Below are 281,291 nucleotides of genomic sequence, written 5' to 3'. Positions count from 1 at the left end.
TCACGAAATGTATGTTGCTGGTGGCGGCCTACCTCAGGCGCCGGGGGGGTCCAGATCTTCCCCTATCTGGACGACTGGTTGGTCAAGGGCAGCTCCCGGTCGCAGGTGCGGGATCACGTGGCGCTCCTGTCCATGTGGACCACTTTGGGCCTGTTGGTAAATGACACCAAGTCCACGTTAGTCACGGTACAACGCATAGAGTTTATCGGGGCGGTCCTGGACGCCTTGTCGGCCAGAGCCTCCCTCCCACCGGACAGGTTCGAGACCCTGAAGGGGCTCATCGACACGATCACAAGGTTTCCGGTGACAACAGCCAGAGTGTGCCTCCAGCTGTTGGGTCACATGTCGGCGTGCACGTATGTGGTCCGTCACGCCAGACTCAGGATTAGGCCCCTCCAGCTCTGGTTGGCTTTGGAGTTCTCCCAGGCCAGGAACATCGCTGGAACTGGTGTCTGACGCATCGGACCTGGGATGGGGGGCCCATGTGGGGAACGTTCAGACCCAAGGTCTGTGGTCGGCTCAGGATCTGACTCTCCACATAAATGTCAAGGAGCTCAGGGCGGTACAGCTGGCATGCACGGCCTTCTGTTTGCACCTTGAGGGCCGGGTGGTCAGGGTCCTCACAGACAACACGGCCTCGATGTTCTACATCAACAGGCAAGGCGGAGCCCGATCCTCTGCCCTCTGCCGTGAAGCCCTCAGGCTGTGAGACTTTTGTATAGCCCACGACATCTGCCTACAGACTTTCCATCTGCCGGGCGCCCGAAATGCACGGGCAGATCCCTTGAGTGGGGACTTCTCCTCTCAGCACAAGTGGTCTCTCCACCCAGAGGTGGTGCACAGACTTTTCCAAGTGTGGGAAATTCCCCAGGTGGACCCGTTTGCGAATTGGCAGGACTGTCGCTGTCCCCGGTTCTGCTCCGGAGGGAGGATGGGATGGGGAGCTATCTCCGATGCCTTCCTCCTATCTCCTATCCTGGTCAAGCCAGTTTCTCTATGCCTTTCTCCCGTTCCCGCTGATCGGCAAGGTCCTGGAAAAGATAAAGATGGACACGGCCCGGGTCCTTCTGATTGCCCGGGCATGGCCGAGGCAGCATTGGTACGGGACCCTCCCGGGCCTGGTGATTGCCCCGCCGTGGCCATTTTGCCTTCCCACCTGGGACCTGCTCTCCCAGGACCACGTCTGTCTCCTCCACCCCAACCTAGCGGCACTCATGGCAGCTCAGTGGTTAGGTAGGGAGGAAAGGACGTGCTCAGAAGGGGTTCAGCGCGTCCTCCTAGAAAGCAGGCGGCCCTCCACGCACCGAGCCTACTTGGCAAAGTGGTCTTGGTTTTCCAGATGGGCGGATGAGTGGGGCGTTTCCCCGGTGGCCGCCCCGATCCACCTTATTCTGGACTACCTCCTTCACCATAGAGCCCAGGGCCTGGTGCCCTCAACAGTCAAGATGCACCTGGCGGCCATATCGCCTTCCATCCTACGGTGCAGGGCCACACAGTATTCTCCCATGCTATGACTGGCCGATTCCTTAAGGGGTTGGATCGTCTCTTCCCGTATGTTAGGCCCCCAGGCCCACAGTGGGACCTAAAGCTGGTATTGGCCCGTCTCACGGGGCCTCCGTTTGAGCCGCTAGCCACGTGCTTCTGGTCACACCTCTCGTGGAAGGTGGCCTTCCTGGTTGCGATCACGTCGGCTAGGCGGGTCTCGGAACTCAGGGCCTTGACCTCCGAGCCCCGTACACGGTGTTTCATAAAGATAAGGTCCAGCTCCGCCCACATCCTTCGTTCGTCCCGAAGGTGGTCTCCACCTATCACATGGGTCAGGACATTTTTCTGCCGGTCCTCTGCCCCAAGCCCCATGCATCCAGTGAGGAGCGCCGCCTCCACACACTGGATGTGAGACAGGCTCTGGCTTTTTACCTGGAGCGGACTAAGCCGTTCAGAAAGTCCTCGCAACTGTTCATCGCCTCGGCCGAGTGCATGAAAGGTCGTCCGATCTCCACTCAGTGGCTCTCCAACTGGATTACCTCGTGCATCCGTACCTGTGATGACCTGGTGGGAATCCTTCTGCCACCAATTGTGAAGACGCACTCAACTAGGGTGCAGGCCTCGTCGGCTGCCTTTTTGGCCCCTGTCCCTATTCAGGACATTTGTAGGACTGCCACGTGGACTTCAGTTCACACGTTCACCTCGCATTATGCGATTGTCTCTTGGACCAGGGAGGACGCCGGGTTCGGCAGAGCCGTTCTCCATCCTGAGAGTTTGTGAACTCCTTCCCACCTCCAACAGATATAGCTTGGAATCACCTATTGTGGAATACACATGAGCAATCACTCAAAGAAGAAAAGACAATTACCTTTTCCGTAACTGGTGTTCTTCAAGATGTGTTGCTCATGTCTATTCCACATCCCTGCATGCCAGGAGAGGGCTTCTGCTTTGCTCCTACCATCTCATTTGTGTGTGTGTGTGTGCGTGTGTGTGTGTGTGTGTGTGCGTGCGCGGGCGCATTGGGGCGGGGCTCAGCAGAATTCTGATTTTAAAATAAATATTTTCCCCGTTGTGTATGAAAGCGTGATTTGGTGTAAAGCCTTTATTTCTATAGCACAATAAATATGAAGACTCCTATGGGAATTTGGTGCAGAGGAGCAGTGCTGGTTCTGTTTCCTAGTGCAATAACAGCCAGAGCTGACTTTTCAATCCATTCTTATTTCCCTGGAGTGTCTCTATTGAGCCCAATATGTTTTACAAATGACTATCTTAACCAAAGCTTAATGCATTATTTACGCATTTTTGTACCATCTGTTTGCAGTCATTTAATTTCATTAAACAAAAGCTTGATCTCTTTACAAGTAAATGTAGTTTGCTCGAACCCAGCGTTAATTAATAAACTCTGGTGCTCTCAGCCTCCATGAATCATAGCTTTTGTTAAGACACATTTTGCAGCCAAGCCTTCAGTGGAACACTGTGTCACAAGTACAGTATCTGTAGATGAGGGAAAACTCATGTAGTCTTTTGTTTGGTCTTCTGTGGAATTCAGCTTACAAATGTTGTTGCAGAATAACCTTTCATCCTAGTTGCCGTGTCCTGTACCACAAAAGAATCTGCAGAATGGCAGGATACGGGCTCAGTGATTCAACTGGTCTCTAGTCTGAGACTGCTGTTTGACTCTGAAAAGAATTCTGAGGAGTCAATATTCAGAGCAGTTTATGAGTTAAACACCTAGCTACGGGTCTGTTTCTTTTACTGAGGCATGGGGGTTCTATACCAGTATTAGCGTGAGTTAGTTAAACACTCTAGGTGCAGTGTCTGGGAGCATGGATCACTCTGTGAAATTGTTGCCTTGTGCCTTAAGGAGAAAACAGTACCTTCTCAGAGCATGATCCTCAATTGCTGAGCACTCGTTTTCAGTGGAAGTTAGGACCACTCCGGTCCACACCCTCCAGGGCGCTCAGCATTCAGATGGCTCATGTGAACTCTTTTCTGGTTATATAAAGTATTTGTGAAAGTGTGTGTATGATTTATATAGCAACATGCCTCCCCTCCCCCGCAACAAATGACACAGTTTGGAACCTCACCCTGTTGGCCATCCTGCTTCCTCAACGTTATTGTTTGTATTGTTTTGGTGCCTAGGATCCCATTGTGCTAGTCTGTATAATCAAAGTGGTATTATTTGTGGCACTTCTTGTGCCAGGATATATACAACTTTCTCTGATTGATTTCAAATCAGCTTGGTGATAACAGTTCCGTTCTGTCTTTCCCTTTAAACAGAGATGAGGCCTGAGCTATAAGTTTTGCATCCAGGTCCGAGCTTCCCCAGTAGGTCCATGAGTGTTTAGATCTAGGCTTTTGGCTATTTCTAATTCTGAAGTGATAGATGTAATGCACAGGTGGTGCTAATTAGCTACTTGGGAAGAGTCTCTAAAAGCAATTGTCCATCTCTCTAAAGATTGCTCTTCCTGTTCTGGGTTGAGATAAACTTCGCAGCGGTATCGTGAGCTCACAGTGCAGCTGTGCTTTCTACCATTGGCGTATGAACAAACAAAGAGAATAATATTTTGTTATCAGGCTGGTTGTTGGTGCGATAGCTCAGAGAACAAATCCTTTGAAAATCCTAGGAATAGTTTCCTTCTTTTCCCTGCAGCAACATAAAAGATAAGCTTTGGTTTCCCAACCAACAGCAAATTATTTCACTTAATCAGGCTTTTCTCCCTCTGTGTAGCCAAGAAATTCAGGAAACCAATCTGGGGCCAGAAAATACATCTCAACACCCGCTCAGGGGACAACACTCAATGTAAACACACACCCCTCTTATGAACAGGGGGAAACTGACTGAGATTATTATCCTAATTTAGGATGATGATATTAAAATCTCCAAAGCTTTTATAGTTGGCTTAAGTGAAATTCTTTCTTTTAATATTTAGCTTTGAAATCTGACACTTCTCCTCCTCCATCCCCCCAGTCCTAGGTTTGAGAGGGACAACAGCCTATCTAGAGGCGAAGCAAGTGTTTCATGGTAAATTTGGCATTCTAAGCCTGATCCAAAGCCCACCTGAAGTCAATGGAAAGACGTACTTGAATTCAGTGGACTTTAGATCCTTCCCTTTGTGATGGATAATGCAGAGAGCGTAGGAACATGCTCTTCCCTTGTGAGCACGGCATCTGGTGAGTGCATAAGGGGCCAGTACAAAGGGGAGCAAAGGTCACCCACCATATAGCTTTTTTTCCTTACTCTTCTCCCTGGCAATGATACTGATTGATGCAACCTTCCCTCTGGTTGAGAGGCAGGCAGTAATTGGCTCATAAGGATTATATGGAATGGGTCATGTCACTTTTACTATATACATTGGGCCAGATTCCTCTAATGCCCCAGGCAACCCCAGTGGGTTCTATCTAATGTAATCTATTTACAGGGCTCCAACACCAAGGTGTCTGAGTGCCTGCGATCTCCATGTCTAGGGAGCACGGGTTCAGGACAATTACTCAGATTGCAAAACATGATGCAACTGCTCCTGGGTGAAATAAAATTGTTTGATTGCTGAGAGATGAGGTAAGTGTTATTTCATAGCAATGCAGTGTGCATTTATACATCAGGACCATACAACCTTAGCATTGTATGCTGGAGCATGCTTAGAAATATTGCACAGCAACTCAGGACAGAAAATGAAGTAACCCATCTTCTCTGATTGAAATGGGTGTGTGTGTGAATATGATTACCTGTACTGGAATGTGGCTAGGACTCCAGGGTTCACCCCTACTGTTACAAATAGTGTCAAGGGATTCTTAATGACCCCAAGTTGTCAGGACTCCTGTTTTATGTCTCATCTGTAAGAAGGGATCACCCAGCAGCATATCATGCTGGGGTACTGGTTCAGAACGGACTCCGATGAGTGTTTGCTACTGAACTACCAGCACCACTTCCTTCAACGCTCAAGTGTTTCTTGGATGTTTCCTATCCAACCATTGACCCAGCTGTAACATGCTTAGGTTGGGATTTCTGATGGGGATACATGCACAAGGGTTTAAAGCTGCAGGTATATGGGGATATAATTTCTCGTGAAAGATGCATTTTCCTGCTTTAAAAGACAAGGATTGTGTAAATTTAATTTTCTATAACAAAAACAAAATAATTTGTAAGGCCTCACATACAAATCCTTGGTGTCCTCAACAACTCCCCAATGGACAATAAGTGCTTAACTGTAAGTGCTTCATCCTTGAGCACTAAAATAGTACTATGGCCTTTGGTTAAATTAGAAAACAGATTGCTGCTAGTAGTTTCAATGGAAAATTTCAGATGACACAACTTCAGTTAGCAGTTTCTTTTTTTACATTTCACTTGCATAACCACTTTACTATAAGCAAGAAGCGAGACATTTACAATAAAGTTCCTTCAGTAGGCCCCCTCCTCAGTTAGTCAGTAGTTGCATACGGGGTTTTTGGTTTTTTGGGGGTTTTTGGTTTTTTGCTTGCTTTTGTTTTCTGTTTGGTTGTTTTTTGCCATCTTGGGAAAATGTGTTATTGTTTAATAATAACAATTCTTCCAATCTGATTTCTTCAAAGATGTCACCTGAGCTTCCACTGAGCCATTGTATGTCACCTACATACATATACTTGGCACATTTACACATGCAGACTATTTTTGCATATTATCAGTACATGTTTTTCACTGTTTAATATCACTGTGCAGCTTAGAAAAGAAACAACTAAAGGGGGATATGGTAGAGATCTGTAAAATCATGAATGGTGTGAGGGAAGTGTTATTTACCCCTTCACATAAAACAATGAAATTAGTAGGCAGCAGGTTTGAAACAAACATAAGGAAGTACTTCTTCACAAAATGCACAGTCAACCTGTGGAACTCATTGCCAGGAGATGTCTTGAAGGCCAAAATTATAAATGGGTTCAAAAAAGAATTAGATAAATTGATGGAGGATAGGGCCATCAATGGCTATTAGCCAAGAGGGTCAGGGATGCAATCCCATGCTCTGGGTGTCCCCTAAACCTCCAATTGTTAGAAGCTGGTACTGGACTATGGGGGATGGATCACTTGATAATTGCCCTGTTCTGTTCATTCCCTCTGAAGTATCTGCCACCAGCCACTGTTGGAAGACAAGATACTGGGCTAGATGGATGATTGGTCTGGCTGAGTATGGTTATTTTTATGTTTTTATGTTCTTATCATTAGCATGTTTGTTTCCCTCCACAGCCACCTTTGAAAACTGAAAGTGATTAGGGCTATTAACATGCAATTCAAAGAAAAATCCCCAGAATTTTCTGAGTTGCAAAAATGAAACAAACACAAAATTTCTATTTTTTTTTTATTGTGTATATCATGGAAAAGTATGGAATAGAACTTTAATGGTACATTATTTTTAATTTTTATATTTGCTTAATTTTTGTTTTTCTGTTTCTTAAATGCACTTCCAAACATGAATGCACTTTATTTAATGTCACATGTTGGCTTTTAAAGGTTGAGTGCTCTGTGTTTGGAAGAAAGCAAACTCTCCCCTTCCCCCACGCCCCAACTTACAACCATTTAGATCACCTAGGTGACTGTCCTGACATGGTTAGAAATAAATATGTGCTTGTAGTCAATGAAGTTTTGGATACTCGCCAGGTCAGATGTCTCTAGGAGGATGGACACTGAATGCAGTTCCATTACTGACCCCCCAAGCAGCTGGCTTATACTTCAGCCTTCCATCACAATTAGCTATAAATATGAAGTCTGACTATACAGTTAGCTTCACAGCCTGGTAACAGGTTCAGTTTCCCACTCTACAGTAAGTATTTGGTTTCTGTTTGACAGCTATTTTAGAAGAACTATGTTAAACTTCACGTGCTGTTTCATGCATCTTTGTTAATCAAGTTTGGATACCACTGATGCCAAAACAAAGGCGCACAGGTCCCTGACTGTGCAGTGTGGAAGGGAGGAAATCTGCACAAAAAGCTCTGGTGGGCTATATGGAAGGTGAATGTGGGTTACGTGGGTGGTCCTGCCCGCTGTATAACAGTCTTATTGCCCTTCCACCCTGCAAAATAGCCGTGCAGCGAATAGACAATATGAGCTGTTTAGGTGGGGCCAAAATTGGAGGGAGGAGCTGCATTTTGTCATTTCCCCTCCCTCTCCTCAGACTGCAGCCAAACCCCAGGAAAAGTCAGTGGAAAGTTAACACTGCCTGATGCAGCACTGATTCCTTCTGTACTCTCAATAATTCCTCTGTCTGGAGTCCTGATATGCATCCATAGCTGCTAGCCAGGGGCAGCATAGTTGCTAGGTCTACTTTGTGGGAAGAAAGCTGCTGGGGAGAAGGAAGGATGCATCCCTCCACACAGTTAGACAAGATCTGTCAGACTGGAAGCTCCACCCCCATTCACTCTGTAATCCTTCTACTCCCATAGGCTGGAGGAAAAATACTTAGGCCTTGGCTACACTTGCAAGTTACAGCGCTGTAAAGCCTCCCCCAGCGCTGTAACTCACTCCCCGTCCACACTGGCAGGGCACTTACAGCGCTGTATCTCCCTGGGTACACCACTGCAGGTACTCCACCTCCCAAAGAGGAATAACAGCTGCAGCGGAGTGGCTACGACTCACAGGTGTGAGTGTAAACGGCTTGCAGCGCTGTACTAATCACCTTGTCAAGTGGCCAATCCTCTCCATTGTTGTGACCGGCTGCAGGAATGCGGAAGTGCTGGTTTCAAAGCTCGTACCACAGAGAAAAGTAAACAGATTGCAGCTTGCTTTGAGTGAGTGAATGAATGAGCAGGGGGCCGGGAGTTCGGAACTTGCAAAATAGAGAGATGACATGCTCCAAAAAGCACTCTCTCTCCCCCCACACTCCCTGTCACAATCCACCTCCCCTCCCCCCGTTTTGAAAAGCACGTTGCAGCCACATGAATGCTGGGATAGCTGCCCATAATGCACCGCTCCCAACACAGCTGCAAATGTTACAAGTGTGGCCACAGCACTGCGCTGGCAGCTGTCAGTGTGGACAGACTGCAGCGCTTTTCCCTACTCAGCTGCACGAAGACTGTTCAATCCTTGAGGGGGCCACTTAGGGATCTGGGGCAAAAATCAGTACTTGGTCCTGCTAGTGAAGGCAGGGGGCTGGACTCAATGACCTTTCAAGGTCCCTTCCAGTTCTAGGAGATGGGATATCTCCATTAAAAAAAAAAAAAAAAAAAAAAAGACAGGTTTACCTTACAGCGCTGTCCAGCTGCAAGTGTAGCCAAGGCCTAAGAAGTGCATTTATTGTGGAGATGGGGAACGTATGAACCAAAGTCTGTTTGCTGAGCTATACAGCACGAACCTCAAGGAATTAGTGCTGAGATCTAGAGTAAGTTAACTTTCTAGGGGGCAGAGGGATAGATGTAATATCAAATCACTGAGGCTGGCAAGACTTTGCTTCTTGAAGGGTTTTATTTAATCTACTCTTGGGGGAATTCTGCACCAAAAAATTAAAAATTCTGTGCACAATATTTTAAAATTCTGCAAAATTCTGCAAATTTTATTTATGAAAATAACACAATATAATCATGCCAGTTTCAATTATTTTGGTAATTTATTTCAAAATACTGGTCAGCAAATATGTCTATAACAATACAGGCAACAAAAAAGATTCAGGAAATGTTTGTTGACAAAGCGATTTCTTACTAGGCATATTAATACAGAACTCTGAGTAATAATTCATTTACACTACAATACAGAAATGCATTTCCTGCACCCCTCCGAAGCAGTGGAAAGGATTGGGGGAATTAGGGGTAATGGAGGAGCTGAGGGAGAGAGAAGTAATTGCTGGGCAGAAGCCTGGGGGTGAACCTGGAGTGTTGTTGGATGTGGATGGGAGAAGTATGGAACAAGTTTTTGGGGGTGGGAGGGATTGTTAGGTTGTTGGGGAGCCTCCCCCATGCAGATCCTGGCTGACCCCTAGCATCTCCCATTTAGTCAGGCACATCTGTCCCTGTCCCAAGGTGTCCCATCTCCCCATCCTCATGTGTTCCTGCACCCCCATTCAGTAAACCCCCACCCCCGTCCCCATGTGGCTCTGCACCTCCACTCCCATTCAGCCCCCACCCCAGCCTGTCCCCCCACTAGCTTTTCTGAACTCCAGTCTGTGTGACCCCCCCCCCAGCAGCCCCGTTTGCCCCACTCCCTGTCCCACCCCACATATCCCATGCCTTCTCACCTGGCCCCGCAGGCAGGACACTGTGAGGAATACAGCCTCTCATCCTATCGTCTGCTACAGACGGAGCTGACTGCCCTCTGTTTTGGTGCCACAGCAACCCCGATGGGAAAAAGGTGCAACTGCAGCACCTCTCTGGCAGAATGTATTTTTTGTGGAGAAAAAAAATCTGTGGGGGACATGAATTCTGCGCATGTGCAGTAGCGCAGAATTTCCCCAGGAGTATTAATCGTAAGAGCTGTTACTTTAAATTTAATTTAACAAGAGCCTCTTCTTTAATCCTTAAAGATCCAAGAGTGAGTTTAATACACCCTTTTAGAATTCTAAAGGAATGACTGGGACCAGAATAAACTCCTCTCTTGTCTCTCTTCATTCTTTCCTCCTCTGCCTCCATGTTGCCCCCTCCGCTCTAAATAGAGAACCCTCTTACCTCCTTTAATGGCTTTTGCCCACCCCATGAACAAGTGCCTGAAGTGGACCTCTGCCAATGGAGAACATGCTTCATGCTCCCCACGGGCTAGCTGCTTAGAGTAGCTTTAGGGCTCTACACCAGGACCATATCCAGCCAAAGCTTCTGCCTCGTGCTGCTTCTCCTCCTGCAGCATGGAGCAAGAGGGAAGGCCAGGGAAGGAAATGGTTCCATCCAGAAGTCCTGACCCTGGCCCCACTTCCTGGCATGCAAAGAGTCTTGTCTGTGCCAAGGATGACACTCCCTACCCCACCCCCAGATCAGGAAACTGGCCAGTCCTGAATGTGTTAGACACCCAAGGATTGGACAGTACCAAAAGGGTTAATATCAAAACATTATTTCAAATGTTCAGCATTTTTCTTAGTCCTGTGCACTAAGTTTATCTTTGTCTTTATGAAAACTGGCCATGAACAGCTGAATATATCCAGTCTGGCTTTTGGAACTGGACTATTGAAAGCAGAGAGAGTCATTTAAACTCCTGCATGATGGGATTGTTGGAAAGGCAGGAAGTTTGCACTACAGATGCGTCAAAACCTAACTTTTCACCAAGCATTTTGGTCTTTAATCTGACATGAAAATGCCTTGAATGGTGCAGGCAACATTTTTCAGTTAAAGGGACACTGCCAAGGTCAAGACCTGCATTTTCCCTCCTCCCAACCTGTGCCTATAATTTATTTTTTCTTTTCAAATGAATGCACTCTCTCCCCCTTTCTCTCCCTGACCTCCAAAAATAGACTTGCGTCTGAGAGCTACGCACAGTCTCACAAATCCCACTGAAGTCAATAGGGTTGAAGTCAAAGGCCACATCTCAGGTGTGGGTCTTGTGAAACCAGCTCAGCATGCAGGACACATCAGTATTTAGCAAGCAGTCAAATGGGTGGGTGGAGGGGGGAAATGATTAAGGAAATGGATTTCAGTTTCCTGGTTGCAAAGACTAGTTATAAACAACATACGGAGGAGACAGACATTTATTTAAACTGTACCAAGATGAGTGCTCACGAAAGGTTGCCAGACTAACAGCTCTGGAAATTGGAATCCTCTATCCACTGAACACATGTGGGCAGTGTCAGTTTATCCTCAGTGTATTTCACACCAGGCCTAGACTGAACTCTGCTAGAAGTGAAATGGTAATTCCATCTCAATGCTCATTCAGTCAGTGGCTTGCGTGTTTATTGACTCTGTGAACAAGAAAGCCAGTTATGGATGATCTATGATATGAGCGCCTTTCGCACTCACTCATTTCACATAGATAGTAAAGACTGACTGTTGATTTGGGTGCAATTTTGAACTCTAAGGGCTTGCTTTTTGTTTTTTTTTAACTCAGGGAATCTGTAATGGAATACAAGCCTGGCAACTCTAGTTCAAATCCGAGCCAGGTCGTTGGTGAGTTGTGACCAAATCTTTCCCATCTGATGGCTGTTTGGTGGTCTATATAAAATGAGTTGGTAATCACTGGACTGTGAAATTCAAATTCCATGCTCTGTTTGTAGAGTGCATTGAGCTCTGAGATGACAGGCACCATAGACCAGGCCAGAGGTGAAGAGGATTTGCAAGGGACAGCAGCAGTGTAGAAAAGTTCTGATCTAGACATTTCAAATGATCTTTCAGAAGGATGCATGCATAGTACCGCCTATAGACAAATATAGTGGTGTTTTGTGCATTGGTTAACTAAGTTTCTATGCAAAGTCACAAGTTCTTTGTGTTTCAATCTTTTTCTCTTTATTTCTATTCTCTTGTAGCAATTTTTACAAGGCACAAAGTCAGAGCTAGTGTACAATATCCAAGCTGTGAGGTGGCCTACCTCTCTTTCTGTTTTATTCAGAGGATCTACTGACCCAAGAGTAATGCTGAGGTCAGATATCTGGTATGTTATTTAGATCTGTTAAGAGATTAGTTCTGATTGGATAGAAATTCCACACAAAAGACAGCATGTGCTTTTATTGTAGTTACTAAGATTAAGGGGGCCAGGTATAGCTGTGGGAAGTTGCTCAGATGAAAAGAGAGGTCAGTCTTTGAAGTACTGAAAGACTGTTTGGTCTTGAATAGCTTCATCCAGCCTATTACAACATGGTAGCATGATTTATGACAAACAAACCTGTGGCCTCATATAAGAAATGCAGAACCCTCTCCCGCACACAGAATAAAAATGACTATCAGGAGGCATATGCTGGAGAACGTTTAGTACTGTACTTTAAGCCTGGTAAGTCGCACTATCAAAGTATGCCAGAGAGACTGTAGTATGCAGTGTAGATGTAGCCACGTCTGTCCCAACATATTCTCTCTCACCAACAGAAGTTGGTCCAATAAAAGATATTACCTTATCCACCTTGTTTCTCTAAAGACACTGTGATCAGTTTTGTGTCTGAGATCGTGAACATACATCTTCCACTAAGTACCAGATACAGAATAAAGAAATATTGGTCTGGGGTGGCAATTATGGGCCAAATTTACTGCTATGTGGATTTCTGTTTGTGTTTCATTTTGGTCCTTTCAATGAGTTTTCTATCTCCACGTTAATCCAGAAAATGTTACTGGTAGAATCGTGTTGATTGAGTATGTAAAATCCAGGAGTTTTCAGGAGAATCATGTGGACAAATAGACTTGGTGCGGAGTTTTCTGAGTCCTCCATATGAGCAGTTTATTTCCCTGAGAACAACCTTTAATGTATGTTGAAACATTTGGCCAAATACAGCTCACTCTTATATTAGCATACATCCAGAGTAACTCCACTGAAGTCAGTGAAGTTATTTGGATGTACACCAGAATAACTGAGAGCAGAATTTGGTCATAGGGTCAAATGGAAACTTGGTGCAGCTCAGTATGTATTGATATCTGTGGACGCTGGAGTTGTATCAATGAAAAATTTTGCCCACAATCTTTAACTGGAAGCGTGGTACATCAAAAGAGGAAAGGAACTGCAGGTATAAGAGGTAGCATGGAGCACCCCAAGAGGGGAACGGGAAGTATGTGAGTTGTTATCTAGGGTGGCAGAAGTTTCGGTGCTCAGATTACTGTTCATCCCACCAGAGGTGCTTCCCAGTTTGATAGAAGCAAGATATCCATTAGAGCAGGGGTGGCCAACCTTTGGCTCCAGAGCCACATGTGGCTCTTCAGAAGTTAATATGTGGCTCCTTGTATAGGAACCGACTCCAGGGCTGGAGCTACAGGCACCAACTTTCCAGTGTGCCAGGGGGTGTTCACTGCTCAACCCCTGGCTCTGCCACAGGCCCTGCCCCCTCTCCCCCCCAGAGCCTCCTGCACACCACAAAACAGCTGATCAGAAGGTGTGGGGAGGGAGGGGGAGGCGTTGATCAGCGGGGCTGCTGGTGGGTGGCAGGCGCTGGGAGCGGAGCGGGGTGGGAGAGCCAATGGGGAACTGCTAATGTATTACTGTAGCTCTTTGGCAATGTACACTGGTAAATTCTGGCTCCTTCTCAGGCTCAGGTTGGCCACCCCAAAGATCTGGACTGTTGAAGTCTGTTCAGGGCTTTCTCTAAGCAACCATCTGTTTATGCCTCTTTCAGAAGAGACTGATATGGTCCGAGGTATCTATGGAGTAAGTTTTCTCAGTTATTGTGCCTAAATGTTTGCCTCAAAGTTCTGGGCTTCAAATTTTCACCTTTTTACGTTTCCCCTTTAAACTGTTCAGAAAAGCAAGATGCTCAAGGATTGCGAGCTGAAGGCTTTATGCTTTAAAAAATGGTTATCTGGGTATACTTCGCAATCAAAAGCAGATACCATAAGGGTGAAGACAGTTAACTTTCTATGACACCTTTTTCTTATCAGCAATAGGGATGTTTATCTGAAGTTTGGTCAAGAGTCGGCCCTCAATAAATCATCTTGTGTATAGAGTAATGAAAAGAGAACATGGGTCAAATTCATCCCTGCTGTCACTACACTGATTTCAGTGGAGTTACGTGGAGATAAAGCCAGGATGAATTTGCTTCAGTGGCTTTTAGTTTTGTTGGGTGTTCTTGGCAACTCTGTTTTTTGATTCCTCTTTTCTAAAGTGGTTCTTAAGTACATTTTATTTGCCATTAAAATTTCTGAATATACAGTATTAATATAAAGTTGGCTGCTGTTTTGGCAGCCCTTTCTGAAAAAAGCACTTTTTACAGCCAGTGTCTTGTCATCTTCAAAAGCTTTTTTCTGCTGGTGGTATTCAGTTTTATGGCCATAAGCGTAGCCAATACTGAACTCTTCTTGTCTCAGCTGATTGCCCCAATTATTAAATCTGTGGTCCAGGATCTGAAACCCAAGCAAGACAAACATTGCCTCGGGTCCTAATGCTTTAGGATGTGGGATGTGTGCAGCTGCAGTAGCTTAAACAGCTTGATGTCTGGCCTAGCATCAGGACTAGAGAAGCAGGCACAGAAAGTTCAGTTATTTTCTCCACCTTAGAACTGGAAGGGGAGACCTTGTGCTTTTGAGACCCCTGGGCGATCTTCATTGCTTAAGATCCCACAAATTATAAAGCTGGCCTTGAACTGTCTCCCTTTAGTGATTCCAAAATGCTGTTTATAATTCCTCATTAGAGTAACAAACCAGCATGTTTCCATATCTGCCAGAAGTCTGTTCATTTTCTTTTATCAGAGATGATTTCACACAATAAATTTTATGTATTTAAAGAAGTAAGAGGCATTGTATACTAAAGAAAGCAGAAACAGCCCTAAACAGAATGTGGGAAAGAAAGTGCAGAATCTTATTTCTCTGGGTGAGTGAATGGAAATTTTTTTTTTAGTATGATGCCTTCAGAAGATAACAGCCTCCCAGATGTTTCCCTGCTATTGTTTCCATTGGATCAGTTCCTGTTTCAGAAAACGCTTCTTGTATCTCACTGCTGATTTAAAAAAAATCTGTGAAGATGACCCTCTATAAGAGAGGCAGCACAGAATAGTGGTTAGAGCACAGAACTGGGATCCAGGAACTCAGAGTTCTAGTTGTGTCATGAAATTATTGTATAACCTTGGATCACTAACACTTCTGTGTCTCAGTTTCCCCACATGTCAGTTGGAGTAATAACACTGACCAGTTATGAGGATTAACTAGCTCTACTTGCAGAGAACTTTGCAGATGTGACATGCTGCATAAAAGCTAACTATTACCCTCAGGAGAGGGTAATATGAACATATGAAGCCTGCGTTTCAAGATTTCTAACAATGAGATACACACAGTCTGTTCAGCCATCTCTGGCTTGCCACTTGTCCTCAATTTCCCCCCACCCACACATCAGGTACTGTAATGCAGTCTCTCAATTCAAAGAGCTTTCTGTTGATGGCACTCTGAAAAACAGCTGGTAATGGAGGTTTCCATTGGTGGGGTAGCTGGCAAGTTTCCCATTGCTAGTCTATTCATGCAGGCCAAGAGAGCAGCTGATATACTTTAAAGTAGTTAGTCTGGCCCAAGAATTGAAGAATATTAAAGTTGCTGCTTTCATGCAGCAGTGCACTGTGCCATCAATACATAATTAGGCTTGTTGAAACAGATGTGGAGGTTGGGATGTCGCAACAATGTGTGATGTATAAAGGTTCTAACGAGTGCATGTGTATATACAATCAATTGACCCTGGTTCTGTAAAGAAGCAGCAAGTAACGTGGCTTTAGAGTTGTTTAGCAACAGCATTTGTGCATGATACATTAGGGTCTATCTTTTGTTTAGCTCGGTTGTTGGAAGTGCCCAAGACTGGGGGTCTAATTCTCCCCTCCATTATGGCAGTTTTAACCCCCTGAATTACAGAGGTACGAGTTACAAATTGGGCTCTGGACTTTGCCCTCCTCTCCATTTTTAGCCAGCCTCATTTGCAGGTATGTATTACTACTGCAGTATTGAGATGCTCCTATAACCCCCAGAGCACGTGAATGAAATTGATGGGAGTTGAGGGACCTGAGCATCACAAGATTGGGCCTTTTGTCTTAATGGGCCTGGTTTTCAGAGGTACTGGGCACGCACATCTCCACTGGACATTTTATAGAGGCACAGTCAAAATTCCTGGAAGCCAAAAAGGATAAGAATATAAACCCTTCCAGATGGTGGAACCACAGTGAAATGCAGGCTCAGTTTGGGGTTGGAACGGTGCTGGGGTAAATATCACTTTAACTGCAAGATGAAGCATAAACGTCGTTACTCTCATGATCCAGTATCTTGATGTAGTTTATTAAAGACCTTGAAGTGAACTCTAAAATCATCTCTTAAAAAGCAGATGTGTGAAGTAGGAACATAGACCAGAGTACTTTCTTTTGAAAATGGCATTTTGGAACTTTAATGACAAGGACTGTCCTTTACTTTGAGAGAGTCCTTCATAAAACGGTACTTGCATGACAAATTCCTTTCTTCTGCTGCTGCTCTGGACCAATCCACTTCCACTACACCCTTCATCATAAAGAAAGGCCAGATCTACTGATCTTAATAGGGAATCTGGGGTGAAATGAGACCTGAAGGAAAGGATTTTACTCTTCTTCTGACACTAAATCTGTTGCCTGACTGCGTTTTCGGACATGAATACCTCCTTGGTGTATGAAATTAAAGCCACCAATAAAATAACTTCTCACTTACACCCTTTAGTGTGACTGGTGTAAGATTCAGCTGAATTCTGAAGTTGCTAGGACCATGGGCTCTTCACTGTTCATGACTAGTGCCCTACCAATGCACCTTGAAGGAGGCTTGGCAACCTCAAAATGGAGTTCTTCCTCTTGAAAGACCAGCGGTTGAGGAACATCTGCCTTTGTAAGAAATGTAAGCCCAGAGCAGAAGGAATTCATTTTGCTATGTTGTCTCCTTAGTTTATATATTCCATAAGCTCATTTGCTTATAGGCTATTTGATTATAACAACAGGAATGTTAGTAAAACCGTGAGAGTTTACTAACCATAAAAAGTGTTTAGTCTAATGCATGGCTTAAATTCCAGCAGCTGAGACAAGGGAAGTTTATCAACCTCGGTATAATTATTTACTCTTTTATAATCAGTTGTAATGACCTGGTACTTGCACATATGGTCCTCTGATATGTTAGTAGGGGGAAATTTCTCTTTAGTCACATACAGTCTGAGTATTGAGGGTCTATGTGAGGAAGAGAGATCCATCTCTCTGTCTCCAACACATGGCCAAGGCAGGGGCCTGCAGTGCAGCTCCCACACAGTGGTTAATCCAGCCTTGAAATAGTGGCAGAAGCCTCTGTGCACCATTAAATGGTGTCTCAGGCCATTGGATCTGTGTACAGATGTGTAGTGGCCATTGCCCTGGACTACCCCTCGTTGTCATGCTCTGTGCTAGCCTGTGCGGGTTTGGCATAGAGACCACTTCCTTAGCATATTGCAAGAACATACAGCACCCTGTCATGGTGTTCCTCCTAGTGCCCCCTTCCCACATCACTCCAGTGGAGGTAGGATTTAAGTACAAGGTCTTCCACACCATGAGTGAAATTAACGCCTTGATAGGAGGGTTTGTTACACCTACGTTTGTTACACCAAATAGACCCTTTCCATAGAGGGAGGGTCTATTTGCGGAGATCTCTGGTAACTTTCAGACCCATAGTTTGTCTCCCACTGCTGTTAAACATGAAGGCTCCTGTGTAATCCACTGGTGAGAGTGTTAAAGGGCTCCTCATCTGCTGATCTGCAGAGGATGAGTTGTTACAGCCCCCAGCCAGAGCCTTGGCTCTTTAGCTGAAGCTGTAACAGCTCATGCTTTTAGGTCTGAGGGCCTTGTTTCAATCTCCAGTGTGTCGGCGAAGAGGTCATTGTCAAACATCTCTGCATGTGAGAGCATCAATAATTACATGGGCCCAAACAGTCCTTACTCAAGCAGATCTGCAGGTGAATACATGTGGGGCTTTGCTTGAATAAAGACTTCAGGATTGGGCCCACAATATACACGCATCGTATTAAGAGCCATGGCAGCTAATCACCACTGGATAAAATATCACTTCTACTTGCCTCTAGATGGTGGGAGAAACTCAGAGGAGAACATGCGACTCATTAATCTGTTCTCTCAACAGTTGTGAAATTCAGATCTGCAGTTGGAGTTTTGCCATTAACGTCAATGAACATAAGATGCCATGGACTTGCTACAAATCAGCTAAACCCTGAAATACTTAGAGAGAGCCTTATTCTCTGCCCCTTATGCCAATCGGCCTATTGAAAAAAGGACCCAATCCTGCGAGGTGCAACTGCTGTTTGAGTTGAGGGAATTCAACACTTTTTCAAAACTGGTCCTAAAACCACTGAGTCAATGGGCCTGCTTGCATGAGTAAGGATTGGAGGATCTGGCCCTCAGTCATTACTCAGTCAATAGCGATTTGCCTGAATAAGAACTCAATGAAGGGCTGCAGGATCAGGCCCATTAGTATTTTGCCAGTGAAGAAATAGTTAAAATTCTCTCAGCAGTTCCCTTCTATACCCTTATACCACAGGGATAATATTGCAGCAGTTTCCAGCTGCATCAGGCTGAGACAAGCCTAATCAAAATTTTATTTTTCCGAGCATGTTTTGAAGCTATTTAAATATTTCTCTTGATAACATTCCATGGCTTGAATTCTTTCCCCTCCTCCATTACCCAGCTTCTTCCCCAAGCTTCAGCTAAAGGAAGGAACAATAAAGGAAATCCACATTGGCGTATCATTCTGGGTGGTAATGGAGGAAGGATACTTATTTTGAAAAGAATAGCTGAGTCTGCATTTAACATATTTTTCATGATACTAAGCACTCTAGTCACATCATGTCAGGACAAATGCATGATGACTTCAATGGAAACTACAGTCATAATTCTCCTACAGACTAAGGGTGACTAAGATGTAGGGATCTTCAAATTCAAAGTACTCTGCAAGCACAAAGAGGAACAGTCCATGCCCCAAACCAAACATGCCTTTTTGGCTGGTGTCTCTGAAAACCAGGTGATACTGTATCTGAGACACCCTCTTGGTATGAAATGGAGACTGCTTCGGGCAGAGTATTTTCAATGGGGTATCCTTCGCTCTGGAATTCTTTCACATTCTTCACTTGGTCCACCAGATCCAGATCTGATGGCTTCCTGTGGACACTGAGGTGCACCAGGCTTCACAGGCTTTTTTGTGGCTTGGTAAAGAGGGCTTAGGATGGAATTTCATGGAGAGGGATATTGCAAAGATGGTACAAGAATCTTTTGGTGACACTGGGCCATAGTTGTTTTTCTGCTTAAAAAGATTTTGTAACAGGCTCATTGTAGAAATGAATAAAAAACCATCAAATTCACTCCTACCTCTGGACACAACTTGATGCCTTTATGAGGGCTGCAAGTGCTCTCATTCCAAAAGTTCCTGCTTTTGTCACCACTTTGGGTCAGTAAAAGATCCCATGGTACTTTTTGCAAGAGCAGAGATGTCCTGGGAAAATTCCAGCTTGGATAATTATGTTACACCTCTCTCCACAATTCCATTTGGAGAGGATGTTTTTCACTTCCTCCCCTGAAAACTGCTTTGTAGTGTTGCTGCATGCTTTTCAGCTGTTGTGTTCCACTTCAGAGCTGGCCGTGTTTCCCTGCTAGGTGGGTGATGCCTTGTTTGTGCATTTCTTTGGGATCCCGCAGAAGTAAAGTTTCTCTATAAGTAGCATTGTTATGCTCACTAACAGGTTCCAAACCATTGGCTTTTGCATGTGACTGATGTTGTGCTGGGCTGCAACATTGCCCAGCTCCATCACTTTGGATAACTTGTAAGCGTGTTCAGGGGGAGAGAGTATATTTGTATGGGCAGCTAATCAAAGACATGTCATAGGGGAACTAATCTGTTTTGATGGGCATTTTAACTTTTTCTAGTTCGATGGCTATTAAATTATGAGAATATTACAAGACTAGCTGTATAGGTAAATTGCTGGGAAATCCTCAAGTCCATATATTGATTTAAAAAATATTCTAGTAAAAATTAATATATTAGTAAATAGTTTATTTTCATTAAAATTATTCCCTCCCCCAGTGTCTCAGTGAACTCAGGTGGGCATTCCTTTTAAATACAATGGGCCTGATTCACCACTTAGTTATATCTATGCAACTCCACTGACTTCAGTGGATTTACTCTTGATTCTCACCAGCATGAGTGAACTCAGACTCTATTGCACATATTGTAACTGGCTGGCAGTGTTTCCCTGAAACACCCTACCCTGCTAGCAGGTGTTGAGCCTTCTGGGAAAGGTTATAGTTAGTTCTGCTGTCTTGCTGTAGCAGGTGATTCAATATGTCATGTGGATATAAGGCATATGGGAGCAGTTATTTGGGGAGAGGGGATCTAGAGTGTGGGCTGAGCAGTTCCGAAAGAGGAACCCTGGTAACAGCCACGCCTGGGGAAAAGGTTTGAGCTCAACTATATTACATTATTGTTTTCTTCGTTGTTAAAGTCAAATCCCAGGGAAGGGGTGAGTTTAAACAGTGCATTGATTGTAGAACAGGGGTTCTCAATCTTTTTCTTTGAGGCTCCACCCAACATGCTATAAAAACTCCACAGCCCAGCTGTACCACAATAACTGTTTTACTGCATATAAAAGCCAGGGCTGGTGTTAGAGGGTAGAAAGCAGGGCAATTGCCTGGGGCCTCATGCCACAGGAGCTCCCACAAAGCCACATTGCTCAGGCTTCTGCTTCAGCCCCGGGTGGTAAGGTCAGGGCCCTGGGTTTCATCCCCATGCAGCGGGACTTCGGCTTTCTGCCGAGGGCCCCAGTGAGTCTAATGCTGTCTCTACTTGGCGGACCCCCTGAAACCTGCTCATGGCCCCCTAGGGAGTCCCAGACCCCTGGTTGAGAACTCCTGTTGTAGAACATATCTTGATCTGTTGCAAACTGGCACTGAATGAGTATCTGGCCCTATATTTTTAGATCAGGTTGGGAGAGTACCTATTCATATTTTCCTATTTTGTAAGGACTTTGGGATATGGAACATATTGTCTTTGTACTTAATAATGTCCATGTAAATTAATGGTGCTATATCAAGCAATAATAATACATCCAATCAGAAGTTAAACTACAAGAAATGTTGTCATTATTGCTTTCTCTGACTTGTCTGGTCCTTCAGTTCTGTTACTGAACTCTAGCCTTTTCCATTCGATTGGATGGCACGGAGCTTTGCTGGCTTCTTCAGGGCCATAGTCCAAATATGCTGTGTGTCCCTTTAGAATGAAAGTTTATGATTTTTTCTGCTGCATGTGTTTTGTTCTTCCACCCCCCATTCCAGACTCAAAATGGGGGTGCGGGGTTCATGTTAAATCAGAGTGTGATTTGTGTATTTCAGCAAAAAGGCTATATGCTAATATGTTAACAATCTGAAACCACCTAGAATCTTGATCCAGATCCAAACTTTGTGACAGCCGCTTTTCTCCTGTAACAGCTCTGAACAAAAATCCAAGATCTGGTGGGGAGGGGACTAACTTTTTAGAGAGTTCAAAATGCAGAGCTGAAACATGGTCACCCAGGCCCATCTTTAATGAGAATCATTGGAAGGTTGCATTGTATGGATTTGATGCCGCCGTAGGATATCTGATGGCCATCTGCAGCTGAAATGGAAAAGGTCTGGGTAGAGCTATAGAGTGAACTGGATTTAGAAGGGAAGTTAGGGAGTCTGACTAAAGTGAGTTCATTGGTAGAGAACACCTGGTCAGCTCAAAATACAGATGAGACTTCTATAATATCAACTGGAAGATAGTGGCCGGGTCCATCTACAGCTATATGACTGTTCTAGCCATGATTTTCACACCTGATGAGAGGACACATTAATGAGTTTCTTCTCCTCTAAAAGAAAAGACTATTTAATTTGATGCTACAAAATACTGTGGAATAGGTTACACCGCCCAGCAGAGAGAATCTTGTTTGATATCACGAACCATAAACTTCCTGAACTCCTGAATTTCTGGAAGGTCTGTGGAGTAAAGTATTTTCAACTTTAATTTTATGTGTGCACATCAAGTCTAAATTTAAACTCTTGCTCTGTGTGTGTCCCTTCCAAAGGTATGTAGAATGGATCTCTGGTAACCCTTATTATTGTGGTAGTGCCTAGGAGCTTCAGTCATAGACCAGGGTTTCACTGTGCTAGGCATTGTACAAACATTACAGAAAGACACTCGCTGCCCCAAACTCTTACAATCAACGTAAAGAAAAGTATCCCTTAGCTACCAAATAATGGAACTTAAAACTCTGCACTGGTGTAAGACAGCACACCAGGTGCAAAGCAGTGAAGAATCAGGTGTGGCCTGTTGCCAAAAGTAAAGTTAGTAATTCAGTAACCAGCCCTCTTCCTAGCCAGCAGTGTACTAATGCCTCAGTACAGTGTTAGGGTGTGCTGTGCTGCTGGAGGTACCATGTCTATACTAACATTTTTCAGGAAAACTCACCCTGGTGCAGCAATATAGGTAACTGGCAGTGGGAGCCGTAGTGTAAGCAGGGCTTCAGCATTGGTGCCACTGTGTTGTCTGACCCTCAGGAGATTTTACCCCTTGCCTTGTTAAATTATCTGCTTTGAGCTGATTAGATGCCATAATGCTATGTACAAATGCCTGAGTCCTCTCTGCACTTGCACTGCCTTGAGTAATAGTGCAGCTCTAGGATTGCTCTCCAAAAATCCTTGACCACTCATGGCCACTAAAGATCCCATGGCACTTTCTGCATGAGTAGAAGTGTTAGCATAACTGTTCTGGCCAAATTCCAGTCTGGAGATAATTCCATGTCACATCGCCAGCTATAGGATGTGGGAGTCGTCTTCACTTCTCATCCTAAACTCCACAAATCTCCAAGTTCCTCTCCACAAACTCTTCAAATTCCTCCTCAAAATCCACTTCTCTGTGTGAAAATTTAATCCCTAGCCCATCCCTCTTTCCTCAGGGCTATAGGATCAGGCCCTGTGAGTGTTTAGTGTGTTGTGGTTGAAAACTGTTTGTTTATCGAAATGCAACGTGAAGAACCTGAAGTGAAGTAAAGAAACGTCCAGTGAAGGAGAGACTCACTAAAATGCCAAAATGCCAGTGTCATCATCACACCAGGTGCCATCTGTTTATGGGTTAGTCAACATCTTGCTAATAGGTTCCAACATTGAGTGAACCTTTGCAGAGTCAGTAAGCTTTCTTTTCTAAACACCCACCCCCTTCGCAAATAATCAAAAAGCAACCAACATCTTAATAAGACCCTGCTCCTCCCTGCTCCTCAGGAGTGATCTGAAAGGGGCCATTGTTTCCGTGTTTCAAGGTGGGTTCACAGACTTACACGTTGCCATGGAGTTGGCATATTTTGCGTTCTCAATTATACTTGCTAGTAATCTCAGATGTTTTTCAGCAAATTAGCACAGGTGCTTTGTGAGTGGCCGGGTAGTATGTGAGGCCAGTGAAGGACTTGCTTGGTTAATGAGGTGAGGAAATGAGGAGTCAAAAGAACATCTGGGATAAGCCTTGATTAAAGCAGGAAGAAGACATTAAAACAGAAATGCTGCGTGCTTCCATATTTTCCCTCCTTATTAAGAAGGAAAGGTTAATGATCTAGAATATACTTGCTGGTTTAAATATTAACGAAGTGCTTCTAAAGCTCAGCATTTAAAACAAACAATTGAGCTTTGGCACTAAAGATCTAAATAACAGAAAAAGGAAATAAAGGTATTGGATAATAACTCCTGCTCACAGATCTAAAAGACAAGATACCACCTGTGACAGGATAGTCTGCCCAATAAGGGAAGTACAGCCTACTGGTCAGTCCTCCCTGTCTGTCATGTGGCATGGCCTTTTTAAGAGTTTGGAGTGGTCTGAAACACAAAGCCTGAAGAGATATGGGGAGAGAGGAAAGGGGTCCTGGGAAGAAGTAGCATTTAGAAGGGATCTTGTTGTATCTTCAAGGACCTGGAGCCTTGCAGAAAGGGCAGGGCAAGGCTCGCCTCTCACCCAGCCAATAAGGAACTACCTGGGAGAAGGAGACATCATAAATGCTGGCCGCCTCCTTCATAGCAGGTCAGATGCCTGCAGTCATTGAAAGGAGTAAGAAGGCTCCTGCAGTTAGCAGGGAGCAGACACCAGTAGAAGATGGCTGCTAAACCCTCTGAGCCTGAGGACTAAGTGGGTCTAGCGGAGGGAGATAAATTGTAACCCAACTCCAAGCAGAGAGCTGAGGCTCTTGCCATGAGGAGAGGCTTAAAGATTGAGAGACGACCCTGAGGGGACTGGGAACAGAACTTAGAGGGCAGGCTTCAGATGAACCCTGAAAACCAGAAGTATTTTTTTGTTTATTTGGGACTTCTTGTTATAGCCTCTTTTTAGGAGATTTTGTAATAAACAAGCCCTAAGAGGGGATATTGACTCCAACATCCAGAGTGTCTGAAGTAGAATTATTGGCTTCCTGGGAAGGGAAACTGAGGAAGGGAGTAGGTGCAGCACCATACTGACTCAGTAGAGGGCACTACAGCACGGGCAGGACATACAACAGCCCCAGTTGGTTGAATAAAAACTGTACATGGGTTTTACATATTTTCTTCAAACTAATATAGATAAATATACTTTTTTCATTACAGTTTGTTGAAAGTTTTTGAACTGAACAGTTTTCTATCAGAAAATGTTGATTTGACAAAATCAAAACTTTTCGCAGGAATGTGACTTATTTGAAATTTTCTGCAGCAAATTAAATGTTTCAACAAGAATTGAAAAGTTTTGTCCTGTATCGTTTTGACTTACATTAGAATTTAATATAAAAGTCCAAACATTTTAACTAATAATATAAATGTGGAAACAATAGAATCAAAATGAAACGTTTAGAACTCATTGAAATGAAATATTTCATTTTGAGAAACAATCTGAGATGCTGATTTTCTGTTCCAATTCAGGACAAAACTAAATTTTGAAATCTTGGCATTTCCCTTGGGATGGAAATTAAATTTTTTGTCCAGCTCCATTTTTTATACATATGTAAGGTGAGCAATAAAACCCCATAAAGAACTATAAGCATAATAATATATCTGACATATTTACAAAACAAATGCTATCACATATTTATGGCCCTCTTTACCATCGTATCTTGGCTCCACACTATCATTCATGTTTTTTATCCTCACAACACCGCTGTGAAGTAAGGTAGTATTATCACCATTTTACAGATAGAGAAACTGAGCCAAAGGGTAGATTAATTGATTTTCCCAAACTCACACAGGAAGTCTGCAGCTGAGCTGGGAACTGGACCCTGGTATCCTGAATCCCAGGCCAGTGTTTCAACCAGTAAACTACCCTTCCTATGCTGTAGTTTGGATCCCATATTTTCCTTTAAATGCCTTTGAGTTAAACTATAGTAATATATTCTGAGGAAATGTATATTTCTGTCCCCTTAGCCACTCGGACAGTGACTGAAGATAGTTACCCTTAAAAACTCCCCCAGTTGCCTTAGGCTCAGGGGCAGCTCCAGGCACCAGCGCAGCAAGTGCGTGCCTGGGGTGGCAAGCCGCGGGGGGCAGCATGCTGGTTGCTGTGAGGGCAGCAGTCAGGCTGCCTTCGGCGGCATGCCTGCGGGAGGTCCGCCGGTCCCGCGGTTTTGGTGGTGGGTACGCTGAATCCGCGTTACCAGCGGACCTCCCGCAGGCATGCCGCTGAATCCGCGTTACCAGCGGACCTCCCGCAGGCATGCTGCCGAAAGCCGCCTGACTCCTGTGCTTGAGGCGGCAAAATACATAGAGCCGCCCCTGCTTAGGCTGCGCCTACACAGCAGATTTTGTGGAATCCTCCTGCCCTTGCTCTGGCACTGGGGCAAGTGGTCATAGGAGCACTAGCATAGCTTGGTGTTTTAATCACTGGGCCATATAGACCCACTCTGAAAAGGGTTAGACAACACTGTGGCAAAGATGGCAGGGGACCGATCTACTCTGGTTGCCACAATCAGTGGAGCTGCACTACTGCTGGAGCAAAGAGAATTTCAGGGAATCCTCTGTAGACACAGCCTATGATCCAGCTCCCTAGGTACCCCACATAGAACATATAAGAATACTGCACATATGTGGTTAACAGAATCTATTTATCTAAGGCAAAAAATTTAGAACTTCTTGAACATATGTAGAGTTTGTAAGCGATCTGTTAAAGGGTCATCATGACCCACCTGGCTGTGGGTCTGGCTCAGCCCCAAGACGTGTGCTGGACCCCTTCCTGGAAGTCTGAATGATTTTCCTGTCTCCAGTGGCTTCTTGTGTCACTCATCAGGGCAGCCTCCCTGCTTTTCTGGGTAAAATGTGTGGGACAGGAACACATTGCTTGTGAATGGTGCCAGCAAATGTGCAATTGTTTAACATAGTTCACAATAAGCTTTGAATGTCAGTAGTTCTTTAATTTGGTATAATCATTTCAGGCCCATTCGTGGTGTTGCTAGGAGCCCCAAGCAAGGGGCAGTGTGTTGATGTGCTGCTCCTCAAGCACTATGAGTCACAATCTACCTCCTGGTTTTCCTCTGCTCTACGGGGGAAGTTCCCTGCAGTAAGCGTACTCGACCTGGTGCACTAGTGCAGAATGCCAGCTGGGGCGTGGTGAGGGGATGGAGCAATGGTCACCTACTCCCCATTCTGCCTACTCCCACCCACTTGCAGTGGTGCGGGAACACTTTTTATAGTGGGGGTGGTGAAAGCCAGCAAAACTGCAAAGCCCCCTTTTTACCTCACGCCCCTTTTACCCCTGTCCACACCCCGCCCCTTAGAGCTGGGGTTGGGAGCAGGGCTGTGGCTCCAGGAGGGGGGGACTTGGACAGGGTAAGGGGGCCAAGCCTGGGGCCACAGCTGGGGGCAGGTGCGGAGTCCCAGATGCAGAGCCCTGGCCTCAGAGCTGGCAGCCCAGGACTCTGTGGGACGGGGAGCGGAGCCCCGGGCGCAGGGCCAGCAGCCGGGACGCCAAGTGTGGGGCCTGGAGCGGAGTCTGGGTGTGGGGCCAGCAGCTGGGACGCTGTGTGCTAGCTCCTGTGCCTATGCCCACTTGCAGGGGGGATGAAGCAGCCCCATGGAAGCTTCTCTCTTCTGCACATTGCTGCCTGTGGTACAGTTAGCTGGTGCCAGGGCGTGAGAGAAGCCTTACACCTCTCATCTTCCTTGCGCAGGCCACAATCTGGCCCTTCATAAAAATATAACGATTTTGCTAGCATGTCTTGTTAGTCCCAATCAGTTGGATGCTGAGCTATTCCAGGAGGTGCTAAGTGCCCTCCAGTCCTACCGAATCTCCAGAAGGTGGTCAGCACCTCACATGATCAGTCCCTTTGGGCCCAAAGTCAGTGGGAGTTTTGCCTGTGTCAGGAGTGCAGGACTGAACTCTAATGGCATGTGTATATAATTCCTCTTGGTTGCTTTCTCTGCACTAGCGTTTCTCTGGAGATCCGTGGTATCATTTGGAAATATCTAAACATGTTGTTCCTTCCAAGAAGAACCCTCATAAATGATGACATTTTTAAATTGAAGTCACATATAAAAGCTAGTATCCAGTGAGCCTCTTAAGGAAACAAGTGGAGATGTGATTTCTTAAAGGGGCACAGCCAATTTGTACCAGAGACATTAATGAAACAGAAGTTAAAAGTTGTTTCAGGAGCTTCACCCATCATAAAATCCCACCTGTTGATTTTTGTATAAACATATTTTCCTATTTAAAAATATAGTCTCTTCCTTTTTTTTCCTGCCTGAAAGACCCATGTAAGCAGAAGAAACAGACTATACACAAAAGCCTGTCAAATGAATAAAGGAAACTAACTGAAATAATAAAATATTTATTTCTTTTTCTAATCCCTTTCAGCTATATTCATCAAGTTTTTACTTGTGACAATAGTTAGTTAAAACCATTTCAGGCATAAGTGTGCCTTTTAAGTGGATGGTGTTATTCTGAAGGCAAGAAGTGCTAATTCCTGTAGAGAGACACCTGTCTGCCCATGGAGACGAGTAATAGCTAGAAAATTAGTTGATCGCTATCCTGATCCTGTAAAGCCTTGCTCGCAGGTCTAATCCTCAGTCATTGCAATTCTTGCTGCTGACTTCACTGGGGCTACTAGAGAGAAGGGTTTGCAGAATTGGGCCAAAATAACCAAGGACATTCTAGTCATATGCTTTTTTTAAACTTTGCCTCTGTGTTGCATACAACATGTATTTCCCAGCTCCATTGCTTAAGTGAGCCATAGCTATACCTTTTATTGGTATCTTGCACAAAAACAGGTAGTTTCACCAATATGCCTGACAGCTAGGAGTGCATGAGCACACCAAGGATAAGAATTCTCTAGGGGCATTTGAAAAATAATCCTGACTCACCATAGTAATCCCATTGATTCCAGTGGGAGGATCAGGCCATAAGAGGCTGTTCAAGTGAAGTGTTGTGTGCTCTCACGGAAGGGTTTGGATGGCCAAGGAAGGCGGGCTCAGGCCCAAAACAAATTAGTCTTCCTCTTGCAGCATAAGTTCATTGTTTTTTCAAAAGCTGTCTTTGCAACCCTGTTGCTTGCTTAGATTTCCCAGCATCAAATCCCTCTGCAATAGGCTGGGTTCCTGAGTTGCTTTCTCAATCTTCCACTCATGTGTTCTTCCTTCCAGCCGTCGACATGTGCTGCTATCTGTAGTACTCATATAGCTCCCATCACTCAGGTGTCTGAGCATTTCACAGTCTTTAATGTGATTTTTCCTCATAAAGCTGTGCTAGTATCTGACTTTACACATAGGGGACTGAGGCACAGAAAAGCTAAGTAGCTTGCCCAAAGTCAGAATGGACATTTGTGGTGCAACAGGGAATTAAACCCATGTTTTCTAAATCCTAGCCTAGTGCCATAACCACTGGACCATCCTTCCTTTTGCTAATGTATTCTAAGTGCTATGTACTGTAATTCTTCCATTAGAGAATGCTATATCTATTGGATTGGGTAGAAGTTGAAGGGTTACATTTTGTAAGAATTAGCTCATTATTTCAACCAGTTGTTCACAGGCACACACACACCTATTGATAAAGATAGCAAAAAGGATTCTGAAGCTTGCTGGATCTTTTCTGGAGCTTATGTTAAATAACTGTTAACGTTCTGAATTGGAGCAGACTCCCAAGTCTCTATTTTTACAGTCAGGTTTTGTCTTTCTGGTGACAGATCCTGGATTTCCCCACCCCCCCTTCCATGGTTTGAAAAAGACTAAAACAAAATAAAAACCCCACATGAATTTTGTCAAAAAAACATCTTCCCTTCTGGGATTAGCTTTCTTGGAAAGGTTATGAAATGATTTTAGAATGGTAACAGCAGAAGTTTTTAAATTATACAGAACATTATTGCAACTGAAAACATGTTTGCACAGTATATATTAAAAATATCCATCTGTAAACTGAATTGCATGCCTTGCTTTACATTTTTTTTTAAGTTTCACAAGATGCAGCATTGAGTCCATTTAACAGAAATTGGGGAAATTAGCCCATTAGGCAATATCTTTTTTTCATTTTTGTTGCTTGTTTTTTCCTACTCTGTAAAATGCTAAGAAGATCCTTGCACACAAGCAATATCACATTGATGGTATTTTGTTTCTGTGGCCAATTATAGATCTTAAAACTAGTGTTTGACAATGCTTAGCAAAGAAAACACATGCACTCAGCTTGATTTTTTTACATAGAGTATATTTTAAAGCACTTGTACATGCATCAAATTAATGCAGGAGATGGAACCTCTAGGAACATATATATTTTTCCCCAATAGAATTTTTAAGTAGTTTATACTGCCTTCAAATTGTGTTCTTTGGAGTATGGGTGGATTACACCTTTTTGATATTGCTGTCTCAAGGAAGCATCTTTTCCTCATTTATCTCAACTCAGCTATTTCTAAAAATAGTTCCTTTGCCTCATTTTTCTTCCCCAACTCATTGCTAATTAACCATGAAATTTATTTGTGTGTTTGAGTAATGTACTGTTCCAAGCTCATAATGAAGTGATTTAGTAACCTAGATATCTGTTAAGCATTAAGCTATTTGTAAATAAAAGGAATATGTTTATTCAGCCAACCTCCAGTTTTGTCCTTTTTTGGTTTCTTCAGTAAAAATGAATGAGAGACAAATCACATGAGATTTAATCAGTTATTTTCTTGGCAAAATGCACTCTTATCCCATCTAACACTGTATCAAGCTGCACCTACTCTGCTCTGTTTAATCTAGATAAATCTTAAGAAGGAATTCCATCCTTTCCCATTCCAGAAAGGTAAGATTATCTTCTGACAGAGTTTGTACATTTTCTCTTGGCAGAAGTTTGCAGCATCTGCAGAAGATGAAAAGTGATCTGTTCTGCTCTAAACGTGTCACTATAAATTAAATGAGGTACAAACATTCCAGTAAACACTTGGTTATGTAAAGGAATTACTTAAATCTCCTTTGACATTTTGTATTTGAGTCCCTGAATCTTGTTTATCTGAGTTTACATCTTCTCTTCTCTTCACCTCTCGTTATTCCTTAACGCTAGGGAAGAGGCTGGGGGGGCATATAACAATGGCAAGAGACTTGCCCCTGGTGTAGAGTAAATCTTTGTTTGTCTCCTAAATTGCTATTTAATTTCAATGTGGCTTAAGTACTGTAGCAGTGAACTCACTGTGTGGAATCGACATGATCCTTGAGCAATCCATTTTCATGGCTCTGTGGGAGGCACTTGGCAGGCTGGTTCTTTCATGTGGACTGAGGGAAAGGGACCTCGCTCTGGCATGAAATGGGAACAGTTCCTGCTTGCACTCTGTGATGAGGCCAGAACCCCAGAGAAGGATAGAAAGAAAGTGCTGCCTAGAAAACTAGAATACTCTGAAAGCTGCTCATATCAAATACCTAGCATGTGTACTGCTCCTGCACCAGTGTGGTGATGGATGGTGGCCTGTTAAAAGTATGATAAAAGAGGAACAATCTCCTGTGATAACTGAGGAAACGGTTGATTCATTTAATGTCTTATATCCAAAATCATTAGCCCTGGAGTAAAGCTCCTCTCACTGCCATGTACGCCTTCTCCACACATGTCTAGCCAATTGCCAAGAGAGTCCAAAAGCCCAAGGGATGCTAAAGTGATGTGGCAATCCCTCCATAGCAGCAGGCTGAAGTACTGACTGGCAGCACACAGATCATGTGCAGATGAACACCCCATTCCCCAAACAGCCTCCTCCCTAGATCCTGGTTACCTGATAGCCTTCATATCACTGGGGCCAGGAGATTATCTCCCCCCTGACAACTGTGTGGAGCCCTAAAGAAAGAGAGAGACCAGGAATGGGTCCCTAAAAGTAAATAAAGAGTATCCTGGTTGAAGGGGAAATTAGGAGTGCAGTGGGTGTTTATGGTGGCTTTGTATCCAGTTTATGTCTATATTAGGAGGAGATTCTATTTAAGTAATATGCCCTAGGACACAGATTGATCCAGGATTAGAATTTGGGAGTTCCGGCCTCCCAGCCTCCTGATCATACCACTAGACTCCTGTCCATTTGAAAATGGCTGTTTCAAGAATCAGTCAGTTACTCTCCTGAACTACCAGCTGGATGACTGCAGATTAACACAGGATTATCCTCCTATCCCTGCCAGAGCCTAAAACAGAGAGGGTCTGCTCTCTGGTCTCTAAATGGTAGTGCTTTGCTCTGCTTCTACAGTTATTGTAGAATGGCTTAATTGTAGAGACCAGCATGATACTTGGCTGGGGGGTGGAGGGATCACATTGACAATCCACAGCTATTTGCGGTAAGAGTTGAGGTGCTAGCCCTGTCTGTGTTGTTCTGCCCATCTGCCACCAGCAGATTCAAAATGAAATACTGTATTCTTCTTTGCTACGTGTCTTGGAGCTGTTGTGTTTCAGTGCTGTGCCCCACTATAGCTGCCATATTTCACCTCACAGGTATCTGTAAGTCAGTGGTGGATGAGTGATCCCTTTGTATAGCTTGTGGATCTATTTAAGGTCCAACTCTGGCACGCTCAGTGGGGTGGCTAGCATGGGTAGAGATTATAGCTGGTCAGAAATCTTCCAACAGAATGTTTTTCCGTCAGAAAATGCTGATTTATCTAAACTGAAATGTTCCATGGGAACATATTGATTTTGAAGGAAACCAGGCAGTTTTCTGACAGAAACATGCCTAGTACATTGGTAGCCCTTGGGGCTGCCATCAAGCCAGGAAAGTAGGACCAGAATTTTTCAAAATTTCTATTGCACAGGAAATTTCGCATTTCTGATTTTTTTGTTCCAAATCAGAATGACCTTTTTTTAAATGCAAAATTTCCCATGGAATAGAAATTCCATCTTCTGCCTGGCTCTAGTAGAGACTACTTGTGTGAGTAACATCTTGCAGGATCACATCTAAATTTGTAGAGCAATGAGAGATTAAATGTGCGTTAAATATAAGATTATCATCATGATGTTGGGCAGGACTTACTTAAATACTGGAATACTGTGTCCAGTTGTAGTGCCTTGTAAACAGGTCCCCCCTTCAGTTCCTGGAAATGCTGGCTGGTAAATCATCTGGGTGTATTAAACAGCATACACAGTTTACCAGGGTACCTTCACAAGTGTCTTTATCTATCCAGTTGATGAGCTAATTACTTTATTAGCTCACCAGGTTCTCTCAGGAGCAAATAATCCCTTCTAACCTTCCAAACCCTCTCCTATTCAAATCATACCCTGTATCCTGGGTGCTCAAAGTGACAAGAATGCTGACTTCCAAAAGGCTCCATGTATAGCTGCTAACAGAACCCTGTCACATGCCTACAGTTCAAGAAGGATGTTGATAAATTGGAGAGGGTTCAAAGAAGAGCCATGAGAATGGTTAAAGGATTAGAAAACATGCCTGACAGTAATAGACTCAAAGAGCTCAATCTATTTAGCTTAACCAGGAGACAGTTAAGGGGTGACTTGATTACAGTCTATCTGTATCTACATGGGAAACAAATATTTAATAATGAGCTCTTCAGTCTAGCAGCGAAAGGTATAACATGATCCAATAGCTGGAAGTTGAAGCTAGACAAATTCAGACTGGAAATAAGGTGTAATTTTTTAATAGTGGGGATAATTAACCACTGGAACAATTTACCTAGGGTCGTGGTGAATTCTCCATCATTGACCATTTTTAAATCAAGATTGAGTGTTTTTCTAAGAGATGTGCTCCAGGAATGCTTTTGAAGAAGTTCTATGGCTTGTGTTATACAGGAGGTCTGACTAGAAGATCACAGTGGTCCTTTCTGGCCTTGGAATCCATGAATCAATGAAATAGCTTTAACTGCCACAGAATGTGGGGTGTTTTTGTTGTTTGTTTTTTGTCCAGGGGAGGGAAAGTGAGAACCTCACTTTAATTAAAGCCCATTTTTGATTTGTCTGTCAGGGACGCATGCTTGCATCATTCATCTCAAAAGATACTCTCCACTGTTTCTAAACATAGTTTACTTTTCTTGATTTTCCTCCTTCTGCCCGTACTTTGTATTTATAATTCACTTTTAGTAGCTTAACATTATTGTGTCACCATCAGTTTTATCCTTTGTTTGGGTCCATGGTGGATGCCCTTTCATCTTCATTGGGAGCTTGGACTGAGTAAGGATTGTAGGGCCATGCCCTTTATGAACTTTTTATTTTGCTGGGTTGTAGGGATGCAGAAGACCAACATAGCTATTTTGTTTGCTTTGTCAGTGATATGCTTGCAACCTTCTCAATAATACCGTTGGGGTGTGCACAGTTTTAAGATCGTACCCGTATTTGCCATTCATTATTTCTCATTAATATATAGAGCCTGATCTCCACTCTCCTTAGCTTGTGTAGTCATGCATGTCAGTAAAGCATGGGTGTAAGATGATACCACTGATTTGGTGGCATCTTACACCCACTTGGCACAAGTGTACAAGACTACACAGGGTGCAAAGCAGGGAAAATCAGGTCCATAATATTAGTTAGACAGTCTTGAGAGAAGTAACTATATATACTGGCCTGATGGCACCAAAATGAGGTAATTTTTCTGTCTATGATGGTGTAGTAGGCTTTGTAGAGATCTTTTTAAAAAAAAAATAATAAAGTTTGTTTAGAATTAATCATATTTATTCTGGTAGTGCCAACAGACCAACCAAGCATGGGGTCCCTTTGTACTCGGCACTGTACAAACACAGAGTAGTAGATGGTCTCAGCCCCAAAGATCTTAAGAATTCAGAGGTAATTCCATAATGAACTATACCAGTGGTTCCCAGACTTGTTCCGCCGCTTGTGCAGGGAAAGCCCCTGGCGGGCCTGGCTGGTTTGTGTACTTGCCGCGTCCGCAGGTTCGGCCGATCGCGGCTCCTAGTGGCCGCAGTTCGCTGCTCCAGGCCAATGGGAGCTCCCGCGACGACTGGGAGCTATGATTGTCCAAACCTGCGGATGCGGCAGGTACACAAACCAGCCCGGCCCGCCAGGGGCTTTCCCTGCACAAGCGGCGGAACAAGTTTGGGAACCACTGAACTATACCATTCTTAAAGTAAGTCCAGGTTTGGGCATAAAGTGCTCATCTGGGACTCTCTAATCACATTATTATTTAAGTGGCACTCAAAATATGTTAGGTGCTTCACAGAATAAGTTACTAAAATAGGACAGGTCCCTGCCCTGAAAAGTTTACTGTCTATGCTCCATGGGACTGCTCATGGTAGTAATCACTGTGGGCTCAATCCTTTCCCACTGAAATCAGTGGCAAACTTCCACTGATTTCAGTTATGTACAATCATGCCGTATGCCTGGTGTTTCCTGAATCAGACCCTAAAATGGGCAGCATGTAGAAAGAAAAGAAAGACGTGGGGATAGAAAGTAAACAGATAAGGGTATGGAATAGGGGGAGAAAGGAATCCAGCAAATGAGTTCTAGGATAGCTTGGGTTACTATAGTAGATTGAAGATGATGCAGTGGCCACTGATTACTTCTTATTGTGCTGCTTCTATTAACCATGAATCATTTTTTGTTACTTTAGGCTTTGACATGCATCTGCCTAGTCCACAAACTCAAAATGGTGCTTTAACTCATAGCTCTATGATCATTCCAGGAGATGACTACATATGTTTTTATTTAGATAAGCTATAATTATGTAGACTTTCAGCTGCCTTGGTAATTTTGATCCATTTGTGATTTGTCACATAGAACTCCGGTCTTTAAAAATAAAATGAAAGGCTAATTGGAAAAAAAATGAATTGGTTGAGTTTGTTAATCTAGTGTGCCCCAAGGAAAAGAGTTTAGTGACCTTGATTTAGACACTGTATGTGAACTGAAAAAGGTGGCTAGACTTTATTCCTTTGGGGCATATAGTTTGGTAACTAAACCATGCCTTCACGTGGGAGTAGTTCCTAGTCAGTTCCACCCTGTCTGCATCTGATGTGTACTGACCTATTTTAGAAACTTAATCTAGGCTTGAGTATATGAGTAACCTGAACAGACTAATGCTGCAACCATAACCATTTGTTTGGGTGACAGGCAGAGCTTACTATTAATATATAAATAGAAATACATAACTGATCTGCTTATAACCTCCATTATTTATGATTGGACTTCAGAGACATCAGTTTCTCCTTGTCTGAAAGAAGTATAAAATAAACCCAGTTATTAATCATTAGTTTTTTGTAAAGCGGTAGTACTCTTACTTTATGGAGTGGACATCCGAGTCACTGAACTGAGGTTACCAATAAATCTGGCAACGTGGAATTGGGAGACTTAAATGTATTGCATGAAACCATTCAGTACAGATTTCAGAATAATAAATTGATCCCTCTTATAGCTGGTTGTAAAGGAATGCTTGTATTCCAAACAAACCCCACCCCCGTAATGCAAGTTTTCATACATTCTTAGCCAAATCACCCAAACTGAAAGCTTTCCTTCCAAGAACAGTAAACTAAGTTTTTTGCCATTTTAATGCTAAAAATGATCCTGAGTGTGAAACCAGGACTTAGTGTGTCCTTCATTTGACATTCAAACCTTTTAAATTCCAAGATTTCTCTCTGATAATTATTCTGACACAAAACAGTGTGACTTCTCGAAGAGGTACAAGTTATTTTTATTACTGTTCCATGTTATGCTGGGCTTAGGGGAAGTTTGTTGTCCCCCCACCCATTTCCCCCGCTGAGTATATTTAGTGTGCGGTATCAGTGGCTACCTTGGGAATCCTTTTTTCTACTTAATCATGGAGGAAAGCTATATTCAGGATATTTTCAGTACTGTAGTCATACATCTTCCACATTTATTTGGGTCTGCCATACTCTCAGCAACACGTTTTAAATCCTGCAAAAGGAAGAGACCTTGAATATTTCAAATACAGCTTGATCTCATTCTTTGGACAAGATTTGCACAAAACGTAAATCCAGTAGAAGACCACTTGGAATAACACAGCTTTCCTTAGTGCAACATAGTCAGTGTATTTCAGAAAGAGGCAGGAAGTTATGCCTCACTAAGTTGTTGGAATTCCTTTCATGATATTGCTGCCGTGGTAGATCCAGGCAGTGCAGTGGGTTTACAAGAGTTAAAACATGAAAGAAAACACCTGGCAGTTTTCCTCAGAACAGGTCAGTATCGAAGACATGGAGGCTTGGAGTAGCTGGAAGATTTGACTAGAAATTATTTGAGCAGAAAAGAAAGGGAGGTGGAGGCAGAACTGACTTGATCTGGTGTAAGCAGTTACTATTCAGGTGTCTTAATGATTAAGGTGACCAGGTATGCCCAAGAACAGGGAGCGTCCATGTTGTCAGTTTTACAAAAACCCGTGCTTTGTCCTGGTTTTCATAACCTATGCATACTGGCTGGACATTTGAGCCGGTGAAATTGACAATAGGCTAGCTGAGCACATTAATGGTTTAAGGACCACTTTTCCCTCTAGGCCTGCCAGATTGTCACACCCTCCATCACAAGTTCTCAAACCAGCTGTTCCACACACAGAAGGCCAAATTCATCCCTGGTGTAACTCCACTGTAGTGAATGGAGTTACATCAGAGATGGTTTGGCTCAGAGTCAAATCCACAGAGTGGCAGGGAAGGACTGGAAGCTTGGCTCTGGAGAGGAAAAGGAAGGACATGCACAATTTCCGCTCCACTTCGAAGCTGGCCATATCTTGCTATGAGCACCACCGTCACCTCTCCAAGGCTATCTCCTATGGGCCATCTCACAACTGATGTCCTGGTTTTTCACTTTGAAAATGGTCACTATTGCCTCTTTTCTCTATAACATAAGTCTTTGTAGTCCACAGGTATTGAGAAACAGTGCATTTGGATATGAAACACAGATAACAATTGATATATTTTCAAACTTGCTGACACATGTTGATTATAGTATTTGAATATCCACCATAATTGAATTATTCCAACTGTAACTCAAGTAAATGAGTGGAGTTATCCCATGCTGCAAGCCAAGCACACAAGGCCTCGATAAGTCCGACTAGCCACACTTACATTTTCTGTTCCGCAATGGTGAATTTTTCAATTGTCCATTTCCTTAGCTAGAACTCTAACCTGAATACAACTTAGAGACATACGTGGTTCAAAGACCCAGAAAATATGTCACTGTTAGGGTCACCTAGCTCAGAATCTTATCCCTAACCAAGAATATCATAAGTCAATGCAAGAGTAGAAACTTGTCATATAACTGTATGCGAGTAATGATTGCATTGGCCTACACTACACCAGCCTCTGTACTCATTGTTATAGTTGAAATGGGTGAAGTAACCCAAAACACAATATTCCCTGTTTTTGTTTTGTTTTGTGGTTAAATTTTTCTAGCCTCATATTAAAACAGGCTATGTTACTGGATGCCATCTAGGATAAAAGGTTTTTAGTGGGTGGGTAAAACCTGACTCACCATGTGACAGTACTGAATTGCAGATTTGTTCTAGAAGAGGTTGGGTTCCAATGTGGAAAACTTTGTTTGGTTCAAATGTGGACTTCATGGTTGTAATTTAAGATGGACCAATGTTTTATGCTTATTAAGCCTTAGTAGCCTTGAAAATCATGGTATCTTGCAACATAAAGTCTGACAGATCGTGATCCAGTTATGCTCCTACAAAGCTTATTACAGTGAAAGATTTCTCCCTCCTCCCCAAAAAAGAAAACATAACCATTCTCACATCAAGAAACCCTTAGCTTCATATTGAGTAGCAAAGAAACCCAGTGTTCTGCTTGGATACGATGCACTGGCAGTCTGGGAATGTTATGACTGTGAAATATAATGCTACTTGCAAATGCTTAACAGTTATTGAAGTTTGTGCTTCCATCTTGGCAGCTGATAAGGAGAAGTGAGACAGGTTTTAAGATGGCTTAAGAAGAGAGATGATAACGTAGGAGAGCGATATCTGCATTGGGACTTGAAAGCCGTGTTCAGCTGTGGCACTGGAACCTGAGGCCATTTGGAAATGAGAAGAGTAATGACGGGCTTTTTGCAAAAATAATTCCCGTGTTTCTAATTACCTTTCTGAGCATGAGCCCGGCAAATCAGGACATGGTCTGCAAGTTGAGAACCGACCGCTACGTGCTTGCTATCTCAAATCAGCGTAGTTTGTTTCAGCTACTAAACTGCATGTTGAGTGGTGAAAACACAGCTAGTACATTGCCATTATTGAGTGGTACTTCTCTTAAGAACACATCTTCAGCCTGTATGGATATAGTATCAAACAGCCTTCTAAGAAGACATGACATACTTTCTATAGAACTTAAATATTAATACAGAACTGAAAGGGAGTCTAATAGCAATTCTTTTGATGGGAGAGTGCACATCCTAAATTAGGGATTTTTTTTCTCTTTTCTTAGAAGAACTGCCATTGGTTTAATCCAGAGCGCTCCTTATAATTATTTGGATTGGCTAGGCGTGGTGGGGGCCCGCCTATATAAGGTGGTGCTGGGCAGAAGTAGGCGTTTCCCTTCTCCATCATAAATACTTCTGCAAAGTCCTACTTTCCTTCTCTTTTTTCCCATTGGGGCTGTCTGTTATATGTGTTATCAGTATCTTTTAATTCTTTCTGGATGGGGTTGGTTACTATATATCGGGTTTGGTCAGGTTGTTTGTGGTCACAGCCATTAGGCAGGTATAACATATCTGGACTTTGAGGCAGTTGTGCAGAAAAAAATCTACTGGTGAACTGGCACGGTATGAATGATTTATTTAACTTTGATTCCCAGGATCATATCTTGAGATTCAGGGGCATCGTTTCTGGCCCTGCAGACTTGTGGAACTGGGGCAATGCCTTGTCCCTGCACACTGGGCATCCAACCCATCTTCAGTGGAGAGTGAAGAGAGGACAGGCAGAGGGCAAGCAGATCATAATGGAGAATCAGTCTTGTTCTGACCGAATGTTATGCGTTTTTTAGCTTTACATGCTATGGTGACACATGAATGTGTCCCTGAAATCTGTCTTCAGGTAAATTTTACATTGTCTCTTTCTGCTACTAATAGAGAACCTATTTCATTATAAAAGCCCCTCATTAGTGGAGCAGTTTCTTAACCAAGGGTTAAAGCAAATCCTCTGTATATTTCTTCCGCCCACAACCTGGAGTCAAGGTGTATGGCTTCAGCACTCCATCCCCACGGCAATCCCTTCTGCACACTATGGGTTGCAGTAATTCTGCAGCTCCTTGTTTGGGGGGGTAATGCATTTGCATAATCATTGTTCCCCCATGCATGCCCCAGCATATTACCCCCATGCTTCCATATGCACTGGCCTGCATGAGGCCTGTATGGAGAATTCCCTCCCACATCCCCTAGTGTGCAGGGAATCAAAGGCTCCCCCCATTGCCCATGTGTGGACTCCAACGCATGCATACGTACCTGCCAAAAGTATTTAAATAGTTCAGAGGGCCAGCGCAATATTCTGCGTGAATTTCACCCCTAAGAAAGAAGGTGTAAACTCTAATGTATAGAAGAAACAACAACAGCAGCAGCAACAACAAAACCAACTATTTCTTGGCAAGCTTGTGTCCTTGCTGGACTGTGAAGGTTCTAAATGATCTAATATAACTCATAGAGTCTGGTTCATAGGATCTGGTTCTGGACGCAGTAAGGCATGCTAATATTCAAGGCTTAAAGGTCAGGAAATGCTTCAGGCATGGATGCTGTCTGTATAGAAATTATGATAGCTCATGGTGCAGTGTGTTTCTTGCCATAACACTGACTATATAAGTGGTAATTCTGTATTGTATAAGGCTGCTTATTTTCTGACATGTAGTAATTATGCAACAGTTGGCCCAGTTAACTATGTCAGGAAGATTTTTCTTAGAATGACTGCAACATTCCTAAAACCAAGCAAAGAGGGTGAACTCTGATGAAGAGACCAGTTTTCACTGTGGCAGATGAACAAGGGCTATGTTAGCAACTTTGCAGCCAATAATAGAGACCTTGGTGGAATGAATGAAGAGGCATTCCTAGTGTTTAACCGCTAGGATAAAGCTTTTGATTCTCTAAGCCATGTGATACTATTTGAGATGCTGTTATTAATAGGTTTTTGTAAACATTTTATTATTCTTCTTCCAGTGATGTGCCTAGACCAGTGTCCAATGGTTAAAAGATATATTTTTCATTGCACTGTGATTTGAGGAGGAGAAGGATGCTGATACTATGGGAATAAAATACTGTATTGGCACTGGCAGTAGAAAACGTTTATCACCTGACAGGCAGCACTAAATCTGAATCCCAGCAGTTACTGTATTTCTGAAAACTGCTTTACCCTAGCATGTGGCTATTGGATAATTTAAACCTATGATGATCACATCCATCTAATTCAGTGATGCAAAAGAGCTGCCTGTTCTAAAGCAGCAAGTCTCTGAGAAGAGAGGAGTCTGATCATTTGGATATAATTGCTGCAATTCTCCAGAGATGTTCTAAATGAGATATGGGGTAGGTTGCTGGCATGAAAATCAAACCAACAGAACTAAGAGGCTGAACTTTGACAGATGTGTCAAGGGCATAGTCCTAGAACTCTTCATCAGGTGAATGATCCCATTGGCCATTGAAGCCAGTGAGACTGTTTATGTAAGAATTACTGTCATGAGTATGGAATGCAGGATCTGTCCCAAAGCCTTATTAAATGAACGGGAAATTTTGTCTCCTCAGAAAACACAATGTATTGTATTACTGAACTCATCAGCAATTGATCTTTTTATAGGGGTCAGCTATATTTTTGGCCTTTTTAAAAAACACATGAATTTGTATAATTGTAATAAATGCATACATAAAGTGAAATTCCAGTACAGTACAATAGCACATTTTTTTTAAAAAAAAAAGGTGGAGGGGACTCTGGTCAATGAGAGTTTTGTCATTAACTTCAACAGGACCAGTATTTGCCCTTTGTGTCCTTTGAGTCTGACTAAGGGTTAGTTTCTTTTAATATCTTTCATTTAACCTGAGCTGCCAGTTAAAATATTTGCCAGTTCTATGAAAGGAATGAAAATGTGTGAGGCAATTGGTTTGTCTAACAAGGTGGTGAACCCTAACATTAACTAGTAAGTTAGTTACAAATTCACATTTAATAGGCCCCATATAAAAAGCTAAGCTGGTGGCTTTGTATTTTCGCCCTGCTGATGTAGGCCATAAATAAACCATCTGGTTTTAGCCACACATGTATTGACTAATCAACTGTTCAGAAAAAAAGATGTATAGTAACCTACCAACAAAACTGGAAAATATCAGCAGAGTTGAGCAGCCTGCTTGCACAGAGCCAGATTCTGATCTTCTTACTGGCATCAAATAACCATTGTTATTATTGAATATTTTGGTTGCGGCAGTGCCTGGAGGCAAATAGCCCATTTGCTTCAGTTGGACTATGTGAGAAATAAGGTGCTACTCAGGGTGAAGGGCTAATAATCCATTTTACAGTTTTCTGCTGCCACAGTTTCTCTGCTGTTGGTACCTGAGCTAGCTAAATTACATCTCTGATTGCAGTGCAGATGTACCCTCAGTCTATACCATATATGAGAGCTGGTGTGTAGGTAGGAATCTACTGTGATATAGATCAGTATTTGGAATAGGGCTCTATACACTCCATTAGATCCAGTGGGGAAAAATTGTCATGCTCAACATAATTTGACACCGGTTTATAGTTTACAAATATTCAGCAACTTGTAGGAGAAACGTATTGATTTTGAAAACAGAGTCCTCAAAGAGATTTCCCCCTCCCCTCTCTTCCATGTGAAATCCTGGTGCCATTGAATTCAATGTGAGTTTTGCTGTTAACTTCAGTGGAGCCAGGCTGTCTCCCCTGTGTGTTTTTCTGTAAAATTGGTTGGATTTTGTTTCAGGTCTTGGCTGGAGCCCAGCAGATGGGCAGGCACTTGCCTCAAAAGGTGGAGTTGGCATCCTTTAAAAAGAACTGAGCAGTCAGGACAAGCTGGGGCTCCCCTCTTGACTCTCCCAGGAGGAAAGTTGAAATTAGTTCAGGCACCGTGGAGTCCTTCACAGAATTAATTTCTGTTTGCACTGTAATTTAATTGATATTTTTGCTCACAGACGTAATTTTATTCCCACTTGTTTGGCTATTTTGATGCCAGCAAATCCTGGCAACTGTTTTTACACAAAGCTGGATTGGCAAGACTATCAATTTACTTCTGGCTTCTGACAAACATACAAATCTGCTTGGCATATGACATAGCAATATTTTAACTGGATCACTTATGCCCTTTCTGAGCAATGTGAATAGCTTGCCACATCTCTTGTCCGAGACTAGATTGTAAACGATTTGTGGCAGAGACTGTGTTTTTATTCTGTGTTTGTACAGCAGTTAGCACAGCCGGGTCCTGGTCGAGATCTGGGGCCCCTAGGTGTTACTGCAACACAGATAATAAATAATAACAATCATCCACAGTTTTATGGATTTTATCCTGAAGATCTGCATTCATGTCAGTGGACTTATTCTGTATTTACATCAGTTTAACAGAGTAGAATCCGGCCCATTGACTTCAGTGAGACTAGTTACATGAAGAATGGCATGTATCATATGGGCAAGAGTTCTTAGGATCAGGATCAAACACATATATATAAATATAATACTTAAAACTGTGTTAATACAACAATGGAAGAAATGAACTATTTATATTTTTATAAATATAAAATTTAAATATTAAATACTTAAAAGTTAGGAAATGAGAAAAACTAAGGTTTTCAGAGTAGCCTTAAGTTGCTCACATGGCAAATAGTTAAAACATTTAGGTATACAGTATATCTATCTAATCTAGTTAGGTTTTTCTACTGAGAAATATCAGGCTAATGGAATGTCTTGTACTGTACATTTAACATTCTAATTACTAATCAGCAGTAAATAGAAAGACCCCCAAGCTATTTGGAAAATATGCTGCCTTGCAGGTTCCAGAAGTTTTTATTGCGATCCATTTCCTGCAAACTCAGGAATATAATTACTAGGTTGTGGAGTTTCTCCTCAAAGTTCTGTTTTGGGCCATATGAAACCTTAGCTCTCCTAATCTGTTCAGCTTCTTTGCAGTTTGGCAGTGTGGGAAATAAGTCGGGGAGGGGAGGGAGGGAGAGAGTTCATGCTCACTACTTCTCTTCAGGTGAATCCTGCCAGCCTTAGTATTGGTTCTCTCCATCCTCTGGGTTCCCCCCCCCCATCAGAGATTCATGTCCTGTTATGAACAGAGGTGTTCTAGTCTTGTAGCACCTCACACCTCCCATTTTGCTTCCCCACATTTCCAATTTGGTAGAAGGCTACCAATTTACAGTCCATTACCACCACTGATTCTCTAATAGACTGGTGTTTATAGTAGGTTTTGAATTGGTTTAGCCTCTTCCGCTGCTGGTTCCTCATCTGTATTCTCTGCAGCCATTTGGCCTCGGTTGAGGTGTAGTTTCCTTTTTCCTGGTTGATAGAAGTCTTCATCCTTTGTCAGTGGTTCTCAGCCTTTCCCATACCATGATGCTATGTTACAACAGAAAAAACTTGGGACAGCCCTCCCATAAAGAAAAGGAAAGTGGTTGTAACTCCCTGAAACCTGTCTGTGACACACAAACCAAGCTGAGAACCAACGCTCTATGAGGAAATGACTTCTTGAATTTGCTGGGTTTTTCCCTCCACGTTGTAGCTATAATTTTCTTTGGTTTTGAAGGTGATGTAATAATTGTGTATATTTTTTTTACAATCCCTTGGTGAGGCTGCACAAGAACAGTGTCTATGGCATGCTTTGTGGCATCCCAGCTGTTATATTCCTTTAATTTCTTTGGACCTGTTCCAGAGCATATTGAAGTCAATGGAAAGATTTCCATTTGGATCAGATTCTTTATGACTAAATCAATTATACATACACGCCTGATGAATATATACCAAAAACAGGAGGAATGTTATGTTTTTACAGTAGCATTTGTTTTTTGAATGGCTTTTAAAATAATTATTCACTTTCATAGACATATCCTAAATAAACGACATGTTCTTTCTACATTACAGGCCAGATTGTGATCTCAGCTACACTGTTGCAAATCTGGAGTAACTCAGCTGGAATCAGTAAAAGAGTTACTGCAGATTTAAATGGGTATAGTATAAATGAAGTCTGAATCTGGCCCATTTTTAATTTTTATGTGTTTTATTCTTTATGGAAAAATAAACATTTACACTATTTTTAAAAAAACTAACTGCTTGTGATCATTGATATTCAAAGAGCTTAACTCAATATTATTATAATCTTCAGTACTTCCCACTATGTTCAGGACCCTTCTTTCTTTAGCCCTTGCATTGTTTCCCTCGTAGCAGTCCTTGTCAGTTTCAGACTCTGAAATTTAATATTGCAGAACAGTTGGAAAGATCTTCTCCCTGAATATAAACACACACAGACACACACACATGGAGCCTGGAGTGCCCATGCTTACATATTCAAACGGCCATCTATAAATATTTAAATGAGCCTTATATTTGTACATTAGGGTTTTTTTTCACTTTTAGTGAAAAATGTATGAATGATTTGTTTCAGAAGCGATGGATGCATTCTAAAACGTTAAATACAGACCTTTAACGTTATGCACATAAATATTATGTGCATGGCCATTTGCTATTTAAGCAGCCTGGGAGTGTCTGATGTCAGCTACTTCTCCTAAATAAAATACTTGTGACATGTAACACCTGGTCCATAGCCAACTAGTTTTGGTTTGCTTTCTTCCCTTCCCAAATTCTTTCATTCACAAGTGAGTAGAACAACCCCTCCTGCCAGGATAGGAAACTTAGAAATACAGTGCAAACATGCCATTTTACATGAAACACAGACCAATTTTTCAGGTTAATATTTGTATTCAATAAACCTCAATTACAGCTTGATCCAGCTCCCACTGAAGTCAGTGGAAAGATTTCTGTTGACGTCATTGGGAGTTGGATTAGGGCCTTACACAGGTTCAAATGCTAAATAAAGTTACTTGGAAAAACACAAAATTAGGAAAGAATAATTGGCCTGTCTAGTCCAGTCGCCTGCAGTTTGGACTAGATAAGAGTCCATGCCTATGATAAAAAAAGATTTCTCTTGCATAACTTACACCTGGGAGAAAAACTAAAACATTAAGTAGATGGGGCCTCAGGAAGTGCATGCTTGCTCAAAGGGCTACTGGGGCAAGGACTAGACATGCAGAGGGTGGAACAGAAACTAAACAATCACAAAAACTAAGGCTGAAATGGATGAAAACCTGGATATGTCTGGTTCCTCCATGTCTTTGCACATTATGCAGCTGGGTACACAAGGCTGTTGCTGCCTAATGGGAGTGCATCCCATTGACTTGCAAAGAGATTCTCTCTTTTTCTGCCTTTTCCTGGTTGTTGTAAACTGACCTTTGTTTCCTGGCCCCAGTCTCCTGACTGGATCAGGATTCCTCCTGCGCTGGCTCTTGTGGCTTGTCATCTTGTCTGATTTGCTTTATCTTTCTTTTTGCTGCTGGGATCCTACAGGCCTTATGTCCTACTACATTTAGGACATCAGTGGGAAGTGCAAGAACTTTGCAGGAACTGGCCCTAAAACGGAACAGCCCCTTAGAATTGGTGCTACCTACAATTGCATGGACTCAGTAATAACTGATTTGCAGTACAAGGCAACATACCTCCAGGGCAAGAAAACGTGTAGCTGGCTATTACATCTCTTTGGTAATATAGGCTCACTCCACCCTGTGTAAGAAGTAGTTTGCTAAAGTACTATGCGATCATCAACATTTTAACAAATGAATACAGTTTTATTATTTAAAAATAGTCTTCAGTGAAAAATGCATTACATCACCCTCGTATTGGACTTGATACGGTTGCCCTCTCTGGCAACATTTTGTTTTGAGAAAGCCTTTGTAATGAGGATTCTCGAAGATGCAGTGAGAAGCTTACTTGTGTAACCTTTTCTCTTCTCCTTCCTTATGCTCCAGATGTTAGGAAAGTTTGAAGGCTTCAGAAATATTTTCCAAGAATGCATTTAGTAGGGAAATGTTTGACTCTAGCCTGGGCTTGTCTTGATACATATCTTGGTCATCTGGGGATGAAGCTGTTATTTCATTCAGCACTTCAAAACCTGGAGACTGCCCTTTGCATCATTCACTTGAGCACATCCATCAGAGAAAGGAAGTTATTTTTTTTTAAACAGGGGGGGAAAAAACCCTTTTCTTTGTGAATGGAATGAATATATTGCTCCTGAAGGTGCTAGATTGAGAGCCATGAAGTGCTCATTTTCTTCCTAGTACTGGGACATCATTGTCAGTGGCATTGCAAACCTCTCCTGCAACGATGCAGCAATGTGCCTCAATCCTGAGCTGGAGGGAGAACCTTCAGGGCAAAAGGGTTGTTGAGTCCCACTAAACTTATTTAGTTAATTCCCAGACAGTGCACACACCCCAAAAACACAAACAAAAACAAAACACTACATTAAACTAGGTAAGTTGGAAAGTTCACATCAAGAGCCTGGGATAAAAAAAATTTACAAGAATATTGTAGTTATCCCCAAAATAAACAATCCAAACGCATTATGGTTTGGAAATGCACAGTTAGGGCATCCATATAACCTTAATTCTGCCCTGCATTGACCCGAGTCACCCAGTTGTCCTTTCTTTGTTCTTAGGGACACGTTCTGCAAATCTTTACTTATACGATTAATGGTTTACAGAATCTACACTTGAGATTGTGATGTGTGTGTTGTAGGATTAGGAACTCTAAGAAGGGTTTAAGAATGGACCTCTATCACTCCAGCTATCAGTAGCAGGAATCTATAGCAGGCTTTTTATCCTCTAGATATCCTCTGGACTAGTCACTAGAGGGGCGAATGGCATATTTAGCTGTTGTATAACTTATTCTTTGAAAAGTGCATTTCTCCATTGCAGCAAACATAATAGATGAAATTTTAGTGATATATAGTTATTTGGAAATGTAACAAGAAAATTCCAAGTCACCTAATCAGAGGAAGATCTGCTCTTTGGTTGGAGCTGGTATTTAATCAGCTCTGTCTCTCAGTCCAGGACATGTAGTATGCCATTTGATGACCCAGGTTTCAAGTACATTCAAACTGTTACATTTCTTACTCTCCTCCTTATACTATTATGTCTGTTGTGTACTAAAGGTTTTTTTCCCTTTCTATTAAAAATGTAAGTTTCTCTTGTGCTTAGCTCATAGACTGAGACTAGTTACAAATAGAGATGGGCATGAGCCACAAAGGTCAGATCTGGGTCTAAACCAGTGGTCCCCAAACTGTGGGGTGTGCCCCCCTAAGGGGGTGCAAAGGAATGTCTGGGGGGCATGGCAGGGCCCCCCGGGCCTGCTCTGTCCCCAATCCCGTTCTGCCGCCAGCTGCAGCTGCGGCCTTGCCCCAAGCCCCTGCTTTCGGCTTCTGGCCCCCACTCTTGGCTGCTGGCTCCGGTCCTCAGCCCAGCCGCAACTCCACTCCCAGCCCAGGGGGCGCGGCCACATTCTCCTACTGGCAAGGGGGTGTGCAAAAGGAAAAATTGGGGGATGGCTGGTCTAAACTGTCTCAAGGTCTGTGGGATTTGGGTGCGGGAGGTTGGTTCAGCTACAGCTCTAGTTCCAAAGAATGATCCTAAACTAGTAGGGTGTTTATTATCCCAAGCTACTCAACTCCAGTGAAACTCAGTAGGCCTAGAGAGCACTCAGCACCTTGCATGATCAGGCCCAGCTTATAAATCTGTCTTTCCTCTAGCAGTTTTAAAGACATTGTCTCATGTTGAGATGATCAGTGATTCTGAAAATGAGCCAGTTGCTTAAAAGGTTCAAGTTAGTTAGCCTGTCTAGTTAATGTCAAACAAATCCGCATGACTAATGTAGAACATCGAAATGAAATGAACCAGCTCTTAATTACAGCAGTTTGACTGAGAAGGATCTCAGATGCCCAGAAGGGTCTGGTTACTCAGTTTTTCCTCTTTTTCTTTTACAGGGTGGGAAGAAATCCTATAACGGACCATGTGGGGGTCGAGATTGCAGCGCGGGCTGCAAATGTTTTCCAGAGAAAGGTGCTCGGGTATGTTGGCTCTTTTGCTAGCTGAAGAAAAACAGTCCTTGTGTCTCTTATCTCCTCTTTTAAAAAAACAAAGTTAATATGCTTAAGCCTCCGTCTAATGACTTCATGAGACAAGAGAAGTGATGAAGACCAGCTGCATCCAAACTGGCCCTGGCCAGGTTTTTGAAAACTGTTATAAAAGTTGATGTTCACTAGCTGTGCAACAAGGCTTTAATGGAACCAGTAATTTTATTATGTGATCTAAGGGCTGTTTTGAAAAGTCCAGTAGCTTTTACATACATAATCTAGAAGGACAATTACAAAATATTAAATAATCAAATTGATGTTGGCTTCCATAACAAACTTTTCCAGTCTATACTGCAAATGCTTCTACAGGGTTGATGATGACAGATTTGGTTTTGGTCTTTGCTTGGACAATTTTATTGTGGGGTGGGAGTAATACTGAATGTATTTTAGCATTTTTCTTTCGCATGGGCTCTTGCAAATATATATGTGTGTGTGTATATATATATATTGGTTTAAATTTAGCCCCTCTCTGAGTTTTGGGTAGGGTTGCCAGGTGTCCGGTTTTCGACAGGAACGCCCAGTCAAAAAGGGACCCTGGTGGATCCGGTCAGCAGTGCTGACCGGGCCATTAAAAGTCCGGTCAGGGGCACAGCGGGGCTAAGGCAGGCTCCTTGACTGCCTTGGCTCCGCACGGCTCCTGGAAGCAGCGGCATGTCACCCCTCTGGCTCCTACACATAGGGGCAGCCAGGGGGCTCCGTGCGCTGCCCTCACCCCAAGCGCCGGATCTGCAGCTCCCATTGGCTGGGAACCGCGGCCAATGGGAGATGCGGGGTGGCATAGGGCAGCGGACAGGGCAGCACGCAGAGCCACATGGTCGTGCCTCTGCATAGGAACTGGAGGGGGGACATTCAACTGCTTCCAGGAGCTGCCACCCAGAGCCTGCATCCCTCCCGTGCCCCAACCCACTGCCCCAGCCCCGATCCCCCTCCCGCCCTCTGAACCCTTCGGTCCCAGCCCAGAGCCTCCTCCTACACCCCAAACCCCTCATCCCCACCCCAGAGCCTGCAACCCCAGCCGGAGCCCTCATGCCCCCTGTGCCCCATCTCCTTGCTCCAGCCCTGATCCCCCTCCCACCCTTGGTCCCAGCCCAGAGCCCCCTCCTACACACCAAACCCCTCATCCCCAGCCCCACCCCAGAATCTGCACCCCCAGCAGAGCCCTCACACACACCCCACACCCCACCCCCTGCCCTAGCCCAGAGCCCCCTCTCGCACGCCCAATGTCCCAGCCTGGAGCTCCCTCCTGTACCCCAAACCCCTCATCCCTGTCCCCACTCCAGAGCCTGCACCCTCACACCCCTCCTGTATCCCAACCCACTGCCTCAGCCCAGAGCCCCCTTCCGCACCCTGAACCCCTTATTTCTGGCCCCATCTTGGAGCCTGCACCCCCAGCCAGAGTTCTCACCCCCTCCTGGACCCCAAACCCCTGCCCCAGCCTGGTGAAAATGAGCAAGTGAGTGAGGGTGGGGAGAGCGAGCGACAAGGAGGGGGGATGGAGTGAGCAGGAGCGGGGACTCGGAGAAGGGGTGGGGCAGAGGTGGGGCTTCAGAGGAGGGGCAGGACAGGGGGCGAGGCAAGGGTATTCGGTTTTGTGCAAGTAGAACCCCAAATCTCAAAGCAACACTAATACAGAACTGCCAAATTTCTCCTGGTTTTGTGTTGGCTGTTTGTATGGGAGAGGGCTATCAGCTTGGTCTGATTGTGGTTGGTTGTTTTGTGACTTGGGATGAGGGGCAGCTGGTTGGCTTCACCTTTTAGTCAATTATAATTTTAATTTTTGCCCAGGCACTCCTTTTTTTGGCATATGTGCTCTTTTGCATTATATTCAGGAGAAGTCAAAATAAATGATAACATGACACATTTTAGTGGAGGTAATGGAATCAGGAGAGAGTTCTGCTGGTGTGTATTTAGGGAATTAATCTGGAAGATCTCACTATCTCTGGAAGTATCACTGAGTATCTACATTACTTCCTCGTTATCAGTAATCAAGCAAATTATTCTTGCTGAAAGCACATGTTACTTTTCCCCGCCTGCACCACCATATGACAGATGTTTACTACATCATGCAGAAAAAGTCCAGTCATGTTACTGATTTTTCCCAACCGATTTGTTTTATGGATATTATTTCATTACAAAATTTGCAGAAAGAACAGTAAAGTTCAGTTCTCCAAATTCCTCGCTGGATTTTTTTCTAATAAAAATATATTTACACGACAGGTATACAGTATAGTCTGCACTGAGTGTAATCACTTTCTGATGTGCATCTCCCAAAGAGAATAACAGAAGCTGCAATCTACAAAAGCTCTGTGGCCTGTATCTCCTTCCTTTTATATTTTTGAAGCAAGTCCTTGAACGGTAGAGTAATGTGTATTTTACAGCTAACATCTGCCTCCTTGGAAGTGCAATAATAAATTAAATCACTAGCAGCTGTAGAAAGAGTTTTTAATACTAGCAAGTTAGAGATGAGTTATTTCACTATGGAAAAAAAATCACCTTTCAGAAAAAATATCTCAGCTTCATTAGCAATCTTGATTTATTCCATGTGCTTAACTGTGTCAACTGTGCATGGTAGGGAAATTCAGGACATCACTCGCCTGTTAACTTAATGAGTCTGAATCTGTTTCTTAGCCTCAGTTCAGGAACACATCCTTATTCAAGATTAAATTTAAGCACATGCTTAAGATGGATTTATGCATGTGCTTAAGTATATCCTGAGTTCTTGAACGTTTCACTGTTACTCCATGTGCTATGGGTGTTTATTATTCAGAACTTCATGTGGAGGGTGGGAAGTATTTTTTAAAGGCTAGAGCAGGAGGCTGGTTTTATTTCCACTTTGCCACTGACTCACTGTGTAGCCTTGAACAAGTCATTCATGATACGATCTCTGCCACTGATTGCAGTGTGTGCAGCAGGTGGTCAGCACCTTTGCAAAACACAGCACTCACCTTTGTGTTTCTCACTACACTGCACCCCAGTAAACGGAGTATAAAAAGAGATCAATTAGCATTCCAAGCATTTAGTTATTTAAGGTCACCAAAGTGGATGAAAGTCCTTGAGAACCCTGAAGAATTTTTAGTTATTAAAGCACGTCTTTTGCATTATCTATTGTGAACAACAAATAGAACACAAAGCCTAAGAAATAAGCCATTTTCCTGGCACTTGTTGCTTGTGATGCTGTAGTACATAAAGCAAGTGTAAGCCTTGTTGGACTGTGCTTGTTTCAGTGTAAAGCGCACCTTCTGGAACAGTTGACTTCTCTTGCAGTTTGTCCATATAGCATGTGTTTAAAGCCAGTGCTCAATATTGCATGAAATGAGAGGAGGGGAATAAAGAGAGTCTAGCCTTCTACACAGACCAAAGCATATGATACAAGAGAAAGAACAAACTAGCGTCCTTCAAATGTCCAATAGGAATTATAGTTCTTTCTTTAATTCAGTGATCCTGAAAAGTGCTGAGTGCTTCCTCCAAGGTACTTAGGGAGCTCAACTCCTATAGAGATGAGTGAGAGTTAAGCACACTCAGCACCTTGCATGAGCAGATCCTGACAGCGAGGCACAAGCCTGACTTGCTCCTTGAATTGAATATCCCATAAATTGCTCTAACCCTTGGGCAGTGTGGAGCATCCTCCGGCTGTCTCTTTACATCCCCACGGTTCAGCTTGATGTTTGAACTGGCTGCCACGTTGTTGACCTTGCCATTCGAGCTCCTGGTGTCTCTCTTGTTAAGATGTCACACAGATTTTAGACTGTTTTCGCTTCTGACCTGAGAACTCATTTGGCTTTTTAACATTTCCAACATGCCCAAATCCCACTGACTTTCAATAATGTAGGCTCCTAAGTCACTTAGGCATTTTGAAAATTTTAACTCTATGCTCTTATTTTTGCTAGAGAATATTATACTTGTTCTCTCAGATTTAAGAGCATCAGACATCCATATCTTTAAGGGGGCAGCTATGGAGATGGGTTTTGTAGAGATCAGCTGTCTGACATGTTCAGAAACTAATCCAGATTTTTTAGAAGGCAATGCAGCGCAATATTTGTCTAGTGCCCACCTGGAGTATTCCAGTAACCAGGTGATAAGTCATGTTACATATAAGTGCAAAACCACATCTGTATCTGCTGCTGTCCCTATGCTTTGCATTCACTCTGGGAAGTGCTGGTGACTGGCTGGTTGATTGGGGACAGTTTTCCCTTTTTTACATTATTCACTGAGGTTTAATTCAGACCCTGTTAACTTTTAAAGCTAGAGGATGAGAGATCAGTTGTGGAAGAGCCCTTGATCTCAGTCATTGATTCAAATCCAGCTCTGGTAGATATTGAGCTGATTAAATTGAAGTCAGTGGCGAAACTCCCATTGAGTTTGCGGATTGAGGTTTCCACCCTGGAAATTGTTATATCTGCCGAATGTTGAGTGAGTGGAGCTCAATTCATTCTGCACAAGCCCAATGTCTGGTGGAGAGATGTCATCTTCACTAAAGCCAATGTCGCAACTGGCAGCCTTGCTAGCCTTTCAGATAAAGAGGCGAAGAATAGAATGAACAGAGAGAAGGAGACTAGACTACAATTGTCTTTTGCTTTTCACACACACAACTGCCCAGTCTTTAGAGATGGTCCCTTTTTTAAAGTATAGTTGTGGTGCATTGTGAGACAGTGTGGGAGAAGCTTGCCAAGTCATTGTCCCTTGCTGGACCTGGTACTGATGTAACACATCATGTGGCAATTATGCGTAGATGTTGAAACAACAAAGGCAGCTCTATAAATTAACCTCATTCTGCCAGTTATAAACCTAGAGAGACAAGGTGGGTGAGGGTAATAGCTTTTATTGGACCAACTTCTGTTGGTGAGAGAGACAAGCTTATGAGCCACACAGAGCTCTTCTTCAGGTCTGGGAAAGGAACTCCCAATGTTTCAGCAAAATGCAAAGTGGAACAGATTGTTTAGCATAAGTAGTTAGCACAGATTGTAAGGGACAATTCTGCTATAAATCTAAGAATTTCTCTGAGTTTGTTCTTGTTCCTCTAGGCAATATTGATTTTAAAATCAAAACACATCAGCTCAGCTCATTTTGCTTAGTTACTCCTGGTTAATAAATGATAAATTAAGATTTGTGCAAGAGGTTTAACATTAAACATAAATAACAGCGTAAAAGTAACCCACTGTTCAGTATTCATTACATTTCCTCTCTCTGGTCAATCCATAGAGAATGTGACAGCTGCCAATTAGGGAACCTGGCTCTTTAGGTAAAGCTGTCTACATTCAAGCTTCAAGGTCTGGAGTTCAATCCCTGATGTCAGCTAAGATGGCAACTATCAAATAAATACAGACAGACTCCGTTTTTAAAAGGAGGCTTGTGACATTGGTCAGGGTAAGGTCCATGTACAAATGTGCGCCTGTATTTCCATGCCAGCTGGTATTAGTGCAGTTTGCAGTAATTACACACACAGTCACAGTACTTGTGTGTGATCTGACTTGCACAATTAGGTAACCAGCTCCCCTTGCATTTTTATAGCAATCCGCCTTTAAAAATATGTTCTGGAATGTCAACTAATGAAACAAAACTCTCTAGCCCTTATGAAATTGAATGGAAATGTAACAGAAAAGGGGAAGTGAATGAAAATCCTGATGCCTAGAAAAAATAAGGATAACTAGCCAAACCCTACAAACAGGGAAATATAATTTATGAAGAAAAGGGTACCAAGAAAATCTGACTTTGACTAGATCAATTTTAAAATTAACAGATTTAAAGAGATGAAAATAAATTTTCATATTTAGGTAAACGAAAAGACAGTAGTTCTAATACATGTTCTCCATTATGTTGGTGAGTGATCTGCAGCTAAAACATTATCAGCACTTAACAAACACTGTCAGCAGAAGTTACTATGTTAAAATAACATTTTTCATCCTCCCCCTCCCCCCACCCCCTTCAGTGTTTGATCCAGAGCTTAGGGCAAGGTTAACTTTTGAGCTTTTGAAAAGTTTGTTCCACATTGATGGCCTTATTGCCAAGAAATGCATCCCATGTGAGTTGGTGGAAATGGGGGAAGATTTTTCCTGACTACAGTGTTTCAAAGCTGGAAGCATTGAGCAGTAGAAGGCCTGCACCATTTCATCTCTACAGTTCGTTTTGCATCTGTGTATGGTGGTGTTGGCTTTCATATTTTTATATTTTGTCATCTAGTTTTAAACACTTGCAAAGATAAACTAGCAGCCAAATTATTTGTGGTGTGTGCACCATCTCCTGATGCCTGCTCACTTACCTTGGAAGTTTATAACAATAATACAGCTTTCTCTAAATATCGCTTGATGTATTTTGTTGCCTTCCCACTGATATTGGTCCTCTGTCTCTGCTTGAAAGACTCAGGTTTTTGGAAAGGAAAGAACTTGAAATGACACCCAAAGCTCCCGAAGTTAATACAGTGATGGTGTATCTAATGTAGCTTTTAAGTCCAAGATTTACTGAAAGAGCTAAACTTTAGTTCATGGTGTTACTAATTATCTTTAATTATTCCTGTGATTTGTAGTCATGTCAATAAATGTATCTGTTGCAAATCATGTGCTCTGTAAAGCTCTTCTGCCTGATTAAATGCAAGCCCATTAAGATAAGATGAAGTTATTTACCTAACTGCCCTGTCAATTATAAAACCATTAATGTGTAAAGACTCTCACTCTTCTGACTCAAATACATTTGCCAGCATCTATCACACAGAGATATCTGAGATTCCACGACTTCACCCTAAACTGAGAATAACCATGGTAAATGCATGGGCAATGGACATTAGCGATGGGCAATGAATTAGAAGAGGTAGATACATCTCCAAGGAATCTGGTCTGAACACAGTAACTGGAAGCCACGTTTTGGGAAGATGTAACCTAACTGCTATTTACCAAGGGTTAAGGTCATGTTGGCCACAAAGATCTTGTGCTTACCTTTATATTGTGATTAGCAGCCCCAACTCACTAAAGGCACAGAGGAGCATCCCTTGGGATAGTTGGTTGAAATCTGATTGACAAATGTCATGGTGTTATTCCCCCCCAAATTAATTACTAAATTTAAACATTTTAAAGTCTGATTTTTTTGGGTTTAAATGTGCTGAGACAGCAGAGCTTTTTCTGAGTTTTGCCTCGGATGGCTAGATAATGTTACCTCAGTACTTGCAATCTTTGAAGTAGCATTATCTCAACATTTGCAGTTCTCAAAGGATTCCCTATGTTTCGTGTAGGGCGTCCCCAGAGAATTGTAAATACTTAAAAGATTTTAGCGCAACAACCCTAGAAAGGAAGTAGCCATGTTATCTCACATACATTGGTGTATAAACCTAGAACAAATGTTGACTTTTTAGTGGTGACTACTCATTATTAGATTGAGCTTGATAATGAGGGGCACTGCCCAGCAGCAGATTACACGGATTTCATAATACAGATCCTTGGAATAAGTCCTCTAGTTAATATGAGTTCAGGGAGGAGCAAGGATACATTGAAAATGAAATGCCTCTTGCTTCTAGATAGAATTGTTCTTCTTGGGCAAAGTGGAAATAACCTGAGACTTCCTGCCTCCTAACATCTTTTCCTCCCACTTGCCCACTTCTCAGCAAGTTCCTTTCCCTTACAATACAAGTCAGGCTTCCTCATCACCAAAAACCCAACAATCTGACCCCAGCTCCTCTCTAAGTATTGCTCAATGTACCTTCTCCATTTCATCTCTAAGCTTCTACAATCACTATCTTAAGTTCCTCTCTCCAGTTCCATCCTAGGCCCTCTTAAGTCTGGCTTCCCCCCTTGACTCCGCTGAAACTGCTCTAACCAAAGTCTCTAATCACCTGTTGGCCAAACCTCAGGGCCTCTATTTTATCTTCTTTCTCTGTGAGATCTCAGTGGCTTTTGATATTCAATGTGCCCGCCTCTCCCTTTCCCTCCTTCGTTTTTCTCAACTCTGTTCTCTCCCGACTCTTCTCCCACTTCCCTAATCATTTGTTCAGTCTCATTATCATGAGGAGTTCTCCTCTTTTCTCCCAATTTTGGTAGGTGTCACAAAAGTTTCTGTTCTATTCTCTCTCTACACCTTTTCTCTAGGAGATCTTACACACTTACATGACTCAGCTACGATCTTGCTGCTGACTCACACATTTGATCCCTGACCGGTCTCTCTCCCTCTACCCTCGAATCTCAGCATCTCTCTTGGACTTTTCCTTTTGGATGTCTCACTCATTGAACATGCCAGAACTGAACTCCCTTGCTTTCACCGTGTCCTCTTGTCTCCTCTATTCCCTGAATTTTTGGCAGCAACACTTTTCTTCCAGGCACTCATCCAGGCCATATAGTTGTTATTTTTGACTCAGCTCTCTCTCTAGCCCCACACATCCAGGGTTGTATTGAAGGACTGTCATTTCTCCAAGAACCAGCCTTTTCTTTGTCTAGCTAAAACTTTTGCCTAGGTCCCTTTCACCTCTGTCTTGACTACTTCAACCTGCTCCTCTTTGGCCTTTCTGACCCCATCCCATTACCCTCTTGTCCATTCTAAGATAATTTTCTTGGCCTATTATTCTGATCATATCACCTCTTTGAGTCCCTTCACTAGCTCCTCTGGTCCTCTGTGTATCAAATACAAGCTTCTAGTGCTTACCGTTTAGCTCCTCACTACATATCTGCTCCTATATCATACTGCATTTCCCACCGCCACTCTATTCCACCAGTGATGTCTAACTTTATCACCCATTTTGCCTATGCACAAGAGGCAGCTTTCTTCCTTGCTTGCTCTTGTGCATATGACACCTTCCCTGAACTAATCCACAAAGCAACCATCCTCTCCACCTTCAGATTCCCCCTCAAGATCTACTTCTACAGTGATGCCAACAGCAATTGCCAACTCATAATGGCTAGGTGGGTGGTCAGCAGGGATTCCTAACATTGCTAATGTCTCTTAAAAAAAAAAAAAGAGAGAGAGAGAGGCCACAACTTGAAAATTGTGCATGTATCTAACCCATGTAACCACCAATCACCTTGGCCTCCCTTCCTCACCTTCTTCACCCTGCTTGTTACACCAGCTGATTGTCTTGTCTGAAGTTAAACTGTAAGCAGGGACTCTCTCTTGCACTGTACAGCGCCTACCATGATGGGGCCTCAATCTGATATGGGCCTCTGAGTGCTACTGCAGAGAAAAGAATCATCAGAACCCAGTCCATTCCCCTCCAAACGCAGTCATAGTAGCTATAACAATTCTTTTAAGCTGTCTTGATGTGTTGAGTAGTTTTGATAGTAATGCAGCACTTTCCACATTAATAAATATTGCGTTCATAAATATTGGCCTGTGATTGTAAGTGATGCTTGTATTGTAAGTGATGCTTGATCAGTTTCTCCTCTGGGAAGACATTACAATTATAATGCCACCATTTTATTTGGGAGGAGGATTATCTTCAAAGTTTAAAAAATGTTGACCATCTGTTCACTGTTATTGAACATGGTTTTGGCAATATTTCGAGTGAAAATGAGGTAATAGTAAATCAAACAAACTATGTGCCTATGTTGTTTTATTAACAACCGCCAAGACTTAATTTTTATTATTTCCAAAAATGTTGACTTCTGCCAAATGCGGCATTAAGCAATTAGTGTACATTTCCTGTTCTCCCCTCCTTGACCCAACCTCAATTAAATACATTGAGTCCTGGCCGTTCACCAGAACTGAAGTATATGCCAACTAAACAACACTCAGTTTGCAGTAGGTATCCACATAATATATGATGGTATCAAAACTGAACCAGGACATACATACAAGTATGCCATCAGCTGTCTAAACCTTGAATACATTTGTCAAGACTTCTCAAGGGACAGGCATTCATCTTACCTTGCTTAGACATCTTGGAAGTTGGTAATAGTGACTAAACTATTTTGAAGAGGCCCATGAAGAGGTCTTTTGTTGCTGTTTCTGGCTGTGTTTGCGACTTGTCTGAAATAAAATGTGGGGCATGTTGTGTGTAAAATGAGGCCTCATCTACACTACAAAACATATTGAATTAGGAAACCGTTTAAAAATAAAATGGCATTGGCTGGCATGGTTGTGTCACCAGCGTGGTGGGGGCAACAGCTGCTCAGTTATGTTAATCATACCATTTTAAAAATCTGTCTACTAATGCAGCACTTCACATAGTGGTATGGGGGCCTGAATGAGGATGTTTCATAATGTTTACCTTTGAAATACCCCAGAGCAATGGTTCTCAGACTGTGCTCCACAGAGCACTTCCAGATGGTCTACAGATCCACAGTGATGAAGTATCTGTCAGTCTTCAAGCACTGATGCTTCCTGCTAGATGTAGCATAGTCCAGGACTCTTACAGTTTCCAGAGGCTTTTCTGGCTAGCTAAGCATTTTTAAAGCACCTCTCTGCATCCTGCAGGAATGCTTTATGGCTTTTTTGTTGTTGGTTGGTTGGTGAGAGAAGAGATTATAGTCTCACTCCATCCACTGGGTCACCAATGCATCCTTCCTCTCTGGCTTGGTCTGAAAACAGACCCTGGTTGTCTCGAATTTGGGCCCCCCCAAATTGGGGCATCTCAGATTAGTGGACATTTATGAAAACTGAGGCTTAAAAAACTTGCCCAAGGCCACACAGCAAGTCTGCGGCAGTCAGGAACAGAGTCCAGATCCTCTTACTCTCAGTCTTGTCCTGCAACTACAAGACCATCCTTCTCTTCCACAGATGTTTTTTTTTAATGTTTTAAATTACAATACTCTGTATTTTACTGGTGCTGGTACCTTAAGCCACATGCATGGGCAGGCTAATGTAGAAGTTTTTGTTGTCACCTATTATTTCCTGCATACCCCTCCTACTGTAGGTGAAATCTTGGCCTCACTGAAGTCACTAACACCCATTGTCATTGGGGCGGGTGGGGGGGGGGTCAGGATTTATTTTCTGACTCCGTGCAGACTGGGGATCAGAACCAGACCAGTTGTTCTAGGCTCAGGTCCAATCCCTGCCTCTTTGGAGCCTTGACAGCAAAAGGGTGGCCCTACACATCCTGTGTTCCGGCTCTGTAGCTACAGCACTCTACACATCCCTGATCCTCGGAGAAACAAAATTACCCTCAACTATTTGTTTTGAATACTTTGTCCAGGTGGGCAATAAAAGAATTTAATGGTGTGGTTTCATACTCCCCCCCTCTTTAAATGTGGGAAAGAAAATCCAAAGATATTGGATGAAGCAGTTGATGCATTATGATGCTTTTGGGTGTTTCTTTCTGACTTTTAATACTATTTACTGCTGCTGAAGAAGGACTAGAGCAGGGTTGATATGGCCTTTCAACTTCTAGTTCATCTTTCTCTACTGCAGCAGAAGGGGAAGAATCTAACAAGGTCCTAACATTGGGAGAAGAAAGTGAATCAGAGCTCTTGTTGTTCAGCAGACGCCTTATCCAACAGCCAGGGAAATTTCAAAAAAATAAAATTCTGTAACAAGAAAACTTCTCCCAGAGAAGCTCTCCTTTTCAGATGGATAAAATAAAATCTGTTTGTTAACAGAGTCCAACACAGGTAAGATAAATAAATGTTTAAGTGCTTCAGTCATCAAGGTCAGCCAAAATAGAGCCCAATGCATTGCAATAGAAGGCCATAATAGACCATTCTGATCACTGAGTCCAACTTTCTGCTTAACACAGGCCATGGAATTTCCCAGTGATTCTTGTGTTAAGCCCATAACTGATAAAAGAGAAGTTTGGAGCCTTCTGTGCATTGAGAAACAGCAAGAATACTCTGCTCTTTTCCAGGAAGACGAACAAGGGAGCAGTGTGCTGTCTCGAACCTGGCCAAAGACAATGGTTACACATTTCTTTCCTTCACACATTAATTCTTCACTTCCTATGATTGCCATCAAGGCAAGATAAGAGCTCACCTTCTCAACAGTATTTTTTTCTATATCAAAACCCTTTCTTCTTCCAACTCTAAGATGCCGTTCTCTTATTTTTCCCACTTTTGACTACTTGCAATCTTGGACTTCCTGTTTCAATATGTTCCCCTGTGGCTGCATCTCTGTAAAGTTTCTAAAAATGAATAGAGGCCCATGACCAGGTTGCCTCTGCAGTGCCTTTTTGTGGCCCATCAGGACATGACTCATCCAGACACAGGTCTCTACTGGTAGGTCATTGTTTCTTGTGAGGTCCAAACCACTGGTGCTTGACCTTCCACCAAGACACCTACCCATTCTGCGGTGCTATAGTCCAACAGAAATCAGGAACAGAAAACCACAACTCCAACCAGGGTAATCGGATGAACGTTCAGTGGGACCTTGCCCTTCTATTCAAGGCTTGCCTTTAGAAAGTCTGTGCTTCAGATGGTCTGTTCATCCCTTCTAGTAGGGGCTCATAAGGCTGGTAAACTAACTCAGCCTTTGGGCTGCAATCAAGCTTCTCTCAGGAGAAGCAGAGCTCTGCTGTCTTTCCTGGACAGCCCCAAACTGAGCTAGGTTTCCTCCTTTTCATTACTGTCTCTATGCCTAATATTTGCTATAGGTGTAGCAGGACAGGGCCAACTGGGCCCACGGGTTCTCATTAAATCTCTCGTTGCCAGCGTGCAGCCTATCTGCCCCATCACAAGGATAAATTATTATCTCTACTTGCACCATCTGGGGTAATTTTTAAAGATTGTCCTGAGACAGGATGTACAAATGCAGATTGTTATGGTAGGCCCTTCCTGCCTTTGTCCTCAAATAGAACAGAGTCTCAGATGCAAGAGACTCCTGGAACCAGCCAGTGAGCAAGGCCTAGCAGCAGGGAAACTGGCCAAGAGTCAAGTAGGGAGCCAACCAATGGCCCAGGAAAACAGCAGAGGTTGTGTCAACAAGGCAACCTTAATTAAGCAACAGATAGGAAGGATATTCACCAGTTGACAAGCCTGCATCCAGATGGAGCTTAACAGTGAAGATGGCTGATCGGGCAAATCTCTTGTTTGAAGTGGTAAAAAAGAAGCTGTGGCTCCAGTTAGCTAGACACAAACCTGAATGCTTGGGTCCCCACAGGTTGGTTGTCAGTCTGGCTCTTTCTGAAAAAGAATGTGCAGTAGCCCGGAGGCAAAGCAAAAATAATCCCCAAATGGAGAACCACAGATTCCAGGGAGACAGGATGGCATCCTGATGTAACAGCGCTTTTCATAATGATTCTGAAGCTGGGGCTAGTTAGATATGGTTTCCCAATTTTATTTTAATCTAAAACAAAAAGGGAAATAACATGGGAGCAATTGCAGGTTAAGACTCCTTTTCAGAGGTAATATCACAGGTGATTTAAAAAGCAAGGAAATACCCATGCATTCCCCTTTGATTTTTGAAAAAGGCAACTTCAGGAAGATAAATCAGTGAGGAAAGTCTAAGTCTCAAGACTCCAATATGGTTGATTGATATAAAAGGTGTATTTTAGGCATTTGTTTTCATTGCTGATGATTTGCTGAAAGATCATCTGAGTGTACAATCTGATCTCCTTTGTATGAATACTCTTCTGCTTATTTTTATCAGATGAGATGGCCAAGGTTTCATTCAGTCTGATCCTGGAGTAGTTGTGATAAAGTGGGACTGTTCTTATTGTTTCCTCTGAATACTGTAGGGGTGCCTCAGTTTCCCCTATGCATTTCTTAAGTCTCTAAGTGGTGGGATAAGGGGGTGTGATTGTTGCAGAGCAAAGGGCCAGTGTCCAACACTCTGTCTCCTGGCAACTAATGGCCTGGGCCCTTCCCCCCTGCAAGGTGATAGCTAAAGGTGTTGGAGAACAAAGGAATCAGGTGACCTCCTGGCCCGGGAAAGGGACAAAGCAGAGGAGGAGGGGCTGGAGGGGAAGTCAGTTTGGGGCTGGCTGGGGACGTGGAGTGAGTGCAGACATGGGTGTCTGGCTCACTGCCCCCCAAAATGGACCTAGCTGAGGGGTCCTGTTCTCTGTACCTACAAGCTCTGTTTTAGACCGTGTTCCTGTCATCTAATAAACCTCTGTTTTACTGGCTGGCTAAGAGTCACGTCTGACTGCGAAGTTGGGGTGCAGGACCCTCTGGCTTCCCCAGGACCCCGCCGGGGCAGACTCACTGTGGGAAGCGCACAGAGGGGCAGAGGATGCTGAATGCTCCAAAGGTCAGACCCAGGAAGGTGGAAGCCATGTGAGCTTCTTGCCCTGAAGACAGTCTGCTCACAGAGAGGAGACTTCACCAGAGTCCTGGCTGGCTTCATAGGGAGCAGTTCCAGAGCATCGCCCGGGGACTCCGTGACAGTTGTCCATGCTTATAGTCGTAGATGACTTTAGTGTCCATAGAGATGACACTTCTTTTAGATTTCCTAGGGTCTTCTGGCCACCATGACAACCATTGGCCTGTGCCAGTTGGTTTCTGATTAAGTGTGTATTTGAGAAGACCTTTTGGACCTTGTTCTAAAATTAGCATTATCCATAAGTCTGACTTTCACCACTGCTGGTTTCTAGCGAGAACTCACTATAATTCCTGGCAGAAGAGTCAGTGGTCCTGAGTTATTGACCCACCATGGATTGTGATGCTATCGAGTTGGTAGCATGCTAATGGACTATAGTTTTATTCCCCAGTTTGCCACCCACTAACTGGTCATATAGACAAGCCCTTAGTAGGACATTATGACCATCCATTGTTCATAGCCATTGATATGACTCTTAAGCATCTTATCCCCATAAATCAACCTCACAGTTACCTTGATATACTGGTGACATGAGACAGATAAAACATAGTAGGCAAAGGCTAGACACCAGTGGCAGTCATTCCATTCAGAATCTGATCAGTTGCGATACAGAGAGTATTTAAAATTCTATGCCATAGATGTTGTGAAGGTGAAGAGGATCAGCAGCTGCAGCTGACCTCTTCTGCTTGGTCGTCGGAGCTGCCATCACTTGGAAACATATTTCTAGCTGTGAAAGGCTTTCTGACATTTCTGTACATAAGGATTTGGACTGTAACCATGAGGATACATCCATGGGTGGCAGGGACAAATGCTATTCTATCTCTAGTTAAGTTTTAGCTTGTTTGGATCACATAGCTCTGAGGGCTGTTTCTTGCAGAGTTCTATAGGGCTTGTGGCAAGGCACCTCCTTCATCTTGCCGGACCAAGCACTTCCCCCTCTGGCAATAGCGGGCCTGGGGTAAATCAGCCCCACCCTACTCTGGGCAGCATTTGTCCTCCCCTCTTCTGTGCTCCTTTGGCCATATTTCCTGGGTAGGCCTCAGGGGTGATCCTCCACCAAACAAAAGGGGAATAGTCCCGTAAACACAAGAACAAAGGGTGATATCTTCCCCTGCCTCCTCTCTGGGGCTAGATATCGCCCTGTAGTCTGCCCCAGGGTGTCAGTCCTTCCCCTAGCAGGCACTCAGGCTTGTCTGCTTCCCCTATGGGAAGGAGCACAGCCTCCCCTCCTAGAGAAGCTTATGTCCCTGCTGCCACCTGGTTTTAAAAAGTCTCAGGCAGCCCTTAACTGGATCCAGGTGTTCCTAATTGACCTGAGGTAACCCCTTCTCAGCTTATAGAGAAGAGGGCCTTAAACTTTCTAGGGCTAACATATCTGCCTTCCCACATCCTCTTGCAGCCCTCCGGCCTGACTTTGTCCCAGGCTGTAATTTGTCACTCCTTCAGCTTGACTTGTCAGGGAGACAAGGAGGCAGATGGGACTGTGGTGTTACAAATTAACAGAGCTTCAGTAATTTGGGATCTGTGCTTCCTCAGTGCCAGGTTGACACAGAACCTGAGAGAGAGAGATGGCTGAGCTTCAGTCCAGAGAAGAGGTCATCATGCAACTTGGTTGGGGGAAGCATCTAAAGTCTGGCGGGGATGGTTCCTAACTGCGCTGTGAAGGGTATATCCTTACCCTTCATCAAGGAGGTAGGCAACCTGGTGGTGCTTTTAGATCCCCAATTGCACCAGGAGCCACAGGAGGCTTGAGGTAGCCAAAAGTGCCACTAGCAGATTCCCTAAATGTGAAATTAAGATGCAAGAATTTAAAAAGCAGAATCAGCTGGGTATCTTTTTAGTTTAACAACTGAATAACCAGTCAAGGATATCTATAACAGCTTCTTTCCACCCCCAAAGAAAGGAGTAAGAAGAAAAACCGTGCTTGCTTCATTGCTTATCTCCTTCTCCTAAGCCATTTCATTAGGCATTTCAGTTAGCATGAGGTTCACGTAGATTTGAAATATTAAGTGTTTAAGCATTACTGTCTTTTATTAATTGCAAATGTTTCCAAATAGTTGTGAAAATGTGATTGTCCTAAAAACAGTTACCTTCATTTTACAGTAGTGTATTTTATATTGCTTACTTTTGAATAACATTACAGATACACATACCAATCTGAATGTGTTGCTTTCTCCTGGAACTTGTTCAGTGTATTCCATTGTGTTTTTCATGTGCAAAGAAAATTGCATAGATTCTTCCAGTTAGTGTTCAGCATGCACTAGAACTTCCACTCATCAGTAGTTTCTCATCAAGTTTTCTGGAAAACACATAAGAGCATCTGCTTTTGTGTGTAGTAGATTAGACGGCACCTTTGCTTTTGAAGAGGGAGAGGAGTTCAATCAAACCTGAAGGGTCAAGATGAAAACTGTAGCAGGCAAACTTGTTCCCTAGCTGAGAGCCTTCATGTTAAGTATCTCATCCAATTACTTGGTCGGGGGGGAGGGGAAACTACTCTAACTTTTGAACTGTTTTAAATGTCTGTGAAGTTGCCTGGATGTAAGTGGCCTATTAATATCTGTTGTCTTTGGAAAAGTTGTGGTCTTTTTTTTTTTATTTGTTAAGACACAGCAGATTCTTGCCAAAACTAATAAACAAAAAAGCCATGCAATTTTAAATGTCTGGTTTTAATCCACAAAAAACCAAAATACAAAACGCAAAGTTAACTTTGAAGGGGTATTTTAAAAAGTCTGTGTTTGTTCTTTAAAGCTTCTTATAATTGTTTTAAGGATGATCAAAGAAGGATCTCTAATAGATGGCTCAACATATGATAAATTCTCAGTATACTAAAACTCTTCTTTCACTCTGTCTAAAATGCTAAGGGAGATACAGTTATGGGGTTCATATCTTCTCAGCTGATGTAATGCAGTCTACTTTAAAGCTGAATCTCTCAGATTTGTGTTCAAATCCTATTAGGCTAGCAACATCTGTCTTTCTCTCCATGATATCCAGGTGCTATCTTTTTCAGTCAGGCTGCACAGATGTAATTGAAGGCCACACTAGTGGAACTGAGCTACTCTTTCGATTGATGTATGAGGCAGAATAGAATCCAGTTCACTCTCCCATAGCTGTACTGGTTGTACATTGCTGAGTAGTAATATATTTGCTATGTACTGCCTTTGAATATACACAGGGAGTACATATCGTTCTACAAAACAATTACATTTTTACAGTTATTTTTCAGAGCATACCTGCATTTTAGAGATGAATTATTTCTATAACTTGGCTCTAGCTTATCACGATTTCCAGTTTTAAAAGGAAAGTCATTTAATTAAAAGTCCTTGGCAAAATGAAAACATTGACGCTCATATATTTTATAAGTATTTATCAGGAAATGTGTATGATAAAGTAAATGATTTGTTGAAAAATGGATGATAATGCCTGATTTCTAGCAAATCGTAAACTGATTTTACTTATTCTTTGGATAGTTTTCCCCCCCTTGATATTCTATTGATTGTGGTTGGTATGCTATTCATATGAGTGCTACAAAGATTGCTCTAAAAGATATGACACTTCATTTTGAATAATTTGTAAAATATTTTTTCAAATACTCTGAATGCTTAGTTGTTTCATTTATTTGTAGCGGGGTGAGATCTGAGACCAAAGCTCAGCTGTGCTAGGCAGTGTACAAACATACAGTAAGAAACCGTCCCTGCCCTGAAGTGCTTGCAATCTAAATAAATTGTCTTAACTTATTTAAGGGTAACTTATAATTATCTTAAATGTTAATTAAGTAATGAGAAACTCATGTTCCTTACTCCTATTTAAAAATGTGTTTTCAGGAAAATAGCTGGTTTCATAGCAAATCTTTCAAACTGAACAAACAAAAACATCAAGAACTTTGATTATGCTGTGTACCTTTTTATAAGAGAACTGATAGTAATCTAACAACATTCTCCTGGAATATCTCTGCTTTCCAAATTTAGGAACACATACAAAGAAAACCAACACTAATGCTTCTTGTCCTGTTTTCATTATTTAGGACATATCCTCCTCGTAGTACAGACTGTTTGTAGGAGTAGTACAGAATGTTTGTGCACTAGGTGGTCATTTTCCGTGTAACTCCAGCTACAGAAGAGCTGTAAATCCAACAGCATTATAAAAACCATTTACAGGATATCCAACGGCTTCTTTTAGGTTTAGATCAGTGTTTCTGGGACATTTAAAGGAAAACTTTCCTAAGATTTAACATTTTCTTTTGGAAACAATAAATGACTTAAGTATTATCTCCAAACTTTTACAAAGCAGCGAAATCATTAAACCTCATTTGTTTTTCTAACTTCATGACTAAAACCTGAACTAATCTGTTCCAGCCATTCCTTTCCTTTTATCAGCCGGAATGAGTCTTAAATCCAGAGAGCATTTGGATGAATAATAGTTATGCTTAGAATGGCTTTATTCTGTGCACTGAGTGAAAGGAAGCAGGCAGGACTTTCTTCATCTTGCTAATCTGGGTGCTTTATTTTGAGCATTTCTGTTCTGCCTGTGACAGTAGAGTCAGGTACTGCACCGTGAAGTCTGCAGTAACTGCTCTCTGCACAATCATAGCTCTCCTGTTAGTTCTTGGCCACACACTTAGGGTGAAATCCTGGCCCTACTGAAGTCAGTGGGAGTTTGCCATTGACTACAATGGGGCCAGAATTTGACCCTCAAACTCTCAAGTGAGCTGTTCTCTAGGCTTTTAGGAATCCATTCTCAGACTGCCATTTGCTTGTTAGCCTTGTAGCAGGCTTGAAGAAAATCAAACAAGCAGTATTTTCTTTATTCCACCAGTTAGACCTTCTGTATGCCACAAAAAGGTAGTGGTGTGGGGAAGCGAGAGGGGAGAATTTCCCACCATTTTCATGGCCCTTGGACTAGGAATGTAACGTAATTCAGATAAAAGTGCACTTGTTTGAGAGATGAATATCTGGGTACTGTGTGTAATGTCAGCAAGAGGCTATGCCTGAAGGAGAGCAAATTCCCAGAGAGTGCTCAAGCTTAGGCACAATCTCCTTTACTGAATTCAGACTTGAATATTCAGCGCAGTTCTGGCAGCGAGCTGTGACCAAACTGGGTAGATGGGGCATGGCAAGGCTATATGCCATTATCATTTACTCCATTCAGTTTAGCCTGCAGCCTATGTCATCTTAGACGCTGGAAAGGCATTTTACCCAGCCAGGTGAGTCTGTCTGACCAGTGAGTTTCAGGAGCAGTGTTGTGAACAACTGATATTAAACACAATACACATGAGATCTCTCGCTCCCGACTGGAGGACAATGCAGAGATGTTGTCAGGACACCTGTCTATAACTTTGACATGGCCTGTCAAAATCCCCACGCTCTCCACCCCGTCAGAAAGTAAGCAGAATAATGAAGCTGTTTATCTGGAGAAATACATGGCCGAAGCTCTAAGGAATGACATCCCGCTTGGCCCCAGCAAGACATGGGAAGGTGCCATCTCCTTCACAAACTAACAGCATCTAGACAAGCCACTAGATGGAAATTGACTGAAAGCAAATTTGTTCAGGCTGCAGTGGGCAAAAAAGGGGTAAGATTTAAAGCCCTAGGCCCCCTGGGTTACAGCCTGACCCCACCGATGTCAATGGCAAAACTCCCTTTGACTTTAGTGAGGCCAGGATTTCATCCCCTGAGCTCCAGGAACTACTTCTTCCATCCACCCCAGGGGCATATGTTGCCCCAAAGTGGGCAGGGATATAGTTCCAATGTCCCTCCCATCTCCTGCACCATCCACCTAGGCCAGCTGCAGGGGAAGGAGCAAGCTGTGCCATCCCTAGAGCATGCCCACTGTACAGATTCTCTTGTGAATTAGGCTCCTTGGGGAGGGTGTAGAGGAGCAAACTCACCCCTGCGGCGCCTCCTACTGGTCATCTCGGGAATTAGCTCTTCCAGCATCCTGGAGCACCCCCTGCAGGCCAGTGAGCCACCTGTCCTCTGGCCCCCATGTCCCTCCCGGACCCCGGTGCCCTTGTATCTGGGGTGCTGCCCCCTGGCAGTACCCCTCAGTACTAGGGTCTCCCCTCCCCAGGGAACCCCCACCCACTATCCCTACCTTGCCTCAGAATAAGGCCACTGCCAGTCACCAACTAGCCCCCGCTCCCTGGGGTAGACTGCGGTATAGGCCACTCATCACAGGCAAGGAGGGTTTGGACCTGCTGCCTTGGCCTAGCCCTGAGCTGCCCTCTGCACCCCCAGTACCCCTTGGCCTTCTACTAGGCCGCAGCCTGGGGCTTTCTAGGCTGGAGCTCTCCAGCCCTGCTCCACTCAGGTACTCTGTCTCAAGCTTGCTGCAGCCAGGCCCTTCTCCCTCTGAATGCAGAGAGAGAGAGACTCTTTGGCCTTTTTATACAGGCCAGCTGTGGCTACTTCCCCAATCAGCCCAGCTTTTAGAGCTACAGCCCTCTGCCAGGGCTGTTTTAAGCCCTTCCAGGAAGGAGCGGGGTAAGCACCCCGCTACAGAGGTAATGAATCGTGTTCCCTTCCTGACCTTTGGGAGATGCAGCTCCCAGGCCATGATTTGTAGGCACAACTTACCACAGCATTAGAAGTGTATGAACATGAGGCCCTGCCTTTGCACAGCATGTGACTTTCCACAACATGCCAAGATCCAGAGCTGCAGTGGGGCAGGTGCACCTATTTCAATGATTAGTGAATGGACAGTATTTAAATATCTGGAGCAATGTGCAATTTATAAGTGAAAACACATTTGATTTTCACAACACTTTGCAATAATTGCATGTCATGGTGTATGGGAAGTTGAAACAGGGGATGTGTTTCATTTTAGGAAATAACATCCTCAAGGTACATCTAATTTAATTTCCTTTATTTAAATGGACACAATAATAAATAACGATTATAAACACAAATAGAGGGGCTTGAGAAATACTGAATTCACATCTGATAAGGTCTGTTTGGCGTGTCTGGGTCTTGTTTTCATGTACACTCCACTAAAAAGTTCAGCATTTGTTTCATGTTCACTTTCTAGTACTTTGAGGTTATTGATGCAAAGTGCCTAACTGATTTAAAGTGTTTGACTGAAAGCCCAAAGTTCTGTTTCTAAGATTCCACCTCTGCTGCACGCACACTCTTTCTGACCTTTCCTGGAAAGTGTATAGTATAATTGAAGGCTTCTGTCTAGTAGAAATACCGAAGAATCAAAATTACATCTTTGATAATGGGAGAGATACATAAAATAAAACAAAACCATGGTAAATTTCTGTCTGTTTCCATTTTATTTAAAAAAGATGCAGCTGCAGTTAGTAGTTTGGTAACCAATTACTGTAAGTTATAAAGACAATGTGGTCTAGTGGATAGTGCATTGTACTATGAACCAAAAGACCAGTGTTCTGTTTCTGTCCTTCCTATGTGAACATGGCCAACTCACTTCACTTTTCTGTGCCTCTGTTTCCCCTCCACCTGTTGTCAGTCTTGTCTATTTAGATTGAAAGCTCTTTGTAGAGTGCAGGTCACTATGTTTGTACAATGCTTAGCACAATTGGGGGTCTGATTCTGGTTAGGGGCTCTAGGTGCTACCATAATAGTGATGGGAATTTTGTCAGCAAAGAGAGAGGGCTTTTGGTGATATTAATGCCTAGAGACACATTAGTGGAGCTAAAAGAGGTGCTGCATTCCAGTCCTTGATATGGCTGTGATTTATGTTTTTGGGCTGTACTCAGATTTAAAAATGTTATTAAGACGATGTTAAAAAAAAGTGAACGGCACAGAGTTTAAGCTTAGAAGTTTCTGGTTATCAGGGAATAACATACAGATTATCGAGGGTGCAAAGTTTGGTTTAAGATCGGGTGTCATAAGAAATACATAATCTGCAATGTTCCCGATTGGGGATAAAAGGTTGACGGGTCAAAGTACAGACATTGAGATATGAGGGTATGAACTTCATAAAACTACTGTGACACATGGGCACACACAGTGGAAAATTGGCTCTGCAGATGACCTGCCCTTCCTCTGTAGGTTGGTTAGCCTTGTTAAGATACTCAGCAGTGTAAATAATTTACTTTCTACTGATTTCCAATGGTGGTTGTTATTTCTGAAAATAATTCTCCCTGGGATATTAAATTTACTTTGGGTTGCTTTGCCAAGGAGTTTAAATATGAGAGAGGATATTTATTTTATTTGTGAAAATGCTGGCCTGGGAATTTGATGTAAAGTAAACTGCGAGTGTAAGAGGAGTCCTATGAGACTTCTAACTACCTTTTTCTTCCCCCCCATCCCTCCCAACAGAGTTTGCAGTAGAAATAACCCATGCGAGAGGCTGCTTTTCATCAATGCTTGATTGGTTAATGAGTGCTGTAGCTGGTGTGAGTTTCCTGTATTTAAGATTTTCAGGCAATGAAAGACATTCAAAACTTGCGTGGATGAGGGAGTAGACAGAATTATTGCCTTTCCACCCTGACTCAGACCACAAGGCCACACAAAAATGCTCTGGTTTAATAGAATATGAAGTTAGTATAAGAATTATTTGGAGAGACAGGGTAAGAAGTTCATTGCCACCCACCTTAATGGGGAACTTTCACTAAAGAGGAGACAGGCTGGAAAGAAAGAACCCTCATGGGAGGAAAGAATACATCTGTGATGTCCTGTAGTCCTTTTGCTGCTGTCATTGCTGGCTGAGCTATCCCTTATTGATAATATTAGTCATTTAATTTAGCCTAAGATTTTTCAAAACCTCCCATGGGATTTGGATGCCCAGTTCCCTATGTTAATGAGATTTAGATGTCCTAATCCTTTAGCCTCTTTGTCCAGCTCTAGGTGCTGTGTCTGAGGCTATTTCAGCTCTCTTGCTCAAGTAGTGGTCATGGAACCTCTCCACTGAAAGAGGGGGAGGTTTCTTTCTGCCCTGCATCCCCATTGAATCTCTCTTGCACTTTCGTCCTGCGGTGGAATCCAGGATGGGCTTATGGTGTTTCTGCTTATTATCCTGGAGTAGATATTAGATAGGGCCACTGCAGTACAGACAAAGTACTGTGTATCCCTTCTTATCCCCCAGATGCAGAGAGCCTTAACTGATACGGTTCCACTGAACAACAATGGAAAGTCCCCACAGGTGGTCTTCGGGGCAGGGCCAGGTGCATAGCCCGTGGATTTGCAACAACCTGGAGATGACTCTCCAGAGCTGTGGGTGCTACTGTAGCCCTGGAGCTGTGGCTCAGACTCTGGATCAGTGGATGGGTATCATGGGACTGCATGTACAGCAACAACCCACAGGAGAGCAAAGGTGAGCAGCTTGTTAAAGCTTCATGAAGTTTGGAAACAGTCTGAGTCAGACACTGGAAAAGATTGGTAGTGGAGCGTTCCCCGATTCATTTGGTGTTTCCAGTTGTGTGGCCCAGTGGTGCCGGCATGCTAGGTTATCCCATTGGTTGAGTCTGGGACTCTGAGGAACCTTCCCACTTTTGATTCGTGGCTAGAGCTGGTCAAATGATAGTTGCTGGATTATTTAACCAATGAGTCTAATATTTCTCAAATACATTTTTTAGCAACTCTCTTTAATGCGAGTCTTATTTGTGGCATGGGGACCTTTTTCTGATGGCATCTGATTCTCTCGCAGCCTTGTGGTGTATTCCCACTAGGATCAGACACAAGGAGAGCGTAACACGCTAGTGAACAGGCTTTCTTTATGTAACCAACCCAGCATGCCTGTGAATACGAAGGCATCCTAGCCCCAATATGGACACAGATACCAGGCCCAGTCCTGTAATTTGCTGGATGCCTTCAACTCACATTGCAGCCAGTCAGATCTGAGAACACTGAGACTAGAGTAGGAGTCAATGGCAATCAGCACCTTGCAGGATTTGGTCTTTCTCGGTGCTGGTTTTCCTTTAAAGTGCTAATACTTTAGATACTTGTCTTAGGTACTAATGTTTAAAATGCTGTTAGAATTAAGTTTGCAATTCCTGTCCTATCCTGACCTGACCCGAATTTACAGCAATACACAATATTGTGAGTGCCGATTAATCTGCTCTTGTGATAGGACTGATGAAGTGCAGCAGCACCAGCTCTCTGCATTTGCTCTGTGATTTTTAAATGGGCCCATTTTCCTGTTCTCCATGGAAAAGAGCATGCTGCAAAGGAAAGCCTCTCCTGCCAAAATCCTTCAGCAAAAGGTTCTCTCAGATGATATGAGGCTGCACAATTGGAGTTAAATACATGTGGCTGCTTCAGAATAAATTTACACTCCCCCTCCCCTCCCTTCATTCCTATACATTATCAGTGAAGTACATCAGTAAATGTTTATGGTCAGGGAAAGTTTGTACTAACACTGTGTCATGAGACTAATCAGTTTTAATTATAAATAAAGAATATTGACTTAGTTCCATTTTGCTCCAGATGCAAGTGTCCTATTAATATTTATAAATGGATGAGAATGTTTACTCTGAACCTCAACAGATAGCGGTATTCTTAAGATATGTAGCACCTGGATTTTAGTGGGGCACTAGGGAACTTTCCATTTAACTTTCCAACTTAAAAAAAAAAAAGAAGACTGATTTAGCAAATGTGCTGAGGCTCAGTTTTAACTAGCAGAATATACTTCTGGAAGTGTTTCTACAAGGTATGCTACTTATGCTACTTAAATTCAGTGACAAGATTTTTTTAAAACTCAATGGATTCAGCATCTAGATTTCCTTCTGGCTATTTCACATCTTGCTGCAAAACTTCTTACCCTAAAAATGTTCCTCGATGATTGTTTTCTCTCTGTTCAGTTAAGATTTTGGATCTGATTCTTCTGACACCAGTGGAAAACCAGTGTAATAAGGAACTCAGTTGACTACTGTGAAGTTATTCTTAATTTGCATCAGAGTAAATGAGAGGAGAGGTAGACCCAAGGAGCATACATGTGCCAGTTATGTGAGCCAAACATTTTTAAAAACGGGGATCTAAAATTAGCCTCCTAAACCAATCTTTAGACGTATAAATAAGTGGCCTGATATTCCGAGGTGCTGAGAACCTAGCAGTTCATGTTAGAAGGGCCTCCATGATCAGGCAGAAAGCTGGAAACAGCCTAAAAGTTCAGGGAATATCTTTGATATATAGATAGTTCAACACCAGTGACTTGGATTATCATCTGTGTGGTGTGTAGCTGTATCACTTTAAAAAAAATGACAAAATATCATCTAAATAATTCACATTCCTATTTTAACAGAAGCTTTACTGATCATTCACTATCACAGGAACTATTGTTAGTTGAAGTGAAAACTAATTGCTTAGATGTGTCCTTTCTAGACTGCACCCACAGTCTTTTTAGGGAAATCTCCCGCTGTTGTTCTGGTACCAGTGTAGTTCCTAGCTATAGCAAGAACACCAGTGTTGACCAGCAACCAGCTTACTTGCCACTGTACCATCTCATCCTTCTCCAAGCAAGTCTAGATGACAAAGTGGTTGAAGTATTGGTGCTGATCTAAACTAGTGGATCAATCTCTGAGACAAAATTTGAACAATGAGTAATGAGAATGAAGCACAGGATGGTATTCTGTTCCCGGAAACATCTGCCCACTTCCTCCCTGAGGTGTGAACATACTTTTATCTGAATGAAATTTAGTGGCCTCGGGTACTATAATTGAGTGACTACTGGTTTGAATGAATGGGATGTCTGTGCAAATGCATACACATTTCTAGGATACAAATTTATTGCCCCTTCCCTGCACACAAATACTACCGCATACCAGAAACGCTAACCTAATTCGCTCTAAGCATGGCTTAAACTAGCTATCGAAGCTGCAAACTTTTGGAAATATTCCATAATCTGAACCTGCACCTCCTGCCTGTCAAAACTAGTTAGGATTTACCCCAGCACCAACTTCGTGTAGAATTTGATCTTGACTTGCTATGTGGAACTAGCTGTTTCCACTGTTGCAGGGCTAGAGCAAAGGACGGACATCATTTGCAAAGAGGAAGTACTGTAAATGAGATCAGTCTGTGGCTGGCAGTGCATCCCCCCACCCACTCCCGGTTAATGTTTCTGAGTCAGTGTTTCTCATGTTTGAGTCAACTTCCAAATATTGTGCAGGTTTACACAACCTCTGGAGATAAGTAAAACTAGCAGTATTAAGAATGTCCTCTTAATCTGCCTCTGTGGCAAATCTGTTTTGATGAGCTTTGAAGAGTAGTGTGTGCCATATAAAGTTGGCATTCCAGTCTCAACAAAATGCATATTTACAAACTGCCTGTTCAGATCAATTTTCTTGTGGTACACTGTTTGATATGCTGCTGTCTCCATATAGAGAGAGCTGTTAAAAAAAATTGATCTGAAAGGCCTTTTTGGCTGGAAAAATATTAGAACCAAATGCAGTGCAAAAGCTGTGTGTCAATGCAGAAATTTCGGAACTTTCTTGGAGCTTTTATGTTTAAACCCGACCATAAACAGTAATTGTGAGAGATTATTTTATAAATCACTATTTCCCTTACATAGGACTCACCTATGGCTGCAAATACAACAGAGACTGTCTGCACTGTCATTGTAGAAGAATCAAATGATTCAGAACAGTAATGGAGAGATAGCGTTGTACCCTTCTGCCACCCAAAAATATGATAATGGAGGAGCCATTGGTTGATACAGCGATCATTTTGATTAACTATAATGATCATTCATGCTGAGAATCTGGTCTCTTTTGTTTTGTTGTTATTTGTATTGCAGTAACACCTAGGAGCCCCAGTCATGGACGAGAACCTCATTATTCTAAACACTGTACAGACACAGAATGCAAAGATGGTCTCTGCCCCGAAGAGTGACACTCTAAGTACTGAGTTTCTGATTTTAGGGTAAAATGAAGCTCAGCTGGCAAAAATATAGAGGGGTCCAAGCTGCAAAAGACAAGTTCTGTTCTGGATTTTGACCTGGCCCCTCAAAGTACTGTAATTATATGGCCTTGTATCTAAATTATATAATTTATGTAAAATGCGTGATAATTGATTTCAGTGGGGTGTTCTGTCTTAAAATCAATGGCACAATGTGGCCTCATGATATTATCAGTCATTTAGGGAACAATCCTGTAAGGTGCTGAGTACCTCAGCTTCCATTGAGGACATTTGGAATTGAGGACACCCAGCACTCCGGAAGGACCACAGGCCCTAAAACACTGTTGAGTACTTATGCTATGACATTTATTTCACAGAACCTTACCCCATCCTTATATGGATGGGAAGATGAAAACATTCAGTGAAACTTGGCGAGTATTTCTTTGGCTTCAAAAATACCATGTTCCCTAGTAAAATTAGGGATTATAAAGAAATTGTTGGCAGAAACCAGGCAATACTGGGTGAGTTGGGAGTGATGGTAAAGCAAGATCTGTAGAAACCTGATGAACACAAATACAGTCTCAGATAGCTGTTCTCATCCAGTGAGATGGATAAAGAGGAGACCTCCCCTTCTTTCTGGTTGTCTGTGAAGATCTTTGTCTATCAGACTTTGGACAAGAAGACAGTTACATTTCCACCTCCCTTGGAGGAAAACCAGGCAAATATCCACTGTTTCTGTGGGCAAAACATTACTTAGCAATGTTAAAGGATGAGATTCCTGAAACCCATATAAAAGCTCCTTGTGCAGCTGTTCTGAATAGGGATTGCAAAAATGAAATCCAGTGCCTCCTGCCCTCTCCGCATATCTAGGGACAGGCTGTAGGGGGCAGTACAGCCTTTTTGTGACTATTACTAAGCCTATCACTGCTCCTCCATTCTTTGCCACTAGATTCATATGAGCATGCACCCAGCAGCCTTTTCCACAGTCAACCCCCCAATGCTCTCTTTCCCTCTGGCAGATTGGGAGCTGGCACAGAGCCTACTTCCTTCGTGTGGGCTTTCTGCATGGCTGCTATACTGGGGCCTCCCACACATGAGTACATGGAGGGCTCCATGGCACAGAGGGCCTTTGGGGGGCTATTGTCCAATGGATGAATTTCACCCAAAGTGCAACAGACACATGGAAGACAGCAGAGACATGCCTTTTCCGTTGTGTCTATCTCCTTTCTTCTCTTATTTTCCATCCTTTTTTTTTCCTGTATCCCATTTTTAGAATTTTCAACAACTATTTAACCCTTTTCATTGGCATTACTTCTCTTAAGCTTCTGGCCTATATAAGTGTGCGGCCAGTGACAGATTTAAGACAGCACTTCTGCTGATGCTGATTCCGCCAAGCAAGCCTTGACTGCATCATCAGTGGCAACTGTGGCAGGACTATTAAAAATACCAGGCCTGATTTCTTCTCTCACTTACACCAGTTTTACACTTCATTGGAGTCACTTCTGGTTCATGTTGGTCTGAGTGAGAGGAGACCGAGTTCCCTCAGACTGATTAAAACTCAATACAGTCACAGGGGATACACCAAGCCATCTTCAAGATTTTCCTGCTGGTGCTTACTAAAGAAAAGGCCATCTTGAAAACTAGCCTATTAAATACCTGGGTCAGGAACAATTTAACCCTGTGTCTGAAGGGAGATAATTTAAGTCCGTCATATTTATTGGCACTGGATACCCCTGGAGCTGAGGTACTGTGATGGATATTATATTACAGACCAAAAGCATAAAAAGGAGGATGTTGAAGTGATTAAAATCAAGCACCCAACAATTAGGAAATGCCAGAATTTAGGAGTGCTTGTGCAATCTGCAATCTGCCTGCTTATGCATTGTAATAATCTTTAATTACATGATCAGTTTATTATTTGTATTACTGATTGGTATTACTGGAGCACCTAGGAGTTGCAGTCATGGTCCAGGACACCACTGAGCGAGGTGCTAAACAAACCTTTTTTGCACAGGACACCCCTGCCTTCTTCAGCACTCGGGCTGGGAGCTGCTCCATGAATGAGCAAACTGTTCAATGTTCCTTTTTATTCATAACATTCAGTGTGCGGCCACAGGCCTTGGGTACTGCACACCATCCAACGCTGGCTTTTTACCAATTTCTTCATGGGCTCTTCATATCTAAGACCATTAGATATCGATATTTGAAGTTTAATTTTTAACTGAAAATTCTACTTTTTCAGAAACATGTATTCATTAGATGTAAAAAAAAATAATTTGCAGTGATCACAGATGACTGGTGCCTCTTCCCCCAGGGTAATTATCACTGCTTGTTTAGGTTGGCTTGGCCCCTGTCCCTGGCAGCAGAGCACGGGCAGGGAGCCTGCCTCCCAGACAGGCTCTCTCAGGCAGAAGTGGCTCCGTCCCACTCCCCATCCAGCTGCCGTGGAGAGCAGCCAAACATGCCAGGGAAGAGGCACAGGGAGAGGACAGAGCCCCTCTCCCTCCCCGCCCCCAGCAGGCCAATCTGGGAGGCATCTGGCCTCACATGGCCCTACTATGTGTCACATCGGGCTGATGATCATAAAACATTCTTTTCTCAGTATCCATTTAAACCATATGTTGCTTCTTTTTCTCTAGCAGCAATATTCTAATGATTGTCCCCGAGGGCCTAGCTGGCAGTTCTACCTTATCAGAATATTGAGTTCCGCCAGAGGAGTTTTTCTGTATTGTTCAACAGTGACTACTCTAAGAAGGAGAAGTGATGACTGCATCCAGAGTCCTGTTGAGTCCCCCTAGACCAGAATATGCTTTGGATCCCTGGTGTTCCATTTTAGGTTGTGTCACGGACTGTGGGGGGACACAAGGCCCTGCACCCCCTGCTTCCTGCGATTCACTATGACTTTCAGCCAGCCAGTAAAGCAGAAGGTTTATTTAGACGACAGGAATACAGTCCAAGACAGGTCTTGCAGGCACAGACAACAGGACCCCCTCAGTTAGGTCCATCTTGGGGTCCCAGGGCACCACAGCCCCCTTGGGAGGTCAGAGCCCCGTCTGCCTCCCAGCCATGTCACCAGCCAGCTCTGAACTCTCTCTCTAGCCTTTGTTCAGTTTCCCGGGCAAAGGTGTCACCTGGCCTCTAACCCCTTCCTGGGTTCTCATGTTACATGCTCAGGTATTCTCCCTCGGCCAGTCTCCCATCCCCCAATGCAGACCATCCTAGCCACACTCCCCTGTCAGCATTTAAAGACCACAGTAAGAACAGTCCCAGTTCGTCACAGGTTGCCACCCATCCTAGTATTTTGGGATTTCCCTATTTTTACCAGGCTGCTAGCAGGATGTTCACAGTTCCTAAAGTATTTTTTGGTGCCTAGAAATATCTTCACATTGTAATGTAATGTAGTAACATCTTTGCTTTGGTGCCACATCGTGACATGCCAATACAAATGTAAAAATGTCTTCATATCAGAGTTCACCTCTTGAGATGAACTTATAAGGGTGGCAGCCCTATGAATTCCATCCTTCTCCCTCCTTAGTGCAGGTCTTTGTGTGGGGAATTGATTGGAGAATGTCTGATATCCATCAAGCTTCCAGACTGACTCAAATGTAAACAAACCCGGCATTGCCACCTGACCTGCATCCTTTAAGTGAACAGAGACAACTCTCATGTTTGTCATACCTAGAACTTGAAGGCCTTGAATTACTGACTGTAGGAACCTACTAAAAACATACCATTTTTCAAGTGAGAAGCAATATGATTTTTATATGTACGCTAGCAATTAGATAGGTCACCTTTTCAAGTCTATATATATATATATAAAGTATTCTCACTTTGTGTATTCTTATGACAACTCATTTAAAGGACTTTTTGCAATACTTTACAGTCCGCTCTTTAGATTTGGCTATTTGGAGTGTTTTACATAGCTGAGGGGTAAATTCCTACCCTTGAACATTTTTCACTATACTAAAGGAACAGTTATCTTGCTGAGTGTTTGTCACAATGTTGAATCTGCTCCTTTTTTTGGAGTGATAGGTGGTTACTGTCTATGCTATCTTTATTTTGGAAAACAGAGTGCTGGTTATTGTTCATATAAAGCTCCCTAGACCTGTGTGCAGGACAGTAGTAATCAGGTTATCCTGTCATCATATCGAGTTTGCTGATTATCACACACTGGTGTTTGTGATCTTCTGCAGCTCTGCTTCCTTCTGTCTCATCAAGGCCTAATGAGCACAGACTGTGACAGGTAAAATCTTCCTCTAGACCTCAGATGCTCCCATACAAAGAGCCAGACTTAATCCCTGGCCTAGTGTGTAATTTAGTAATCTGCATGGTCATGGATTCCAGGGATATATGGGCAGGAAGCACAAAGCATTGTGGGTAGTAGTACAGGTCTAAAGAGTCATTTAAGCCTTTGTTGTATTGTGTAGCAAGGGATTTCAGGGACAATGAGGCCTGTCCGTCAAAGATTAAGCAGACTGGAAGTGTAGTTTATACCAACAAATGAATGAAGCTTTTTGGAGTGTAAATGTCCAAGGACTTAAATATACAATTTAAGTGATGACAAGCAACACTGGAATTAATCATTTATTCTATATACCTTAGCTAGTGGGAATTCCAGTAGGTGAACAGTTCATTTCCGTCCTTTTCCTGCTTAATATGTAACTCTCATTAAGAGAAATGAAAAATCCCCCTCCCCCCGATTTTGGATTGAACAGTTGTTTTTATTAATGACAGTTCATCCTTTGACACTGTCTAGCAGACAATCACTGACTGGCTTTGCTCTCTACCAGGCACCACAGTAAAATTCTGCCTGGACCTGCTTTGTTTAATATGCCATAAAAGTAACTGGAATCTTACCAAAAGTTTGTTTGGGGGTGTCCTCCTTTGCCCCCTTTCTCCCTGCCCCCTTTGAAAGAGTGGGGCAAACAGTACCCATCTGACTTCTGAGTCTTGACTACTATTACTTTTTAAATTATTGCAGTAGCTGGTTTTGTTTTAGCAGGTCATTGCAGGGGAAAATGTTGATGGCCACGTAGTCCTCACACCCTCCTGAGGTGTCAGGGACATGCCTGGAAATCTACTCAAACACCCTTGCTCCCATTGAAGGCAAGATTGCAGGGGAAGCTACTAGCAGCCCAGATCTCAGAGAACCTATTGCCCTGCTATTGACCCCTGGCTGGACAGACCTGCTGAGTGGCCTTGTGTCTTAACATTGGTCTCCTTCTAACTCAGTGAGTCCTTAGGAATTGAATTAAACTCTAAAGAATGGTCTTGGTGATTAACAAGAACTTTTGTACCATGTCAGCATTGAATGGGTGAGTACCAGCCCAGTGACTGGCACTGCTGTGTCTGTTACTTTTGAACACACACACACACACACACACACACACACACACACACACACACACACACACACACACCTACACCTTTATTCACCAGGTAGAAGAATACCCAGTGACTGGCACTGCTGTGTCTGTTACTTTTGAACACACACACACACACACACCCCTACCTTTATTCACCAGGTAGAAGAATACCCAGTGACTGGCACTGCTGTGTCTTTTACTTTTGAACACATACACACACACCTTTATTCACCAGGTAGAAGAATACTAGTGAATACTTCAGTACTCGGGTCTAGAGATGGACCTAAGCTGCACAGATGAGATCCCAAGGTGGGCTCTCTCCAATTCTAGATTTGGCTTCAAACTTTCTCAGAGTTCATGGGTTTTCAGATCTTGGGATTTGATCTGAGGCTGTTTCTACTTAGGATCAGTCACAATATATAAGTAGCTCTATTATAAGCATAACAAAAAATGTGATGATTATTGCACAACAGTGCCAAAAAGGAAAAATGTTTTAAGAAAGACTGGATGATGTGTGGGAAAAGGTATTTCATCAATGGGTTCAAAACAGAAGGGAATTTAGGACGTACCTGCGTTTTTGAAGTATCATCTTAGTCATGGCGGTTTATCGATATGAATTATCTGTGTAACAACAGAACTTAAATAGAATAGTTTGTGTTCTCAGAAGTAGAGATGGACCAAGAAAGGCGTGTTGAGATCTTGATCCAGAATAGGTTAAACTGTGATTTGGATTCCAGGCTGAATCAGAACAGGGGTTCAGGTTTGGATTCAACAACTCCAGTATCTCACAAACCTGTTCTCTTAAGATCTTGAGACAAATTAGAAAAATCTCATAAGATCTGATCTCAAGATTTCCTCCATCTGGAATGCTGCAAATCTCTAAAGTTCTGTTGTTGTTTGAGATTTTTGCTATTTTGAGCAGAAGTAATGTGTGAGTATTGCATCTGAAATGGAATTGGACCATAGGTATCTTTTGGACCTGACCTACAGCAAAAGCCTTAGGGGGGGGAAATAGACCCAGCCATTTGAATATGAAATTAGAATGCCAATTGCATTCTTGAGATCAAAGTCCCTACTGTTTATATTCTAATGACTCATTACTTTGCCTCTGTGGAAACAGAGAAGATAAATGATGACTTTTTGATGAGTCTCATTTTATCCAGTTACCACATTGTGGTATCTTAGAAACCACAGCTATTTCCTATTCTAAACATAAGGAAAAACTGGGCCCTTTCAGATAGCACTGTATAGTTATTCTGCACAAATATTAACTTTTTAATGATAAATTCCTGCAAAACACAGCTTTTCTGTGTTATACCGTTGTTTAAATGCAAAATAAAATGCAGTAATCCTGTGTTTGAAACAAAAAGAGACTAATGCCACTGTAAATAATATAATCCTAAGAACCATAAAATTATCTAGCATTCAAAACTGCAGAAGAATAAACCTGTAATGAATAAGGATTCGGGAACACCTACAATGAATCTAAGTAAGTTAAGCAAATAAATCATTCCATTTGTGATTGCTGATAGTACAGTGATGAGATACTTAAACCTACATAAAAGGTTCAGTAGCATTGCCCAGAAGTTCAATTCTGTTCTAGAAGGCATGCTATGCTATATCTGAAACAGAATGAGAAGGTGGACAGCAGCATAGGAGTGGCACCACTCAAATGTTTATTACAGATAGTGAAGATTTTTGCATCCAATAGCATAAATATATCTTTAATTGGGGGAGCCATATGGCGTTTTTATGATGCCTCTACTAAAGTAATCCTAGAGGAATTCCCATTTAGAGAAGGTGTCATTCTGGAGCCATTGTCATTTCCTTTTGCCATATGAGGTGGCTTAGCTTGCAATATCAATTTTTACTCAGATTACATTTAACAATTTTTTGGCTATTGTCTGTGCAGAAATGTTACCACCTAATCACATTCCAGAATATAACTTCACTGTGATTCACTGCTATCCTTCTTCAGAGGTATATGTATCAAATAAACCTGCAGCTAATAATGAGTGCCTCTTGGAGGCAAACATAGGAAGTCTTTTATAGTTACTAACAACTGGAAATTTCTGAGCTATTCGCCAACAAATGTCAAATTCAGACTGAAATTTTTGGCCTTCGAGAAAGCATTTTGGCTGGTTTGGATTCTGCACAAAATAAACATATTTATTGGCCTCTCTTTTAAATGAGAGAGAAGCTCTTGTGTAATTTAAAAATGGATTTGATTTAAAAATAATAAAGTTTGGCAAGAGGTTAGCGAGCAGTTGGACCTGATCACTGGGAATGGGCTCAGGTTCAGATATGGGTCTGAACTTTCCCAAACAAAGGAACATAGCAATTGCCAGACTAGATCAGATCAGGCCAGTATCTTGCCCACCTTGTCCAGCTGCTTCAGAGAAAGGTTAATGAAATCCTGCGGTAGGTAGCTATGAAATAAGCTGCCCAAAGGGAAAGTTTTTGCCTAGCACCTGTTAGTGCTTGGTTTCTGCCCTGAAGTACAAGGGTTTATCTTCCCGCCAAAAGTCTTGGTTCTGCGTTTTTTGTTTTTTTAATCCTTAATGTTGTAACTCTGCATGTTCTTGTTCTCCAGATGAATGTACAATCCTTTTTTTAATCCTGCCAAACACTTGGTCTCAAAGATATCTTGTGACAGTGAGTCCCCCAGGGTAATTATCACTGCTTGTGACAGTGAGTTCCCCCAGGGTAATTATCACTGCTTGTTTAGGTTGGTTTGGCTAATTGCAGAAGTTGTTATAACACTTCATCTTGTTTTTCCATTGAAATTTCATTTATTGAAGTTTCACAAAAATAGTCCTGAAATGTTTTCCTGGCTCTTTTGTGAAGACCTTTGGAAAACCGGAGCTTTTTTGTAAAGGAAGCAGCATACATGATAACTGATGTATTAAAGCTACACATCTACCCTAAGCCCTGGACCCCTCAAGCTTTTCTTCCTCTCATCCCTTACTCAGTCTCTCTTCTTTCTCCCTCCCTTGAAGCCATGTTTGATGCAACCCTCTTCTCAAACTACATCTGCTCACCCAGTTTGAGGGAAGGAGCCCCTCCCTCCCCAGAGGGAAGTTCACACTCTGTCTTCCCCATGCAGAAAAAGGGTTTTGTGTTATTTCTTTCCTTTCCCTTCATCCTACTGTCCAACCCTCACACCACTGGGTAAATTCTTTATATGGTGCTTGTCTCTGAGTTATTGAGGGAACAACAAGGAAGCGCTCTCCTCTGTGCTCAGCACTCTGTTCCCAGGCAGAGTGAGAAAAGCACTTAAGGTGTCATACTTCACTAGGCATTGTAGCAGCCCTTCAGCATGCATGTTTCAGGTCCAGCCTTAACGCATTCCAGGCTGTAGCACATGTCCCAGCAGCCAGGTCAATCTTTAAGTTCTCAAGGACAAAGTGCTGCTTGAAGTTATCCTTCCACTGACAGCTAGGCAAACCACTGGACAGCTTGATGGTGTCAGATATCATGATGAATGATGTAGCATTAACACCTAGAGAAGGGAGGAGGAAAAGCTGGACAAAATAATAGGAGACATGATATTTATAATATAATTCCCCTCTGTCCCCCATGATCCCGCACCCCCAAAGCTCAATCTTGTCCAACATGCACTACATTAATACTAGACCTCTTAGACATTAAACTGTCCCCAGATGGAGAACCACATTTCTACCTATTTCACTTATTAAATAAAATCTGACTGTACCTTGGGCATTTAAAAAAACTTTTCTTGCCATCTTTGGCAAAAGCCATAAACCCTGGTTACTGTGACAGAAGAATAGTATCTTATTAGTGTACTAATATGTGAGACAAAAGGGAGCATAATCACGTCCTTTGTATTAGAAACTGTATTAGCCGATTTAAAAGTTCTTTCACTTGTCACTAATTCATCTACCACTTCCTTCCCTGCTGTTTTAGGATTCTACAGCCCTATGAGTGTTTTAAATGCATATGGAGAAAGCCCGTTCTATGTAAAAGCACTTCTTAGTACAGACCCATGCACTTTGCAGTCCAGCCTTCTCATTTGCTTGTTCTGGATTTGAAGAGCTGCGTTCTCAGTATACAGATTAGGCTCTGATTGTAACTGCCTTTGTGGGATATGTGAAAGTCGGCGTCACTGCCCGTCTGTGCCACTGTGAAAATGTAAATCTTGCCAATCTGCCAAGAAATAGGTGTACTATCTTGAAAAAGCTGGTACAGGAATGAACACAAAGTGCCCATCCCATTACATCTGCCCTAAATTCAGATCCCCATACATTTACCAGGAACCCCTAGCTATAAGTCCTCACAACCTATGCTAAGAAAAAAGCTTTTAAGATATTTTGAACTGAAGTTCATTGTAAAAGAAGGAACTAGAGTAGGGTTACCGGATAGCAACTGTGAAAAATGGGACAGGGGGTGGGGGGTAATAGGCACCTATATAAGAATAAGTCCCAAAAACCGGGACTATCCCTTTAAAAATGGGACATCTGGTCACCCTAAACTAGAGCCAAGCCCAAACCAAATCCCCAGATCTGAACACAGCAAACCCCGGGGAAGTTTGGATCTGGTTCTGATTTCCATGTCTGGCTGAACCCTATCTGCCTTACTAGACACAATGCTCCTTTAATAGGAGTCTTAACAACATGGTATTGGCAAGATTTCACTTGTTCAGTGCACTATTTAATACAACTAATTTTTTTACCAAAATTGTTTAGCAACAATGAATCTTCTGTCCATGAAGAAGGGAGCCTGAAAATGCCAGCCAGAGGAGGAGGCAGAAAGAAGTTCACTGCCACTCTTGTTCATTTTAAATAGGTTTCTAGGAATGCTGTGGGATTTTGGGGTTTGTTCTCCATGGGCTGAATAATCCTGAGTTCCAACTGTTGCTTCCAATTCATGGATATTTCCCCTCACTGCATGCTGCAAATTGCACTTAAAATATAGGGCTTCAGCCACAAGACCAGCTTTCTCTCATCCTTCAAATAATAGAATAAAAGGAACATGTACAATATATGTGCCTTGAAACTTTGATAAATATCTTTGTATTCTCATTATAGTGTACAGGAATTGGGTGGTATCCCTTTAAATAGAACATGCGCCCTCTAGTGGTGCTCTTTGTGTTCTGTTCTTACAGAACCTGACAGAAGAGCAATGTGTATATGTAGCTGGGTCTTGTATGCTGTAAATCAGAGGTTCTCAACCAGGGGTACACGTATCCCTGGGGATACGCAAAGGTCTTCCGGGGGTACATCAGCTCATCTAGATATGTGCCCATTTATACAACAGGCTACATAAAAGCACTAGTGAAGTCAGTACAAACTAAAATTTCATACAGACAAAATGAGAAAGTCAGCAATTTTTCAGTGATAGTGTGCTGTGACATTTTTGTATTTTTAGGTCTGATTTTGTAAGCAGGTAGTTTTTAAGTGAGGTGACACAGGGTACGCAAGATAAACCAGACTCCTGAAAGAGGTACAGTAATCTGGAAAGGTAGAGTTCCTGCCGTAAATAGTTAGTAAGCACGGTTATTTGGACTCTACTGTGCCTGTGTGGTTCCTTCATATTACATTTGTTGTGTAAAGAGCAAAAGACACAAACTCATGGTTCCCTTCAACTTCCGGCATTTGTCAAGGAGTCAGAAAAATAACATGATTAAAATATGATAAAAATATGAGGCCCAGTTTAATTGATCAGCTGTGATAGGTAGGTTACTCTGTGGCAGGTCTGTCTTTTCACATGAAGATTTAAAAGTAAACAGAAACCTAATTAGAGGGTAAATAAGACTTCAAGAACTAGTGGGAGTACAGATGATGAGACATGAAGGAAAGGGATGGAAAATGTTCCCTCTTTCTCGCAGTTTAGAATTGTGTATAATGAATCCATCACTATGTATTAATCATGAACCAAACATTTTTTACTTATGCTTTTAAATCCAGTCTCCAAAGAGCAGTCGATGGAGGGGAGTTTAAATGACCCCTCACCAGAGCTATAGCAGAACAGATACACTAAAATCTAGGCTTTGCTAGCCTGTGAAAGAGCAGAGAATTGTTGGTACCATGGGGAGTAGCAGTTTGGAATCATACCAGCTAGAGAGAGACCCTGCAACAGTAGCCAGTGGGGTCAGCAGATACTACTGACCCCTTTTGTAACCCTGACCCATGTCATGAGCCTGGAGCTAAGAAATAAAAGAGCAGTTTTTTGGTAGGCCCCATACGTCAACCTATGCAGCAGTGGCAGAATTCCTATTGCAGTGTTCTCACCTGATCGCTGTACTTGTGTGCACTTTGTGTGAGTGTTGTCATGATTTGGCTCTGATGGAAGAGTAATTTTTAAAAAAAAAGCCTGTGGTTTTGTTTGTTTTTTACTTTGTATACGCTATTTAGGTTGCCTTTCTGTTGATCTGCAAGATCATTCCAGAAAATTGGAAATAAGCAAGTCCCCGGAGTAGCCCCTCTTAATTTTCTTTGTAAATAACTGATGTTTTTGTACTAAAAATTCAGCCTAAGACTTGTACACCTCGTGGTGACAATAAGTGCCCTCTGTCAGGTCAGGGCAGAAAAATGTTATGACAGCTGCTGTCCTAAGCAAATGGGTTAGGGAGCTGTGTAAGGGGTGGTTTTCTAGTTTTGTTTTTTATCTGTAATGAATAGGCACTGAAAATAGGAGGAGAGAAAATAAGAATTAAGAGACTGTAAAATTTCAGAAACCTTTGGTGTCCCTATGCACTTTTGTGAAAAGTGCTCAGTTCCCAAAATAAAATAGAAATGGGATTTCAATCAGTTAGACCCCATCAACTGTGATCTGGCTGTAAGAGTTCATAATTTAGTCCACCCTCTGAATTTCAATTTTATTTCTTTTAGGACATTAATGAATTTAACATAAGGGCCAGACTTTCATGAAGTGTGGACAGTTCTCACCCACTGATAACACCTATTGCTTTCACACGCAGTTGTCACAATTGTTCACATGCTAGACTTGTGCATGCACAATTTCTGATGCCCGAATAGTCACTAATGTGTGTCAATAGCCAATTTGCGTGTTCCATCACAGTAACTGTACTCAAATTGAGTGTGCTATTGCAAACACAAATTTGCACCCAGCTCTGGGCTTTTTTAAAAAAGGGGGGGGGGCATAAATGCATCATCTTTCTTTTGCAATAGCAAAATTTTCTTCCTCAGTCAAAGATGAAAGCATGTAAAAATAAAATATATCAACTTTTAAAAATATTTTCTTGAGTAATACAGCTATTTTAGGGGAGTGATTTTCTAATGCTGGCTGCATAGTTACTATGCGTTGTACACCTTTGTGTGAGCATAACAGGGAAGGAAAGGAGTCCATGTTTTATCTGTGACATAACCCGAAAGATATTGAGATGTCGGGCTATCTGGGTGGTCATGACCACTTGGTCTAAATAAACAGAAAGAAATGCTAGAAGTGGATATGCTAGAAGACTCAGGGTAACAGCCCATCCTATATTTTTAGGGATGTCATTTATTTAGTATCTCATCTCCTGTGAACCATATAACATAAAGAGCTGCTGATCAAGTGAAAAGTATGATTTTGAGCAATAACCATGCAAAGGATCAGTCAATGTGATACACATATAATATTTTGTTGTTTTAAAATAAGTTTTGTCCCATATTTTTCATACACCCATAATTTATGTATTTGAAATGCAGGTTCATTGACTACTTCATGTAGTTAATCATACGGCTTCTTTGTGAAACCCTGTTAACTTTATTTAAACTTTCAATTTTTCAAAAATGAAACAATGAAAAATTGTTCCTATTTTTATCAAACTTTCTGCAAAGTTTATCATATTTTGATTGAATACTTTAAAAGAAAACGTATCAAAATGTTGCTTTGTTTTCCAAAAACAAGGGTTCAGTAAGCATACACAGTTTATGGTAAACAAAATCATGATTTAGAAAAAAAAATCCTGCAAAATGGAAATAGTTGTGAAATTTTTCACAAAATTATTTTCAATTTTTTTCAACAGCTTTAGTCAGATGTAATGGAAATTGTATCAGAAAGTATCATCAGAGTCCTAAGTTATGAGCTGAGTCAGAACATCATTTGCTACATGGGACAACAAATCATTTAAAAAATAAAGATTGCAATTTTCCATCATTGTGCAAAATATTTGATCCTTAGAAGGTGGAACGCTCTTGTGGCTCACTTTTAAAAGATTCCATGTCAACATGCCAGGTATCGCCTTACATGAACATAGGGTTTATAAGGTGAATCATGAAATTAAATAATTTTTTATAATATGGAAAAAAAATTCTCTTATCTAAAGAAAAATAGAGATGTGCAAGTAAAAAAGCACATGAGCTTCCTGGTTGGTGTTGAGAGGGTGAGGTGGTTTAGCAGTCCAGGATTTTTTGACTCTTAGCCATAATTTTTGTTCCATAACAAAACTTTTATTACTTGTTTTAAAATCAGTGGAGGTGTTTATCTAATGGAAGTTGTGGGGAGGAATGTAGTGAACTATGTGGTAGGAATGTGGAAGCCATTTTTGCACCTGTATTTTGCTGAGTTTTTAGAGGAGGAATTGAAGACTAATTTATCCCATTAAAAGTACAAAGGGATTTTCAGTAGGGAGAATATAATTACCCAAGTCAGAATTTGACCAGGACATTGCAGGTCTGACCCCTAATTTTTGGAAGGGTTTTTAATTGGTGGTGGTTGTTGGTATAATGATGACAGTAATACTTAGAGGCCCAAGTTGAGATCACAGACCTGTTGTGCTAGGCACTGTACATGTAGTAAGAGAAGTCACTGATCCAAAGAGCTTACGGTATAGACAAAGTGGGGGGGGGGAGGGGGAGAGGAGGAAGCAGAGGAGCTGGGAGTGAAAATGACTTGCCCATTGCCACACAGCAGGTCTGTAGGAGATCTGGGAATAAAACCTGTGCTGCCTCTCAGTGAGAACAAATCATATGAATGACCACAAGCAGACAGGGGCTCTGTGTTTACATCTCATCCATCGAAAGGCAGCATTGGCAGTAGCACAGCTGATCACTCTGTATAGCGTTGGTTCAGTGGCTTGAAGCTGGATCCTGTAAGGTGAGAAATGTCTTCCATTACCATTGACCAAAGTAGGAGCTGAGGGTGCCTCTAAAGATCAGACATATGATGAAATTGCCCATTCAGCACCCAGTACTTCCTGCATTGCAGTCCTTGGATTATCCTGGAAAGTTTCAGGCCTTATCCTGTTTAGCTTATACAGTATATTATAACATTTATTTTTAGGGCCAAATTTTTTAAATGGCCTCCAATTTTCCTCCTATGGTCAATTGTGAGTGCAGCATTTTGAGCACTAGTTTAGACTTCTAAGTACCAACTCTAAGAGGCTAATTAATTAAGATGAGCAATTATCAGCAGGAGAAAAAAAACTTTTGTAGTGATAATCAAGATGGCCCATTTCAGACAGTTGGACAAGAAGGTATGAGGATACTTGACATGGGGAAATAGATTCAATGTGTGTAATGGCTCAGCCATTCCCAGTTTCTATTCAAGCCTAAATTGATGGTATCTAGTTTGCATATTAATTCAAGTTCAGCAGTTTCTCGTTGGAGTCTGTTTTTGAAGCTTTTCTGTTGCAAGATTGCCACCTTTAAGTCTGTTACTGAGTGACCAGACAGGTTAAAGTGTTCTCCTACTGGTTTTTGAATGTTATGATTCCTGATGTCAGATTTGTGTCCATTTATTCTTTTGCGTAGAGCTGTCCGGTGTGGCCAAAGTACATGGCAGAGGGGCGTTGCTGGCACATGATGGCATATATCACATTGGTACATGTGCAGGTGAACGAGCCCCTGATGGCGTGGCTGATGTGATTTGGTCCTATGATGATGTCACTTGTACAGATATGTGGACAGAGTTGGCATCGGGCTTTGTTGCAAGGTTAAGTTCCTGGGTTAGTGTTTTTGTTCTGTGGTGTTCTGTGGTGTGTGGTTGCTGGTTCCAACCTGAAGCAAATACTCACCAGCAACCACACACCAAAGAACAAAAATATTCTATGATTATCACTACAAAAGTTTTTTTTCTCCTGCTGATAAATGCTTAATTAATTAGCATCTTAGAGTTGGTAGGGCAACTCCCACCTTTTCATGTTCTCTGTATGTGTATATATATCTCCTTACTATATGTTCCATTCTATGCATCCGATGAAGTGAGCTGTAGCCCACAAAAGCTTATGCTCAAATGAATTTGTTAGTCTCTAAGGTGCCACAAGTACTCCTGTTCTTTTTGCGGATACAGACTAACACGGCTGCTACTCTGAAACTCTGAAAATAATAGTCATACCTAGCACTTTTCATTTTCTGCACTTAATCTGGCACTTGCTCTGTTTTACTTCTCATGGAGTCCTGTTGACCTTGTCCCTCCTCATTGCTTGCCTGCTGGTGAATCCATAATCCTGGAATAAGTTGCTACTCAAAGTGAGTAAAGGTTACAGGCCTGGGCCCCAAATAAGCAACCACTTATATTATTTTGTGCCAGCGAAATCAAGGAACAGTTTCATACCAGCATACTGTCAGGTGCATGACCCTGCTCCGGACCTTGATTAGAGAAAACAGTAAGCAAATTGACGTCTTCTCCTTCCACCTAACAAAAGCATTGGGGAAATGTATATTTGGAATTCACGGAGCTATGTGGAGCCACCCCAGTCCAGTGGGTGGAAATTTCTGTGGGATATTAAAGTGGTCAAAAGGGGCAGGGACAATAGACTAAGGCCTGGTCTACACTGGGGGGAGGGGGAGAATCGATCTAAGTTACGTAGCTGAAGTCAACGTACTTATATCGACTTACCATGGTTTCTTCACCACGGTGAGTCGTCTGCTGCCGCTCCCCCGTCGGCTCCGCCTGCACCTCTTGTGGAAGTGGAGTACAGGAGTCGACGGGAGAGCATTCAGGGATCGATTTATCGCGATTCATCGCCAGGGCCGGCTCTAGGCACCAGCAAAGCAAGCAGTTGCTTGGGGCGGCAGATTTGCAAGGGGCGCAAGAATCCAGCATGGGAGCTAAGAACCAACAGGGGCCCCTGGGAGCTGTAGTTCCTTGGTTAGCTCCCTGCCTATAGAGCCAGCCCTGGAGCAGGGAAAGAACTACATTTCCCAGCATTCCCTTGGCCACTAGCAACAGGAAGGGGTGTGGGAAAGGAGTATGGAACTGAAATCTGCAGCTTGCTGTGAATGGTAGGAACAGAGCCAGCTCTAGGTTTTTTGCCCCCCCCGCCCCGGGCTCCCCCCGCCCACACCCCCCGCCCACACCCCCTACTGCCCCAGCTCTGGCCCCCACCTGCACTCCCCTGCCGCCCCAGCCCTGGGCTCTCCCCCCACCCACACCTCCTGCCGCCCCAGCCCTAGGCTCTTCTCCCCCCCCCCCCCCGCATCCCCAGCCCTGGCCCCCATCCGCACCTCCTGCCACCCCAGCTGTGGGCTCTCCCCCGCCCACACCCCCTGCAGCCCCAGCTCTGGCCCCCACCTGCACTCTCCTGCTCCCCCAGCCCTGGGCTCTTCCCCCCACCCGCACCTCCTGCTGCCCCAGTCCTGGGCTCTTCGCACCCCCTGCCACCCCAGCTCTGGCCCCCACCCGCACCCCCTGCCGCCCCAGCCCTGGGCTCTCCCCCAAAGAAGGAATTGGGGGGACTAAATGGACGGTGCACCTCTCTATCTGAAGCCTAGCAAGGGAGGTATGTGGATCCCACTAGAATTTAAAATGAAAAGTAAGGGAGGGGAGGCTCTGGACCTGGGCAGCTTTAGATACAGTACCAGGCACGTAGGAGGATTTCCACTTCTGAGCCATGGAAGCAGAAATTGACTTTTCCTCTCCAGATATAGCTAATATTCAGAAAGGGAATCTAGCACCTGCCTTCCAGATTTGAACACCCTCAAAATTCAGGAGTGCTCAAGCTCAATTTGGGCAGCTGTTACTTCATTTCCCCCAAATCAAATATACTGATCCACTGTAACTTGCTGTAGAAAAAGTAGAATAAATTGAGCAAGAAATGCTTCCCAGTGGTTATTAGGACTGGAATTGCTATTTTCAACAGCCATTGCTTTTTTTTTTTTTTTTTTTTTTTTTAAGTTTTAGTTTTATTTGTTTAAAAGAAAGACAGTGATAGTGCATTTCCCATAGAAACAAAGAATGGAACAAAAGAATAATAAAGGCACCTCAACTTTTCCTCATTTATGTAGGACAGTCTTATAATGTGCATCCAGATATCCTCCAATCACACAAGCTGAAAATTGTTCCACTTTACTGCAGTTCTGTAACCATATGGGAACCAATCCTGTCTGTGTTCTGTGCACATCCAAAATTCCTGCTGAATGACCCGCCCTGGGAGCGAGTTACCAGTGACCCAGGGCTGGGGCAGCAGGAGGGTGCAGTTGGGAGGGGGAGAGCCCAGGGCTGGGGTGGGGGCAGCCAAAAAATTTTTTGCTTGGGGCAGCAAAAAACCTAGAGCCGGCCCTGTTTATCGCGTCTAGACTAGACGCAATAAATCGACCCCTGCTGGATCAATTGCTGCCCGCCGATCCGGCGGGTAGTGTAGACATACCTTAATTGTGACTTCTTTGTTTGCATGGCAGTAAATTCCTTACTGAGGCATGATCATCACCCATCATGCTGGCCTTTCAGTGTGACAGTCCAGGAGACAGGTGAATTGAAATGTGAGCCAAGGGGGGGCCCCACATTTGATAAAACGATTTCCATTTCAAAAGGCACTGTGATCAAAATGTCTTTTCAGACAGTTTTGTGTTGTTTCCTACCGTGATGTGGTGCTTCAAAGGGAATATGTTGGCCCCATCACTCTGTCACTTTTCAGTCTTGGTTACTGCAGGCAGATACCAGAGCAAAAACATTAGCAGCTGGATGAAAAGTTTGAGCCACTTGTTTTGCATTTTTAGCCGTTTGCAATAATTAAATATAAAACAGTGTCTGCATCACGTTGAGTTTGTGGCACAAATGGACAAAATCCAGGAAATATCAAGGGAAATGCAATGTTCTGTCATGAAGTTATGCCATTTGCTTCATTCCTACCACAGTGATGTCACTAGAAGAACACAGCCATCCTAATCGAGAAGTGGTTGGGTAATAAAAACCAGATACACAAATATGTTTGTGAATGAAAGCGTGTGTTGTGGTTCACTATCATTCACAAGATTGAGTTTTTACCTATTTGGAAGTATCCAAACAGCTATTGGGAAGTCATGAAAATGTTCACAAGTCACAAAAGTTTCACAGGTTTTAGCACAAATCCTTATTCATCCAAAAATTCATACTTGGCAGGTGTTGTTTGGTATCCATTATTTAAAAATCTATTTATTAAAAAAAAATTGTCATCCAGTCACGAAGTAGAAACAATACCACATGGCATAGGTGCGCAATGGGGACCTGATCCTGACGGGGGCGCCTAGAGGTTACTGTAATATAAATATTGAACAGTAATGATGATTAAAAACAGAGGGCGCTATTGATCTGCTGAAGTTGCTGTTGAATGTGGCTTAAAGTTTCTCTTCGGCCTTGTCTTCGCTGCTAAAAAAGCTGTGGGGTTTCTTACCTCAGGGTAACTAATTCGCATGAACTATGCCGAAGTAAAACCACAGCGAAGACAAGGCATCTTAGTTTTACCATGAGGTTGAGGTAAACTCTCTGAGATCAACTCAACAGGGAGTGGGGTGAAGAGCTGACTGTATGATAGCTCATGTGCATTAAGATAACCCACAGTAAAAAAATGCATCTTTTTTAGCAGTGAAGACAAGACATATGTTTCAGCATGGAAAACACTGTTTCAATCCTCACAGACTTCAAAGGAAGCAAGGGGAATTCATGAGAGCCTGATTATCATAGTATAATCACATTACTGGAGAGATTAGAGGCACTTTGCTGTGTCTTTGTGAGTTTAGTGACATGCCAGAGCCATCTTCAAGTGCTATTAAAATCTTCCTTGTGAGATGCTAAGTAAATAGGAAATATTTTACTCATTGGGATTAGAACACAGAGAACACCTTTAATTCCCTCATCAAAGTGACCCAGACAAGACAAGACTTGCAGAAGGGTCCATGCTGCCTCCACTGGACACATTTATCAAATTGGATAGCTAGGAAAATATATTTGTTTAAACAGTAATTTCATATCAGTTCAAGAGTTGCACATTTAGGGGTAGAATTCCACACTCATGTAATGATGTGAAGAGTTACACCAAGGGAAGGCATCACAGCAGTGTTTGAAGAAACCTTGATTCACTTAGCATTGCTGTATCTGAGTTAATAGATGACCGCTTGATTACAAAGGTGATGTGCCCGTTTTTCAGCATATATTTCAGCTGTGTTGCCTTTACATCATCATCTGGCCTTCAATGCAGAGCATGCCATTGATGTTTGCCTCGGATTGAAAATGAGGTCAGAAGAGAGACTGCAAAGCCGTTTCAGATCACAGTCCACCCCCTTGTAAATGTTACAGTTCCCACACACAAAAGGTAGAAAATATTAAACAGATGGTACACTTGACCTCAGCCAAAAGACCAAGAAGAAGCAATTGTGACACAAGGGTGAGGGTCTAAAACTGTAAAAAAAAAATCTGTCCCTGTAATGAAGAAAGATCATGGGGTATGTGGTGAGATGATCCATCTGGGATGGGAAAGGAAACTGGAAAGCTTTAAAAAATTAATGGAAAAATATTTTTAAAATCCCAGATTAACAACAGGTTAAAATGACAAACAAATATATTTTTTAAATAAACCACAAAACCTTTTTCCTGCCAAGGCCTGGGGTCAGGGTTCCTTATGCCTCCAGCAACAGTTGCTGAGAATGGTACTCAGTAGGGAGCTGCATTCCTTACTTTGTTCCAGGCAGTTAGGGCTGGTCTACACTAACCCCCCCACTTCGGACTAAGGTACGCAAATTCAGCTACGTTAATAACGTAGCTGAATTCGAAGTACCTTAGTCCGAAGTTACCGCGGTCCAGACGCGGCAGGAAGGCTCCCCCGTCGATGCTGCGTACTCCGCTCGCCGAGCTGGAGTACCAGCGTCGAAGGCGAGCACTTCCGGGATCGATCCGGGGCACTTCCGGGATCGATCCGGGATCGATTTATCGCGTCTTAACCAGACGCGATAAATCGAACTCAGAAAATCGATTGCTTACATCCGGACCCGGATGTAAGTGAAGACGTACCCTTAGTAATGGTTACAACACTTGCAAGGGAAACACAGAATCTGAACACAGGTCCTAGAAGGTAAGTAAAAGAGGAAGTGATTTAATTTTTAAAATTTTTGTCAAACTATATATTTATAAATTTAGACCAAATTCTTTGCTGAAATAACCCTATTTAATTTAGCTGTGTTTGCCAGCTGATAATATGGCCCTAAATGTCTACACATGTATAAAGTGCAAACGATATTGGGTTTAAAACTGTATTTGTCTTTTTTGGATTATCTCTGAATTGCCTGAATAGATACTACAAAATGGTAACACGAATCTCTGTTTTTGAGTATACAGTTGCCAAGATTATTTTATCAGGACTCCCAATTTTATGCAAGAAGTTCCCATGTCCGTTCACTCACCAGGTTGAACTGGCCTTCCAATCTTCTATAATCACCTTTGTATGAGTGATATTAACAAGGGAGGGATAGCTCAGTGGTTTGAGCATTAGCCTGCTAAACCCAGGGTTGTGAGCTCAATCCTTGAGGGGGGCCATTTAGGGATCTGGGGGCAAAAATCTGTCTGAGGATTAGTCCTGCTTTGAGCAGGGGGTTGGACTTGATGTCCCTTCCAACCCTGATATTCTGTGATTCTAAGTGTTTTCTTAACAACTATCCTCTAATGCCAGCAGTTTAAATGGGAATATTTTACTCTCAACCAGTTGTGCTTTTACCTGCCTTCAATAGATTTATTTTCTGGGCATGAACTTGAAGAGGCACAGCACCTGCAGGAAGTTCATATTTATTGTTGACACTTGTGAGGCACTAGCATCAATGTGTGTGTTCCTTTTTGATTGGAAAAAAAGAGAATTGCAAAGAGAATGGACTATGCTTATCAATATAGAAGAACCTTGGCCTATATGATCAGCCTATGTTGTTCTTAAATACAGCTTTGCAAAATTCTCAAGACCTTAGCGAGTTCCTGACTCGATTTTAAAGTTTACCTCAAATAACCAGACCAGCATGTGAATTATCTTGTTGATTTCATTTACTAATATTCATTGCAGCTAGAACTAAAGCATGTTTTCTTTTATTTTAAATATTGTTCCAACTGGGAGACAATACTAGTTAATGAAAGGAGATTGTCTTTAACCTTATTTTTGTGAATATTTTGTGTCATTGCATGAGAGACACTCCACTTTTTAAAAACAGTCTTTAGATTTGGGGAAATGTAACACATACTACAGAATGTTGATACACATCTTTAGTCTTCTGCAAATAACATGAGAATACCTGCAGTAAGCTCCGTAAGCAGTTACAGATAAGTGGATTCAGATTTGGTGCTTAATTTGTGCCAGAGCTTGGCAGGATTGAGCCCTGGCACCTCTGGGCTTGGCAGTTCATAGCCCTGGCACCTGTTTGCTGCATCAGTTATGAATGTAAAAAAATTGCTTGAGCCCAGCACCTAATTGCTTAATTAATTACAAATTAAGCACCCTTCAGTTTACACACACTCTTACAAGACAGCTCTGCATAACTCAGCCTTCGTTGTGATTTCTGTGGTGATATCAGAACAATAAAAGATGTTAAACTGTGTATTTGTCTCTGCAGTTTTAAAAAAGTTTGCCATCTTTTGGTAATGTTTAGTTACTGCATTATTTCCCCTGCTAATGGAGCCATTGTGGGGCTCTGGTTGCACAAATTGTGTCTGAACACAGATCACAAATATCCTGTATTTACACCGTCAAATTGGCACCAGAGTAACACTTTCTTTTGAACTGTAAATTAGTTTTCAAAAATGCTGCATGTTCTTGAGAATTAAGTGGAAAAGTTTGTTGGCTACTACAAAATAACATTATCTGCCTGAGAAAGAGGAAATGGACAAATATGTTTTATTTTTATAATATTATTTTGTAGTGGCTCATGCATATAGCTGGCTTAATCATTTCCCTGCCATTGCAGGGGCCTTGAGCATTGGTGCCCCTTGCAGCTCTGTCCCTCCTGTTCTCTGCCTGTGGCACATCATAGTTTAGTCTCCTGTGGGCTGTCATACATTGGTCTTCTTTTCAGCTGTTGGATTTAACATGCAGGTGCTGGCTGCTGTTGGTGGTTTATGACAAACAGGAGGTCAGACTGATGATTTGGTGGTCCCTTCTGGCCATAAACTCTATGACTCAAATATGCTGTTGTGGCTGCATAAGCAATTACGCTCTGAACCCTTTTTTCCAGTCTAATTTGTAGATGTGATCTGAGCCAGAGTTTGGGCAGATGAGCCTCAGTGTGGGAAGCAACTTTTTTTTCAAAATGGTTTAACTTTTATCAGCACAAAAAATACATATAGAGCTTCAACATGCAAAGTGCTGCATATTTTGGCCCCGGCCAGCAAAGCAGTTATGCACATGCTTAACTTTGTATCATTATTTCTTTGTGTCCCCCATGTATCTGTCTGTATCTAGCTGTTGTCTCTTGTCTTATGCTTAGATTGTAAGCTCTTTGGGGGCAGGGACCATCTTTTTGTTCTGTGTTGGTACAGCACCTAGCACGATGGGGTCCTAGTCCCCTTGAATTAAGTGGAGTGACTCCTACTGTACACTGGAGTATTTGAACAAAGAATTGGGCCAGTAGTATTTATCAGATTGGTCAGCTGCCAGATCAGAGTTCAGCATTCTGCATATCCCCTGCAGGAGATGATGATATTGCAGCTGCCTAAAGCTTTTGCAGGACAAACATTATGCTCTGTGTTTTCTTTTTATGTAAACCCTACAGAAGGTGAACACTTCCCTGGAAAACGGCATTCATGGCCTTTCTCTTCCTAAAGTTAGTCAGGATAGGAACAATGATGGTGCATAAGGGCTAGGGGGCATGACCTAAAATCCACGTATTGTCTACCAAGCAACAGGAAAGGACATTGGAGTCCCCACCTATCTTGAGCCAAGTATGGTGATAGTCTAACATCAATGTGTTTTCTGAGTGCAAGTCTTCTGATTGCATGTGACCCATGCAAGACTAAGCATTGTATTGCATTTCCTGGCGTCCCTCTGTTGTGTTTGATACCTTTTCAAGTACAGATGTTTTGTACTTATCTTTAAAGCTTGGAACTGGAGGGGTTAACCTCATCTAGAAGTAGTCATCCTGATTTCAAATGCCATCGTCCTCCATTGTTCCTACCACCTGATGAATTGCCAGAAGTCCTCCTGGAAAAGTAGAGTGTCTCATTATTTGTGTAATTCACTCTTTACACTTCAGTCTACATTGTCTGAAATACTTCTGATGAGTATTATAACCAATAATGTACAGGGGAACCTTCAGAGATCTTTCCTGATCTGCCTACAGTCCTCTGGCCAGTGTTATATTTGAGACATGCAGGGCATTTGTGAAGCATGGAAAATTTGACTTATCTTTTACTGTAACCCTTTCAGGGTCGACCGGGACCTATTGGGAACCAAGGACCTATAGGTGCTCCAGGATTTACTGGGCAAGAAGGTTTGGCAGGGGCAAAAGGTGAGAGAGGGGCAGTGGGCTCTCCAGGATCAGCTGGACTGAAAGGAGATAAGGTAGGTTCAGTAAGTGCTTTCCTCTTTTTCCCTGCAGTAGATGTGATCACAGCAGCTCTTTATGAGTGAATAAAAATAGTACTGGACTATCTCACTGCTGTTAAGTGGATATACTATTTGAGAAACATCTCCAGAGGAACCACTGTGTTTAGTCTGAGGGTGACAATCTTGGTCGCTGAATTTAGTCTGAGGGTGACAATCTTGGTCGCTGAATTATACAGGCTAGTATATACAGTCCAGCCTGTCATCTTCTGTTGGCTGATTCACAGCAAAATGGGCTTCAACATTGCATGTGGAGTCTTTTGTTTTACATAACCATCAGAATGTATTTTGCCCTGATATAAGTCACAAGAAGAGATGAAAGAAGGGTGGGGCATTACTGTGATACCCCTAGAGGGAAATGTAACTGCCTTGCCTGTTTCAGACAGTCAGACCCTACCAAAGTTAAGTGAATGATCATCATGTTGGGAGGTGAAATTCTGTGTTGGAAAGTGCAAAGTAATGCACAATGAGGGAATAATATATAAATTACTTCTACATCTTACCATGTTCTAAATTAACTGTAATAATGTCGTAAAAAGACTGGAGCATTATTGAACTCAGTGAAAACATCTTCTGAAAGGGCAGCCGTGGCCAAAATAGCAAACACAATTATAAGCTATATAAGGAATGGAATGGAACATAATACAGAAGATATTATCATGCTATCAGTGATCAGTTCTGTCACCCCAGCTCAAAAGGGACAGAGCAGAAACAGAGGGCGTTCAGAGACAGGTGTTGAGAATGAAACAAGACATGACCAAACCCTCATATTAAGAGAGATTGAAAAGATTGGGACTGTTTACCTTAGAGAGGAAACGAGTAAGGATTCAGAATAATGACTGGTGTAGAGAAGGCAGAGAGGGCACGGCTATTCAGCCTTTCTCCTAAGACAAGAATAAGGGGACATTCGGTGAAACTGAAAAGCAAAACATTCAAAACTGAGCAGAGGATATACTCCACCCCACTTCCCACAGTGCACAAGTGTCCTGTGGAACTCATTGCTCCAAGGTGTTGCTGAGTCTGAGGTGGGCAGGATTCAAAACAAGGATAAAAAGAACATCCAGAATTTGAACAATAAGGGCTAAAACAATAATCAAGAGTTCTGGAAGAGAGAAACTCCCCTGCTTTAGGGCAGAAGCCAGCCTCTGACTATCGAGGATTAGGAAGAAACTTTCCCTGAGGGACGCTTATCCTGGAGCTGCCTGCTTTGCACCTTCAATTGAAGCAGCAAATATTGGCCACTATTGAACCACTTGTTCGCTCCGGGATAGCTGTTCCTATTATAGACCTTTTCTTTGACTATGGAGGTACATGCAACATCCAGCAGCTCTAACAGGTTGGCAGAGACAAGACAACGTTATTCAGTTGGAACAGATGCAGGAGTTATGTAAATTAATGTAATGTTTTGCATATTTCGCAGCTGGCAACACCTGAGAATAATGGTATAGGCTGGTACAGACAAAGTCGCAGATCCAATTGTAATATTTCTTGAAACATTTGTGAGGCCAGGATTTAATCTGTATCGAAAGCCATGTATTATTAGCTTGGCATCACACTGTGCCCCAGAGGTGCAATAACAATTTGTTTCACTTTTAATATACTGAGTGAAAACATTTTGGGGGCATTAATTTGGCAGCCTGTCTGCTGAGCATCCTCAGTTCCCATCTCATTGACTGCAATGAAAATGAAGGAGCCTGGGTGCCTCGTATGAGACGTTGTACTCCTTTCACTGAGGATATTTGATCATCCACCCTCCCAAGATGTAGAGTAAAAGAGTTACCTGGGTGATATATGGTACTATATAAAGAATAAAATGGGTGTGACTGACGCACAGGCTTGTCCAAGTAAAGTATTACTTGTGCCCTCTTTCCTTTAGGGTCCAATGGGAGTTCCTGGATTTCAAGGCATCAATGGAATTCCGGTGAGTTTTTGTGTGTAAATATTTAAATATAAGGCAATTGCATTTGAGCACAGAGACAGCATGTGCAAGGACACAATGCCAGGCTCATCCCAAAACTTTTCTATAATATTTATTATAATAATTTTAATGTAATTATTTTACCACTTTGTCTTCTGTCTGGGGTAAAAGGGGAGGATTGATTAGACTCCATAGGCACTCCATGTCATTCTGTAAGGGACTCAGATACCTTGATGGTGAGTATCAGATAAATGGACATTTGCAAGGGATACATCCATGTTGTATAAGAACGAGAACTGAATCTGAGGCATGTTTGCCTCTATAATTCAGCTTCAACAGTGTTCGAAGGTGTTCACATCCGACATTTTAGTTCAGAACTATTTCTAGTAAACTCTTGTTGCAAGTGAAACTGCTAAATTGGAGTTGAGAGTCCCTACAGACAGGGCTGGCTCCAGGCACCAGCCCACCAAGCTTGTGCTTGAGGCGGCACCTGGAGGGGGGCGGCGCGGTGCAGTGCTCCGGCTCCGGCCGCCGGGGAGAGCGGAGCCGCAGTGGGCTCGCCGCCCTCCCCCGGCGCTCTGGCCGCCGGGGAGAGCGGAGCCGCAGTGGGCTCGCCGCCCTCCCCCGGTGCTCTGGCCGCCGGGGAGAGCGGGGCCGCGACTGGGCTCGCCGCCCTCCCTGCGGCGCTCCGGCCGCCGGGGAGAGCGGAGCCCCGGCTGGGCTCTCCGCCCTCCCCCCGGCGCTCTGGCCGCCGGGGAGAGCGGAGCCCCGGCCGGGCTCTCCGCCCTCCTCCCGGGGCTCCGGCCGCCAGCGGAGCCGCGGCGGGCTCGCCGCCCTCCCCCCGGCGCTCCGGCCAGTTGGGGAGAGCGGCCCGTGGCCTGGCTCGGCGCCCTCCCCTGCCACGCTCCGGGGGGGGGGGGGGGGGGGCGGCGGGAGGCTTTTTTGCCTGGGGCGGCAAAAAAGCCAGAGCCAGCCCTGCCTACAGAGATTCTTTGCTTCCCATACCTGGGGCTAATTAGTTCTAATTTGGATCTGGGCTGGCCAGAACATTTTGCCAATAAAACAGGAAAGAGGCAGCTACAGCTTTTTCCAGATAATGGAACCAAATACAAACTCTCCCCAGCTTATCCATTATATTTGGTTTCTTTTTCTTTAGAACTTGACAGAGAACTTGAATTTTTTTTGTCAAAAAATTGTTTTCTATCAAACTGAATTTTCATCATAAATTCAAAATCCAGAATATTTTGACCTGCTCCACTCTGTTTTCTTGCAGCTCTTCTTGCATAGATGTCTTCCAGGTCCCTTCCTTATTGGTTCTGGCTTTGTAGTGGTTTTTTTTTTTTTTTTTTTTTTTTTAACTAATGCAGACTACCCCATTCTAGTCTTTTCTCTCTCTACATTATTTGGTTCACTCTGCATTTTTTCCCTTTCTGCATTCTAATTCTCTTCTGTTCTTTGTTGATTTTTTCCATCTTCTGTATCCTTCCTTCTCCTCCACCATGTGTTTTCTCCCTCATTCTCTTTTCTAGAATTGATTAAATACTCAAAAAACTGACAGTTTCTGAAAATGTTTGTTGGAAATGTGCAGTTGGGACCATGTGGGCTAGCTGTGCTCTGCTCCCTGCTGTTCCACCCAAGTTCCTCTCCCTGCCTTTACCGATTTCTTTCTTTTCTCCTTCCCCTGCTCATCTTTTGCCTGCTTTCTGTGCTCTTCTGCTCCCTTGCCACTGTTTTTTTTTCTTTTTCCATCAGCCAATCTTCAAAATGTAACAAGACTGAGCTGTTCCCATAATATTGAATATAATTGAACACACTGTGGGAACAAGCTGTTCTCAGGGTGTTTTTTCAAATAAGGCTCTGGGGAGTGGGAATTCCCAACATGGGAGAGGGCGATACTGTTGTGGAGAGTGCCAGGTAGCTGGCAGCTACAGACATTCCAAGCAAAGGCTAGGGGAGTTAGACAAAAGGGATTTAAAACCTCATGCCTGTCTGGATCTGATCTGTTTTCTTTACAGCATCCTGCAGGTGGGTGAGTGGGAGGAGGCTGATTTTGCTCATTGTGAACACAGATTCAAGAGTATGGCCCTTCTTCCTCTGAACTTCAGTCTGGATTGGAGCCATCTTTCCCTTACAGCTGCAGAGAAGGGGCAGTGGAAACTTTAAAAGCAGTGCATTTTGTTTTCATTCTTGCTGCTGAAATAAATGGCTCCTTTTCATGGTGAAAATAGAGAATCCTGCTGCTTGGGAAAATATGTATAGTTCTCCAGTATTATTGTAATCACATTTCAGGATAGGGAAAAGCTTAGACTTGCTGTGAAATACATATCTACATTAATTATCGTGTGTGTGTGTGTGTGTGTGTGTGTGTGTGTGTGTGTGTGTGTGTGTGTGTGTGTGTGTGTAAAAAATACATTGCTCTGTGCACAAGAGTTAACACCATAACCACTCTTCTGATTATGGTGTGTGGGCAGGAGGGTGAGTGAGTGTGTGTGTTTTATCAGTACTCCAGGGGTTTGCCCAAAGGGGACTCCTAATGGTGACCCTGTGGTGACCAGCTGAGGTCGCCTGTGAAATGTTGATAGCAGGTAAATCATGATGTTGCAGTTGGGCTGATGCATGCCTTTGATCTAGTGCATACAGCAGCCGCATGTGTTTATTAATTGTTAGCCTTAGACAGATTGTAGAAAAGGCTCTTAAGTCCTCCTCTCTACTGTATATGTTTAATTTTTCCCATGGGGATTAGATTCAAACACATCCCTGGCAAAGGTTTGGAAATAGAGATAGAAGATTTACATGGTTTTAGCTGAGTATACAGTACTCTAAAAGGAAATGTTTCTACAAGACGTGAGTCATTGTCTGTGCCAGGAAACACAGACCTGGGCAGCAAGAGACTATATTTTGATCTTGGCACTGGTCAGCAATGGTCCCTTTGCTCTAATGATAAATGAAGCTGCTTATTAAATTAGTTTTGCATTCACTCTTGAGTGCATCTATTTCCCTCTTCTTTTAAACATTTGTTGAGCTCTCCTGTTGAGATCGCCTTTGCACTAAGTCTGTCTGATTTAGAAAGTAACGGTGCCACAAGGACTCCTCGTTGTTTTTGCTGATACAGACTAACACGGCTACCACTCTGAAACCTGATTTAGAAAGCACGCTCTTCAGAATCACAGTGTTAGGGGAGAGAGAGACAGAGAAAGCAGGGCTCTAGTGGGTTTGGAGGAACCGGTTCCCTTTTCTACTTCCCAGGGAACTGTTCCCTTTATGACACCCCCACACACACACACACACTCTGTGTTAGCATGAGCCTGCGAATCATCCACCCTGCCATGCCATAATTACAGACTAAAGTTCTCCTGACTTAGTCTGTTGAGGTACCTGTTCCCTTTGTGCTGAGCTGGCAGATCTGGCAAAGCATGTGGTAGCCAGAATTAGAGAAGGAGAGAGCAGAAGAAAACAATTAGTCACAATTTTTCAGGCCAAACGAGCTCTATTGATCAGTGGGGAAAAGATCTCATTTAAGGCTAGATCTGGAGATGATGGGTACACCTGCACCGCTCAGTGAAGTTAGAGAGTTGTGGGTGCATCTCTCAAGATCAGGCCCTTAGAACAGGATGTCATAAATTAACTAAGAATACAGATTAGCCAGAAGGTAGGGAATCCTAGGCTTTTCACAGTCCGAAGGGAATGTATAATGTGTATGTGTGATGCTTTTTCAGAAGAGGCTTTAACTATCTGACGTGGACATTATGGAGACTGATGCTGCTATTTAAATTCCAAGTGCCAACACCTTGGTATTGTGTCACTGCCTGCCATTTACTTCACTCTACTTGTGCTAGTTGCATGCACTGTCCCTTTTCTATAGGGAGAAGGAAGGCATTAAAACAGTACTACACCAGTGCCTGATCCCTTCTACGTAGGGCCAGATTCTGCCCTGAATTACGTCTGTACTATCCCATTGCTTCAAGTTAGTGAAGCTAGTCCAGGTTTATGATGGAGTGAATGAGATCAGAATCTGGCTCATCCAGTACAGAAGGTGTTAATAGGATGCTATGATAGAAATGAAGAGACCGCTTACAAAACTTACAAAACCCTTCCTGTCCCCACAAAAGCAATGTGTCCCATGGGATAATTGCTGTATGAATCAATAGCATGTGTTGGGTTTGAAAATAAGAGCAGTCGTGACCCAGTGTTTGTATTTCATTACAGAGCAGCACATTGACATAAGCAGCCAAGCTGAAGATAAGCAAATTAACAGTGATTAGAGTGTTTTATTTTTTAAAAGATTATTTTGCGGGGAGCATAATGTTGTTGTATGAACTGTGGTCTGGGGCCTTGTCTATACATAAACTTTTGCATGGTTTAATTAAACTGGTTTAGGTATAGTAATGCAAAACCCTGTGTGGACACTCTTATTTCCCTTGCATGGTGTCAAGTATCAGAGGGGTAGCCATGTTAGTCTGTATCCATAAAAACAATGAGGAGTCCGGTGGCACCTTAAAGACTAACAGATTTATTTGGGCATTAGCTTTCTTGGGTAAAAAACCCACTTCTTCAGATGCATGGAGTGAAAATTACAGATGCAGGCATAAATATACTGACACATGAAGAGAAGGGGGTGAGGGGTTTGGGGTGCAGGAGGTTGCTCCAGGTTGGGGGGTGGGGCTGAGTGATATGGAGTGCGGGAGGGGGCTATGGGTTGAGGCAGGGGGTTGGGGTGCAGGAGGGGGTCAGGGGTCTGGGGTGGGGCTGGGGATAAGGGGCTCCAGGTTTGGGAGGCTCAGAGCTGTGGCAGGGGGTTGGAGTGTGGGGGGCAGCACAGGGAGCCCCGTGGCCCCCCATCTAGTAGCTGGACCTGCTGGCTGCTTCCGGGGCATAGCGTGGTGCCCCAGGACAGGTAGGGACTAGCCTGCCTTAGCGCCGCAGCACCGCTGACTGGACCTTTAGCAGCCCGGTCGGTGGTGCTGACTGGAGCTGCCAGGGTCCCTTTTCAACCGGGTGTTCCGGTAGAAAACCAGACACCTGGTCACCCTAAGTGAGGCATGAGACTGAAAATTATGTGAATTTGGCTCCAATGGTCAAGCATGAAGAATGCAGGGTTCTGTAGCTTATTTTTCACTTCCCTTGGATGTGTCATTAATGTATCTAATGTTGCACCATAAAGATGAATCTTCAGGATGAATTGAAAATGGCTTGTGAAATGGTTCAGGGCTAGGGCCGTGGAGGCAGACAGAGCTGTTAAATATGTACTGCTCCCCTTCCGGTCACACAATGCTGCCTCTGAATGGCACAAATCTCATTCCTGTGGGAAGAAGGATGGAATAAGGAGACACTTAATACCCTGGCATGTTCTTTGATTGATGGTTCTGCCTGCCCACAAACCACATATGTCACTCCACTGTAGTTAATGGAGCTATTGCCGTGTAAAACTGGCGTGAGATCCGAATCAGGCTCATTTCCCTGGCTATTAACTGACCATTACAATGACTTTTGTTAAAGGCAATTAGTTAAAGGCTTTCGGGTCAGTGAAATAATTTGAACGTAGAACAGTTTGGGATTGTCAGTGCGCAGCATTGCTGGGTCTATTCCTGCTCTAACTTTTATACGTTCAACGCCCCCGATGGCAACTAGGACTTACAAACTGCTGTGCACTGGGCCCATTGCCTGCTGTTTCCTACCAAATGTGCTGTAGTGCTTGCACTGTGCTGGAGTAATGTAGAATGAATACCACCCTGCTAGGACCCCACAAACACAAGATGTTTGTGCTTCTTGTGACACCATCCCAGGGAGACAGATTTTAATTAATAATCAAATAAATTAAGCTAAGGGCTTTGCAGTCAGGTTCCAAAGTGGAGAGTGCAGGCTGATTAAGCTCTTAAAATTTTATTAAGATGATGTTAAAAAAAAAAAATTGTGAACAGAGTTTGAGCATAGAAGTTTCTGGTTATCAGGGAATAACATACAGATTATCGAGGGTGCAAAGTTTGGCTTAAGATCAGGTGGCATGAGGAATACATAATCTGCAATATCCCCGATTGGGAGTAAAAGGTTGATGGGTCAAAGTACAGACATTGAGATATGAGGGTATGAAGTTCATAGAGTGATTGGTTTTGGGTGTGGAGTATAATGAGTGGATATGATGATGAGGATGGATTGACCCTCATTTGGTGAGATTTAATGTTTAGGGAGTTTATGGTTCCAGTTCATATGATCCAACCGAGAAGGTCACTTGGTCCCTTTCTCGTAGTGGGAGAACGATGTCACTCTGGCTCATGCCTCCTGGTACTGTCGGTGGCCGGTGATCTGCTCGATGTAGATGTCTGCAGGCTTGACTTCCTTTGCAGGTGGGGGGAAGCTGCCACGCGGCAGAACTCAAGGGTGAACCCTAGATGTTCAGCCTGTCTTCATGTTGCATGTAATATGGTAGACAATGGGACTTGGGGGACAATATTTTTAATGCTAAAATACTGTGTGTAATTTATTCTCTCTCTCTCTCTCTCTTTCATACAGGGCCACCCCGGCCAGCCAGGGCCCAGAGGTTTTCCTGGCCTTGATGGCTGCAATGGTTCTATTGGGAGTCCTGGCGTTTCAGGATTGGATGGGTTTCCTGGTACACAGGGGCCACCTGTACGTTCTCAGGCTAACACAGTATTTTCTGGAGCTCTTACTATTTACTAAACGACTCATGAATCCCTGGGGAATGTTGATAGTGTTATTTGAAATCAACTCATGTTGTTTCTAGGTCAGTGGTTCCCAAACTTGGTTCACGGCTTGTTCAGGGTAAGCTCCTGGTGGGCCGCGAGACACTTTGTTTACCTGAGCGTCCGCAGGTATGGCCGCTCGCGGCTCCCAGTGGCAGCGGTTCGCCGTTCCCGGCCAATGGGAGCTGCATAAAGTGGCCCACCGCTTCCCACAGCTCCCACTGGCCGGGAATGGCGAACTGCGGCCACTGGGAGCTGCGAGCGGCCGTTCCTGCGGATGCTCCAGGTAAACAAAGCGTCTCGTGGCCCGCCAGGGGCTTACCCTGAACAAGCCGCGAACCAAGTTTGGGAACCACTGTTCTAGGTGAATTTTTAAAAGAGTAACTGTGGAAGATAAAGTTCCTGAAGGTGGGTATGGTGCCACATTAGAATAAACCTTCAATCCCTGACAATCCTGACATGGACTTCAAGGTGAACAGGATCTAGCCCTTATGAGTTTAATTCTGTGAGGTGCTGAACGCTCTGAGGTCCCATTGACTGACCGTAGTAGGAATTGGAGGCACTTGCAGGATCAGCCAGAAGGCCCCAATTCAGAAAAGCATTTAAGTGTGTGCTTCAGTCCCATTGAGTCAATTGAATTGAATCATGTGCTTAAAGTGAAGCATGCACTTTAAGCACTTTACTGCATATGGATGATTTCATGAACTGTGGTCTAACTCAGGAAATTGAGGTCTTAGGATACTTAGGAAAGATTACCAGCAGTTTAACAAGCTGAACGATTGATTTACTAGGTGTAATTCACGTAGCTGAAGTTGCGTACCTTAGATTGACCCCCCCCACACACCCCAGGGTAGACCAGGGCTAACCGTTTGACTAGTATAATTCCACTTGACATCCTAACAGGTACTATAGTCTTGGCTTGCTCGTTTCCATGGTACTGTTGGGAATCCATTAGTGCATTACGCAAGTCTGCATTAATCTATATTTGTTCAACAACATCAGCAAAAAAGACTAATGGTAAAATTTTCAAAAGCATCTCAGTCACATTGAAAGTCAATGGGATTGAGGCGCCTTAGTGTGTGAATCACTTTTGAAAATGGGACTAAAACTCTTAAATTACTTAGGCACTTTTTAAAATTTTACCCTAAGCCTTTAAATAAAGCATAAAGATATGGAATTATTTTCACATTGTAGACACAGAATGGGATGGAAAAATTATCTTACAAACTTTACTCATATGAGTAATCTTAAAATCAGTGGAACTACTTTGCATGAATAAGGCTTAGTCATGTGAATAAGGGGCGAAGGGGAAGAAAATATAGTTGGCAAATACGAGTGACACTATTAATGTCAATACACTGAATCTTTATAAAAAATGTGGTACAAATGTATGCATGTGTTGAAATCTGAAGTTCATAGGACACTGAAAAAACCTAAGCAATATGATCAGATTTAAGCAATGATTTCTAGAGAAGCCAATTTACTCATACATACTGTTCAGATTCCTTTTTTAAAATAATCCTTGTAGGATTATATTTTTGGCCATAATTGCTGCTCTGCTCAGCTATCTTCCTTCAAATTAAATTGGCAGTTAACATGAAATTACCTAAAATAAATCCAATAGGATGATTAAGATTAAGATCAGGTGGCATAACTAGAGCTATAAAATGAATTCATCCTGCATATAACTGCAGTTTCTTCAGTGGAGTTACCCCAGGAATCAGTTTGTCCCATAATGATTAATGGGTCAAAATTAAGTTTAATTCAGTGGTGATTGGTTCAACCCATCACAGAACAGATGAGTGTATGAACAGAGATGTTAATAATAGAGTTACATACTATCAAAGCATATGTTAAAAATACTTAGACTCAGGCCTTGTCTACACTATGGGGGGAGATCGATCTAAGTTACGCAACTTCAGCTAGGTGAATAACGTAGCTGAAGTCGACCTTCTTAGATCTACTTACCGCGGGGTCGACACTATGCGATGTTGTCTCCCATCAACTCCCCTTGTGCTTCTCGTTCAGGTGGAGTACAGGAGTTGATGGGAGAGCGATCAGTGGTCAATTTAGCGGGTCAAGACCCACTAAATTGACCGCCAGTGCATCGATTGCCGCGCGTCAAACCCCCGATAAGTGTAGACAAGGTTTCAGTTGTCTGAAGGCTCAGAATAAGAGAAAAATCTAAAGTAAATGGGGAGAATACCAGATAAAATTTTTGTAGAGTTTGATTTAATTATAGCATGAAGATGCTTTGGTGTGAGAAGGTAAATATAAAGGGGTAGATCCTCAGCTGGTATAAATTGGCATAGCTCCATAGAGGAGGATCTGCCACAGTATATTTTGCTGAAAAACATTTTTTCAAATTTTTTTTATACAGATTATAGAAAAATAGATTTGTAAATTCATTCTTTTAAAAACAGGGTCGCTTTGGTCCCAAAGGTCCCAAAGGAGATCCTGTGTATGCCGAAGGTGGCCCTAAAGGAAGTAAGGTAAGAATTGTCAACATGCAGGAGAAGACATAGCAGAAGAAACCTACATGTGCTCTGAATGTTACAGGGTATATACTGCAGGTTAAATCACTCACAATGTTGGGCAAGTTTGTCATGGGTATGCTTGGATGCAGAGGTACAAATTATGGCTTATGAAAGCAGGCCATAGCTTTATTTTTAACAACACAAACATTATTACACCGAAAACCTACAAGTACAGTAACTCCTCGCTTAACATTGTAGTTATGTTCCTGAAAAATGTGACTTTAAGCGAAACGATGTTAAGCGAATCCAATTTCCCCATAAGAATTAATGTAAATGGGGGGGTTAGGTTCCAGGGAAATTTTTTTTCACCAGACAAAAGACTATATTATATATATGTATACACAGTATAAGTTTTAAACAAACAATTTAATACTGTACACAGAAATGATGATTGTGAAGCTTGGTTGAGGTGGTGGAGTCAGAGGGTGGAAGAGGGAGGGATATTTCCCAGGGAATGCCTTACTGCTAAATGATGAACTAGCATTCGGCTGAGCTCTCAAGGGTTAACACATGGTTGTTAATGTAGCCTCACATTCTACAAGGCAGCACGAATGGAGGGAGGGGAGACAGCATGGCAGACAGACACACACCCAGTGTGTGTGTGAGAGAGAGAGAGTTGCGCATTGCCCCTTTAAGTATGCTGACCCCACTGTAAGAACATTGCCTTTTTAGATCAGCAAGTTGAGACAGCAGCTGCTGCCTGCAAGCTCCCTCCGTCCTGAGCCATGTCGTGTCTCCCCCCACTCTATGGAAATGGGATAAGTGGGTGGCAGGAGCAGGGGGGAGGGGGACACCCTGATATTAGCCCCCTTCTTTCCTTCCCTCCCCCCCTCCCCGGCACAGCAAGCAGGCGGTTCCGGGGAGCAGCTCCAAGGCAGAGGGCAGGAGCAGCACATGGCAGTGGGGGGAGGGACAGCTGAACTGCCGGCAATTGATAGCCTGCTGAGTGGCTGCGCACAGGGAACTTAGGGGAGCGGGGAGCTGATAGAGGGGCTGCCGGTCCACGCTGGTTCCAAGCCCCCGCCAGCTAGCTGCAAAGGGCTGCTCTTTCTGCAAGCAGTGGACAAAGCAGGGGGCTGCCAAATGACATTGTAATGGAGCATTGCGCAACTTTAAACGAGCATGTTCCCTAATTGATCAGCAATGAAACAATGTTAACCGGGACGACTTTAAGTGAGGAGTTACTGTACATAGTCCTTGCAACACAGATGCAAATTGTTTATCCCTCAGCAGGACTAATGTGCACCCACAGAACCGTGCTCACCATGTCCTATTGTCCCCATATAGTTACCAGACCATTGTTGTAGGGCACGCCTAAGGGCCTGGCACCTCTAATGCCAATTCCTGCACCAGCAGAAACCAACCATCCTCAAACTGAGAATGAGGGACCTCCTGCAGGCTTGTCCTGCCTTGTGTGAAGCAGTGGCAGGAGCTTCTAGATGCAGGAATAACATGGAAGAGACCTTCTGTAGCAGCCACGACCCCTCTGTACATGGTCGACTTCGCTCTCACATTAGGTCTGTTGTGATAAAAAGTCAATGGTAGCCCTTGCCCTTAGAATTACAGAGTGAAATCCTGTGGCAAAAATTCCTATTGACCTCAGTGGGGCCAGGATTTCACCCTGTCTCCATTAGTCAGGTAAAGCCACTGGATCACTGCTGAGCATGACCAGCAAAATCTCTAGTGTATGTTAACATTACTCTTGCTGTTGGATTCCAAGCACTGCCCATTATCCCCATTGCTCTTTGCACGGGGATGTACCAACTGGTAAACTGTTATATTCTTCAAACACATGAACATTATGGACACGGTCCTGGCCCCAGTGAAGTCGGTGGGAGTTTTGCCACTGACTTTAGTTAGGTCAGGATTTCACCCTATGTGATTAATGAGGAACTGAGATGTTTTATATCTGAGGTAGAATTTTATATCCATAATTTTATTGCCAATGTAATTAACATTTAAACCATGGAATGAAAGAATCTGCTTAGCTTAACATTCAAGGATGTGTGTACATGTGCTCACATGCTCTGATACATACATACATATATTAATTAAAAATAGAGTTTTGATTGCACAAAGAATGCAGGATCTGGCCTGAATCTACAAAGGGCTTAATACTTCCAGTGGGGTTCTGAACGGGTTGCATTAAAGCCATAGTGATTTGAAGGCATTCATTACCGTTCTGCATCCAGCCCTCGATATATCAAGTGAGAGAGAGAGTGTGTGTGTGTGTACGTACATACTCTGGTGCTACATAGATACTCACTACTAATAAGTTACTAGAACTAGTCAAAGTGGAAAAAATATCACAGAATTTTTTCTCCTTTTTTGGTCAAAGTTTTGAACTTTTCAAGCTTTTCTGACCAGTTCTATCAATTATATACGCTAACGTATTAATTTTTATGAAATAGATAATTATTCATGAATTTAGATGTTCATGGAAAATCACCATCTGAAATGTTAATAGTGAAAGGTACATTTAGCAGTAAGCAGCACTTTTTAAAAAATACTTCTACAAAAATACAATATTGTACTGGTCATTGTATAAATTTGATTTTTCTCAGTGTTGTCTTTGCTCAAACATAAATGAATGTAGTTGCCATGGTTCATGGCTTCTGGACTTCCTTCTCTGTCTGACCCAAATACATATTATTTAAGTATAAATATTTTTCTAATTACATGTGATCTAATATTTACTTACCTAAATATTTCTGTTTATACAAAATATAATGACCATAAATTATATTTTGTTGTTATAATGTATTTTTCATTAATTTATTTTTAATTTTTAGGGTGAAAATGGTCTTCCTGGATTGGATGGGATTTCTGTAAGCTATTTAATTTATTTTTGAAATCCATGTTTTTATGAGTATTACTGAAAAGGAAAATAATACTTTAGTTTTTTAGGTCAATTCCCGCACACTATTAATTGTTTGCATTAATCAGCTTAGGCACATTTCTACTCAGTGGTCCAAATTCTGATCTCAGTAACATAAGTGTAAATCCAGAGTAATTCCACTGGCTTTAATTAAATTACTCCAGATTTGCACCATAGCAAAGGAGATTGGATTTTGGCCATACCTGCAGTCAATTTTACATTTAAAACCAAACATCCTTCTAATGCTAACCTCTGTAACAATGATTTTCCAGATAAACAAATGCTGATAATGTCAATGAATTGTCATGTGTTTTAAATTAGATGCATTTTTCCAGGGATATTGTGTATGATTTTAAGACACACCCTGCCATCAGCTTGTCAGGATTTCATGAGGAAAGTCCTGCTCATTCTGTAGGCTTTTTAATCTGCTCTTCCTTGCAATTCCCATTCCATCACTGAAGAATTGAAAGGGACATTGCCAAGTAAAATTTGGCCTTGAATTAATATTTTGTAGAAGCAAACTTTTATCAAACATAAGACTAATGGAAATGGTTCCCTTATCTGTCACCATGCACCTCCTTCTTCAGTTTTTGGAGGGAAAGTTCCAAAATGGCAGAGCAGTGTCTTTGTAAGAGCCTAGTCTTGTGAAATGCTGAGCATCCTCAGCTCCCAGGGAAGTATGTGAATTTAAAGGTACTCAGCATCTCATCGAAGGTACTTGCTATCTCACGTGACGGACAAAATTAATGTTTGCTTTTGGGGTGAGGGTATTTGCTTTGTTAATGAATAGAAGCCAGTGTTGTATTCTGGTCTGTCTTCTTGTGTCTTAATATTTTCTCATGTATTAAATTAACTGGGATCAGGCATCAGTGAAGGGCCGATAAGAATGGTGACAACTAGTTAAATGGGAGGGTGGGTCCTGAAGAGTTGAGTTCCTTAATACATTTCCTAAAACTTTTTCTGATAGGGTCCAAAAGGTTTCCCTGGCCCAGCAGGTTCTGTGGGTCCTATAGGATTGCCAGGTTTGCAGGTAAGGAAACCTTAACCTTTGTATTCAGTGTTGTTAATAAAGTAGTGCTATACACAGGCATTTTTCCACCATTGCCCATTTTCATGTCCCTGAAATTTTGTTTTGATTACCTTTGTAAAAATGGTGATTTAGCTATAAAAACCTGTATGGCTGTGAAACCTAAGTGAAAATCATTGCCTTTGAAAATGTAATAAAAACAGGAACGATTTGAAATTTGCAATAATAGGAAAGCTCCACTCACCCTCTTCATCCACCTTGGTGAACCCATTCCAGTGCAGACTCACTGCATGGAACCTAATATTGGGAACAACATATGTAGTTGGCCTTGTAAGTACAAACTGGACAAGACAGCATGACACAACACTCAAAATGGGAGGAGAGGAAGTTGGATCCACTGTAGAGCAAAACTGACCATGTTTATACAAGTAGGGATTGCAAATGCAGCAGCATCACTTTTAAATACAGAATATTTTTGAATTCAGAGTATATTGCAGGCACTAGAGTAAAACTTCTGCTCTTTGTATGGAGTATTGGTCAATAAGGCCCAATCCTGCAAACACATGCATGCTTGAATTTACTAATGTGAGTAGTTCCTACTCATGGTAGCAAAACTTTAAGCGTTTGCATGTTCAGGCCTAAATCCCCATGCAATATCCTGAAAAATCACCTTTGATAGGGATGCATTCAGGAGACTAGGAGACGGTTTCAGTTTGGCTCGTGTAAAAATGCAATAAACTGCACAACACCTGTGTCATTTTTGTGAAATGAGTACCATTTGGGGCCATAGATGCTGGAACTAGGGATGCTGGGGGTGCTACTGCACCCCCTGGCTTGAAGTGGTTTCCATCATATACAGGGTTTATAGTTTGGTTCAATGGCTCTATACAAATTGTTCCAGCACCCCTTTTTGGAGCTGTAGTTTTCTTCAAATTGTTCATTTTAATTTATCACAATGACAATGTGCTTTCCTGGCCACTAAAACCATTGAAGATCAAAGCCCACTGATGTCAATGGGTCTTGGGTCATCCTCAACTGAGCAGCACCCCAAAATTATGTTAAACACCCAGACTTTTTTACATAGTTTGCATCCAAGTTTAAGTTAAAATAAATAAAATCTTTATCTTGTTCATGTTTAGGGGCCACAGGGTGCAATGGGGCCACCAGGACCAAAAGTGAGTACCTTCCCTTCATGTCTTCTTTTCATACCTGAGTCCTAAAGAGAGAAACTCCAGGTTTTTTGTGGGAGTTTATTATTTTTTATCATTGTTTCTTTTTTCATCCACTTAAATGTAAATATTTTATACCCTTGGATGAAAGATGCTAACCCAGGCCAGGATTTAGCAAAGAACTTATGCGTGTGATTAAGTCCCACTGAAGTCATATGCTTGAGTGTTTTGCTGAATTGTCACACTAAGAGCTAATTTGTCATCGTCGTCATCTTTCTTTCTTTCTTTCTTTCTTTCTTCATTAATTCTTACTGTTTTTTCCTCAGGGTAACATGGGATTAGGTTTCCAAGGAGAGAAAGGTGAAAAGGTAAGTGGAACTGATTCACTTCTGTAGAGAACTACAAAAATAGTTATCCATAGTCCTACATGTGCCCACTAGAAATCTCCCCTTTAGACATGAGTCCTCAGCTCTGGCATTGAGAAGTTCACTATGTGTTATTTGGCCCTGTGTTGGTAGTTCTCACAAAGAGGATAAACAAACAGGAGTGACCTCCCAAGAAGGATTTCTTCTAGGACACTTACTACCATGGTCAAGAATTCAACCCAGATATATTTAGAAGACAAAATGGAGTCCGAATAGGAGGAGAGCTAAGATTGCAAAGGGAGTGGGGCTAGAATTTGGGAAGCATTCCTACAGCTGGAAAGGCAGTGGTGGATAGAGAGGAGAATGAGAGAACATTCTTCAATGCCCTGATCCCGCATGATGCTGGGCATCTCCTGCAAGGAAGGACTCCACTGAGAGATGATGGCCCTCAGCACCTGTCAGATCCTTATCCTTCGTTCCATTCCATTTCTTAGCTCTCCTGTTAATTTAAGCCCATTTAGCTTGGTGAATATAATGGGTCATATTCTGGACTGACATAAACTCTGTACAGACCCATTGTCCTTGGTGGGATTTACCTGGCATGTACACAAGTGCAGAACTAGACCCGCTAGAGCCTTGCAGGGAGAGATTTTTCAAAAGTGCCCAGCATTGGCCTGACTGCTCCCATTGTGGCTAGTGGTAAAATCCCTATTTACCTCAATGGGACCAGAGTCAGGCCAACACTAAGTGCTCTTGAAAATCCCACTCTGCCCAGTTGTTGGGAAGTGTGGGGAGTGATTACGTGATTGGGCTTTTTCCTTCACTTCTCCTCACATCATCTGCTTCATGAGGTTTTGTGTTTGTTACATCCCAGTCTTTCTAGTTGCCTTGCCTTTCTGTCTTTCATTTTCATCTCTTCTGTATCTGGCTTCAGGGTTTTTCTTGTGTATTTTTCTGTTTGTTCGATAACTGACCTTTCTTTTTCTTACATGCTTTTTTACTTCACATTACTTTAATACAATGCATTTGTTCTTGTTAATTTGCAGTCTGACCTTTTGGCTTTCATGGCTAAGCTCCCACATCAGCTTAGTACCTTATACTGTGCATGCAAGGCCTGAGTTGAGTGGCTTTCAGTGAATCATTGGCCACTCACCTTAGGTCTAAGATGTTCTGCTTACATTAATATCTTCCCCAATTGTCAACAGGGAGATGTCGGGCCAACTGGCCCTGCAGGTCCCCCACCATCCACTGGGATTCTAGAGTTCATGGGATTTCCAAAAGGGAAACCAGGAGTAAAGGTTTGTAAATACAACTCTACTGGAAACAATGCTGAATTTTTCCTTTCCTTGATGCTAAGGCTGAGTGAAGCAGCTAGACAATCCTGGGGCTATTCAAATCCTGCATGGATTGGTTCCTGAAGGTGTTTGCAGACTGAACCTTGTGACTTGGTTTGTGAGAGGATAAGAAATGAATTTGTCACTGCAGGTTCACTTAGAGGGTCAAAATATGGCAGTGAGGGGGGAACATTTCCCTCTTCTTGCCCACACACATGGGCTTTCTCTCTCACTTCAGCCATCTCCAACCTCAGCAAGCCTTGGGGACTCCTGAAGAAAGATTCTTCAAACAGGAATAATTCTCTGTGTAAAGGAATACCTCTGCATCAAAACAAGCAGCAGCCCATTTTCCAAACACTGGGCCTGATCTGATGCTCATTAAAGTGAATGGAGATACTTCCAGTGACTTCAGTGGACAAGGGTGCAGACCCAGCTTTGGCAATATTTGTAGCATTTTTTTCAGTAATTGGCTACGTTTGCTCAGAGTTGAGACACATGTTGTGGGAAATATACTATTCAACCTCTGTTCCCTTGGGAAAGGCAAAGATTAGCAACTTGTCTTGCCCTCCTGTGATTGTTTTGGATTGTAAAACATGGGTTGTTTGCCTGGCGTAAAAGTGAAATTTGGTGATTATATCTCTGTTTTTGTTGTTGTTTAAAGCCACCTGTTACACAGTCCAAGCTAGCTGTGCTGTATGTTTCTGCAGCTCTATGAATGATTAACTGAGCTAGGATCTAGTTTTGCAGGTGAAGAAGGACTGATCAGTACTTTTCTGCACTACTTTTTAAACTGACTTAAATCTTTTTGAACTGAAATCTCCTGACACTTGGTTCAGTTCATTACAGTGGATGAGAGAATCCAAGCCTCCCAGAAAGAGGAATCTTAAGCCTACCTAAGTTCTAAAACTTAAAAAATGAATGCACAAAATTAAGAGCTATAGCTCATTTCTGCTGGATCTGTGAACTGTGAAACCGCATTAACCCAAGCAGAAAACCTAATCCTCTTAGAAAAATAAATAAGGAAGAGTGAAGCTGTAGCTCTTTTGTTGTTGTTATGCTGCACGTTGGTCAAAAATAATCAGATTCATGTGCTTGATTGTACTATCCCAGACAATTATTGAGATATATATTTAGCGCATCAGTATTTCTACAAATATAATAAGGAGCTGGGATAAATCCTGCAGTCCTTACTCCAGCTTAACTTCCAAGGACTGAGTGAGGGCTGCAGTTTTTGGGCCCTAGATAGTCTCATTTGGGGCCTCATTCTGATCTCACTTCTAACTATATGTCAGGAGAAACTCCCTGTAGTCGGTGTGAGTTCGCTGGCGTGAGCTCAGACCCAGGCCTTCCTGTTGGAGTTCTCTGCCTCACTGTTGGTTGTGTGACGGTAAGCATAATTGTGAAGATGTATGTTTGTAAGGCTTGATCCTGCCCAAGCTGATCACCTCCCAGGAGGTGCTGTGTGTAGTAAGTGAAGGCCCTAATAAAGGCTCAGTATAAGGCCTGAGGCCTGAACTAAAGTAATGGTCAAGACTTTGCTAACATAAAGCAAAGTTAAGCTGTGAGCAAGAGGCAGGCCCTGCTCACAGAAGCTGACAAGGAAAGGGCTAATGTTGCATAAATATATATCCACTTAGCATAGTTACAGTATAAACATGGTACCAAGACACACTATACCGGAACATTCCACAGATAACATGGAACAGGCCGACCCATCCCAATGACAGGGGCAAAAGGGTAAAATGATGGATAGAGTTGTTTTGATCGAACCAACAGGTACAAGGTGCGAGGCGGCACCTTACTACGTAGGGAGGTTGTACCTTGCTACGTGAAGGGGTTGCACCTCAATACGTCAGGAGTGATGTGTAACTTGTTTGTACCCGTGTATAAAAATGTATCCCTGGGGTGGTGTCATTGTCCGGCCACGGGGGCAGTGGAAAGTCCCGCCACTGAGCCGGGTCCTTGCCAAGAGGCATCTATTAGTAGTATGCCCGGTAGACTAAGTAATCTACGGGGAACTGCAATTGTGTCCGAGGTCGCAATAAACCTACTCGACGTGATTTTGCATCTTACTAGACTCTGTGGTTATTGGGGGGTTCTCGTCGGGTTTGCTGTGTCAGCTATCTGCACAGAGCTGGGACAGCACACAGAGGGAACACACGCACGCAGCCGAGTGATATCAACATAGGAGAAAGCAGAGCACCACACCGGTAGCATCTCACAACACTGTGCACACTCAACTGCTATCAACTTCCATGATAAATGAGGGTGCTGAGCACTTTGCAGCATTGGCTGCTGGGCTTGGAGTTTTCCTTCCAGCTATGGGCCTCCATCTTATGAAATCATCTGACTGAGGAGATGAGGGTGCACGGGGTGACTGTAGAATGTCCATCTCAATGTGCAATTTCAGTGAGCAGGACAAGCCTCTTTTTTTCACCTCATCCCTTTTATGACTCACTCACAGTGTCTGTCCTTTCCTTGTTGGCAGGGTGAGCCGGGCCCTAAAGGATTCCCTGGGAGTAAAGGATTACCTGGCCCTCTGGTAAGGCTGATTTTTAAAAAATATTCAATGTTAATAGGTGCTAGGTGCCTCAGTGCATTTGAAAATCCCACTGATTGCCGATTTGTATCTTTAGGCCCCTCCAAACCTTTGAAAATCTAGTTGTAACGCCCGTGGGTTTTGTCCCTCGAGTGGAAATGTATCTGGGGGCTCTTTCTTACACAGATATTGAGACAGTGGTGCTGCTGTGCAACGGATATTACAGTCACTGAAATGCTTTAATTTCGTACACTGGATCTGCAGTTTGCAGAGGCGCTGAAGATAAAGTCATCACAACCCTTCACGTGGCCACTAGATGGCACCATCTCTTAACATTCCTTTGCTGTTACAATACACTAAAAACGCTACTTTCCTCTAATGCTACTTAAACATAGTTTTTCTTTATTTAGTTTTAAAGTTACAATGCACTGAGCTTTAATACTCAGTAACTCCATGCTGTGTAACAGCCCCCGTGTCATGCGTGAAGAATAACAACAGCTTTCCTCTTTATCAGGAGGTTGGGAGGTTGTTTCCCCAACCTCAGCCTTTTGTAAACACAGTATCTTTAGTAAAATTGAAGGGACAAATATTTTGTGAAGCTTCTGAAGCATAGAGTAAATTGTTTACAAATCGCTTCAATATATATATCAATAGAGCTGTGTGTAAAGAAAATTTGTACTGGCATCTGTTATTCGAAACACAGGTTTTTTTATTAGGCTTCTTAAACACAGGGCTTAAATTCAACTGGAGCCATCCAGAGCGGAGCTCTGGTAAATATTTTCAAACCCATGGGAGCCTCAGCGCACCCCGCGGGGCAGAAGCCCCAAGACCCCTTGCTCCACAGCTGTTGCCTGGAAGGGTGTGGGGGGCTCCAGGAAATAATCTCTGACAATTTAAGCCCTGCTTGGACATATTCCATTCCTCTAGTTAAAGGAGGGAGGGAGGGAGAGAGAGAGAGAGTGTGTGTGTGTGTGTGTTTATCTTGAGTAGTCCTGTCTGAATCAATGTGTGTAAAGTAAAGCATGTGCAAAAGTGTTTGCAGGATTGAAGCCTGAGAAGTTCTTAGTCACTGCAACTCTCACTGAAATCAAGGCTTGCCACACCCCTGGATTTGATCCCTATTTTGGGGGGGAGGGGAGAAGGAAGAGAAGGGGAATCCTTAAATCTGTTTTCAAATGTTGAATGTGAAACTGCTGTGTCATTCCTTTTTACACTGTAAAAGGACAAAGGGGCTCTCTGATTCCTGCACTGAACTGTTGTTTGTCACATTTCAACCAGCTTTTTACATCTAAGAAATAGATTTGAATCTACTTTTTAATGGCGAAGGTGATACTGAATTGCAGTCAGAAGATTTTGCTGTTATAGTTTATAGAGTTGGGTTTTTTCTATTGAGAGGCAGCATAGTCCAATGGATAGTTTGCTAGATTGGGAGTTTGGAGACAAATTCAGTTCCCAATTTTGCCACTAATTTGTGTGACTTTGTGATCTTTAAATTCTCTATGCCTTAGTCTCCTCATCTGTAATTAGAGTTAATGATATTTACCCAGGTTCCTAAAGTGCGTTGAGATTCACAAAGTAGAAGTGCTGTGTGAATGTCAAGTAACATGTTATGATTCATTAAGTTATTGTATTGCTATAACTTCTGTTCATGGAATTATTGATGCAGTATCACTGCAAACTTCTTCTCCTTGAGTAAGTCAGTGGGCAGCATTTAACATGGCACTCAGATGATTGCTAATGATCTCTCCTGGCACAGGACCCAGGGAGTAGAAGATGCACCATGGACTCACAGTGCTTCCATTGTGCCTTAAGGTTATAAGTAGGTAGGACTGGTCTGTAAAACTTCAACAGAACAGTTCTCCGTCGGAGAATGCAGTTTTGTTGAAATGCTTCATGGACTTGTGTCGATTTACCTGAAATTCCATTGGGGGGGGGGGGAGAGAGAGTTCTGACAATCTCAAAACATCCTGCTTGGACTTTTAAAAAACAAAACATTTCATTTTTTCCTTCTCTCTTTCTCAGAATGTATTTCTTTTGTTTAAAAAAATCAAAATATTGTGATTGTTCCAAAATTAAGCAATTTTTTGGAACTTTCTTTTGCAGAGAATTTTGACATTTTTAGGTTTTGTTCCTAAATGGAAAAAAAATCAGATTTCAAGATATCTAAATCCTCCTGTGACACAGCGCTGAGCAACAGCTGCTGAGCCAGCCCTTTGGTCCCTGCAGCTCTAATTAATTACTTCAGAGCAAACCTCATTACGAATAGCTAATTGACAGGCCGAAGAGAACTAAGAGACTAATTAGACCAGGAGGCAGATAATACAAAAGGCACAGGAAGGAAGTAGGATGGGAGGAAGCAGATAGAAAGTGGGGGAGAGAGATTACTCTTTTTTGCTTGCCTCTGGAGCTGAGGGCTCCCTAGGTCAATAGGTTTAAGACTGTCTAGTGTACAAAGGTGGGGGGAAACGATTGTAAATAAACTGCACGGGGTGTTTTACCAGAAAAAGGTCTCTGAGCTGTTTGTGGACTTGAGAAGAGGCAGGAGCGAGCAGGGCCTTACTACATCTCCACAAAATGGAATTTCTGTTTTTCCATCCAGGTCTAATTATAAGGGAAAGGGGCCCAGGTGGCAGCAGGAAAACACATGATTCCATCACAACCAGGGTGCTTGCACATACTGCCAGCTGTCTGTGAGGAAGGGTTTTTTCTGGGGGTAGGAGGCCCAGTAGAGTGTCAACCCAACCTTGCTTCTCTTGTGTATGTTTGTAGAGAGTTGATACACTCACCTCACCTGGGGGCCGCACAGCATTTGTCTCCAGATAGATCTGGGAGTTAACATATGTGACTTTGGCTTTTTCCCACAGAGCTTTGGGGGTATCGGCGAAAAAGGAGAAAAGGGGATCCCTGGCTTACCAGGTGGCAGGGTAGGTAACTTTACTGTGGCCTTAAATCCCTGTTCTTGACAAGAGACGTACAGACTGGAATGTTCAACTTGTTTGTAAAGTGTCTTTATTTGTGTTATCATAGTGCCGCGGAGTCCTAGTCATGGACCAGGCCCCCGCTGTGCTAGGCACTGTGCAAACACAGAACAAAAAGATGGTACCTGCCCCAAAGAGCTTCCAATCTAAGTGTCAGGCACAAGACAACAGATGGGTACAGACGGATAGGTTGTGGGGTTCAAGGAAACAGTGAGACAATATTGGTCAGTCTAATAAGCAGTGGTCACCAACAGCCTAACCATTGTCAAGTTTCTCCACAAGTGTCACACAGCAAAGGAGAATTTTGAGGAGGGATTTGGAGGAGAATGGTGAGGTAGGTATTGTGGATGTTACAAGGCACACCTCCCAAACATGGGAGAAAGCATGAAGGTGCTTGTTTGAAAACATAACAGATGAACAATGGAGGCTGGTGACACAGGCTGATCGGAGACAAGAGTTGACATCTAGACAGCAAATGAGAGATGGTTGGTAGGGTAGGGATAGGCTATGAAGGGCCTTTGAGGTGACAAGTAGCTTATGCTAGATGCGGTAAAGAAGGTGGGGGCGATGGAGGGATGCAAAGAGAGGGATGGCATGGCCCAGGTGACAGGATGGGAAAATTATCTTTGCAGCAGCATTCCGAATGGACGTGAGCAGATACTGCTACTTGGCCATTCTTATTCTATAGTCCCACCTGTTTTCAACTCATTGCAAACCCCATTCCCCTACTTTGCGTATCTGCTCATTTATACTTCCAAATGTACATTCAGCTTGACTCTTGAGAACATGCTCAATCCTCACAAATTCCATCACCGGAGCTTTCATCCATGCTGTAGTCATCTGGGACTCTAACTACAGCAGTTTCCTCCTCGGCCTTACAAATGACTGACCTTTGAGATCAATTCACAAGCAGAAGAAAAGGGCAACTGATATTCACAATGAACAGCTCTGTGACCTCCAGTGCTGAGCACCTCCTGTGAGGTTTTGTATCCTCAGTTTCAATGGAAGTTAGTCAGAGTTGAGGGGACTCTGCTAGCAGGATAAGGCCCTTGGGGTTCCTTTTCTCATCTGGGCAAGTTTGGGTGCCTTTGCTCCATAGATGTGACCACAGCAGTAGCTCCAAACATAAGAAATGTCATGAGAAAGAAAAATCCACATGCCTCTTTTCTCTTTGATTCCCCTCAGGCTGGGAAGCAGCTAATTAATTATGGCATAGGTGTGGTTGGCCTTCTCTCCTTTTAAAGGGGCCAATTACCTGTAACCATGTCCCTTAGTGTGAGAAGTGCTGTTGGTTTGAGAGTATATATAATATCAAACATGGTACCTGCCAAGAGGACCTGCCCACTCCCAGTCATATGACAGTCACACAGCCATCCTTCAGACTACCATGAACAGCCTGCAGAGATGTGCTTTTCACATACAACATGAAGACCAAAAGGATTCTGCTGCTTTTTGCCCTTCAAAAGTTTGAAATTATTTTTCAAGATAAAAATGACCCATCTCTTAGTTTTACAATGTGAAAGTCGACACCAAGTTTTCAGTAAGTTGAGGAACCAGGACTGATTTTGTTTATAAGCACTTCAACTGTGCTAAATATGACAATGGTTACACAAGATGAGACAACTTTTGGCCTTCATACTATTGAATTCTTCCAAAAATGGCTTTTGATACTCAAGTTATTTAGGGTGAAATCCTGACCCTATTAAAGCCAATGGTAGTTTTGCCATTGACGTCAGTGGGGCCAGGGTTTCACCTTTAGATGTTAAGTTCTTAGGAGCAGGATTCATATATTTGTGTGTGTTCGTACAGTACCTAGGATAATGGGACCTAAACCCGGTTGTGACTCTTGAGTATGAAAGAAAGATAAAGGTTAAATAACACGTATTTTGCTGTTTTAGGGATTTCTGGGATTGGATGGATCTGATGGGATTCCAGGGAGAAAGGTACCAGGCTTGTTTAATTTTGGAAATACTTTTAACGTCTCAAGAAGTCATCTAAGCACCTAGGGTCTTCTCATATTATCCCATCTCCTGTCCTCCTTAATGAGCTCCACGTCAATGTCCCAGAAGGACACTGAGAGTTGGCCAGAAGAATGTCTGAAAACCAATGTAAGATTTTCTCTCCCTAACCATTTTCCCCACCAGAGGCTTAGACAGTAACCGCCACAGAGATTTGAAACTGTACACTCCCTCCCGGTGTAACCAATGCTCTTACTTTTCAGGGCCATCTGTCACATAGTGTCCTGCACACTGGTGCAAATGATCAGTGCATTAAGTTTCTGAAAGGCTGTGAAGGCCTGTGCACCCTCAGTTGTACCAGTGCAATGTGGTCACAGAACAGCTATCAGAGCCATTTTTCACCAGCTTACATGTAGGCACTGAACACTCTTAAGATGTTGGCAGGTCCTTGGGGGGCGGGGCAGGTGTAGGTTGGATCCTCACTGCTTTCTGGTCTAGCCCTGTTTTCACAGATACTGTGTGTGAGAGTATTTCCCAGTATACTTTAAAGTGAATGGTCATGAGATAGAAATGAGTCTTGAGCAGCGGGATTCTGAACCGTGTTGTTTATGAGGTGGTCTGTGGCTATCCAGGAATTCAGGATCACAGGCTGGGATAGAACCCAACAGACATCTCTCCATGAGAATTCCCTTTAAATGCAGCCACAGCTCAGCTTATGATCTACATTGGAGCAGGTTCGATAGTCATTCCAGTAGAGGGCAATAGTGCACTTGCACACGAGTCAGTGCATCATAAGGCCAAAGGGAATTTTGGTGGCTCTGTATCAGCAGCAGAGTCCTCTGAACCATACACAGTATTACAACACACTACTGGAAAATGGTTAGTCAGTGAGATAAGACTTACCTGGTTTAGTGCAGGTGACTTGCGGGAGAAGAGGAGGCAGGAGAGAGAAATTGCATACTGGGCACAGTTTGACGAATGCCCTTTCCCTCACCAACAGTCTCAGAAATTCTGTCAGAGCCCGGAGGATGACATCCTGATTTTCCCTACTTCCCGTTCCACCCCATCACCGCTCCCACCCTTCTAGCTGAGTAGGCCAAGAAAAGTGTCTTTTGGAACCCCAGTATGTTGCTCAGTAAGAGGGCATTGAGACAGGGCCGCTGCCGACTTTTTCTTCCCATGGGCCAATCTCACTGCTCCTGCAGACCTCCTGCAGGACAAGTGACTGGGACTAAGAGTCAAACACAGGTATTGGAGAGCACTAAAACGAGGCCTGCACAGGCCCTCCCTTCTTGTTTCATAAGCTAATGTTGTTGTGTGTTTGTTTTACAGGGTCAGTTTGGTTTCTCTGGTTTTCCTGGGCTGGATGGAGTGCAAGGAATGAAGGTAACTTCTCCAATGGGAACATTAAAGCGCTGCTTCTATTACAAAATTTGTCATTACTCCAGTCAAATCTCTCTTACTTCTGTATCATTGTGATGTTTTCTTTAATGTCAGTTTTCCATCTGCTTCATTGTCAGGGTAACTAAATTGGTGGTTATGGTTTTCTGGTGAACCCTCATATATTTTAAGTGAGTTGTCCTGATAATACTACGTTTTGTGTGTGATAGCTGTATGCTTCCTCGCTGGAGAGAAATGGGAGTACAGTCCCTTCTATATCCTTCCATCTACCCCAGTGAATCTTCGCTACGAAAGGAGTAGAGATACTGGTCTACTCTCAGAGCACTATTGCTGGAAGAGACAACAAAACAACATTTCATCAGCAGACACCATCAGGGCGCTAGTGATGAGATGCAGGGTGACATTACCAACTCTTGCTTATTTTAGTTGGGTGACGTCAGGTGTGGCTGGAGGCTGTCATGCCTCACAGAGCTCAAGTTACTGAACTTCAGGGCTGAAGGGCCTGTAGATAACGACGGTTATGGGTGCTTTAGACATGCATGTATTAATAACAACTCACCTGGGCTTTTACCAAGGGGTTGTACAGAACGGGGTGAGCAGAGATGAGGAACCTGATATCGGTCCATATGTTGGTTTGATAAATGATGTTTTGTGAACATGGTACAAGGATGCCAATGCTCTCTCCTGAGCTAGCAAAATGCAGGCAGGTAAGGGATAAAAGCACCTTTCCGTGGACAGCCGTTAGTTTCGTCATACAAGTGGTGTATAAGTCATGAATGCAGAGATCATTAGGAAGAACAGAAGAGCAAAGGGAATAATTCATTAAAAAAAGGAATGCTTATTACATCAAGGAACTACTATTAACTTCGCCACCAAGGCAGATCCCTGCATAGTAACAGGCACTCTTTCTTCCCTGCTTTCTGGTCTTTAAAGAACTTGAAAACAATATGAATCTGTTTAAATTTACAGGGTGAATTAGGTGAAATGGGTCCTCCAGGCCCTCTTATTTCTCTTGATGGAGAAGACGGACTGGTCTCAGGTAACTCTTTAGATTTTGTTTTGCAAAGTAATTTTAAATGCACCTATTTTAATCCACTCTATGTCCTTCTTATTTTTTATGTTAATACAAATTTGCTTATCAACTCACCAGCACTGTTCAGTGGGCCAAATTCATCCCTGTTGTAATTACATTGACTTAGTGGTATTACTACAGGGATAAATTTGGCCCAGTGTGTGCAGCTTCAGAGTTTGCTGTATATCTGCAACTCTCCCAATTAAATGCAATGCTATCTGAATACAGGCAGAGTGATATGTTTAGAGCATCAGTGACTGACTGTGTTAGCATCGTCCTGTATATCTGGAGCCCAGAAAAATATACACCACCCGTAGGCTTATTTCATTGTAGCAATGCTATTAAGAGAAAACTCCCCCTTTTCTCTCTTGCAAATAAATAAATTGAATGCCTCTTTGGTATTCTCACTCCTTCACTGTTGCTGGATATTACTGAGGAGAATAGTGTAGTAAATTCCAGGACTGAATAAGGCATGGGTGGAAACAACATCTGCAGCTCCATTGGTGAGGGCAGAAATTACACAGGCTAGCTTCTGCATATAGTGCTGTGGGGCATAAGATGATCACCAGTTGGGGCCAGGGAGAAATTTCTGCCTAGTGTTACTGCATTGGGTGAATAAGTACATTAAAAAGTGGTCTGCACCTTTTGCTAGCACAGAGCAACGGCCAATGTGGGAGACAGGGGAGCGGACTACATGGACTCTTTCTGCAGGGTCATTCTTGAGTTTTTCTACTTTTAATATTTTTGTCCAGTAGGTGTGCCAGGAGATCCCGGGACTCCAGGGACTCCAGGCCCTCGAGGAGATGAAGGAATTGCCGGTTTACCAGGCCTTCCTGGCACCCCAGGTCTCTCAGCTCTTGTTGGAGGTAAAGCATCTGCTAATATGAGTTCCAAGTAAGCTGTTAGCATGCTGTTTGTCCATGTTTGTAGCTGTCTTTGCTTGTGTATCGACACAATTAATTGAACAACTGTTGTTTCACTTATTAATGGAGGTGCTGAAATCCCCACTTCAGGATTGCAGCATGCGTAACTTCACTTCAGCAGCCTTGGCGATACACTCTGCCAAGCACAATAGCTAGAATATTGTAACCTGTATGAGGAATAGTATTTTATGTGAAAACAATTTAATTCAGAGATAGAGACAGAAAACCTGGGAGAACCAATATCTAGTTTTTCTCTCATTTGCCATGTAAGACACACAGGGTTTAATTCGATGCCCTGGGAAGTCATTGACATTGACTTAAGTGGGAGCAGGCTCAAGCCCATAGCAATTAGGGCATATCTCAGTGCATTTGTGAATATGCAACACAGCTGTGTTCGTGGCCTTTCTGTGTTTGTGAGTTCCCTGGCAAATGAGTTTGCTGGCAGTTTTGTTCACAGAAACGGAGAACTCTAAGTAAATATTAGAAAATCTGTTAAAAATGACTTTTGAGTGTAAGTACGCACCCTGGAAACCCGAAGCTAAGAGATGGATGAGCTAGTCGTGGTACAGAAACAATCTGGTGTGTCCGGTCAAAAGCAATCAATGTAACCTGAATGTCACACATTGAACCCTTGCCCTCAAACGATCTACAGATTGAGAATTATTTGTCAAATTATTTTGCTCACCGGACAATTTGCAAATAGGAAAAAAAGTCTATATTTCTCAAATTATCCACTATACATTATTCACTCAGTAACAGTAATATAGCTTTTATATTGTGCTTCACATTTTCAGAATATATCACTAGCTTGCTTAATTATTTATGCTCACTAACCAAAGTGACTTAACTAAGGCTCTGCACTAATGCAGTATTTTCGCTGGCCTAGGCAGCTGCCGTTTATAATAGTAAAAAAGTGTGACTCTCAAAGATGGCTATTGTTAATAGTCTTTTCTTTATGTGCAATGATAAGACTTCCTGCATGAACATAATATCAGCCCAATGTGCAATGCTAATCTTCATAAAATGAAAAATATCTGGATCCACATGCTGCTGGAGAGTTGGCTAACTACATAGTATATGCCTATGTTTTCTTTAGGACCACCAGGTCCCATGGGATTTCCAGGTATTCCAGGTACTACTGGTGAACCAGGAGACCAAGGGAGAGCAACAATTGGATTACCGGGCACTCCAGGCATAGATGGTTTACCGGGTATGCCAGGACCTCCAGGATTGCCTGGTCCATCACGTATGTAAATTTCTTAGACTTGCTTTTGTACAGGATTGAAATATAAACAAACAAAATAATCTTTTGGTGTGCTCTCTCTCTCTCTATGTATATTATTTACCATTGAAGAATATGCATCTGTCTATTAAGTACTTATATGGCCCCTCATGAGTGCTGTATGTGAGTGCCTTACAATCTGTAATGTATTTATCCTCATAACACCTTGAGAGGTAGGGAAGTGCTATTATGCCCATTTTACAGGTGAGGAACTGAGACAGAGAGGGACTAAGTAACTTGCCCGAGGTCATGCTGGAAGTCTGTGCCAGAGCAAGGAGTTGAATCTGGGATTCCCAAGTCCTAGGCTAGTGCCCTAATCACTGGCCCAAGAAACAGAAGAAGTGGGGTATCAAACCTGGGGCCTCATACATGCAAGGCATGTGCTCTAGCACTAAACTACATGCCTCAGTTACATGAAGAGCACATACTCTAGCATTGATCTACGTTCCCCATGTACAGTAAAATGCCAGCTCTATCTACTCAGTTTGGATTCTTTCATTGACGAATGCGCAATCATCAGACTAGCCAGGATGGGCAGGGTTGGTGTCCCTAGCCTCTGTTTGCCAGAAGCTGGGAATGGGCGACAGGGGTGGATCACTTGATGATTACCTGTTCTATTCATTCCCTCTGAAGCACCTGGCATTGGCCACTGTCAGAAGACAGGATATTGGGCTAGATGGACCTTTGGTCTGACCCAGCATGGCCATGCTTATGTTCTTATGAGAACAGCTCAGGTGAGTAAGTATTCTGGGTCAGGATTGTCAAATAGGACCCAAATATAAAGATGCATCTTTTAGATTTAAGGATGCTGGCCTTTTATCTGTACTTTATTGCTGCCCTGCTTGGTATAATAACATACATTCTGATTCATTTTGCTTAGAAAATGAGTGATAAATTAAAAGGATTTAATTCTGTATCAGCCTTGTATTCTAGAACACTGCCTCGTATGCTTGGTAAGGAATTTGGTGTTTTGTGCTGATGACCTGCCTTCCTCTTGATAAAGCTGAACTTTCAGGACATGAGGCTGACTTGAATAATCCAGCCAATGAACATGCGATGGATATTATGTTGTCCCTCAGTCTGTTGACATGGTATTGTCAGACAGTATTAAGTCAATGGGGAAGGCACAACCACTCCCTTATCAATAATTGACTCAGTCGAATAGGTAGAATTAGGCCCTTTCACTGCAGCTAAAAAGTTCATACCTTTTTGCAGCAGTTTTGTTTCATTTGTTTGAATGGAAGATTAGGAAGGTGTGTGCTGTACAGTACAGGCAGTATCTCAGAGCTAATGGGTCCTTTAAAATGGCTTTACTGGATCTCCTTAAAGCCAGGCCTGCCAATCACTTAATGTCAGACGCGGCTGTGTTTTGTTCTAAAACCAAGTTTATGTGGAAAGGATTTTAACTGTAATATTTTTGAATCAATGTAGGGAATACTCCTGCAGTGGTGGAGGGGAAGTAGGGGGGAGGGAGCAGATCGTTTTCATCTCTAACTTCAGTAAGCCAATTTGCCTTCCAGTCTTAGTTATTTTAAAATAAACTCCTGGTCCCAGCACACTGGCAAAGTAACTGGGAGAGAGGCTGGGGAGCTCTGCAAGGGACAGGCAGTTGGGGTGGGGTGGGGGTTACAGTCCTTCACACGCGCAGCAGAGCCATTGTACAAACACTAGGTAACCCTGATAGCTCCTGTTCCCATAGGCCTCAAGAGCGCAATGGCAGTGGAACTGCATAGTCACAGATCCATTGATTTGCCCCCATTTCAACCTCTCTCCCCTCCTCCTTAAAAACCCTGTGCATTGGGGTGCAGGGAGTCCCGGCAAAGTATGGCTTCCCAGGGCACGTAGGATACAGCCCCCTCTGTAGGGTCCCAGCATCCTGCCTCCTCGGTACAGTGAAACCTCAGGAGTTCTATAGCATCAGGTCCCAGTGTGGAAATGGAGGCTGAGGAAGGCAAGGTTTGACCTGAATAATTTTCACTTCTCTCTAGAACCTCTCAGTTTCACCTTGATTTGGTCTTGTGCCGGTTGTTTAGTTTTTGAAATAAGAAGCGTACCTGGCAGACCAAGAGAAAAGGAAAACCCCAGAGTATTAATACTCAGGGCTTCTTCTGCTGGTCTCTGTGGTACCCTACCAAGCCAAAGCAAACTTAACATGGACAACATTACAATACTGGGCCAAATTCTGTTCTTCATGGAATTGAAATTAGTGCAGTCGCATCCACTTATACCAGGACTCAGTATGGCTCCAGGCCATCTGCCCAAAGCAGCTGTTATTGTGGCTGGCTAATGGAGCTGAATGAAATTTAGACTTCCCGTGCCTTTGCTGATATCCTTTCCTCCTTGTGTTTCTATCTGAAGAAATCCTCAATGGAGAACCTGGGGAACCAGGAAGACCTGGACAACGGGGGACACCAGGAGTTTTGGGACTAAAGGGGACCAAAGGTGAAATTTACTACCTTGCTGCTTGCATCGTCATTGAAACCTGTGCAAAATGGTGTGAAATGCTACCTAGCCAGAATGGCTTTACACTCACTTTGCTCATTTTGTACTCACCGACGACATCAAGTGCAAAGAAGTGTGGGAAGGTTTAGGCAATGGAGATCCAATTATCTGTTTCCACAGTGCCAACAAAAACTCTCTTTCACTCTGTTTTCCAGGGGATCCAGGTGATTGTGCTTGTGATGGAGGAGCCACAAGAGCTGGACCAAAAGGTGCACCAGGCCCTCTGGGTCCACCAGGAAGTCCTGGTGAACCTGGATTTAAGGGTTCCAGTGGAGATCCAGGCACTGTGGGTGCACAAGGGCCGCGAGGGCCTCCAGTAAGTCAGGATAGGATTTCTTCAGTCTCCGACGGTTAAAGGAAAAAGTGTTGTTCTCATGCCATTGGCCAAAATTGTCTAAATTGAAACCTGAAGGATTTTTTTTTTAAATGATTGTTTCTGCTTGGTTGGGTAAGAAGGCAAAAAACAATTTGTAGAAATAAGATAAAAGCCCAGAAATGTCATCAATGCAAGGTGTTAGAGAGAGAAGGTCGTTGGTCAAAGCTCTCTATGTAAGCTCAAAAGCTTGTCTCTCTGCCCAACTGAAGATGGTCCAATAAAAGATTACCTCTCCCACCTTGTCTCTCTCTTATCCTGAGACTTGCTTGCCTACAACAATACCGCATGCAGCAATGCATGGTTGTGATTCTGAGAACTAGTTAGAGTGGAGACATTTAGTCACCATAAGTCTAAATAGCTCTAGTCAAGCGTGAAGTAATGAGTATTGGGTTATGGGCTCGTTCTGGGCCAGAGGTTGGTTTGGAAATGAGAAATGCATTTGGATGAAGAAAAGATAAATGGTGAGCCCTTTGCCTGTTGGTAGCAGTAACAGTAAATGTTCCTCTCTGATGTAATTCTTTCCTAGCTGCTGCTGTAATGCCATTTTTAAGTTGATCTTTTATTTTAAAAAAAGAAGAGTGAGATTTTCAAAGTGCTGAGCATAGGCCAGCTGTGAGGACTTTTGAAAATCCCACTCTACATGTTTCAGGCTAGTCGTGTCAGCTTCAGTGAGCTCTATGCATTTATTGTTAATTTATTATGTAAATATTTTATCGGTCATTAATTTTTTTCCTGCTCTTGATGATTTCTGTGGAGTGAAGGCCTTTCCATGCATGTTCATGTACCTGTTTTCTCTCTTTCTGCCTCCAGGCTTTACCTGGTCAACCAGGTTCTCCAGGCCTTAAGGGAGAAAAAGGGGATCCATCTTTTGCAAGAGGCAGAGGTCTCCGGGGGGATCTTGGTGCAAGAGGAGCCCGAGGGCCTTCTGGTATCCCAGGAACTCCTGGCAGAGATGGATTCCCAGGTTTACCAGGCCAGCCAGGTCCTCCGGTGAGTTTATACTTATGCAACAAAAAGAAGAATGCTTCAAAATTGTAATAAGAAGGAACAATGATAGTAAAATGGCTGAATTGTATGTCGTGATTAGGCCTGCTGTATGTGTCCAGAGATCTAAAGCTGTGCATAGTATTCATAAACTGACACTCTGTGGATAGACTCTATTTCATGTCATCCTAACAAGAAAGAAATGTCATAGTTTCATTGAGTTTAAGGCCAGCAGGGACCATTAGAGCATCTAGTCTGATCTCCTGTGTAAATTTTACTTGGCCCTATATTGAAGCCAGTGATTTTAGTTAGACTAAAATATTTCAGTCTTAAGGAAACTAAACTGTTGTTGTGTGCCACAGGCAGAGGACAAGAGAGACCCAAGTGCCGAGGCTCCTGCAATGGCAGGGAATTAATTAGATGGATAAATGATGGTGGCAAGCACTGCTTGTGTACGTATAAAGGAAAGTGCGATTCACAAACCCTAGGCTTGGTTTCCCACAGCAGCAGCAACCACATTGGCATGATGCCACAGCATCACTTGTGATCATCAGCATCGCACACGCTAACGATATTCCATCAAGCTGGTGGTGTTTTGAACAAGTCAAAGCAATTAGAATAAAGGGTCCTCACACACTTTTGACTCCGAGGGTGACAAATCTGGAGTGAGAGTAACCTGCTATAAGAATTCCAGTGCTCCATGTGGCCCAGGATTTGGGTAAACTGCCCCAAACTCCTAACAGCTCTTGGTTGCCTTTACGAGTTAACAGACAAAGATTTCTGTGCTCTCTTCTAAGGACTTGTCTTTGCTACAGTTTGCAATCCTCTTTTAACACATGGTAACTAATGTGACCTATCATAAACTGTAGCGTAGAGAAGCAACCGAAATGCATTTAATAATTTGAGACCTGCTTCTTTTCAATAAGCCACTTAGGCCTTGTCTACACTACAGACTGTAATAATGTTTTCACACATGTCAACTAACATGACGGTAAACTCTAGGGCACATGAGCTCTAAGTTGCCTTATTAAGTCAATTTCTTAGTCTTCACTATCTTTCAGGCACTGCTCCCATGGGAGAATGGGTAGAGCCAGAGGGTAAAGATTGCAAAGCAGGAGTCATATATGGGTTGGAATTTGAAATGCCCAGCTGGATGATTACTGTAATATTTACACTTACTTGCAGCTGAGGAGTGTTAAGCAGGACACTTTGTTAAGGAAAATTTATTCTTGCCCTTTGAACAGGAATTTCTCTCTCCTTCAAGATTAATAATAGTCCCTCAGCACATCTCTGATTACACAGTCATAAGATAAACTATAGGTAAAGTCTGAGAGAGGATTCTCAAGCTACAGGCACTACTTTAGTTTTAAGATTTGTTCTTTTTAAAAACAAAAGATACTATCTACCAAATTTTAAGAGTCGAATACTGAAACAGAAAAAGCTGACCATGAATGTTTTAAGTAGAAAGATACAGCAAACATGTATAATATTTATATTTTGGCAAATATAATGTATTATGCAGTGGTTTAAGTGGTAAGTAGAGTTTCCTGCATTTGAAAAGATTGTGAGCATTACATTTACAAGATTTCCATATACTTTATCAAACACATTTGAAACTTGCTGCTAAGAATTTAAGCTGGAGCCTTCTCCACTAGCATCACAGTGTCCAATAGAATCACAAAACCCAACAACATTTTGGTGCACTTGTCAAAACTGTGGCAATGTGCAGTTGTTCCAGGTGCTCTTGGTTCTCAGCTGTAACTGTCTTTGCTATGTGTAGGGTGATGGTGGACTAGGATTTCCAGGCGAAAAAGGCCTGCCAGGATTATCTGGCTCCAAGGGCCGGCGTGGGGAGAGTGGTCTTCCTGGCATTGGTTTCCCAGGTCCTAGCGGAGTTCGTGGCCCTGCAGGTGACCCAGGAATGGATGGCTTTCCAGGACAACCAGGTCTTCCAGGTCCTCCAGGTAGGCTTGTTAGGGACTACTCTCATTTTGAAAAGCTGCCATGCCCCTAAAAACCAGCCAACCAAAGAAATACTCCACTTCATAATGGGATCCTAGTATTTTCAAAGCAGTAAACTAGATGTATATTTTTAAATTATTTGTGGATAGTCTATAGGCAGGTCAGACCTGATCCTGCAGTCCTCACTCACCCACATAATCCTGCTGAAGTCAATGAGATTACTAACAGAAGTGTGGACTACTCATGCCAGTAAGAGGGGCAGGATGAGGCTACTGACAATAGCTAATTTTTGTAGGAGGAACAATTTTATAGCCAGTAGCAAACCTAAGGTGATTTTCTGCTAGGGATGTGGTTAAGATGAAAAGCTTTAGATAAAGAAAGGTGTAAATATTAGAGCTACATATAATAAAATATGTGCAAGACTCAGTGACTAGGAACTTTTCATGTTAACCAAACACCAGGATCATTTATGACTGATTTCACTGGGTCCTGCCTGTATTTAGCAGGTGGTACACTACTGATGAGTGTATTGCAAGTTCCACTCTGTGCCAATTTACAGAAGAATTGAGTTGCTATCGACCCTGGCTACAGAGCTCTTTAGCTCAATCTGAAGAAGTTGATGCTTTTAGTTCTGGAGGTTCCCCGGTTCAGTCCCTGCTGAGTCAGCCACAATAGCAGGCATGACCTATGCAGCTTGAGAACGGTTGCGGGGCAGATGTTGTATGAGTTTGATATAGTTGATATGACCATACAGAGCTAGGTACACTTAATGACAAGTGAAGAATCCAGTAAATCTGGGCTTTATATGTGAATGCAATCTGGGCTTTATTTGTGATATTTCAGATATGCTAGAGTCTGGAAAATAGTCTCACCATCGAACTATTGAACATAGGGAATATTTATGTCGAGATTTTAAAGCTGGTTTATTAAGGTGATTTTAACAAAAGCAATATCTTTCCTTTGCTGCTGCTGCTTTTTATTACGTTTTCCACCTTGTTTGTGTATATTTAACCTTCTGTATTTGTAATGCTTGCCCTATTAGTAATACAACTAAATATATTCATAGACATAATATTTTCCCCAAAACACTAGTCACTGCTAAAATGACATTGAACTGAATACAGTTCTTCTTCTGACTCCAAGTCTCAGGATGAAACCAGACATGTCTACAATGTGCACAATGAAAAATGTCTGTGAGCATGTTTGGCCTATTGATTAAAAAAAAAAAGATGCTTTCGATCGTGTGGGTTTTCTGACTTTGTTTAACCTGTGCTCCTTTGCTTGGCTGGTATAGGTGACTGCTGCTGCGGTGAGGAGGTTGGTAAAGGAATCTTAGACACAGAGGGAGGTGAGAGCTAGGCCTTAGTGGTTGCCAGCATAGCAATGGGAAGATTCCCCATTCTTCCCATCATTGCAGAGACCCACAGAATGGCATGTTACATAGCACCAGTGTTGCATTTGGTTGTTGTAATGGGCTGATTTATAATGGCCAACACTGGCATCCCATTTGAACTTTCTACATATGCCTTTTCCTGACTCGTGTCATGTGCTAAATGCTAAACGCTCTGCTAACCTATAGTATGTGTATATATAGCTTTGCTTATTAAAACATCTCTTACAAGGACTGCTAAATCCAGATTGCATCATAGGATAACTAGAGGGAATATGCTTCATGCACTGACATTCACAGCCTCATGTATATTGGGTATCAAATGGGATGCATCATAAGTCAACACATTATGTGAGTGTTACATCAAAGCCCCGCTAACAATGAATGGCTTTTTTTGTAGAAGAGCATCTATCATCAGAAAACGTAGAAGAGTGTGAATAAGTCATTAGCTGATTCAATTTACACCTCCACAGATATTTGTGTGAAAGCTGTGAGAAAACCATCTCTCCAATACTTGGAAATCATTGCATTTATTAAAAAACACTTTTGATGTATTAAGTTTCATCTAACATTAAAGAAATCTGCTTAGTCAGAAAAAATAATTGCTGTTTACACTGCACTTGTTGGAAGGTTTTATGATGAAGACCAGAGAACATTTTTAAAGAGAGACATTGACCTACTGAAATTAACTTGCCAAAGGCAACATCAAGGAATTTTGCCTAAGACCACACAAAATGCAGTTACAGTAGATCAGATGAAAATTCTCATTTAAAAAATAAATGCTGTATTAGGACCTGATCATGCAAACCTTCTTGCATGTGCTGAATTCCTACTCAAGTGAGTAGTCACATTGATTTTTCTTGAGTTGCCTTTAGCTGATATCTTTGACTAGGGGATAGAGTGTTAGAACAATACTTCTGCACAGTTAGTGAGCAGTATTATGAAATTGCTCAGAAATGCTATTGGATTACCCATTTTGTGCCATTGTTGCAATTCCCAGAAGCCTCTCACTATGTTTTCACAATAGACTTGTTCCCCTGGCATTCGGAGGCCATTGTCTGTATTGTGAGAACATAGGGTATTAAGTAACTGGCGAGCACTAAGCCTTGGTTACTTCATTGTGCTATCAGACCCCAGGAATATGTGAAAACCATTTCTTTAGCATATTACCATTGCCCTTCAGTTGCTCCATAAATACAATTCCCATTGTGCTACCAGTCTAGTGCTGGCTAATTACATAAAGCATTGAATACTGTCATTTTCTGGACGTTCACTTAAGCAGGCCCTTAAAAAACCATGTGTTTGAATATAAAAATGTTAATTAAACTGCCCTTTCTGAGCTAGTTGATGGATTGGACATCCCCTTTTTGAAAAATGGCATTCTACACAATGCTGTGATTATGGAGGGATTGTTGGAGACGGATTTTAATTTTTGGCTGCCTTATAAAACATTCAGTGTCAGGCTCGGGAATGCAGAATGCCAGGATCTGAGCAAAGAAATCACATCTTTAAATGTTGCTACCCTCTGAAGAGTTAAAGTAATCTCCTGTCTAAATGTACCTATAGGTAGGCAGCAAACTAAGCATTAACATTCTGCAACCTAAGAACTTGTTTCTTGCATCTCTCTACCTCTGAATATAAATTAGACTGGTGAATGTTTTATTTTATGTATCTATTACTTTTGATGCTCCTTGCTTTAAGTCTAAAATGCAGGATTTAAAGCTGAGCTGTAGTACTATCTAAAAAGAGCAGTGGTTGGTTTTAAGACAGCATCAGTATGCAAGTGTTATTGCAAAGTTTTTTATGTGTGTTATTCAGGGGGTTAGTCACCTATAAATTCATTCTGTTATCAACTAATGCCTCGCATCAAGGTAAAAGTAATGAATTTAAGCACTGACCTTTGGTCTTCCAGTATCAAAGCAGAACATCTGTTGTTTCTTCTAGTACTTGCACAGCAGCATCAAAACACAAGTACATTAGAGCCCCAGGAGGTTTTCTTCCCCACCACCTCCTTCTCCTCCCTCCCCCTTTCCCCCCTCCTGCACATTCAGCTTCAGATCTCATTAGCTGAGGTTAAGGGCTGCCAACAGTCCTGATTAACTAGAATTAGTGATTTAGGTCATTTCACTCCCCTCTCCCCCCCACCCACCCCCATCTTGTGATCACATGAATCAAAATCACAAAATCATAGAATATGGAGTTGAGGGGGAGGAACTAGAGGTGGGGTGGAAAAGGGTCACCCAGTCTGGTGGAACTCCTATGAGATAAGCTGCTCTCACAAGATTTTTCCAGTTTTACTGAAATCTCTTGAGAACAGCCCACAAGGTTTTGATGCCATTGATTGAACCCTAACCATAGCTCTGATTCAGCCTCAAAACTAAATGGAATCCATACGCCACCTTCTTGGCCCATCAATAGAAAAAAATCTCTTACGTAATTTAATCTTTCTTTTGGCCATTGCCTCATCCCCCATGGGTTCCCTATTCCTGTTGTTGATTAAAATCAGAAGTGAGCCATATTGATTAACTCTGGTGTAACTCTATTGTCTTCATTGGTTTGACACCAGGAATGATTTTGTCTCAGTGTCTTTTACTAATAAAACTCAGAAGCCACCTGAGAATTGCCATTATTTGAAAGACACCAGTGTCATTTACAAAATGAAGTCTTAGGTTCACAACCCCACTGTCAGTAAAAGGTCTAGATTTACTATGCCTCGTCCACTCATTACGTCTGGCGGTAGCAGAAATGCAGCCGAGAATTGGAGTGCCTTGCCTGGTGATGTAGCCCATGAGTTGGGCTGGGATATCAGGTTGGGAGTGGGGATTGGGTGGCAAGCTCTTGCAGAATTAGTTGTAAAAAAACAAGAAGCAGCTAATTCACAATCTCTGATTGGTTAATCGCTGAACCTGCAGAAAAAGTTGCACCAGATTTGAATGGGCCAGTATTAGTAATCAGTGTAGTAACTAGCTATTTAACCTTTTGTATAGAAAGACTCCAAAATGGGAGGGGCAGGAAAAAAATCCCCTTTCCCCACCCTCAGAAATATGGTCTTAACCTAACTCTAAGGATCAGTTCTGATGTGACATTAGTTCAGACAAAATATATTTTAAAATCCTTTAGGTTTTCGTTTTGAGGTTAATTTATTCTAGGAGTTTTTAGGCCACGCCTGTTCTAATAGTGTAGGCCCTAACCCTACAGTCCTTTTACTTAAGCAAATGCCTATTGAAGAAAGTGGGATCTTTTTCTTAATATAAAGGGACTGCAGGATTGGACCCCCTAGTTAGTTATGCCAGCACTCATGTGTTCTTAGCAGTACTGTATCAATGGAGTATCAAATTGGCAGAGTCTGACAAAGGTGAACATTGCAGACATAAGAGATTTTTCAAATAAATTTAATAGTCTGATGGTTCTAATAATGCCACCCAGACCTCATTCCACTGATAAGTTAGATACTTTTGTTTCTCATACAAAGGAAAAGGATGAACTGTACAACCACTGATTCCTATTTGCTCTTAGTACACTAACAACTAAGCTGTGTGGTTACTTTTCAGACTGATGGACTATAGAAGAATCAGCTGGAGAAAAAGCAGAATTAAATTAAAAAATACATGCATGCACACACAAAACTCTAGTGTAAACCTGTGGAATGACCCAGCAGAAAGCACAAACACAGGGACAGTCAAGAAGGGCCAAGATTTTAAAAAACGGGTGCCTAAATTTTGTCTCCTACATTGATTTTTGTCACTGAATAGATTACTTGAGTTTTCATAAGTTCTAGGCACCCACTAGTTCCCGCAACGTAAGCTGACTCAGTACCTAGACTGTACACTCCTTGGGGCAGGGACTGTCTTTTCCATCGGTGTTTTTACAGTGCTAAGCACAGGGCAGCCCTGATCTTTGACTGGGGCTCTGGAGCATTACCATAATACAAATAATAAATAGCAGTTCTTATGTACAGTTCTCATCACCATTTTACAGGTGGGGACGCAAACCGGTCACACAGTGAGTCACAGTCAGGGGTGGGATTAGACAATAAATTGAACTTGCAGTCTTGTGCTCTAGCCACTAGCCCAGACTTCCTCTCTTTAGTTTAGTGTCAGTAAACTTAGATTAACAACATTAGCCTTAACGTCCCACAAAGCAATAGATTTTGTTGAGGAAGAGTTACCCTGTGGCAGATGTGAATGTGCATTACATGTAGTGATTTGCAGTGCATAGGTTCACTCATCATTGCTCATAATTTAGTCTGGACATTCAATGTTCTCATTATAACCAGCTAACTACAGTTACAACATATTCCTTTTTCTAGGGATCACCTTGCCCTGTGTAGATTCTGGAGCATTTGGTGCACCTGGGCCTCCAGGAATACCAGGATTTCCAGGTATGGAGATTGACTTTTAAATACGCTATGTAATACACTGGCTTATTGTCTGTGTTGAGTCTCCCTCCAGCAAGGAGAGATCCTGCTGCTTAATTACAGCTAAATAATAGTTACTCCTGTAGCTCAAGTGGGTGGGGCTTAGGCTTGCTTCCTGGAGGTGCTGGGTTTGATTCCTATTGACAGTTGTTCTGTCTATATATGTGTGCAGCTCCTATTCATAACTCTGTGAAAGTCATTGTTAATGAGGGGTGTAGAGAACTTTTGCCCTGCCATGCAGCTCCCCAAAACAAAACACTTGTCCCTCTGTGTTTGTTCAGTTGATGAGATGATCACAGACTTGGGGCGACGTTGACTAGTTTAAATTAGTACAGTAGTTGGGCATTTTGTGGTTAGCTTTGCATGAAATATCTAATCCCACTTCACAATAATATGCTTGTGTCTCCCATCCTGAATTAATTTTTTTTAATTCTCAGGTCCCAAGGGCAGCCCGGGGTTTCCAGGCAGTCCAGGTCAACCTGGATTAAGTGGGTCAAAAGGACAACCAGGTATTCCAGGATCAATGGGATTTCCAGGAGCACCAGGTAAGAAAGGAGTTAGTTATGGAACTTTAGATTGTCTTTTTAATGTACAATACTGTATTTTATCAGGGGGGCTCTCAAACTCTTTACCCATCCTCTTCTATTCATGAGCATCCAGACCGCTCCGCATCCTAGTGATGATCATTGTTATTTTAGAGCCATTGCTATATGGAAAAATAATATTGGGGAAGTATTGAATGTGTTTTAGCTACCTTTAATATTTTAATTAGGAGAGATTAATAAGACTGGGGCTTTTCAGCTTGGAAAAGAGATGACTAAGGGGGGATATGATAGAGGTCTATAAGATCATGACTGGTGTGGAGAAAGTAAATAAGAAAGTGTTTTTTCACCTTCTCATAAAACAAGAGCTAGGGGTCACCAAATGAAATTAACAGGCAGCAGGTTTAAAACAAACAAAAGGAAGTATTTCTTCACACAATGGACAGTCAATCTGTGGAACTCTGCCAGAGGATGTTGTAAAGGCCAAGACCATAACAGGATTCAAAAAAGAACTAGATAAATTCATTGAGGATAGGTCCATCAATGGCTATTAGCCAGGATGGGCAGGGATGGTGTCCTTAATCTCTGTTTGCCAGAAGCTGGGAAAGGGTGATGGGGTGGATCACTTGATGATTACCTGTTCTGTTCATTCCCTCTGAAGCACCTGGCATTGGACACTGTCAGCAGACAGGATACTGGGCTAGATGGACCTTTGGTCTGACCCAGCATGGCCGTTCTTATGTTCTTAATGTGATGTAGCAGCTACGACTAAGGAGGAGAGCCAGCAACATGTGACCATTGAGCTCAAGTGTTTTGTGGGATACAGTTTGGGAACCACTGATTTTTAGTGTAAAATGGGTGTGGCATCTGCATGGCTATCCCAGTCACTTGGTGGTGTGGCAATGGGTATGGTAATCAACGTACAACATTTGAAATGCTTTTTAAGTTCTGTGATTTTTGTGATGTTTGCAGTCAAACATACAGAGTAATACACCATGCAGAACAGCAGAAAAGTCACAAAGGAGGATTTTTAAAGTGTTTTTTCCTTCTGTCTGTTTGTTCCTGAGGAGACCTGGCCTAAGTGAGGAAATCATTGCAGAGGCACTGCTGACCTAAGTTCCCTCTAAGCTGCACAGCTGCCTATTAAGCCCCAGGCAGGGGCTCAGGGCTGCAGCGGGGAAAGATGCGTCTCTCCCAGCATGGACCTGCCAAGGTAGAGAGAGGCACCTCTCCCTGCTGGCCCCAGCACGTAGCCCCCAGGCAGCCTGCACCCCAAATTCCTCATCCCCGGTCGCACCCCAGAGCCTGCACCCCCCCTTGCATCCCAATCCTCTGCCCCAGCCCTGAGCCCTCCTCCCACATTCCAAACCCCTCGGCCCCACCCCCAGCACATGAATTTCGTTATGTGCACCAATATGGAGGTGATGTGTGATACATCACCTCCATATTGGTGCACATAAAAAAATTCATTCCGCACATGGGTGGGAAAAATTAGAGGGAACACTGCTGCTGACATGAAAATCCTCAGTTGTTTTATCCTTACAGCAGTTTAGCAACACTCTCGATGGTGTCCTTTCACACCATGCTTTCCAGCCTTTGTTGTACCAGTGTGTTCTGGACTCCTGAATCATCTACCCCATCGTGCCAAAAGCTGTCCTTGGGAATGCAAGGGCTTTTGGGTGATATCCACTCATGAGGCACTGCAGTGTAGGATGAAGTGAGAAGGACTGGGTGAACAAATGCAACTGCAACATTTGCGACTTGCCCTTACTAGTGAGACACCGTTTATAGACTCAGATGGTTGTAGTCAGACTGTAAGTAATGCCTTTGTTGTAGGCAATACATCCATCTGGTAAAACCAGTACTTGTAAAGCAGTAGAGATCGCTAGTGTGTGTGCATTTATAACCTCAAAATGCTCTAAAACCTTCATTTCATTTAAAATGAAAATAACTTGTTTAGAAAACCAAAGGTTTTCCATTTAGTTTCCCTTCTTTTTGTCCTTTTCCACCCCTTTATTAAACATTCAAAACCAAAAAATGGTTGTTTTCAAAATACATTTTTTCTGTATGAAACAAAAGTGCGTTTGTTAGACATTTTAATTCATATGGATATTGTTTCCCTCCTGCTGTGTATTTTCTGCTGTGTATTATCGGCTGTGTTTTTCTTTAAGGCTTTCCTGGGCCTCGTGGAGATCAGGGACCACAAGGACTTCCAGGACTTGATGGAACAGATGGTTTCCCTGGAAAGATGGGAGCTCCTGGCTTGTCAGGGGCAAAAGGAGCTCCTGGTGAAGTGTTTGGTGCTGAAAGAGGAGCCCTGGGTGAGCCTGGCAGACCTGGATTCCCAGGAAATAAAGGGCTTACTGGAGAACCTGGATTTCCTGGACAGACGGGTGAGTGCCTTTGCTGCTGGTTTCCTGGAATCTGGAACTGTTTATCTTTCCAAAAAAATGTTACTTTCTAGTATCTTCTTGAGGCCAGTTCATCAGTTCCTCTAAGCTGTTTGTAGTTCTGTGTTTACTAAGTTTCCCTGAGCATCTAGTGTAATTCTGAGATGATTTATACAAGTTTTAAAAACAGGTAACTTTATTCTCACCTGGGAAGTAACATCCCACCTCTCACTCTCAGGTGTTGACGGAAGGCCTGGCTCACCAGGTTTTAAAGGCCAACCAGGTAATCCAGGGTTCCCAGGTATTGGTGGATTGCGAGGACCTCCTGGTCCTGGAGGTCCATTTGGCGTTAAAGGAGAACCAGGTCCCAGGGGAGCAGTTGGCTTCTCAGGATCACCAGGTATGTAGTGTCTCCGATGAGGTTGAGTGGCTTAACCAAACACCAAGTTGTTAAATAAGATTTAGAATAGATTTGCTATTTGCTAGGAGTTAACCCGGGGTTGCTATCCAGTGGGGCTGGATGTGTGTATCTGTTCGCAGAATTTGGGCCTCAGGGATAGACTCCTCCCAGCCAGAAATGGTGTTATTGTGCTGTAAGCCATAAGAGGAGAAGATAGAATGTAGTATCTTAAACGTACCAGTTTTTAAATTACTTTGTTATTGCATATTTGCTGGATGAATGATGAATCTCCATGTTCATGCTTTAATTTCATATACATAACAAATTGTTAGAAAAGTGACCCTTGTCAGAAGGCAAAATCCTATTAACTTTGATGGGCTGAAAATTGCTGGGCTTCTCGGCACAACTATATGTATCTTCTTCATCCCCTGAGACAGTGGAAGACCATCTTGATTCCCCCTCCCTTCATGGGCCCAAGGGACTCTGAGTAGAGCAGTGGCTCTTGAGTTGCGCTACGCAAGGTCTTTCCTGGTAGCACAATATGCAACATCATGAGACTCAAGCAAAGGAGAGACCAGATGTTTAGTAGGAAATAATGGTCTGTGAGAACATCTGTCTCTTACACAGCAGTTTGCAGAATGACAAAGCTGGAGAACTATTGGAGGAGAGAAATAAACTGAAGTTATACCCCAAATAATAAAAAAAAGTAACAGGACCAAAAAAATGTCACCATGGCTAAACAGAGTAAAAGAGGTGGTTAGAGGCAAAAAGACATCCTTTAAAAATTGAAAGTCAAATCCTACTGAGGAAAAGAGTATAAACTCTGGTAAGTCAAATGTAAAAGTATAATTAGACAGGCCAGAGAAGACTTGGTAGAGCAAATAGCAAAAGACACAAAAACTAACTGGAAACATGTTTTAAGTATATCAGAAGCAGGAAGCCTGCCAAACAATCAGCAGACAGTCAAGGTGCTAAAGGAGCATGCAAGGAAGAGAAGGCTGTTGCAGAGAAGCTATATGAATTCTTTTGCATAGGTCTTCACTGCAGAGGATGTGGGGGAAATCCCCACACCTGAGCCATTCTTTTTAGTTGAAAGATCTGAGGAACTGTATCAGACTGAGGCGTCAGTGGAGGAGGTTTTGGAACAAATTGATCAATTTAACTGTAGTAAGTTACCAGGTTCAGATGGTATTTACCCAAGAGTTCTGAGGGAACTAAAATATGAAATTGCAGAACTACCAACTGTGGCACATAACCTATTGTGTAAATCAGCCTCTGTACCAGATGACTAGAGGATAGCTAATGCAATGCCTGTTTTTTAAAATGTATCCATAGGCAACCCGCGCAATTACAGGCCATTAAGCCTAACTTCAGTACCAGGCAAATTGGTTGAAGCTATAGTAAGGAACAGAATTACCAGACACGTAGATGAACACAATATGTTGAGGAAGAGTGAACACGGCTTTTGTAAAGGGAAATCATGCCTCACCAATGTATTAGAATTTATTGAGGGTGTCAGAGAGCATGAGAACAAGGGTGATTCAGTGGATATAATATACTTGGTCTTCCCCAAAGCCTTTGACAGGGTCCCTCACCAGAGGCTCTTAAGCAAAGTAAGCAGTCATGGGATAAGAGGGAAGTTCCTTTCATATATCAGTAACTGGTTAAAAGATAGGAAACAAAGGCTGGGGATAAATTATCAGTTTTCACAGTGAAAAGTGGTAAGTAGTGGGGTCCCCTAAGGATCTGTGCTGGGACCTGTGCTGTATAATATATGCATAAATGATCTGGAAAAGGGGTCAACAGTAAGGTGTCAAAATTTGCAGATGATACAAAATTGCTCAAGATAGTTAAGTGCAAAGCTGACTGCGAAGAGTTACAAAGCGACCTCACAAAACTGGGTGACTGGGCAACAAAATGGCAGATGAAATTCAGTGTTGTTAAGTGCAAAGTAATGCATAATGGAAAATATAATCCCAACTATAAATACAAAATGGTGGGATCTAAATTAGCTGTTACCACTCAAGTCATTGTGGAGAATTCTCTGAAAATAAATGCTCAATGGTCAGTGGCAGTCAAAAAAAACTAACAGAATGTTAGGAACCATTAGGAAAGATAATAAAACAGAAAATATCATAATGCCACTATATAAATCCCTGGTACTGTATCTCCACACCTGGAATCCTGTGTGTTTGGGTTTAGGACTCTGCAGTTTAGGTTGCCCCATCTCAAAAATGATATATTAGAATTGGAAAAAGTACAGAGGGCAACAAAAATGATTAGGAGCATGGAACTGCTTCCAAATGAGGAGACATTAAAAAGACTGGGACTGTTCATCTTAGAAAAGAGACTACGAAAGGCAGGTTATGGTAGAGGTTTATGAAAGCATGCATGGTGTGGAGAAAGTGAATAGGGAATTGTTATTTACCCTTTCACATAACACAAGAAGTAGGGGTCACCCAAAGAAATTAATAGGCAGCAGGTTTAAAACAAAAGGAAGTACTTCTTCATACAACTCACAGTCAGCCTATGGAACTCGTTGCCAGGGGATGTTGTGAAGGCCAAAAGTATAACTGGCTTTAAAAAAGAATTAGATCAGTTCATGGAGGATAGGTCCATCAATTGCTATTAGCCAAGATGGTCAAGAATGCAACCCCATTTCCCAGGTGCCCCAAACTTCTGACTTCCTGAAGCTGGGACTGGATGACGGGATGGATCACTTGATAATTACCCTGTTCTGTTCATTCCCTCTGAAGCATCTGACAACTGGCCACTGTCAGAAGACAGGATAGTGGGCTAGATGGACCCTTGGTCAGACCTAGTATGCCCATTCTTATGTTCTTAAATACTAATCTCTGAGTTGCCTCTGAGATTAGCATTATAAAGTGGACACCAAAAAGTATTGTATTTAAATTGGAGGAGGCTTTTTCTCCTGTATAGCTTTATATTCTTGGGGGTTTGCATCACGACTCCCCTGCCTTTAGTAAATTTTTTAAACCCGCTAATTGGTGGATGATAAACTCTAAGTGACTAAGGTTTTGCTGCAGTATTCTTTCTGAGCCATTAATTTCTTTAGTGCCCTTGTGCTTTCTGTTCACATATTTCTGTTTTTCCTTCACCATTTTTCTATTCCATTTACCATCAACTCTCCATTTCTGATGTGTCACTGTTTGGTTATGTATTCTTCACATAGGCTGTCAAGGTGAGAAAATGTGCTGTAGCATAAAAGGTCATGAACTAACTACCTAGCTTTTAATGCTACAAGAATTGCATTGACTATAGGTTGCACCCCTTACTTTAACCATACCAGAGAGCAAAGAACCATTGTATCGAGTATGCTCAGATGGTAACAAAGAACAAAGCCCATGAGGAAAAGTCTTTAATATTCTTAGACTTCAAGCATGTGTTGTCTTTTTCTTCTTTAATTACGCAGATATTGCATTTTATGTTTAAAAAATCAGGTTATAGCTTTAAATGCTAAAATCCAGGGTGCTGCAAAGCTCGCCCATCTGATATTTCTGCTTTATGTGCCATTTCTCAGAAGCTACCTGATTTTTTTTCTTTTTAACGTTGTAGCTGAGCATTCCCTTTTTCAATGGTTTAAGCCTTTACCTTGTTTTTTTTTTCTGAATTAAATGTTTACCAAGGTGCAGCCAGAAACATTCTGACATATGTAGAGACTAAATTGTGCACAAATGGTTTCAACAACGTTAACCCCGGAGATGCTTTTATCATAACACATTCAGCAGCCCATTCCCTTAATTACTAACCGATCTGACTTTTAAGAAGTAGCACCTTAACAGCAGAATGAACAGGCCACTCTTCAGTTGACCCCTTTGGTTGACCAAGATGATGTGGTAGGGACTGGAAGTTAACATTATTAATGCTCCTTATCCCATGCTCTGGTTTGCTGCCTTGAAGTTAAAAGGTAAGACCTGCTGCTATTCTGCACTTAATGGCTGATAAAGTGGAGGAGGAGAATAATTCAAAGGGTCTCCGTGTTGCTGGTTTTGAAGTGATGTAGGCAGGTCTCTTATTGCTGGATGACTAATGTTTTTGCATATCTAAACGTTCTGCCTGCTAGAAGGCTGCATGTGCCATCATTTTGAGGTCCAGCTCTCATATTAAAAACAAGCTACATTTAAAGAACATGCTGAACCGTTCACCAAACTGTCCAGAAGCTTGTATGACAAAAGCTATTGAGTTTGCTTGTATTGATTCAGGACTTCCTGGAGGCAAAGGACCAACTGGCGATGCAGGTCCACCGGGCCCTGCTGGTATGAAAGGCTTCCCAGGCCTAGAAGGTTTTCCAGGACCACTTGGGGACAGAGGATTCCCAGGATCACCTGGGCCTTTGGGTAGAGATGGACGTCCAGGTTTCTCTGGAGCAAAAGGTAATTGTATAAATTAGGAAATGGTCATGCAGGACTGGATTCAGATGCACAGCTAAAGTAACACGAATGATGATTTTAGTCCCTACTTGTTGGAAGAGACTGAAAGTTACAGGGAACTTGTGTTCAGATCCATTCGTTTCACTGATAGATTGCTGATGTGAATGCAGATTGGGTTAGTAATTAAAAGCTGCATTGGACTCTGCCAAAGGATATATCAGTTCAATTCCTAGGGTCCACCACATAGAAACCACTATCTAAATTGGTGTCATTGTCAGCAGAGGGTGTCTATAATAGCATTTAATATTCACATTGAAGAAGTTAACCCTTCTGAAGTTATTACATTTTTTTAACACGTTAAGTATACTGAGGTAAATTGACACAACAGAAATATCAGAAATAGATAATGGAGAAAGGATTTCAGGAATACCAAAGTGTTGTATGTTGTATCGCCTTTTGTCTTGAAAGATAAAAATTATTTAAGGTGCCAGTCACCCAGTACTTTTTTTATCTGATCACAGCCTAATGGGAGAGTGGCAAGTTCTTGACTGGTTTCAGAGTGGTAGCCATGTTACTCTGTATCAGAAAAACAACGAGGAGTCCTTGTGGCACCTTAGAGACTAACTCTGTCATTCTCTCTGGGGAGACAGGTGACCCCTTGGTGGGGAGGACAGAACTACATTGGGGATGGATGTGGTGAGATTTGCCCTCAATAGGGAGCAGTGTCTTAGGTGAGCAGTCAGACATTGTAATTCCACATGGGAGCCGCGAATCTGGCCAAGAAATGATCCTTAGTCCATAGGGATAGGTATAGAATCAGAAAAGTCAGTGTGGGATTGGGGGAAACTATAGATGGTGAGAGAACAAAGAGCTTGGGAAACATCTTAGGGAAGAGAAAACGAAGCACAAACTGGCAGGGAAGTAAAACTCAAAACAGCCATTTAGAGCCGACATTGCTATAGGTTATTTTACGAGGAAAGTCAGTAGTGATTTGAAATCACATGCTGCTCCCATTGGATCAGTTGGAATTGTGTGCTGTAGTGGGAACAGGAATTAGACCCTTGATGGTGAACTGGAAGCTAGCGAGTAAGTGGTGGTGAACAGAGGCTTACTACAGGAATGGAGACGTCTAGCAGAACCCTCCTACGTTTGTGCTTTAGGATTTTTCACTGCCTGGGTTTGCACAATACGCCGTACCCACCTTGCTCCCAACTTCCACTTCTATTTGTATGGAAAATACCTGTAAAGACTCAATTTCTCGCTTTGTTTTACAACTTCTTTCCAAACAGGTGAAAAGGGTCCTCCCGGGTTGATTGGCTTTCCTGGCATGCCAGGCCTGCCTGGTATCCCTGGGGTGAGTGGGCTGAAAGGAATTCCTGGGTCAGCTGGAAGGGAAGGAAATATTGGATATTCTGGACCCACTGGTCTAAAAGGTGAGCTCTGAAAAACAAATGTGACTAAATTACTGGGTTGCTGCAGCAAGGGGCCCAAGTAGGGTGACCAGATACCCCAGTGTTATTGGGACCATCCTGATATTAGGGGGTTTGTCTTATATAGGACCCTATTACCGTCCACCCCATGTCCTGATTTTTCACTGGTCACCCTAGGCCCAAGAGCAGCAAGGGAGGAGAACTGCTTCCATTTTTTCATTGCCAGAGTATTCTCTATTCAGGTGTAAAGTAGCTGTGGCCTGGTTTTCAAAGATGCTGAGCACCTACAGCTCAAATGGCTTCAGTGGGAGTCACAGGTGGTCCGCAGCTCTGAAATCCAGGCCTCTGTGTTTAAACATTCTTCTTTTAAGAGACCCTTCTCTCGTACAGCTTAATTCTCTTACGTCTTCAGGTGACAGGGGTGATCGAGGTCCCCCTGGACTCCTGGTTCTTAGGCCTCCAGAATTGGCATTGGTATTGAAGGGAGACAAAGGCGATCCTGGGTCAGCTGGACTGAGAGGATTCCCTGGACCTAGAGGTATTTATCAGCATTAGAATACGTTCCAAATGAAAGTTGCCACCACTAACCATCCAGTAATTCTGCTTACTCTGGGCAGAGGATGTTTTGTCCATTTAGCAGCCTGCAGTATTGTTACTTTCAGATTCTACAAAGATTTTCCACACAGCAACTCTGAATTTGAATCAAGAGTAGCTCTTCAAAGCTGTGCTTCTTTATTGCAGAAATAATTAAATCTCCTCCCCTTCCTTGCAGGGAGCATTGAAGAATAAGCTTCTTGACTGGGCTGAATGTCTTTATGATGAAGTAGCAACACATTTTTCTTTTCTGTATAAATTTAGGTGATAAAGGATTCCCTGGAAACCTTGGACAACCTGGTCTTCCTGGTTCACGAGGGTCGCCAGCCACAGATAGAGGACTACCTGGTGATGCAGGATTCCCAGGCCTGCCTGGACCGCCTGGCTTGCCAGGACAGAAAGGACTGGCTGGAATCATAGGATTACCCGGATTTCCAGGAGAAAGTGTAAATATGCATCTTCCATTCTGAGTGCACTTAGAAAAATCCCGCGTACTGTATCAGAACAGCAGAGGCTGGCAGTACTTTTGCTTACCGCACCACCTCAGCAATAAAATCAGCTCTCCTCTGGTAATAGCTGGCACTGATAAATGAAAAACATAATTTTCTTTTTTCCCAGACAGATTTTTGTTATATCTGTTGGGGCGCAATTCACTGCTATCAGCACAACCCAGGCTGCAGGCAGTAGGTATGAGGATAATCGTATATTATTTTTTTCCAGGGTTCAGAGGGTATCTCAGGAGCACCAGGGTTTCCAGGGACTGGTGGTTTCCGTGGTCCAAAGGGTAAGAAATTGATTTCCAGTTTCCAGGCCTTTTCCAGAGTGTGACCCAGCAGAAGAGAGTGGGTGAGAGACTGTGAGGAAAAAAGTTGCCAGTTTTTTATTTGCTTGGATGTAAATATTCTAAGCAGCTCTCATAGCAAATAGGGGACAACCCTTAAAATACAGGGATGGGTGGCTGGATGAGTCACTGCTTACCAGAAATCTTCTGAGGTAAATCCACTTGAAATCTGCTCTGTGTATTCCTCCCTCTGTTGTTTAAATGCATTTAGTTCACTGAGAATCACAATGCAGACAGAGGAAGCGCTATTCAAATGTCCCCTGCTCTGGTTGTTTTAAGAGATGCAGTCAGGAAACTTTTTGCAGTGGACCATAAAGCAATGAACAATGCCACATACTCTTATGTGCCAGTAGATGGTGCTCTTTGTTTTAACCACCTACCTACATATGCATATAGGCTGGGGTTTTCAAAGGAATTAGGCTCCCAACTCCCATTGGAATTCAATGGGAAATTCAGTGGGAATTTGATGCTTAAATAGCAAACACGCCTTTGATCCTTCTCTCCATAGCACAATACCAGATACATCCAGAGATCTAGAAAATAATCCTGTATCAATTGTATAAATAAATAGAAGCTATGAAGTTAGAAGCTAGGAGAAAAGTTAGGTGTTACCAGTGATCTAATATGTGGCTTATTGGACCATTGCATAGCTCTGCATCTAAAGCTGATGCAAATATTGTTAAAAGGATTTATTTTACCCCAGGCAAGTAATTTGTTTTGCCTTCGTTGAGTCTGGATTTGAACTGTAGCAAAAGTGTATTTTCAGGAGAAAGGTTAGTAAGCAACACGTAAAAGCTACAATTTAGGAGTGAATGGGTTAATTACAGAATGGTCTAGCAGCACAATCAAGTCCAGAGATCAAAATGTCCCTTTCTTGACTTCTACCAGGTGACCCAGGGGAATCACTTGGAATTTCTGGTGGGTTAGGAGATAAAGGAGAACGAGGGGACCGTGGATTCCCAGGTAAGGTAACCCTTGATGGTTATGAATTTCTGGAATGAAAGCTGCAGGGCTTATTCTTGAGCATTGCTGCACAGGCCTGTGATTTTACTATCTGAATACATTTATTGAGTCTTCTCATGCAGATGAGAGATGTGGGGACTAGAAGCTGGCCCATGCCTGAGCCTGAAAAATACTAAACGCTCCAAAACCAGCCAAAATCCTAATCTCAACCCCAACCCTCAGGTCCCACCTAGCTTCTCATATTCTGTAGGTTCCAGAGCACCCAGTCTCTGGCACCCTGATAGCAGTGTCCAGGCCCCTGTTCAGAGGCCTTTGGTGCAGCAGCATCAGGAAATGCATATACTTCTCATTTTCTTCAGGCCTTTCTCTAGTATAGCTTTTCTGCCAGATTAGAGAGAAGAAGCCGTGTAGCCTTATGGTTAGAGAAGTGGACAGAAAGTCACCTTTCCTGCTGACTTACCCTATGAGTTTGGGCAAGTTATTTTAAATATATCATAGCACCACTTCTAAAAGGATCTCAACCAAAGTGCAGTACAGAGCACTGAGATAATGTCTGCAATGCAAACAGAGTAGCTGTTATGCCACTAAGCTTTGGTGATGTGTAACCTAAGACTATGAACTGGTTTAACTGAAAGGGGGAATGATGCTGGGACACTTTTTTTTATTCTTAAAAAAAGCCATGGGATCATTAACTTCCACCTGCACAGTTTCTAGGGATGGGCAGAAGTTGATGTTGATTAGATGTCTCATCTGAAATGCAGCACCTACCTAGCATTGGACACCAGTGATAGCAAAGTCTTGTTATGAAGTTAGAATTTATAGAACCTGATTTTCAGAAATTCTGAGCACAAACAGTTAAAATGAGACTCTATAACTTTCTGACCCAGTGGGGAGAGAGTCACCCACTGAGCCATAGTGATACAGAAATTACTGTGACTTCTTGATAGTAGAAAGGGCCTTCCTGTCTCTCTCTTCCATTTTTTTTTTATTCCTAGTACTCAGCAGTGACCTGTGATTGGTTGCAAAAGTTCTGTAAAAGGCCAGTAGCCTGCTCCATAGGATATTGCTGCTCATCCCTTGACCTCACAAGGGATATCAGGAGATTATAACAGCAATATCCTATAGTACACTGTAATGGCCATAGCATTGCAAAGCAGAATTGTTAGTTCATGCCCAACCCTTAGATAACAGATCCATGATGGTATGGTCTGTGGTCTGTGATATGATCTAACATGATTTTCACACTTATCATTTAAGGTGAGAGGGGAAAAGATGGGCCAAAGGGTGAACCAGGATACCCAGGAAGCACTGGCATGGATGGGCCTAAAGGTATCCCAGGTGACCTGGGCCGAGAAGGACCACCAGGTATGGCAGTGAGCATAGCATCTAACCAGTGAGGTTTGTAGGATGGCCAAAGATATACTGCTGTGTTGTTTTAGTTTTTGTTCTTATGTTGCTTGTGATAGGGCGGCCTCATCTTAATAGAGAAATAAAAAAAGACCTTTTGTAACAGACACAATGTCATCTGGCACTCTGTATTTTCTTCTATTCTTGGTCTGAAAGGCGGGACCACATTCTATAGTGATAAACCTAGAGGCAGATCCTGCATTGTAACGCCTGGGTAGCATAGCACAGAAGATACAGCCAAAGGGAAAGGGGAGGAGGAAAGCTGAGTTTTAGCCATCTCTGCACCTCCTGGATCCTGGGCTGCTGCTGGGGTTCGAATGATCCCTGATCTGATTTACAGACAGTAATTTACAGCAGTAATTTACTCCATGGCTGGTTCTCCAGCCATTGTCACGACTGACGATATATATAATCAGTGTATATATCTGTGAATTATTTACCCAAGTCTATAATCTGGGCAGATGATGGAAAAATACAGTTGTTGAATAATTTATATGAGAAAAAATAGTGAAATTAATCAGATAAATTGTTTGATAAATCTTATACAGCTAGTTGTTCTGATGACATGTGATAATAGAGAGTGTGCTTTTTGGATTTGTTTTGTCTAGATAGCAGTTTGCACATCCAGCACTTCTACTTTACATTGCCATGAGAGGGTGAAAGACTGCAAATTTGTAAAACAGAGTTGTCCAGTGCTTGCGCTCAACAGTGTGTGTGCATGTGTGAAAGTCCATCCCTTGTCATTTTGTCGCTTGTTTTCAGGCCTCCCTGGAATTGCCGGGTTGCGAGGAAATGCAGGTCTCCCAGGTTCTCCAGGGCAGCCTGGACCTGTAGGATTCATCGGACTCTCTGGGATAGCAGGGCAAAAAGGTGCATCTTTCTTTGACTTTTTCCCCAGCTGGAAAGTTAAATCAATAAACTAGTGTATTGGCTGGGCAGGATATAGCAGACAGCACAGTTGTAGTCTACTGTGCTTGGGCTGGTGTGCATTAGTAACTGCAGCTCATTTCTTGGTGGTGTCAATGTTGGCTCCAGCTGCTCAAAACCATCAGAATGATATCTGAAAAGGGAGAGGCTCTTATCTGATTTTTGAGGTTTGGGTCATAGTAGGGTGTGTTGCAGGTAAAACTATAAAAGCAAGCTCCTATGGGAAAAGCTCCTCTTCTGGCATTAATGTGAGGTGTCTAGAGGAAAATCTTACTTGCATTGGTCTCCAGAAGCAGTAAACGCATGCACAGAGTCTCCTTGTCTTATACATTTCCTTCAGATTAGGTGCTTCTTATATGCTACAAGCTATTGATTGTCCATTCAAGCTTCTATAATGTCTCCTCAGGATTCCCTGGATTTCCTGGTTTAAATGGGCTGAACGGCTTGCCAGGCACAAAAGGGTCACCTGGAACACCAGGTAAAAAATTGCTGCTGTGGTATATTTAGAGGGTGGGGTTTGAGTGACGACATAGTTCGTCACAAAATGGCTCCATTTTAGTCATGTTCTGGATTTCATAGAAATAACAAGGAACCCACATTGTGCATCTAGCGTCAGTATTCTTACTAAATGTGTGGGACCAAATTCTACTTCAATAATGAAGCATTAGCACTGAATTCAGTGGGGTTTCACACATGAAAACGAGAGCAGGATGTCTTCTGCAGGTGCCATTGGGGTTGTAGGTTCTGCCTCAACACCTGAACCAGCCTGTAACCGCTAGGAAGTTAATTTGATGAAAGTATAGGCCTGCTCTATCTCTCATTTCCGTTACTCTGATTTTACCCAGACAACAATTGTATGTTTGGTTGGGTTTTGGCTTAAAGATGACAAGTTGCCGCATAGATCTCAATTACACTGAGCCTGGGCTTGTAGCCCTCGTTCATGAGAGTAGTATCACTGAGGTCTGTGGGCTTCCTCACATGAGTAAGAGCACCAGGCCCTTAGGCTGCATTTAGGAATGTTCTGCTGGATTTTCATATTTTGATGGTAATTTTAATAGTTCTTTTTTTCTCAACAATGTTTTGACAAATCCAAAGAGGTGGGGAAAGACGTTTGGAGAGAGAGGTATATCTAGTCAGAATCATCCTCAAAGTCTGAACGTTTTTAAAATGGTAACAGAAACGTCAGATTTGTAAACTTTAAATTGTAACTGGATAAATGAAAGAAACACAGGCATTACTGGATGCAAACAGTATTAAGACTGAACATAAAAATTCTAGTTCATAAAAATCTCTCTAGTGCTCTCCATGTTTCTCTGATTTATTTTTGGGAAATAAAGCCAATTGTCATATTTTCTGAAGCACTCAAACGATTTGCATTTGTTTTCTGATTTTCATATCTGTGAGAATGGAAAGACTATATGGTATTGGCTCTTGCGAAGCACACCATGGGAAGCATCTCCCAGAGCCCTGCCTCTGTCCTGCAGCACCTCATGCTTCACTCCAAATCTTCTTGAGCAGCCAATGCTGATTGACTGTTCAAAAAAAGAACTGTTCAAAAGACTTGGAAACCAAAGTCTTTTGAACAGTGGGTTCAACTCTGTATTGTGTCTCCTGAGAGGAGCGGCACAGAAGACACAATCCAGAGGGATGGGAGGCAAAATTGACTTTCCCAAGCTGACTATGGGCTTCGCTGGAACCCAGAATCCTTGTTGCACCAAGCACTATGGGCACATCCTTACACCAGGGCTCATGAAAGGAGTAGCATAGGGCTATGCTGCTCTTAGACTGGGAGAATTCTTCCCCAGCTCCTTGGGTCATCTTTACATCCACTGTGCACCACCAGAGCAGCATATAAGGGACTGGAGTTGGGACCAGATTCAGCCCCAGTGATTTCTCTGAACTCCAGCAGCTGAGGGGTGGGTGGCTAACGCTGTATATTGACTGAACATGCAAACGAACTTACAGCAAGCAGTTTTAAAAGGCTCCTCTCTCCTCTTTAAACATGTTTGATTAGGTCTGAGTGAAGCTGGACTGAACGGCCCTGCAGGGCTTCCAGGTCCCAAGGGTGAAGAAGGTTCCCCAGGCATTGGCCTAGGAGCCCCAGGACTCCCTGGGCAGAAAGGATCATCAGGAGACATGGGTAAATAGTAACGACTGTGGAAGCAGATGAATTGTATTGACTAATAGAATGTACTTAGACTTGGGGCAGCTGGGAGTATATGTAGGGTCAGTGTAGTTTAATAATGGAAATTCACAGTCATAAAGATGTGAAGGGGTCATTGGTTTGTAGATTTGTAAACACAAAGTAAAGGTATGGCATGGTCTAATGTACGACAAATGACTGAGTCAATAGTTTGTCCTAGTTTTATAGTTCTCTCGTGGTGCTCTCACTTAATGAGAAAGGAGGTTTGTTCCTTCCCTGGATGGGGATGGGGTGTTGTTTGGGATAACATCCCGTACCCCTTAATTCTACCCATATTGATGTTACACTGTCTACGTGGATCATCCCTGATGATCACAATAGGGATGCAGGCATTTCCTGTTTTTTTTTTTTTTTTTTTTTCAATATTCATCTGTAATTCTAGGTCCTCCAGGTACTTTGGGTCTGCCTGGTTTACCAGGGCCTCCTGGCATCTCTCTTCCTTCAAATATACCTGGGAGACGTGGTGATCCTGGCCGTCCTGGAGTGGATGGGAATCCAGGTATGGAGATGAGAGCCTCCTTAGTGTAGCTTATTTGTGTTATATGCTCTAACAGTGGAAATAGCAAGGTTGACTGCCATTCATTTCCTGTGAACAGCGGAGAAGGGGAAATTGGATTTTATGAGCGGTCAGTCAATCTAATCTGGTGTTTAGAGCAGGGATTGGGAATCAAGAGGTCTGGGTTCTCTGGTCTTTGCTCTGCCACTGACCTGTAGTAAATGGTTTTATTGCACTATGCCTCAGTTTCCCCCGATGTAAAATGGGGATAATAATACTGTGCTTATCCAACTTTGTAAATGCTTTGAGCTCCTTGGGTGAAAGGTGGCAATATAAGTGCAAGATAATGATTTCTCATTAATCACTAGTATGATTTAATTATTTTATTGAGATTTCATCATCATTCCTGTTGTTACTTTTTTATTTGTACTACGGTAGTGCCCGGGAGCCCCACTCATGGACTAGGCCCTCACTGTGCTCGGTGCTGTACAACCACAGAACAAACAGACGTTCCCTGCCCCAAAGAGCATCATTGTACATGCTCGGATAAATCACAGAGCAGTGTGACTCACCAGCTCTCGCAGTGTGAAGGGATGCGAACTCCCTTCGCTGGCAGTTGGGGAACCAAAAGAAATAGAGATTTGACCTAGAACACAATAGTTTGTAGCAAATCCTCCTCCTGGCCTGCTGAGCTGACCGTTATGAAGGGGAAATGATATTTTTTATGTCCATAGGACATCCCTCACCCTGGAAACCTTGCTCCCATGCAGCCAAAGAACGAATGAATGAGTATGCCATCGGGTGGCCAGCTGAGGATAATGGCAGCATTCTGTCTGTTACAGAAACTGATTTTTCTCACCCATTTTGTTCCTAGGTCCCCCAGGCCCTCCAGGTCCTCGAGGGCTCTCTGGCCCAGCCTCCAATCAAGGTGATACTGGCTTTCCAGGTCTCCCTGGAGTTCCTGGTTTGCCAGGCATAAAGGGTGACATGGGACTCCCCGGTCCACCTGGAATTCCAGGAGCTTCAGGACTCAAAGGTATTTTTGTACAGTGCTTTGAAGCTGTCCCCTGGGAGTATACAGAGCTGTCACATGTTGTGAGCATGATAGCTGTGAAATCAGGTCTGATGTAGGTGTGTGGCACTCTGGGATTTGTTTTCTGTTCCGTGAACGCTGAAGGTAGGTTTCTCCAAAGCACTCCATTTTCGCCTACAGTGATGGAGCGACGTTAGGCCAGCCAGCCCTGAGCACTCTTGGAAAATCCCACCTTGCATTTTTTCACTTCTCTTCATTATTTTAGGTAACAGCTGTCCACAGACAGAAATACTATGCTCGTTGTTTGCTGCTGCTGTCTGGGATGCCTATCCCCAGATCCACGTACAGATCTCCCCTCTTCTGTGGGCCAGGAAAAGCCGCTGCCACGGCTCTCTCCTACCCATCCACACATCCTCTGGGCCTCGTCTCGGCCACACCATGGACTTGGGGATCCATGAGGGGCCAGGGACAGAGTGGTCTGTGGGGAGTCAGTCTGTACAGGCAGGGCCAGTGGGGGAGCACATCACTCTTCCTCTGATCCTCCCCAGTAGGAAGCGTGGTTCTACAGGAGCTATAGAGCTTGGGAGCCAGACGAGGAAGGACACTGGAGATCAAAGCTGCTGTGAGGGCACAAGGCCTCTGGCAGGTTCTCTGGGTTTGTGGGTGGGCTCCAGAGCCTATTTGTGAGAGCAAACCCTGCCCCCTGGGGGTTGTCAGTGAGGAATTTCACATGGGGAAGATACCTCCTCTCCAGAACCCCCTCCCAGGGGTTTTTCCACAAGAGGGAATGACGTTTGTAATGATTTCAGATTAAGTGTAAGATTCCCTGCTAATAATGTTACAGTGGAGGCTCTCACAAAGCTGCCCTGCGGCTGTGTCAGTCGATTGTGGGAATCAGAATTGACACAAGGGTGTGACTATGTAGTTTAGAACCACACCTCTGCCACTGGTGCATCTGCCAGTATTTCACTCAGGGATTCGTTTTCAAGGTCCATTACTCGTTGCTCTGTATCTTCTCAGGTGTGAAGGCTGAGCCAGGCTTTATGGGGATGCCAGGTAAAGATGGGCTTCCCGGGGACCCTGGAATTCCTGGTCTGAAAGGTGAAACTGGTCGTCGAGGTAAGCACAGGATGACTTGGAGAGCTGTACTGCATTTGCAAACAGCTTGTGGGGTGGAAGGTGAGGGAGCACAGTTAGCGGGTTTCTGTTATTTTGGATTTTGTTCCTTTTTTCCACCCAAGTATAAAGCCTGAGCTTTTGGTGACTTTTAAATGGGGATGGGCATAAACCAGCAACTCAGCTCCAAACATGCCCGGACTTTCCGGAAGTTGGGAACCAGTCTTTGCAACTTTGTTACTTAAAATGTATCTTCTTTAGTGTTTTCTCTGTGGAGACAACGGCTTGCAGAAATTGGAACTCTCTCTGTTTCTGTGTTGATCTTTCTGTCAATCTCTGTGTCTTTCCTGCTGGGGGGTGGGGGGGAGGATTACTGTTTCTCCCCCAGATCCCCAACAACCTGTATATGTAGCCAAAAAAATAAAAAAGGGGCTGGGACTTAAGGAAATTAGGGACTTTTAACAAGAGCTGGGGAAGTCATGGGAATATACCCAGTGCTAACATACAGGGCCTTCTCAATTTGTTGAACTACATCCTTGTATTAGTAGATCATCCTATCTGTGCACTTTATGTGGGGTGCTTATGGTGCCATTTGTGATGTGTACAGGTTTCCCAGGCCTACCAGGCGCTCCAGGCCTAGTACCAAAACCAGAAGAAGTCATAGTTCCTCCAGGGCTACCTGGTCTGCCAGGAATTGATGGTGTCCCTGGCTATGCTGGAGATCGTGGATTTCAGGGACCAGATGGGCAGCAAGGTAAAGAGCACTGCATCAAATAAGTGAAACTGAAACATTGGACTTCTTGCATTCACAGGAAACTGCTTTGTAAATTGTGCTGTCAAAGTTCATATGCTTTTCTTTAGAAGCTTTGTAATGGAAATGACCACAGCGTATCTATCTTTTTTTTTTTTATTAGACCCGGATAGAAATATTTTCTTGTACATTATGTTCACGGGATTTTATAGCCTCTTTTGTGTTAGGTTCATGGAATTGAAAGCAGCAGTCATGATGCAGTTGGCATGATGGCAACGCAGATCTGGCAGCAGATCTAATCAGTCTGAGAATGATTCATCATGGAGAATTATTGGGATTGTGTCAACATGAAATACTATAATACTTTAGGAACCTAATTTTGCACTGTTGTAATTTTGCCATTGACTTCAGTGGGTGCAGGATCAGGTCCTACATACCCACCACTGCAATGCTGAATGTTCCTTGTAATTTGGGAAAATAATTACAACTTAATGTTAAATATTAACACAATTTCTCACTATGTGCAAGCTCTTGGAGAGACAGAATCCCAGCAGGTGTCTGCTCTTTCCCCTGCACACTGGTCTAAAGCACAAAATGACAATATTAAACAGAGACCTCAAGTGCTAATCCCATTGAATTGTAGAGCAGGTGGGAGAGGGGAATTTAGATGCAAATCCATGGATCTAAACTTGCCATTATGTAACTTTGGATCATATGAGATCCAAAATTGGAGGAGGCCCATTTTCTGATTTGAATGTGGCTGAAATCAATCAAGGATAGCTGCTTCTGTAAGGTTTTAGCCCCAAAATGATGGCAGTCAGTTCTGAGACCAGGTAATCTTTTCTCTGTTTACAATGGCAGAAATCTTGAGAGATCAGATGAAAATAATCATGAAATTTTACTGGCATCATATCCAAACCTGAATCCAAGTGCTGCTTTGGCTTCAAACTCAAATCCACCAGAGCCTAAGCCTGACCCAGATCTGAACACTGTCTCTTCTGTTCATTTGTAATCCCTGAACATGTTATACGCATCAGGTCGTAGGCCATATTGAATCAGGGTGCCAAGCTATTTGTTTGTGACAAGAATTGTTAAGTTTAAGCCCTCAGCATTGCTAATCATGACACATCCGTCTGTTGATGCCAGGAGTGAAAGCTTTGATGTAAGAAGCAAATTAAATAACAATCATTACATTTAATTACAGGTCCAAAAGGTCTGTCAGGCAGATCAGGTCAGGTGGGACATCCTGGTTTACCGGGGTCAGATGGCATAGTTGGGGATCCAGGAACCCCAGGTATTCCAGGGCCACCAGGATTGGAAGGTAATTTTATTCTTTAATTTGTTCTTTTGATATTCTGAGTGCTCCATCAGCAAGATTCCAGATGGCCTCCTAATGTAGTGATGTTGCCCAAGGCCTCAGACATCACAGAAATTACACATTATAGACGTAAAAAAGAAGGACCTATGTGGTGCCCAAGATCTTGTGCCTTGTGTCTGCATTGATATGAATTTCACCTTTAGTGAGACAGTTGGGAGTAAACTCAGCAATTGCATACTCTAGAGCATGCTGCAGTGGATATCTGTCACTACTGATGATTAAGGCTACGATTTTGTCACAGAGGTCAAGGAATCCATGACTTCCAGAGAGTTCTGTGACTTCAGCCCACAGCTGCTGGGAGCTGTATGGTCCCCCCACCGCCCACGGTGGCCCGGCAGGTGTGGGTATGGGCGGCAGGGGCCCTCCGGAGCCCCAAGCCGCCGAGCTTGTGGGAAGCAGGGGCTCCTCTGCAGCTCCTGGCCACCCCGGGTGGTGGGAAGCCTGGAGCTCCAAGCCCCCACAGGTGGTGGGGGCCCCCAGATCTCTTAGCCGGGCCCCCCACAGCTGCCTAGTTGCTGTTGGAGGTGTGGGGACTCCACAGCTCCCCATTTTGTCAGGGATATTTTTAGTAAAAGTCACCGACAAGTCAGGAACTTCCGTGAATTTTTCTTTATTGCCTGTGACCTATGCGTGACTTTTACTAAAAATATCCATGACAAAAATCTTAGCCTTACTGATGATTCATTGTATAGGATGATGGACACCTTTCTAGCTGTAATAAACAGGGAGTCATCAGGAGGATTTGGAAGCACAGGAACAGGACATTCACTGTAGAATTTGAAAAGGAGTGAGTCAGAGAGAAGAAATGTGGTTGGAGTGGGACGGTGAATGGGAGGTACATCCTGGTGCTTGACTGACAGTCAGTGTGTCTGGATTTTGTTCCTGGCTATACCACAGACTAGCTCTATAACCTGGGACAAGCTACTGAACCTCTGTGCCATCAGGATAAAACACCACCACCTACTGCACTAGTGTGGGAATTAACGAGTGCTGGAGGTCCTCACCCAGAAGGGCAAGGCAGAATTACTGTATTATGAACTACAATTGCGAGTGCCTGCATACCACAGTGATTGGGTGAGACAGAAAAATTAATGGTATGGAAAAGTGAGTCAGTACCATAGGGTACTGATTGGCTTTGAGACTCAGCTAGGCCTATTCGATCACATGGCAACCATCAATACTTGAGCTTTACGTTGTTGTTTAGTTGTGACAGAAGTGACATAAATGCCCAAACACAAGGATGGATGCAGAAAGTCAGCTATCTTACATTGTACTCGCAACATGTGACTGACTTTTCTCTCCCAGGTGTCTCTGGAAAGCCAGGCCCATTTGGTTTGCCTGGAATGCCGGGTCGGGGTGTAGGCGTTGGATACACTTTGGTGAAGCACAGCCAGTCGGAGCAGATCCCGCCATGCCCAATTGGAATGAATAAGCTCTGGGAGGGTTACAGCTTGCTGTATGTGGAGGGGCAGGAAAAGGCGCACAACCAGGATCTCGGTAAGTCAAAAAGACTCTGTCACAAATGAGGCAGGACAAATTCCACTGCCCCATACACACTGCACAACTCCTACTGATTTCACTGGGCTTTGTAAGAAGTGTGACTCTGAGGTGGAATACGACACTGAGGGTGCAATGATACTTGCCACTTGCATATCGTCTGGATCTGGTCTTTAATAGCTCTTGCCTTTTGGCAGCAGCTTGATGTGCCCTTTGTTCTCCTCTCCATTCCCACCCAGGTTTTGCTGGCTCCTGCTTGCCTCGCTTCAGCACCATGCCATTTATTTACTGCAACATCTATGAGGTGTGCTACTATGCCAGCCGAAATGACAAATCCTACTGGCTCTCCACCACTGCTCCTATTCCTATGATGCCAGTGAGCCGTCTGGAGATCCCACAGTATATCAGTCGTTGCTCGGTGTGTGAAGCACCTTCCCAGGCTATTGCAGTACACAGCCAGGACATTACCATCCCGCAGTGCCCCGAAGGCTGGCGCAGCCTGTGGATTGGATACTCTTTCCTAATGGTGAGAAAATCGATTTGTTAATGCAAAGACGGTCACATTGTATGAGGCTTGTTTTAATATTGGCAGTTCATCTTTGACTCAGCCACTAAGTTTGCTAGTTTTAACAGTTGTGTCCAAGAAACCTAAAGCTCCACAACAAGCTGACTTAAGGAGTTCCTTGTGCATTACCAGCAGACCTAGAATAACCTCAGCCATTTTGTTGCCATTTAGCTAACTTCTCAAGTGTATTGATAAAGTTCATGGTGGGGTGGAAGAAACAGAACACTTCCATACTAGCAAAGAGAGTAATGGCCCTTCAGACCTGATTCCTTTAAACATCAAAAAGGCTAATTAACTATAGAGAGACAAGGTGGGTAAGATAATATCTTTTACTGGACCAACTTCTCTTGGTGTGAGAGAAAGTTTTCGAGCTTACGCTCAACTCTTCCCAGACCTGTAAGCCCAAAGACTTGTCTTTCTCACCAATGGAAGTTGATCCAATAAAAGATATTAGCTCACCCACCTTGTGTCTCTAATATCCTGGGACCAACATGGCCACACCACTGCAATTAAACTATAGCACAGATTTAACCCCTTCTCCCACGCTTTTTCCAGAAATGTTCTACAATGAGATTTCCTGGTAGTTCATTAAAGTGCGATTGCAAAGTGATTCTAAAAATAGCATTATGAGATTCTTTATTGTCTCTCAGTTTTCAAATTTGCTCACTTTGTAAGTGAAAAGCTGTTTTTTTAGATTACCAGAATCCTATATTCAGCCCGGGGTTTGCATTCTTGTGCTTCCCCCGTAACTCCGACCCAAGTGACATGTAGCTACAGGTGTCATGGGGGAGCGATCTAGATCTCCCCATTTTGTTCACTGCAACAAATGTATCCCATGAGTCCCTATGTAACTGCCTATTTCCTTCTTTTGGAACTCAATTAAATGACCATATTCATTCTAGCACACTGCAGCTGGCGCAGAAGGCGGAGGTCAGTCCCTTGTCTCACCCGGCTCTTGCCTTGAGGATTTCCGTGCTACTCCTTTCATTGAATGCAATGGTGCCAGAGGAACCTGCCATTACTTTGCAAACAAATACAGCTTCTGGCTGACGACAGTCGAACGCACGCAGCAGTTTGTCGGTGCTCCTCCCTCAGAAACTCTGAAAGCAGGACAGCTCCGAACACGAGTCAGCCGTTGCCAAGTATGCATGAAGAACTTGTAGCAAAAACCACCCAAACAAATAAAACTTTGCTACCTAAGAGTTTAAACCTCAATCATTGGAAGAAGAAATATAAACACAAGCCCATTCTGCTGGTGGTTTGTGGATAAGTTACAACAGCCAGAACACTGTAGAAATTATGTTTTAGATCCATAAGAAACGTGACTTCACACAGAAGGAAGGGGGGACAGACTAATGCTCTGAAACCTCTGACTGTTTTGTGGAACATGGTGCTACACTTTTGCTTTCATGTTTGTTTTCCTATTCATGGCTACCTCAGAAAGTCTCTGTGCCTTTCTCATTCAGATTGCAGAGTGACAAGCACTCCATATTATATCACCCATCCCTTTTATGCACTCATCTATAGCCAATGATAGATTTTCTTAAATAAGTTGGTGCTTCACTGATGAGTTGGCTTTGCAGAAAGCATTTGGCATGGCCTAGGGGAATAAACCTTGATTAGATGAGAAAATAGGTAATGAAGTGGATTTTCAATAGGAAAGGAACTTAACTCTAAACCACTTAAAACAAATCACTGCAGCAGAGATGCTCAGAGTATTAAGCATTACAGACTGAAACCTGGCTTACCTGGGAAGTTTTACTTAAAGATGAGCTCATTTTGTTTTGCTTTTTAAAGCAATTGGCATAATCTTTGGTTTCAGTGATGCACAAGCAACTTGGAGCCAAATTCAGACCAGCTGTAACTGATGTCCCCAGTGAAAAATGTGGATTTCTACTTGAACTTAAAGCCATTTTCATTATTCAGCACAGCTGTCTCTCTATTGAAATGTGCTCTATGTAAGCACAGTTCAAGGTTTGTCATTATCCTTTTGCACTCTAGCAATTTGTCACCTCCAGAATAATTTCATTAGTACATCTCTACCCCAATATAACGCGACCCGATATAACACGAATTTGGATATATCGCGGTAAAGCAGTGCTCCAGGGGGACGGGGCGGCACACTCCAGTGGATCAAAGCAAGTTCGATATAACGCAGTTTTACCTATAACGCGGTAAGATTTTTTGGCTCCCAAGGACAGCGTTATATCGAGGTAGAGGTGTACGTACTGTGGCAGAGCTACAACTTTGTCTCCGTGGGTCCCGTGCTTCCAGGCGGTTTATGCTAGCTTCAGAGGCTCACTGCGACCCTCCACCTAGCCCTTCTCTCTCTAGGGCCAGGGTTACAGTCTACTGAGCCCTTTTCATCATAAGCCAGCAAGGAGGTTGGTGAGAGAACTCCCACAGTCTCTGTTATCCCTACGGGCTTATTCAAGAACAGTTTAGCCTCCTGTCCTGACAGGGGCCTGTCTTCCCTTCCCAGGAGGTTCTTTCTGTAGTGGTGGGTTGGGGGGAACCCAGGCCTGCCCTCTACTCCAGGTTCCAGCCCAGGGACCCTAGTGGCAGTAGCTGTTGGCAGCCAACCTTTCACCGCCAGAGCTGCTACACTTCCCTGGGCCACTTCCCCACAGCTCTCCCACTTCTCTCTCTTAATGCCTTCTTCACCCTTACCTTAGGGCTCCCTTCCAGTGGCTTGAGAGTATCTTCATTAGCCAGCCCTTCAGCCGCACTTCCTTTCCTCTGGCTCCCTTTTCTTTTCCCCCAGCCTGACAGTAGTGAGCCCATTTACAGTATCAGAGGGGCCTTAATTAGAGTCAGGTGTTCACATTAGCTTAACGGCCTCACCTGACTCTTTGCAGGTTAATTAGAGTCAGGCATCCACCCTAGCCTGGAGCAGCCCCCGCTCTGGTCAGTCAGGGAACAGAAAACTGCTTATCCAGTGGCCAGTATATCTGCATTCTATTAATCTGCTGTACCCAACTGGCCTGGGTCTATTACAGTACATATGAAATCATCTTTCCGAGGTAGCCTTGGAACAGTTTTTTTTTTGTAAGTATTCAAATTGTGTATATTTTAAAATGTAGAAGCCTTATTATTTAGCATTCAAGTTTATGGAAACACAGAAACAAGCAGTTGTTGGATGTACATTTTTTTTACTGCTAAAATCACCTGTATTGTATTCCTCATCCTCTGGGCTTTATTTCTACTAGTTAAAAAACACATTACTGTATTTCTAATGTACTGTTAAATATTCACAGTTCCTTCAGGTTATAATTACAATCAGTGGTACTCAATTTCTATTTTCCCATATATTCTAAGGGAAAGCCATAAATACAATATGTCCATGTTGAGAATTAGCTAAGGCTAAAGCTATTAATTTCAGCTTCTTTCTACAGTGAGGTTGGCGATACCCATAGGTATCAGCATTATAGAGGATCTGAACTGAGGGCCTTGTAAATTCCTTTTTTTTTTTTTTTTTTTTTTTTTTTAATTGAAAGACAAAACTCTACAGAAAGTTGCTACTGATCCAGGACAAAGACTTAATCACTCTTCTTTATTATTGATTTAGTCTAGCAGGGTACTTAGAACTCGTGCCTTGATCCACTAAAGCACATGGTTGAATTTAAGTACACAGGTAGGCTCATTGATTTCAACAGGACTACTCACAAGCTTAAGAGTTTTGCTGGATCATGGTCAGGGTACTCAAGACCCTTGCATGGTTGAGCCCAATTGGAGCTGAGCCAATAACTTGCAGTCAACAATTTATTCTTTGATGTAGCCTCTTTCTGCTTGCAAAATATCAATCACAACTTTGAATTATTCAACAAACATCTCGTTTTTTCACTCCATAGTTTGATGATGCATCCATGTCAGATACCTGATCTGTGTTTTAGTTGGGACTGCTCCGATAAGTCGCATGGTATTTGACTTTGAATTTCACTTTCTGAAAATATTGGTGTCAGTAAAACTCAAATAACTCCAGTGTTTGTTTTAAAAATTTGAGCAAATATTTGTGGAAAACATTTTTATTTGTCACCCATTCTACTCATTAGGTGCCAGCAGGAGAAGCACCAGGTCTGGTACCAGCTTATTTGTTTGGATGTTGAGGGGAGGGGTGAGGAAAAGCGGGTTCTGCTCTGGATGCACATGACTGAAATACACATGTCTTTTCAGGAGCAGGGTCTATGTACTTGTTTAGCTTTATGCACCGTGCGTAATCTCATTGCTTTCAGTGACAGAACTTCCATTGACTTCAGTAGGGCCAGGATTCCACCCTGATGGGTAATGTTAAGCACAAGCATGTCTTTGCAAGATCAGGGCCACAGTCTGATCTTCTTCCACTCCTATCTCCAGACCTTCTTCCAATCAACCCTGTATTTACCCCCTCTCCTTCCAGCTGCTGCTCAATACAGGCTTCCTGGAAAAGTGTCAACTTCAGATTTCGCCTCCGAGTTGTGTTTACGTAATGAAAGATAACAGGAGGGCAAAAAAAAAAAAAAAAATGGACTGAGGATGATATATGCCTAGCTTCATTGCTCAGTCATCTAGCGGGTACTTCCCTTTTCTGTGTAGATGTCATCCTTTAGAATGTAAGCTTTTCACAGCAGGGGCTGCATTTTCACTTTTGTCTGGAAGGCACCAAGCATGGCTATGGTCTTAAATGAATACTAGTTGGGGATACATCACAGTTTTTTTTTTGTTTTTTTTTTTTTAAACAGCGTGTGGTGACATCTCCTTTTGTTAATGTTCAGTTTCCAAACTGTGGTTAATAAAGGCAAACAAGACATTAACTCTTGGTCTGGGTAATTATTTTTGTTCGAAAGTCATGTTTTCCCGTTCTTCAGATGCTAAGCACCAGCATCTCATTTCACTTGGGTTTTGCAAGTACTCAGCACATCTCCTGCTTCGGCCCAGTATTCTCATCTATTTGTGAAGAATGAAATTGGGAGATTTTCATGTTAACTGCACTATCATACCAGGCCTCATCCAGATGGGAATTGTGTTTTTAGGAAACATAAAATGCGACTCATTAATTCATTAAAAGCCCTTGTGCACAGTAAGGGCTTGATATTTCTGAACCCTTGTTCAGAAAGCTACTAGAGATATCCTCAGTTTAAATAAACATCTAACTACATAACTCTGCTAGGGACTTGTATATCTAAGGTACTTTTACCAAAATAGACTTGATAAGGTAACAAGGCAGAATCAGGGACCTTAAATAATTTGTGTGTGTGTGTGTGTGTGTCATCAGTTTGGGATAACTTTTTGTTTTATATTTATGGTCTGTGCAAGCAAATTCATAAACTATAGCAAGTAGCCTATGAAAAGCTTAAGAAATTTATTAGATGCACATATAAAGTGCTGTTACAGAGAAACTTGTGTAAATAAATCTATTTTAAAATAAATAAGATACAATTTAAAAAAACCACCTTTGACTTCTTGTTTTAACAAAAATCATCAACCTAAGTTTTAAGGTCAAGGTGAAATAGGTCGTAACTATAGCAGTGATCGTGATCTATATCAACGAATTGAGTCTCCTGTTTGTTTTAGGTCTCCCAGAAACAGGAAGGCTGTTCCAAATGTATACATTAGACATAGTTCCTTTTACAGAAACATTTTTGTAATAAAAAGTGTGGTTGCTCAAATACATGTTAAAATATTTAACAAGGAAACAATTTTCTCCTGATCCAGTTGATCTTTTAAACAAGATGATGAATTTATTCCTATGATGCAGCCCACAGGAGGGAACAGAAGTAAACATCCTCCCTTAACTCAACGCCATTTTGCTTTTTTTAAAGGACTACACAATTGCATACGAGAGCAAGAATATCCATTTGAGTCACCCCTTTCTTCAAAGGTAGAGCCCAGTGATATACCATAGTCTTTACTTTAATATATTGTTTTTGCCTTCATCTCAAAAGGTCCATTTGTCTTCAAATAAGATGCATGCTGGAAGCAGAGATTCCCTTTACGTGTCTGACAATGGGATCTTTGCTGCTCTTTCCACCCAGGGAAGATATGTTAAACTGTCACTGTCTGAGTTTTGGGTGCTGCTATGGTTTTGTGCTCTGTTGTCCATAATTTCAGGCACTTGTGGGCTAGAATGGCTGTTTGTCTGAAGTCAATGCAATATGTTCAACACAGAAAAATCACCATAGCTTCCTTCATACACTCAGGATTTCAAATTCTTCTTCCAACTCAAGCAGTTTATCGGTAGATTCAATAAGTTCTGCCAATAAAAATGAAAACAATATTAACAGACATGCCTATTGCTTTTCACTTTGGAAGACATTTTAGGGCAACATATGCTGGAAATCACATTTAGCCTTTGTAGATAAATCTGGTGTTCAAGTTGCTACCGGTATTAACAAATGGATTAGCTAATCACATTGAGCATAAAAGACACTTAGCAAAGCATAGCTGCTACACCTGGGATTATTTCTCCTACTGGTAAAGCGAGGAACATATTGCTGCACTATAGTCCACTCAAGTCAATACTGTACCTGCTCCTGAGGTTGTCACTTCTGGTTTTGCTGGAGGTATGAAAGGAGGCCAATGGGCTGGATGATTTTGAACTAACTCAAACATCCGAAGACCCTGCTGCTTCAGAATCTCCTGAGAATAAAGCACTTTCTCTTAAAAAAAAGTATCATATTAATGGAAAGTCCAACAACAGATCTACTTGGCTGGTCAGTCAAAACAGTTACAAGAGGCAAATAATAATAATAATAATAAATTAATTATGCCCCTATGAAATGGAATCCTGTTATACTTTGTGCAACCCTCATTAAAGGTCATCATTTTACAGATCTACATATAGTGAATTTCTTCAGTCAGAAACGTGCATGGAAGGTAGATCTCTCAAGCTCTACCACAGATTGTCAGTCATGTTATAATTAGCTCTGATACACACACAAGCAGATCAAATTAAAAGAATATCCCATTGTTACCTTTTGTACAAGACTACACCAGTTATCAAAGTCTTTTTCTTCTTTACAAAAGAAGCCCTGAAGGGGGGGAAAAACAGAGATTTTTCCTCTGCAAGTTACATGCAATATTAGCAAATAAGGCAGAATTAAGCCACTGTTTTGCAGTAGCACATACTAGCATCATGTGTAAGACCCAAAATATGTATCAGACTAAGGACCAGATCCTGAACTGGAGTAAACGGAGGCCACAGGGGAAAAAAGTTGAAAAAACAAGGAACTGACATGACATTTGCCACTCATCATACTGAATGCTCTGCTCTTTCCCCCCCCCTCCTGTTCATCTGTCTTATCTATTTAGATTATAAACCCTTTAGGGCAATGACTGTATTATGTTTGTACAGTGCCTAAAGCAAATCTCAATTTGAGGCCTGTAGGCTCCATCAGAATGCAAATAATAATAATTGCAGCTCCCCTGAAGTCAATAGGGCCATGCCAATTTACCACAATTGTCCATCTGGCTGCAAGTTTAACCTGCCACTGGGGATGAACTGTCATACACGTGACACTTCCAAGAGTGGCTGTATTGTGAATATCAGACTCAGTTATATTACTGAATGGACTGGTTGGTTGTGCTTTTTCATGGTTTGAACATTTACATAGTTAAATGTTACTCACTAACAGCAGATACTTTCCCGCTAAAAGTGATATTAATAACATATGTTTACATCACCTTTCATTCGGGAACTCAAAACACTTTACAAACATTGGGCCAATTCTGATCTTACACAGAGGAGGAGAATGAAGAGTAACCTTACTGGTGTCAATAGTATGTGTAACTGGACTGAGATCAGAATTAGGGTCATTAAGAATTGTAATATCCCTGTAAAGTATCCTGGACTGTAACTACTAATAGATTGGTAAACTGAGACATGAAGGAGAGAAAGAACCCAGGAATTCTGATTAAATTCCCTGCTTCAACCACTACACTAAAATGGCTCTGCAAAAAGTGGAGGCTTCTCTATTACCAAACATAATTAGCCACCCCTATTCAAATATCCAGTTTCCTACTGGAGGGAACATTAATCTCAGCAAAATTACTGTATAGTTTATCAATGAGGATAAATTCGGCATATGTGGAAATTTTTTTGTAGTCATTCATGATTCTGCTCAGGCAAATGCACAACTACCCTTACCAGTACTTATGTGCAGTTTTGTAATAGAAGTTCATGCTACATTTCTTCCTAACACTTACTAATGCTACGGAGGGATCCAAATTCATGATCTTCATTCGATGTGGGGCCTGCTGACAATGGAAGCTCTGGTCATCAACCAGACCGTTTTCCTCCAAATCTACAAAAATCTGAGTGGTGTGAGGGTCCAAATAGATGAGCTCGTTTCCTGTGCAGGTAAAATATATTTAATCATTTGTAATACCACTGAAGCGGGACTTGAAGATAGAATTTAGATCATCATCATGATTAAGACTGATTAGACTTTTGCTAGCTATGTGTTCTGAAATTGGGAAATTCAGGAAGAGTGTGGCCCCATATCTGGTATAGCTTACTGTGGTGATTTGTAAGGCTTTTTACTTTGACCCTTATTTTCCTTTATTTCCTAGAGCTAACATAACATTTTAAACTTTTAAAATGTAAATTCTGCCATTCAGCAGGTCACAGGATGACCACAAATATAATCTAGAACTCAGTTAGGCATTCAACATTGTTTCATATTAGACTCACAGAGATTGAAACAATGAGGTCTGAATAAAAATACCACAGATTTTATCGAAAAATGGACTGATAAGTCATAAATAGAGAGCAATTATTCATAACAAGTCAAATGGGGTGAAATTTAAAAAAATATTAAGTCTAGCACTGAATGTTACTATAACTGACAAAGGAAAGGCAAGTGATAAAATACATTGATGCAAGGCTAGCATTAAAAGACAGCAAGATCTAGTGAAGTTAGAGAAGTGAGCAGAAATCAAACAAATGAGCTTTAATCAGGGAAAATGCTGAGTTATACCACTTGAAGAAAAAAAGTGAAGCAAAAGAATAAAACGTAAGACTACAGATTAGGAAACAATACATGACTACATGCTAGTAACATCTGCCTAATAGATTTGCCAAATACTATTCAACTAGCCTTTCATATCACATGACTCTTGCTGATGATGTTACTTATTTCTATACCCAACTTCACTCGACCTTTCCTATAAAAGATCATAGTGTATTATTCTGGAGTTATCTAATTATTCGTTTCTCCTACTCTCCTTATCTCTTTCCTTAACTACGTTTCCCAGCAGCTTCAGTTTTACACTTCCTGACGTTTCTTCAGACCAGGCCCAGTTCCTTAGCCCATCAACTTATCTGTAATTATTTTTTTCCTTACCTAAAAATCCTATGAAATAGTAGGCATTATTTGGTTTCCCTCCTAATGCCCCCAAAGACTGTGGCATCTTAAAACATTCCTAGAGATTCAAAGGGGAAAAATGAAATTTTAGTTGTCCTGTATATTGGTATCACAGATATCTAAACTGTTTGTAAATGACATGCAGCATAACAATCATTTCAGGGACAGCGACTTACTTTAAAAGCATCAATATAAATCGGATTGATGTGATTTATCCCCAGTCGTAGAGGTATAATGAGCAAGAGAGGTTTCCAGCCTGAGCAAAACCCTGCTGTGTTCTTGTTTTGACTGAGAGCACTTCTGTGTGAGCGCATGCTGCCACGTGCAGCACTGCTGCTCTGAGAAGGGGACCAACACATTTTCTCTGTGGGAGCAAGGAGGAGAGACTTGTCAATTCACTAAGGACTATATTATAAATGTTCCAAATGAATGGAAAATGAAGATGCTTTTTCAGAGATCTTTCTTCCAAAAGGTCCCAGCTTTTAAGGAGGGTAGTGTGTACGTTGTGGCTGTATAATTACAAGTAATCCTGGTAGGCACAGATTAGGGTGCCAGGTTAACAAGAAGACATTAGGGCTCAGGGCGATGACTAGGAGATGATAATTTACTAGATGAAGTTATGTTTAACCAAACAACATTTAGCACCGGAAGCTTTCTCGGATAATGATACGTCTTGCTAGAGGGGGGGTAACAAGGTGATGCGCAGTACTGGGTATCCCAAGAACGAACACACACACACACACACACACACACACACACACACACACACCTTATTTCTCAGCTAGGGTAATAATTAAGGCCCAAAATGCATTTTTTTTTCTATTAACTACATTTTTTTAGGGTACTTTGGCAAATAAGAAACTAATTTAAGTGAGAGCCAGTGTTTGTAACTTACTGATGTCTTCAATGACCACGGTATTGTCCATAGATACATAAACTGCTAAGGAATTCCATTCATCAAATAAAGCAAGCTTTCTGGAAAACATTAAGGTAGTAATTAGTAAAAAAGTGCATTGTCATTGAGAAGCCAAAAGTGTAGCTTGGCACTCAATGCAATTACATGGCTCTTGAATCAATATATAATAATTTCTTATCAAAAACAGCATTAATTGTATTTTTTATTAGTCAAAGTATAATTATGACGTAGAAGAGAATGCAGAGATAGCATGAAGGTGAAATAACTTGTGTGAAAAATTTCTTGGCTCATTGCCAATAGCAAAGCAAGTGAACGCTACAACCTTGCTACTTTATATTTATTATTGTTGTTATTATTTGTGTTGCAGTCACACCTAGGAGCCCCAGTCATTGCCCAGGACCCCATTGTGTTAGGCGCTGTGTAACACAGACCAAAGACAGTCCCTGCCCCAAAGAGCTTACAATCCACTCGCGCATGTGAGTAACTTTATGCCTGAGCAGTTCTACGGAATTCAGTGAGACTACTGACGTGCATAAGTGTTGGTAGGATCAGGCCATAAATCTGTCAAACTCAGCCCCAGACCAAGTGAAGAAAGAAAAATTGTACAACAAAGTTAAGTCACGGACACTATGCTGAGTCTGCTATACTTTTTTTATGTAGTTCAAAAGAACATTCTTAAATGAATATACTGCCTTACAGCTCTCTGACTATGTAAACCGCTATCTAGGTTTCATTGTTAAACTCTACTTAAAGCAGCTAAAATTAAATACAACTTGTAGGGCTCTCAAGCAATTAAAAAAATTAATTGTGATTAATTGCTCTATTAAACAATAATAGAATATCATTTAAATATTTTTGGACATTTTCTACATTTTCAAGTATATTGATTTCAGTTACAGCACAGAATACAAATTGTACAGTGCTCACTTTATATTTATTTTTGATTACAAGTATTTGCACGGTAAAAAAACCAGAAGAAATAGTATTTTTCAATTCATAGACTCAGACTCATAGACTTTAAGGTCAGAAGGGACCATTATGATCATCTAGTCTGACCTCCCGCATGATGCAGGCCACAAAAGCTGACCCACCCACTCCTGGAATAATTCTCTCCCTTGACTCAGCTGTTGAAGTCCCCAAATCATGATTTAAAGACTTCAAGTTGCAGAGAATCCTCCAGCAATTCACCTAATACAAGAACTGTAGTGCAATCTCTTTATCATGAAAGTTGAACTTACAAATGTAGAATTATGTACAAAAAAACCTGCATTCAAAAATAAAATGTAAAATTTTAGAGCCTGCAAGTCCACTCAGTCCTACTTCTTGTTCAGCCAATCGCTCAGACAAACAAGTTTGTTTACATTTGCAGGAGATAATGCTGTCCACTTCTTGTTTACAATGTCACCTGAAAGTGAGAACAGGCGTTCTTGTGGCACTGTTGTAGCTGACGTCGCAAGATATTTACATGCCAGATGCACTAAAGATTCACATGTCCCTTCATGCTTTAACCACCATTCCAGAAGACATGCGTCCATGCTGATGACGGGTTCTGCTGAATAACAATCCAAAGCATGTTCATTTTCATTATCTGAATCAGATGCCACCAGCAGAAGGTTGATTTTCTTTTTTGGTGGTTCAGGTTCTGTAGTTTCCACATCGGAATGTCGCTCTTTTAAGACTTCTGAAAGCATGCTCCACACCTCGTCCCTCTCAGATTTTGGAAGGCACTTCAGATTCTTAAACCTTGGGTCGAGGGCTGTAGCTATCTTTAGAAATCTCACATTGGTACCTTCTTTGCATTTTGTCAAATCTGCAGTGAAAGTGTTCTTAAAATGAACAACATGTGCTGGGTCATCATCCGAGACTGCTATAACAGGAAACATATGGCAGAATGCGGGTAAAACAGAGCCAGGGACATACAATTCTGCCCCAAGGAGTTCAGTCAGAAATTTAATTAATGCTTATTTTTTTAAATGAGCATTATCAGCATGGAAGCATGTCCTCTGGAATGGTGGCTGAAGCATGAAGGGGCATATGAATGTTTAGCATATCTGGCACATAAATACCTTGCAATGTCGGCTACAAAAGTGCCATGCACATGCCTGTTCTCACTTTCTGGTGACAGTGTAAATAAGAAGAGGGCAGCATTATCTCTCTTAAATGTTAACAAACTTGTTTCTCTTAGCGATTGGCTGAACAAGAAGTAGGACTGAGTAGACTTGTAGGCTCTGAAGTTTTACATTGTTTTGTTTTTGAGTGCAGTCATGTAACAAACAAAAAAATCTACATTTGTAAGTTGCACTATAGTACTTGTATGAGGTGAATTGAAAAATACTATTTCTTTTGTTTATCATTTTTACAGTGCAAATATTTGTAAAGCAAAAATAATATACACTTTGATTTCAATTACAACACAGAATACAATATATATGAAAATGTAGAAAAACATCCAAAATATTTACTAAATTTCAATTGGTATTCTATTATTTAACAATGCAATTAACTGTGATTAATCATGATTAATTTTTTTAATCGCAATTAATTGTTAATCACGTGAGTTAACTGCAATTAATCGATAGCCCTAATAATTTGTTTTATCACTCTACACTGTCAGTATAAATAAATAAATAAAATTAACCTACTTATAAACATGATTTTTTTCATATAAAACTTTTGTAGAAGAAATGCATTATTTTTCTTACGTATCTCACGTGTTTGATTTAGGGACAGTCCAACCTATGCCCCTGTCGGACATGGACAAGTCATGTGACTTCTGTGACTCAAATAATCCTTATATATAATTGAGTAAAAGCAGGACCTCAGTTCAGACTATACATGGGTTTAAGCCAACGCCTCCAAACTTTACATTGTTTCAAAATCCAGAACTGGAGGTCATCACTCTTAGACAGCTATGCTGCATCTGAATTGAACTATTCAGGGTAAATACATTCTAAATACATATGTATGTTTTGCTTACTTTAGCACTTGTGCAACTGTATTTGGTCCAAACCATTCTCCAATCGACTTCCCCTCTCCTACACCCATCTGTGCTGTTTTTATTAGAAACAAAACACACACAAAAGAGCACAAATATCAGGTGACGACATGTACTAAATGGCACATCCTATTAATATTTTGTTGCACACATTCTAAAACTATTGTAAAATATTTACATTTAATCAGATTGATATACTATCTATTCTCTTTTTACAACTGCAATGAAGATTAGTTTCCATAATTGAGAAGAAGCCTCTAAACTGCATTCTGACTACTGGCACCCCTCACTACAATCTATGGGCCGGTGCAAGAGAATCTATGTTGGTAAGCACTAATTTAATATTATTAAAGTCTGGTCCCTAATAGTCACATATTCTATCCAGAGCTAGTTGTTATTTCTATTGTACATGCTGGATTTAGACCTCAGTATATATTTGGTATGCATTAAATCTTCTATCTATATATTTATCCACTTTGTCTCCATAATCCTTCTTTTGTTTTGTGATTATATATTTTAAAATTAATACATTTTAAACACATTAGCAACTTGAGGCATAAAAAGCTGATGATACCTGCCCTTACCCATTTGGTGGATAGAATAACAGCAATCTTTTCTGTCTATGAAGCATCGCAAGATGTTGTGATATTCCTCAGGTTGTTTTTTGTGTCTCTCCCAATGCCAATCTTACAGGGAAAAAGTTATATAGATTAACTGACAAACTCCAAACTCTGTCTAGCATTTCATACTACGTAATCATGAGTGGAGCTTCCCCCCCCCTCCCTAATTTACACCAGTTTTACTGAGCAAAGTTTGACCCCAGAGGGCAACAACTCTTTAGAGGCAGCATTGGGAGAATATTTAATTTAATAAAGAAGAGAGAAAAGGTCAAGAAGATGCCAAAATAAGTCTCAGCTTCTCTCACTAGGAAGATGTGTGTTGTTCTGTCACAGAAAAGGTGCTGAATTTATTCCTGAATGCAAAAAAAACCCCAATAAAATGGAAGAGACTGCTTTTCTAAAATACAACAACATGAACCGAGAATGTTTTCACAAAAATCTTGATAGTCAGAAGGAGACAATAAGAACTTGTCTACACATTTTTTGTACCACTTTACTGTATCAGTTTAGAAACAGATATAGTTAAAAGTGGCACGCAATATAAAATGGACACATATCAGACGTCAAGAATTATAACATTCAAAAACCAGTTGGAGAACACTTCAATCTCCCTGGCCACTCGATTACAGACCTAAAAGTCGCAATATTACAACAACAAAAAACTTCAAAAACAGACTCCAATGAGAGACTGCTGAATTGGAATTAATTTGCAAATTGGACACCATTAAATTAGGCTTGAACAAAGACTGGGAGTGGCTGGGCCATTACACAAAGTAAAACTATTTCCCCATGCTTATTTCCTCCCCCCCCCCCCCCGCCCCCTACAGTTCCTCCTATCTCCTTTTGTCAATTGCTGGAAATGGGCCATTTTCATTACCACTACAAACAGTTTTTTTTCTCTCCTGCTGATAAAAGCTCACCTTAACTGATCACTCTCCTTATAGTGTGTATAGTAACACCCATTGTTTCATGTTCTCTGTGTGTATATATATATATATATATATATATATATATATATATATCTTCCTACTGTATTTTCCACTACATGCATCCGATGAAGTAGGCCGTAGCCCACGAAAGCTTATGCTCAAATAAATGTGTTAGTTTCTAAGGTGCCACAAGTACTCCTGTTCTTTTTGCGGATACAGACTAACACGGCTGCTACTCTGAAACACTCTTTACTGTGGACTAAGTTACATCAGTATATAGTTGGCCACAGTAGGGTCTGTACCCATTTAACTATATTGGTATAAACTCACATCCCTAACCAGAATAGCTGACTCGATACAAGAGCTCTATGTATATTAGGCCTAAAATTACTCTGGTTGTGATCCTGGAATGCTCATACAGGTGTATGGGTCCACACTTAGTGAATTCTGTTGCAGGATTGGGGCCTTAGGCTGGAGGTAGGGAAGCTATCTGCATATTTGCCTATAATTTGCAGTATTGTTGTAGCTATGTTGGTCCCAGGATATTAGAGAGACAATGTGGGTGAGGTCATATCTTTTATTGGACCAAGCTATCAAGCTACAGAGAACTCTTCTTTATTTTGCCTATAAAGCAATTAGTACAATTTGAGCACCCCATAAACAATGAACATGATGACAGGAAATCAGTCAGGCGGCAGCAGTTTCCACCCAGGCACCAGCTTCATTATTTGTCATGCAAAGCTCTATTAAATAATAAAGATAGGAGTCCCACTTGGTGAACCCTTTGTTCTTATTTTTCTGCTTAACCACCAGAACAATTCACCCCTGCTGGGTCAGGATGAAACACTAACAGTTTCCTCTTGTCTGGAGACATCATTTACTAGTAATTTCTGCCAATCATTCTGAAGAGACTTTCACTAGTTACTTTAGCCCTACATCTCTCAGTGGATGTCTATTGTACTGGGCTTTCACACCAACATTAAATGTCACCCAAATAACCACAGAGCCTCCTAACATATTTCACAAAGTAACAGTATGCTCACCCCTTCCTAAATGCCTGCAAATCAGAGCCTGTGCCAGCATCATCTGTCCACATCGCAGCATGCATCCCCAGCCAGTATCGGATGAAGGGCCCGTGCCTCCTATTAACAAGAATTATTACAATTAATATGGGTTCTTGACTGAAATTAGCACCACAAAAATCAAATTGTTGAAATCTAGGTAGTCAAGAAAAGTTCGGCTTTTTAACAAGTGTCCTGTGGATGAAGAGAAACTGAAAAAGAAAGATTTTTATCACCAGTCTGGCTTCTAGATAAGTGTTCAGGATCTGCCAAGCAGATCTGTGTGGAAACCAGTACTGATACAGCTCAATAGAAGCAGAATTCTTTATTGATGCAAGACAAAAGGCAAAGAAGCAACCATGTAAAGCTGTTTACCAAACTGTGCCAAATTCAAGGATAAAATGTACAAGCCTATATGCAGGACTCTGTACACTGTGCTAAGCCAAACCTAAACTCTGCAGTGAAGTCCTATGAGCACTATGAAACCAAAACAACAGATGGAGGTGTAGGCAGCAGACCTAATGGAATTCAATATGGAAAGAGTAATGCAATCAGTACAGTAACCTCCATATTTTAATATTACATTATAATCTCCCCTCATTTTCAGTTTGCAATATACTAAAAGTATATATGTGTGCCTATATATTAGTAAATGCGCTGTATAAGCTTTGAGGGTTTGAAGCTGGAGGTTTTAGCATTTGGGTAGGAAGCAAATACAGATTTTGGCATCTGGTGAAACACTGGACACAGTTTGGATCTGTGGAGCTATGAACACTGGTTAATAATGAGAATCTATTAAGATTATTAGGAAAGGTCACACCTCTCCAAGCTATTGCTTCAAACTGGCTGCAGATTCAGGACGACAATATTTTCTATTTGTTTATGTTTTAAGGCTGTCTTCACAATCATGAAGGCTAGAAAGATAAATCAGTTTAAACTAAATGCTTAGATTCTTAAGCACAGTTCTGCATCAAGAAGTGGATTCTATGGTAAATTCCAAGAGTTTCCTTTATTTGTTTCTATTTAATTTAGTGCTTGAGAAAGATGCTAAATTGACTGTCCTGGAAATCTATCAACAGAACAGGCAGAGCATGGACAGTGACAATGAAAGCATCTTTGATGCTGTTCCATCAATCTGTCTCAACTCTGTAGTAGAAAGACTACCTCTAGTGGTGAATGGTACTTACTATCTAGTAAGATTGCCAGTAGTGTTGTCAATTATGCCAATTGTGGTGGTTTTTGCAATCGTGGCCGAGACCAGGAAATAACAGGTTTTGGGCCATCTACCCACCTGAGCTAGATTTAAATTGGCAACCTAAAGGTAAAGGCTCTATCCCATTACCAATCCCATAACTTATCCAGTCCAAATGTTTCTTTGGGTGATGATTTGGAAAATAAATTTAATTTAACCAGAAAGTTTAAGTAGGATTTTTTTTATTCCTTTAATGTGAAATCATTTTTAGTGTGTGAATAAACAGGTTAAACATATTTCTTGCACAACAGATCTACTGTGCATTCCCCATTCATTTGAGAAACATTCACAAGTTATTTCCACTGTTAGTATAAACACAAGGACCAAATTTTCTACTGGTGTAAGTGAGCACAACTTTCAGTACTAGGGAATCTGGCCCACTATTTCCTTTTTGTTTTCAGAAGGAGTAAAAGCCATACCTCTAAGTCCTCTAATAATTTAGGAGTTAGTAAGTTCATATACAATAATTTGATTCCTCCCATAATTTTAAATTTCCAACAAGACAATAATACAGAAAAATTGGGCTGTTCACCCTAAAGCATACCCACCAATTGGTGAAAATTTTTTTCTGTATGTAAACCACAGACGAGCACTTATATCCAACAATAATTTAGATTTGTCTGGAATTAAAAAACAAAGCCATATTAAACTACCAACTCCTGACTGCAAAGATCATTTGGCATTAACGCAACATATAGAACATACAGGAGATGTCTATTTACTTTCAGATACAAAAAGAATACATGTATCACTTTAAATATTCAGCGCACTTTACGTATACAAACTAAACAAAGTCTATTGGGTAAGCGTGCAGTAATTATTAGCCATCAAAGGTTAAGAGAATAGCATTTCTGTTTTGAATAGCTAAGCTAAACTTGAACCAGCTACTGCTATGCAGAACTATCCCCTCTGAACAAAATTATACACAGAACAAGAAACTTGGAGAATTTCTACTAAAAGGGACCGATTTGGGTCTGAAGGAGGAAGGATGAGCCTAAGTGCATAGCCCTTCTTCCTCCACTGAATCCTCTTCTGCATATAAAGGGACAAGACTTGCAGAGAGAAAACAAAGTGAGATGTCCACTTTCCATGGTATCTTCTCCCTCACACTTGCAAGGATTTCACCACCTTAGAGAATGTTAACCCTGAATACCGCAGAGATAGGTGGGAGCATGTCCAAGCAGACCAATGAGGCCTGGTCTACACTGGGGGGAGGGGTCGATCTAAGATACGCAACTTCAGCTACGAGAATAGCGTAGCTGAAGTCGACGCATCTTAGATCGAATTAAAATTACTTACTTCGCGTCCTCGCGGCGCTGGATCAATGGCCGCGGCTCCCGCATCGGCTTTGCTTCCGCCTCTTGAACGGCTGGAGTTCAGCAGTTGACGGGAGAGTGATCGGGGATCGATTTATTGCGTCTACACTACACGTGATAAATCGATTCCTGATAGATCGATCGCTACCCGCCGATCCGGCGGGTAGTGTAGACGTACCCTTAGAGCCTTGCTTCTCATTGGGGAAGGAAGACCACAAAAGTCACAGGAAGATATTGACTAGAGCGCCTACAAACAACAATATCGGGTTTTTGTGAAAAAGCCATGGCACTCTGGAAATACCCTGGGATATGTGCAATTTCACTGCAAATCTCAGGAGATAGACCTTGCTGGTTCCCCCACCCCTCCTTTCCCTAACAGGATAACGTGACAAAAAAATTCCACATATGTGATCTGCTCCCTATCCTAGACAAAGTTTATTGTTCACCATATACTATCTGGCTCCCAATATAACTCAATAGACAAAATAAATAAAGCTGTGACTTGTTATACATAACCAATCACCAGTACGATTGAACAAACTAAATCCTCTAAACTGATAGTTTATCAAGCTCTGTTTATTCCAATTCCTGAGCACAATCTGTCTCATTTTAAAAACTCTGGAGTGACATTCAACTTTGACATTAGAATTACTAAACCACTAAGCTGGCCAAGAAAAGTAAATAACAGTATATTTTTGCAAAAATTTTTTTAAAAAGATTAGGTTGTAGTCAAATTGTGCTAGTTTTGTACCAATCTCATCAAATGTTTATATTGACTCTACAGTATTTCTAATCTCTCCAAGCTTTTTTTTTTTTTTTTTTTAATTTCCAGGATTCCCTCAAAGGCACTCTACAATTCTTGAGGATCTAACTATTTACTGCCTTTATCCCCTTACTGTTAACCTTGGACTGACTTGTCCTTCCAGCCATTATCAGGATTCTTCAACAGTACCCTAGTGCCCATCAACGCCACAACTGAGTTGACTGACGGATCCAGGAAATGCAACACAAGGTGCTACCCCACACACTCTCCAAGGAACAAAAACCAGCCCTGCCCTCTCATTCCTGTGTGGTAGGGTATTGTGCTATAATTACACTGCAGGGACAGCTTCTAGGGAAAGTGTTAATTTTTATTAAATTAAAACAGAATATGCATCGGAAAGATAAAGTCAATTTTTACGACTTAATTTTTAAAACACATTAACTTTCAACTGAGAATATCATGCTGTAAGAAATTCATACATCCAGCATAGTGGATTTGTTGTTGTCTGAACCACTGTACAGACTTAATTTTTTGGTCTCCTGATACAGTTAATTGCCGATTCATTGCATTTACTTTGTATTTTAAAATGCAATTTATCACCAAGAGCACGTGGCTTCAGTGTATGCTTCTGATTTACAAAGTTACTAAGGATAGGACTGATATTTGCTGCATCACCACATCCAGTTTTAAAATGAGCTACAGTAGATACTCAGCTGCCTGCTCCTTTCTTATAGGAGAAACTTTAAAGGGTATCGTCACGATTTCACTTATTTTGGTGGGAAGATTCTGTGTGAAAAATGTTTTCTCCGTAGCTGATTGTTTAATACCTGTGATATGATCTTTCTTAAAAAGTCACTTATTTATTCCATGACATTTGATTACTAGAAATAACCCGCCTAATGTGAGAATCTGCAGGATAAGCGTGCCCTGTTTGCAGAAACTGTGATGGATGCTGCACTCTCTACTTCCTTAAACCTCCTGCGAGCTAATTTCATATTACGGTGACAACCACTGTATATAGTTGGTCTACTTTTTAGAAGTGAGTTTATTTTTGCTCTCAGATTTATGTAGTGATAATGTTATGAACACTGAGGAAATGTTGTACATATAAACTATGAAAGTTATAGTTGGATTTTCATTATAAACATACCTGTCTTAAGGTGGTATTGCCTTCCCAAGATCCACACTGACCCATCTGTTTCTGGAAATTCTTCTAGGTATTCCGATAAGACAGTGGTCTGGTTTTCATACTTGGATAAAACTGAACAGGAACACAGAAAGTTCAAACTCCATTTTGCTCCCTTTGTTCTTTTTGGAGCACTTTGAGTTCTTATACTGCAAGTGCAACTAGCTCCAACCAGTGATCTAGTCCAGGGTTTTGGGGTTTTCTGACCAATACTTCATTCTGGCAGCAGCATTTACCCCGTTTTCCCTCAGCAATATGCACTGCCATTAAAATGGACAGTGTTCATTGCAATTTTGTATTTTAACTCTCCAGAAGCTCTGGGAGACACTATAGCTGGCACCTGGACCCTAGAGCCCAGGGAGGAAATCCTGGTGCTATAGAAGCATATGGCAGTTTTTGCCACTGACTTCAATGAGGTTAGGCTTTCACCCACAGTCTAGGTGAACAATTTATGTCCCAGTCCTGCACTAAACACAGTTAACTTTAAGCACATGAACCGTTCCACTCATTTCAATGTCACTACTCTTTCTTAAAATTAAGCACATGCCAAGTGTAAGTGGGACTGGGGCCTTAGTCTACTAACCGGAGATTTTGGATCTCCTGTTCAGAAAAAAATACTATTACTCACCATAAAACCTATTTACTTTAAGATGAATAAATAAAACACTTATATTGATTCATTCTATTATGGAAGTTCATTTGATTATGATTTTTGGTGGGAGTTTATGGAAATGAAGGAATAACTCTTCAGCTGTAAAACTAAGCAACTGTTTTTATTTGCTTTGATTATTTTTTCTTTCAAATGACATATTTAAGAAATACACAATGAACTGATGTCTAAATATTAAATCATAAATATACATGCTAAATATGTTCAAGTTGCATGTAATATTAATATTACTAAAGATTTATAGGCTCCACTCAGGGTTACCCATTTTGCGAGGCACTGTACAAACACAGAAAAAGATACAGTCCCGGTCCCAATGAGTTAACAATCTATGACCCAATCTTGAAAACACTTTTGCATGCAAGTAATCACAATGAATTTAACAGGACTCCTCACGTGTGTAAAGTTAATCGTGTGTCTTTCTTTCCTAAATGTCATTAATAGCAACTATACACAGCCACTACTCTTGCTGTAAAATAGTTAAATGTGATTACACAATAGACTACAAAATACACTGGCTTAGAACAAAATGTCTACAGAAAAGATAAAGTTGACATTCTGGCCAACATTTTAGAATACTTAGTCCCATTTTAACTATTAGATAAATTAGGTCCAAAATGTAGGCTCTTTGTTGAAGAAAAAAGATTTTACCACAACTAATAACATTTTTCATGACATTTTAAAAATGTCAAACAAAAGTTTTATACTATTTAAACATTTCTTAAAGTATTGAAATGTAAACATGGCACCATTTGTGTAGGTGCCTGAAAATCAGAAGTCAAAACTGACTATACTCAGAAAGTGAAACTGACCAAGTTTTACTGTCCAAGGTAAGCAGAATGCAAAATTAAACAGCATAAAGAGTAAAAAATATTGACTTTTTAAATTAATTTAAAAAATATTAGGTAAATAACATACTTAAGGAAACATGCAGTTTTAAAAATATTATACTTTAGAATACCCTAGAGAGTTTCACACAAATCCTCCTCAGATTAGGGTATATTAACCAGAAAATTAGCATTCAGGCATCATGTATATTTTTCTATTCAACTTGAATAAATGATTGCTAGTTACTGTAAAACAGTGAACTTTAACTATAAGTAGTGTGTGTGTGTGTGTGAGTATGTGTATATATATATATACACACACACACACACACCTAGACCTGCTTCTACTGGAGCCAATGGGAAAAATCCAGGGCCATAAGGAAGGATTCACTTAATACCAAGACATTTACATGCATAATCAAAATGATTTCTGATATCATAATCTAGTGAATGCATATTGTGTTGACACATTTTATTTATTCCATCCAGTTGGCAGTCACAACTGTCAAAGGATCAGCTTCATGGCTGCAGAGAAGTTGATGTCAGCACTATGCTAAAAAGCTTGAAGTAAATATCCATGCAACAGTAGAGCAGACTTTAACATTACAAATCTGGGCCTAGATCCTGCAATTTACTGAGTGTAGTGACAGGACTTAGGTGAATTACATACTTTGAATACTTCTAAATTTACCCAATAAACATATCTAAATATGACAACTGTACAAGTGGATTTACTCAGCTCTATTTTTTGTCCTAAGACTTATATTAAGTGGACACCAACACCCAGTTTAGGCTCCATATTTAGGTTCTGTAAAGAGTTTCACAAAAATTTAATACTGTACTGCGTAACATTTTAATGTTAAAGCTCTTGTTAAAAGTTTTTAATTTAACCATTCTACTGTAAGATTTCCAGCAAAGAACATCAGAAAGGGAAAGGTGAAACTGAAAAATGGGTTTTCACTGGTCAGCTGACTGAAATGCAAGAAGTAAACAGCATGGATGGAAACAAAATCAACTCTGCACTTTTAAAAAATAATCTAAAGATGGTCTTAGTAACCGATCTAAGGAAACTCCGTGGTGTTTTTAATCAACGTTATTTTCACCTGGCTGGACAACCAAGTTTGTGAGCTGAGTCAAGATACAGTGAAACCTGTTAACCACAGCCACCTGGCCAAGAGCTAATCAGATTTCAGTCCCATGCGAGTTCCCCACTACCGCTGGTTCTGGAGGTCCCGGCCTGAGGCTCCCGGAAGTGTCCCTATGGCAGGATTGACAGTGACACTTCGCAACTAGCTTGTGTCATCTCAGGGTGTAACAGCGCCGGACCCGCGCGGAATAGCGGCGGCTGCTGCCATCTTCCTCTAGCGCAGCCCCTGCCCGCGGCACAGCGGGCCTGACACTGCCCCACGCCCAGCCCTGCCAGCCCCCGCGCCCCGAGCGCCCAGCCGTCCCGCCGCGCGGGGCAGCCCAGCCGAGGTCCCGGCTCAGCCGTGGGCGCCGGGCTCGGAAGCCAGCTCGGACTCGGAGCTCGGCGGGCGCAGGATCGGGCCGTCCCAGCGCCACGTCACCCCCGGGCTGTCGCCGTATGCGGCACACGCCCGGGCCTGGGGCTCCCGCCCGCGACCCCCACCCTGGGCCCGGATCTGAACCGCCCGCTACACCCGGCCCGCGCCCTAGGCCGGGCCCCCTCCCCATTCTCCCGCTGTCCCGCCCGCCCCTCACCGCTCCCCTCCCCCCGCTACCCCCGCAGCGCCCCTTCCGCCGCCCGGCGAATCCCGCCGCGTTCCCCCTGCCCCCCGTCTCCCCTCACCGGACTCCATCCTCCCGCTGTCACCATCCTCCTCGCCTCCCAGCAGACACACAACACGGCGGCGGCCGCGGAGCACGCTGGGAGTTATAGTTCTGCGGGGAGGGGGACGCTCAGCCCCGCTGCCTTCCGGGCTGCCTGCTTCTCTGATTGGCTGCCGGGGGGGGGGGGGGGGTGTTGTGCTCCCGCCCTTTCCTGAAGGGACGGGCAGAGAGTGTGCGAGGCGGCGGCATGGACGGCCCCGTGTCCAGTATGGAGGTCTGTAACCTGGCCTACACGGGGCAGCTGGAGTTGCTGCAGGACCGGCTGAGGGAGGACCGCAGCCTGGCCACCCGCAGCGACCAGGTCAGGCGGAGCGAGGTGTTGGCGGCTCGGGGGGCCGCAGGGGCTCTCAGCTGGGCCGGTCACGGTGTGGTGTAGTGTAGGGAGGCAGGGGCCAGGGCTTGGGAGGCCTGGGCTGGGGGTAGGGGAGCAGGGCCAGCTTGCTCTAAGGAGGGTGAGGGAGCGGGGCCAGCGGGGCTCGCAGTGGGGTTAGAGCTGGGGAGTTGGGCTGTAGGGGGTGGGGGGAGTTGGGCTGCTTGGGGTATGGGGGGGGGGTCAGTCTTGGGGTCCTGTCAGTCTGTCTCAGCTGGAGACCTGAGGCCCTGCTCTCTCCCACGTATCTTCCCCGCTGCCTGCCCTGCCATCTCCCCGCGGGGCCCTGTGCTAGGAGCCCAGCTGACCCATGCCGCGTGTGTTCCTGTTGGCAGGATCACCGAACAGCGCTGCACTGGGCATGCTCAGCGGGACACACGGACATCGTGCATTTCTTGCTAGGCCTGGGCGTGCCTGTCGATGACAAGGATGACGTAAGTTGTGTACATTCCTAGAAACCTTCTTCTGCGCTTTCAGGAGCGTGTTCTGTGCAGCTTTGGGCTCGATGGGCTGATTTTTTTTTTTTTAGGAATCGAGAAGGAAATGAGTAGAACTGGCCAGATCCCAAGGCTCATGCCTTTGTTACAGCTGGTATCATATCGGTTGGGTTTAGTAAAATACATGCTCTCAGTGCTTAGCCCTGAGTCTTGCACCGATTTTAAAAATGAGCCACATGGTGATTGCGGAAGGTTCCACGAGGAGACTGCCCCCCTATGGATTTGGCAGCAAACTCATTTCCATGGATAGTGATTATAGATTACTACAAATACTGGACTACTTGTTATGTAACTAAAATCTTATTCTATTCTGCATAGGTTTGTATGTTGCCCTCATCACTGTAATATCTGAATGCCTTCCAGTAGTGCATTAAGTGACATGAATAACATCTGTCACAAATGGTTTGGTCTGCCTCTCTCATCTGCTTTATGGAAAGAGACCTGTTTACGTAGTGTAGTGTGTAGTTTTTCAGAGTTCTTAGTAAAACGTACATGCTGCTATGTATGTGTTGGACAAGGTAGGCTGAAGAAGTGTAACTTCTCCAACAGATGGTGATGATGTTTGTGATGGTCCCAAGTTCTTGTGGGAGTTCATTTCACGGTCTCGGACCAGCCCCCAAAGAAGCTCTGTCTGCTGCATAGGAGAGCATTATCCTTATGGTAGAAAGTGCCTGAGGAGCAGAATTGTCTACCATTGTCTTTATCCTGGAGTTTTAGGGGATCTTTTAGATATACTGGGCCCAGGCCTTTGAGCACCTTGAAGGTAAGGACTGAGATCTTGAACTTTGACTCAGTATTCTACAGGAAGCCATTGTAGAGAGCAGAGGATAGGCTTGATGTACTCAAGGTAGCCTATGTTGCTGAGGGGAATGCCGTTTTCCTTTTAGTTGGTGGACAAACCGGAGTAATAATGTCTATTACGAACAGTACTGCAAGAACAATAATCTTTTTAAATAAGGGGAAGTTGTCAAGTTCTCTTCAGTGTTCTACTGTCTACCTAAAATAACCTTGCAGGCCTTCAAAAAGTTTTTCTGCCACTCTTACTCGGACTAGTACCTTACTCTACAGTGGGCTTTTTCCTTGCAATTGTAGGGTTTAAACTATTTTTTTCCTGCCTATCTAGGCTAGCTGGACTCCTCTCCATATTGCAGCTTCAGCAGGCCATGATGAAATTGTGAAAGCTCTGATTGGAAAAGATGCTCAAGTGAATGATGTTAATCAAAATGGCTGCACACCTCTGCATTATGCAGCCTCCAGAAATAGACAAGAGGTATGGTTTCGTATGTTATCAGGTCTTGCTCTTTTTTTGTATTGTCATTAAAGTGGTCATTTAGGTGAATTTTTTTCCCCATTTCCCTGCATGCTTAGATTGCAGTTATGCTGTTAGAGAAAGGAGCTGATCCTGATGCAACAGACCACTATGAATCCACTCCATTACACAGAGCAGCAGCCAAAGGAAACCTAAAAATGATACAGATCCTGCTGCAGTACAAAGCGTCTGTGAATATTCAGGACTCTGAAGGGAACACACCTCTGTAAGTGATGCTACATTTCTGTTCTCTTTTTTTAATCTCTCTCAACTGAAAACTCCATTACTTACATGCAAGTATACTCAAACTCTCAGTTCCTTCAGAAAACTTCAGAGAAGTGTAACAAGATGTTTCACTCATTTCCAGTCACCATGTTTTAAATTTTTTTTTTTTCAAATACATAGTACAGACTTTTCTATGTTTCCAGGTGAAGCATAAAACTTAGTTACAGTAACCAATCACTTAATAATTCAACTCTACTGCCCCTAGAGGGTAGACCAGTGGTTCTCAACTTATTATGTGGCCCACAATGTATGACCTGGACTATAATATATGGAGATATACCTATCTCAGAACTGGAAGGGACCCTGAAAGGTCAGCAAGTCCAGCCCCCTGCCTTCACTAGCAGGACCAAGTACTGATTTTGCCCCAGATCCCTATGTGGCCCCCTCAAAGATTGAACTCACAACCCTGGGTTTAGCAGGCCAATGCTCAAACCACTGAGCTGCAGGGGCTGGGTGGCAGGGCAGTGGCAGCCCGGGCCCCAATCCTGGACCCCAGAGCTTGCAGGGCAGCACTTGACCCAAGGTTTAAGAATCTGAAGTCTAAATCTAAAACTGCAATTAATCATGATTAATTTTTTTGAGTTAATTGCGTGAGTTAACTGTGATTAATTGACAGCCCTACTATTAAGCAAACAAGCAGAAGTTAAATGCAGTTGGTCCAGTATTTGAAATGCATGTATCTAGGGCACTATCCATACATAAACTCTTATGGTAAAATTTAAGTTAATGGCAAAACTCCTATTTGACTAAAATGGGGGTGAGGATTTCACTTCTATTGTTTAAGGAATAATTGCATTCTGTTCGCTATTGTTGTGCAATAATGTCAGATTATATTTTTAAAAATCTTATGCCAATTGACCAATGACAGAAAAGTGGTATAGTTGCTAATGTGGATTTTTTTCCATTTTTCATGAGGGATTTTTTGACCAAATGCAGGGTGTGTGTGTGTGTGTGTGTGTGTGTGTCATAATTGAGGTTCAGGTACTGGAGCTGTTTTGACTTCCCAACGCTGGCTACCTCAGCGGGGCTACAATCTACTGTTGAAATGAAGAGACATGAAAAGACAGCAGCCTTGGGAAATACTCAAGCTGTCTAATGGCAGTGGAATGACTGGGAACAGGCTTTGAAGTCTATGTTCAGGGTTGGAATTATGTGTGCTCTTTCCCCATATTCCTTTACCTCTTACCTCCTACCCCTGTGAAACATCCATGACACTTCAATTGTGGCTATATATAAACTCCTCAGTGACTGGCACTCTAAACTTGGTAGAGTTGGCAGTGATCATGGGTTTCTTGTTCTTGTTACAGCCATTTAGCCTGTGCTGAAGAGAGAGTGGATGAGGCAAAGCTGTTGGTGTCCCATGGTGCAAGTATTTACATTGAGAATAAAGAAGAAAAGACCCCACTGAAAGTGTCAAAAGTTGGCCTGGGAACTGTACTTAAAAGATTGGTGGAAGACTAGCAGTGTTGGATGAGTTATTCCATTCCTGATGTACCCATTTAAGACTATTATCTTAATATTTTGATAGCTTAATTTTGATAGCTTAAATGTTGTTATAATGTGCATATATAATGTATGTAGTGGTATATATCAGTACCCTTCAATTTTACCACCAAGTGCACTTCTTCTAATTGCCTGTTAATTAAACCAGTCAGCACTTTTAAAGTATTTTTAGTATCCTGCAGTTTTGTTTCATGTAAAATTATTGTTACTCTTATAAATTGGAATTGGAAGAAACCTGTTAGGTTCTATTTTCTATTTTACAGGGCCTAGTGTGGGATTGTTTCTTTATAGTATATTGTGTTCAGTCCTGTTGCTTGAGCCATTTAAAATTAGGTTTGCTTTGGAAGCCCGTTCCACAGTCTATTACTTTTTGTTACAGCTGGCCAGAAAATGGAATTGAAGTTCTGTGAAAAACTTCCATAACAAGAATATTTTAGGTGTTTCCAAAACAAAATATGCTTCTTGGAATCCCCGGCTGCCTACCCAGATGAGTTACCGAGGAGCTGGGGATCCCAGGACATATAGGCTGCTGGCTTCTCAGCAGCCCACCTGATGGGGATCCCAGGGAGCTTATTTTGGGAGCTCCGGAAGCCAAAATTCAAAGTCAGTTTGCCTGGCAGGCTGCTGTGGAGCTGGGGCTTCAGAAAACACAGTCCTCAAAAAAAACATTCCATTGGAAAATTTCCAGTCAGTTCTGCATCTTGTAAAGGAACTGGCGTTTTTTCCTTTTTTCTTCTTCTTAGTATTCATATTACATATTTGTTGTTTTTTCAGTTTAATCCAATTCTTATTTCACTTCAGACCACTCTAAACTATTCCTCTCCCTCCTTGTTATCTAAACTACTGTTCAACTACTTCTAGAGGTTAATTCTATTTGCCACCCCTTTCATTTGTCTAACCCCCTTTTGGCATAGCTATGAATACTTCACTCTCAATACGTCCTTATTGCCTGGTCTGTCTGGCCCTCTAGTCTGTGATGTTCCCTTCAGTTTGTCAAACACTTCCTGGTAATGAGATGCTCAAACTGTGTCTAGTAAGGTACATGCAGACTCGCTAGTGCCCCCGCAGAGACACTGTCATCTAATTACATTGCTTTCTGCTGGCCCAGTATGTCTCATTGCAAGCTCCCATCTAATTTTACTGTCCGCTATCATCTTGTGCCTTTATTTAATATCCCAGCTTTTAAGAGGTGTTTTGCCCATTGAATATCTGTGTTCTGGATTTTTTCCTCAGATGTACTAGCTTGAATCTCATTGAATTTCTTTCTCTAGCTGTCAATGTTGGTGGTTTGGTGCATCCCACTGTGTAATATTATCTCTGACTTTAATGTGCTGTTTACCTCTTTAATATCAATAGGCCAGGGCACCCTTTATTTACTAGCAGCAACTTCTGCTTCCTTAGTTATAGGAAGATAAAATCGTTGTATGACTGAAAGATGTGGTGTTCATGGGCATGTACTATTAGTACAAAAACCAGTCTCATAGGTGATAATTGTAACAAAAGTTCCAAGCAGTGCCCTGAGGTTGCATCCCTGTAGTGAAAGTTATCACTTTACTTAGCTTTCTTTGAATTTTCCCTGCTGTGATTACATGGCTGTAAAGCGCCTTCCAGCAGAAGCTCCTTCTAGTCCCATGAACACTTACGAAATAAAACTGGTCTTTCTGGAAACCAGCTCTTCTGTAAAGTCCTCCTCTTCCTAGGAGGACCACAGCAGTGCACATTCATAACTTGGAGCTGAACTCTTCTGGAATAGGAACACTTCTCAGAGGTCAAACTGTCACCATTCCATTCATTCCTTGTCTCTTTTGTTTGGGGGGCAGAGGGGCCTCAGACTTAGCTGTGAGCTAGCTTTGACTCAGATGAAAAGAAGCTTTCATGGTAAGACAATTTCCAGTAAAATCATATTCCTAAATGTGAACTTTCAGAGTAGTGGGAGAGTAGCGTATCCTCCTCCCATTCTCCTTTCTTGGAGAGTCTGAGTTGCATAAAGTTATATTCATAGGCTATGAATAGGTAGTACTTTTTACTGTGAATGAATTCCATGCGGTCCCCTCCCCTCCAGACCATTGTTTGTCAGAGGAGTAAACCAATGAAGTGATGCAGTCCTGTGGCTTGTCGGCTAACCAAGCATTGGATGGCTTCCTCCTCCTCTCCTTGGCACTGTCCCATGTCTTACGTTTGTGCTGATGAACGCTGAATAGGTAATAGAAAAGCTTTTTACGTGACCATTACATTCAGTTTGTTGTCATTCCTGAACAGAGTTGACATTGCCCCTGCACTGCTTTAGGAAGCATATGATTAACATATAATTCACTGATGGCAAAAGCACCTCCGTGTCAGGGAAGTATAGAATTGAGAACACAGGACTTAGCAGCAAAGAACTGTTTAACAGGTGACAGTGAGACTTCTTAGACACCCACCCCCTCCCCCCACAGTTTTTGGTGGTTTTTTTTGTTTGTTTGGGCAGGGTTAGAGTGCTTATTTAACAAAATTCTGTAATTAACAATATAATAAAGTTTTGTAACGGCAAACTTTATTAAACTTGTATATGTAACAAAAGAATCTGTATCATTAGCTAAATCACTTATGCACATAAGTCATATAAAAGAGCAAATCAGTAAGCTGAAATATTGTCAGAGCTGAGATGTGGGGGAGAGTGACTGCATGTAAATAGAATCAGGCTATCCTTCAGTTACAAGGAAAAGTTACAAAACCAGATAATAAAACTTCCACAATATGACTGCTTCTGTATAAGGGACTAAAGTGATGCAGTTTTCTACCAACAATTGTACAGCAAACCAGAAAATTGTATCTGAACACTTCATACAAAGTGATCTCCACACTAGAAAATAAAATGCAGTTTTAAGTTTTCTCAGGAGAGAGTGGCAGGGTCCAAGCAAAACTTGCTCTTTAATAATAAGCTGTTGACATGCAAAATTGATTGAGAAACCAATGATTTTGGCTAAGATGCTTTTCAACCTGCATCTTTTAAATACTAAATTCCAGGAACTTCCAGAAGTAAGGACTATAACTTTCGTTCTTATGTCCTAACCCCTGTGTTGTCAGAGCTGTATAATATTACTGCAAAGGGTTATGATGGAGAGAAATATAGAATCAAACTAAATCAGAATGATTACGTATTCTAAATCATTGTATAGGTTTTGGTGATGATAGAGTTAAGTATTAAAATGTCCAAGATTTGAGCTTTCAGATCAGTAAAGTAATCTTTGGTTTGGGGTTTATGTAAATAACCAAGTCTGTTAAGCATCTATAAGTATGAGTACCTTGTTGCAAGGAGTGAAATTCTACTCTAATGCCCCTAAAACTGTTGTGGAGAGAGGAGTGAAGCCAGCGTGTCATCAAAACTGCAGCTCCTATGGGGAGATGGGATACAGTAGGACAGAAGGGAACGGAGACAGTAGCTTTATATTGCTTTGTCCCTGGCAATTCAGCAGTATTTCCAACAGGTGCTTAGTACTGCTCATTGCAACAACTCACGTTCCATGCCCTCGAAGCCCCTGCGTGGGGACAAGGGTGAAAGTAGAGAGCCAAGTGATGCATGACTTGTGCATCAGCCATGGTACTAGGGGAGAGGCGAGTACTACTGCAATCCTGAGCTGTAAAGGGGTGGGGATGGAATTCTGTATCGCTACTTGGGATCTATTCAGGTCAAAGACATTGCTACACTCCTGTATGTCAGCCTATGAATCCTGCTTTTGCCAGGAGATAATGGCTCAGAGACATTGTGTGCCTTTTTATATGGAGTTTCCCTAGTGTGAGGAAGTGGGAATTTTCTGTAATAATTTTATGAATCCTAGGCATGCCTCAGTTTCCCTCTGTACATTACATTGCATTGCTACTCAGAAGGTGTACTGAGCAGGGTAACCCTGCTCTGAAACAATGCAGGAGTTGCGGGGGGGGGGAGGGCAGGGAATGAATAGTCACTTAAAAAAAAAAAATCTTGACCTGACCCAAATCAACAGAGGGACTGGAAGAAGGGGGCTTTTGGAGGGACTCAAGTGGCCAGACCACAGGAGACAAAAAAAGGACCAGAGAGGGCTCATCAGGGCCCTGGTTTGACTAGGATAGACTATTGCTTAACTGCTGCCTCTGTGTGCTAACCTAAGGACTTTTAGATTCTGCATGCCAGGTGATGATAAACTGTTACCTTGTTTGAAAAGGCTGCCTGTCTTGCTGTGAGCATTCTGTCCTAAAGGGGTCGGCACAAGCCTCCCACAGGACTCGTGACTGGGTTGGATTCGCTGCAGGGAGCCAAGGAGAGAGACAGGGATTGCTGGTGCTGAGTCACGGAGGCCATGGACCTGCCCGTTTGGAACTGTGTAGGTCCTTGGGGCCTGGCCCATTAAAGGGGTCACTCCCTGGAGACTGGTTACAGGCTGGGGCATAGACCAGACCCTGTGACTCCATGGCACCTAATAACATTCCCCCATCTCCCCGGAGAGAATAGTGGGTGACACAAGAAAAAAAGTCTACTGCATCAGAGCAAAGTTCTGAAAAATAGCCTCCACCACTCATGCAGCTCTTCCTGGGTTTCTGTGCTGTACAAACATGATTGATTATTTTTTATTTAATTTGCCAAGATGTTCACTGGAAAGCAAAAACACAGTTATAATCCTATATCATAATAACCCATATGGTTGAAGCCAGCTCAGTTGCAATCATATCTTGGTGCATCCCAAAAGGGTAAGAAACATATCAACCTCCCTTAGTAAAAATACACCCAAGTAAACTTACTTTGTCTGAAAAACCTCCCCCACTTGCCCTCCCCCAGAGTCAGTCTAGCATTTTAATGAGGTGCATTAGAAAATTTGGTATTAGGAAGTTAGCTTTTTATATTTGCTGAGAACTGCTGTCGCGCACTTTATTTGCAATTAGTTTTAAATAGGCTGCAGATCCCATTCATGTTCAGCAAATGTATGACTAGTAGTAGTTCCATGAATATTCAAATAACCTGTATTATTGCAGGAATCATAGTAACCTCTTCGCCTTGTAACTTAGCTTACTAAATTATGTTAAGGAAAAAAAGCAAAGAAATCAGGTGAAGAAAACCAAGAAGAGATGTTAATCTGTACGATTACACAATATGCATATAAAAACGAAGACCATGCTATTTTATAGTGCCAAAGGGCAATAGGTAGTTTTTTAAAATGTCCATATCAAACCTCAGGACATGAGAAAATCAATTAAAAACAAAACAAAAAAACGTAGCTACAAACAGGGTCACTGATAAAATCACTTGTATTTTGCATGATAGGAGGAGCAAAATGCTACATAGGGTTTGCATATTACAGTGGAAACATTTTTACTAATAAAGTTTATACTACTGTTAGCTAGGTAGAGGGCTCCCTCTGTCTGGTAATTCACTTGAAATATTTTGTTCGCAAACATTTTTTTCCACCTGTGGTGAGGAATGACATATAATCAATGAGCAGATTGTACTGCCTCATTACTTTTTTTTCCTAGTGAGTTTGTTTGTTTAGCACTGTAGTTTTTGTCATACTCACAAGGCAACTTCAATAAGATTACTGAAAATTTCAGGTAACCTCATAATGATCATCGAATTTAAGGACCCAAACCTGCAGTCTTTGCTCAGGCAAAATATCCATTAAAATTAATGGGAGTTTTGCCTGCAGAGACAGCTCTGAGTAATGACTTCAGATTTGGCCCAGACATTTTAGATATTTGGGCTTGGGTACCTGCTAGAGTGAAATCCTGGCACTGTTGACTTCACTGGAGATTTTGCCATTGACTTCAGCAAGTTCAGGATTTGACCCCTATCATCTAGTCCAGTCAATTTTCAACTTAGGCAACAAAACTGAAAAATGTGGCCGAGTAGGTTGTACGATGGCATGTGGAATTTAAGTGTCTGTATGTATAAAGAGAACTCACTAGAGTACAGCAAAGTGGTAGATATGGAATTTTATAAATAATGTTAGTTGGCCAAAACTGAACCCTCTTTTATAGTACAGATCATAATTAGCACCTCATCAGTCTGAATTTCTGAGTTTGCCTCAAATGTTGATATCCTCTTGTTTTGGTTAATGAGCCATTCATACAGACTCTGATCATCAGTGATAATTTAACCCAGGAACTTCAGCAACATTCCTACCACAGTACTTCTTTAGTTAAAGGTGTAACTGCGTTAGCTGCGAGTGAGAGGCAGGCTGTTACTGTTGCTGGGGATGGCTACTAGAGGCAGATATGAACACATGCTCTAAGCGTCTGCTCCTGCACCTGTTGAAGTCAGTGGCCAAACTCCCATTGATTTCCAAGGTGTGGGATCAGGTCCTTAGATACTGTAATGTATTTGCTAACACAGTCGTCCTGTGCCATTCTCAGCACATGCAACACTTCAGATTGGCTGGCAATGACCATTTTCTTTCAGAAAAGGGACTCCGGTGTTTACAAGCCATCACATAGCTTCACCAGCAGCCAATAAGAAAGCTCCAATGTTGTCTGTCTTTCCAAACCCATTTAATAATTAATATTCTCAAATGGGTTGGATAAATGGAGACATTAACTATGCTGTCATTCATATTTGGTACACAGTCATAGCTAGATAGTTAATAAGTGCAATAACAAAATTGAAAAATGAGGCCATGATATACGTACTTCTTGGATGGTTGAAGGCATGACCTTCAAACTCCCACCTTGTGATTAATACCACAAATGCAGGTGTGTGGGTTATAACCACACTACTTTCTGCGTTAATTCAATACCAATATTTTTGAGGATGGGGTCCATAGCGGATAAGGAAATTGCAATAGAATTTTTAGGCTCTTGTTTGTGTCTCCACTCCTTGCATCTCATTGTTTTCAGGCATTCCAGAGGCAGCAGTTTCCGCAGCAGTAGAGTATTCATTGGCTGCATTAGCTTCTCTGCTTGGTGTAGCTGTGGCAACAGACTCATTTTCTTGGGTGGGTATATTAGCATATTCCACATTTGCCTGTTGTTTCTGAGTCATTGGTCTGCAGGAAGACAAGATGACGGTTAGACTAATTAATAACAACTTGAAATCCTCCCCATAATAGAGCCTCCCAAAAGGAACATCTTAGAAAACCCTGACGTAATGGCGATAGTATGATTATTTATATTACACACTAGCACCTAGAGCTCCCCATTGTATATAAAAGTATTATGATACAATTTTCTGATGACACAAAGATTGGCAGAGTAGTAAATAATGATGAGGCGAGGGCAGTCAGACACAGGGATCTGAATCGTTTGGTAAGCTGGGCCCATTCAAACATGCATTTTAATACAGCTAAATGCAAGGTCATACATGCAGGCAGGCCAGGCCTATGGACTGGGGAACTGTATCCTGAAAAGCAGTGACACTGAAAAAGATTTAGGGGTTATAGTGGACAAACAACTGAACATGAGCTCCTAGTACAATGCCGTGGTGAAATGGACTAATTTCCTTGGATGTATAAACAGGAATATTGTGTAGGAATAAGGGAGATGATTTTACTTCTGTATATGGCAACAGTGAGACCAGTACTAGAATACTGTGTCTTGTTCTGGGGTCCACAGTTACAAAAGGATATTGAAAAATTGGAGAGGGTACAGAAAAGAGCCACAAAAGTGATTTGAGGGCTGTGAAAATGACCTACAGTGAGAAATTTGAGGTGCTCAATGTGTTTATATTATTCAAAAGAAGATTGCAAGGTGACTTGATTGCTCTGTATGAGTACGTTCACGGAGAAAATACAGGGTACAAAAAGGGTAAACCTACTGGGCACCTTAATTTTCATGGTAAAAGTTCCCCTAGGCACCTAAGTCTCTGCTTCTGGACATGCACGCTGATGCCTCACTCTAGGAGTCCAGATGCCTGTCTCCTGCATGAGCCTCAGCCTGATCCACGAATGGGAGGAAGATAGGCGGAGGAGCACCTCACTTGCCTGCAGGGTGTGATCTGGTAGGTATGCTCAGAGGCCACCTACTGGATCAGTTCCCATTCAGAATTCAGTTGGAGGGGGTGGTGATGCCACCCACCTTATAACTTTTGGCCAGTGATTAGAGCATTCACTTTGGATATGGGAAACCCAGGTTCAATACCCACCTCTGCCTCAGAGCGGAAAAGGATTTGAATAGGGTCTCCCACACTTCTCAAGAGAGTGATCTAGCCACTGAGCTGTGGGCTATTTTGATGTGGGACTCCCTCAATCTCTCCTGTTGAAGCTATAAGAACATAAGAAAGGCCGTACCGGGTCAGACCAAAGGTCCATCTAGCCCAGTATCCTGTCTACCAACAGTGGCCAATGCCAGGTGCCCCAGAGGGAGTGAACCTAACAGGCAATGATCAAGTGATCTCTCTCCTGCCATCCATCTCCACCCTCTGACAGACAGAGGCTAGGGACACCATTCCTTACCCGTCCTGGCTAATAGCCATTAATGGACTTCTTAACCACCATGGATTTATCCAGTTCTCTTTTAAACTCTGTTATAGTCCTAGCCTTCACAACCTCCTCAGGTAAGGAGTTCCACAAGTTGACTGTGCGCTGCGTGAAGAAGAACTTCCTTTTATTTGTTTTAAACCTGCTGCCTATTAATTTCATTTGATGACCCCTAGTTCTTGTATTATGGGAATAAGTAAAACAGAAGTATTGGGAGCATAAGCTTTCGTGGGTAAGAACCTCACTTCTTCAGAAGAAGTGAGGTTCTTACCCACGAAAGCTTATGCTCCCAATACTTCTGTTAGTCTTAAAGGTGCCACAGGACCCTCTGTTACTTTTTACAGATTCAGACTAACACGGCTACCCCTCTGATACGGGAATAAGTAAATAACTTTTCCTTATCCACTTTCTCCACATCACTCATGATTTTATATACCTCTATCATATCCCCCCTTAGTCTCCTCTTTTCCAAGCTGAAGAGTCCTAGCCTCTTTAATCTCTCCTCATATGGGACCCGTTCCAAACCCTTAATCATTTTAGTTGCCCTTTTCTGAACCTTTTCTAGTGCCAGTATATCTTTTTTGAGATGAGGAGACCACATCTGTACGCCGTATTCGAGATGAGGGCGTACCATCGATTTATATAAGGGCAATAATATATTCTCAGTCTTATTCTCTATCCCCTTTTTAATGATTCCTAACATCCTGTTTGCTTTTTTGACCGCCTCTGCACACTGCGTGGACAATTTCAGAGAACTGTCCACGATGACTCCAAGATCTTTTTCCTGACTTGTTGTAGCTAAATTAGCCCCCATCATATTGTATGTATAGTTGGGGTTATTTTTTCCAATGTGCATTACTTTACATTTATCCACATTAAATTTCATTTGCCATTTTGTTGCCCAATCACTTAGTTTTGTGAGATCTTTTTGAAGTTCTTCACAGTCTGCTTTGGTCTTAACTATCTTTAGCAGTTTAGTATCATCTGCAAACTTTGCCACCTTACTGTTTACCCCTTTCTCCAGATCATTTATGAATAAGTTGAATAGGATCGGTCCGAAGACTGACCCTTGGGGAACACCACTAGTTACCCCTCTCCATTCTGAGAATTTACCATTAATTCCTACCCTTTGTTCCCTGTCTTTTAACCAGTTCTCAATCCATGAAAGGACCTTCCCTTTTATCCCATGGCAGCTTAATTTACATAAGAGCCTTTGGTGAGGGACCTTGTCAAAGGCTTTCTGGAAATCTAAGTACACTATGTCCACTGGATCCCCCTTGTCCACATGTTTGTTGACCCCTTCAAAGAATTCTAATAGATTAGTAAGACACGATTTCCCTTTACAGAAACCATGTTGACTATTGCTCAACAGTTTATGTTTTTCTATGTGTCGGACAATTTTATTCTTAACTATTGTTTCGACTAATTTGCCTGGTACAGACGTTAGACTTACCGGTCTGTAATTGCCGGGATCACCTCTAGAGCCCTTTTTGAATATTGGCGTTACATTAGCTAACTTCCAGTCATTGGGTACAGAAGCCGATTTAAAGGACAGGTTACAAACCTTAGTTAACAGTTCCGCACCTTCACATTTGAGTTCTTTCAGAACGCTTGGGTGAATGCCATCTGGTCCCGGTGACTTGTTAATGTTAAGTTTATCAATTAATTCCAAAACCTCCTCTCGTGACACTTCAATCCGTGACAGTTCCTCAGATTTGTCACCTACAAAAGCCAGCTCAGGTTTGGGAATCTCCCTAACATCCTCAGCCATGAAGACTGAAGCAAAGAATCCATTTAGTTTCTCCGCAATGACTTTATCGTCTTTAAGCGCTCCTTTTGTATCTCGATCATCAAGGGGCCCCACTGGTTGTTTAGCAGGCTTCCTGCTTCTGATGTACTTAAAAAACATTTTGTTATTACCTTTGGAGTTTTTGGCTAGCCGTTCTTCAAACTCCTCTTTGGCTTTTCTTATTACATTCTTGCACTTAATTTGGCAGTGTTTATGCTCCTTTCTATTTGCCTCACTAGGATTTGACTTCCACTTTTTAAAGGAAGTCTTTTTATCTCTCACTGCTTCTTTTACATGGTTGTTAAGCCACGGTGGCTCTTTTTTCGTTCTTTTACTGTGTTTCTTAATTTGGGGTATACATTGAAGTTGGGCCTCTATTATGGTGTCTTTAAAAAGCGCCCATGCAGCTTGCAGGGATTTCACTTTAGTCACTGTACTTTTTAACTTCTGTTTAACTAACCCCCTCATTTTTGCATAGTTCCCCCTTTTGAAATTAAATACCACAGTGTTGGGCTGTTGAGATGTTCTTCCCACCACAGGGATGTTGAATGCTATTGTATTATGGTCACTATTTCCAAGCGGTCCTGCTATAGTTACCTCTTGGACCAGCTCCTGCGCTCCACTCAGGACTAAATCTAGAGTTGCCTCTCCCCTTGTGGGTTCCCGTACCAGCTGCTCCATGAAGCAGTCATTTAAAGTATCGAGAAATTTTATCTCTGCATTTTGTCCTGAAGTGAAATGTTCCCAGTCAGTATGGGGATAATTGAAATCCCCCACTATTATTGAGTTCTTAATTTTGATAGCCTCTCTAATTTCCCTTAGCATTTCATCATCACTATCACCGTCCTGGTCAGGTGGTCGATAATAGATCCCTAATGTTATATTCTTATTAGAGCATGAAATTTCTATCCGTAGAGATTCTATGGAACATGAGGATTTGCTTAAGATTTTTACTTCATTTGATTGTACATTTTCTTTCACATATAGTGCCACTCCCCCCCCTGCACGACCTGTTCTGTCCTTCCGATATATTTTGTACCCCGGAATGATTGTGTCCCATTGATTGCTCTCAGTCCACCAGGTTTCTGTGATGCCTATTATATCAATATCCTCCTTTATCACAAGGCACTCTAGTTCACCCATCTTATTATTTAGACTTCTAGCATTTGTGTACAAGCACTTTAAAAACTTGTCACTGTTTATTTGTCTGCTCTTTTCTGATGTGTCAGATTCTTTTTTATGTGAATGTTTATCATCTGATCTGGCCCCTACTTTATCCTCTTCCATCCTCTGCTCCTGACTATAACCTGGAGATTCTCTATCATTAGACTCTCCCCTAAGAGAAGTCTCTGTCCGATCCACATGCTCCTCTGCAGCAGTCGGCTTTCCCCCATCTCCTAGTTTAAAAACTGCTCTACAACCTTTTTAATGTTTAGTGCCAGCAGTCTAGTTCCACTTTGGTTTAGGTGGAGCCCATCCTTCCTGTATAGGCTCCCCCCATCCCAGAAGTTTCCCCAGTTCCTAATGAATGTAAACCCCTCCTCTCTACACCATCGTCTCATCCACGCATTGAGACTCTGAAGCTCTGCCTGCCTACCTGGCCCTGCGCGTGGAACTGGGAGCACTTCTGAGAATGCCACCATAGAGGTCCTGGATTTCAGTCTCTTCCCTAGCAGCCTAAATTTGGCCTCCAGGACATCTCTCCTACCCTTCCCTATGTCATTGGTACCTACATGTACCACGACCACCGGCTCCTCCCCAGCACTACACATAAGTCTGTCTAGATGCCTCGAGAGATCCGCAACCTTCGTACCAGGCAGGCAAGTCACCATACGGTTCTCCCGGTCATCACAAACCCAGCTATCTACGTTTCTAATGATCGAATCTCCCAATACTAATACCTGCCTTTTCCTAGCAACTGGAGTTCCCTCCCCCGGAGAGGCAACCTCAGTGCGAGAGGCAACCCCAGCACCATCTGGAAGGAGGGTCCCAATTATGGGAAGGTTTCCCTCTGCTCCCGTTGACTGCTCTGCTTCCCTGGGCCTTTCATCCTCCTCAACAGCACAGGGGCTGTCTGACCGGAGGTGGGACAATTCTACAGTGTCCCGGAAAGCCTCATCAACATACCTCTCTGCCTCCCTTAGCTCCTCCAGTTCCGCCACCCTTGCCTCCAAAGTCCGTACGTGGTCTCTGAGGGCCAGGAACTCCTTGCACCGAATGCACACATACGCCACCCGCCCACAGAGGCCACCTACACCTATAATGAGAGAGACAAGGTGGGTGAGGTATTAGCTGCATTATTGTCGGGTTTTTAACCAAGAGGGAGAAGAAAAAGAATAGAATAATACCTTGCCCACCTTGTCTCTCTGACATCCTGGGACCAGCACAGCTACACCAACACTGCAAGAAGCTATAAATAACAGTTTCAAAGTGAGACAAAAATAAATAGTCTTACTTTGTAAATGTTATTGCACCATATTTGACTTAGTCCCAAAGAAACCTTTGCGGTAGAGAAGTTTTGCTTTTGGATCCATCTTGACCATCTCTATTTGAGGGGGTTGCTCAGGAAATGTTTGTCTTACAATCAAGCAAACAAAAATTCTTACTGCATTTCACTATTTGCTGCTTTCTCCTTTCTCTCCTTTTTCTTCTCCCTCTTGGTTAAAAACCAGACAATAATGCAGATAACAACTGCTCCCAGAATTGCTCCAATTAATGCTCCAGCAATGAGACCACCTTCCGAATCTGGAAAAATATGTGCCAGTGTTAATTTTAAAAAGCCACCAGTATAGAGAGAATCCCACTGAAGGGGTACCAGATGGAAAGAAGATATTGGGTTCAAAGAGCTGAGAACTAAAATCCATGCTTTTAGGAGAGGGGGAGTCAGGCTTTCACTATTCTTTGCCTCCCAGCTTCTTGCTAGGTGGCACTATATTGCTACCTGTTCTCTACCCAAGCAGACGGAGAGAGAAGTGGGATGCTCAACAAACCTAAATAATCCATTCCCCACTTTTATGACTGGCTACAGGAGAGATAAGATAGTTGCTGTTTGACAATATGGAGGGCTGTTGGCTCTTCAACCCTTGCAAACAAAGTTTTAATTCTGGATGGCCTCTGTCTCCCATTTTTTGTTGAGATATAAAATGCAGGCCCTGCCTATCTATGATCACTAAGGATCCTATGCCATTTTCCTATCCAAGTTCCAATTCCCATCATTACAGTCTACCTACCAACATCTCCCTGGCATTTGAGCAAGGCAATTTTTTTATTTTACAGACCACTTAAGAGTGAAATTATCTCAAGGACCCACCCCAAACCCCTATTGCTGCGTTCTCAGAACATTTAATTCTACTGACTACCAGGAAAGATCACACATTGCTCTGATAGGCCACAGGCTGAGAACAGTTGGGATAAGGTACTCTTCTTTCTTTCCAGCCTAATGTTACACTATTAAATAGCTGCAACACTCCACTCCATAGACTGGAGCATTTCAATGGTGTTTGTAAAGTGTTCTAGGCCCCATTGGGATTGTGAGCTTGAAGTCAGTAGACCTAAGGCCTGGATCTGGTCGCTCAAAGCCATTTAGAGGCACATGTGTTTAGATCCAGAGATCCAAGTTTAAATTCTCACTGCTGACAAACCACCCAGGGACGGGGAATTACAAAGTGGCGATCCATGCAGAGATTTGAAATGGGTGGATCTCCCTAGACAGGAGGTGTGTATAACTCAGGATGCTTACTCAGTGTTGCTCTCTGTCCCCCTCTACTGGCTGGACCACATAGAGGTTTGTGAGGCTGCTACAGCCTTCCACCTAACAGAGCTAGGTCTGTCAGTTAACTCATACTGTAGAAGCTCGTGGTTTTAGATCCAGAGGTTCTGGATTCAAATCCCTGCTGCTGACAACCCAGTCAAGGGTGTGGTGTTATATTAGCATTTGTATAGTGTATTAGATATTTAAAGTAGTTTAGGAACATTAACTAATTAAGCCTCACAACCCTCCTGTGAGATATGTTGCTAAGTATACATTAGTATGCCCATTTTACAGGAGGAAGACGGAGGCAGAGAGGTTAAATGACTTTCCCAAAGCCACACAAGGCCCAGTTGAGTTGAGAACTGAGGACCTCCTGACCACCAACCCCATTCTTCTTCCAAAACAGTCTACCTTTAAAAAATGTAAACTATTTTTGTCTTTCTGATTATGCTGTATGTAAAGCACATTTTATTCCATTCATATGATGAACTTACGTGCTGCAGTCAAGTCAACTTCACAGCTGCTGTTTCCAAGGCTGTTACTAGCTGTGCACCGGTAGTATCCAGCTTCAAAGGTGGTGAGATTACCAATAATCAAAAGCCCAGTTTTTGTATCTGTGACAAATGGAAAACATATATGTACATGCATGTTTATATATTATATGGGTAATTACTTGTATTTACTGAATAAGAATAATAAGGATTATTACAAGGCATGGGAGGTTCTATTGTAAATTTTGCAGCATTTAAATAAAGGGATTTCCTTAAGAAATCTATTTACAACCATTTATCTTCCTTGAAAACAATTGTTACATCATTTTACAGAGAACTCTGCAGTATCACATTAAGTGTATGAGAACCAGGTTCCCTATCCTGCAACCACAGACGCATGTGTGTAATTTTACTCATTTGGGTAATACCATTGAAGCCAATGGGATCTCTTGCAGGTGTAAAGTTATGCACATGCTTAAGTGTTTTCACAACAGGGGCCTAGGAAACAAAACTACAATTTGAGTTCCACTGAGTATAAGTTTAGTATAAATTTGCATCTCACTCACTCCAAGGTGAGTGAGATTTAAAAAAAAAAAGGCAGTAAATTAGATTATTTCAGTTCTTTTCATTTTAATGCTCTGGGGTGTAATTAGTATCACAGATAGGAATTTTTTTTTTTTACGTAATTATCTTCTCTGAGGCCAGCAGCATTATTTATTGTAAAATTGACAAAACCAGGCTAATGCATTTATGTAATGGCTGTTAGTAATTTTTGATAGGTAAAAATAAATTCAATCCATATTATTGCACACAAAGCGGGGAAATGCAGTCTTTTCTGTATTGACTAGAATATTGAATGCATGGTTCAAGCCATCACACTCTAGGTCTTGCATGTTACACACTAGTACTGAGGAAGTTACTCACTGAATTGTTCTGTCATGGGTTTGTGGGTCCCCTCTGATACTTTATACCACTGGTATGTAGGTGCAGGCATCCCTTCTTCAGAATAGCAGGAGAGAGAGACAAAGTGGCCTGTCTCAGGGGTTCCCCGTAAGCTACAGTGAGGCTGTGAAGGTTTGACTGTAAAATAACAGCAGGAAAAATAGTTAGACCATGGGTACAAATTATGGGCCAAAATATTGCTAGACCAAATTCTACTTTCTTACACTGGTGTAAATAATCTATTGACTTTGGTGATGTTGTTTTAGCTTTCCACCAGTATAACAGATCAGATCCTGGCCCAGTAGTCTGATCACAATCTCTCCCATATAGACATGAGCAGCAACAAAGAAAAGTGAACAGTCGGGGGAAAACTCTTATTGCCTTTCATGGTGTTTATCATACTAAATACTTTTACGAAGGCTGTAAGGTATTCCTTCTTGCTGGAAAAGACTATCAGTTATTTCAATTATATTACGACTGTCACTTTTCGTCCTTGTCAGATCACTTTCTGCCTCATGGGACTGTCATTTTCGGTGTAAGTGGGTCTATTACATATGAATGCAAAGATCTATAGCCTGATTCTTCACTGCCTGGCACCTGTAGAGACATTTACACCTGTGCAAAATGCTACCATTCTGTTTTGGTACTCAGCCATATCCTACTCTGAGCTACACCTGTGTTGTTTTTAATTTCCTGCATTTGCTTGGTCATGTCACCCATTTAACACAATTTAAACATATTGTTGTGGGCCTCTTCTGTAACTCCACTGCAGTGGAATTACACCAGTGATGAATCTGGCCCAGTTTTTGTCTGTATAAGTACAAGCAGTGATGCTTGCTTTTCTAAGGAAAACTACAATCCCATTTTTCAAGCTTTGAGTCAAACTCACATATGCTCTTGTTTATTATTTTGCTGCAGAGTAACTGCTGCTTGGGTTGGTTTTTTTTAGGATGGTTTTAATATCTGAGCTTTGAAAATTTGTTTCTTCCAGTGGATTTATCTCCATTTGCCTTTAATTGTCTCATCTGTATAGACAAATGATACAGCTGGAGCGATTTTCACATATGCACTGACTTCTCACTCTAATCAACTACCCAGAGAGTATGTGGATAATTGTTAGGTGGAGTTAGTATTAACATTTATCTTGTTAGCAAGTAAAATTTTTCTTGTCTCATTGCTTTTCATACTTGTTCAACTATCTGTTCAGGTATCGGAGGGGTAGCCGTGTTAGTCTGGATCTGTAAAAAGCGAAGAAGAGTCGTGTGGCACCTTATAAACTAACAGACGTATTGGAGCATAAGCTTTCGTGGATGAATACCCACTTCGTCGGATGCATGCACCCACGAAAGCTTATGCTCCAATACGTCTGTTAGTCTATAAGGTGCCACAGGACTCTTTTTCGCTTTTTATCTGTTCAGGGTTGAACTATTGCTTTCTTTCAGCTGATGTGTACTCTGTACACAACACAAAACAGAGAGCTACATTGATTAGACTTTTTACTAGAGAGGCAGCATTTGGACTGTTTATGGAACCAGGACTTCTGGATTTTACTGCTGGCTCCACCAATGACTATCTGTGTGGTCTTAGGCAAGTCGCTATGACCAGCATTTTCAGATGTGGGGGCCTAAAACTATATCAACAAGTGGCCTGATTTTCACAACTGCTTTAGGCTTCCAAATTTTAAAATGTTGGGCTTAGCCTTAAAGCCTAGGCCAGCAACCCTAGCTCAAGTAATGTTTTCAGGGTGTGGTTGTGGTTCCCAACTAAAAGTGTGTTTTAATTACTACCCAGTGAAACTGGGTGGTAACAGCTACCAAGGGGATGTATATTTCTCTGGCCATTATAATAGGTGGCTCTATAATGCAGCAAGGTTAACATGGAGGACTCCCGTGGCAACTCAGATTTTACTGGCCATTAGGACAGGGTGAGTGCAGTTATTAGTTGAGCACAGGTTTCAGCATATACATATTACCCTGTTCACTAGGGGTGAGCAATGTTCCACAGGCACTGTAGTCAACAGTCCTGTTCATGATTGCTTCAGCCAGGCCAGGACTACGAGGGCAGGTCTCCATGCAGCTGGGAGTGAGCCTCCTGAGAGCCTGAACTCCAGCCCAAGCTGCAATGTCCATACTGCTATTTTTAGTGTGCCAGCTTGAGCCCCTCTGGCATGAATCTGTCTGCCTGCTCCGAGAGGCTCACTCCCAACTGCAGTGTAACCCTAACCCAGAGACCCCGTGTGCTAACACGAGGCAGCACAGGTGGTGTTTGCCTGGGAGGTGGAGAGAACCACTGGCTCTGTCTGTGTCCAGCAGCCTGGAAAAAGAATCTTTCTATCAATTAAAATAAGTCCTGTTTCTTTACCATGATGGTTACTGCATTGCACAGCTCCAGGGGGCCCACTGCACTAACTGACCAAAAGGTGCCAATGTTCCCATCCACTCCCCATTACATTATTCTCTTGGGTACCCTGTAGTGCATTTTTTAATCCCAATTCAACACCATGTGATAAAGCAACATGAAAACACAATGCAAAAGAAATTACCCAGTACACTGACAGCCACTGATTTCTGGTTCTGTCCAGTTGAATCTTTTGGGCTGAAAACTTCGCAGGTATAAAACCCGGTGTCTGAGGGTTGCATGTTGGAAATTGTTATTGATGCATTTCCTAGGTTTGTTGTCCCGTTTATTCTGTTCTTGAACTCTCCATACTCATAAGCCTGTCCATTCTGAAAATAATAGATCTGTGACACAAAACGGATCGTTAGTTAAATAAGAAGTGAGCTAACTTGTATTTTGTTTGGTGTTGCTATGTCAAATACAAAGAAATTTCAGAAGAAGCAAAACCACCTTATGCCCAATTCCCTCACTGTAAAGAAAGCTGTGATTAAAACCATGCTGTACATTGCAATCTAAATTTCTAATCATATTCTTACATGATAAGCTCCTCAGGGCAGGGACTGGGTCATTCTGGGTGTGTGGCTTGTAACTAATACACTGTGGGAACTGCAGAAATAGAGTGTGATATTTGGGAAAGGCATATTTTCTTTACAAGAAACCAACTGCCAGGCAAGATTATGGACCATTATGTTACCCACCTAAGTAATAAAGCTAAGTTATGTACAATGAACAGAAGGGCTAATTAGAGGGCAAATAATTTGTAATGTAACTGGTAACTAGGCCAGTACAAGATTATCATAAGAAATGGAATTGCCATTGCAAAGAAAAATGGATATTTGCAGAGCTAGTAAAAACTGTGCTTTCTAAATGAAAGTGTAAGCAAGCAGTAAAAGAGGTGAAGTGCATCTAATTAAAGATAGCTAAGACTGGCTAATGCAGAAAGACAAAACACAAGGGTAAGCAAACCAAGCTATGTTTGCAGTAAATGTGGAGGCAATCACAATACAGGGCAGAGGTGTCTACCACAAGCAATTGGAGTGCCAGAACCTGCAATAAAAGTGCCAGACATGCAATAAAAATGTTTCTGTCCCTATCAGTGTCATGCACGGGTGGGGCCATTATCAGAGACCCTCAGGCAGGCCCCAGCTCTTTCCTTTTCCCAATACGCTCCAGGGACATAAGTCAGGAGTAACTTCTCCATCTAATGGGAAGTTATTGCCATATTGGGCACATTGTGGGGATTTGCATCTGTCTGTCAAACATCCAGCATCTTCCCTCAAATAAGAGACTTACTGTTGTACATTCAGATGAGCTCTACTGCCTTCAGTAATGTTACTCCTGATTTACAGCAATGTGAGAGCCAGATTGGGTTCTATAGACTTATGGACCTGAACTTTCTCCCATAAAAGTCTGTAGCAAAACCTCCATTGATTCGAATGAAAAGTAGAATTGGGCCCATAGTGGGTGGTGGTGGTTTGAATCTTGGGCCTTCGGTCTATCTAGGACTACTGATATCTCAGATATCATGGTGATGGGTGTGGTTTAGGAATGTAACCAGTTCTGGTAGACTATTCACACTCAGCCCTGTTTAGTTCTATTATAAAACAGTGTACGGAAAAAAATCAGCTTCTATGAAAGACGTATTGAAACAGTTGCCATTTTTATCCAGAGTTTAACAATAATACTCCTGCATAACAGTGCTACGGCTTGGAATTTGTAGTGCTCTACTCAATTCCTACTTTGATAAATGCCGTTCCATGACTAATTGGCAATGTACAACTTGAGGGGCTCTTCTTGTAAACAATGTGCTCCAGGCATAATGAGCTGATCCATTGTATTTAGTAGGTCTTCCCATGGTAGTCAGCAATATTAATATGTCCAGCTGTGTTTACAGGATTGGGCCCTTAATTACTATAGCATCTTTCATATCAACTGTGTTTCAGGAACAATGATACAACAATATTTGTCACTGCTGGCCTGACAGTTGGCTTATTACTAGAGGTGGTTGAAAAGTGTGTGAGGGGAAGTTTAACAAATTTTAGTCAAGTTTCATTTGCTTCTGACTCATCAAAATTTCATTTTGTCAAAGATTTCCAATCAGCTTTAGTTCATGCTATGAATCCCCACCCCCCAGACAATAAGCACAATTCTATTTACCTTGCAGATCCGTAGATTGTATTTTGAATAAAAAATAAACACTTGGGCACCCTGACGCAGTGTTGACTGAAGTCTTTAATCAATGTTATCTAGACGTCTTTGTTAGCTTAAGGCAAGCTACACCCCAAAACTGCCAAAGTACAGTTGGTTCATACAATGATAAGATTTTCAATGAAGGTCAAAACCCAGGCTGTGTACCTGCTGTCCAATAGCAGCTACTGTATTCCCAAAGCATGGTACTATCATAAATGCAACAACATTCATTCTAGCTCCGAAGAGGGATAAAAACACATTAAGGGTGAAATCCTGGCCCTATTGAAGTCAGTGAGGGACAGGATTTTACCTTGAGGGGGTTTATTCTTCCCTTAGAATACATCTAGAACCTGTAGCATTGTCAGGCAGAGAACAGAACTCAAAATGTGAGTTAAAATAGACCACAGCTTTTCCTGCCATTGTTTCTGCCAAACTTTACCTCAACCATCCCAGGCTGGAATAAAGCTATGTACAAAGCTTTGATGTTAAAGCAGCTGCAGGTATGCCCCTTATCAGGGAGTTAATTGGGTAGGAGGTGAGCACAAATGGGAGTATAGCTGGGGGAGAAGGGGTGGATAGGGAGAAGAGAAAAGCGAGCGCTGAGCTCTGCATGCTATAATAAAGACAAGCTGATCTTTGCTGATCTGCACCTCAGTCTTTATTACGCACATAGGCCCAGATGCTCAAAGGTATTTAGGTGACTAAACACCTATGAAGATCTGGGCCATTGTCTATGCAAATAATATTTTTCTTTATTTCTATGGTTAACTGATGAGGTGAGCCCCAGTGACTAAGATTAATGCAGGAATTGTTTTATTGCAACAGACTAATGAAGCATCTAGTATGACACTGAATAGTGGATGCTTCAGAGGTAGATTTTAAATGCCCATTATATACCTAACTTTGCAGTACTGTGTCATGGGAGGAGAAGTTCTTCCTGACTACACGTGTATCCCTTGAAGCATGAGCATTGACTGCTGCTCTTTCCTCTTAGCTAGTATACCTGCAGATGCTCTTATTCATATATGTGAGATAAGAACTGAAAACTCTTTTTGATACATCTATCTCTCCACAAACCATTGGTGCATATATCGTATAAATCATTCCGGCCTCTATTTTTGCTGCTCATTTAATGACTGTACTTGCTTAGAACCTTCTGCAGCTCCTCAAAATATATTTACAGGTCAAAGTTACAACAGAACACAGATACTTTTGACACATCTGCCTTGCAATAGCTTCAGAAGAAAGGTGGAGCATGCATAAACTTGAATCTACTCTCATTCATACCTGTCTCACACCAGAGTCATGCCACTGAATTCGGAGTCTCTCCTGATTTACACCAGTGTAACAGAGTAGGGTGTATATGGAGTGAGCTCAAAAGGTAGCACCTCTGAGTAATAGACAGTTGCACCTGCAAGGAGTGGTTTGCTGGCAGTTAGTCCTGATGACTCACTCAACTCTCACTAGTGGCTCCAAGTAGTTGTGTGTGCACTGCAGTGCCACACCCTGAAATTTTGCCTTGTCTGGCATGCTAAACCTATTGGGTAGCTAGTGACAACAACTGCTAGTGAAAGGGCGCACTTGGCTCTCAAGTGTATGAAATCTCCTATGGTGAAACCAGCAAACCTAGTTCCAAACGAAAGGATAATATTGGCAGAAACAGTACAGGAGCAAGCTAGTGGATGGCTCAAAGCAGTGTTACAGTCAGATTACAATATGCTGGTCAACCACAAAGCCAAGGAGTTGTGGTTGAACACTTGGTGCATATTAGACCACACAAACCGAATGAAAAATGGAAAGAGAAACAAAAGTAGGCTGGCTTGGTTGTTGCCCAGAAAAAACAAGCGCTGCGTTCACTGCTCAGAAATTGAATTGGGGTGAAAAGGATGTGATCAGAACAAACACAGAAACAGGGAATTACGTAATGGACTCAAAAGGAGAAGACATTTATCGGAACATGGAATGTAAGACCATTATACCAGGCTGGAGCACCTTGCAGTAATAATGCATGAGTTGGTAAAATATGAGTGGGAAATTGTCAGTCTATGCAAAATGAGATGGAAAGGCAAAGGAAAATTCTACTACAATGAACACAGGATATTGACATTGGGAAGAGAAGATGGTGGACGCTGGGACGAAGTCACATTGGTGCCAAAGCCAACGGCAAACCAGGCTCTTGTGCCATTTAAGCTGATATCTCCTTGTATGTTGAAGGCAAGATTCAGAATCAAATCCTGTGCAGTCTCAATAGTACAAGTATATTCATTGACCTCAGCAGCACTCAGGAAGAAACTGACAAACTGTATAATAATCTACAGAAAGCAATACTAGAAGTTTCAAGACAAGACATTATTGGTGATAGGAGATTTTAATCCGAAAGTAGGTTTGGCCTGGAATTCCTGGGCTGGAGCAGTGGTCAGATTTGGACTTGGTGAAGAAAATGAAAAAGAAGAGCTACTAAATTTCTCCCTAAGGAACAACCTGGTGATAACCAACAAGCTATTTCAAAAAATAATGATGCAGAGGAAGTGGACTTGGATATCACCTGATGGGCAAATGAAGAACATGACAGAATTTGTATTTGTGACTCGCAGATAGAAATCGTGTGTGTTGTCATGCTGATCATTTGTGGCTAATATCAGATTGGATCATAAATTAGTGCTGGCGTCAATAAGGTTGAGGCTGAGAGCAACCAAAAAAGTATCGAGAGCTAAGATCTATGACATGGACAAATTGAAGGAGCAAGATATCCAGAAAGAATGCAAAGAAGCTGTGCGGAAATACATTGTCTTTGGTGAACAATGTAAACAGGCAGAATACGCAAAGCAAAATAAGAGAACAAAGCAAGATATGTGAGTTGAAGATATCAGTGGTGAAAGACAAGTGTGGGAAAATAACTGTGGACAAATAAGCAAAGAATAAGGAATGGAAAGAATATTTTGAAGAGCTGTACAATTTGCAGAACATAATAGACGAAAAGGTCCTGGGAAAGCTCTCCATTACAAAGGAGAGAGAGCAGATGCTGGAATTCTTAGAAGAAGTAAAGATCTCGATAGGAAATTTGAAAAAGAAAAAGGTGCCAGGAAGTGATGACATAACTTCAGAACTGCTGGAGGCAGGTGAGGGACACATGATAAAGGTGATGCACAAGCTATTCAACAAGATTTACAAACAAGAGCAAGTGCTGAGTGAATGGGGGAAAGCAATAATAGTACCAATCTATTAAAAAGGAGATAAGAACAAGTGCAAGAACTACAGAGGAATCCATGTATTGAGAGTGCTGGGAAGAGCATTGCACAGGTAGGTGGAAGTGATGCTTGCAGAGGGAAAGACCAGATTAGACCAGGATGAAGTACAATAGATCGTCTATTTGTGATAAGACAGATATCGGAGAAGTGCACAGAACACAACCAAACCTGCTGCAACTTTATAGACTTCAAACAGGCTTTTGATAACATTTGGTAGAAAGGGTTATGATAGGTTTTGAGAGCGTATGGCATCCCTGGGAAACTGATCAAGCTAATAGAAACATATACAGCAAGTCAATAAGTGCAGTAAGAGTAGATCAGAAGCCCTTGCTAGTGCAAGTCTGTCTATTCAGACTGGGAGATTTGCTTTCAGCTGCAGTGTAGACGTACCTTAAAGGTCCTGCTTTCTCTAAGAATCTGTGCTTTCCTACTTCTGCTAATGTTGATTCACATTTTACCACAATTAAGAATATTTTACTGATGTCTAGAGGTCAACCTGCGTTGCAGAGTTAGGATCTGAATCCGGATCCTAATGCCCCGAAAGTTCAGGTGTTTGAATCAAGTGGTTTAGTACAGGCCTGTCTCTAGTATCCATGGGCCAACCTCATTTAAACTGGTGTACATTAGTAACAGCAAATGTGTCACTCTAGACTTACACCAGTGTAACTAGAACAGAATTTTGCCCAGTATTGTTTACCTTGACAAGCTGTAGTTACAAAAATAATAGCATGGGACATCATTCTCCTCTCACACCAATGTTACTCTACTGATTTTAATGGCGTTACTAGGCTTTACAGCTCCATTATGTCAAGCGCGTAGCATCAGTGTAGGTGAGAGGAAAATGAGAAACACTGGGCCTAATCCACACTCACACTAGTTTTACACCACTTCACTGGAATTACTCCTGATTTACACCAGCACAAGTGGAGCAGCAGACTCATTATGTTCAGTCAAAGTGCTCAAGTACCAAAAAAGACTAAATTCTGCTTTCAGTTGACCTCAGAGCTACTTAGGATTTGCATCAGTGTAAATGATGTCAGAAGTTGCCACACAGAATACCAGATCAGTATAAATTACTCTTCTCCTTTCTGGGCCCTCATTGTCACATCTTCCTCAGGAAGAAGTCTTGAGTAACATGACCATGAATTTCACACACAGTTAATTCTCTCCAGTAAACATAAAAAATTGCTGCATGTGGATGTGGTTTTAACAATGAAACTCCATTTGAAGTCAGTTGGGGTTGTGTGGCTAAGCCCTCATACGATGTTTTGAAAAGCTAATCCTCTGTGTTCTATCTTTGTAGCTAAATGAATACAGAGAAAGTATTTTATGTATGCTGAAAAATCGGGGACAGTTGTCAACAGGGCCAAGAATATTTACTCTATTTTTTTATTTATTTACAGATTTGAACAGACCCTTTCAGTTTTCTTACAGTAAAACATAAATGCAACTGTAGATCCTAAAGAAATGCACTCAGTTTCACTGCAGTTTCTCCCAGTCTCAGCAACTGTGTCATTTGTTTATCACTCTGAGGAAAGTTGATGAATACTGAAAAAGCTGAGTAATGTTGTGATTAATTACAAACTGTATATTTTATTCCAGAGGTATGAGTGGCTTTTGTACCCAGTATCAGAGGGGTAGCCGTGTTAGTCTGAATCTGTAAAAAGCAACAGAGGGTCCTGTGGCACCTTTAAGACTCATAGACTCATAGACTCATAGACTTTAAGGTCAGAAGGGACCAATATGGTCATCTAGTCTGACCTCCCGCATGATGCAGGCCACAAAAGCTAACCCACCCACAACAGAATCTTCCAGCCTGCGACCCCTGCCCTATGCTGCGGAGGAAGGCGAAAAACCTCCAGGGCCTCTGCCAATCTACCCTGGAGGAAAATTCCTTCCCGACCCCAAATATGGCGATCAGCAGAACCCCGAGCATACAGGCAAGATTCTACAGCCGGACCCTCATTTTACCCGCGATGGCACGTTAATGCCTAATTGACTAAAATCACGTTATCCCTTCAAACCATTCCCTCCATAAACTTATCAAGCCTAATCTTGAAGCCAGAAAGGTCTTTCGCCCCCACCGTTTCCCTCGGAAGGCTGTTCCAAAATTTCACCCCTCTGACGGTTAGAAACCTTCTTCTAATTTCAAGCCTAAACTTCCCCACGGCCAGTTTATATCCATTCGTTCTCGTGTCCACATTACTACTGAGCTGAAATAATTCCTCTCCCTCCTTGGTATTAATCCCTTTGATATCTTTAAAGAGAGCAATCATATCCCCCCTCAGCCTTCTTTTGGTTAGGCTAAACAAACCGAGCTCCTCGAGTCTCCTTTCATAGGAAAGGTTTTCCATTCCTCGGATCATCCTAGTGGCCCTTCTCTGTACCCGTTCCAGTTTGAGTTCATCCTTTTTAAACATAGGAGACCAGAACTGCACACAGTACTCCAAATGAGGTCTCACCAGCGCCTTGTATAACGGAAGCAGCACTTCCCTGTCCCTACTAGAAATACCTCGCCTAACGCATCCCAAAATCGCATTAGCTTTTTTCACAGCCACGTCACATTGCCGACTCATAGTCATCCTGCGATCAACCAGGACTCCGAGGTCCTTCTCCTCCTCCGTCACTTCCAACCTATGCGTCCCTAACTTATAACTAAAATTCTTGTTAGTCATCCCTAAATGCATCACCTTACACTTCTCACTATTAAATCTCATCCTATTATTGTTACTCCAATTTACAAGGTCATCCAAGTCTCCCTGCAGAATATCCCGATCCTTCTCCGAATTGGCAATACCTCCCAACTTTGTGTATTGGAGCATAAGCATAAGCTTTCGTGGGTGCGTCTGATGAAGTGGGCATTCACCCACGAAAGCTTATGCTCCAATACTTCTGTTAGTCTTAAAGGTGCCATAGGACCTTCTGTTGTTTTGTACCCAGGAAACTTCATTTAAAATTTCATGCTTCAGTTAATAGGCTGTAACAACTTAATTGCTGATTTTAAATAAGTTCATTCAAATTAGTACTGTATATTTTGTTTTAAAATACTGTTTTTTAATGCTGTCCTTCCAAAGTTTTCATCTCTGCCCTACAAGAAGTCAAAATGTGAATGTTTACAAAACTTAATTTCATACTCTATGTCAGAGCCTATCTAACCTTTGAGATCTTCCTTTGCCTCTGGCTCTGCTACCCTTTTAAATAGTGAGCAAGACCCATTTTGATGTTAAGTCTCTACTATGACAAAAGTAACAGAGGATCCTGTGGCACCTTTAAGACTAGCAGATGTATTGGAGCATAAGCTTTCGTGGGTGAATGCTGTTCCCCTCTTTTTTTTTTCTGTGGAAATTTTTAACGAAAATAAACAATTTTTTGTTCTTTGTCAACATTTTTGTACAAAATTTGTCAGGGTTTTGTTGAAAAACTACAAACTGGAAAACTGGGGTGGGGGGGGGAACAAACTCAATTTTCAGCAACTGAAAGCCAAAACAGACGGCTGGGGAAAATGTTTTGGATTTACTGCAAATTTTCATGTGCTCCAGCCAATATTTTTTCCATTTTCCTCTCAGACTAGTGTTTTCAATGGTAAACCATCCCAAAATTTCCTTGAAAATTGACATTTCCCTGCAGAAATTTCCATTTTGATGAAAATGGCATTTTTCATTTTAAAAACCCACAACATTTTGTATGTAAAATGTTGACCACCTCCACCAGAATGTTTCAATCTTCTGTAATACCTTTAGTGGGCTAAATGTAATGTTCAGTTACACTGATGTGAATCTGGAGCAACCTCGTTGAGGCTACTGTTGCAAACTGAAAGCAGAGTTTGTTCCAATGGGATAGATTCTGCTGTGTATACGCCAGCTCCCGGGAATATCCTTGGTGTAAGGAGGGTCCTTTGGCAGTGTAGAACTGACGCATTGACTCTCTGCTGCCCCCCCCCCAGCTTGTGGAATAGAGGGTGTACTGGGGAAAGAAAAGGACCCACGTTTGCTGACTGCTGTCTATTTTTGCAATAGCATAATGGCCCTAGGGGGTTGTTGCAAGACAGCACAATTTACAGCAGCCCGGGGGCCAAATCCAGAATATGGGAAGCATAAAAGTGACACAGAAAATCTGGCCCTATGTTTGCATCTTGCCAAACTTCATTTTGGAGAGTATCAAAAAGGAAAAGTTGCCAGGCCAAGGGGAAGGTGGACCTTTTGCCTTAAGAGATAGTGGTTCTTACAAGAGCATCTTTGGCCTGCCACAAAACACACAATAAGATTTATATTCCTGTTAACTAAATCAATCAATAAACTTACTACTTGTTCTGAATATTTTTCTATGAGTCTAGAGATAGATAAGAAAAAATAATGGCTTTTCAAAGAACTAAATCCAACGTGTAATGCACATTGGGAAAAATAACCCCAACTATACGTACAATATGATGGGGGCTAATTTAGCTACAACTAATCAGGAAAAGATCTTTGAGTCATTGTGGATAGTTCTCTGAAGACGTCTAAGCAGTGTGCAGTGGCAGTCAAAAAAGCAAACAGGATGTTAGGAATCATTAAAAAGGGGATAGAGAATAAGATGGAGAATATCTTATTGCCCTTATATAAATCCATGGTATGCCCACATCTTGAATACTGCGTACAGATGTGGTCTCCTCATCTCAAAAAAGATATACTGGCATTAGAAAAGGTTCAGAGGGCAACTAAAATGATTAGGGGTTTGGAACGGGTCCCATATGAGGAGAGATTAAAGAGGCTAGGACTTTTCAGCTTGGGAAAGAGGAGACTAAGGGGGGATATGATCAGGGCCGGCTCCAGGCACCAGCAGAGGAAGCACGTGCCTGGGGCGGCACATGCTAAGGGGCGGCATTCCGTCCATTCTTGGGGCGGCACAGTCCGAGCGCCTTTTTTTTTTTTTCCTTCCGCAGTTGGGGCGGCTTTTTTTATTTTTTTAAATTTTTTTTGCTTGGGGTGGCAAAAATGGTAGAGCCAGCCCTGGATATGATAGCGGTATATAAAATCATGAGTGATGTGGAGAAAGTGAATAAGGAAAAGTTATTCACTTGTTCCCATAATATAAGAACTAGGGGCCACCAAATGAAATTAATGGGCAGCAGGTTTAAAACAAATAAAAGGAAGTTCTTCTTCACACAGCGCACAGTCAACCTGTGGAACTCCTTGCCTGAGGAGGTTGTGAAGGCTAGGACTATAACAGGTTTTAAAAGAGAACTAGATAAATTCATGGAGGTAAAGTCCATTAATGGCTATTAACCAGGATGGGTAAGGAATGGTGTCCCTAGCCTCTGTTTGTCAGAGGGTGGTGATGGACGGCAGGAGAGAGATCACTTATGTTCTAGATGATCAGGATGGAGTCTTCATAAAATTTCACCCTTCACGTGATAATCTCATCTACACACAACGCAGACCCAAAACGCCTGATTCAGATTTCATTTACCCTTGTGTTAATCAGGAACAACTGTAATGAATATGATGGAGTGACACCAGTGTAAAATCAGTGTGAGAATCAGGCAGTGTGTAGGGGGTGGGGACAAGACATTATGCACGTTCTCGCCACTAAAAAATATGGAATAGTTTGCTGGGATGGCTACAGGAGCACATGAAGCTCCCAGAGAAACAAAATGAAAGAACAAAACAGGCACATCAGTAACCTGCTGCATTCTTGTGGTGCATTTGCCCTGGGCCACAGAATGGCCAAAGGCCACTTTGCCCTATTTTGGCAGGAAGTAGGAGCAGGGCTGCTGATACTTCTGTCTCCTTGTCTGTCACATCAGCTGCCACCATAACAAACCTTGGATCACATTCCACTGATTAACCAGTAGGAGGTGTTCAAGAAAGCATGAATCTGAAAGCATGAATCTCTATGATAGTCTTGGCCAATCAGATGAGTTGGAGTCCAAAGGTCCTTCCTGAAGCTGGCTGTTCCACATGGTACTGCAATAGTTGCCTGCAAGCTGGGCACCAACTTTTCCTGCGTCATCTTTGTTTTAATGACTTTCATAAAAGGAGAAAAGAAAAGATGCTTAGTGCAGCCAGAGGAGACCACAGTGCATGCCCCTGTACCATGCTCCAGTGGGACATTGGTCAGGTCTGATGAGCTGAATACATGGGCGTTGGTGAAATGGCTTCTCTGTCAGTGAAACATTTATAACACGCTGTATTTGTGCTGCCTCTCATTGGAGGCTGGTTTACTGATAGGAGTGTCAGGTAGAAATGAAGCCTTTCCATTTTTCACATGAACAGATGCTTGTGGTGACTCATTTGTGAATTGACAAACTGACATATTTGTCACTCCTAGACATATTTTTCATCTGTCCATTCCTTCATACATCGCTTCTGCCAAAGAGCCCTGGTTCTCGGAAAGCATCTGCCTGGCTGTAGAAGGGACTTCATATCTAGCTCTCCAAACTCCACTCCACACAACTGAAGTCAACATTTTCCCTTCTCTGCCGACCGAAGTCAGTGGAGCTGGTGGAACTGAGAGAACCATTTACACTGGTGAAACTGAGAAAAGAATTCAGTGTAGTATGTTTTCAAGGCTGTTGTAGCAATTCATTCTTGTGATTTTGCATGTGATTTGGGCTGCAAACAGGGGTTAAAATAAGGGAGAGCATGGGGAAGCACAACTCCTCCCTCTTCTCCCTCACACTGGCTTGAGGGAGCCAGTCACCCCTCCCACATACTGGCTCTCCCTCCTCCATGGCTGGTGAGATGAGGACTCATCTGAATTGGGGGCAACAGGCAAACCTGACGCCTATGTGGGGATTTGCTGGGGCTCCCTGCCTGCCAGCAGAAGAGGCGGCAGCAGCTGATGGTGGAGAATGAGGAATTTCAGCTCGGAATCCTCTATCCATCTCTTCCCTCTCACAGGTGTATGTGACCCCTGCTGAGTCCCTGTCCCCTTCAGCAGAGAAGAGACTTCCCTCCATCAGCTTCTTCTCCCCTCAAATGTAAGTAGTTGCATCAGGTACTTCATTGTTTTCAGGGGAGGAACCCTATGGCTTCATTTTTTTATCTGTATTTTTTATTCATAAAGATTCTCCATCTCAGCTGAATCTACATTGCAGCATTTATTCAAAGGGGATGTGCCCTACACCCGCTCAATAGATGTATCCAATAATCTGTTTTACTCCCTATGGACTTGTTTGGGGACATGGATACTTGTCTTCTCTTGTCCCACTCTCTTCCTCTTGTTTCACCCCGTTCTCACGAGATAATGCCATTCTACAGCACTACCTGTGATGACAACCACCAAAACTGGGGCACTCCCCTTCTATTTCAATCTATGTTACTATAATCAAAGCGCTGCATGACGACAGGTTTCAACTTATTCATTATGCGAAGTGCTGCAGACTTCCAGGACTGAGCACTCACAAGATCCAGCCACACTGCGCTGTTTCATCACTTTCTGATTAGCATTTTCTCTAATTACTTTGCTAGATTCTTTTTCACACCAGAAATAAAGGCAGAGAGGAACCCATTTCAACCTCTTTATCATTCTGACACCATTGCATCACTCCAGGGTCTGAGTCTAAACAGAACTTAAAAAACAGTGAAGAAAAAAATGTATTCAGCAATTATTCCCTTTAAATATCGTACACTAGTTAAAGAGCAAATGCCATAGATCTTAACTGCTAATCATAGACCAAGGCCCAGATCCTGAATACAGCTATGGAGTGCTAAATCCATACTAACTCCCTTGATTTCACTAAAGTCCCTTTGACTTTAGCAGAGATACTCTGGATTTATATCATGTGCCTGAGATCAGAATCTGGCCCCAAATGCCTTTGGCAACTTGAGCTTCCTTTCCACACATTTTTTGGTTAGACTGTGATCTGCCAGAGAATGATAGGACTCTTATACATGCATTGATGAGATTTTTTGTGCGGGTTAATTGAAAAAATTAATGATGACTGCAGGCCTCTTGTCTCTGCTGCATGTTGTCAGAATTTGGGGAGGGGGGCATCTTAGGAAACTTATAAAGTACAGCAAGGAGACAGGGGACGGCTGAAATCTTTGGAAATTAGCGATGTAAATCAAAGCAGCCCTTGGCCAGCTTTCAGTGGTGCAGGAAGGGTTTGAAGATCAGGTCACTTCTCACCCTTACTGTGTCAAATGGCACATACATGTGGCTGAAATGTTCTTGAGTAATGCACCAACCACAAACAGGCTTCTCTTCCACATTGGCTATGCAGGACCTTAAAAATTAGGATTAAGCTTCAATATACAGTGCGCTATTTCCTGCTCCGTTCGGAGAAAAAATCCCACTGAAGTCAAAGGGACGTTCTGGAGGTGTGTGGATTGGAGGTAGAACAATGGTTAGCTACTGTGGATACTTCAGAGGAAACCAATTCTGCATTCACATTTGAGTTCCTCTATATCCCTCCTGCCAGGGCAGAACGTGAATCTTGCACCTTGCTTTATGGTGGACGTTCTGAACTCCATTGGCATAGGACAACAGCCTGTGTCTATTATTTCACTCCCCCAAATGGTGCTCTATTCTGAGGGTAAGCAGGAGGGAGCAGGACTGAGTTCTTGCCCCCACGTAAAGCCCTTGTACCAAGAGTGTGTGGTAGCAGCCACTTTTCAGCGTTCCAAAGAACAGATTGTACTGAAAAAGTTAGACCATTAGTTCCCCATCCAATTCTTGTGCATTTGCCATTGATGAAGCCTGCCTCTCTTTAGCACAATGATGTGGAAAGCACGCAGCACAACTTACAACTTGCACTGTTATCTCTTCCGAAAGTGCATCCTTGATTCCTGGAGGGGAAATCTGAATTCAAACCCAGTTTGCCCAGATACAGTGCAGAGGCTGATGGTGTACAGCTCTTTGGACAGAATACCATGCAATGGAGGCACTCGTCCAGCCACACACAAGAGCTGTGGGGAAAACAAAAACTACAGCCAAATAACTTTGATGTCCTGGCTGTGAAAAGTGCAATAAAAATCAGCGCAAAAACAAAAGTCAAAATAGGGCATTTATTTTATTTCACCTCAGTTCTTGTATTGGCATTAGGATTTCAATATAGAACAATATTTCTATTAGCTCCATGCTGGTAAGAAAAATGAAACTGTTATTTTTAAAGATTATTTTTACTTACCTGGTGTTTCCAGCTACATCTCCCCCGTGCATCTGTCACATACACCGTCTTTTGACAATGATTGACTGACTTTTCATCCATACTCTGAATATTGCGGCACGGGGAATGCTGTATTTGAGTAGAAATGTGCTGATCTAAGAGTTTAATGTAACTTTGAATGTTCACACAAAAGCACAGAGCATGAGAGCACCCTTTCTATACAGCTGCTCTGAATAAGTCAGTGAAGTTTGCAATGTTATAAAGACAGGGGTCGTTGTTCAGCAGCATTTGTAGGCAGACTCTTGTTTCACAATATGTCTTAAACCTTGAGCTGTAGAGTGAGGGTGCATTATAATGTTATTACTGAGTTATGTCTAAAATTACACAAACCAAGGGTATAATGTAATTGTTTGCTCTAAGCACAGCAGATAAGGCCTGATCTCTTTCTGATTCCTGTCTCTCTAGACCAGGGGTTGGCATCCTTTCAGAAGTGGTGTGCCGAGTCTTCATTTATTCACTCTAATTTAAGGTTTCGCGTGCCAGTCATACATTTTAACGTTTTTAGAAGGTCTCTTTCTATAAGTCTATAATATATAACTAAACTATTGTTGTATGTAAAGTAAATAAGGTTTTTAAAATGTTTAAGAAGCTTCATTTAAAATTAAGTTAAAATGCAGAGCTCCCCGGACTGGTGGCCAGGACCCAGGCAGTGTGAGTGCCACTGAAAATCAGCTCGCATGCCGCCTTTGGCATGTGTGCCATAGGTTGCCTACCCCTGCTCTAGACTCTTGGTACTTTTGCTTTTTTCCAAGACCATGGTTCACTTTTCTTGTTGTTTTATGGGCCAGATTCTGATCTTGGTTCCATCAGTGTCAGTCAGGGGTAACTCCACTGGCTTGGATGAAATTGGTTATGCTGGTGTCAATATAGAATTATTCCATTGCCAGCAATGGCATTATCCCAGAATGACACTGTTGCAACTCAGATCCCAATCCGACCCTATCCCTCATAATTAGAAACTGTTTTGTTTCCACTTTGCATAGAACAGTCCGGTGGTGCCAACTCAGTGATCTAAGGCCTATGTACATGACAACAAAATCTGCATTAGATAAATCCAATTTTAAAAACAGGCTTAGCCCGAGAGAAGTTTTCTTATAATATGGAGAGGACCTAATTAGTAAGCTGCCTACAGAGCTATGCAGACATTGGTCTGATTTCCTGGTGGTTATGTCTCATTCCCTGAACTGGACCTGACCATAAAGTGGAGGCAGCATGATTAGCCCCTCAGGGAGTGTTTCTTGTAACTCAGCAAAGAGCCCACCAGGCTGCAAACAGGCGATACGAGTGCTGTCAGTCTCCCGTAGTTGAAGACTGATGATGGGGTCTTGGGAGGATGAGTTAAGGCTACCACTCAGGGGTCGGGGGAAGGATATTCTTGCTCTCAGTGGTTTGTATGTGCACACAGCACACTGCTGCAAGATCTCTTGGAATCCTTTAGAGGAGTCGGAGCCTAGTCCAGTGTTCTGAACCAAAATTTCTCCTTTCCAGCTATTGTTGTGCACCAGTTAGTTGTCCCCTTTGCCCCCGAAGTGGCTCTGGGTTAGTGGTGGTGTTTGTTCATAGTAGGGATGCAGGAAGCATTTTGTTATCTTTCAGGGTGAAAGTTGATACACAAAATAAATGTAAAATATTATTAATTTCACCTATTATTAAAATTCTTTCCCTTCTGGTCCTTTAGCCGTATCTTTACAAAGACAGTGATGTCACCACTTGCAAATAGTCAAGCTTGATTTTGTAAAAAATGAAAACTCGATCACTAAATATAGTAGAACATGCAATGTAATGGGAAGTGTCAAATTCATGTCCGTCACTCCCCTAACATTTTAACTTAAACTTGCTATCTACAGTACTGCACTGGTTACAGCTTGACTAGGCACACGATCTCTTTTGTAATTCCACCTTTCACATATTTAATCTAGCTTGGGGGCATTACTGTAGAATTTAAGAATAGGTCCATATAGGCTTTGGAGTCCAGAGATTGCAGCCCTGATCCTGCCATTGGCTTCATGTGGCAGAATCCAGTCTGCCTATGCAGAGCTAATTGCAGCATTGGGACATTGGGCTCTCCTTCTCCAAACATTATGCAAATACTTAATGTTGAAGTCAGTAGGGCTACACACAGGGTTTGTAAAGTTAAGCATGTGCGTAAGTCTTTGCAGGATTGGGGCTCTGGTTTGCACACCTGCTGTATCACTGACATGATGTGTGACCTGGGGTCAGTCAGTTAACTACTCTAGCCCAGATCCTCAAAGGTATGCAGGTACTTAACTCCCATTCCCTCCCCTGGAAACCACTATCAAAGTGCAGAGTATTGTCACTGTGAAGCCATGGTGATTAAGGGAAAACAGGGAGAAAAACAGGTAAAGAATCGTTGGTATCACACTGTTAATTTGATATTTACAATGTTTGGTTGAAATATGGGGAACCTATCACATGTATATTATCAGTACAAAAACCAACATCTCATTTCTATTCATGCATATTGCACTCAATGGTGTAACACACTGCATAAAAGATAAGAAACTTCTTAGGATAAGAACAGGGTGAGGTTTTATATTTTGCCGTGGCCTACTTAGCAAAGGAGCACCAGATTCACACTTTATATATAGCTGCTTTTGCTATGAAATACTCATTGCTAACACCTGTTATTCCACAGCTTGCTGCACCCCTACTCATAGCATTGTCTGTGTGCAGCCTGCTTGTGGTATTTGATCTTCTCCTGTTTAACTGCCATTGCTTTTAACTCTCTAGCACCTGTGGCCAGCATTGCATATGGCTGGCGATGCAGAACAGGATATGAAAACACTAGAACAAATAGCAAAAGAAGCCTTGCAGCTGCACAATGGGAGCTAAAGGATCATTCTGAATATAGTCTGTGAAACTGCAGCGCTATCTACCACTGATGCCAGGTATAATGGCTATATGCTCTTACACCTTCAATTAACATTGGCAGCACTCCTGATTCTACTCTTACTGATTTCATTCGGGGTAATGTCAGACCCAGCCTTACAGTTAAAAAAGTGACCACAATGTTCTGCAGTAATAGCCCCAAACACTCCAATATCCCTATAGTAAGATGTAGTATTTGGGCCATTGCTGTAAAATACTGTGACTTTTTAAAAATGAGAGCAGCTATGGCTCAGTGCTGTATTATGCTATGTCTTTAAGACAAGGCAACCCTAAATGATCCCATATGTACTTGAAACATTGATCTTGTTTAATGACACAAATTTGCCTTCATTAATCCTGAAGTTCCATAGAATTTGCTCTATTACTCAGTGCCACTGTGGAAACAATAGGCCAAGTGTAAACCAGCATTGTTCCATTGAAATCAACAGAATTGTGTTGATTTTCACCAGCTGAGGATAATTTCTCTGTATATGTTATACATTTCTGGCAAAATGTGCTTATTCTTACTCATACAAGTAGACCTGCCACATGAGTAAGCGGAGCAGTATTTGGTCCCCCTTACCATATCTAACATTTGCTAACATATCAGAGATAGTTAAAATTACAACTGGACGGGGAAAGGTAAATATTTCCTGCAGATGTTTTGGGGAAAAAACGGGGGCGGAAATTTTTGCAAAAATGCTCTGGCTTTTTTTAAAATGTGAAAGCCTGGATTTTCACCCCCAGTTATGTGTTGTGTTTGTTTGTTGGTTAGTTTTTGTTGGGCGTTGCAAAATGATAAACTTTGAATGGAAAATTTTTTCCACAAAAATTTTCATTCAGGGGACAAAAGTTCATTTTAAATGCAGGGGGGAAAAAAAGTTTTGATGGAAAAATTTTTTGACTTAAAATCTGACAAAATTGATCAATTTTGTGATCGTTATAATGCATAGCACAAGCTACAGTACTGATATATTTAATGTACTCTTGTATTGTGCCATTCTACGGTATGTATTTTATGGTAAGTTTTGCCAATTGGTTAATATATACAAAAAGGACTGTCACAGATATAGTTCTAAACTATAGAATTTTTAACATAAGCTGAATTACCCAAACTGTCCCACTTAGCCTGTGTCATTTTTATATTCTGCTTAAAAACCCTGCAAATACACACCTGACATATCATTGCCACGGATTCATTTTCTAATAGTAACAGATGATGAGGATCAAAGTATAATGTGAAATTTAATTTAAGATACATGCACAGTGCAGGAAAGGTTGAAAAACCAATTTCATGTTAAAATGTGTAGTGTAAAGAGTTTCTTTAAAAGGGTATATATCCCAAATAGTTCTGTGAAAATCCACTGGCTTTAGTTGGGGTCCTTTCGCCCTACCCCCACCACACCATTACTTGTATTTTCATGATGAATTTTATATTATATTTGTTTAAAACTGTAAGGCATTACAGCGCTATTGTGACGAGCCCCAGCGAAATAACCCAGGGCTAGACCGTTAAAAGCATTTAAGAAAAAGAGTAAGATCTCAATCCTACATTAATGGCGCATACACATGCTTATCTTTAAGCACGTGAGTAGGACCACTGAAGTCAGTGGAAGTCTGCACATGTTTGCAGGATTGTGCTTAAAGCCCTAATTGGATTAGGATGTTTTACCACAAGGATGTTTTGTCTCTAGACTCTCTGGCCTTTCCAGATTCCACTTTATGTAATGAAACTGCACATCCTCCATTACAAATCTGTGGGGGTTGGTATGACATGAAAATGAATTTACTATGAATTTGGTTCCGTATAGGATGAAAGTCAGATGCAGTTTTCCTCACTAGTGTTTCATGCAGTCCTCCTGGTAAGCACAAAACTTCCATTGACTTCCATGTGTTCCAAGTGTGTAAGAGCAGCTGAAGCCAGAAGGAGCTTGAGCTTTGTGGTTCCTCGGGCATTTAGGATCTTAGTCACTTTGTTCTGGTGGCTTCTGAGCCACCAACAATATCTTCTGATTAGAAACCTCAGGTGCTGTTTTCTCCCCACCAGTTCTATCCTACACATAGTTCCACATGCCTGAATCCCTGGAAAGGTTCTGATCAGCCCCTAAGCCCAAAGCTGTTACTTTAATTTCAACCTATTCATTTTTCTTAGTTTTAACCAGAACATATAGTTTATTTGGTTTTCTGTATTAATAATCTAAAGTAACTAAAATACAGATTGTGGTTTCGAAGCAAATCTAAAAGGATGTTTTTGAATTCTATTAGAGTGCTCTGCTTGCTGTCTGAATGTGAGACTAACGTTTTAATAGAATATACCGGACTATTCCAATACTATATTACACTGGACTGCAATGCACACAACTTGCTTTAGCAAATGGCGCGTGATCCTACAACCCTTATAGGAGCAATCTTTATTCATGCAAATAGTCTTAACTAGGGCTGGATTACTGGTATGAGCAATGTTTACTCACACAATTAGTCACTCTTAGAGTTCATATATTATGGTGATGTATGGTATACACATCTTGATAGAGTAAGGGATGCAGGGTTGGGCCCATCATTTGTATTTCTCGCTGATATATTTGCTGTAATATTATTATTAACTGCTATAGCATGGCAGGTAGATCTCTTATTTTTATATTAAACTGCTATTTCTTTCAAGCCTGTATATTCTTCTTCTTTAATGCCGGTGATGTGCTAGATTCCACAAAATAGAGACAGTCCCTGCCTCAGAGAGTTTATAATCCAAGTACTATTTGTGAATCTACCAGTGCTGGTGTACCTCCTGCATCTCATTTACAGTATACAACAGTGAAACTGATCAACAACATCAACATTGCCTGTCTGTATTAAATCAGTCAATCTGGTTAAATCAACTCTCAATTATAACACCAACGCAAGAACTCTGAATTTCTGGAATGAAACTGTTAGTGAAAAAGTGAAATTGTGCAAGACAAAGGGACTGGGTATCTAGTGGCCACGACAAGGCACCGGAGCTGGGTATTTCATGGGCACAGAAAGAATGAATTGACACATGTAGTCACCATTTCTTTGTATAAAGAAAAGGCTGCTGCTGATTGGTTCAGTCCTGCAAGGGGCTGAGCCAAGGGAACCCCCCCCTGAAGTTAGATAGAACCGAGGGCACTCAGGAACTCACAGGACTGGGCCTGCACGTAACCATGAAGCAGGAAATGCTGATCTAAGAGTTACCGTGACATATGCAGATTACATTAAGAAGTCTCATGATGGCCACAAAACACCTGCTGCCACAGCCTTGTATTTTACACTGGGGGGAAGAGAGGTGTAGAATGGATTAGGTTTTAGTACAAAGAAGATGTAGTAACTGACATCTTGAGAAGGCCGGGGAAGCAGCAGAAGCATGGATAGAAAGTTGTTCGCACCCATCATTAGCCACTCAAACAATCTGCAAGGTCATCTGCTAGAGCCGGCAAGGTCATCTGCTAGAGCCGCAGAGGAGAGTAACCGGGCATGGTCCAGGGTGTCCTGTGTTTGTTCAAGTGTGTGTGTGCCCTGACCTGAGAATGGTCTCTGCGCTGCTACCAAAGGCTGCTGTGCACCCCTCCCACAGCTGCACCGGGATTGTGGCTGGATCTGTGCCCTCACCACAAAACATTTCATGCTGGGATGCAGGGAACCCCATGGCACACAGAGATTGGAGAACCAATGCATTGGCTCCCCACATCCTGTTCCCCCCTCCACCTCATTGGTTCCACGGCCTGTCAGGTTTCATGTGCCTACAGACGAGTGGTAGGTGTGATTTGCTTTAAACCCTGGTAGGTATGATGTATAGATGATCTGGTGGTCCCCGCATATTGCTGCTCTTCTGATGCCTTTGTGCTGCTGGGAGGTACTTAACAGGGCTTTCATGCCAATTAAATTTGACTTAGTGGCTGATAAGATGTTTTCTGTCCTTTTGAAGGGAACAAACCCCTACTAGTATCCTCCCACTCTGTGCTGAAGTTAGCAATACGCTGCCTGTGGGGTTACATTGAATAATATTATGAGGAAACTTTGTAGTGACATGGAGATACAAGTGCTGGGGAAAAGAGCTTTCATTATACTCTTAAAATGGGGAACACAGATGCCTCCTATTACATGACCCACTAGTTCTTTTCAATGTCTAGATCCTACCAATATCTTAAGACAGCAGAATAACAACCTATGGTATTGAAAGCAACATCAGACAGACAGAGAAGGAAGGATAGCCCAGGGGTTAGGATGTTAGCCTGAGACTTGGGAGACCTGGGTTGTTTCCTGCTCCACCCCAGATTTCCTGTGTGACCGTTAGCAAGTCAGCCTCTCTATCCTCAGTTGCCATCTGTAAAATGGGGCTATTAGCACTTCCCTTCTTCACAGGGGTGTTGTGAGGATAAAGCATTAAAGGTTCTCAGATATTATGGCAATGGGGGCCATATAAGGACCTTAGAGAGACAATACATACATCTGCATATATATATATATATAAAAAAAATCTCTCCTTACTGTTAGAGGTTGTTTCTCTTTGGCACTGTAAAAACTCCACTGAATGAAAAATGACTCCAGAGACTCAGTTGTTGTGTATGTGCAGAGAAGAGTGGCATTTCCACCAACAGTGACGTTCACCATGCTCTGGGGAACTGTCACTGTCACGCCGCTGATGTGGCCTGCAGGGAATAAGCATGGTGAAGGGAGATCAGTCAGGGGCGGCTGCACATTAAGAAATGCTGCTTTGAGTTGTTGGACTGGTTCCTCCTCCTCCCCCCTGCTCTGCAGGAGACAAGTGATAGCCCTTTTCACTCTGTTCAATAACTTTTTCCCTGGTGGTGGGATGTGTGTTCTAGATTGAGTAGCTGGGGAGGGATGAAGATGAAACAGGACCCAGATCCACTACAATTTCATGCCCTCTTTTAAAAGAAAAATAAATCTCTAAGTTTCCTAGGCCTGGTCTACGCTACACAGTTACATTCTTTCCCAGCTGAGTGCTCACTGCTGCTTGGAACGTGTACTCTTATTTCCCAGCCAGATCATTCAATCAGACAATTTGTATAGTGGGGTGCTGAGAGCCATTGAACCAAACTGTAAACATTGTATATAATGGAAACGGCTTCAAGCCAGGGAGTGCAGCAGCACCCCCCGCACCGCTAGTTCCAGCTCCTGTGCATTCAATGTTTTTCCAGCTCCCCCTTGCTTCCTTGCTCTTCTTCCTCCCAACCACCATCATACCGCCTTGCTCTGCCTCACCCAAGTGGTACCATGCAGCACCGTCAGCCCCAGACAATATGGCCCTTTTTTACATTTATCCCCAAGGGTCAGATAGGCCAGTCCCAAGTCTCACTCGCTGCTGCACCTGGTTCCTCTAAACTGTGCAGCCTAGATTCCTAGAATCCAAGCATCCTTTCTCATCTCTCCCCTGCTAATAGCTTAGCTTCTTAGCTGTGCACAAGAGCCTTGAGAAGCACATCATGCATTTGCGCTGTTCCCAAATGGAATCTGGAGGCAGCGGTGGCGAGAGCTAATTAGGTGCTTTAAAAATGTAAAAAGCCCTAAGTATTATTTACCACTATTTTTCTAGTGGATAGTGTGAGCTGATATATTGCGTTATAGTGAGATTAGGATTTATTTTTATGGTCAAGTTATCATCTTTGGAATTGTTTTCCCCTTCTGGGATAACAATTCTGTAAAACTGATCAACCTACAGGCCACATGAAACAAATGGAGTGGAGATCAAAAATAAATATTTAATATATAGTACACCATTAAAAGTGTCTATTGCAATTACAAATCATAACTGGCTGTTTGAACACAATTCTTTGCATACTTTCCTGTAATTCTGACAATAATTCTTGCCTTACTTACCCATTGTGCACCAGTAATGTATATGATAAGCTTGGCAAAATTTGATTTTTAAAATAATTATTATATTTAAAACAGATGTTTGTTTATAAGCATTATTTTCTATTTTTATCAATTCCATGGTTGTGGGGAAATTATCGGGCGGTCAGATAATAATTATTTAATGACCGTAGATGTTGAGATTCAAAATAAGTTCTCAAGCAGCATTTTTCTTACTTTACATATCTGTAAATTTCAATTAGTATCGAGGGAAATATTTTTTCATTGGTCTGTGCATGTGTGGGGAAATTGACGTTTACGACATTTACAAATAAAAATGTAATCCTTCAAAGCTTAGGTATTTCTTATGTACCTAGTTATCACATTGAAGTTAATCAGAGTTGGAAAGAAATGTTGAATTAGGCCCAACAAGTTATACAAGGCAACAAGGTAATGTGAATTTCATCTGTTAGTCAAAAAGAAATAATTAAAGTAAAGCAGTCTGGACTTCAGCGGAGTGGGGTTTTTGTTATACGGTTGAATCCAATTTTCAAGCTACAGCTTTAGGATTCTGATGGTGCATCTGTCCAGTCTTAAAATGTTCCACATTAAAGAAAAACATAAGGTTCCTGTAGTTTCCTGTGTGGGAATTAGGTGTGAAAACTTTGTATTGAAAATATAATGCTCCAGATGGGCTTGTTCCACTTACAATTAATTGAGATACTAGGTACGAAATATTCTTACGAAATTTGAAGGAATAGTTGTGCATTTTTTCTTAGAGGGCTATCACTGATTTTTAAACAGAACTCCTCACTAACATCAATAGGGTATTCTGCTCCAATAATCCATGGTATGATACGATCCATAGTGTGAAAAGAAATACCAGAGATTCTGATATATTTTAATTTTATAAATATTCTTTCTTCATCAGCTACTGCAATGAGTGAAAATATTTTATAAATGATTCTACGCTCTTCAAGGCAGGGACCATGTCTTCCAATGTGTTTTTACAGCACTGTTCTCACTGAGGTCCTAATCCTGACTGGGGCCTCTCTACGAGCATAAAATAAATATTAAATAATACTATCACTCTGGGTGTTTGTGTTAAGCTATCCTCTTCAGTATTTAACCCCTAGAGCTGGGTGGAGGAGGACAATTCTGTTCCATGACAACTTTCAAAATTGGTTTTCGTTCTACATTAGAACAAAACCAAAATCTTTCAAACATTTTCACAAAACAGCCTTGTGTCAAAATGTGTGGGTTCCGATTGAAAAGGACAGGTGTTGGAGCTCTCTCTCTCTCTCTCTCTCTCTCTGTGGTCAGAAGGGCCCAGAGAGCACTGGACCTCAGAAACCTTCCTGTCAAAACCATTGTTGAAATCGATACATCTCTGCACAATGTTTTGGTTGCAACAAATTAGCGTATTTCAATGAAAATACATTTAGCTGGAAATATTCCAACCTGCCTTATTAACCACGTCGGGCACTATCCTGCCAGCCTTTCTCGTCCAGTGAGACTGCTCCTAGCCAGTGCCGGTAGCAAGCTAGCGCTCGCTACTGTGTTTGTAGGGCTGGACCCAAAGAGCCCGATCCAGCAACACTGAAGTCAATGGGAGCTTTGCCATTAACTTCAGTAGGTGCAGGATCAATCCCATAGCCCTTGCTCATGCAGGTAGTCAGAGATAAAATGTGAGCAAGAATTACTCATGTGAGAAAGCTTACGTGCTCGATCTTGCAAGCCTTTCCTTACAAGTATTTAATCTGTTTCTATGCTTAGTCTATGGCATAACTATGAGAGATTTCCTTGCTACAGAAAAAGTTAATATATAGTTTTTAATGGTAACAAAATAAATTAAGCAGGAAGCCAAATGCTCTGCTAGAGGCCAAAAAACCGTGGATGCAATAGAGACACTGATTGTATGTCTCATTACAACAATCTGTAACCCACTGAGGCCATGTCTCCACTAGCGAGTTTACAGTGTAGACGTTCTCTGCTGGCGGGAGAGCTTCTGCCACTGATCTAGCACTGTCTGTGCCGGCACTTCTGTCGTTTCTTTCACACCCCTGAGTGACATAAATTATACTCACAAAAGTGGTAATACAGACATAGCCTCACTCTCCTTTTGTCCTATGACTACAGAGGTGTTAGTTGCCCACTTCATTTTGAATGGGTTTTTGCAACATGAGTTAACTCCTTATGCTTAACAATCTGTTCCACCTTGTATTTAGCTGTGACACTCTGATTATCTTTCCCAGACCTGAAGAAGAGCTCTGTGGAGCTCAAATGCTTGTCTCTTTCACCAACAGAAGTTGGTCTCCCCAAAAGAAGATATTACCTCACCCACCTGGTCTCTAACAAACTAAATGTAGTTTTGGTATCTTGATGCTGGCAGTTGCAGAGGTCTGCACTGCTGATGTACATAGTCCGAGTTTCCATAGTGAACATCTGCACCATTTGAAACATAAATCTGTAGTTTTAAAATTTAAACCAAATTGTTTCACAACACCTCTACTAACATTGAGTTGCTTTACGCTTCTAAGGTAACTAGCTATGCTTAAAAGAAAAATAGACCTGTGTAAGATAAACAAAAGTCAGGAGTAACTGCTTAAATTGTTCATATGATCTCCAGAAGAAATAATAACATCTCGAAGTCTTTATCTTGCAAGGTGCATCTGTGGTGTAGTGAGCACCCTCAACTTCCATTTTCTTCAGTAGCAGTTGAGGATACTTGGAACCTCACAGGATCAAGCTTTTAATGTCTATTTTTACATGTCTTAAAAGTAATACTCAGCGTAACTAAACTTCCTTTAAGCATTAATAATGTATAAGTCTAAATATACCATATAAATCCCAGATTTCACAAAGATTTACATCCATATTTAACTTTAAGCATAGGAGTAGACGCAATAAAGTCCAAAGGATTATTCACATGCTTAAAGTGAAATACGAGCCCAACGTCGCCAAGTCATTATTTCTCAAGGATATAGCCCATAGAAACAAGACAAGAGCACGAACAAATCTAATTTTGAGATGTCTGAAAAATGCTAAAGCTTACGCTTGCCTCCTACTCAATTTACAGCAACAAAGCATTAATTTACAGTAGGCAATGCTAAAATAGTCTCCTAAGACAAAATACTAAATCACTATTCTGTCTGTTACGATTCCACAAGATCTTTTCTTTGGATCATCTCCACAGTTTTCATTCCAGCTAGAAGTAAATCTTTGATGTACTCCTACTTTGCTGGCAAAGTTCGCCTGCTATTTTATTTATGTCCTTTGTTTTTCTCACCTGAAAGGGTTGCTATAATTGCGAATAGCTTCAGCATTGTTGCAAACATCTTCTCGAAGTCTGGAGAGAAAAGAACCCAGATGCTGCTGCTTTCATGGACTAAAACTCAACTGATTTTTTTTTAAGTGGGTTTTTTGTTTTCCTTATCAGCAGCGTATCAACGAGTCAACAGGCTTTTTCATTTTCCTCCTTTATCATCTATAGACCTTTCTCAGAGTAGTTTGTGACTGTTCAGTTGAAACCATTTCATGGGGTGTGTGCGCCTGAGACACTTGTTAATAATAAACCCTAGAATTCTGCAAATCACATACGGTTAGGTTCTACCGCCATTACTCATGCCAAGGCAGTACTTGGCTTCACAAGTACTCCCAGTGACTCCAGTGGGACTCCTTGTAAAGTACTACTCAACATGAGTACAGATAGCAGAATTTAGCCCCTGGTGAATAAGGGTGGCAGAATTTGGCCCTTATTCCTCGTTAAGAAAAAATTCTATCATTTGTTTTGAAAAATGGATACTGTGGCAATAATGCTTTGAGTATGTTTGAAAAATGGAAACACGTAGTTATACAGAAATGCTACATTGTGCTCTCATGCATAATTCTGCTTTGAAACATCTACAGGGAGCCCATACAAGAGACAACAGCCTAAAATAAAATTAAAGGAGCCTATTTTTAAAAAAAATAATGGAATATAATTGATTTTGATCCATGTACTTGAATGGTGCTAACAAATTTGATAAGAAAATTGCACTATGACTTTATTTTGTTTTGTTACAAAGAGTTAACAAAATCCTTGTCATCAAGGTAAATCCCAAAGGGACGTAGCCTCCTTGCAGATCAAGCTCTCTAGCTAGGTCCTTAAGAGAGTCTGGCTGGATATTCAGCCTATGTCCACCACCTCCAGAACTTAGTAGGAAAGCAGGGTAGTCCAGTGGACAGAGTTTAGGACTTGATGACCTGGGTTCTGTTCCTGGCTCTGCTGGTGACTTTGGGCAAGTCATTTAATGGCCCTGTGATTCAGTTTCCCCTCATGGGAATAACCATGCTCACCCCTCTTTGTAAAACACTATGTTCTGTGGCGGCAAAGTGCTATAAGAGACTAAGTGTTCTATTAATGATAATGATTCATGAAATTAGGGGCCTGTTCCTGCTGGGGGCTGACCACCTCCTGGGAGTCAGTGAAATTCACCAGGAGCTGTGGGTGCTCCAACTCTTGCAGGACCTGGCTCTCCATTCTTTATTCCATCCACTTCGGTTGATATTGATTCAGAATCACAAGTCGCAATGATTAGAGTTGTTTCCAGTTATGCAACATTGTACATTTAGGTGGATGCATGACAGAGGGCAGTGCTGCCTTTCTCCTATGCATAAGGCCACATGTATAGATGGGGTACTGGAAGCGGGCATGAACCAAACCCCAAGACTCAAGCTCCTCCCCCAAACTTTGTGAATGCATGGCTCTGGGTGCATGCTTGGTAATCTGTGCTTATCACTACAGGTGATCAAATTTAATGGACCAAGTTAGGTGAATTCTATTCTATGTTCCAATATTTCTGTAGCTGAAAAATGCCTGAATATCCCCCCCCCACACACACACGCGCACACACACACACACATTTTTGCTCTGTCTTTGGGTATGCTCTGGACAAATGTCAGGATTTGATATTATTCTTCCATGGACCACTTCTATAAGTACTGGATAAAGTGTTTGTTTTTCCTACTTCGTGCTCCTCACAATGTTCCTACAGGGTAGCAATATTTTCTCCATTTTATCCGTGGAACAGTGACTTGATCAGAGCTGACCTAGAGGGGCAACTGTAGATTCTGGGATTCAAATCCCAGCCCAAGTCCCTCCCGAAATTCACCTCTACCTCGATATAACGCGACCCGATATAACACGAATTTGGATGTAAAGCAGTGCTCTGGGTGGGCGGGGCTGCGCACTCCGGTGGATCAAAGCAAGTTCAATATAATGCAGTTTCACCTATAATGCGGTAAGATATTTTTGGCTCCCGAGGACAGCGTTATATCGAGGTAGAGGTGTATAAAAGTGTTCAAATTCAAGATATTGACCCATTACCAAATAAAACATTTAGGGCCAAATTCTGCCCACACATACACATGGGAAGCACCCGTTGACTTTCATAGGATCTGCTGGTGCATACTTTAGGCAGAACACATGCTAAGGAGTGAGCCTATGCTATTGTACCTGGTACCTGTTCGGAGGCAGCGGACATCCTGACAAAGGATCTTTATAACTTACATGACCACCCAGTTATAGCCTGTGGTATTATATAGCCCCATTATTATACTGCTTTGCTCCTTTGCAGGTAGCCTTGCCAGGATTCCCCCAGCAGAGAATCTGACTAGGAGCTCTTAAATTACTGATCCCTGCAGCAGGCAAGATGATGCCAAGAAAGATTGCTGCCCATACCTGCATGGCCCAAGGGCCTGTATCCTCCTCTAATTCCCTGTCATTTAATAGCCCAAATGCCTCTCTTTTGTCTGACTCTCATGCAGGGAGCCTCGCTGAGTATTTTTTTTTTCTTCCCCTCACTTTACATTGATTTTTGTGTGAATTCAATGCTTGTGAAAGGTGATAGTTTTATATCGCCTGGAGGAGGTGTTCTCTGTTTATCCACAGAATAGGAAGAGCACAGCCAGCAGCACAACTTCCCCACCAATGAGGGACACGTGGATGAGACTGCCAACAAAGTTGCCAATCCGTGCCAGTGGTGGTGGTGACTTGTGTGATGTGGGAAGGTTTACTAGACACTGAACTGCAGCCATCAATCCCATTTCACACAGGCCATCAAACGGCCAAGAACTTTTGGCCATGGGCTGGTTTCACACAGGCAACCTAGAAGTGAAATGGCATATATCCTATAATCCGTATCGTAGTCCAGCCAGCCTCTGTGGTTGAGTCTCTTGTGAAGATGACAGATAGAACCTGCCAGGATCTATTGTGCTTCTCACACAATAGACTGTAACAACGTCTGTGGGAATCACAGTAGAAAGATGTCACCGTGTACAAAGCAACTTCCCTCTATTTTTTTTTTTTAATATTCAAATCATTCTTCCATGAAATGGAGGCTCTAGCTTCCCCAGTGGCTCAGCTTTCCTTCAGATAAGTGTAGACATTTTCAACAATGAGGATTAGTCAGTTTGCCGCAGGTGGAGTGGTAACTCTTATCTAAAGATAAGATGGGAAATGGAGAGGGCCAGTACCAGGAACTGCATGTTAACAGACTATGTGACTCAAACCTATGTACACTGAATCACACTCAGGAAGGTCCACTCTTAAATAATTCCCATTTAGACACTCGGCAAACACAAGCGTCACTCATTTAAAAAACAAAACCCACAGCCACATATTCATGGGAAGGTAGCAGGCCGTCCATCCACTCCCCAGACAAGCACTTACATGATCCTTCAAGGCTGGTTATTTCTATATGAAGCCATGGCTTTGACTAATTAATAAAACGTCCTGAGTAACTCCACGTTTGGCTGGACTAAGCTCTGCAGCACTTTCTGTGTTTCTGAAATATGCTAAATAAGTTATTCCTCAAAGACACCAAAAACAGAGTAGAACCTGCTTCACAGAGTTCCCAAGCTCAGCATTGTATCTGATTGCAGTGGATGAACAGGAGAATTTAATTAAGTTTCATACAAGTGCAGAAATCGAATTTCTTTAAGCCCCTAAATCCATCATTAGGTTGACTTTCAAATGCACATGACAGATTGCTTGCTACTGTACAGCATCATTTGATGTCTAAAAAAATGTCTTATATAATGGTGCCTAGGGTGTTCTTTACCTCAAGGTGGTTTGGAGTTAACTGATGAAATGTCTGGTAGCTCTGTAAAGACTGATGATCAGTAAACGATCTGATTATACAAACCATGTATTGTGGGCAGCACCAAGCTAGGATAACTCAAAATGCATTGATCAGAAAAATATTTAGTTCTATGCAATACTTTATCATTTATTCTTGCGGCATTTGATTAATATTTATAATGTAACTCCTCATTCTTGAAACACATTGCAATGTATTGTGCTGTGTGGGCTAGTGTGTACATGTAGCCCTGCCTTCTACTCTATGGAATCAGAATTTCTCACGGGCATATCACAGGCTGAATGCTGCTAACATCGACTGGAGAGTCTCCTTTAGTTTAATTGGTAGGGGGCCTGTGCTTTTGGAGCAGGAGAATCTGGGTTTTGATCCCACTCTGCCACAAAGTTCCATGTAGCCCTGGTGTGCAGCAAAGGGGCAGCTGTGAAGCTTCTAGCTGACCAGTGGTTAGTTACGGTATTAGAGAGGGACCCAAACCAGAACCCCAAGTCCAAACCCTCCTAAGCTTCCTGAATCCAACTTCAACCCATTAGCTCTAACTCCTTGGAACATCCTGAACCCTAGGGGCTGGAGAAGGTTCATATACAGGCCCAAACCTTTCTCTGAGGTTTTCAGCCCATCACTAATAATTACATACATTTTTTCTGTATCCTAGAACAAAATAAATACCAGGCCTAACCGCAGGGGGTTGTGTATTGGGTAACGACTGAAGCTATTTCTTCTGCTCTGTTGTAATATCTTTTCCACTGCCTCGTGTGTAATATATTAAACAAACTGGTTTGTCATCTATAATTGCCTTGGTGGCAGTTTCAGCCTCTTCATTTAACACCACCTTCATCCCTAGAGGGGGCTCCTCCAGTCCAGGGCTGAGGTAGCAACCTGCCCTGGAGCTGCCCATGCTGTACCTGTTCTGTGGCTAAATCAAAGTCTTTGTTTTCCAGGGCTGTCAGGGGACGATTTTCATTGGCACAAACGGCAGTGAGGCACCTCCCTCTCACTGACTTGCAGTGGAATGTAGATTTCCCCCCCCCCCCCCCCCATGACCCTGGCACTAAATTTCTGGTTTAAAATGTGTTTTTTAGTAAATTAGTAAAAAAAAATGGTCCACTAATAATGCAAATGCCTGAAAAAGCTTTCAATACAGTGGGATGACACTACAATAGAGAATGTTTTAGAAACTAATGGGCCTGATCCTAGAGGGTGCCAAATACTTGCAATTCTCCAAAGTCAATGGAGGTTGCAGATGCTCAGCACCTCCCCAGGATCGGGCCCTGTGTGATCTCTTTGTACTTCCATTGATAAGCATCAGCTTGCAATTTCTTTAGGAAAAAGGCTTGCAATAGATTTATATTTAACCTTGCTGGCAAGAAGCCGCAACATGACACTCACTCACCAGAAGCGTCTCTAAGAGGACATGCTATCTTTACCTTTCCACTTGGTTTAGTCCGCAAACAGAAAATGAGACCCTCTCAGAGAGGAGTTCAATTGTATTGTCAGACTGTAGGGTGTGTGGAGCTTTGCTCCCTCCAGACTTGGTGGGTTCCTTCATGTCATTCTGTGTAACGCACTGAGCCAGCGTCTCAGAAGTGGGGTTTCTGGGAAAGGCAGAGCAGTGTCTGAACACGGACACCAGCGCCATGTCTTGCAATATTGCCTTCCAGAGACTGCTACTGAAAATTACATGAAAGCTGCCACCACCAGCTGGTTGGTGTGCTGGGGGGCATGCAGTGTATTTATTAATACATTTACCTAGGCCTCTCTTCCATCTTTCTCCCCCCCCCCCCACACACACAATTATTAATGTTATCCCCAGGGATAACCCTCACAATATCATGAGCACCTCTGTCACCTGGTGCTGCATTCCAGCCAGATCTCACAAGTTAAGCAGGGGTGGGACAGTGCTTTCTTGGAGCGGGGTTCACCAAGGGGCACCGAAGATGGTGTGGGCAATTCAGTAGATGAGTCAGTGCTGAACCAATGGCCTGACGTGATACTCAGGGGCACTGCAATGCCAAAGGTGCCAAATTTTCCCTGAGACATATTTGAAATGCTGCTGAAATGTAAAGTGTTATTCAAGATTCCACGGTAATTTTAGTGTTGACGTCAGTGTTCTGCCCAAATTCCAGCTTGAAGTCTTTAAATTCTCCCTGCACTTTCAGTTGGATATACCATTCTTCTTCACTTCCTCTCACAGACTGTTACTGTGTGCTGTTAAACGATCACCACGTTTCACCTGAGAGGTGGCTGCAGTTCAGGGGTGTTAGAAGTGTAGGTAACTTTTGTCCACTTCACAGCTAGGATGCGAGGCATACCTCATTAAAGGTTGCAAAGCACTTTGAGCTCTTTGGATAAAAAGGGCAATTGAAGTGCAAATTATTACTGCTCCTATAAATCCTTACTGGCAAGTAAATATGTCCTTACTGGCAAATAAATCAGGGAAAAATTTGCTCATGCTGAGATATAATGTACCCTCCTCCTTCAAAGTCAAGGACTACGTCCTCCTCCTCCAAACCAGGGAAAAGGAGCAGATTGCAAACTTTCAGCTTGTTTGCTGATCTAACTGTGAAGGTGCAGATAACCAAGCCAGACACACAACAAAATGAAACCAATCTTGTCCTCAAAGAAAAACAGCAGAGCCTACAAACACCTCCCACATTGACAACGTCTGATCTTCAAATGGCAGCAAAAGAAACAGAGCTGTAACATGGAACTGTACCTTAAAAGCTATTCTATGCAAACCTAGAAACAGAAGGCAAAGTAAAAAACCAAGCAGACCTCCAGCAGGCTGAATGGTTGGTGGGGTGAACGTAAACATCAGATTGGGGGGAAGCTAGCAAAGAAAATTACCCTTCCCCTGATTGACAACTGCAAAATCCAAGAGAATTCTGCGTTCCCTGTAAAAGCTGCAGCGGATAAATATTACATCACTGCAAAGTTACTCTCCCAGGGGCCATGCGAGCAGTTGTCAAAATGAGAGTGATAAAGAGGACATGATTCACAGTGCCACTCCTGGTAGCACTATTTTCATTGCTGCAAATCTGATGGAGATGTGAGGGGTGGGGAAAATCTCTAAAGCAAATAACTTCAGCACCCATACTAATTCTTTTCACAACCCGTATAAGAGAAGAGGGACAGCCATAGATGCAGAGTGGGCAGATTTGGGGGCTCTGGAGTGATTTTGTGTTCATGTACAGAAGAACGTTGGATCATCGTGGTGGAGCTAATTGTGAGATTTTTTTTGACAAGGATTTGGTTCCAGGACATCCCTGTTGATACAGCAAAGAGTGTATTAAAGCAATATCATACCAATTCACTAAAGGAGCTCATGGGTAAATACCACACAGTGGGTAAATGGGTGCCCACAAGCCCATATAAAGCCTGAGTGAACAGGATTCACACAGGGGTTAGGGAAAAGCATCTTCCCTCCCCTCAGCTGCCATGTATGAACAAAGTTTGTAGTTTAGGTGTCTTAGGTCCAAGGCTGCTACTGGATGCTCAGGTAGCAGCTGTGGCCAAGAAGGCATTTCCCCATCTGTGCCTGGCAAGCCGAGTGCAGCTACTTCTTTAGTAGCCTTGCTAACACTATTCTTGCCTTTGTCACCTGGAGTCTGGGCTGCTGTAATGGCCATCTATATGTTCTGGCCATTCAGATGCTGAAGCTGATCCAGAATGTGGCAACGTGCTTGATATACAGGGTTGTGCAGAAACCGCGCATAACTCTAGGCCTTTCCAATCTACACTAGCTGCCTGTGAGCTCCCCGGTGGAGCTCAGGCCTAAATGGCTTGAAGTCTAGTTATTTGAGGGCCCATCTCTCACCCTGTGCCGTACTGCCATGGTTGTGATCACTGGAGGTACATGAGCTGGAGTTCCCTTGGTTTAAATAAGGGAGAGCGGGTTATAATGTGTTCTCAATAAATGTCCATTGACGTTGGAATGCACTTCGTTCTCTGGTCCATCAGGTCTATTAACCTTCTGGACATACTGCAAAGTGAAATTTTCTCTTGAGATTTGGGGAAGCGGGTGACTAGGAGGTACAAGTTATAAGTGAGGGTCCTTTGATTATTGATGAGCACTCTGTTATTATCTGCTGTTGTCTTTTAATGAGTGTGAATTGCAATTGTTGGGAGAGCTCAAAGGCCTGTCTGGGCATTTATCATTGTTATTTATCAAATGTTATCAAAATAAATAAGTGAAATCTGTGTGGAATGCAGCCTCACAGAAATGTGTCTACTTGTGAGTTTGGACAGATTAGAACTTTATCTCTTCCCATCACTCATTATCTGTCTGGTAACCACCTTGAACCATGCAATAGGCTTGAATCCTTTCACAGAATAACCTTGTCTTTATCATCCCGTCTTAGCTACTACAAAATAATTGGCTTTCCCTGGATCTTAAGTGCAATCTAAAAGAGGACCCCCACACACATACTTTGCTGATATCTGTTGCTACTTGCATAAAACTTGCCAGGCTACATCAGGGCTTGGAATGCATGAGGAAGTACTTCCACCTGTTAAACTATTGAAACAAAGAAGTTAGTTTAATAAGGGCCTGACCTTGACAGCTGCAGAGTGCTTCCTGACAAGCACGCTCAATTCCCTCTGACATCGAAGGAAGATGAATGTGGTCAGCACCTTGCACAAGGTCTTCAGCACCTTCCAGGATCAGACCTTTAATCTGTGGCAAGAAGTCTGAATGGAAAGGGGAAAATACCTTTCATTCAGTGTTCACCATCTGAGCCCTGGATGGGAGATCTCTTCTAACCAGAGTAATGCCGTATCCATGTGCTTATTTGAACGCTCAGCTGTGAATACATATCGAGGAACACTATATGGTTCTTAGTAAGTCTGCTGACCCATAACCCTGGTGGACATGTTATTCCCATTGAAGTCAGTGGGAGTTTTGCGTGTGCAATGACTTCAGAATCAGGCCCTAAATCTTCAAGGTTGACTAATATTTTCTATCTTCTCCCTCCACCTCCTTTCCTGGGACAAATACTTAAGAACTGGGAACTAGCTGCTAGTGACATCCCCTAGTTTTTTTGAAAGTCCTTTTACAATTGGGATATTTCAGGAATGAAGTAGGGGCCAGATCTGCATTTGTCATGGCCACGAAACTCCCAATGAAACTGTTGATAAGATTGGGCGTTGGAATTTTAGTTATTGTGCATTTGGAGAAAAATTTGGCAGTGCAATTATTTTGATATAAAAGATGACTTTTACTCTCTTGCTTAGTTTCCCTGGATAGGTAAGCAAACAGTTCAGCGCTTCCTGTGTGCTAGACTTTTAAGAGTGTTCTGGTTAGCTCATTTCACACAGTAATGATTCACAAGACAGCGCCCTGCTTTATCGAAAAGGACCAATGTAAAAGAATCAGCTTACTTGTTCCATGGTCTAGGTGACAAAATCAAAGTAAACCTGAGTCAAGTTACAATAAACTGCTTCTGTGTTGGGGTCTGGCTTTCTTTTTCTTTTTTGCTTGACACATAATCTTTTCACTATGCACAATTAACCTGGGTTGCTAGAACCGTTTCGTAGTTGAGATTAACTTCTGAAGCCAAACAAAACAAAAGATTCATATTTCAAAGGGTTTGGGGATTAGATAGTCTATTAGCTTTATCAGCTAGAAAGTTCATTTTTAAAAATTTGTCTCATGCAATTGCACATTACATGAATTAACAGTTCCTGACATGGTTAAGTGGATGCTGCTTCTAGAATTTGGTTTGAAAGATATGTAAGCTGAAGTGCAGCATCTACTGTACATTTAAAAGGAAAAATGTCTTTGGTTTAAGAATGGATGTAACAACCAGGGCCGGCTTCAGGCACCAGCGAAGGAAGAAGGTGCTTGGGGCAGCCAATGGAAAGGGGCGGCATGTTCGGGTCTTTGGCGGCAATTCGGCGGCGAGTCCCTCAGTCCCTCTCTTCCTCTTTGAGCTGCCGCCGAAGAGGAAGAGAGGGAGCGAAGGATCCACCACCGATTTGCCGCCGAAAAAGGAAGCAGCGCGATTGAGCTGCCGCCGAAGTACCCCCGATCGGCTTTATCTTTTTTTTTTTTTTTCCCCGCTTCGCCCCTTGGGGCGGCAAAAGAGCTGGAGCCGGCCCTGGTAACAACTTCATTTAGCAGCCCCTTGACTATTTTAACAGGTGCAAGAAATTAATTGTGATTTTCTTTTTTTGACTCCCAGGACCAAATGTAAACCTGTTATAAAACAGGTACAATTACAATGGAACTAACAGTTTTGCACCTCCTTTACATTTATGCTTTAGTCACGTTCATATTAATGCAACACTAGAAGTTGTACTGTTGCCAACTCTAATGATATCTGGTGCTTTTCTTAAAGCCCCAGCTTCAGGAGTAATGTGATTCTGAGAGAATCTCATCTGTCATTTAAAACAAAGGTCAATTTCTAGCCCTTATGGTTGCAAAGAAAAGCTTGGATCAAGTGCATCTTACAGGCCCAGGAATCAGACGGTAAATTAAAGTAACCTAAAATGTATTATTTTTTAAAAGTCTCATTGTTTTAAAGCCAATCTCATGATTATAGGGGTTTGACTGATGAATTTTGTTGAATATTTGGGGTTGGCCATACTGAGATTGAGGGACAGCTCTTCAACTGGCATACATTGGCATATCTCCACTGAAGTTAATGGAGTAGTGCTGATTTATTGCAGCTAGGATCTGACCCTGGGAATTTAGTTGCACAGAAGTCAGAAAATACAGAGTTAAGGTTCACACAGCAGTCTCATCTCTGTTCCTTTGCACATACGCATTGTATTGCAAAATGCTAAATATGTGCCTCTAAGCTTATTGAAGCGGAGCCTCAGTAAGTCTTTAGTCGTGTTACAGAAGATGTCTTGCTAACGCCTTTCCATGTTCAATCTGATCCAAACGTCACAGCTGATCCGTGTCTCCACAGTGGGCTAAATCAAACTTCGGGATCTAAATACTGTGGGCCTGATTTACCTCTCGCTTACACTGGTTTTGCATTCATGTAACCAAGCCTGGTGGGAACATTTTGTTTTGCATCCAAACATTGTAGCTCTGCCCCATCTCTAAGTGAGTCTAGGTCTGCTAGCAATGCATTGATTTTTGCATTTCTTCCCTGAAAAAATATAATTTATTGTCATCTGTTCCCTCTGAGCTACAGCTCTCTCTTGTCTGTCAAAGAAATACTCGCTTGGGTTTTTTCCTTGCACGCATCCTGAGACTGAAGTCTGCCTCCCCCTACTGGTATTTCTCTTTCTCCTGCTACTCTGTTCTGCTCTTCTACACTGTTTGTCTCATGATTGTTTGCTTAACAACTAAGGGTACGTCCAGACTACCCGCCGTATCGGCGGGTAGCGATCGATTTATCGGAAATCGATATATCGCGTCTCGTTAAGACGGGATATATCGATCCCCGAACGCGCTCCCTGTCGACTCCAGAACTCCACGGAGCGAGCGGCGGTAGCGGAGTTGACAGGGGAGCCGCGGCCGTCGATCCCATGCCATGAGGACGGGAGGTAAGTCGGAATAAGATACGTTGACTTCAGCTACGGTATTCCCATAGCTGAAGTTGCGTATCTTACATCAACCCCCCCCCCCCCCCCAGTGTAGATCAGGCCTAACGAGAAGCAATTCCTTCGTGGTGGCCATGGCACCTCACTCTGCTCTCTGATTCAGGTATGAAATAGTGGTTGCTGTTCCCCAGTCTTTCCCTATCTTACATGACACAGATGTATGCATTCAAAGCTATCTTACCTCACTTATTTGAGGTCTTCAGGACAACCCAGGTCATCTGGTTGCCCAGATTTGTGGACTGTCAAACAAGCGATTTATTGAGCAGCTTTTAAAAAACGCACTCCCCTAGCAGCACATCTTCTGCTTCCAAAGCAGCCATGCATGGAGATACCAAAAGCCAGGAGGCAGATTGATCCGGAAGAAACAGTCCTTAAGCGAATACCATAAGCATTTAAAATCTGTATACAAATAAGGCACCAATCAGCTTTAACAACCATCGTTATCTTGTTTCTGTTCCTTCTCTGTAATTTTAACGCATGTTTTTTTTTTACATGTCACAGGGTGCCTGGCTCCTTTAAAGGGATAGAAGAGCAGACACAGCAGGGCCACAATTAATTAGCTGCATCCCAGCCTGCTGCAGGAGGCGGAACTAAGGTGGGGGGACAGCTGAGCCTTAGGAAAGGGCTGAGAGAGCTCAGGCTGGAAGTTGGAACCACAGGATGCAGGTAAACTCTTGGGGAAGGCCTGAGCTAGGTGGCCAGATACTCAGTGGGAACCAGCCTGGGAGTTCAGTGCTCTATCCCAGAGCAGGGAAGGATGCCAGGAATGGAGCCCCGTGGGCTGAGTGCTCTATCCCAGAGCCAGAACGACTCTCTGAAGTAGCCTAGAAAGGGTCAGGGAACATGGCCCAAAGTGGGGCTGAAGTGAAGACCCTGAAGGGCAGAAGAATCTTTCTGTTTGTTGGAACTTTTTTCATGGGAACTCTTGGTACCCTGGAAGGGGTTACATGTGTTTGTGACTGGGCTGGAGGGCTAGGCCACATCTCCAGCTCAGTCTCGTATGTGTTGACTCTGGAGACCCACCTCCAGAATGGAAACTAAGGCAGGGAGCACCAGTATGGGGTGCCTTTGCCCTCTGACGTTATATCATCGCTCCCAGAAAGATCCTGAGCAGATGTAGGGAGCTCAGAGACAAAAATGGCGAGGGGCATAAGAAGATTGATTTATGGGGAATGAACATACATAGCTTTCCTTGGTGACAAAGGAAGACAATATGGTAACAGTCTACAAATACATGAAGGTTATAAACACCAAAGAGGGAGAGGAATTATTTAGAGTTGATCAAATGGCTATAACTAATGGGATGAAATTAAGTAACAAGCCATGGAATATTTTCCTACGGGTTGTGTTGGAGGCTGTTAAAGTTGGACTGGTAGAACACTAGGAAATGTGCTGTAGGGATTGAGCTCACCTAAGTAGGGGGCAACCTGGATGATCTAATAGGCCTTCTCCATATCTAAATTCTATTATTCTGATTTTTAATTTTCCTTCTATTCACGCCAACATTTGCCGTAGGAAGAGATTTTTAATCGTATTGTCAATGACTTGACCTTTTAAATCCTGCTTTGATAGTAATCTCGTCACTCTTATTCTAATTAATTGTTTTGGTTATGACATCCTGCAACAGCACATTTGTAGTACAGCCAGCTGAACTATCCTGATCATAAACAACAATCTAAAGCAAACTGGTTGCATTGAACCTAAAATGCAGTGTCATTTTCTTGTCATGTCTTTGAGGTGCCTTTGGCAGACAGTCTGTGTATCTGACACAGCAGCAGAGCAAGACTCTGATCTTTTGTTTTGTGTTCTTATACTTCTAATTCTTTGAGAGCACCTAAGTTTTATTATCCTGTGGTGAATGTGTGTGGAGTGAGCTTGGAAATTTCAAGTCAGTAATTGAGAATCAAACTGTCAGTAATCTGTACGTCATCAGCACAGCTGGGAAGACATTAATCATTGTGATATCAGCTGGAAAGCCCATAAACACTAGTGATAGCTTGAATGTAACCTTGTGACATGCTGATATCTGATCATGTTGCCCAGAGAAAGTTGATTTAAATGAGTCAATAAAAGCAGAAGTACTGTCTGCATTGGTGTAGTTACAGTTGTCACCTCTCTGTCCAGAGGTGGGTCTTGCAGCTCGGCTTCCTGCTAGAGGACAAATCAGTGACAAGGAATCTGGGTATTCTTTGTGTAACTTGTTTTATTCATGATCTGTATATATCAGTCCTTGAACAGAGGGGGTCAAGTAGCAGTCAGGTAAACCTCTCTTTCAGGAGACACAGCCAAAACGCCAACACCCAGTTCCCCAGGAGCAGCTCTGCCACAAGAATTGACTGTTGTCAGGGAGATTAAAGAGGAGAGCAAGCTCTCCTACTGCTTACAACAACAACTCGGGTGAAGGAGTTTGGAGCGCAGGTGGTATTCTCTTCGATTCTTCCTGTCAAAGGTAGGGGCCCGGGCAGAGACAGGTGCATCATGGAGGTGAATGCCTGGCTGCGAAGATGGTGTCGCCAGGAGGGCTTTGGCTTCCTAGACCACGGGATGCTATTTGAGGAAGGACTGCTAGGCAGAGATGGCGTTCACCTTTCGAGGAGGGGAAAGACCCTATTTGGACACAGACTGGCTAACCTAGTGAGGAGGGCTTTAAACTAGGTTCGACGGGGACAGGTGAGCAAAGCCCGCAGGTAAGTGGGGAACATGGAGACCTGGGGTCGGAAACGAGAGGGAGTGTGGGCTATATTGGCAGAGAGAAAGGAGGGTCAGGACAAAACTGGGAGGAAAGATCAAACCAGTATCTTAGATGCCTATATACAAATGCGAGAAGTATGGGTAATAAGCAGGAAGAACTGGAAGTGCTAATAAATAAATACAACTATGACATTGTTGGCATCACTGAAACTTGGTGGGATAATACACATGATTGGAATGTTGGTGTGGATGGATACAGCTTGCTCAGGAAGGATAGACAGGGGAAAAAGGGAGGAGGTGTTGCCTTATATATTAAAAATGTACACACTTGGACTGAGGTAGAGATGGACATAGGAGATGGAAGTGTTGAGAGTCTCTGGGTTAGGCTAAAAGGGGTAAAAAACAAGGGAGATGTCATGCTAGGAGTCTACTACAGGCCACCTAACCAGGTGGAAGAGGTGGATGAGGCTTTTTTTAAACAACTAACAAAATCACCCAAAGCCCAAGATTTGGTGGTGATGGGGGACTTCAACTATCCAGATATATGTTGGGAAAATAACACAGCGGGGCACAGACTATCCAACAAATTCTTGGACTGCATTGCAGACAACTTTTTATTTCAGAAGGTTGAAAAAGCTACTAGGGGGGAAGCTGTTCTAGACTTGATTTTAACAAATAGGGAGGAACTCGTTGAGAATTTGAAAGTAGAAGGCAGCTTGGGTGAAAGTGATCATGAAATCATAGAGTTTGCAATTCTAAGGAAGGGTAGAAGGGAGAACAGCAAAATAGAGACAATGGATTTCAGGAAGGCGGATTTTGGTAAGCTCAGAGAGCTGATAGGTAAGGTCCCATGGGAATCAAGACTGAGGGGGAAAACAACTGAGGAGAGTTGGCAGTTTTTCAAAGGGACACTATTAAGGGCCCAAAAGCAAGCTATTCCGCTGGTTAGGAAAGATAGAAAATGTGGCAAAAGACCACCTTGGCTTAACCACGAGATCTTGCATGATCTAAAAAATAAAAAGGAGTCATATAAAAATGGAAACTAGGACAGATTACAAAGGATGAATATAGGCAAACAACACAGGAATGCAGGGGCAAGATTAGAAAGGCAAAGGCACAAAATGAGCTCAAACTAGCTACGGGAATAAAGGGAAACAAGAAGACTTTTTATCAATACATTAGAAGCAAGAGGAAGACCAAAGACAGGGTAGGCCCACTGCTTAGTGAAGGGGGAGAAACAGTAACAGGAAACTTGGAAATGGCAGAGATGCTTAATGACTTCTTTGTTTCGGTCTTCACTGAGAAGTCTGAAGGAATGCCTAACATAGTGAATGCTAATGGGAAGGGGGTAGGTTTAGCAGATAAAATAAAAAAAGAACAAGTTAAAAATCACTTAGAAAAGTTAGATGCCTGCAAGTCACCAGGGCCTGATGAAATGCATCCTAGAATACTCAAGGAGCTAATAGAGGAGGTATCTGAGCCTCTAGCTATTATCTTTGGAAAATCATGGGAGACGGGAGAGATTCCAGAAGACTGGAAAAGGGCAACTATAGTGCCCATCTATAAAAAGGGAAATAAAAACAACCCAGGAAACTACAGACCAGTTAGTTTAACTTCTGTGCCAGGGAAGATAATGGAGCAAGTAATTAAGGAAATCATCTGCAAACACTTGGAAGGTGGTAAGGTGATAGGGAACAGCCAGCATGGATTTGTAAAGAACAAATCATGTCAAACCAATCTGATAGCTTTCTTCGATAGGATAACGAGTCTTGTGGATAAGGGAGAAGCTGTGGATGTGGTATACCTAGACGTTAGTAAGGCATTTGATACGGTCTCGCATGATATTCTTATCGATAAACTAGGCAAATACAATTTAGATGGGGCTACTATAAGGTGGGTGCATAACTGGCTGGATAACCGTACTCAGAGAGTTGTTATTAATGGTTCCCAATCCTGCTGGAAAGGCATAACGAGTGGGGTTCCGCAGGGGTCTGTTTTGGGACCGGCTCTGTTCAATATCTTCATTAACGACTTAGATATTGGCATAGAAAGTACGCTTATTAAGTTTGCGGATGATACCAAACTGGGAGGGATTGCAACTGCTTTGGAGGACAGGGTCATAATTCAAAATGATCTGGACAAATTGGAGAAATGGTCTGAGTTAAACAGGATGAAGTTTAACAAAGACAAATGCAAAGTGCTCCACTTAGGAAGAAAAAATCAGTTTCACACATACAGAATGGGAAGAGACTGTCTAGGAAGGAGTACGGCAGAAAGGGATCTAGGGGTTATAGTGGACCACAAGCTAAATATGAGTCAACAGTGTGATGCTGTTGCAAAAAAAGCAAACATGATTCTGGGATGTATTAACAGGTGTGTTGTGAGCAAGACACGAGAAGTCATTCTTCCGCTCTACTCTGCTCTGGTTAGGCCTCAGCTGGAGTATTGTGTCCAGTTTTGGGCACCGCATTTCAAGAAAGATGTGGAGAAATTGGAAAGGGTCCAGAGAAGAGCAACAAGAATGATTAAAGGTCTTGAAAACATGACCTATGAAGGAAGGCTGAAAGAATTGGGTTTGTTTAGTTTGGAAAAGAGAAGACTGAGAGGGGACATGATAGCAGTCTTCAGGTATCTAAAAGGGTGTCATAAGGAGGAGGGAGAAAACTTGTTCACCTTAGCCTCTAAGGATAGAACAAGAAGCAATGGGCTTAAACTGCAGCAAGGGAGGTCTAGGTTGGACATTAGGAAAAAGTTCCTAACTGTCAGGGTGGTTAAACACTGGAATAAATTGCCTAGGGAGGTTGTGGAATCTCCATCTCTGGAGATATTTAAGAGTAGGTTAGATAAATGTCTATCAGGGATGGTCTAGACAGTATTTGGTCCTGCCATGCGGGCAGGGGACTGGACTCGATGACCTCTCGAGGTCCCTTCCAGTCCTAGAATCTATGAATCTATGAAACTCTCAAAAAGAAACTGCAGCACCTAACTAACAAATATGCCGCTTGTATTCAAACACTGAACCATGCTCAGAAGCCAAAGAAAAGCAGTTGTAAAACTGTGTGTAACAGCGCCATCTGGTGACTTACATCATAACAGTAATATATGAATCCTCTAGCATGCATTGTACATTAAAGCATATAGGACACTCTTGAAAATCTTCCAATCCGTCCTTGTACATCACTGCAGGCAAAATTAGTGTCTTAAAATCTGGTGCAAAAACATATTTATTCTACTGTGCTGATGTAGCTGATAATGAGGCCAGAGTTATCTCTTTCTCTGTGCCCTGATATGGAGACTGGTGGTATAGGTGGATTCTTTCTATACAATCATCTTCTAAGTGCTCATTCCCCTAGCAATGATTTTGTTTTCACTAGTTTACCCAGTTTATGACCAGAAAGTAGAACACTGGGATTTGATATGTAACTCAATCCAATGTGGGTAGGCTAGTGTTTGTTACCAACAGCCAATAATTCCCTAACTTTGCAAACATTTATGCACAGTCCGAATTTTATTCATGTGAGTAACCCCGCTGAAGTCAATAACGCCGCTTATGCATTTAAAGTTAAGCATGTGCATAAGTGCTTGTGGAAGTGGGACATAGGATTGGAACATGTGCAATTGTTGTGTGCGGACGCCATTTAACACAGCATCACATGCTTTGGATTCAAGCCATGTACTGCAGAAGAGTCTGGTGTTTTACTTGTATGTTTCAGCCTAAGAGTCTTTTCATTTGAAAGACTTTCATCTGAGATATGTCAGTGCTGCCAGCTTCCTTGATTTAATCATGCGTCATATTTTACTTCTTTTCTCACTAGGTGTATAAAATAATGTGACTTTTTATTGCAGGTTGGGTCATGGTAGTGACAGAAATTCTACCCCACAGTCTGAGGTGCACTGAAATAGCTGTCAGCAGTGCCAGCAAATAATAGAGAGCTTGTAACATCACTGAAATCTAGGGTTAGTTAAACCCAATCATCATCCAAAGCTGATTTGGATTCGAAATCTGAACTACATGGCTCCAGGTGCGTGGTGTTCCGGTAACAAAGTACTTGCCCTATATATACTGAAATTGCTATACCTGTCCTATGCATTGTAGGCCTGATGCAGTGGTGTCCATGAGATCTGAAACTCCACTGACTGCTGTGGAGTTATATTCCTGATTTGCACTGATGAGAAATCAGAATCAAACCCTAAGCATTGCTGCTTCTGTTTGAAATTCTTTGCTCTTTCAAACCGCTATCAATGCAGTAAATGCCGAATTATTTCATCTCCCTTGGCATTTAGATTCTAGTTATGAATATTTTTTCAGAAATTCACATGACTATCAGTCCTTGGACTGATGTCTGTCGGATCACTCATACAACCCACAAAACACGGAGACTTACTTACAGTATTTGAATCCAATTAGGGAATGGAGAATTGTAGTTCAAAATGGTGAGTTTGTTGTTAAGGGCCTGATCCAAGGCCATTGAAAGCAATGGGAGTCTTTCCATTGACTTCAGTGGATTTTGGATCAGGCCCTAAATAATAGCAAGATCTTAATGAAAGCTTTTGTATTCTTCTATAAAGGAGGAATATCCATGTGTATTTTTTAAAAAAATCAACCAGATATAGTTTCAGCCTTGGAAATCAACATCAACCTCTAGACAAGTTTGTCCAAAGTATGCTTTATATGCTTATGCACTGAATGATCCAGAAAAATCAAGGTTTTGGACTTTACAAGCAGTACATATTTTATGAAATATTGTACTATATGTGCATTATGACACAGAACGGCGGGGGGGAGGGGAAGTCATAATTCCAGGGTTGAAAAAGCATGACTACTGCAAAATATCTTGTTGACCTGAATCGTCTGCCTACAGTATGGTGCATTTTCAAAGAGATGTGCAGTTATGTCAATCCCAAATCCCATTTAACACAGCAAATTACACAAGTAAATAACACGTTTCCAAAACCTACATCCACCTCTCTATCACGCAGCGGAACATAGGAATTGCCATGTCAGATGGACCGCTGCTTTTATCTAGCCTGATGCCCTGGCTCTGACCGTGGCCAGCACCAGATAGTTCAAAGGAAGGTGTAAGAAACTTGATAGTGGAGAATTATAGATTAACCTGCTGAGGGGGAAGTTTCTTCACAACATATCAGTTAGCGGTTGCCTTCTGTCCTGAAGTTTGAGGGTTTATATCTCTGAGCATGTTTTTGTATCTTGTCTAATGTAACTACAGATGTTCTCATTATCCATATAAATGTCTAATCCTTTTGTGAATCCTGCTAAGCACTTCGGCCTCAATGTTATCTTGTCTTGGGTGATATCACACTCTGATCTTCTAATAACTGCTTTGCTTGGGAAAACTCCTTCATAAGCCGAAGGAAGACGTGGTGCTAGAACATAGTTATTCTTACTGTACAGAGTATAGCAAAATTCTGCTTACCGGTTATTGATATTTTAAGTACACCTACATCACTGTATGAAAGAAGTGTGTATTTTTTCCTGACATGCCAAGATGTGTTTTTTGACCGCAGGGACTCTCTAATTTCCTCCTGTGGGGCACTGCAGTTTTAAATGAACCACGTTAACAAGGAGTGCTTATTTGGAAAGACTGCCTGCTGACCTGTCAGGGAGTGTGCAGTGCATGGATGAGAGAGGGAGGCAGTGAACAGAATGCTCAATGGGCATCCGTCTGCAGCGCTTCAGCAGCACTACCCAGCAATTGCGCGTTTCCTTCCACAGCTGCAAAACAAAAAGCGTTACCACTTGCTGGTTCTTTCAGAAGCCAGATTCTATTCTAGGTTGTCCTTTCCAATGGGATCCCCGGGTTATTGCAGGTGTTATGAACATCAATACCAGATTCCTCAAGATACATTATGCAATAGGCATCACACACGTGTTACTAAGATGATGGCCCTAAAGTAAAATTGTGCAGACCTGGAAATACAAGGGTGGCTGTAGCTTGCTGGCACCTCAAGAATAGCTATGTGGATTTTTTTAGTAGTGGTTTAATGGCTGCTATACCACTGCCCTACACCCATGCCTACATTGACATGAATGGGACTGCCATCTTGGATTGAGGACAGTATGTGGCTAATACAGCAATGTCATGTTGTATCTCCCCCGTGTAAACTTTTATCCATTTTCTTTCATAACAGTCATTTTTGAGTCCCCACGTGATATTGTTGAGTCACCACATGATATAGGCCTTACATTTGACCAGGTAAATAACACACACAACTGACTTTGGAATGATCTATTTTAAAAACCCCTTCCACAAGGGCTTTCCTGTGTATGTCAGAAGCATGTAATTTTGCATCATGCAGGTCATTTGGGGCGCTTCTTGCTTTTCTTACTGGACACTGGAATAAAGAGTACCTTAAACCCTACATGACTTCTTGGTGTTGTGACAGACCCAGACCAGTGGGGTACAGGAGTCTGGTAGAGGGCAAATATACTGGTCACTGGATGAGTAGTTTTCTGTTCCCTGAGTGACCAGAGCAGGGGCTGCACTAGAGTAATCAGGAACCTGCTAGAACCAGTTAAGGCAGGCAGGCTAATTAGGACACCTGGAGCCAATTAAGAAGAAGCTGCTAGAATCAATTAAGGCAGGCTAATCAGGGCACCTGGGTTTTAAAAAGGAGCTCACTTCAGTTTGTGGTGTGAGTGTGAGGAGCTGGGAGCAAGAGGCGTAAGGAGCTGAGAGTGAGAGGGTGTGCTGCTGGAGGACTGAGGAGCACAAGCGTGATCAGACACCAGGAGGAAGGTCCTGTGGTGAGAATAAGGATGGTGTTTGGAGGAGGCCATGGGGAAGTAGCCCAGGGAGTTGTAGCTGTCATGCAGCTGTTACAGGAGGGACTATAGACAGCTGCAGTCCACAGGGCCCTGGGCTGGAACCCGGAGTAGAGGGCGGGCCCGGGTTCCCCCCAAACCTCCCAGTTGACCTGGACTATGGGTTCTTCCAGAGGGGAAGGTCTCTGGGCTGTTCCCCAACCCACATGGTGAATCTCTGAGGCAAGAAAATCCGCCAATAAGCGCAGGACCCACCAAGATAGAGGAGGAACTTTGTCACAGTGTCTAATGTCTGAGATGGAACCAGATCCTGCCCACCTGACTCGGGTCAGTAGTCCTGTTGAGTACTTGCATAAGTCAGGACCCAGTGTTTGCAGAATCAAGACCCTTATGTTAATAGAGCTAAGGATGCTTTTTTGAAGGTATATGTCTCTACACTCAATGCCACTGCTTGTCAGGAGGGGAGTGACACTATGAAATGTGGTGGTTTTGCCATAGGTGACTTGTGAAATAACTCCTTTTTCCCCCATGACTTATGACACCTGATCAGTCTCTCAAAGGGCCTTGACAGGTTCTCTCTGAAGCATGAGCCAATTTCTGTTTTCAAAGTCTTATCAAGAATCTTTCAGAATGAGCAGGGCTGAATAAGATGTTATCAGGAATCTTTCATACCCACCACTGCTAAGCAACACAGATTTATATCTCAACATGAAAAGGCCACAGTTCCCAACTGAAACAACTCAACTCTGCGTCAGTAAAAAAAAAAAAATCCGATGATCCACAATGCCAAATGAAATAAGGCCAGATCCTCTATTTGACTTAAAGTAGTCCGGCTTCATTTGGTTTCAGTGGACCTACACTGATTTACACCAGCTGAGAATTTGGCTTCTGTGCTGTTTTCCTGCTTTAACCAAGTAAATAATACACACAACTGACTTTGGAGTGATCTATTTAAAATGATCCATCTTTATTCTGCACCAGCTGAGTCACAGGCTCACAGATACTAAAAACACAAATTGAACCATATGCATTCCCAGTTGTACCATATTTTTGCTTTGAGCCTAAAGTTATATTCATGGCTTTTCCTTTTCTATGTTTATATTGGTGATTTGGGGATTGTGTTTGGTTTTTTCATCCTGGCCCTCTGTACATTTAAATGCTAATGCACAGTAGCCAACTTGAGAGCCAGTTTGTTTTCAATAGAAGGAGGTGAGCTTTGAAAATATGGTAGGAAGTAAAGGTCATGTACAAGCACTGTGTGCTTTTGATGGTGCTGCCATTAATTTTGGCAGTGAGGTTATTCAGCAAATTACGATGGAAGAAAAGCTGCAGAGACGTGTGGGGCAGCTGAAATGTATAATGAAATAGTTGCCTGTGATTCTGGTATGCTGCCACATTGGGTACCGTTACCATTGAGTTGTGTAGAAATGCTGAAAGTATTAGTCATCCTGCTCTACAGTTTGTAGCTACCTTGGGCAGCCTTGCTGAAGTTTGAAAGTCACAGCTAAAAATACTGAAAACACTTCTGAGCTAAGTGAGATCTTAGCTTTGAAATCTTAAACCCCTTTTCTTTAACTATCTGTTACTTTCCACTTTTCGTTCACATTGGAACACCATGGGCACCTCACCACCTCCCAGGAGCTGTGGCTGAAGCATGCTCCATTTCATTGATTCCTGACCAGCATAACAGCCTCTAAGGATTATTACAATATTGGGTGATTTAGAGCAGCCCTAAGGCAGCTTTAAATTATGCTGAGAGTTTAACCAGCCACTGGTTTCCATGGGGATCAAGGAAGCTCAAAGGTGGTTAAAGCCTCTTTTACCCTCTCTGTCTTCTCATCTGCAGTAAGCAGAATTCTGGGACAGATGCGGATCAGGTCCTTCGGTTCAATTAGACCAAGGGGGAAGCAAATTCTAGAGCCAGAAACAATGGCTCTCCCTGGTGAAAGCCTGGTCTGGTCTCCAATCCTCAGCCATCGCTTCTGCCTATCCAAAACAATGTGTCTGGGCCTAGGAAGTGAGAGAAGGTCCTTGGGCTGATCCCAAGAGATGCTGAATGCTTCCTGGGAGTTAAGAGCAATCAGCACCTCCCAGGAGGCTTGCAGCATCCTGTATTATCAAGCTGCTGAATGGCCCAACCCTCAGACATAAATCAGAGGCTGTCTCTTAGGACCCAAACCAGAGAAGAATAAATACAGGTGTGAGAGTGTGTCTCCCCCTCCTCCCCCCTTTTTCATGCTGTTGTAATGTAACTGCTGCCTGTTGTTCTCCTTAAGACAGTTGAAGACTCACCGATGAGACAAACATAGTTGCTGGAAATAACAGGCTGCAGTAAAACTGTATTTCTACATTGCTTCTGCAGACTGTTGCAAAATTGCCTCTGTCCATTTGAATTTATTGTTGACTTGCACCTCAGCTTCTTTTCTGTTCCTGAAAATGAATAGTCTTAATAGCAGCCTTGAAATAAAAATGATGTTACCTTAACTCTGATTCCCTCTCCCATCTAATAAAGAATAATTTACTTCCCTGCAGCCTGTACATTCCAATTCATAGTTTGCTTCTGAGGCTTTATAGACACTAACATTTTCCAAGCCTGCTGCTTGCTGTAGGGTCATTATCAATCGGAAGCTTATAACAGCGTGAACTTGGGATAAACAGCCAACAACTGGAAAGTTGTAGTTGTAAACGTAAGGAGCTACATTAGGCCCTGTTGAGTCTGAACAATAAAATTTTTGCTGCAGTTACCACACCCAGTTTTCAGTTTGTTGCTGAAACTGAAAAATGCGCAACTAACCGTGGCAGCCTCACAAATGAAGAGTTTCACAATGGAGACTTCAAAGCTGAGTTAAAAGAATAAGACGTTGGCACTAATCTAATACTTTCATCCACAGCTCTAAAAGTACTTGAGTGTTCTTCTTTCCATTTTACAGGCAGGTTACCTAATTTATCATACAGTACATAGCTGAGTCAGAGCTAGCACTCAGCCCTTCTGGGCCCCAGGCCAGTGTTCTACCCACTGTTCTACTTTCCCTTCCTGTACAGAACATTCCCATAATGACAGACTGCACGAAGGAGCTGAAGGCAGCCAGCATGCTGAGGTATAACCCCATGTCTTCACAAGAATTCATGTATAAAGCAGTATAACTGCTTACTTGAACCTCAAGGCACGCACAGTGTGGGCTAGATTCTCAGCTTCTGTAAATTGACATCGTTTAATTGAAGCCAGTAGAGCAACGCTGATTTACTCCACCTGGAAATCTGACCCACCGTGTTTGCCACATGGAACAAATGTTCCCACACAAACATGATGCCACAAAGTTTTGCACTCCCGAGTATGGCCCTGAAAATATCAGCATATTATTGGCCCACCAGAAGAAGTGTTGTCTAGGGGTTAGAACATGAGTGGAAATCAGGAGGTCTGTCAGGGACTTACAGTGTGTCCTTGAATAAGCCACTTAACCTCTCTCCTTCAGTTTCCCCATCTGTAAAATGGGAACAATAAGGCCAATCTACCTACTGGCCTGCATGGTTGTGGAAAAAGGGGTTTCAAGGTCAGATGCACGAGTATTTGCAGAAAATGAATTTGAAATGTGCATGAATGAGGTACTCATGTTGGAAGTGCTCACACCCTTATCTACTCAGGAAATGGAAACCCTGGGACTTATCTCATCAATCATAATTAGGCAACACCCCCCACATTTTAAATGTGAACAGAAGGCTTGTCTACACAGCACCAGCAAAGCACACCAGAGGCGTGTGATGATTTGTAAAGTGCACTAATGTGCTATGCTCTGACTGCCACATGTAGACTCAGCTTCCATGCTCTACACAGTGTCTAGTTTGTATTAACGTAGTCCCGTTTCAAACAAGACTATGTTAATGTGAACTAGGTACCTTTAGTGTGCAGCAGGGTTCACACAGGGCAGTTAGTTAGCTTTACAAATTACACCACTTTGCCAGCACCATGTAGACTCAGCAAGTCTCAGCAAATCAGTGATTGTCAGGGTTACTAGGCAAGCTGAGCTTTAGAGCCCCTTTAGTCTCTCTTGAGTGCACCCCTCCGGCGACCGGCCTCGCTCTCTTCACCTGTCTCAAGATGGAACCATACAGTTGTTCCGACCACTCTGAGACTGGAGCCCTAGGCTGCAGCCCCACTGGTTCCCAATTGCGTTAACCCAACAGGCCCAACGGAATTTGGCACTTCTAGGCCTTTTCCTCCAGGAGCCTGTGACCAATGAGCTGGTTAAAGTGACTCAAAACTAGCTTCTTCAAAACAAAGCATTATTTATTCACCCAACGGTACATAGCACACAGGGCAACAGGCAGGGATTTCCCTACACCCTCCCTCGGGGGAGTGTACAGCCCCCTTGAATTTCCCCAACACCCCCCCCCCTCCAGTTTTGTGAACTAGTTACATGCAGTGTTGCCAGTTTAGTAATTGTTTGGAAATTGAAATACACACTTTAAAAGCACATATGGTGTATGATAAAATATGTGTATCTGAAAAAGTATAATAGATTTGAAAAGTATAAACATAGACTAGCTTCCTTATACAGCTGTTGTTTTTTATGACAATGTCAATGCATTCATTTCGGTGATGTTGGCCAACCTAATAATTTCAAATGATGATTTGTAAGCAAAGTCTAAATGAGCTCTCCCTGACAGCTAGTGATGAGCTAGGGGCTGGGGGAAAAGGCTTCAGGACTAGGTGTGAATGTAAATACAATCTGATCTACCTAGGTATCCAGCAAACAGAGCTGCGTTGCCCAAGTGATAGATTTTTGGCTGGGGTTGGGTTACAACTCACTTGAATGCAGGGTGAGGGGTAATGAAATGTTATTCTTATTGTATGAGTAAAGGGCAGTAGAACTGTACTTAGCCTGTGCTGATTGAGGGCATCAAGGGGGGGGACGGGGGGACAGGTGTTTTGCTTGATGGTCTGCCTGAGTCACAAGAATTATTTGACCTGCCCCTCTCCACTGTTTAAAGACAGAGCTGATTAGGCTCCATAGATAGTCTTTTGTTTTGTTAAGTGACCACTACAGCTGAAATCAGGTCTAAGTCTTTAGACCTGCTGTGGGACAGTGTTTCTGTGGAAGAGACGGCCCAGTCTGCACTAGCAGCAAGGTTCCCCCACTGAGAGCTCAGCTGAAATCACTGAAAGCTGGGTGGAACCTCAAGAGACCAACTAGCAGAGGTCACAGTGGCAGGTGGCAGCAGAAGGTGACGGTGCAGGGCCATTGGCAACAGAGCGATGGAGTGAACGGTGGCACAATGAACAGCAGTGGCCAGAGCGAACAGTGAGCAGCTGAAGGAACGAGTAAGGTGCCTTCTTGCCCCCCACCTGGGAGGTGAACTCATGTGAAAGCACTTCTGAACTTTGAGTCTCCACTGACCAAGGACAACACCAGTGAGTGTTAATGAGGCTGTTAGGAATGCTGGAGACACAACACAGTTCATGTGAACAAACATGGGTGTGTCATCATACTTTCTATTTAAGCAAGAGATACTACAAACTTGAGGCCAAAGTTAAGTGCATTGTCACTTGTTCATCCTGAAGTTGAACGCTGGTTCTGAACAAGACAAGCAAATGCTCACTATCTTTCTGCAAGAAACTCAACTGATTGGCTAGAAGCATGTGGTGCAACAGTGAAAGACTCAACAGTTGAAAAAGTGAAGAATTCTCTCACCACAAAAAAAAATTTGCATACATGGCTGATGAATGCATTGTTGCAAATGGACATCAAGTATTAAGTCATTGTGTACGTTATCTTGATGTCAGTGGTAGGCCAGTAGATGCATTTCTAGATGTTCAAGTTATATAAAACACATGTGTGACAACCCACATCTTAGAAGAGTTAAATGCTTGTCAATTGGACTCCAAACAAATGGCTGCTTGTGCATTTGATAGAGCTGCAAACTTCTCTAGAAGACATGGTGGAGTACAAGCTTTGCTCAGAGAAAAGTGTAACCCTAATCTCTCCTATACACACTGCAGAGGCCATCTACTCCAACTAGCGCTAGTACGAGCTGCAGACGCTTCAAAAACATTTGAAAAGCTATAAATGTAATGTCTTCATTATATTCTTTTTTCAGCAAGAGTCCAAAAAGACTGAATATCTTGGAAAATATAGAAGATACACTGGGACTGAAGTTCAAATTAGCCCAACCTGGGAAAACCCTCTGGCTTTCTCATGAGCAATCCTTGGCTGTTGTCTTAAAATTACTCCAGCCATTATTACTGTCTTTGGAAAGTATGTACCAAGATGGAATGGATCTAAGTAGTGAGGCTGGTGGATTACTTTTGCTACTACATTCAGAGAAGACTATTGCCATTCTCTCTCTTGTAAGTCTACTGTTGAAACCACTTGGGTCATTAAACAATGCCATCCAGGCATCTGCTACAACAGTAGTAGATTTTTGTCCAGGAATAGAAGCTACATTTGGATCAATCAGAGAGCTATCCATTGAAAAAGTACTGGAATAAGCAAAGACTTCAGTCCAGAAGTTGACTAACGAAGGCATTTATATTGAATCCTTAAGTGAAGAGGACAAAAAGTGTTTGTTAAGACAACTGAAAAAGTACACAGACTTGATTCTTAAAAATCTATAACAGCGACTTATAGATTCTACTCAACCTCTACGTAGCTTTTACAGGTTCCTGTCCTATAAAACACCGACAGTTGAGTGGAGTGAGGCACTACCAGCAATGGGGCTGCCATGTGCTCAGGACAGAATAGAGAATTTGAACACAGAGTGGAATATCTTACGACGAATGAATGAAGATTTGACTTCAACTTCTTTTTTATCATCACTAGTGGCTTGACCCAATCTTTGTGCTATGTTTCCTGGGATGAAAGAAGTAGGAATTCATCTCTTGCTACTCCTAGTCACAATAGCTACAGTTGAGTGTTCTTTTGCCTCATTGAATAGAATTTTGTGTTCTGAAAGAAGTCGCCTTCTGCCTGCCTGATCATGTGAATGAACTAATGAGCATATCAATTGAAGGAATGGAAATAGCGGACACACTAGAAGCCACCAAAGATGAACACATTGCATTCAAGCAGTTAATTAACAGAGTTGTGCAAAATTATAACAAGAAACCAAGAAGGATGTAGATGTAGTGCTTCATAGAAGGCTTGAGTAGCCAACTTTAATTTGTGTGATGATTTTAAAACATGAGTTAAATCTAATAAAATGGTTATGAAACACTTTTCAGTTTTTACTATGGTGTCATAGAGCCCACCTTCACCCTCACGATCTCACCCCTCATCGGCCCTGACCTCCCACCCCCGTAAATTCGAACACCCCCCCCCCCAATTCCTGGGGAAAACACTGGCAGGTAAAACCCATAAAAGGCCTGTATGCATCTCTCCCTTCACCTACACCTTAATTTTTCTTTGCAAGCTTAGGCAAGTGCCAGTCAGCCCAGTCACCTTCAGCTCTAGGCTGGGGAAAACAGACTACTTGGTGCAGTTTCTGTGTCTCTTTCTGTCAGGGATTCAGTTCCAGCCACTGCTGAAAACCTTCTCAACCCACACTCCTTCCTGCCTAGGCTAGCATCTTTAAGTTCTGAGTGTACCCATTGATTCTAGGTTCAGCCCAATAGGAGTAAACTTTGACAGCCTACTGGGTGCCTGCCAGGTCAAGGATATTCCCCACTTAACAGTTTCCCTGTTGTTTCCCCCAGGATCCTTGGTGTTCTTTAGGATAACAAATTATCTTTGCCATTGTTTTGTTTCCTCTTGGTTTCCCCCTTACAACCACCCTTGATTTAACTCTTTGCAGTCAGGCAGGGTAATATCACACAGGTAACCTGTGGTACATATGATTTTTTATTTAAAAAAAAAAAAAAAAAAAGAATAATTCCCTCATTCTTTGTAGTGATCAATCCATAAAGTAAAAGTATTTGCAGGGGAAAAAACAAAACATTTGAATGAAAAAACGTAGTAGGGGAAAAATCACAAGTTACTTGTGGATATTCCAGTGGAAGATAGAGGCTGAACTGATCTGATATTTGTTATGAATTATTTGCTCAGCACTGCTCTCTGTCACTACCCCAAGGCTGTGTGTAGGGACATAGGACCAGTATTAACAAGGAGAAAATAGATATGCCACACAATGCATATTAAATAAATTGGTCCTAAGTGGTTATTTCTCAAACTAGCGGTTCCCAAAGAGAGATTCAAAAGTTGCTTTTTGGTGACTGCAGAAAACTGACTGACATACTGAGGTTTCCAATTGCTAAATTGTATTAAAATACAGCTAAAATGCATTAAATACTTCCCTAATGTTACTTTGCATGTGAACAATTGCTGTAGCTGCTACATCGATGTTATGAGATCATGAATGGGAGGAGACATACCCATGAGACAATCTGTGTATTAAAATGTGGTCCATGCTATGCAAAACTCTGGGAACCCCTGCCTTAACATGTCCATGTAGACGACTTGCTCTTTTCTAGCATGGATACCAAATCTTTCCAGAGCTGAACTATTCTTTTATTCTAATGTGGCTTTTAGATGCACTTGAAGTGTTCTGGATCAGATTGTCCACTGTCTGAGAGGAAACGACTACTCTATCAACAAGTTGTATCTCTCTCTAGTTAATCGTATGTGTCTTTAATTCAATGTATCAACATAGGAGAGGCAGTGTGCCAGTTACTAGGAGTAGGGACAGGGCAGACTAGGCTACTTGACCTAGCCAATGCACCACTTCCTCTGGAATTTTTAAAATCTGTTTGTTTTCCAAATTACCCAAGACCAGCAGCCACAATTTAAGCCTAGTTGAAGTCTCAAATGGAATCCAATCTAGATGCTGTTGGAGAGAGAAGGAGCAGATATTTAGAAATTCAATTAAACTGCAGGTGCTGAAAACATAGCTGTCCAAACATTAAAAAAAAAAAAATCTTTGGAATTAAGGGCTCACCTTGCAGTGCCCGCTACACTGGACACCAATCACATAACTGCTGAAGATATGCTAAAAAAGATTATGCAAAGATATGCATAAAAATCTTTATAATAGAGATGGGACTGAACTAAGACCACGGATCAGAACCTTTGAGCCATAGCTGAACCTGCTCCTGCAATGGGCCCAATCTGAAGACTGAACCTGATCTCTCCACACTTTGAGTTGGTTCAAATTAGGATCTGGATTTCAAACTTCCAAATGGGAGAGAGTTTAGATCTGGGTTTTTGATTCACTAAACTATATTAAAAAAAAAAAAAAAAGAAAGAAATTAGGGTCCGGATTGGAGTTTGGATGTCCAATGCAAGTCAGGAGTTTTGGTTTTGGATCTGGTTTCTAGTTAATACAGTGCAGTTTTACAGCCATGCCCCAAATTTCTTGGGGCTAATTCTCCTTCCCTGCCCCCATAGGATATAAATAACTCCCAATGACTTCTGTCCTGCATGGAGAGAACCAGTCCCATGTTTATTGGTCTGAATAAGCTGTTGACTAGCATATCCATAGAATGTTTGATTCCTACTATCTCACCTTATTTTCCTTCAGGAAACCATGTGAGGGAAGATGGTCACATTTTCTTGCAGAGTAATTCACTATACTACCTAGAACAGAAATGTGGGTGGAAGGCATGAGTGAATTGGCTGCTCTGCAAAGAGCTGTTATGTTAGATCTAACTGCTTAGATATTCTTAATGCCATATGCTCTTCTTACTTGGAGCTTTCTGACTAATATAGAAATACTTATTAATCTGTACCTGTTTTCATGTTATATGTTAAATGTCTGAGTCAATTTTTGATTCTATTGGCAATGGAAATAACTGCAACATTCACATGTTCAGGTATATTTTTTTCTTTAAAAATGACATAATAAAGAAAAATGATAAATACAGTCTAAATCTGAAAGGGTTTAAGGGCACCCTTCTCTCCCGTTGACCTCACTAGGATCTGTGGAGTCACCACTTCCCAGGAAGTGCTCAGTGCCATGCAGAACCTTACCCTGAGTAGGAGGCAGAAACTTCTTAGATGATTTGCATAAATTATAGTCATCAACAGGCCAGTTATGATGTGAAACTGGCAACTGGCCAGAAACAAAAAGACTGTGCAGCAACAACAGAGCATCACGAGAAGGGAGGTTTTTCATGTTGAGTTTGTAATAATTACACTGAAAAATGCAGCAATATGTGAATTCTGGGTCTCCATATTTATGAAAACTCATAGCTGAATGTTGGTAAATGCTATCAGAACAAGTCACCCACTGATGCCTTTCTGCAGACCTTGCTCTGACGAGTTAATCAGTGGATCTACTTGTATGAGTAATGGCTATCGAACTGGACCAATAGCCAGTATTTCTCACTAAAACAGCATGCTGAGAGATTTTCAAAGCTGCCGAGGAGATGTGGATCCTTTAGGAGGCTTTGAAAATCTCAGCCTAAATGAATAACTGTATTTTAACTAATTATTAAAAGGGGGTATGGTTAGAATTAATTCTTCCTCACACAGCATGTAGCTGGACACTGCCAGAGCTAGCCCGGTCTCCAAGTCCATTCAGCCCTTGGCCTCTCTTTTGAGTCTGCCAGCAAGAATGCCAGTTAGTGCCACTTGCTGAGGCAGTGGATTTCGGACCAGCTCACTGAGGATTGGGCTCCAAATACCATTTCACTGAGCCCACTGGACAGCAATCAGCTGTATCTCCTGTTTGTTTGAGAGGTACCTTGGAACAATGAGTATGAGTGGAAGGAGAAGACTTGGCATCATACATGCCTAATATCAGGCCTTTGGCCTCAGCATCAGGCTGCTTTGGGGAGGGTTCCCAGGCTCTCAATGTTGCCTCCAAAACCGCAGGGCCTTTAAAAATGCTGCCTCCCTGAGTGAAACAATGCATGAACTACTCCTCTGAAAATGATGTTGAAAAGGGAACAGAGATGCTGGAAGGGCCGTAAGGAAGACAGCTCTTACGCCTCACAATTGTCCATGTTCATTTAATATTATTCTTCTGATTTAAAATAAAATAATAATAATAATATATATATTTACTCTGAAATTTATTTGATGGCAGAAAAATTCTGAACCTGCGGGCTCACTGCTGGGTACTGTTGGCTCGCATCTTCACACGCAGCTGGGAGAGGAGTCCATTGTCCCTCCTGCTCATGAATGGGAAGTACAACATACGGTCAGAGGGGACCAAGGCTTTGGAGATGGGCAGGAGTGGCAGCCTAGCAGCTATCTGGGGAAAGAATATGGGCAGCTTGGGGAACCGGCCTGAAAGGCTGACAGGGAGCCAGCTGCAGCCATGTCAGGCAGATGTTTGGGAGCAGCCCACAGAAGAGGGGGGTTGTGTGGATGTGTCTACAGAAGCTGGACAGAAGAACGGAGCCCTGGCCAAGGATCTGCAGGCCAGTGCGTCATTGATCCCGGGAGGATGTATCACTGCCACAAGGCCAGAGGAGACCCATCCTCATACCCCTCGACTAGGCTGTTGCTAGGGGCTGGCTGGGAACCGTTGGTCCTTCTTTTGCTTGTGACTATTAATTGTGCCAAGGGTATAAGCATCATTAGCTTATAGCCAGGGCCGCCCGGGGGGCAAGTGGGGCAATTTGCCCCAGGCCCCACAGGGGCCCCCACGAGAATATAGTATTCTATAGTATTGCAACTTTTTTTATGGAAGGGGGCCCTGAAATTGCTTTCCCCCAGGCCCCCTGAATCCTCTGGGCGGCCCTGCTTATGGCAGCCCCAGTTAAGACTCTGTGACAGTTTAATGGACACACTCCCCCCCGACCCCCTGGGGTAGTGCCTGTAGAACCTAGTGCATGGAGCACCTACAACACTTGCCTCCAAGCTCCTGGTGGAGCCAGCACTTTCCTAGGCACATAGGGGCTGGGGTATCACAACCCTCGTGTGACACCCTGCAGGAGGGGTCCATTACGGTACCTAGGGGAGGTGGGCGGGCGATATAGCCAGGCAGAGGCACCTCAGGTTTTCAGTTCCCTGTTGGAGGCCGGTTTGGTTGGCATACAGGCTGCCAGTCCTTGGGCACAGCACCCTGTGGGGCGGATAGGTGTGCTGGGTGTGAGCCCGGGGGAGTCACTGTGTAACGATCCAGGCCAGGTTTTGAAGCTGCTGGAGCCTGGGCCCAGCAGCTGTTCTGGTCACTGGGCTGGGATCCAGGCCGGGTTTTACAAGGGGCGGGAGCCTAGGTACAGGACAGCACTAGTGCGGGGCAGGGCGCGTGCGAGATCCAGTCCGGGTTTGCAGGCTGCCGAGCACGGGGCTCAGCCGCTGTCCCGCTGCTGTCGGTGGGATGAGCTCCCCGGGGGAGAGCCGCGCTGTTCCGTGTGCGCCCAGCCGCCTCTGCCAGGTAAGAGACTCCGCGTCCGCCCGCTCTCAGGCGGGGCCAGCCACGCTGCGGAGCCGCTGCCAGGTGGCCGGCTTCGCAGGGAGCCCGCACCCTAAGCGAGTGCCCTGCCCCGGCTCCGGAGCGGCTGGGTAGCTGCCTGCGCCCCCCTGCACTGGCACCTGGGGTCGAGGATGCCTCCGAGCCGCACCAGGCTCGCTGGCTGCCCCGGGAGACGCCCCATCAGCCTGACCCTATTTGCCTGAAATCACTTTTACCTCTGAGAAATCACCTCCCCCCCAACTACACACTCGGGTCCTTCCTTTGTGTCCAGTTCGTGTACCTGGTGCACCGGCCAGCACTGGGGTGACTCCCCGCTGGCGCGCACCTGGTTCTGCTGTTTACACCTGTGCAAACGGGGTGTAAAATGGTACCGGATCAGAACACTAGAGTTTCGTGCTCACTTCACACAGGTGTAAACGGCTCCCTGAGGTTCAAGGAAGTGCAGGATCAGGCCCTTTCTGTGTAGTCCACGTCTCTGTTTCCCCCCGTTAGGCCCTGATCCTGTAATTAGGTGCATGCCAGAAACCCCGATCTCAGGATCAGGACATTAACTTACTGTCCCCACTCCCCTGCCCCCCTTGTTTGTTTATGTGAGTAGCTTCCACTGCAACAGGGGAGAGGAAAAATAGCTTTAAAAAGCAGGAAAATATGTTTGTAAAACTATGGAAATGGGGATTCAAAAACACTGCCCAAACCTGGCTTATAATATTTTTTTTTTGTAATTGGCTAGATTAATTAAGTTTATGTAAAAAATTTTTCCTTTGAAAACAAGTATACCATGGACAGGCCCAGATCCAAACACCCCCTAAACTTTGGGAGTAGAGGTCTTTGGAATCAGACCCCTGATCCCAGCTTTGCAGCTGCCTTGCTTATCTCTGAGTTGAAGTAAATCTAATTTCTGACCAGCCCCAAACTTTGTGGGGAAGAAAGGTTGAAACTGAAATCTATTTTGCTGTTCAGCCTCACTCATCTCTCATTATAATTAATATGCACTGAATGGAGCATATTTATTTGCAAAGTTGAAGGTTGTCCTTTTAAAAAGTATTACAAGTTACCATCCAGCATATATGGCCAGAAGAGAAAAGGGAGAGCTCGGCCAATCTCTGAGTTACCTGCAGAAAGCTGGAGCCATTCTGCTCTCTGCAAGTTAACAGCCTAAACTTTGAAATTCATGTTGCTTTTGGGAAAAGGGAAGGAAGAGGAGATGGGAAAGGGGGGCAAACAAATCCACTTTGAAGCAAAGTATGAAGAGTGTATTGGTCACCAGGAAACAGGTTGCCATTGAGATAGTCAGCTATTTCCCCCCCCCCCACACACACACCCTGCTACTGTTTTATTGCCACCTAATGCTACCTAAACTGCAAATGTGATGCTGGTACATCTGCAAAGTCATGTTGATTTTAATAGTTGTCACAATGTGGATTAACAAATCCTGCTTTGTGGAGATCAGAGACTATATACCTGCTGACAACCTTGTTAGCAGGTGTATATAGCTCCGCCCTCAGTCCAGAATGCAGAAACATTTGCTCCCTGATATAAGAGGAAATATCTTGAAGATGGTTCAGGCAAATTTGCATGGATGAAATAAAATGAATGGCAATCAGGGTTAGCAAGAAAATCAAATGAAGGTGGCCTGGGAAGAATATCTGATTTAATAACAAGGAAGAATAATGGGGCTGATTCTGCCCCCTGAATGCCATTCCAGGACCACAATATGCTCTGGGCTCAGCAGGATATGGCTACTGTAATGTTCTACTCTTCCCCTCACAGGCTCCAGTGCAGGGGTTATGCTAGGGGTAGGAGGGTGTGTGTGGCTTTTGCTTATCACCACAGGGACATGGGGCTGCTGTGCAGCCCATAGGCAGCCATGGGGAGGCTGACATAAATTAGAGCACCCCCAGAACTGCTCTAATTTATGCCAGAAGCCTTTTTAGCCCTGTTAGCAACCTAAAATCTGGGTGTTGTAAAGGTGGCTTTAAACTTTAGTGTTAGAAGTTGATTATGAGAATTTGCCTCAATGTTAGAAGTTTAGAAGTTAGAAGTGATAGTTGGTACGACACTCTTGTTTTTGCATACAGCGAAGGGCCCTGTATTTGTTTCACTTGTTGCCAAAAAATGTTGGCTTACAAATCCTGATGTACCCTGAGGCAGTATGATCCAGTGGATAAAGATGGGGAATCAGCACTCCAGGGTTCTATTCCCTGGTCTATTGCTGTCTTGCTGTGTGACATTTGTCAAGACCCTAACTTCTAAGCATGTTGGATATTACCCAGCTTTGTAAAGTGATTATAGAAATACTGTCACTATTATATATAGAGACTGTATCATTGCAGACTTTGACAATCTACTATAGTACACATTTATATGATGGATGTGGGATAAGGAACTCATTACCACTTAAGTCAGTGGGAGTCTTTCCATTAACTTCACTGGGACTTGGATCATGCCCTATATGATTTCATATTGTTGCCAATTCCAAATGCCTTGTCACTGTACAAGAACACTGATGTCATGTCTTTGGTTTTTGACCTCTCTTGAACATGGTCAGAGCTATGGAGATATGAATTTTCATTCCATTAAATCATATCTCGTAAATGAAACTTACTTTCATGAGTTGTGTTGTCAAGGCTTTTAGCAATCCATTATAAAGAATGGTTTATGGCCAATATCAAGAATAAGATCGAGGCAAGCATGGCTGCTGGGGTGGAGGGGGAAATGAACAGCAGCAGCAGCAACCAAAAAAAGAAAGTTCCAAGATGCATTTGGAATAGTAGGAAAAACATTCCAGGTGGCTTTCCCTAAGATACAGAGATTTTTATAAAGTAGGTGGATCTCCCTGACAGCTGCTACATCAATAGCTGTTTCTAAGGGATGCTGTCAATACACTGTCTTGTTGTTTTTCTGCTTTGTATTGTTTCAGATATTTCTTAGAACCTGGAATTGAAGAACTTCCCCCCCTCCACCCCCCACTGGATTTTTCCTGCTCCTTTTGTCTTTGTTTTCCTCGGCCTTCCCTCTATCCTGTGATCCTTAATTCCTCTGGGCCTGTTTTATTTTACTTCCTTGTTCATGCTCCATTGTTGTGGATAATAACAAGCCCTACTCTTAGAGCTGTGCTGGCAATTTCTGTTCCCTCTGCAGCTGATCACTCTATGTAAACAATGGTTTTGTATGAGTAATGTCTATTTTTGGCTATTCTCATTAATTTTATTATTAATAATATATTTGTTCCCTAAGCGGTGAATATCATATCATATTTAGAATCAAGCTCACATCCCCAGCCAGATCATATAGGCCATGTTGTACCCTCTGCTTCTGTCATGGCACTCAAGGGACAGGCTACGTATGGCATTTGTTCTTCACTTCCAAACCCCCACAAATGATCATTTTGGGGTGGGAGGGAAGAGAGGGGACAGGACATAGTCAGCATGGCCCAGATGTAGCAGGATACCAAATTTTTGTGAGTAAGTTCATAGTGACTCATTCAGCATTTGACTTCCTCATACACACATGGGGGCGGGGGGGAATGGGATAACCCCTCTTTCTCAGGGGGAAGAGGGATTACAGGTCTAGCAGAAGGTGGGGGGAGCTTCTCTGAAGGAGCTGTGTTGATAGGAGCCTGGATGTCACAGATCCGCCATGAAGTTGGCCCTGTCGTCCACACATTCCTCATGGATTTTGGGGGATGAGGGGGGAGATTTGCTGGTTTTGAGGATTGAACCTCCTGCTTCCTTCCCTCCCACATGGAAGAACTCTACAAAGGGGGCCCTCCCTGAGTTTCTGGTCTCCTACATGGTCCCATATGGCTCTGTAGTGGAAGTGTAAATCTCTGTGTGTGGTGTTGGGTGTTTGTTTTTTGTTAGCCGTAAGTCAGTGGTTTTCAACCTGGAGTCCACAGATGGCCTAAGATTTCCAAAGGGCTCTGCACCTCCATTTGAAATCTTTTAGGGGGGGGCACACACAAAAAATTCAAAACGACTGCCCCAAGCTAATTGACCCTGTCCATTTAATAAACCTGCAACACTGAGTCAAAAGATTCTTCCCCGCCCTCCCCCCCATAGTTTGCAAGTAGGCAGCCCTTAGACGCCTTATAAGGCACAGCAAGGACAATGTTTTCATTGTAGGGCAGGCATGCTTTGATTGCATTCTAAATCAATACTGTTATCTACAATTCAAAAGGTTATAGGAAGAATAGAACAGTAACAAATTATCTAAGTAACGTGGTAGTAAAGTCAAAGTGAATAAGAGCCTGTTCCGCCGTTGTCAGTAAACTGCAAATCTGCACAGAGAGGTAAGAACTGATCTTGTTGATTGTGGAATCAAAATCAAATAACTTTTTATAGCTTAAACCTAATGGAACAATTAATATTGGGGGGGGGGGAGAATGTTGTAGATCAGGACAACAATTTACTGACTTTCACTTTCAGTGGCATATTTGTCAGTGTACTTGAATAAGCTCACCTCATTGCAAACTGTTCAAGTTGAGCAATTACACTCTCGGTTACCCCTGTGCAAGCCTATTGGCTTAATTTAATGCTACAATGCACAATAATGTGCATCATCCAGTATACGCCCCAATTTGCCCTTTGATACAACTGTGCAACCCTTTGCACTTACTACATCTCGGCACCCTGGGTCAACTGTCACTGGGGTGGCAGGTGTGTAAATATGGGCAGGACTCCAGTTCCCCCCATTGAAACCCTACTGACCTAATTTACTACTGCAGTGCAAAACTGCACCTGTATTTGGGGACCTAGTTCCACTGGCTTGGATTACTCTTGGGAAGTAATCCCAAGAGTAATCCAAGCCAGTGGAACTAGGTCCCCAAATACAGAATGGGGGAATAGTTTTGCTGTTGCGTGCTTCCCCCTTGGTAGCCCCTTCCTGGATACTCTGTAGGTGCTGGGGAGGATAGAAGAGAATGGCAGTCTTGACCTCATCACCATTATCTGATGCAGTTTCTTTCTCCACAAATTGAAACCTCCCTGAGGGCAGATTTGGGACAGCTGTTTATGGAGAACACCCAGGAGCATGGTTCCTGACAGACATGCACACCCATGGAGAAGAACTTGGGAAGCAGTATGTATAGGCCTTTGTAAATCTAGCCTGCATTACAAGATTTCCCTCAGTTCTCCCTTGCTGCAGAGAGCCAATTCAGAGGAAACTGGCCAGGCTCATCTCCAAGTTTGCAATGGGATTTGTCTCTATTGTAGGCTTCTCCGTGGAAGGGGACAGTAGGCCACGGTCTAATGTATGGTGCAGTTTTGCACTGCAGTAGTAAATTAGGTCAGTAGGGTTGCAATGTGGGGAACTGACGGCAGAATTTTGGCCACTGCCATTGAAATAAAAGGTTTTAGAGGATGACAACTTTCCATGTGAACGCTCAAAAAATAAAAAAAACTTTATTCAATGACGCAAATGAACCAGTTGTGATCTGAAATGTCCTGTTCCCCTGTCTCCCTGGAACATTAATGCATGTCTGTGGGGTTACACAGCTGTAAAGAACATCTTGGCTAGACAGAAAAGTCAAATTAGTTACTAAACTGATTTCAAATGGTTGCAGTCCTTGTTTGAATTTCAGCTTGGTTTAAACCAGAAACTTAAACATCTTAAGCAAAACTGAAATGCGCATCTCACAGGAGTTTGCACCAGTTTACCTGAACCTGCTTAAAATCACCTTTGGTTAAGCTAGTGTAGCTTTCTGGTATAGACAAGGCCTTAATGTGGGCACAACTTGGTCTTCACTACATAATGAATGTTGCACTTACTTTGCATTTCAGTATGAAATTCAGTCTGACCCTTTCCTGTTGTGCGAGCTGCCCTGCCCCTTCAGATGTTATGGATCACACTTCACTGGATGGACTCTAATTTGGGGACTTTTGAAGTAACAGTGGAGCATTGAGGAAGGGAGGGAATGGGCCCAAGTATTTTGTTTTTCCATATTCTTGGCTAACAAGCACTGCCAAAAATGTGTGTCCTGCCAGCTCTCCTCATCCAGCCTGTTGATCAAATGAAACCTGCTCCAGTAAATGAATGTGTGATTGAGTCTGTGTTTGTATTGGAGAGTTACATCAAACCTAGAAAATGGGTGCCCAAACAGAGCTGACTTGTTCAAAAATATTCCAATGTATGGATTTGTTTTCCCACCGAAGAATGTCTGCTAGGAAAGGGTGTAACCGTAGCTAATTGGATTACTGTACATGAAGTTTCTTTTTGCTATATTGCAGTTCAGGGATTTGCAAGGTAAGAAATGAAAGTGGAATTGGGTTTTTTTTCTTTTGAAGCCTTAAATATTTAATGTCTGTCCAATATCTAAAACAACACTAGGTCTGGACTCAACTCCAGAAATGAACACTCCTATAACACTGGTCTACAATTTTTGAGAAGTCGTCTGCTTCAGAGATAAAATGTGCTATTTATTATGTATTTTGATGTGCTGAATTCAAATATGACAATTAAAACAACTGATTGGCTACTGTTTCTAAGATATTTAAGTTTTTACATTTTATGTCTATGTATATTGTGTAGATAGTAGAGTTTTAATCATAAATTGTAAACCTAGGTCTTTTCATGTGTTTATGGTTGCTTTACATGATAATATTTCACCTGTCCTGTTTATGTAACACTTTAAAAATCAGCAAAAGGGTTATATAAATAAAATTTATTATGAAACAAAAGGCAAAAAACTATTCTGTACATAGTTTAGTCCTATTCAGTGTCTACTCGGCGCTTCTTGGCTTGTCTCTTGTATTCATTAAATGGAGCATCTCTTGTCACTGTCCAGCAATAGTCTGCAAGCATTGATGGGTTCCATTTGCCCTGATAGCGTTTCTCCATTGTTGCAATGTCCTGGTGAAATCGCTCGCCGTGCTCGTCGCTCACTGCTCCGCAGTTCGGTGGAAAAAAATCTAGATGAGAGTGCAAAAAACATATCTTTAGTGACCTGTTGCAACCAAGGCTTTTGTATGCCTTGAGGAGGTTTTCCACCAACAACCTGTAGTTGTCTGCCTTGTTGTTTCCGAGACAATTTATTGCCACTAACTGGAAGGCTTTCCATGCCGTCTTTTCCTTGCCACGCAGTGCATGGTCAAATGCATCATCTCGAAGAAGTTCACAAATCTGAGGACCAACAAAGACACCTTCCTTTATCTTAGCTTCACTTAACCTTGGAAATTTTCCACGGAGGTACTTGAAAGCAGCTTGTGTTTCGTCAATGGCCTTGACAAAGTTCTTCATCAGACCCAGCTTGATGTGTAAGGGTGGTAACAAAATCTTCCTTGATTCAACAAGTGGTGGATGCTGAACACTTTTCCTCCCAGGCTCCAATGACTATCGGAGTGGCCAATCTTTCTTGATGTAGTGGGAATCTCTTGCACGACTATCCCATTCGCAGAGAAAACAGCAGTACTTTGTGTATCCAGTCTGCAGACCAAGCAAGAGAGCAACAACCTTCAAATCGCCACAAAGCTGCCACTGATCATAGTTTATGCACCTCAAAAGTTGTTTCATGTTGCCACAGGTTTCCTTCATATGGACTGCATGACCAACTGGAATTGATGGCAAAACATTGCCATTATGCAGTAAAACAGCTTTAAGACTCGTCTTCGATGAATCAATGAACAGTCTCCACTCATCTGGATCGTGAACGATGTTGAGGGCTGCCATCACACCATCAATGTTGTTGCAGGCTACAAGATCACCTTCCATGAAGAAGAATGGGACAAGATCCTTTTGACGGTCACGGAACATGGAAACCCTAACATCACCTGCCAGGAGATTCCACTGCTGTAGTCTGGAGCCCAACAGCTCTGCCTTACTCTTGGGTAGTTCCAAATCCCTGACAAGGTCATTCAGTTCACCTTGTGTTATGAGGTGTGGTTCAGAGGAGGAGGATGGGAGAAAATGTGGGTCCTGTGACATTGATGGTTCAGGACCAGAAGTTTCATCCTCTTCCTCTTCCTCATCTGACTCAAGTGAGAATGATTCTGGTGCATCAGGAACCGGCAGCCCTTCTCCGTGGGGCACTGGGCGTATAGCTGATGGAATGTTTGGATAATGCACAGTCCACTTTTTCTTCTTTGACATCCCTTTCCCAACTGGAGGCACCATGCAGAAGTAACAATTGCTGGTATGATCTGTTGGCTCTCTCCAAATCATTGGCACTGCAAAAGGCATAGATTTCCTTTTTCCTGTTCAACCACTGGCGAAGATTTGTTGCACAAGTGTTGCAGCATATGTGTGGGGCCCACCTCTTGTCCTGATCTCCAATTTTGCAGCCAAAAGAAAGGTGATAGGCTTTCTTAACCATAGTGGTTATACTGCGCTTTTGTGATGCAAAAGTCACTTCACCACAAACATAGCAGAAGTTATCTGCACTGTTCACACAAGTACGAGGCATCTCTGCTCACTTTGGCTAAACAGAAATGTGTCCCTTTGCAAAATCAAACACTGACAAATAAGAGAGCACGACACTGTATGATTTCTAGAGCTGATATAGGGCAATTTGTTCAGCAGAGTGATGTAAGCTTCGTTATGATTGCATCATCCATGACTTCTAGGAATAACATGATGCAATTCATATCATGTATGACGCAATACCAGCTTCAGATTGCATCATTCATTGTTTTGCCTAAAAAGCAAGTACTGTCCAAACCCAGTCATAGATTTATTCATAGAGCCAGTCAAAGATGTATTTTAGTCATTTCTGGTTTAAATTGAGATCCCTTCCCTTTATAACTCACTTATCCTCCGCCATTCCCAAGTCAAGGGTCGTATATACTGACCCAATAGCATATCTTGAAAACTAGAGCCAATCAACAATTTTAAGCATCATTTTCGTTCTCAGTGACCCAGAATTAGTAAAGCTTGACTACATTTATTTCAGAAGCATTTTGACTGTAGAGCAGTGTAATTTGGAGGGGAGTGCCAAGTATCAGGGGGTAGCCGTGTTAGTCTGTATCTACAAAAACAACAAGGAGTCTGGTGGCACCTTAAAGCCTAACAGATTTATTTGGGCATAAGCTTTCGTGGGTAAAAACCTCACTTCTTCGGATGCAACATCCATGACTTCGGTTGCATCCGAAGAAGTGAGGTTTTTACCCACGAAAGCTTATGCCCAAATAAATCTGTTAGTCTTTAAGGTGCCACCAGACTCCTTGTTGTTTTTGGCGGGGAGTGGGTGATTTAAAATCCCAAATTAGATCTGAGCTTTACTGTTGGCCCTTTTCATGACCCTGGGCTAAACCAAAACACTGAATCTGACACAGCAACATTTTGGGATCTGGATGCAGATCTGGGACTGAACTTTGCAGCTTGGGACTGCCTTGCACTGCAATTATTTGTAAAATATTTGTCTCTGACAGCTTATTTTAATAGCCTCGAAAAGGAATCCTACCTCGCAAGTGTAGCTCATTTCAAGTCACTTGTTTTAGTCCAAGTTACCTATGCACCTTACTACATTGGAATCTCCTCTCTTTCATTGTTGTCGTTTACATCACAAAGAATCATGAAACTGAGATTATGGAAAGAGTTATTGAACTAGAAGGAAGGAATCCTATGGCATCCTAAATTTGCTGCATGAGTAACTTTTTGTGTGTGTTGGGTCTTTGTATCGCATTACGTCCCACATTTTAGATCTTGGCAAGTTGAGAGGTATGGGAGGAATTGGCTTCCAGGGTGTTCAGCCTGGTATGAGCTCCTTCTTCATTAGAAGTAGCCAAATACGTTTTTTTATTAATATTGTTGGGAAGAAAATAGGACTTCCACTCTAAGGCTCTTCACTAAATGCTGACTCTCGCTTGCTGAAGAGCTTGTTGGGATGAGGTATATGACAATGGGAGTTTATGCAGTGACAGAGGCTTAACTACAGCGTAGTTATAATGTCTTGGTTGATCTGACCCGTTCCCTGATTACCAAGTAGTTGCTATGCCATTGAGCTCATAACAAGTGAGGTTAGGGAAGGGACTGACTGTAATAAGCAAAAGGAAATGAAGACAAATCCTTCTGGGTGTGAAGCAGCCCTGGGGTGTGCAGGTGTCTGTTGGGGGGTCACGAAAAAGTCAAAAGTGGTAATAAGCAACCGTCCTCCTCCTCCCATCCTGCAGTTTCATCATTAGAACAAGTCTAATTTACATTATCCTGTTTGTTTAAAGGTGGCACAGTAAAGCAGATTCAAACTGTGTGTTTAAAAAGGATGAATATGGACAAACAGGAGGGGACAAGTCCAAAGTACAGGAATGTGAGATGATTTGTCTAAATACATGCCTTCCTCCTGCAGTGGTTCAAATGAATCATTCCTGGGCTTTGTACTGATAGGATCTCACCTGCAGATATTTTTCCTAGCACTGTTTATTTTATTTTTACACAGCCTTTTTCAAGTTGCCTCACAAATAAACAGTGTAGGCAGTTTAAAGGGCATCTTCCACTTTCTCTGAAGCACTTACAAAACAGGCAACCACGTATTTAATGCATAGATATAATGTGGTGAGGTTTTTTTTTCTTCTTCTTCTTTGGTGAAGAGCAGCATTATTAAGTGTTGTGAGGGGAAAACTAGATGTTTCCATAATGGAAGTTGAAGTAGAACAGCACTCAGGCTTGATTTCATGGGGAGCTCAAGGATGGATCATGATGAGGATGGGGAGTTTAGAAATACTGCCAATTAATAAAAGTGGTAATTGCAAGGTGGCAGGAGGAATATCTTCTGAAAAGTCTCTTTATTTTGGGGATGTAAATCCAAATTCTCTGAAAGTCCAGAAAATGTCCTTGTGCAGTATAGGAGCAGAAGAGCTCTGTGTGGCTCGAAAGCCTCTCTCTCTCTCTCACCCCAACACAGTTGGTCCAATAAAAGAGAGTGCCTCACTCACCTTGCCTAGTGAGCATTGTACAAAGTTTCCCACCCAACTTCTTCACTTTCAGTACACCTGAACCTTCATCTAGACCCCATTCTCCCTGTTTCCCTCCCACCTTGTGTCCCTTGCATCTACAAGGGATTCCAAACTGAAGATAGAGACAGAACAGATTTTAGCCACCCTCTTGTGCTATAGTAATAGCAAGTTCTTTAAAATGCTGGCATCCTCTGCTGCATTTGGGACACTGCCATGCCTATTAAAGGGGACAGTAGAGGTTTACTCTGTATCCCTGTGGGCAGTGCTTGTTTGTGTTCTAACAATACACCTACAATGAACTACATCCTGTAGAAGCTTTGCAAATATTCCCCACCTATGAAGTAAACAGAACTTTCAAATATTTAAACTAAAGAATCCAATTAACAGTTTATTAACAGAAAAGGGGTTTTGGTTTGTGGATTCTGAGTCACCTTTTTCTGTAAACAATTTTTTTTAAGGCATTGATGTGTATAAAATACGGTCATTCTCTTTAATTTAACCCTATAAGGGCTACATATTCTTTTTCATAATAAAAGAACCAGGGATCACCCATTCCAATTAAAAGGCAACATTTGAAACTGATAAAAGGAATTCTGTTTTAATATGTGTAATGCAAAATTCACCTGCAGAGTTCTCTGCCACAAAATATCATGGAAGGGGAGAGATGAGCAGAGTTTAGTGAAGCATTAGAAGTCTAGTTATATAAATAACACCAGTTACACTAAGTAAGATACACATTTATGAGGGATATAAATCCTCATGCTTCATTCCTAACATAAGATGAACACTATCTGATGGGTTAAGAAACTTACTACTAGTGCAGAATTGTTCATTACTGTATTTCTTGCACAGTCTTCTGAAGTGTCCGG

General features: G+C 42.5%; 4 protein-coding genes across 5 annotated transcripts; 2 read left to right on the top strand and 2 right to left on the bottom strand.

Moving 5' to 3' along the window:
• Positions 1-38,198: 38,198 nt before the first annotated feature.
• LOC135883685 (collagen alpha-6(IV) chain-like) lies at positions 38,199-165,389 on the top strand. The gene is given in 45 exon segments (XM_065410919.1): positions 38,199-38,305; positions 48,396-48,479; positions 99,416-99,437; positions 99,439-99,471; positions 99,473-99,550; positions 101,469-101,513; positions 108,018-108,134; positions 110,632-110,700; positions 113,538-113,573; positions 114,591-114,653; positions 115,790-115,825; positions 116,146-116,187; positions 117,390-117,482; positions 120,007-120,060; positions 126,326-126,379; positions 127,364-127,433; positions 128,222-128,332; positions 129,486-129,635; positions 132,329-132,489; positions 133,360-133,539; positions 135,314-135,497; positions 141,195-141,266; positions 141,740-141,858; positions 144,016-144,237; positions 144,473-144,634; positions 145,669-145,801; positions 147,828-147,836; positions 148,858-149,028; positions 150,315-150,458; positions 150,868-150,993; positions 151,314-151,495; positions 151,770-151,833; positions 152,779-152,853; positions 154,111-154,218; positions 155,023-155,130; positions 155,594-155,665; positions 157,202-157,327; positions 157,773-157,889; positions 158,761-158,922; positions 159,940-160,038; positions 160,643-160,789; positions 161,991-162,107; positions 163,470-163,661; positions 163,901-164,187; positions 165,129-165,389. Coding segments are annotated over 45 exon segments (5,064 nt in total).
• Positions 165,390-169,542: 4,153 nt separating this feature from the next.
• ATG4A (autophagy related 4A cysteine peptidase) lies at positions 169,543-187,982 on the bottom strand. 2 transcript variants are annotated; one of them, XM_065410250.1, is made up of 13 exons: positions 187,910-187,982; positions 184,570-184,680; positions 181,889-181,960; positions 180,071-180,169; positions 178,063-178,164; positions 177,461-177,533; positions 174,463-174,542; positions 173,744-173,931; positions 173,547-173,625; positions 172,408-172,553; positions 171,177-171,233; positions 170,730-170,841; positions 169,543-170,455 (listed from the first exon to the last, which is right to left on the bottom strand). In XM_065410250.1, exons 1-13 carry the CDS (start codon positions 187,917-187,919, stop codon positions 170,391-170,393), a joined length of 1,194 nt encoding a protein of 397 aa, XP_065266322.1. In that variant the 5' UTR covers positions 187,920-187,982; the 3' UTR covers positions 169,543-170,390. The 2 variants fall into 2 exon arrangements, with proteins under 2 accessions (XP_065266322.1, XP_065266323.1); XM_065410251.1 differs by lacking the exons at positions 184,570-184,680; positions 187,910-187,982 and adding an exon at positions 182,640-182,686.
• A 106-nt stretch (positions 187,983-188,088) lies between these two features.
• Positions 188,089-192,150, top strand: PSMD10 (proteasome 26S subunit, non-ATPase 10). The gene is made up of 5 exons (XM_065410460.1): positions 188,089-188,251; positions 188,656-188,754; positions 189,941-190,087; positions 190,186-190,352; positions 191,719-192,150. The coding sequence occupies exons 1-5, from the start codon at positions 188,138-188,140 to the stop codon at positions 191,870-191,872; spliced, it is 681 nt and encodes a 226-aa protein (XP_065266532.1). The 5' UTR covers positions 188,089-188,137; the 3' UTR covers positions 191,873-192,150.
• Positions 192,151-198,707: 6,557 nt separating this feature from the next.
• On the bottom strand, positions 198,708-236,349 carry VSIG1 (V-set and immunoglobulin domain containing 1). The gene is made up of 8 exons (XM_065411202.1): positions 236,301-236,349; positions 231,683-231,843; positions 224,252-224,359; positions 209,847-210,045; positions 207,287-207,442; positions 206,366-206,485; positions 204,727-204,865; positions 198,708-198,903 (listed from the first exon to the last, which is right to left on the bottom strand). Exons 1-8 carry the CDS (start codon positions 236,347-236,349, stop codon positions 198,708-198,710), a joined length of 1,128 nt encoding a protein of 375 aa, XP_065267274.1.
• Positions 236,350-281,291: the final 44,942 nt, after the last annotated feature.

Source organism: Emys orbicularis, chromosome 9 (assembly GCF_028017835.1).
Source record: "Emys orbicularis isolate rEmyOrb1 chromosome 9, rEmyOrb1.hap1, whole genome shotgun sequence".
In the NCBI taxonomy this organism is placed as follows: domain Eukaryota; kingdom Metazoa; phylum Chordata; order Testudines; family Emydidae; genus Emys; species Emys orbicularis.
Note: the sequence above shows the minus strand (reverse complement) of the source record. Positions and strands in the feature narration are given on the sequence as shown.

Excerpts from the sequence above, each read along its gene's own strand:
- ATG4A (XM_065410250.1), bottom strand. Across the intron at positions 177,534-178,062 it reads TTATTCTATCCACCAAATGG|CACAGATGGGTGTAGGAGAG; the intron begins GTAAGGGCAGGT and ends TAATAAAAACAG. Across the intron at positions 173,626-173,743 it reads TTTATATTGATGCTTTTAAA|GAATGTTTTAAGATGCCACA; the intron begins GTAAGTCGCTGT and ends TTGAATCTCTAG.
- PSMD10 (XM_065410460.1), top strand. The coding sequence starts at position 188,138 with ATGGACGGCCCCGTGTCCAGTATGGAGGTCTGTAACCTGGCCTACACG. Across the intron at positions 188,252-188,655 it reads TGGCCACCCGCAGCGACCAG|GATCACCGAACAGCGCTGCA; the intron begins GTCAGGCGGAGC and ends TCCTGTTGGCAG. Across the intron at positions 190,353-191,718 it reads TCTGAAGGGAACACACCTCT|CCATTTAGCCTGTGCTGAAG; the intron begins GTAAGTGATGCT and ends TTCTTGTTACAG.
- VSIG1 (XM_065411202.1), bottom strand. The coding sequence starts at position 236,349 with ATGTTTGCAACAATGCTGAAGCTATTCGCAATTATAGCAACCCTTTCA. Across the intron at positions 224,360-231,682 it reads AAGAGAAACAACCTCTAACA|CATTCCCCGTGCCGCAATAT; the intron begins GTAAGGAGAGAT and ends ACTCAAATACAG. Across the intron at positions 204,866-206,365 it reads AGTTGACTTGACTGCAGCAC|ATTCGGAAGGTGGTCTCATT; the intron begins GTAAGTTCATCA and ends ATATTTTTCCAG.